Below are 288358 nucleotides of genomic sequence, written 5' to 3'. Positions count from 1 at the left end.
AGTTGCTTCATGCGCTGTTGAGTAGTTGCTAAGTCAATTAAATATTAATCGATATGTTCCCGATAGACGTTTGTGGATGTCAGTATGACATTCCACTTGAGTCAATTGAATGAAGTTCCCCGTACATTTAAGTGCATCCGACAGAATTCTGATGAAATCTTTGCCGCCGAACACTCAAGGGCTTGCAATTACCGTACACTGTCTTCTGTATACCACAATAAACGTAACACCTTGAACAGCAATTGATGGTTTATTTGAAAGAATGGATGTATTGACTGGAGCTATAGAAACCTGCTGTTCTAACAGTAATAATTTCGAAGATACATAAATCTGAAATTCTGCCATCTATACTCAGTATTATTTTGGTGTGAAGCTGATTCCAATTCTTTATTATAATATATCATATTATTATTTACTATACTTATTTATAATATTATTATTATATTAACTCTTTATTGTTGATCTTAACTGTGATTAACTCATACATCACATCTGTCAACCATATAGCATTATAATTTTTCCAAAGCAACTTGTTACATAAATTGTTTCCGCATGTTGTGAGCCTACGGGATCCTACTTTTTGTATCACTGAACTTAAAACTTTCCTGGCCAGAACCATTCTATGCATATATATTATAAAATGTATGTATGTATGTTCCACATCCTCTCCTAAATCGCTACACTGATTTCACACATATCTTGTTCATAAATCATTTAATGTCTGGGAAGAATCGGATTGGAGTAAAATCTAACTACTTATTAAAGGGGTGGGGGTGAAATGGATGAAAAAGGTGTGTAACACTGCACTGCAATACCGTATTTATCCGCCGACACTGGGTAAGCGACTTTCAAGTAAAACATCCCCTCTGCAGGGGAATACACATAATGGATGTACGAGCACAGACTGTAGGCACATGGTTGAAGACATATGGAAGTTCGTGTCTGGCCGTGAGTCGTGCTCGGATAGCCAAATGGTAAGGTGATCTCTCACGATAAGGCGTTCGAGTCCCAGTCCGGCACAAATTTTCGTTATCGTCATTCCATTATAGAGCTGGTGGTTGTCCATATTCGCAACTTTGAATAAATTTAATGCAGACAGCATTCAGATATATTTCTGAATGTACCTGCAAATTTATATCATTGTAAGTAAATTCAGGAGATATTACACTGAGATGCGTGAAAAACTATCACGTCATGCATGGAATTCAAATTTGTTATTTCTTTGCTACTAACTGTGTTCGCAGCCCGTGTCGGAAACATCATCCATATATGCTGATCAGTGTACCTACAAAATTACGTCATTGTGCAACACATACTTTAGGAGGTACCACGTCACAAACATGGGGCTTCGTGAAAAAGAAGCTGCTGGGTTATATACAGGTTTCCTTTGCGTAGAAATATCATTAAAGTATGTTACATACGCGTAAAATAAATGCGAGTACCCCAGAAAAGCCTCTGGTAAGAAGCTCCTCCTAAACCACTGGGTCAGTATCAGGTATACTTGCATACGCATTAATTACTATCCAGAAATAAATACTATGATTGTAAAAACCAGCAACCTTGTATTGGGGTACGAGTAACAGCGTGGATAGAGAAGGGGGTAGGAGGAGATGGACTCAGTTGGGGGGGCGGGGAGGGATGGAAGAGGAGATAGATAAAAGGGAAGCAGGAAATGAACAGAAATATAAGACGAGGAAATGGACAGAGAAAGGAAAGACAAAGAGATGGACAGAGAGAGGGGACGACGGAAAAGACGGACAGAGAGAGGATGAGGAGAAAATGGACGGGGAAAAGAAAGAGGAAGAGATGGACAGAAGTAGGAAAGGAGATGGGTGAAGTACGGCAACAGGAGATGGAGAGAGAGAGATAACGAAGTACAGCGAGAGGGGAGGAAGAGAGGACAGGGAGAGAAGGAGTAGGATATTGACCGAGACAGGGGAAGGAGGAGTTTGTGAGAAAGAGATCGACAGAAAAAGGAGAGAGTAATAGATGAATAGAAAAAGGAGGAGGAAGAGATGGACAGCAAAAGGGGAGAGGTGGAGATGAACAGAGAGTCGGGGAGGAGGAGATCAGTTTCTTCTAACACCGTGTCGTGCATGTGCGTTATTCCTATGCCCTCAGCCCAACGCGGTACGTTGAAATGTAATATAGGAACACGCTCAATTGGACAATGTATTCAAATACAGTAATCCTGGTCGCTTGTATTTTACTCATCCGATACAGATGAGTTGGAATGGGTTTCCTATTCATTAAACACTTCCTCAAAATAAAATTAAAGCAATGTTAATATTCGTGGCATGTAGTTGATCAATATTACCGCTGGCTTCATCGCAATGCAATATATTTGTCTCGTTTATTAATGATCTAAGGGTGTTTCATACCCACATCACTCCTTCGCACAAACTGCTTGTCGCCAGGAACAATAGAAAGATCCACATATTCGTTGTAAACTGAATTTGACGGCACCGGCGCTGACCGCAGTGCTGCAGCAGTAGCTCACGCAAGCTATGCGATGTGAAATTTGAATACGTTTCCACGTATAATAAACGAATTTTTAATACGAAGCTTTTCATCGCAAACGCACTGTGTAATTAAATTCCTACAAATATGAAGGCACTATTTCAACTAAAATTCTGCAATTTAATCGGTAACATGGCAGCGGGGAGGGGGGGAGGGTAGTGGTTTTTTCAAAGTAACTCCTGTTTTATTATTATTTCCACGTTCGTAGAGTGCAGCTGTTCCGCAACGGTATATTCAATTGATGAAAGACCGCTGTAGTTGCTGAAATATTATTTATTTAAGTCCACGTCTCGTTTGGGCCTTCACATACAGGTAATTTTCATCTGAAAACTATACAATTTTACGTCTGATGCATCACTAACCCACGATGAAAATTACTCGACAAGACTGCCGGTATTTACGTTGGTATCCTCTCGTCCAGCCGTGTTTAGGTTGTTCGTGCCCAACTTCCTAACTAATTTAGGACCAACGCGGGAACGTTTCGTTATAAATCCAAATGCTGGCTTTGATCTCTAATGGTCTCGTCACTAAGGGGCTTCAGTCCTAGCCCTCCTCAATTTGGTCCCACATAAATAGTGATTATTTGAAAATTACCACCCAAACAGAAAAAAAAACTTAAGTGGAGTAGCAATGTGCTTCTCCGGCACCTATAAAATATGGAAAACTATCATCAGTCGTTTTAAAATATGCAACACGTGTACTTCACGTTAAGACCGAGTTTAGTGAATATACAAATGATGACGGCTAGTACCAGACCTGTAACTGAAAAAGTTCGTTTAACTTTCCACAACTTCTTTCTTGTTCCAACATCTTCACAGGAAACAGGGACTCACATCTCAATTTTGTTGCATATTTTCATATTCTCTCTCTCTCCCCACACTTTTAGCCTTCTTCAACTACACCGGAAGCAATTCTCTGTCGTCTAACATGTCCTGTAACCCTGCCTCTTTTTCTGGTCATACTCATATAGCTCTCTTAGCCGATTCTGTGAAGAACCTCCTTACGACTTATCTGCACTTAATTTTCGTCTTCCTTCTAAGGCACTACCTCTCCAAGATTGTATTTCTTTTCTTTTCTTGTTTTCCTTTGATCCAATTCCATACAACGCTGTGTTCGAGACCTTCGTTCTTTAAGTCCTTCCTCAAACTAAGGCATATCTTTGACGTTGCTACTTTTCTAGACTACCAGAAAGCGTAATAGAGTGTGCAGTATATTTCAGTTATTAACATCGAATATAGCGTTCAAAATTCACAAGAGGAGAGATTGGATAGATGGACAGTGATGTGTCTGCCACAGACGGTACATAAGTAAACAGCCCTAGCGTAAACAAACTAACAAAGTTTATTTGAACATGGAGAAACGTAATTCAACTGAATAAAACAAATCTTTGGAATCATTAAACAAACTGAACTCGTTTGGTTAAGCACGAACAGTCTCTCAACCGTTGGAAGGAGGAAATAAAATTTTATAGTTCTGAACTATCTTAGTAAAGGAAAACCCTAAATGAAGTCTTCTGAGCAGAATATAAAAATAATACAACTGTCTGGTAATGAAGAAAACAAAATGCTGCACTAAGCCTTGCCTCTAAAAGGTAGGGAAACTACTTTGATCATAAGTTCTTAATACAATTCAGATAAACACTGCGCAGTGAAGTTCTTGAGTCTCCTTTAAAAACAATTAAGTCTCTTCGGCGAGGCCGAACGACAGTCAATGGCAGAGGTATTACCAAATCCAGTCGGGGCGGCTTCTTGTGTGTAGAGGCAACGCTATAGGATCCAGGGTGACAAGGCTGGCTCGGCCGGCTCCTGCCGCGTAGCGACGACCCCGCAGTGAGCTCCTGATTGGGGAAATGCAATAAGCACTCTGCGCCTGGTACAGGAAGTTCGCTCGGCGGGAACCGGCTGCTCAGTGCCCGTGCGCCGCTCTAAACATAGCCCTCGGTGCCAGCATACTTCCAGTCTTGCTTCCTGTGACGTGGCTGGCGTAAGAAAAAGGTCCGAGGCGCCGGCGACCGCTGTTAACCCTATGGTTGCCGCCGTCTAGTGGTCAAGCGTGCTCCAGCAGCCCCAATATACAGGGTGAGTCGCGTAAGACGTAACACCCCCATTATTCCGGGGGCGATTGCACGTATCGACAAGTGGTGTTCGGCGAATCATAGCCGACTATTGGGCACATACTTTGGCACATACACAATAGTCACAACGTTTATATTGTCCGAGATAATGAGGCAAGTACATGTTTTTTAAATGGGACGCTATACATTTTTTACCATCATCCGAACGCCCTGGAAAAGAAGCGTATAATGATGTAACGCATGTTGCTATTGTGATTCAAACTTCGCTTAGAAGACGCTGGGAAATATTGTACGATTGGGGGTCGAGGCGGTCGGAAGCCGCTGCAGACTGTAAATACGCCTCGCGCGACCCGCGGGCCGACTTGCCGTGCTCTATGCAGCATGCACGGCCTACGCTACGTGGCTACATCCTCATCCGCCCTCTTTTAAGCAAAGTTTGAATCACAATAGCAACATGCATTGCATCTCTATACGCGTCTTTTCCAGAGCGTTTGAATGATTGTAAAAACAGTATAGCGTCCCATTTAAAAAACATGTACTTGCCTCATTAACTGAGACAATATAAACGTTGTGATTATTGTGCATGTACCAACGTATGTGCCCCACAGTCCGTTATGATCCGCTGAAAATCGCATGCCGATACGTGCAATCGCCCCCGGAATAAAGGCGGTGTTACGTCTTACGCTTCTCACCCTGTATATCATCTGCATGGTTGCAGGCTGCCTGCATAACTCGGATGTAGTGTGGGTTGCTAGACTTTAACAGCCTAGCCATAGCAGAAAGAGTACATTTACGGCTCCTACGAGGAGGAGGGAGGACTTGTCTCATGTGAGTCAGTATGGAAGGCATAAGGAATCCAGTATTAGAGCTTTGGAAGACTTGTGATCATATAAGGTAGAAGAGAAGGATAGCATTCCTTCGGAATTTCTGAAAGCTTTTGGAGAAGAGGCAACCAAGCAACTATTCAAGTTCGTCTGCACAACATATGTATCTTCAGACATACCATCAGATTTTCTGAAAAATATCATTTACCAATCAGAAGATAGCAAGGGCAGATGACTGGGAAAATGTCGCACAATCAGCTTAACGGTCCATGCATCCAACTGCTGACCAATAATTTGCAGAAAAATCGAATAGAAAACTGAGGATCTCTTAAATGACATTCGCTTTGGCTTTCTAAGAGACTAATTGTACTACGTAGGTAGTTCTGAGGCTGTGTTTAATAATGGAGGGAAGAATAAAGTAAAATGAAAAGACGTTCACAGGATTTGCCAAGCAGCAAAAAGCGCTCGACAATATACAGTGGGGCGAGTTGTTTGCTCAGAAAGAATGATGTAAACTACAAGGAAGGAGTGGTACTGTACAGTATATATAAAAACCAAGAAGGAACAGTACACGTGCAAGACCAACAACGAAGTGCTCAGATTGAATATGGTGTAAAACAGGAATGTATTCAATCTGTACATCAATGGAGCAATGATGAAAACAAAGAGAGCGTCGATAGTAGAATTAAATTTCAGACTGAAAAGCTATCAAAGATAAGATTTGCTGATAACACTGAAATCCTCAGTGGGCGAGTGAAAGAATTACAGGTCATAATGAACGAATCAGTCTATTCAGTATATAACATAGACTGAGAGTAAATCGAAGGAAGACGAAAGTGATGAGAAGTAGAAGAATTAGAAGACACACTGAACGAAATGAACTACATTGTACTAGAGGCAGCTATAGAGGATAAAAACTCTAGAGGAAGACGGAGATAGGAATATATCTCACAAATAATCGAGGATGTTGGGTGCAAGTGGAAATGGCGGACTACATGAAAAAAAAACTTTTTGAGTGAAAAATGCCATAATTTTCTGTGTCTTATTTTGCTTCCCAGGTAGCAGAATTTCTTCACTTCACCTACTTCGTGACCACCAGTTTTAATGTAACATTTATGGTAACTTCGATTCCTCTCATTCGTCACTGCTTTTGTCTTTCCTTGCTTTATATTCAGCTTCATATTCTGCGCTTGTTAGAACCTTCATTTCGTGCAACAAGCCGCTTAATTCATCCACTCTTCACTGATGATAACCGTGTCATCAGCGAAACTTATCATTGCTTCCTTTCACTTTGAATTTCAAACTGACTCCAGAAACCTTCCTTATATTTAGGTCATTACGTCTTCAATTTACCAGTTGGGCAGTACGAAAGGAAGACTGCGTCACTGCTTTAAATCATTTTTAATCGCAGCAGTTTTCTCTTAGTGTCCCATTCTTTATATTCCATCTTGCAAATGAAATGCTATCAGTGTCTTCCGAAAAATCCCAACATCGCAGCATTGTACACTGTCGACTGCTTTACATGGTTGACAAATCTTATGAACGTGTCTTCATTTTTCTTAAGTCTTGCTTCCATTATCATGTGAAACGACACAGCTGACTCTCCAGTGCTATTAAGTTTCCTAAATCCAAACATTGTCATCTTACAGATCATCAGTTGCTTCTCCCAGTCTTCTACATATTATTCTTCTCGTCATCTTGGGTTCATGGTCTGTTGCTCTGCTTCAGCAATACCTTTGCTATCTTCGGGACTGTGTAATGGCATTCTTCCGAAATTCGGATGGTATGTCTTCAGTGTTTCCCAGGTCCCCAAACGATATTATAAATTTTCAATCAATAAAAATATAATCGATGACAGTGCTTCTAAAGCAGAATTACTAAACACAGCCTTCCTAAATCCCTTCATCAAACAATACGAAGTAAATGTTTCAGAAGTGGAATCAAGAACAACTGACAACATGAGAAACTTGAAAGTAGATATCCTCGGAGTAGTGAAGGAAATTAAGTCAATTAATAAAAGCAAATCTTCCGGTCCAGACTGTATACCAAGTAGATTCCTTTCAGAGTATGCTGATGCAGTAGCTCCATACTTAACCATATACAACCGCTCGCTCGACGCAAGATCCGTGCCCAAAAACTGGAAAGTTACTCAGATTATGCCAACACGCAAGAAAGGCAGTAGGAGTAATCCACTAAATTACAGGCCCATATCATTAACGTCGATATTCAGCAGGATTTTGGAACATATACTGTTTTCGAACATTATGAATTACCTCAAAGAGAACGGTCTATTGACACACAGTCAACATGAATTTAGAAAACATCGTTCTTGTTAAACACAACTAGCTCTTTACTTACACGAATGTTGAGTTCTATTGCCAAGAAATTTTAAACTGATTCCGTATTTTCAAATTTCCAAAAGGCTTTCCACACTGTACCGCAGAAGCGGGTTGTAGTGAAATTGCGTGCCTATGGAATATCGTCTCAGTTACGTGACTGAATTCGTGATTTCATATCACAGAGGTCACAGTTCGTAGTAATTGAGGAAAAGTTATCAAGTAAAACAGAAGTGATTTCTGGCGTTTCCCAGCTTAGCGTTATAGGCCCTCTACTGTTCCTTATCTATACAAATGATTTAGGAGATAATCGGAGCGGCCGTCTTATGTTGTTAAAGTCATCAGAAGATCAGCAGATAAATCAGTCAAATCTGAAAGCCGTAAATTCAACTATATACCTAGGAATTACAATTACGAACAACTTATATTGGAAAAAAACACATAGAAAAAGTTGTGGTAAAGGGAAACCAAAGACTGTGTTTATTGGTAGAACGCAACAAGTCTATTATAGAGACTGTCCACGCTACGCTTGTCCCTCCTCTTCTGGAGTACTGCTGCGCGGTCAGGGCTCCTTACCAGATAGGGTTAACGGAGTACATTTAGAAAGTTCAAAGAAGAACAGCAGGTTTTACATTATCGAGAAATAGGGTAGAGAGTGTCACTGACATGACACTGGATTTGGAGTGGACATCAATAAAACAAAGGCATTTTTCGTTGCGGTGGTATCTTCTCACGAAATTTCAGTCACCAACTTTCTCCTCAGAAGGCGAAAATGTTTTGTTGACGCCGACCTACATCGGGAGAAACAATCGTAATAATAAAATAAGGAAAATCAGAGCTTGCACGGAAACATGTAGGTATTCTCTTCCGCGCGTCATTCGAGATTGGAATGAGAGAATTATTGTGGAGGTGGTACGATGAACCCCCTGCCAGGCACTTAAATATTGACTGAAATAAAGTTTTTTGAATCTATTGTTACTTTCCGTAAGTCACTAGTGACAGTAGCTTATGTTGTGACAAAAATTCGCGACAGAGGCCTGCGACCTTCATGTGAATTCTGAGCGCCTCTTATATCGCTGCTTTATAAGTTCTCTAAAACTGCCGTTGATAATAGCGATCTAATGAAGCAGTAATATAAGATGTCATCAGAGTTCAACTGTGGTATTATGTTTCTCTGCGGAGGCATGGCGTTAAAGATTAATTTACCATGAATTTCAGTAGTTTTTTGTGTCAGAAAATCATCTGTACTTACTGTCCACATATCTTAATTTAAAAACATTTCGACTGAGTTAAAATTTTAAACATATATCATCTCAAAAGCGCATTTTATGCTGGTAGATTTATCGAAACAGTTTCCCATAATTTAAATTCTTTTTAGACTAAGCCGTAAGATTTCAGTTGTGCTGAACGTATCACTTAACGTTGGTTGTGATCGATGTGCAGCCTCACAGGTAGACGTTCGATTTATCAGCTACAGATTTACACTGTTCTTCCCCAATTACTGGAAACATTTGTTGTTCCGTGTGCTTCTTCCATACTTGTATACATTTACGTAAGCTGCACTAGATAAGGTACACTTTTTATCGTGTATGGAGTCCTACACGCTAGCCCTGTTGTAAACTAGTTGCCGCCTTGATGGCCGCAGTAATTTAAACCAACAATGAGTTTAATTGCTGTATGCGTTGTCGGTTCGCACTACTGTCACCTCTGTGTTACAGACGCTAAACCAGATGCAGGTTGCCCATCTAACGGCTTCCAGAGGTAAAAGAAATATTAATTTCGATATCTCATATAATCTTTTTTCATTTTCTTAAGTCGTCATCCTTCTGACTGGTTTGATGTGGAGCGTCAAGAAATCTTCTCCTATGCCAACCTCTTCATCTCATAGTAGTACTTGCAACGTACGTTCTCAATTATCTAATTGATGTATTCCAGCTCTGTCTTCCTCTGCAGTTTTTGGCCTCTACAACTCCCTCCACTACCATGGAAGTCTTTCCCTGACGCAACAAACGTCCTATCATCCTATCCTTTCTTGTCAGTGTTTTCCACATATTCCCTTCCTCTCCTCCTGTGTGCAGAACCTCCTCATTTCTTACCCTATTAGTCCACTTAATTTCCGACATTCGTCTGTAGCACTACATCTCACATGCTTCGAATCTCTTCCGTTCCGGTTTTCCCACAGTCCACGTTTCACTACCATACAATGCTGTGCCCCAAACGTACATTCTCAGAAATTTCTTTCTCAAATTAAGGCCTATGTTTGGTACTAGTAGACTTCTAGTGGCCAGGAATGCCCTTTTTGTCAGTACTAGCACTCTTTTTATGACCTCCTTGTTCCGTCCGTTAAGGGCTATTTTGCTTTCTAGGTAGCAGAATTCCCGAACTTCATCAACTTCGTGACTATTAACCCTGATGTTAAGTTTCTCGTCTTTCTCGTCTCTGCTATTCCTCATTACTTCCGTCTTTCTTCGATATACTGTCAATCCATGTTCTGAACCCACTACACTGTCCATTCATTCAACACATCCTGTACTACTTCACTTTCATGAGAGTAGTAATATCATCAGCGAATCGTATCGTTGATATCCTTTCACTCTGGATTTTAATTCCGCTCCTGAACCTTTCGTTTATTTCCCTCATTGCTTCTCCGACATATAGATTGAAAAGTAGGAGCGAAAGACTACACCTCTCCCTTACACTCTTTTGAATCCGAGCACTTGGCACTGGTCTTCCAGTCGTACTATTCCCTCTTTGCTCTTGCCCAGGATTGGATTGGATATTTTGGGGGGGAAGAGAAATAACATTGAGGTCATCGGTCTCATCGGATTAGGGAAGGACGGGGAAGGAAGTTGGCCGTGTCCTTTGAAAGGAACCATTCCGGCATCTGCTTGGAGCTATTTAGGGAAATCACGGAAAACCTAAATTTAGATGGCCGGACGCGGAATTGAACCGTCGTCCTCCCGAATGCGAGTCCAGTGTGGCTCTCGTACATATTGTACAGTCCCCCATGACTATTAGATTTTCACTCCTTTACGTACTGAATTATCAGTGGAGTGTCATCATACACCTTCTCTGTCTCTTCAGCTTGCGTCGTCGGCAAATATACCTGAATTATAGTTAACTCTACTGGTTTTCTGCCGATTCTCATGAGAACAACCCTATCACTAAACTGTTCACAGTGACTGTCCAACTGCCGTACCCTCCTATTCATAAAGAATCATACACCCATTGTATCATTTTCTGCTGCCTTTGATATTACCCTATACTCTTGGGATCCGTAATCCTTTTCTTCTTTCTATTTCACTTCAATGACAGCCACTATATGCAGACTGAGCCTTAGCATTTCCCTTTCCACATTTTATAGCTTTCCTACCATTTTCAAGCTTCTGACATCACACACCTGTACTCGTAGAACTTTGTCCTTTCATTCGTGATGCAATCTTTTTGTCATTGTCACCTCTCCCTTGGCAGTCCCCTCGCGGAAATCCGAATGGGGGACTAGTCCGGAATCTTTTGCCAATGGAGAAATCCCCATGACACTTTTTTAGTTATAGGCCACACGTTCTGTGGATACACATTATGTGTCTTCAATGCAGTGGCTCCCATTTCCTTCTGCATCCTCATTCCGTTGATCATTGCTAATTCTTCCGCCTGTAGGGGCAGTTTTCCACCCCAAGAGCCTCTGTCCGCTCCGACGCCCTCTTTGAGATGGTCGTTGGCAGAATGAGGGTTATTTCTTCTTATTCAGGAAGTCTTCGGCCCGCAATACTAATTTTTATTCAGTAATTAAGCAGTAGCGGGGTTCGAACCCAAGACCGATGACGTTTCGATTTCTGAACAAAGGCGTTACTCCTAGACCACGGGTGACATGATATTACATAACGATTGACCGTATTTAAACATTTAAAATGTTGTCATAATCTACTCTTTCGGAGGTACAATCTTAGATTAAACGTTTAACACAGTAAGACAACTAAGAATATGACAGAAATTTTGCGTAAGAGTTGAAGTTGTGTCCGCATGTGTTGAAGCTTCGCAAATCACCCAAACTATGTTCAATCCGTGTTTGAGAATGAGAGCACTTAGTTATTTCCAATAAATAATACATATAATTTTAAACCTTCATGAAACTTTTCCTGGCCGACAGCCCCACAAAATCAAGAAAGAAAAACGTTTATCGCTTACTAACGTTGCTCTGTTCAAGCTGTGAAACTTCAATATCAGGCATGACGTTTTACTTTATTTCTTCTTTAGCACTTACTCCACTCGCAGTATATTTTACAGACAGTATCCATACGTATCACTGAATCTACCTGCAAAATTGTATCTTCCCAAGATACGTAGCTCACGAGGTATGATGTAAACATTGATATGCGGGAAAAACTAAAAACCTAGCTTAGGCTTAAAGTGGAGCGCAAACTACCAAGAATATAATAAATGAAAAGCATTATATGGTTTATGTTCTATACAATTAACTTATTCAGGTTAACCGGTTTTCGGCTTATAAGACTATTATCACAATTTAAGTCGCTGTCGTCGCCAAAGTAGTTACAATCTAAGTTCTTTGCCGACGATGTTCACTTAAAGTCTGATGAAGGCTTCATAACCCGAAAACCGGTTAACATGAATAAATTAATCCTGCAGAACATCAAGAAGCGACAGAAGAACAGTTAACATGATTACCCAGACTGTGCTCATCCAGTGTTTGATAATGAGAGCATTTACCGACTTCCAACAACTTTATCTAGAAAAAATTTCAAACGTTTTCTAAACTTTTCCTCGCTTATCCGCCTAACGTCAAGCATTTAACTCATTAACTCATATGTAATGTAATCAGATGTTTGAAGCTGTTTTACACATGGGTGTCTGATTCTTCACAGAATCTAGGTTCATTTCGAAATATACTCAACAGTGTTCACACTATTTATACACGGTGGTGCAGATAAAAGGAGGCCGTGTAAGTATGAAGAAAATGTAGGAAAATTACAGAAAATAAGAGCTGAAATAGACTTACCATTATTTGCAATGATAAATACAGTGAAATATATATTTATAGAAGATGTTGAAAGTGAACCCCTGCAGCACCAGTTCATAGTTGTGCACGTCTGGGCTTATCCAGACACACCCGGCGTAAAGTTCGGATATCGATGGAGGCAACTTAACGGCTGATGTCGTCTTTCAGTTCCTGTATCATGTGTGGATTTGCTTCATAGACCTTGCTCTTCAAGTGTTCCCACACGAAAGAATCATATGCTGTAAGAGCCGGCGAACGTAGTGGCAACAATATTTGCTGATAGTTCGTTCCTCAATGAAGACGTCATGGACTCGTTTCAATTACACCTTAGACGCGTGGCATGTTGCCCCATCTTGTTGGGAGAAGCAGTATTGTTTTTCATATTCAGTGAGTTAACACAAAATGTATCAAAAATTTCCATATATGCAACTGTGTTTAGGGTAGTGTCAAAAAATATTGGACCAATGATGAGCGTTCCTGTTTCACCACTCCGGCCGGTGTGGCCGTGCGGTTCTAGGCGCTTCAGTCTGGAACCGCGAGACCACTACGGTCGCAGGTTCGAATCCTGCCTCGGGCATGGATGTGTGTGATGTTCTTAGGTTAGTTAGGTTTAAGTAGTTCTAAGTTCTAGGGGACTGATGACCTCAGATGTTAAGTCCCATAGTGCTCAGAACCATTTGAACCATTTTTCTGTTTCACTGCACCTAACGCCGATTTTTTCATCATAGAGTGGTTGCTGACACACAGTGTAAGGGTTCTCCGTTGCCCAGTACCTTGTCTTCTGGGAATTCACAAGATCGAAAAGATGAAACCATGCTACGTCACTCATGAAGTTATTCAAAAGCCACGTGCAGTAATCTAAACGTTTCTGACTGTCATCATCACAGAATAGCTGCACAACCGTCACACGATATGGCTTCAAATCAAGACTTTTCAATATCCGATGGCAGCTCCTCCTACTTACATGCGCCTTTTGCGCCAATTTATGTGTAGAATTCTTTGGGCTCTGAATAATTATTCGGTGAATGTCTGCAATAACTTCTGCACAGATCTATAAGTGCGCCAAGTTTCATATAGGCTCTGCATTGCTCTCTTTGCTGGTAGTTCTCCATCCGATACTTGACTCCGAAAATCTCGCGAGTCTCATTAATCGAACTTGTTTTCACATATATTTGTACAGTTACAATTCTTTTTCTACCGCAAAATTCATTTTGCAGACCGCAAGGAGAACCGTGTAACTTCATTGATGAAACAGATTTAAATGTTAACAACCGATTATTGCATAAGACTGTACATTACTGTAGGTATTCACTCTATTTCAGAAGTCGAAACATTGCATTCGCATTCAAAGGGGAGAAAAGGTACTGTCTAATTATTATAAATAATAGACATTACTGGTCACACATCATGGCCTGAGTCGTAACTGAAAACTACACCTAAAGAGACGGTGCAAGTAAAGAATCACAAGACATGGCCTGGCTGTGTGTGAATGAGGCAGATAGCTGATTATGTAGCGTGCAGGAGTTATGTTGAAGGGAAAGCGTGGTAAGCGGCAGTACTGGAGTTCCACATCAAACCAAATCAGTTGGGTGATTACAAAACAACACATTATTGTTTAGGCTTCTGTGAACCTCTCTGGAAGAGACAGAGGTCCATCACTACACCAGTCACAGCAGCGGGCCTCTGTGAGAATAATAGCCTTCCACACTGCCATGGTCAGTATACAGGGTGGTCCATTGATAGTGACCGGGCCAAATATCTCACGAAATAAGCATCACACGAAAAAACTACAAAGAACGAAACTCGTCTAGCTTGAAGGAGGAAACTAGATGGCGCTATGTTTGGCCCGCTAGATGGGGCTGCCATTCGTCAACAGGATATCAACTGCGTTTTTTAAATAGGAACCCCAATTTTTATTACATATTCGTGTAGTTCGTAAAGAAATATGAATGTTTTAGTTGGACCACTTTTTTCGCTTTGTTATAGATGGCGCTGTAAAGTCACAAACGTATAAGTACTTGGTATGACGTAACAATCCGGCAGTGCAGACGGTATTTGCTTCGTGATACACTACCTGTGTTAAAATGGACAGTTTACCAATTGCGGAAAAGGTCTATATCGTGTTGATGTATGGCTATTGTGATCAAAATGCCCAACGGGCGTGTGCTATGTATGCTGCTCGGTATCCTGGACGACATCACCCAAGTGTCCGGACCGTTCGCCGGATAGTTACGTTATTTAAGGAAACAGGAAGTGTCAGCCACATGTGAAACGTCAACCACGATCTGTAACAAATGATAACGCCCAAGTAGGTGTTTTAGCTGCTGTTGCGGCTAATCCGCACGTCAGTAGCAAACAAATTGCGCGAGAATCGTGAATCTCAAAAACATCGGTGTTAAGAATGCTAAATCAACATCGATTGCACGCTTACCATATTTCTTTGCAGCAGGAATTGCATGGCGACGACTTTGAACGTCATGTACAGTTCTGCCACTGGGCACATGAGAAATTACGGGACGATGACAGATTTTTTGCAAGCGTTCTATTTAGCGACGAGGCGTCATCCACCAACAGCGGAAACGTAAACCGGCATAATATGCACTATTGGGCAACAGAAAATCTACGGTGGCTGCGACAAGTGGAACATCAGCGACCTTGGCTGTTTAATGTATGGTACGGCATTATGGGAGGAAGGATAATTGCCCCCCATTTTATCGATGGCAATCTAAATGGTGCAATGTATGCTGATTTCCTACGTAATGTTCTACCGATGTTACTACAAGATGTTTCACTGCATGATGGATGTCCGGCACATAACTCGTGTCCGGTTGAAGCGTTATTGAATAGCATATTTCATGACAGGTGGATTGGTCGTCGAAGCACCATACCATGGCCCGCACGTTCACCGGATCTGACGTCCCCGGATTTATTTCTGCGGGGAAAGCTGAAGGATATTTGCTATCGTGATCCACCGACAACGCCTAACAACATGCGTCAGCGCATTGCCAATGCATGTGCGAACATTACAGAAGGCGAACTACTCGCTGTTGAGAGGAATGTCGTTACACGTATTTCCATATGCATTGACGTTGACGGACATAATTTTGAGCATTTATCGCATTAATGTGGTATTTACAGGTAATCATGCTGTAACAGCGTGCGTTCTCAGAAATGGTAAGTTCACAAAGGTACATGTACCACATTGGAACAGCCGAAATAAAATGTCCAAACGTAGCTACGTTCTGTATTTTAATTTAAAAAACCTACCTGTTACCAACAGTTCGTCTAAAATTGTGAGCCATATGTTTGTGACTACTACAGCGCCACCTATCACAAAGCGAAAAAAGTGGTCCAACTAAAACATTCATATTTCTTTACGTACTACACGAATATATAATAAAAGTGGGGCTTTAAAAAAAACGCAGTTGCAGCGCCACCTAGCGGGCTTCAATGGACCACCCTGTATAATACAGGTCCGTGAAATGACGACACCAGATAAGTTAGGAAACAACAAAATTCTACCCTCTATGCAAATATAGTGTAGTAGAAACGATATATCGTACGTATGCATGTATTGTATGAACACTTAATTGTAACCGGAGATGTGAATATAAATTTTATAAACAGCAATCCTGCAGTTTCAAAATTCGAGCGTTTTTTATATTCTGCTCAAACCTTACACTGCTTCCACTTGGACCAACTCATGCTATTGCAGAAAGTCATACCACAGTCGATATCTTGGCAACCAAATTTCCAAACGGAATAATTCGCATGGATATAATTCCTGCACCAGGCTTACCTCCCCATGACGTAATAGTCTTGAATTATTCGTTTCAGTGTCCAAAGAAGAAACTACACGTGCCCACATTTAGGGATTTTAAACTCTGTAGGATTCAGGAGAAAACCGGCATCGTGGGAACACCTTATGGGTGTCAGAGACGCGGCACACAGGGAACATAAACGGTACCCGACCTCTGAGGATCATCTTAATTACAAGCGACTATGCAATCGAGTTAGTCTGAGGGAATTGTAAAACTCAGGTGTGCCCAGTCGTTAACTGAGGACTTAACAGGCCCTCCGTCTTTTGAAAAAAATTGAGAGGACTAGGAACAGGCAAACATCAATCTGTAGTTCAAGCTCTTGTTCCTATTGAAGAACGAGCGTTTCGCCTCGCCTACATTTCTACTTTAGCAATGCACAAGGACGCAAGCCATTGACTCTCTTTAAGTATGTATGGTCGGTACTAAGAAAAATTTTCTTCTGGAGCCGGTAAGCCTTAACACAGTCAGGAAGTCAATTGAGTGAATTCCTTCTGCAGCTGCAAGACACGACACTATTGCAGTAAAAGTAATCAATTTCCTCGTCGATGTATTACCGCCGATAATAACACATATTTTTAACTATTCTCTGACCTGCAGCATCTTCCCACTGGCATGGAAAAAGGGACTCATGAAACCTCTACTTAAAAAGGAATCTACCAAAGAACCTTCTGACTACAGGTCCATTTGCATTCTACCAGTATTATCTAATCCTTTAGAACACGTAGTTCACTTTCAACTTACAAATTACATCTGGATGAATACCAGTCCGGTTTCCAGAAAAATTGCAGCATGACGACTACTCCTACAAAAGTGACTGCCAAACTGAAACAAGCTATGGCCAAACGATAGGGGACTTTAATATGCTTTCGACACTGTCGACTCTGATGTTTTGCATGCTAAATTCAAAGTCAGAATTTTTCTTCAAGTGCTGTACAATGGTTTCATCAAATCTTACATACTGCCAACAGTGTGTAATGATCGGAACAAAGAGGTCACAATGGAAGAATGTATTACCACGAATGTCACAAGGATCAGTATTGGGCCCATTACTCTTGTCATTATATTTTAATGATATGTCGACTATTACCTCCCATTTCAGGTGCCATTTATACACTGATGACGTTCAGTTATGCCTAAGTGCAAGCCCGACAAATCTGCACACAGCCATTCAGAACGGAAATGCTGATTTATTTGCTTTATCAGAATGGACGCAGAATATAGGTTTGGAACATAACCCACTTAAAACGCAAGCAATCTTAATCACTTGCAAAAGACTTATTACTCCTCATTTAAGAAAATTCTTCCATCATTAATCTTGAACGACGCAAAAATCACATTTCCTTCTCCTATAAAGAATTCGGGGATAATTCTGGATAAGCACCTAGACTGGACTTGAAAACACACCTGCAGCCTGTAAGAAAGTGTCAGAATCACTTCATTCATTACAGAAATATAAAAAAGTGTTTCATCTAGAGCTTAAAAAGAAACTCATAGAGTCACTAATGTTCCCTGTCCTTGATTATGGTGATACTGTTCTCCAAGGACTTTGGCATGAGAGCTCGTGTCAACTGGAACTCGCGATGAGTGCTCCTGTGCTATACATTTGTGATGTACAGTATTTCGACTATATCACATCGCTATGTGCCGATAAGCATAGGGATTATCATACTCTGTATTTGCTACATCGTCTTCTCAGCCATTGCACTCTTTCCTATTTGTCTTCAATCCTTGCACTACTATCTGAACAACGCAACAGAAATACTCGTTCTCTAAATCTTTTTCTGTACCAGGAACCCTACTTAGAGGAATTAAAAGCCTTTCAAACTTCAAAAGGCAGACAATGACCTATCTTCTATCGCAGTGGCTGTCTCTTCTTGCAGCTCACTATCATCAACCCTCCCTCCCCCGTCACTTTCATCTCCCTTCGTCTACTGAGTCTTCTAAACAAGACCTCAAAAGTGCTAATCTAATCAACATAATTCTTAATGCATCCATTATTATATTATTATGTTTATAATTAGTAGAGTTATTATTATTATTATTGTCACTGTTTTTATTAATAATTATTACTATGATTGTACATATTGTGGTCGTGCGGTAGCGTTCTCGCTTCCCACGCCCGGGTTCCCGGGTTCGATTCCTGGCGGGGTCAGGGATTTTCTCTGCCTCGTGATGACTGGGTGTTGTATGATGTCCTTAGGTTAGTTAGTTTTAAGTAGTCCTAAGTTCTAGGAGACTGATGACCATAGATGTTAAGTACCATAGAGCTCAGAGACATTTGAACTATTTGTACATATTGTTTCTGGTCAGATATAAGAGAGGATGTGAAGACCCTAATCTGGTCAGCATAAGTAATTAATAAATAAATAAGTAAATATTATTACAGCTAATCTGGTCAGCATAAGTAATTAATAAATAAATAAGTAAATATTATTACGGCTGGCAGTGATTTTGGAGTAGTCGGGGTGAAAAATATAATACACAGAGCTTCCAGCGTACAGCAGCGACAACGGCTGTAAGCAGGACATGGAGGCAGTCTGAATTTGGATGACAGATACAGGTACGGAATTCCATACTACATCTGCTCCGTGCCTCTATATCAGATAGGTTAGGACAAAAATGACGCCGGCCGGTGTGGCCGTGCGGTTAAAGGCGCTTCAGTCTGGAACCGCGTGACCGCTACGGTCGCATGTTCGAATCCTGCCTCGGGCATGGATGTGTGTGATGTCCTTAGGTTAGTTAGGTTTAAGTAGTTCTAAGTTCTAGGGGACTTATGACCACAGATGTTGAGTCCCATAGCGCTCAGAGCCATTTTGAACAAAAAGGGCAACAAACTGTCTTGATTTGAAAGATAATGTCATGGAGAGCTCAACCGTAAGGAACGGCCACCGACCTTACTTAGTCGCAATGTGACGTCTGCTGTCCAAATTAACGGCTATGGGAATGGCATCCAGCAGGCCATATAATGACGACAAATGTAACGTAGCAACGTCCGTTCTCTTTGGTGCTCCACATGGATACGACCATCGTGATGTTGCACGCCAACATGGACTCGTCTGAAAATACAATGGTTGCCCAGAAGGTAATGCACCGCATTTTTTTTCTCAGCCGAAAACAATGCTACGGATGCGAAACGTCACGATGTATTATTTGAAGTCTCCTGAGTGAGAGAGCTAAGTTCCCGTCACTTCCTACAGATAGCATAGCTGCAGGACAGATTCAAATTGGCGTCTGTAGGTGATGTACGTTACAAGCAACATGCCGTCATTGCATTTCTCATTGTAGAGAATGAAAATGTGGGGAATATTCACAAACGCTTGCGCAAAGTCTATGAAGCATCTGCTGTTAACAGAAGTACAGTTAGTCGCTGTGTTCAGAGCGCGAGATCATCAGAAGGCGGTTCAACGTCGCTCCACGATTTGCAGCGGTCCGGAAGACCATCCACGGCTGTCACTCCTGACATGTTGCAGGGACCTGATGTTGCCATTCGCCATTAAAGGATGCCATTCGTGGAAGACATTTTGAGGTAGACGAAGAGGTGAATCACGCTAGTGAAGCACTTGCTCCGCCACCAGGATAAGGATTGGTACCGAAAGGGCATACACGCCCTTGATTCGCGCTGGAGGAAGGTCATAGAAAGGGATGGAGATTACGTGAAAGAATAGGATGTGTAGATAAAACACTATTCTTTCGTGTGTCATTATGTTTAGTTTGTCATTATGTTCAATAAAGAATTGTTGAAGAAAAATATTCTTGCGTAAACACAAGCGCCGGAACGAAGGTGAAGAACGGAAAACCAGAGAAGATGGTGAGGAAACGTCAGCCAATAGCGGCTGACAGGGACCGAACCGCGCCAAGTGGGTGCCCCCTGCAAGAAGCGAACATAAGCGCCGCTTCTGCCAGCCTCAGTCGCTCGGATCGGCACCGTATCGCGGGCGATAGTTATCAGTAACGTGTGTTAACTTGCACGAACTTTGTCTGTCGCGATGACTGCTACTGTTTGCATGTTACTTGCGACACCGATGTAACTCCAAAGTTTAGTATCGTCAGTTGGTTTACAGATGTAAAACTACTACTGTTATTTGTTTGAATTTTTGTATAGCATTCCGAGAACGCAGCATCCTTTAGGCACCCAAAAAGCGACGAGTGGGCAGGTTTGATCTGGCCCACTCGTCGCTTTTTGGCTGCCTAAAGGATGCTGCGTTCTCGGAATGCTATACAAAAATTCAAACAAATATTGTGTTTAAAACAGTTAAATTCCGAAGAATATGAAGAGCACTGTGTATTGCGTACAGTAGAGAAAAAGTTCGGACCCGGACTCCAGCGTCCAACGTCAAGTACCTTTTCTGCTTTCGGCTTTTGAAAAATAATGGACTGCCATTCCTCCAAATACGTTCAGATACCTCACTGAAAGTATCGACAGTAGAGCTGAAGCCGTCCTAAAGCCTAGAGGTGGACACACCCTAAGTAAATGTCCGCTAATAGGTGTCCAGGTACTTTTGTTCGCATAGCGTACAGCCTCGCGCGCTAGTCGCTTGGGGCTTGGCGCTGAGTACGGCCCCTCATAACCCATCGATGCTATCTTCGCATGACAGTCGTGTGACCCCGACCAACGCGAGTACTACCATGGCGGAACGATAAATGCACTTTCGATAGCTCAGGATGCTGCCGTCTTTATACACATAAATGTCTCTTTATTACACAAGGCGTAACATAATCTCGTCACTAAGAATCACCACATTTCTCTTTCATTTCAATAGAGTTAAAATTTTATTTATGTTAGTTCAATCGAGAACTCAATATGGTTTGTGACGGAAGCGTGTAGCGTTTAAGTCAAACGTTATAGACTAGCGTAATAAAAGAATATTACGAAAAAGCGTGCAGTTTACTGAATTTGTTGCAAATCATGAACTTGGTATATTGACACAAGTAGCTGTGATTAACGCTTAAAAAGCAAAGGACGACATTACTTTGCAAAAGAAATTAAATAACAATTGGGAGAGCAGAGTGGAAACTAAATGCGAAAAGCTAAAAACGAAGTTCGTTTTACTGACTTATAGAGAAAAAGCATGTGAACAGATAGTTGTCCCTTACCCCAGGAATAAAACATTAGAAATCTTCCATACTGACAACTTTAAATAAAATACGACATAAAGAAAACAGTAGTTCACAATAACTACTCAATGGTGTCTGTGTATAAGATAAAACGCACCCAAATGGGATGATCTTTTGACAAACGTTCTATAAAATGTAATAACGCAAGTAGTAATAAAACAACTTTCGTTCTTATTTTTAAAAAATACGGACGTAAAGTAGGACGCTTACATCAGGGTTTCCCCATTTGTGTTCCTTGAAACATTATTGTGCCGCAGGAAGCGAATACGTACTCCGGGAAACATTATTAATGAGATGGTGTTATATCTTGACATTTTGAAGGTACCAATTATTTTTTGTATCTTATTATGACTACTGTATTATTAGTTACGATTTAGATTAATCACCGAATAAAACAAGTTTTTCTCGTTTTTTAAATGTGATTCACTTCAAAATAAATAAGGTGTTCAATCAGAGTTTAAGGTTCTCAAATTGGTCTGTCAGAGGAAAAGTAAGGGAAGCCCTGGCGTAGATCAACATCTTTGTCATTATGTACCTAAGATCTAATATCTAGATATACGTGAAGAACTTGCAATTATCAGTAATAAAAAAATACCCGTAGCCGTTTTTACAGGAGGAAATAGATTTCCTGAATTCCATTTGGTTTTTGGGGAGGCGTTCGTGAAATGTTTCTTCTATTCTTTCCGTTGTTTCCGTGGTTGGAAAGCTCCGTTTTCTAATGCTATGCCTCTATATTTGATGCAGTCTCTGGCGTATCCTTCCCCCTTTATATTACTGACTGTGTCCACTGTTCTGGAATGGACACTGTCCTTACCATCAGCATGTGTCCGTGACTCCAGCAGGCTGCATTCGACCTCGCGGTGGGCGGTGGTCGTAATATTTTGACTCATCAGTTTATGTTTACATCGTAGGTGCGTCTCCAGACCTGCTCAGTTGTCGAGTCACTATATAACTTATTCAGCTATTTATTATTGAACGTGGAAACTGGATTGAATTGTGTATACATGCAGACTTATGAGACGAATCAGAATTTGTACCAACGCCGAGATTGGAACCCTGACTTCTTGGTAACTGGACAGATGCACTAACGACAACGCCACCCCGGCACAGTGGATCTGCACAACTGCACAGCTCCCTATCAGTCCAAACTCTCATTCAGGATTCGGCCCACTTCAATCCGGTTTGAATTGTAACTTATTTTCCTCGTATTTTATTTTTTCTTTCTTTTTAAACAGATCATATGATAATTCTTTAGTAAAAAGTCGAAACTGATAATGATACCATTTGTTTGACCTGAGGCTGAAAAAAATAATTCAAAAAATATTTATTAAACGGTCACTGAGTTTCCCTAAGGCAGTCTGTCTAGCCTGTGTAAGTTCAGGCAATTCCTGTGTCACGGAAATTGGTATAGAGTGGCAATGGGCTCTCTTTGCCTTTTCGTTAACTGCGAATATGTAAATATAGTTTTCACATTTTCGACCTGAATGACCTACCCCAAGTATCTACTTTCGATTGACAATTTCCCAGAGTTTGCTGCAGTGCCTCCACTACATTCGCATCTTACAGAACGAGGTGACGCAACCATTAAGATATTGAGCGTTCGTAAGACTTTAATTCCCGTTCAACTGTCGCCTCTTAAGCTTCCTGTGTTTGCCTCAAATCACTTAAGGCGTAAATCCACCCCTGTTATCTTCATCTTTCCTTATCCAATCCAAACTGAACTGTGTCTAACGACCATGTGTTCAGAGAACATTACACTCCAATGGTCCTTCCTCCAACGTCGACGGTGCATTTTACACCGCTGGAAAAAAATACAGCACCCTCAAAGACCAAATCATTTTATTGACAAGTGATGAGAAAGGTATTTCGCCATTGCAGGAGCTTATGATAACAAGTTTAGGGCAATTAAAACACTTCTGTCACAGTAAAGGGTACTGAAAAAGTCACATCAACAGTGTACCCGCTTTTGGAGGCAACGCAGGCGGCTATTCTCTCATGCAAATGATCATAAGCGTGCCGAACGGTATCCTGCAATACATTGTTCCAAGCATTTTGTTGCTAGTCTAGTTGCTTTTGTTGCAGTTCGGCAATAGGCCTTGCGGAATCTGGGCAACGACTAAGTTCCCGCAAAAATATCAGGTCTCATACGTGTTCAATTGGCGAGGCATCTGGTGATATTGCTGTTGTACACCACGAGGAGCACGTTGCATCGCAGTAGCCTTGTGTGGACGTGCACTGTCTTGCTGAAAAAACACGTCACTCTGTCGAAGCAAAGGCAGTATAACAGCTTATGCGTTGTAGCGGACATTGGTTACTTTATACTGCAGGAACATGAAATGTGACTGCGATTTGTAACTGATGATACCAACCTCCCGCCCCAACCACATCATAAGGCTGAAATGGGACCTGTGTGTTGTGGGCGAATTAGCTCTGCAACATGCAGCCCACCAAAAAGTCGCCATACAAGTATTCGCACGTCCATCGCTCGAACGCGGAGAGAATCTACTATGATATATGAAGGCAACAGAACACCATTCCACTACCCAGTTATTTCTTTCACGACACCAAGGTAGCCATGCTTGGCACTACGCTCGTACCAGTGGTAGCCTGGACAGAGGCACGTGACCTTAATCCTGCTGCAGGCAGAGTGTTTCCAGTGGTCCCCGTAGACACAGAAGGTGTAACATGTGCCCGGATATCATCCCTGAATGATGTTCGGTCGACCACCGCAGCTCTAACAATGCGTCGATCTTGACATAAGTCTGTTCTCCAGCGACGTCCAAAATCTCACCTACAGGTGAGCACTACTACGATTCATTATGCTTATATTATACGCTGGTGTCACTGAACACAGTGCCTGAGAGAGCTGTATTTTCTTCCAGCATCTTATATTTTTTCTTTAGCCACTTGCATGTTCTCTAACAGAGTAAATTCACTGCAACTATTAATGACGTTAATTTTGTCTCTCATAACCGTTATCAATTCTTATTACGATGATAACGACCTGCTCATTAGCAGGTTCCTACGATTGAAACACCAACTCGTAACAGTTTATCAGTTTTCTCCTTCAATTTGTGGAAGTGACCGCTATGCAGCAGCTTACTATATGATCACATCGTATGTACTCACACGGTTTCTCGGTTTCTTTCTTTAAACAAGCTCATTTCGTGGAGGTTTGCTATTGCGCCTAATTGACGTGTTGTCTCCGATCTGATGATCAGGCGTGAAAGAAGTTCAGTTATCGCATAAAATTCAGCCACGAATAGCACATCATGCACTCTGTGGGAAACTAGGCGTGTCGACTAAGCAACATAACGAATAAAGCAAATGATGTAAGGACAATAGTTCTATCACTAGCTGACACAGTATCAAGGATACTGTAACCGGTATCTGACAGTTTGTAAAAATAAGAAAACCTTCCCATGTTACATTTCCTTTAAATGTGCACAATAGGATCTTAAATGACTCCTGTTTCCAACCCAGATACTTGACCATCTTTTCCATTTGCCACCTTCAAGGTAAAACTAGCACGTTTTTATGCTAAAGAACACGCAAGAGCCCTGATCCAATGACATTCGCAACGACTGACTTATATAGATCTTGGGTGATTTTCCACAGCGCTCTACAATATTTCCCTGTTTCTTTTCATACACGCATAAAAAAAAGTTTTGCATCACCACGGTTCCAAGAACTCCTGAAGTTAGACGTTGACTGTGGGTATTGTATCGCAGACACAGTCCCTTTGTACAGAGGTGTCACTAAACCCGCCCAGAGATGTAAACAACCGTGCATGAGCAGCGCCTATTAGATGGAAGGGGTCGGACAGTCGATCAGTTCCACTAATTCCACAAAGAAGGAGGTCATGGCTCGTGTTGTCTGTAGTTCAACCATGTCTAGACGGTCAATACCGCGGTTCTATCGCGTCCACATTGTTACTTTGTGCCAGGAAGTGCTCTGAACAAGGGAAGTGTCCAGGCGTCCCAGAGTGAACCAAAGTGATATTGAGGAGATACAGAGACACAGGAACTGTCGATGACATGCCTGGTTCAGGCCGCCCAAGGGCTACTGCTGCAGTGGATGACCGCTACCTACGGATTATGGCTCGTGAGAATCCTGACAGCAACGCCACCATGTTGAATAATGCTTTTCGTGCAGCCACAGAAAGTCGTATTACGACTCAGACTGTGAGCAGTAGGCTGCATTATGCGTAACTTCACTGCCGACGTCCGTGGCGACGTCCATCTTTGCAACCACGACACCATACAGAGCGCTACAGATGGGCCCAACAGCTTGCCCAATGGACCGCTCAGGATTGGCGTCATATTCTCTTCACCGATGAGTGTCGCATATACCTTCAACCGGAGACGTGTTTGGAGGCAACGCGGTCAGGCTGAATACCTCAGACGCACTGCCCCAGCGAGTGCAGCAAGGTGAGAGGTTCCCTGCTGTTTAGGGGTGGCATTATGTGGGTCCGACGTACGCCGATGGTAGTCATGGAAGGCGCCGTAACCACTGTACGATAAGTGAATACCATCTTCAGACCAAAAGCGCAACCAGATCGGCAGCATATTGGCGAGGCATTCATCTTCATGGACGACAATTCGCACCCCAATCGTGCACATCTTGTAAATGGCTTCCTGCAGGATAACGACATCGCTCGACTAGAGTGGCCAGCATGTTCTCCAGACTTGAACCCTATCGCACATGCCTGGATTAGATTGAAAAGGGCTGTTTATAGACGAGGTGACCCACCAACCACTCTGAGGGATCTATGCCGAATCGTCGGTGAGAAGTGGGACAATCTGGACCAAGAGTGCCTTGATGAACTTGTGGTTAGTATGCCACGAGAATACAGGCATGCATCAATGCAAGAGGACGTGATACTGCGTATTAGAGGTACTGGTGCGTACAGCATTCTGGACCACCACCTCTGAAGGTCTCGCTGTATAGTGGTACAACATGCAATGTATGGTTTTCATGAGCAATAAAAAGGGAGGAAATGATGTTTATGTTGATCTCTGTTGCAGTTTTCTGTATAGGTTCCGGAACTTTCGGAACCGGGGTGATGCAAAACTTTTTTTGATCCGTGTAGAAAAGGCAAATACTTTGAAGTACCCGATGGCGTTGATATTTTTCATTTGACTGGATATTATTACAGTGCTACTTTACATATGCATAGGCTTTCATAGCAAATGTCAATTTTTATCTAATCATTGTGGGTGTTACATCGACTAATTACGAAACTATCCAGTTCGTCGCCCTAGATGGCAACGCTGAAAAGACCGCCTAAACGACGATTTTGTTATATGGTGTTTTAGTGTTACATAACGACGATGAATAATACCAGAAAGCACTCTATTCAACACAACGTTTGAATAGAACTTCATCTGATAGTGTTCAAGAGGCGAATACATTTCTAAAGACATACATGACATTCATTATTCATTCATTTATTCTATATTGATTCATTCATTTATTACAAGATAATAATCGTCGCTGGAAATATATAGCTTCTGCTATTTTGTTTCAGTAGGGGGAGTCGACCACCTGAGTATTAGATGGCGCCACTGTTTTTAAACCCCATAATTGGTTCCCACTGCACCACAGAAGTTTGACATTTGGTTCAAAGGTGCCAACAACCATCTTTTATAATCTTGCAAAAGCGTGGCACCCTGCATCTCCATCCTTGCAGTCGGCCATGTTTGAAACAGAAAAGTGTCGACACATGCGAAAGAAAAGTCAAAGCTCAGGTGGGTGAATGATGTCGCTTTGGCACCTAGTTTCACCAGAATTTTGCACAACACCACCGTCGACGTGCCACACGGTGGGAAGGTGGCCACATTTATTTATTTATACAGTAAAACTTGCTCGAAACGGAATCGCCTGGGACTAAAATAATATTCCAAATTTGACATGTTTCCGGATTACACAAAACTCATTGGGCTGCGTAAAATTTGTCATCATCACGCACAAAGGTACAATAAACATTGTTTATTATGCACATACTGCATTTGCCTACTTTCACTCCAGCACAGTAGATGTTCATTTACTGTATATTGGACAATAGGACACTGGACTACTGCACTAACTGATTAATAACACGGCATTTCTATATTTTCACTCGAATTTTAAATTCGTTTATAATTGTTCGTACATACATATTATCCCCATGTTTATTTGCTTTACATTTCACTTTTTTCGCCACATATCAGGGAAGGAAACTTGTTTTAATTTCCTGTTCAAAATTGTTTTTTTCTAGGCAATTTTTTTGTACCGCACAATAGTTCCTATTGCATAACATCGTTTATGCATGCTACGGCTTCTTCTTTAGGCGTATTACTTTTCTAAGGATATCATTTTGCTTTTCTTCTTCTTCCTTTGTTTCTTCTTAATAATCCTCTGTGTAGCAGATTTCTATTAAATCTGTTGCTGAAGTGAAAGTGGAGTGAGTTGACAGAAAGTATCACTTCGAATGTAATCATATCTGCACTACATGAAATGTTTTGCGTTTTCATTAATTCAACAACTTCTGCTATACTTTCTTGAACTTCGATGACCACAGAAGCGTCTTGTTTTTGACCACCAACTCTCGCTTTGTTCAAGCACTTGGTGAACGTTTCGGGCTTTATTTCCTTTACTGCCAAGCCAGTCCAATTTACTGCATCCAGAACAGAAACTGACCGTGCAAGAGTAAACGCACTTTCTGCCTCTTCAACGCTAGGAATAAGAGATTGCATCAATAATCGCCTATAACGACACTTGAATGTGTAAATAACACCCTGGTCCATGGGTTGTGTGAGGCTAGTTGAATCTGCAGGTAACCAAGCCAACTTCACGTTTGATAACGTTACTTTTGGGTGACAGGTAACATTGTCTAGGAAAAGAAGAACTTCGCGATTTTCTTTTTTTATTTTGGCATTGAAAGAACCGAGCCATTCTTCCGTAAAACCACTCATCATCCACGCCTTTTTATTGCTTCACCATGTGACTGGAAGCTTACTGACGTCTATGTTTTTAAAATAACGCGGTTTTGCTGCCTTTGCAATCAGCAGAGGCTTCGCCATTTCACCTAACATGTTTCCACACAGTAGTACAGTGAGTCTTTCCTTGGACATTTTCCCGCCTGTGCACTTTTCACCTCGAATTGCTAGCAATTTTGAAAGCAGCGCGCGATAAAATAGTCCTGTCTCATCAGCAATGAACACGTCGTTCGGATCTTAATTCACAATTAACTTGGGCAGTATTCTCTTCCATTCTGCTGCTACACTTTCCTCCACATCCTTAGCTCCCCATACACTTCATTCTACACGATGTTGTGCCTATCTTTGAAACTGTCCAGCCATCCTGTAGATGCCTTAAATTTCGTAATTCCAAGCTCTTTTTGCGACTTTCAGGGCCTCACTCTGCAACATGGGTCCAGATAAAGGTGAGTTTTTTGCCCATGCACTTACGAACCATTCCCACGCTATCTAGTAAATTTCTGTATTTCCGGCCTTCTTTGCCTTTCTTTTCATCTGCCCGTCCCCTTTCATCCATTCATCCCGAATCTTATGCTTATTCCTTGAAGTGTCATAAATTAGTGTTTTATAGCATTTGAAACGCACCATAATTTCGCGCACAGAGTATTTGTCTTTCTCACTCACCTCGATTACATTAATCTTTCCGTTAAGAATTAACGAAACACACCGCTTGTTCGACATCATGTTAATGTATCCGCGATGGACCTCTTTTCTTGGTTTTTCGCCGCTTAACAGGGGTGTTAAATGTAACGTCCTTGTAAAGTCGTAAATAGTTAATGAACGAACTGTAATACAGTAGTAGTGTATGGGCTCTTTCCCGCGTTGTACAATGAATTATTACGTATATTCTAAGATTTACTTTCCATTCCGCTTTATACAAAAAATCAGCATATAAAAGAGCACTGCGTCGGGACTAAAATACTTATACGGCTTCGGCAGTTATCCACATTATACACGTGATGATTTGAGCAAGTTTTACTGTATTTCTTTATTTATTAACATCACAGAGTGACTACCACGTTGGTAACTATAGTGGATCGTTTGCTACTAAAAACTAGACAATTTTCAAAATTTTAGTACTTTTATTATTTTTTATATAATTAAGTTGTAGTTAAAAAAAGAAAAACAAAACAGAAAACATAAGACACATAAAGTACTATTTGGGAAAGGAAGGAAAACACACCAATTTTACTGTAGTCCTAAGAAGAAAATAATACACGAAAGGAAACATTTAGAAAAAAAAAGAGGTCCCTTTACCTAAATTATTTCAAGTGGGAGAGCTTCAGTAAACGCTTCGAACCTGTCTCACCCGAATTAGTTTATTCTATTCTATTTAGCTACTACTGTATGTATGTTGTGATATTAACTACATGTGATTTGTGTATAAGCTATGACGGTGCTATTTGTTACTGAAATTGCTTCCTCCTCTTAACTGCGGGAGAGGATCCTCGGGTGGCCACATCCCATCTCGCCCCTTCACGCTTCTATGATGAAGGTCAGAACCGTGACGCCCGGTATTGAAATCACGCGGTTTTCTTGGCGAGGAAGGCATTTGAAACACATCAGTACTCAGAATCGATACGGATAGGCCTCAGGGTCTCAATGAAGCCACCCCTTCCCTTGGGGTGTCGAAGCCTGCACATTTCGCGGTTCCTCTCCAAGGACATAATTATTTTGCAACCACATTGTACATAACCGTCTTCCTTTGGAGTGTAGCATGGCTGCGGCTTTGGTATACAGAGAGGAATCACCAGGGACCGTTCAGAACATACGACGAAATTTAAACGTGATCTAAAGCAGCAAATGACATTCAGCGTTTTCAGACCACTTCTTTTGCGTCCTCCTGTGTACTCAACGCAGAGGAGGTGGGGGGGGGGGGGGGGGGTTGTCAAGGAGTGTAGCGCTAGCTCAGCGCGAAGCACCACTCAACCCAGATGTGTCGAAATGGTTGCCTGCCACATTGGAGCTTAGAGTCAGTTAATTGCTGCCTCTGTATGCGTCCACCCCCTGCCTCCCGACCGCCCCCCCCCCCCCCCCCGGAACTGCCCCCCCCCCCCATCCTCCTGTGAAGCACACTTTTCTGCTTACGATCACGTTCACATTTCGTCGAATAGTTTTTAACAGTCCCTAGTGATTTCACTCTGTGTACCAGATCAAAAATTGCGCCTGAGCTACATTCCAGAGTGGTGGGATCATGTTAAAAAAAAAAGCGCGAGGGAGGGGGGGTGTCCGCAGTGTCAAGAAAGTCGTCCTGTTGCTCATCGCAATGCACGCTGTACTTTTCGACTATGAAAGTCTGGGAGTCAACGCCGCAGCAAAAGGGGTGTTTTCGTAGACACACTGTATGCCACAATCTGAGGCCTTCTCCTGTCGATTCTGAGAGACGGTGCGCCTGAAATGTTTTGCTCGAACATCCAGAAGAAAATCGCTTGATTTCTACGCTACGTGTCGCGCTTCTGACCTCCATATCAGAGGCGTTAAAAGAAGAGGTAAAATGTCGATAAGATGGGGTGTGACGAACTGTCCATCGTTTGACACATCCACGGTGGTGTTGAGCAGAACGTGATGAAATCTAGTGCCGATGTGACATCACTAACCCACCTTACACCTCACATGAACTTCTGAGCTTTATTTTTTTGCATGTGTTGCACCTTGCTGTTGGAAGTGTCGTCGAGTGTTAGGATGACGTAGCAGAGCGCCACGCTTTTGCAGCATTATAGAGAAACGTTGTAGACATGTTTGAGCGAAATTTCAACTTCCGCGCCGCAATGGGAGACAATTGCGGGGTTTCTAAATAGTGATCCGTTAACTGCATTGCTCATTGTATATTTCGGTAACGTGATAAACTCACGCCGCTCGTAGAATACCGCTCACACGGCATCCACAACGTAGACGTAGCAAGTAAAAACCAACAAATCACGTTGCAGCGTACTTGAAATTTCATTTTAACCAGCTCACTATATTAGCAATGCGAGCTATCATCTCTTTGATGTTCGGCCTCACGTGCGGTTCCTCTTCGTTGAAATGTCTTGGCACAAACTCGTCTAGGGGTTGAACGGCACGTGTCACATTATACGCCCTAAATTAGACTCTTGTAAAGTTTGGTTAAATTGTCTGGGTGATGGCAAGTTTGCGAAATACAAACTTAACATAACAGATAATAACAGTAATAATAATATCGGGAACTAAATTAACGACACATAAATGATGTAGACCACACAGTTGCGATTTGGTTAGAATAATGTTTATTTAGAAACCATACTAAAAGCGAAAGTGGTCGTGTTTAGAGTTACTGTTACACTCGAAGGCATATCCATTTGGCCCAGTTCGATCATACACAATCCCACCGCGAAATACAAGTTATCTACTCGAAAAGTTAGAGTTCACACCAGGCGCGCGGCTGCTCACCGCTCAGAGACTAAGGCTCGCGATACCACACAACGCGAAATTTTCCAAGTCGTTTCACTTCCTAGCTGCCTAAAGATCGACTGTCCGCTTTCGCGTCTCAGTACGAACTGTCCGCTTTGGTGTCTCGACCAGAACTGTCCGCTTTCGCGTCTGCTCGAGCTCTGTCTCCGCCCGTCCCCGGCCGAGTTTTCCCGCGCGCCGAATATCCTCGCTCAACTGACTAGGGCAGTTCCCTTTCCTGATGCCGTCCATCTGATTGGCTACAGCTTATTCTACGTTATTTTACATTTTAACATATTTAAATAATCAAAGCTTGACCACTTTCACCTTCTGAATAAAGTAACAATAATATCTATTACATAATAAACGTTAAATTCTTTTACATAAAACCAATGCAATTTCCTTATTAACTTTGAATGTGACGGCCAGTAGCCTTGCACCTATGTGCTTTCTGATAAATAAATAAAGAGCAAAAGTAACTATTATGCACTAAACTTACAACAAATATTCTATTACCTAATAATTCAATAATGTGTCAAACTGTCATCGTTCAAAGTGTTCTGTGTGGAGGAAATGATCTGAAGCTTAACTGAAAATACTGATAATTTAAATTTACTATATCTTAAAAACAAATAAAGTTACAGAGTTGATATTTACGACTTTGTCATTTTAATGGTGCTCTTCTATATGAAATATCAACTGTTAAGATCGACCAAAGCGTTCAGATTTTAGCATTCAGGTCTTTGTTACGAAACTTGTGAATTTCTCTTTAACAGTAAATCCTAAACTTTTATTGATATGATAAATATTCAAGTTTTATGGGATCACTGTGAAAATTTATGAAGGATGGTAGATTAAAATTACTGTGGCTTCATTCCCTGCATTACTACAGAATTAAATAATTTCCATAAATGTTTCCCTTTGTGGCTGATCTTAGGTCCGTAATATTTAACACTTCTACGGCTCCTCGGCCACAAGCGACTTCTACAGGTTTTTCCTATGACGTAGGTCCTCGTCTGTCTCACTCGCACACTACAGCGCTTAGGTCTCAATAGACAATAGACGCCGGCCGGAGTGGCCGAGCGGTTCTAGGCACTACAGTCTGGAGCCGCGCGACCGCTACAGTCGCAGGTTTGAATCCTGCCTCGGGCATGAATGTGAGTGATGTCCTTTGGTTAGTTAGGTTTAAATTGTTCTAAGTTCTAGGGGACTGATGACCTCAGAAGTTAAGTCCCACAGTGCTCAGAGCCATTTGAAGACAATAGACGCCTGTGAGTTTCCCCAACTCGTGGTGAATCTGCACTCTTTGTGGAACACGGTCCTGGGCGACAGGGTTCGTTTCACAATTCCTGAATGCTGACTCTTTCGGCCGTATACTTAAATGAGAGCGAAATGCTCGTTAACTCACACCAAAATACTGCACCACAAATCTTGTATATGGCAGAGTCCTCAGTGATACTGTGCAACTTTTGTATCAGTACAAGCTTCAGGCCGACTGATTGAGAAACACATCTTTTCATTCAAAATACTTGCCAGGTTGTCACATCATGGCACTGTAGATTTCTAGATAGGAAAGCAATCGTGAAAATTGTTATCTCGTGGCTGCCTGCAATTCCATAGGCTCTCAATAATTTGAATCACTGAATCCAATAATTAGTCAAAATGTTGTCACGCTTGAGACGTATGCCTTTCAGTTATCATGTGAGGAATTTTTTCCTGTTATTTGCACCATGAGTTTCACACATGATTCTTCCTTTTCAGTAGTTCACTAGTTTCGCGACTGCTCATATATTGAGCGATGAGTGCTGGTTCGTTACTAACAGTTGGAACACTGTACTCGAGTGATTCGGCATATTCGCTTTCCGCAGCCTGCTTGGTATGCTGAATCCTTGTTACGCCATTACCGGCCGCAGGTTGGGCAGGAATGTTGGTCCGCGGCGGCGCCATACGGAACAGCGCGGTATGCGGCGATCACGGCTCCCAGCAGACGGCTGCTGCTCTAATGCAGTTAACGGTTCGATTGTCGAGAGCGCACCGCTACTGATGACGTAATGCTTTCCCTCCCTCCCTCTCTCACGCTCTCTGTCTCTCTCTCTCTCTCTCTCTCTCTCTCTCTATCTGTCTCTGTATCGCTCTCTCCCTCTCTATCTTTGTCCCTGCTCAGTTACCTGTCTTTGAATATTCAATCAACACAAGCTACGTCTCTTGGGCAATATAACGTGTACCGATGGTCATGCGCCAAACTACATTATCTGAGAAAATGTATCCGACCCTTATTAGCATGAATACGGCGTGTGTCCACCTTCGCCTGTATGACTGCTTCAACTCTGGGGACACTCTCAACGAAATGGCTGAATATATGTGCAGGAATGGCAGCCCAGTTGTCCTCGAGAACCGAAAACAGATAATATAGGTCACGAGCGAAATCGACGTTCTAACTCATTCTAAAAGTGTTCCATTAAGTTTAAGGCGCGACTCTGGACAGGCCAGTCCTTTTCAGGATTGTTATAGTGCTCAAACCAATCCATCACATATGGTGCTTCAGAACGGGGTGCATTGTCCTGCCGGTAGAATGAGTCATCGCCTCTTAACTGTTCCTCTACTGTATGCAGTATACAGTGCTGTCACACGTATCCTAGTACTATCAGGGTTTGATAAGTGCAATTAGAGGGTCACACCATAGCAACGAAAAACCCAGGTACCGTAACACATCATCGGTATGGTAGGCAATGGTCTCCAGGCATTCGTCAAACCCTAACTCTTCCATCGGATTTCCACGTGTTATGACGAGACTCGTCACTCTGAATCATTCGTTTCCAATGATGCACTGTCCACTGGCGTCGCTCTTTACACAACCTCAAGCACTAGCTACAGAAATGTGACTTATGAGAAGCTCTCAGAGCGTAACATCTCCTTCGCTTAAACTCTCATCCCATAGTCATTGTTAGAGCTGAAATGATAGTAGCAGTTAGGAACTAACGAGTGATTTCTTCTGCAGATTTCATGCGACATTTTACAACGTCCCCCCCCCCTCCCGTCCCCCCTCCCCCCCCCCCCCCCACACACACAGAATGCTCGACGGTCCATCAGCAAATGAAGTGTGCTTGGTCTTGGTTTAGCTGTGGTTATTCCTACGCATTTCCACAAACACAAAATTTGACCAACTTCGAATGACTGAAATATCCTTGACGGGTTTGTTATTCTGATGACATCTAATGTTCAGTTCAGTAAGCTCTCTCGATCGCCCCATTCTGCTGTTACTGCTTCTCAATTGACAATGCAATACCCCCCCCTCCCGTCCTTGCAAATTGTGACTTGTATTCACAAATTGCTGGAAACAAACGAAAATTTGTGACAGATCGGGACTCAAACGGGGATTTCCCGACATTTGCGAGCGATCGCCTTAACCGCTTCGGCTAATGACAGATCCAAAATTTCATACCCTATGTGATCAAAAGCATCCGGACTCTCTCAAAACTTCAAAACTATACGTTTTTCAGATTAGGTGCATTGTGCTGCCACCTACTACCAGGTGCTCCATATCAGGGACCTCAGTAGTTATTAGAAATCGTGAGAGAGCAAAATGGGGCGCCCCGCGGAACTCACGTACTTCGAACGTGATCAGGTGATTGGGTGTCACTTGGGTCAGATGTCAGTACGCGAAATTTCCACACTCCTAAACATCCCTAGGTCCGCTGTTTCCGATGCGACAGTGACGTGTAAACGTGAAGGGACGCGTACAGCACAAACGAGTACAGACCGACCTCGTCTGTTGACTGACAGACACCGCCGACAATTGAAGAGGGTCGTAATGTGTAATAGGCAGACATCTATCCGGACCATCACACAGGAATTACAGACTGCATCATGATCCATTGCAAGTACTAAGACAGTCAGGCAGGAGGTGAAAAAACTTGGATTTGTTGGTCGAACGGCTGCTCATACGCCACAAATCACGCCAGTAAATGCCAAACGACGCCTCGCTTGGTGTATGGAGCGTAAAGATTGGACGAGTGAACAATGGAAAAACGTTGTGTGTAGTGACGAATCACGGTGCACAGTGTGGCGATCCGATGGCAGGGTGTGGGTGCGGCGAATTCCCGGTGAACGTCATCTGTCAGCATGTTTAGCGCCAACAGTAAAATTCGGAGGCGATGGTGTTATGGTGTGGTCGTGTTTTTCATGGAGGGGGCTTGCACCCCTTGTTGTTTTGTGCGGCACTATCACAGCACAGGTCTACATTGATGTTTTACGCACCTTCTTGCTTCCCACTGTTGAAGAGCAATTCGGGTATGATGATTGCATCTTTCAACACCATCAAGCACCTGTTCTTAATGCACGGCCTGTGGCGGAGTGATTACACGACAGTAACATCGCTGTAATGAACGGCCTGCACAGAATCCTGACTTGAAACCTACAGATTACCTTCGGGATGTTTTGGAACGCCGACTTCGTGCCAGGCCTCACCGACCGACGTCGATACCTTTCCTCAATGAAGCATTCCGTGAAGGATGGGCTGCCATTCCCCAAGCAACCTTCCAGCACCTGACTGAACATATGGTTGCAATAGTGGAAGCTGTCATCAAGGCTAAGGGTGGGCCAACACCATACTGAATTTCAGCGTTACCGATGGATGGCGCCACGAACTTGTAAGTCATTTTAAGCCAGGTATCCGAATACTTATAGTGTATGTCCCAGTGGCCTCTACCCAAAGTGCTCGCACAGTCATGTTATTCCCGCACAGAGACAGACTTATTTAGCTTTCTCATCACATTGTCTTGGCATTGGCATGAAATATATTTCAGTTTAGCGTCTGTATCTGCCAGTGTGTGTAAAGTTAAATGTAATGTTTCGTCGGATTTGCACCAAAAAATGGCTCTGATCACTGTGGGACTTAACATCTGAGGTCATCAGTCCCCTAGATATTAGAACTACTTAAACCTAACTAACCTAAGGACATCACACACACCCATGCCCGAGGCAGGATTCGAACCTGCGACCGCAGCGATCGCCCGGTTCCAGACTGAAGCGCCTAGAACCGCTCGGCCACCCCGGCCGGCTGGATATGCACAGACACTGCCAAATACAGACACTGCACTAGTGTCCTCTTATATTGGTAAGCCCATGTCTCGTGACATCTGCTGGAGAATTGTGCATTATCTGTGGGTGCCTGGATACTTTTCATTAAATAGTGTACAAATTACTTTCTTAAAATAACTCGCTGATCGTTCTAGAATATTGTTCATAGTGTGTAACTAATGGAAGGCGGTCAAATGGCCCTTGACAGCTATTGTCAGTTTTGCCATTGAAATGATGTGCATGTGACAGATACCCGTACGGTAGCAGCTCTGTAAGTTGGATAGCCGTGGAAGAGTAGAGGAAAGGAGCTACCGAGTTTGGACGTGTCCTTTATCACACAGTAGACGAAGTTGTCCGATTTACTAATGTCAACGTAAAGCGACCTACGTGTCGACAGAAATGCTGCGCGATTCGCAGCCATGCAACTCGGCATAAGGATAGTCTTCGTAAAAATACAGGAACTGGAGAATTCCTGACTGGAGGCGTCTTGCGTGGCCCGAGAACTCGTGATTTTACCTCTTTCCAAAGGTCGCGAATTTTCTCGTGCACCTACGGTTCCATGATCCATTTAGCCCGTAGTCTGTGGAAAGCATACCTCAGTCTGACAGGTGTTTAGATGGTGTGTTTCGTACCATGAGTTGCATTCATTCATTCAGGTAACCTTCCTTTTAAAGATTTTAGGTGACGAAATACTGCCATTTCTGCTACGCCTTAATGGTGATTATACCGTGAACACTCCCGTGTTCCAAGACGAAGAAAACTCTGTCTAAAGGGCTCAATGCGTAACCTATTGATTTAACGAACACGCAGACACTCTTCAAATGGTTCAAATGGCTCTAAGCACTATGGGACTTAACATCTGAGGTCATCATTCCCCAAGACTTAGAAATACTTGAACCTAACTAACCTAAGGACATCACACACATCCACGCCCGAGGCAGGATTCGAACCTGCCACCGTAGCACCAGCGCGGTTCCGGACTGAAGCGCCTAGAACCGCTCGGTAACACCGGCCGGCGCAGACACGCTATCGCGTTTCGACTGACCTGTTAAATAACCTAGTATTAATGCAATAGGAAATGTCATGGACTGTTCGGTACAGCGGGTAAAAAGTAAAAATCAGCATCTTCCCCCACACTTGTATACCAGTTTTGTAGTTGTATGTGTCGTAACCATCAATATCTCTTCACCAACGGTAGCTACAAGAGTTTTAGCGTGTGACCTCCTCCCCCTCCCCCCCCCCCCTTTCGTCGGGATTAGCGCGGAAAAACATCTCTTATTATCCGTCGACGATGGCCCACCATTGGCAGCTCAAGATTTTTCCCAATAATCCCTCATCTCCAGCACAAGCGCAGGAATACTCCCATTTTTAAGAGAAGGTCATACTGGTCTCTGACAGTGCCCAGCATACAGTGGACACCATAAGTTCCTGAAGATAATCCAAACAGAAAGGTCGAAACGTCGATTGTCTGAGGAACAATGACGCGACCTAACAACCCAGAAGATTTTATCTTCTTCAATGATTGGTTTCAGCGGCATACACTATGTGATCGAAAGTATCAGGACATCTGGCTTAAAATGACTTACAAGTTCGTGGCGCCCTCCATCGGTAACGCTGAAATTCAGTATGGTGTTGGCCCACCCTTAGCCTTGATGAAAGCTTCCAGGAAGTAGCACAGGTCTCACAAACTCTCAAGAAATGAAATATGAGTAACTCATTGAATTACGGGCCCATATCACTGACGTAGATTAACAGTAGAGTTTTGCAACTTATACTATGCGCCATGAACCATGGACCTTGCCGTTGGTGGACAGGCTTGCGTGCCTCAGCGATACAGATGGCCGTACCGTAGGTGCAACCACAACGGAGGGGTATCTGTTGAGAGGCCAGACAATAGTGTGGTTCCCGAAGAGGGGCAGCAGCCTTCTCAGTAGTTGCAGGGGCAACAGTCTGGATGATTGACTGATCTGGCCTTGTAACACTAACCAAAACGGCCTCGCTGTGCTGGTACTGCGAACGGCTGAAAGCAAGGGGAAACTACAGACGTAATTTTTCCCGATGGGATGCAGCTTTAATGTATGGTGAAATGATGATGGCGTCCTCTTGGTTAAAATATTCCGGAGGTAAATTAGTCCCCCATTCGGATATCCGGGCGGGGACTACTCAAGAGGACGTCGTTATCAGGAGAAAGGAAACTGGGCTTCTACGGATCGGACCATGGAATGTCAGATCCCTTAACCGGGCAGGTAGGTTAGAAAATTTAGAAAGGGAAATGGATAGGTTAAAGTTAGATATAGTGGGAATTAGTGAAGTTCGGTGGCAAGAGGAACAAGACTTTTGGTCACGTGAAATCAGGTTTGTAAATACAAAATCAAATAGGGGTAATGCAGGAGTAGGTTTAATAACGAATAAAAAAAATAGGAGTACGGGTAAGCTACTACAAACAGCATAGTGAACGCATTATTGTGGCCAAGATAGACACGAAGCCCACGCCTACTACAGTAGTACACCTTTATATGCCAACTAGCTCTCTAGATGATGAAGAAATTGATGAAATGTATGATGAGATAAAAGAAATTATTCAGGTAGTGGAGGGAGACGAAAATTTAATAGTCATGGGTGACTGGAATTCGACAGTAGGAAAAGGGAGAGAAGGAAACATAGTAGGTGAATATCGATTGGGGCTAAGAAATGAAAGAGGAAGCCGTCTGGAAGAATTTTGCACAGAGCATAAGTAGGTGAATATGGATTGCGGCTAAGAAATGAAGCCGTCTGGAAGAATTTTGCACAGAGCATAACTTAATCATAGCTAACACTTGGTTCAATAATCATAAAAGCAGGTTGTATGCATGGAAGAATCCTGGAGACACTAGAAGGTATCAGATAGATTATTTAATGGTAAGACAGAGATTTAGGAACCAGGTTTTAAATTGTAAGACATTTCCAGGGGCAGGTGTGGACTCTGACCACAATCTATTGGTTATGAACTGTAGATTAAAACTGAAGAAACTGCAAAAAGGAGGAAATTTAAGGAGATGGGACCTGGATAAACTGACTAAATCAGAGGTTTTACTCAGTTTCAGGGAGAGCATAAGGGAACCATAGACAGGAATGGGGGAAAGAAATACAGTAGAAGAAGAATAGATAGCTCTGAGGGATGAAGTAGTGAAGGCAGCAGAGGATCAAGTAAGTAAAAAGGAGGGGGCTAGTAGAAATCCTTGGGTAAAAGAAGAAATATTGAATTTAATTGATGAAAGGAGAAAATATAAAAATGAAGTAAATCAAGCAAGCAAAAAGGAATACAAACGTCTCAAAAATGAGATCGACAGGAAGTGTAAAGTGGCTAAGCAGGGATGGATAGAGGACAAATGTAAGGATGTAGAGGCTTATCTCACGAGGGGGTAAGATAGATACTGCCTAAAGGAAAATTAAAGAGACCTTTGGAGAAAAGAGAACCTTTTGCATGAATATCAAGAGCTCAGATGGAAACCCAGTTCTAACCAAAGAAGGGAAAGCAGAAAGGTGGAAGGAGAATATAGAGGGTCTATACAGGTGCGATGTATTTGAGGACAATATTATGGAAATAGAAGAGAATGTAGATGAAGATGAACTGGGAGATACGATACTGAGTGAAGAGTTTGACAGAGCACTGAAAGACCTGAGTCGAAACAAGGCCCCGGGAGTAAACAACATTCCATTAGAACTACTGACGGCCTTGGGAGAGCCAGTCCTGACAAACCTCTACCATCTTGTGAGCAAGATGTATGAGACAGGCGAAATACCCTCATACTTCAAGAAGAATATAATAATTCCAATCCCAAAGAAAGCAGGTGTTGACAGATGTGAAAACTGCCGAACTGTCAGTTTAATAAGTCACAGCTACATAATACTAACGCTAATTCTTTACAGACGAATGAAAAAACTGGTAGCAGCCGACCTCGGAGAAGATCAGTTTGGATTCCGTAGAAATATTGGAACACATCAGGCAATACTGACTTTTGGACTTATCTTAGAAAATAGATTAAGAAAAGTCAAACCTACGTTTCTAGCATTTGTAGGCTTAGAGAAAGCTTTTGACAATGTTGACTGGAATACTCTCTTTCAAATTCTGAAGGTGGCAGGGGTAAAATACAGGGAGCGAAAAGCTATTTACAATTTGTACAGAAACCAGATGGCAGTTATAAGAGTCGAGGGACATCAAAGGGAAGCAGTGGTTGGGAAAGGAGTGAGACAGGATTGTAGCCTCTCCCCGATGTTATTCAATCTCTATATTGAGCAAGCAGTGGAGGAAACAAAAGAAAAATTCGCAGTAGGTATTAAAATCCATGGAGAAGAAATAAAAACTTTGAGGTTCGCCGATGACATTGTAATTCCGTCAGAGACAGCAAAGGACTTGGAAGAGCAGTTGAATGGAATGGAGAGTGTCTTAAAAGGAGGATATAAGATGATCATCAACAAAAGCAAAACTAGGATAATGGAATGTAGTCGAATTAAATCGGGTGATGCTGGAGGAATTAGATTAGGAAATGAGACACTTAAAGTAGTAAAGGTGTTTTGCTATTTGGGGAGCAAAATAACTGATGATGGTCGAAGTAGAGAGGATATAAAATGTAGACTGGCAATGGCAAGGAAATCGTTTCTGAAGAAGAGAAATTTGTTAACATCGGGTATAGATTTAAGTGTCAGGAAGTCGTTTCTGAAAGTATTTGTATGGAGTGTAGCCATGTATGGAAGTGAAACGTGGACGATAAATGGTTTGGACAAGAAGAGAATAGAAGCTTTCGAAATGTGGTGCTACACAAGAATTCTGAAGATTAGATGGGTAGATCACATAACTAATGAGGAGGTATTGAATAGAATTGGGGAGAAGAGGAGTTTGTGACACAACTTGACAAGAAGAAGGGACCGGTTGGTAGGACATGTTCTGAGGCATCAAGGGATCACAAATTTAGCATTGGAGGGCAGCGTGGAGGATAAAAATCGTAGAGGGAGACCAAGAGATGAATACACTAAGCAGATTCAGATGGATGTAGGTTGCAGTATGTACTGGGAGATGAAGAAGCTTGCACCGGATAGGGTAGCATTGGCACCAGCATCAAACCAGTCTCAGGACTGAAGACCACAACAACAACAATTATGTTCGAACATTAATAATCACTCGAAGCAAACGGCCCATTGACAAATAGTGAATACGGATTCATAAAATATACTTCTTATGAGACACAGCTAACAGTCTAGTCACACAAAGTAGTGAGTGCTGTCGAAGGGGGGTCTCAAATTGATATCGTATTTCTAGGTTTGTAAAAGGCTTTTTACATCGTTCCTTACAAGTGGCTTCTATTCAAATCACGTGCCTATGATCGCCGCAGCCGTGCAGCTGGTTTCCCTGACAGAAATGTGACAATTCTTAATAACTGATAGCGATTCATCTAGAGAGCCAAAGTGATATCTGGGGGAGCGTTACAGGTCCTCTACTGTTCCTACATAACTATTCAGGAGACGATACGAGCAGCCCTTTATATTGTTTGCAAATGATGCTGTCACTTGCCTTCAAGCAAAGTTATTACAAAATCAAGTCTAATTGCAAACTGATTTAGACATCTGTATGGTGCGAAAAGCGACAATTGGCTCTAATTAAAGAGGAGTGTGAGATCCCCTACATGCGTAGTAAAAAGAATCTGTTAAATTTCGTTTATTCGATAAATCAAACAGATCAGTTCAACTAAATACCTATGGATAACAGTCACGAACAATTTAAGTTGAAACGATCACGTAGGTAATGAGTGAGGAAGGCAAATCAAACGCTGCATTTTATTGGCAGGAACAAATCCATTAAAGACAATGCGTACACTACACTTGCCAATCCTCTGTTAGAATATTGCTGTACGCTAGGGAGCCCTTATCAGATAGAATTGATGGAGGAGATCGAAAACTGCAAGTTATCAAGATTTAAGTGAGTTTGAAAGTGGTGTTATACTCGGCGCACGAGCGACGGGACATAGCATCTCCGACGTAGGGATGAAGTGGAGATTTTCCGGTACGACCATTTCGCCAGTGTACCGTGAATATCAGGAATCCGGTAAAATATCAAATTTCCGACACTACTGTGGCTGGAAAAAGGTCCTGCAAGAAGGTGACCATCGATGGCTGAAGAAAATCGTTCAACCTGACAGAAGTTCAACCCGTCCCTAAATTGCTGCAGATCTCAGTGCTGGACCATTAACAACTGTCAGCGTGCGAACCATTCAACGAAACATTACCGATATGGGCTTTCGGAGCCTAACACCCACTCACATACCCTTGATGACTGCACGATACAAAGCTTTACGCTCCGCCTCGACCCTTTATCATCGACACTGGACTCTTGATGACTGGAAACATGTTGATTGGTCAGACGAGTTTCGTTTCGAATTGTATCGAGCGGATGGTCGTGTACAGGTATGGAGACAGTTTCAAGAATCCGTGGACCCTGCTACACCTACATCTACATTTATACTCCGCAAGCCACCCAACGGTGTGTGGCTGAGGGCACTTTACGTGCCACTGTCATTACCTCCCTTTCCTGTTCCAGTCGCGTATGGTTCGCGGGAAGAACGACTGTCTGAAAGCCTCCGTGCGCGCTCTAATCTCTCTAATTTTACATTCGTGATCTCCTCGGGAGGTATAAGTAGGGGGAAGCAATATATTCGATACCTCATCCAGAAACGCACCCTCTCGAAACCTGGCGAGCAAGCTACACCGCGATCCAGAGTGCCTCTCTTGCAGAGTCTGCCACTTGAGTTTATTAAACATCTCCGTAACGCTATCACGGTTACCAAATAACCCTGTGACGAAACGCGCCGCTCTTCTTTGGATCTTCTCTATCTCCTCCGTCAGACCGATCTGGTACGGATCCCACACTGATGAGCAATACTCAAGCATAGGTCGAACGAGTGTTTTGTAAGCCACCTCCTTTGTTGATGGACTACATTTTCTAAGCACTCTCCCAATGAATCTCAACCTGGTACCCGCCTTACCAACAATTAATTTTATATGATCATTCCACTTCAAATCGTTCCGCACGCATACTCCCAGATATTTTACACAAGCAACTGCTACCAGTGTTTGTTCCGCTATCATATAGTCATACAATAAAGGATTCTTCTTTCTATGTATTCGCAATACATTACATTTGTCTATGTTAAGGGTCAGTTGCCACTCCCTGCACCAAGTGCCTATCCGCTGCAGATCTTCCTGCATTTCGCTACAATTTTCTAATGCTGCAACTTCTCTGTATACTACAGCATCATCCGCGAAAAGCCGCATGGAACTTCCGACACTATCTACTGCATGTGAGTAGGTGACTGTTCAAGCTGACGGATGCTCTGTAATGGTATGGGGCGTGTGCATTTGATGTGATATGGGACCCCTGATACGTCTAGATACGACTCTGACAAATGACACGTACGTAAGCATCCTGTCTGATCACCTGCATCCATTCATGTCCATTGTGCATTCCGACGGACTAGGGCAATTCCAGCAGGACGATGAGACACACCCCACAAGTCCAGAATTGCTACAGAGTGGCTCCAGGAACACTCTTCTGAGTTTAAACACTTCCGCTGCCCACCAAACTCCCCAGACATGAACGTTACTGAGTATATCTGGGATGCCTTGCAACGTGCTGTTTAGAAGAAATCTGCACCCCTCGTACTCACACGGAATTATGGAGAGCCCTGCAGGATTCATGGTGTTAACTCCCTCCAGCACTTCTTCAGACATCAGTCGAGTCCATTCCATGTCGTGTTGCGGGACTTCTGCGTGCTCCCGGGGGCCCTACACGGTATCAGGATATGTACCAGTTTTTTGTACCAGTTGGTACCAGTTTGTACCAGTGTAATGCGAGAAATAAGAGCTCGAACCGAAAGATTTAAGTGTTATTTTTTTTGCCTGCTGTTCGATAGTGAACAGTAGACAAAAGGTATGAAAGTGAGTCGATGAACCCTCTGCCAGTCACTTAACTGTGAATTGCAGAGGTGTCATGTAGATGTAGATATGTCATATCTATTTCTATATCTCCTTTTACATCTACATTATTACCCATCAATTCATAATTAAGTGTCTGGCAGGGGGTTCATCCAACCACCTTCAAGTAATTTCTTCACCGTTCCACTCTCAAAGGCGAGCGGGAGAAACGAGCACTTAAATCTTTCTGATTTCTCTTATTTTATCTTGATGATTTTTTCTCTCTATGTAGGTGAGCGCCATGATTCTGTTTTCGCCATCAGAGGAGAAAGTTGGTGACTGAAATATCATGAGAAGATCCTGCCACATCGAAAAACGCCTTAAGATTGCCACCTCCATTCACGTCTTATGTTCGTGGCACTCTCTCCCCTATTTCGACATAATACAAAACGAGCTGCCCTTCTTTGAACTTTTCCGATGTCTTCCGCAAGTCCCATCTCATGCCGATTCCACACTGCACAACAATACTCCACAAGAAACCGGACAAGCGTAGTGTAAACAGTCTCTTTAGTAGAACTGTTGCACTTTCTAACTGTTCTGCCCATGAATTGCAGTATTTGGTTTCCTTTATCCACAACATTACTTATGTGACCTTTCAAATCAAGTTATTAGTAAATATATTCCTAAGTACTTATTTGAAATTGAAGCCTGTAGATTTCTGTGATTTCTCATTTAGCAGATTTCTTTTAAAATTCATGTGGAAGATTCATACTTTTCATTATTTAGAGCCGTTTTCCAGTTTTCGCAAGGTACAGATACCTTGTCTGAATCATTTTGCAATAGTATCATCTGCAGACAATGTAAGAGGGCTGCTCAGATTGTCTCCTAAATCGTTTGTGTAGATCAGGAACAGGAGATGGCCTGTATCACTTCCTTGGGGAATGTCAGATATTATTTCTGTTTTACTCGATGACTTTCCATCATTTATTACAGCCTGTGACCGTTCTCAAAGGAAATCACGAATTCAATCACACAACTGAGACGATACTCCGTAGGCACAGAGTTTCTCTCTAAGTCACTTACCGCGCGGGATTAGCCGAGCGGTCTAGGGCGCTGCAGTCATGGACTGTGCGGCTGGTCCCAGCGGCATGGGTGTGTGTTTTTCTCGTTAGGATAATTTATGTTAAGTAGTGTGTAAGCTTAGGGACTGATGACCTTAGCAGTTAAGTCCCATAAGATTTCACATACATTTGAACATTTTCATTTGTCACTTGTGAGGAACGGTGTCAGAAGGAACTCAAAAATATGAAATCAATTTGAAGTCCCCTGATGAAAGCACTCATTATTTTGTGAGAATAATATTTTATGAATCACGGCTGTGCGTTAACAGACCGTTTCCTTTAAGTTAATTCACAAACCCATAACACAGTATATGTTCCAGAATCCTGTTGCAAATAGTATGTTATTAAGCGGATTACACCTATTTACGTTCTAGGGTATTGGTGTAACTTGTGCAACTTACCAGTCTTTAGTTTCGGATCATTCTATGAGACAGCGGTAATATATGATTGCTAAATATGGAGCTATCGTATCGGCATACTGAAAGGAACCTGATTGTTATACAATCTGGACCGCAGGCCTTTGCTTTATTAAGTGATTTAAACTGCTTTACTACACCCATGTTGGCAGCTGTTATTGATTCGAATTTTGGAATATTTAATTCTTCTTGATTTGTGAAGGAATTTCGGAAAAGAGTGCTTAGTAATTCTGGTTTACTTTCACTGTCACCATTGTTATCACGCAGTGAAGGTATTGATTGTGTCTTGCCACTGGTGTACTTTACGTACGAGCAGAATCTCTTAGGGTTTCCTGCCAGATTTCGGAGCAGATTTCCATTGTCTAAATTTCAAGTATCTTGCATTGAAGTTCGCATTAAATTGGAGCTTCTGTAAAACTTCGTGAACTTCGGGATTTTGCGTTCTGTTAATTTTGGCATACTTGTTTTATTGCTTCTGCAGCAGCGTTCTGACTCGTTTTGTGTACCACGTGAGGCCTGTAGTCCCTCTTACTCGCCAAATTAAGGCCATTATTGAGGCTGGAGCTCGTTTTACACAGTATTAGCGTTATGTCTCCTGGGGGACTGTTACGTTGTTCGTTCGGTCGTTGTGTAATGGCTCAATATTCCTTCACTAAAGAAATTCGATAGCAGTTGTAAAACGCAATAACGAATTCCAATGTTTCCTATGGCACTATACAGGTTATACTAACAGGGATATTTGCTGGATCAGTGCTGCCAGGGCACATCATTTTAATACGCGCGTCACAAATCGTGTAGATTGGTGAACGTGAAACTGCCCAAGACCAGCAGACGCCGGAGAAACATTTTACATGTCTTCCAGCCATTTTAAGGCAAGCTTCGTAATAAACATTCACATACGCAAATAATTAAAGTTCTCCACTCAAGAAGTACTGAATGATTTCGATATAATGTGTAGCTGCTGCAACGTCATAATACGTGGAAAAAAATTACAGGAAACCAATTCTCTCGCAGCAAAATGGTATCCCTTTACGTATATCAAGTTTTATCGTACATTGTGGGTGCACACGCAATACTTTATACAGCGTATTTAGGTGAGCACGAAAATCACACTTTAGAATCCAAAACGAAGGGCGAATAAAACCAGCGAAAATGCTGGAAACGTAATACGTACTGTTAATCAAATAAATATATATTACTTTATCAAAGACTCCTGGCCAGTTTACAATGTTGATCGTGTTACAGAGTTAAAAAATGTATGGACGCGTCATTGACAAACAGACATGTTGGATGAAATTTCAGGCAAACTCGGTATGTCGGGAACTTCCTGCCATTTTTGTGACGATCTCCTTGTGAGCGTATACGTGAAGAAGGTAAGAAGGCTTTGCACTGGAATATCGTGGCAGGTAGTTATCGCCATCCGACGGGAAAGTCTTAAATACTCGTATAACAACCACGTGCTGTAAACAGGTACAGTCGTACTCAAAAGTAACCGAACGACCTGAATTGCATTTCGCCTGATTCGAATGCAACCCACATAGCGCATCTGTCTAGCAGATCCTCTAATCGCCCCTTGGTACAGTCGTTTGGTTTACAATGTTGATCGTGTTACAGAGTTAAAAAATGTATGGACGCGTCATTGACAAACAGACATGTTGGATGAAATTTCAGGCAAACTCGGTATGTCGGGAACTTCCTGCCATTTTTGTGACGATCTTCTTGTGAGCGTATACGTGAAGAAGGTAAGAAGGCTTTGCACTGGAATATCGTGGCAGGTAGTTATCGCCATCCGACGGGAAAGTCTTAAATACTCGTATAACAACCACGTGCTGTAAACAGGTACAGTCGTACTCAAAAGTAACCGAACGACCTGAATTGCATTTCGCCTGGTTCGAATGCAACCCACATAGCGCATCTGTCTAGCAGATCCTCTAATCGCCCCTTGGTACAGTCGTTTGGTTATTGAAAATGGTTCCAACAAGTCACTGCTAGAAAACACTGCTCTGTATCGCAATAACTCAAGATGTAAAGTAATACCAAGGTACTACAAATATCAGGAAACATCTTATCACAGACAAGACGGTACTTCAGGCTTGTAAGCTCACATTTATTACAATAAATGACATACATGAAATGTTACCACTCTCATTATTACGTCACATAGGTAATAATGAGAGTTATTACCTATCAATAAACTGCATGTGCATTGTAAGACTGTTATAGATAACATCAGAGAATTCGCATATATCCTTCATGATTACTTTCTCTCTCATGTTAACTAATGTTTTAACAACACTAAAAGAAACCGTACGAAAATTGTGCACTGGATTATAAGAAATGAAATAAAACTACCCACGATAACCTTACGACGAAAATCTGTTTTAATAAAACTGAGTGTCTGTACACAAGCATGCCTCTATCAGCACGAATTAGTAAAACACTAATCACTTAGATTTCGATTGGGTCTGTGTTTGATTGGTATGCTGTGTCATTCTCAAGTGGCATGCAAATGTGGCATTTCATAAATAAAGTTATGCATTCCTAGCATCCCAAAAGTTGTTTGTCAACAGCGGAAAGAGGCGTAACCTGTTGTGCAGCATTGCAAGTTTTTCACCATTGCACTATGAGCCGAAAGTATTTTCTTGCGATTTCCTTATCGATGTGTGATCTGACTGCTTGTACCTCTTTCACAGAAGGGATAAAAACGTTACAGTCAGTAAGACTGGAACCGCAAACAATAACAGCGCTTTCTTTCAGGTTAGCACGTTTCCACAGAGCTAGGGAAGAGGCATGCGTCTATGTCTCGTCTTACGAGACTATTAGTGGCTAGAACTCGTAAACCACTATTGAAAGGACGAGATTAGATGCGACTTTCACTTGCAACGACTTTCCTGGGCTGAAAACCGTAAATTTACAATCTTTTGTTACAGCTCAGGCGTTACGTTATGTGTGACAGAATTCTCATCCAGCGTGGAACAACATCGTTATGATAGGAAAATGAGTAATGCACAAGAGAAATTCTTGGTCTCTTGGATTGTTGCTAGGTTCGTATACTTGTGTTCTGGGTTCGATTCCAACTTCTGCTGATGATTTTTGATAGGGAGACACAGATTCTCTTCTGTTCTGGCTACGCCAAGTGAAGAAGGTATAATGGCATTGTGTTCTGACATTCATGTTAAACATGTTAAACACTAACGGTACCTGACGTTTTAGATTGCCAGTGAGACACAGAACTGTTTGCGAAATCATTGTAAATTCAAGGCTGTTATTCCGAGCAGCTGGTGGAGAAAAATTCGGTAGCTGACGTCTCTTTGTGTGAGTTCAAAAAAATGGCTCTGAGCACTATGGGACCCAACTTCTGTGGCCATGAGTCCCCTGGAACTTAGAACTACTTAAAACTAACTAACCTAAAGACATCACACACATCCATGCCCTAGGCGGGATTCGAACCTGCGACCGTAGCGGTCACGCGGTTCCAGACTAAAGCGCCTTTAACCGCACGGCCACACCGGCCGGCTTTGTGTGCAGTCAACAACGGTATGTGTGTGGCTCGATTCCCAGTCAGCACTGAACTCCTCGTCATATTATATCTGGTTCAAACATGCTCACATGTCGCTGCTGGTATAGCAAATCCATTTTTAACGTTCGTTTTCTCTAGAATATAACAGCGATCGGTGCCAGGTTGGAGTCCTGGGAAAGAAAAATTTAATGTTTCGTCTCGTCATTTCAGTTAAAACATCTAGCTACTGCCGAGAAAATTCGATATGCCACAATTGATTGTGCTTCGATGACAATCCAATTAGGCTCTGGGTTCGAATCCCTGTCCAACACAAACCTTTACCTCATGGCATTTCAAGTAAGTTACTTGTGTAACAACTATAACGGCTTCTGACACTAAATGTAACTGGGTTTTCTCTTTTGATGCTGTCAATTGTCAGGATGAGCATTCTAAAGCATTCTGTCAGGGTGAAATATTAAATAAATTAACTTTTCTCTCTTACAACATGTGGGCAGGGTGGGTTCTCCCTTGGCTCGGGTATGAGGTCGAATGAAACATCATTTTTACATAAGATAACTTTTATTGAAAGTTTCGTACAACTGTATCTTACTGGGACGTTCTGATTCGGATGGCGGCAGCCGTGTCGTTTGCGTAGCCTTCTGCTGCGACAGCGGCGGCGGCGGCGGCGGCGGCGGCGGCGTCTGATTACGCGTAGCGGTGTGTATCTCGTGCCGCCGTCTCGCCCAGCTGACCGGAGACGCGCAGCGCGAGGTGGCCCGTTTAATTATTGCGAGCGACGTCGTGCATCGGATGGTGATACCTTGAATGTGGCGTCCCAGTGTTTCTCTTCTCTAAGCGGCCGCGTGTGTTGTGCGTCGACCAGCGGAGCGGCGCGGCAGGGCAAGGCCAGTGTCCCGAACTCGAACCACGGACTCCCGCTTGCCAGTCTTCGGCAGTCAGGTCTTTATCCCAGCTCACAGGTTACTGCTGAGGCGAGGCCGTCTCCTTGCCGTCCTCACGAGTCACCCGGGTATGTAAAAACCAGACTTCAAATACCTTTTTAACTTCTGTCTTCTGGCGCCGCGGCTGCTGCTTGCTATTCCATTACAGCGGCGGACTTGGTGCGACTGTGCATGATGTAGTCTCTTCTTGCATGACGGTCTTCAGCACCGAAACTGACTGAAAACTACTGCTACTCTTCTTTTCTTCCTTTGTCTCTCGTCTTCGTCTCCGTCTGTCTTCATCTGTCTTCATCTGTCTTCCTCTGTCTTCATCTGTCTACCTCTGTCTTCATCTGTCTTCAACTGTCGGGCCCACCGCGTCTCGTGTATTTATTCACTTCAGTTCACTGGAGGTGAACGACTTCACAGCCATTGCCTCTTCTGTCACGTTGAAAAGCTTCTCGAAGAATCTTCTTGACCTCGGTCATTGGCTCTTGGAATGTAGGCGGGGGCCTCTGATCACATGTGACGACTGAGAAACACGTGAGCCGGTCATTGCCTCTTCCGTCACGTTGAAAAGCTTCTCGAAGAATCTTCTTAACGTCAGTCATTGGCTCTTGGAATGTAGGCGAGGGCCTTTGCTCGCATGTGACGACTGAGAAACACGTGAGCCGGTCATTGCCTCTTCCGTCACGTTGAAAAGCTTCTCGAAGAATCTTCTTAACGTCGGTCATTGGCTCTTGGAATGTAGGCGAGGGCCTTTGCTCACATGCGACAACTGAGAAACACGTGAGCCGGTCGGGCGATGCCCTGACGGCTGAATCGACAGCGCCCGCTTATGTGGAACTGCTGACTTCAGGGTCATTGTCTCTTCTGTTCTGCTGTTCTGCACGCTGAATGCCAGTATGTAACTCTCTAAACTAAACCAAGTTTTCCATTTATATTCTAATTTCTAGTTCACTTTGATTTCACTAATTTATTTACTTAAGTACCACTTAACACTTGTGAAGAAGCAATATTTTACGTCTCTCGTATTTCATTAACAAGGACAGTGGATGCTGGGTAGGAATTCGCGTCCGTTAACAATGTTTACGCTATGTAATTTAAAGTTGATATTTGTTAACTGATACTGTCTAAAATGGAGGTATATCACTCTCTGTATGCCTGGTCAGGAATGACTGTTAGTTTCTGTCAGTCACGAAGTCTTTGCTGAGTTTGCATGACCTGTGTTTGAATCCATATGCAGAACGAGATGGTTCGTCGTGTCATTTGAAGTTCATACATATTCTCAACATGCTGCTCGTGAATAACGTAAGTTTTTAAAGTCATTTTGTGTAAAATAATAACTACGGTATGTTATTTTGAAGAGGAAATCATGAATACGACGAACTTACTACGTGAATTACCTATCTGACGTAATAATGAGAGTGGTAACATTTCATGTATGTCAATTATTGTAATAAATGTGAGCTTACAAGCCTGAAGAACCGTCTTATCTGTGATAAGATGTTCCCTGATATTTTTAGTATCTTGGTATTACTTTACATCTTGAGTTATTGCGATTCAGCGCAGTGTTTTCTAGTAATGACTGGTTGTAACCATTTTCAATAGTCAAACGACTGTACCAAGGGGCGATAAGAGGATCTGCTAGACAGCTGCGCTATGTGGGTTGCATTCGAATCAGGCGAAATGCAATTCAGGTCGTTCGGATTCTTTTGAGCACCACTATACATATGGCTTGTTCTGCAGTGCACGCAACCTTGACGTAAGTACCAAATGCCACTCTTACATACACTCCTGGAAATGGAAAAAAGAACACATTGACACCGGTGTGTCAGACCCACCATACTTGCTCCGAACACTGCGAGAGGGCTGTACAAGCAATGATCACACGCACGGCACAGCGGACACACCAGGAACCGCCGTGTTGGCCGTCGAATGGCGCTAGCTGCGCAGCATTTGTGCACCGCCGCCGTCAGTCTCAGCCAGTTTGCCGTGGCATACGGAGCTCCATCGCAGTCTTTAACACTGGTAGCATGCCGCGACAGCGTGGACGTGAACCGTATGTGCAGTTGATGGACTTTGAGCGAGGGCGTATAGTGGGCATGCGGGAGGCCGGGTGGACGTACCGCCGAATTGCTCAACACGTGGGGCGTGAGGTCTCCACAGTATATCGATGTTGTCGCCAGTGGTCGGCGGAAGGTGCACGTGCCCGTCGACCTGGGACCGGACCGCAGCGACTCACGGATGCAAGCCAAGACCGTAGGATCCTACGCAGTGCCGTAGGGGACCGCACCGCCACTTCCCAGCAAATTAGGGACACTGTTGCTCCTGGGGTATCGGCGAGGACCATTCGCAACCGTCTCCATGAAGCTGGGCTACGGTCCCACACACCGTTAGGCCGTCTTCCGCTCACGCCCCAACATCGTGCAGCCCGCCTCCAGTGGTGTCGCGACAGGCGTGAATGGAGGGACGAATGGAGACGTGTCGTCTTCAGCGATGAGAGTCGCTTCTGCCTTGGTGCCAATGATGGTCGTATGCGTGTTTGGCGCCGTGCAGGTGAGCGCCACAATCAGGACTGCATACGACCGAGGCACACAGGGCCAACACCCGGCATCATGGTGTGGGGAGCGATCTCCTACACTGGCCGTACACCACTGGTGATCGTCGAGGGGACACTGAATAGTGCACGGTACATCCAAACCGTCATCGAACCCATCGTTCTACCATTCCTAGACCGGCAAGGGAACTTGCTGTTCCAACAGGACAATGCACGTCCGCATGTATCCCGTGCCACCCAACGTGCTCTAGAAGGTGTAAGTCAACTACCCTGGCCAGCAAGATCTCCGGATCTGTCCCCCATTGAGCATGTTTGGGACTGGATGAAGCGTCGTCTCACGCGGTCTGCACGTCCAGCACGAACGCTGGTCCAACTGAGGCGCCAGGTGGAAATGGCATGGCAAGCCGTTCCACAGGACTACATCCAGCATCTCTACGATCGTCTCCATGGGAGAATAGCAGCCTGCATTGCTGCGAAAGGTGGATATACACTGTACTAGTGCCGACATTGTGCATGCTCTGTTGCCTGTGTCTATGTGCCTGTGGTTCTGTCAGTGTGATCATGTGATGTATCTGACCCCAGGAACGTGTCAATAAAGTTTCCCCTTCCTGGGACAATGAATTCACGGTGTTCTTATTTCAATTTCCAGGAGTGTACGTGTTTGCAGTACAGGTACATTAATACATTGGTGGCTAGACTGCCAAAGATGGTTACAAGTGGTTTGCGGGTGCTTATCCAGAGATTCTGTGCACGTGTCATGCTGTTTCTGTTGTATATCAAGAGGATTATCTGCCCTGCTTCATATGTGTGTGCGCTTTCAAATGAGAACAAGCTCGACATTAGCTAGGTGGCTTAATAAAGTACTCCTTAAGACGTACGTGCTGGTGGGAATGTTATACATATTTACAGACATCCACAGCCTCCAGATGTTATGAAGTACTGGTACAACTAAGGTCATTCTTTGAATTCGTCGAGGCTGTAGCATAAAATATTCTAATAATGGTAAATAAAGCAACAGAGATGCACTTATTGAATCATGTACAGAAACCTATTGTGTCGTCAGAAGAAGGAAGTAATTCAACACCCCATCAACTGAAAAGTCATTAGTGACGACGCACAAGTCGGGTACCTAAGGAAATAGGCTATGTTCTTTCCAAAAAAAGCATACAGGAATTATTCTTAATCAGTTTAGAGAGACCAACAAAAATCTAAATCTGCTTCGTCGGACGAGGATTTAAGCCCCGCTGTTCTCGGATATTGTTGTGGTACCTAAACTACACCATCTGGTCACTTATTTGGTCCATTCGTCATTAAATGAAAAGATCGTACAGCATTATTCTTTCCATCCTGAAATGGTATAAATGCTGCCGTTATTCTCACTCGTTCGAAACCAATTGCATTCGCTGCCAGAGACAGCTATTTTCTCCGGGCTATGGTGTGGCGTTGTGCTTTACAGTTCAGCAATATTCTGTTGTCATACTCCCACGTTGGTAATACTCATCCACTACAAGAATGATTATTCGAATCCAAATGCCATATTCTTGAGACAACACTTTCGTGCAGTAGGAGTAAAAACTTCTTTCACTCTTTTAATACGACAGTTGTGGAATCTTAATCGTATTTGGTAAGCTTCTTGTGCAGAAAAACATAATCAAGGCACGTTACGGTGTAGGAAATATGCCTCTGATAGGTAAAAGCTGAATATATTTCATATGGTTAGAGATAGTGGTGATTAGTGAAATTATATGGAAACATTTAAACGAAACTGGTGATTTGAAGACTGTGGCGTAATAATTTCAACATCAGATGGCAGCGTCGTAAAGGTTCTAATCATGGATTCAAAAGAGAGATCAGATTTAGTTGCCATGCCTATTATCACGAGAACGAAACCTGCGACAATCACCGTCGTAAGTATTTACTTAGAGGATACATGCTGTTGTTCAGTAAACAACAAGAAACATCAAATGCTTGGTAATTATATACAAAGAAACTGCAAAGTCTGTAGTTCCTGGGAATAGTCACTATAAGTACACATATTTTCATACGAAAAAGAAGACAGTTGTGGAGAAATGGATAAGAGGAGGTTTATAAATAGTGGCAGAAACATTAAAACTGGTGAAGATACAATAGACGAAAGATAAACTGGGAAACAAACGAAATGAGCAAACGATACATAGGAGCAGAGAAGGCATTTGTCAACAAAGAAGTACAGACAGTGTGAAATACTTATTTTGAATATCGAATGTTGATTTGCAATTTGTGAAAATGCTCCTTAAAATACAGATCTATGTCATGCCATTGTATGGAAGTGGAATATGTAACTCAGGATAACTGGTAGTATTGAAAGAAGGTAATTTCAAATTAATTGGGTTTATAAATTACGTCGTAAAGAAACAAATATGCGAATGTCCCTTAACGAAAGAGGAAGTTAGGGGTACTTTTGAAAAGATATGCAAAAAAGTTAACTTGGTGCTGGGAGAAACAGTAAATGGCAAAAGTTGTAGGAACAGTGAAAATAAAAGAGCAAATATTGGTCTACGACACATTACATTGCACCCTGAAAAATAGGGAAGAGCATTCGATAGAGAGAGGTGCTAGTTCGAATAAATCTCTTAAGGACTTGAATGCAAGACGTGCCCAGGTCATATTGTAGTAATACCAACTGAAAATTCAAAGCAGGGAACAGAACACTAATAACGACGTGGTGACGTAAAGAAACTGATTCAGTATTTTTATTGGTTGTGATCACTGTAAAATGTATAAACTCTGAAGATATCATAGTAAAAGTTGATTGGCATTGGAAGCTATGGATGGATTTGTCACCAATAGCATGTGAAGGGCGAATGCAAAACCAAACCAAGACTGACTGAAAAAAAATTGTTGAATAAATAGATGAAATAGAGAAGTGAGCATGCTAAAGAGTTTACTCGTTGGTAACTATGACACGCTACGGTCGCAGGTTCGAATCCAGCCTCGGGCATGGATGTGTGTGATGTCCTTAGGTTAGTTAGATATAAGTATTTCTAAGTTCTAGGGGACTGATGACCTCAGAAGTTAAGTCCCATAGTGCCCAGAGCCATTTGAACTATGACAGAGAACAGTAATCTGGAAATACGTGCGCTTCAAAGTACCTACTTTATCGCTAAGGTACGAATAAGTAGAGAAACAGAGAAGAAAAAAAAGAAAACAGAAAAAAAGAAAAAGAAACAACATTGTAATACACAGGACGCACGCAGTAAAATATGTTTAAAATTTGATCCATCATAGAAAGTAACTCACTTCAGTATTACGCTGTTTAAAATACTGACCAGTTTTATACTAAGCAGAAGGTATGACCTAAAGTTTGTGTTGGGGAGGGCACTCCACTTTGGTAGTTCGTTCAGCAATGTTAACCATAATGCGGTGGAGGTCTAATGGTTAGCAATTCTGTCTAGCAAGCAAGAAGACCTGGGTTCGAGTCCTGATCGCAGCACAAATTTCAGTTCGTTTCTTCTGCTTCAATCATTGTTGACCAGTTTTAACAAAGTTGATACTTTAAGGCTTTTGTCTACAAAAATACTGATGCTGTTAACAGTTAGATGTTAGAGAACATGAAAATTCTTTAATTTACTTCATCATATCTAACTGTGCGGTCGTTTCTTCAGTTTGCTCAGTTTACGTATTTCCTACGTGCTGTAGTGGGTTTTGTCTGTCTCCAAGCATCTTAAATTACGTCTCACTGGTCAAAAGACCTCGTTTTTTACCTCAATCAATGATTAGTGTTGCTAAAGATAATCATAATCTTTCTCACTACTTTCTGTTCTCCGACATCCTGAAATGTAATAAATGACTTCCTATCAAGATATTCCACAACACTTGAATATGCCATGAGTCTAGAAATTCTCCTAAGTCACTCCTGAACACTGTGGCAAAGATTAGTTAGAATTTGCTACCGGTGTTTGCTGCCTACATCTCTATTCTGAGATTTTTTGTAATCTGGTGTTGACGAAAGTAACTTATATGAAACAGAAATTTCTGCACCGTGTGCACCTTCGACATAAAGGGAATTAGAAATTTTGTCTGAGACACCGACGCCATTGGGCCCAATGACTAAACTCTAGTGAATCGAAAGATACACTTTTATGATATTTAACAGGTATTGAGTTCACCCCTGCCCCTCTCGTCACTTGTATCTTGCTGGGCGTTATTTCATTCCTTGAGCGTGTCTGTTCCAGAATAATTATTTTCAGTAGAACCACAAAGTTGGATATTTTATTGTATAGTTAGCACGATTTACCACTGAGTCAACTCATAATATGCTGTGAATAATATACCTAAATATCAGTGTAATACACAGCGGTATCATGTGAGATAAACAGTGTGATTTTAGTCTTCAGATTTCAGCGCTATGTACAGCATACCAAAGTGCATTTCGCTGAAAGTGAAGCAATACTTTATAAAGGCTGTTTCTCGATTTGTGAGATTACAACTTAATAAAATATAATCTTCGTAATATTCTAATACAACGTTGCAAAAAAAAAAAAAAAAAAAAAAAAAATCTGAAAAACACCGTAAGAGGTTAAGGGGAGCCGGAGGTGGTCAAATCCAAAAAATTACGATTTTTTTTTTTTGCTACCGAAAATTAATTGGAACATTCCTCTTTAATGTAAACTTTGAATTATTGTTCTACTCGCCCTAGAAGTGGAGTTATTACCGTTTTCCCCCACGCCTGCAGAGGAAATGGGCGGCCGCTGATTGCATCTAACACCCTCTCGTGACTTCCTGGCGAAATGCTTGGGATTTTCTCGGCCTGTTACGCATACAGCGCCTTATGTTACGCATAAAGCGAGTGTGCAAGGGTTGGCTACATTGTTTTCTGTGACAAATGAAGCGCTAAGAGCGCGGAACATCGTCTCTTTGCTGTTTACCGTTTCGAATTAGATCAGTGTTGCGCCTGTTGTTGGTAGTATTATACTTCTTGTGTAAAGCGTTGTTCTGGTTACGATGCCATGTTTTAGTAACCGTGTATATAAGAAGAGGAAGAACGTAGGGAAAAGAAAATTAACACTAATACCAAGTTGCGATACTACAATTACTGAAACAGTGCGTTCTTCTGCTAAGCAACACATGGCTGGCCATAGCCCTGTGACATCTTCTAGCAAATACTACCTTGGGGATGGTGACTCCAAAGGTTTCAAGACTATAGAGGAACTGAAACCATATGGGAATGAATTTGTAGTTGAAAAGTTGGCCTGCATTGGGCATGTGCAAAAGCGTATGGGTGCACGGCTTCGAAGGCTCAAACAAACTTTGGGTTCAAGTAAGCTCAGTGATGGAAAGACAATAGGAGGGAGAGGCACGCTTACTGATGAGGTGATTGAACGTCTGCAGAGATACTATGGGTTTTGCTATAAGGCAAAATACTAGTAATGTTAGTGACATGCGAAAAGCAGTGTGGGCATTGTTCCTTCATACTGCCTCTTCCAACGAATACCCTCAACACAGCCTGTGCCCAAAAGATTCCTGGTGCAAATATAATGCAAAAAAGGACTATGATCACAAACATGGTTTTTCAGCAGCTGTGATAAATGCAATGAAACCAATTTTTCATGACTTAGCACAGCCAGAATTGTTACACAAATGTCTACACGGAAAGACGCAGAATCCTAATGAGAGCGTAAACAATTTGATTTGGAAAGTGATTCCTAAAAGGGTGTTTGTAAGCATAAAAACACTGCACTTTGGCATTTATGATGCAATAGCAACCTACAACCAAGGGAACAGTGTGAAGTGTGAAGTTCTGAAGGCATTAGGATTTACAGCTGGGGTGAACACTGTACGAGCACTAAGAAATATTGACAGAAAGGATAAGAGGAGCAGAAAGAAGAGAAAGGCATATGAAGTATGATGGAACAACAGGCCAGAAAAGACGACAGAAGAGGAAGCTTTTGGAGGATGAAGAAGAAGACCCTGATAATCCATCCTATAGTGCAGGAATGTATTGAGAATCTTTGATAGGCATTTCCCGTGAATTAGAATTTTTCGAATATAAGGAACATTTTCTCAAAATTCACTCAAGCTAGAGAGATGAAATTTTTATACAGCACTCCTAGTGGTCAAACTTACATTGTAACACAGCCATTTGGCAATATGTTCAGTAGTTTCATTTCAGTTTAATTATAAAGCAATTATTTGCAAAAAAATTTGGGTCATTAATAAAAAAAAATTGGAAGGAAACTAGAAAAGATACTCCAAAATCCCTCTGTCATAACTGCAATACTAAACCACTCTATATGGAAAAAAAATTCAAATTTTTCTATTTGGTACTTTATTCATAAATGTTCCTCAAACTTAGTGATTTTAACATGGGCAGCATAGGCACCTCCGGCTCCCCTTAAACCAAAAGTATAAAATTAACTTTAAAACTTACCCTCCAACAGTTAGGTACCCACTTGAACCCTGTGGGTAAACTACGTCCTTTTCTCAATATGCTTTTGCCAAGATTTCTGTCATTACTCACTGCAATACCTCATCTAAGATGTCACTCATTTTGCCTTCTTTGTTTTTATCCGTCCGGTTCCCTTAGCCAAATAACGTAGAACGATTTTTACCGCAGATACACCAGAAAATAACTTACAAGCCGACAAATACGCTCGCTTGGCAACCAGGAAAATCTCCACACCTTGCGATGACGAAGTTACAAATTTACCATATAGCTATCACTGATTATTTTACATTATGCGATGTTGCACCACCATTTTATTGAAACTCAGGAAGCTGTGGAAGATTGTGCTACACTGATGCTTAAAAAGGTGTTTCAAATTAAGCCTGTGTCTTTCATTCAATTCGGCTCCTTATTTCCGTAGAAACTACGTCTAGATAACATAGGCTGGCAAGACTCTTCACCATACCTACACCCTGCAGGAGTGAAATGGAGTTTTCTCGAACAGCACTGTTGTTGCTGGCCGCCGAGCGAAGTGTTCTATCCGTTAAAAGAGCTCTGACACGAGAACAGGTATATTTGGCATATCCATTTTGTCCACAATTTGATTATCTTCCTTTAACACTGTACTCATTTCTTAGCAAATCCTAACTGCGAGAGGTGATGGTGCTCATTCAGGTTTTATCTCTCTGCAGCTAAGAAACATGAAACCTTAAAACAGCGAATTTAGAATTCAGAAGTGCGTTACCCGGGGCAATGTAACTGCAGAAGCTGTCGGAAGCACTGAATGCGCTAGGCAGCGAGGGGTGGGATTGCGTTCAGCCTCGATCAACTTTCGCAGTTTTTAGAGTGTACTCAGCTACGACGCACTACATGAAAAAGCAAGCGCCATAACCCCTGTGAACAGCTTATCAGAGGTTTTTGTACTACATTATAACTGTGAAAGTTCAGTTAGTGCACGCTCCATGGCTCCAGAATTGCTAAATGTCGGGTTTGTCGGTAGTTCACGTTTTTTGTTCCACAAGGCTGTATATGACTGACACAATGCAATTCGAAAGTTAGAGTTTTTGAATAACTCAGTACTATTACTCATGTGAAGCAGCTTAGATGCTTTTGTGCTAATTTAACGCGATAACAAGAGATATTTACCCAGCAAATTTTGTGCCAAGCGCTAAATCTCGAGAGTTCATCATTCCTTGCGAGTATTTTGAATGATTTGTACATCACTACTGCGCACAGAACAGAATTCAGGTTAATTTTATTCTTACATTAATCTCTCATTGTACGCCTTTCAGTAGTTACGCAGGATTCTAAACAAGAATTACTCAAAGCGTTGACTTTTTATGCCTCACACGTTCCGTGCTGCTCTTTTAGAATTTACTGTTCATATTATTTACATTACACGCGGTTTCCGTTTTGCTTCAGAATTATTACAGCTCAGCTTTTGAGTACAGACATAATTTTTTGCCAAAGCTCAAAACGAGAGAATTCCACTCCCAGTAGTAACAGCAAAGGATACAGGCTTGCGCTTAGAACAACTGAAGTTTCAAATCCCCCTTCGGCCAGATTAATTTTGGTTTCCCGTAATTCCGCCTAAAAGACTTCCGGCGAATGCCTAAATGGTGAAGTAAAAACGGTTACTGTCCACCATGGACTAATCCTCCATCTGTGCAGATATGACGTCTCTTGCACCGTAAACACAGGTATTTTGTTCGGAAAAACACAGAGTCCTCTCTTTTAGTTCTAGCCAGACGCGTTTCGGTAATCTTATACATCCACAGCTTATTTTATTAATGTAAAATATATTTAGTGTCAAAACAAGTGTATACATATGCGAAAGTGTCACGAACTACAGGTATGTGTAATAACATAAACGAATACTTTAATTCTACGTCTTCTTAATTATATATCTTCTGCATTATTCAGTGCGGACGCAGGCTAGAGAGAGAGAGAGAGAGAGAGAGAGAGAGAGAGAGTGAGTGAGTGAGAGAGAGAGAGAGAGAGAAATATACAATCAGTTTATTATACTGATCAACGATAGTATATTTATGTTGGTAATTGCTGAATCCTACCGTTTCTGAGGCGCTGAATGCATATTCGCACTCAGTTAAAAAAAAAACACGTACAGTTTTGTGACTACGTAGCATCATTAACTACAAAATGTAACTGCCGTAAAACAAATTTTCAAAATAATCTGTTTTCTTTAAATATAAACATGAAGACAACCATTTATTACGTAGGAAATATGCGTCTATCGGTTTTTATTTACTCTCTCTCTCTCTCTCTCTCTCTCTCTCTCTCTCTCTCTCTCTCTCTCTCTCTCTTCTTCCTCTCTCTTCTTAATCTAATACGGCTTTTTAACTGCTAAACTGACTGGCGTGCATATGGATGATATTACTAACAGTAGCCCCCGTCACGCTGGTAGTTCAGAAGTTCTGATACAGACTTTTAATCGGGGTGACAGCTTTTGACTCGTTCCTCGCCAACATCACCCACATTTTCAGGTAAAGATCAAGGTGAATGTTGAAAAAATGAATCTCGAACCCAGCTTCTTGAACTGTTCAAGGATGTTGGCTACAACAGAAACACAATGTGGCTTTTGTTTGCTGCCTAAGAACTTATTAAAAACCTCCTTCAATGAGAACCAAACCTTCTTCACCCTTCATAGTAGTGTTTCATTCAAAACTCTAACCCAACATTATACCTTCCACGTCAGGTCCAACAAACACTCCTTCTTTCAGCTTCACTTCTGACAGATGAGGAATCACTTTACAGTGATACTCGAAATATACTCATGAGGGCATTAAATTTATGTGCTTGTTTCTCTTTGTTTCATCCTTTTCTCGAGATCTTCAGCACGTACATAGCATACCTTATGCGGCGCCAACTGCTTAGTCTTGTCACTAGGTTTATTTCCAAAGTGTAAGAAGTATTCATTCTTAACGAAATCTGTAATGTTCCTCTGAGGTTCCTTGCTAACAAGTTCAACAAAAATACAATAAAAATTTTAAATATTTATCATTAAAACTGCTACAAAAGCATTTTTAAATAATGGTTGTTAATTGTACAAACGACAGTCTGATTCGATCTTTTTTGCTATCAGTTTCGTATCCAATACAGAATAAACCACAGGAATAAGCCTCTCTCACTAAAAATATTTCTTCATCGTTGGCTTTTGTTATCTATGCAGAAATAAAGTTCCGAGCGTTCAAAATGCACAACGTTACATGCTATGATTTAGACTGTCATACGTCCCTATCAGTTAAGTTATATTAGAATATGATTTCTTCAGTCAGAGTCCACTTCTTCTCCCGTTATCACCTATGCAAATCTTAACTGAAGAAGGCCTAGGGCTTGAAAGAACCTCATCCAAAATAAGAAACGAGAGTAATGAGGAAAAACGAACTACATTTCGTTATATATAATACTTAATCTTTTCCTTGATCTTATGCTTCGTGTGGATACCCTGAGAAGCTAGCCGGAAGAGGAAAGTAGCGACTCCCGTTCCAAATCCAATGTTAACGGTCGGGAAACAAATGCACCAGTCAATAATTAATGGACCACAGCATTATTCAATACCCACTGAAGTTTGCTAGTTTTAAGTTTGAGGAATGTGGAGTTACGTGTGTGTGTGTGCGTGTGTGTGTGTGTGTGTGTGTGAGAGAGAGAGAGAGAGAGAGAGAGAGAGAGAGAGAGAGAAGATTAGGGAGAAAATTTGTGGATTTAGGGCACTCAACGGCGAGGCATTAGCGGCCTCAAATGGTGCCAGTCAGGGTGTCTTTGCTGTGAGAATTTTGTATCAGAAATAGAGTATAATGGAAAATGTCAGTCATCAAACAATTAACCATGACAGTTTAACAGAATCTAACAAGACTCATCAGTATCGATATTTTGATCATTTCAAATAATCCCCGCCATCTGTAACTTTTTGTCCCCCTAAACAGCGGCGATTGCTGGACCACCAATTTTTGTCAGTGCTCTCCTTTCACCATATTTAATCTCTTAACTAGTAGGAAAACATAAAGATGGACTCATATCAGAAAAGGTAGGTTGCTATAAGCTTAGCTTTAAGTGTAAGATGTTGTGTTACTTATTTTACGTGGTGTAACTCATTTCCTATTTCACTGTATCAGTGCACAATGTAAAAACAGTTCTACGTCTAGGGAACTATTTCATAGTTTGTCTTAAACTAGAAGGAAAAACAAGTTTGGGCAGAAGGAAATATGGATAATGTCTGTTTCAGTATTCACGATGAAACAAATAAAAATCTCAAATGTCTTTTCCATTATACTCTATTTTAATTCTGATAAAAAATTCTCACAACAAAGACACCTTAACAGGCACCATTTTAGGCCACTAATAACCTCGCCGTTGAGTGCCCTAAATCGATAAACTTTCTCTCTCTCTCTCTCTCTCTCTCTCACACACACACACACACACACACACCCACACACACACTTAACTGCTCTTTCCCTGAAACTTAAAACTAGCAAACTTCTGTGAGTACTGAATAATCCTGTGGACCACTTCCTTTGGATCCATTTCACTGGAGAATGACGACAGCTTACGCATCTGAAACAACAACTTTATCAAAGCTCTACATCTTGTCGTGATGGAGAAAGTGATTGAGTTTATTCAGTTAAAGAAGTCGCAAATTGCACTGTCACCTGTTTATGTGTCACAGCAACTGTCTTCAGGTCATATTGTTTTCAAGGCAATATTTAGGTGATTTTGTTGGTTGAATACATATTTCCACAAAAAAAAAAAAATGTTTCAGCCTTATTCGAACTTGCTGTGTCAGTGAATTCATAAACAATTTCGTGAAGATCTGAGGATCTGCCGAGACAGGTTAGTAATTGATTAAACACATAATTGTGAAAAATAGCAATAGCGGGAGCACCTATAGTAAGTCTTAGAGACTCTGCACAGACTGCTGAAAATTATCCTATGAAGTGGAGCGGATGAGAAAGGGTAGGAGGCTCAAGCGTATACATCTGCTTAACATCCTCTTTACCGATTCATTAATTTCCGCTGTCTGCTCTTTCTTTTGCTCCCACCAACACTCTCTCCTCTCTCTGCATTTCCCACTGACACTGTCTCCTCTCTCTTCCACCGTTACTTTATAATTAGTTTCTAGGTTAGATGGGAATATATTAACAAGTGTTGTGATACTTCCGCTTATGGTTTGAATCTGTAGCTTCAACATTTTCTAATTACTTTATTAGAAATATGCTCGCTAAATATAATAGAAAAAATGCATAGGCTAGTTTCCAAAGAATATGGGCTATTAGACATTTCCATACTGATACCCTAAAATTAAGAATTTCGGCTTCGCAGAGACGATAAGTGCCTGCTTTCCTTCTAAATTAATATTGTAACTTCATACAGACAGCATTAATGTAAATGTGAAAATGTACTGTTAGTATTATTGATTGTGATATCTCATTTTAAGGCAGCGGTTGGTAGGCATCCCGCTATTACTTGTCTTTTTATAGACGGTTAGGTTTTTCCTTGTTACACAGCATGAAATCTATATTTTGACCAGCAACATTAGTTGAACTAAAACATTGGTGAAGCGAGTTAAGAAGCCCTGTAGTGCTGTAAAAAAATGTCCTTAAAAATATAAACAGCCGGACCGATTACGCTCCTCTTAGTTGTTCTACATGTTGATTTATTGCATAAGAGCTTACATTGGAATCATTGAATTTATTTATGTCCGAATGCCAGGGGTAATTTACGATGTTCTATTTATCTAACTGAGGTAGCTGCTTATAAAATTATCAGAGCTGTGCACTAGTCGCGTAAGACTGTCAAATCGAGATTTGTGATACAGCTGACGTATTGGTATGTCGTTCTGTGTAGCAGTTCCATATCCAGTTATTTCTGTAGCCCTATCGCTCTCAGCACCTGTAATTATTTGAGACTGGAAGGAAGTCCTATCAGGGACGTCATGTGCAGTATCCGTGTTGAGAAGGATGGTCAAGAACACCGCCACCAGTGCGACCGAGACTGATATCAACAGCAGTGGCTTAGGGTTGGTGCCACAGATATCTGACTAACGTATTAAGGACCCAGGTGCCCTGTAGACAGTGTTATGGGGCACTGTTAATAAAATTGAAGTTACCTGCAGCATACTTACTCAAAATACCAGATCTCTCAATATGTGCAAAATGAACCAGGAAGGAGGGAGTAATCTCTTTTGGTGAGAAAGTTAGAAGTTCCCAAAACGTTAAACTGCCATGATACTGGAATTTCTCCTCTATTCGTTCTCTTTTCAATAATTTTTCTTAGACCTCATTACCAAGGAGAAATATGAAACAATTCGAGGTATTCATTAACAAAGAGAAGCAGTTCTATGAAATCAGTTCTGTACATTACACTCATAATTAAATGTCATTAAAGTTCCATGTAACATTCGCAGTCACACGCATTCAATAAACATAATGAAACCAGAGGAGAAATGCTCCTGTCCAACCACAAGATATGCGATTATGTTCCTCTTTAAAATACGCTAACAGAAAAGTGGGGAACCAGCTGAGACAGTCCTCATCCCCTCTTCCTTACCAAAAATGTTGGCATGCTGAAACCTCCCCACAAAAAATAATAAAATAAATATTATGGATAGTGACTCTAATTTTAGTGTAACAGCCCCACAAAAATTTATTAATAAATAATAATAATATGAATATGATTCTAATTTAGTGTAACGTCCCCACAAAAAAAAATTATGGATAATGATTCTGCTTTAGTGTAACCTCAAAAAAGAAAATTCGTTTACATTTAACCTCCCCACAAAATTCATTCACATTTGACCTCCCACACAAAATTCTTTCTGATTTAATCTAAGCTCAAAATTCTTTTCTCATTTAATGTAAGCTCGAAACAGAAATATTCCTAAACCTCGTAATAAAAAATAAATTCAGTAACCTGGTAAATTTTGGACGACAGCAGCGCTGCGTCATGGCCCTGTAAGATCATTCTGAATAAAAAAGCAAAAATTCTTACCTCAATAAAGTCGCCAAATATCTGCTCTTATAATAAATTTTTCCGGCACAGCTCTGTGCAATGCTGGCCGATGGATTTGTCATTTATGAAAGGAAGCAACTGATTTTTCTTTTGCAACAATCGGAATGATCACGGATGGGAGAAATTAGTAAATTCTTTAAATGAATGGTTGTTAAAAGTTACTTTTTATGAGAAAGATTATTATTACGAGATTTTTAAAACATTTACATGGGACTTGAGATAACATTACTACATATGCGCCAGGCTGCTTTTTACCTTATACAATAATACTCGGGCTCCGGCATCGCTGCACCGCGACCGGCCCAGCCAACACGATACACTATACCAGACCAGAGCAGACTGCAGACTAGCGCAGACTAGCAACAACTTACTGCTACAGCTACACAGTTCCTACTCAGTCAACACAGCTCTCTGGTCAGCGATTCTCTTATACTTTGCATATCGCAGGCAGCGCATGAGCAATACATCGAAATTACATCTGCTCGGACCTCTTACATAAAATTACATCTGCTCGGACCTCTTACAATGCTAACGTATTCAGGCTCTGTTAACAAAGCACAGTCTAAATGTTTTGGCCCAGGCTCTCCTTGCAGTTAAGCCTTCATACTCAACATCTCCCTCTCACCGCCAGTATCCATATAGAACTCTCTCCCACTGTCCTTTTCCTCGCATTGATTTACAGTATATCGCACTGGCACTGTCCCCTTTCTCACTTACACTGTCTCCTTTTGTCTTTATTTCCCACTGCCACTGTCTCAACCATACTTCGACAACTCAGAAATTCTTTGAGGTCCAATTATCTTATGCCCTATACCCATGTGTTTAAAATTTCGACCAAATATGCGTCTTCCGCTGTACGTACGAGTTAAGTTTCGCCGGTCTGGGAGGGTCCAAACCCCCAAATCTATGCATGGTCTCTACTCATCTGCAATTTTCATTTCCACTGCCGCTTTTGCTCCCACCATCAGTCTCTCCTCTCTCTCCCCCGCAGGCACTGTTAACTCTCTCTTCAACATCACCTCTCTGCTACTCTCTTTCGGCACAAAAGGCGCGAAGTTGCTAGCAAGCTAAAATTTTCCGTGAGGAAGGCGGAATGGGGATCGAGGCAGCTGGCTCACCACTTTTGTGTCCGACGCATATTCGCCTTTCTGTGCCCCGACAGAAGCTTTTTTCATATTTTTCAGTTGGTTCCTTACTTTTCCCTGCTACAGCTGAGTGTGCTACTTACGGAAAACGAATTCTGTATTCGGTAAAGTTTTAAGAGTTCATTTATATACTTCCACACATTTATATACAGAGTGATTATACTTAAAGTTAAATTTTCAAACCGCTGTAGAAACATCACCACTGCTCAGAATGACGTCAAATTGCAACGGAATGTTATCGGAGAAGTGGGAAAACGTATGGCAGAAGAAAAATAAATATTTACAAAATGTAGCAATAGATGGCGCTGTAAGCACCATAATTTGATAGTGATCGACTATAAACAAAAAATGAATCATACAACAGTTCCTAAGATATACACTTGACGTTAAACAAACTGTACTACTCAGTGTGCTTGGGTGTACAGGTGTGATATTGTTAGCTACGTAACCCCATCCACCACGGCAACGTCACATCACATCGCATGGGAAAAACCGGTTTTTAATTTTCCTGTGGCCAAAAACCGCATAAAAAAGCATCACTCACATCGGTTTTTAACTGTCCTGATGACAAAAACAGCATAAAAACATCAATCACATCGGGTTTTAATTATTCTGCGGCCAAAAACCGCATAAAAAGCATCAGTCATGTCGGTTTTTAATTATCCTGAGGACAAAAACAAATCAGATTATTAATTGCAGTGTGAATGACGTAAAACATTTTCAATATGCTGTCCACCGTTTTCTGCAATAAGTTGAAATCGAGGAACATCATTTTTCACAACTGATCGTAGTGTTTTCGGGGTCTCTTTCAGAATGCGTTGCGCAATGCGTGCCTTCAATACAGCTAAGTTTGCAATCGGAACACTGAACACAAATCTTTCAGATAGCCCCACAGCCAGAAGTCACACGGATATAGATCAGGTGACCGGGACGGCCAGGCTGAATGGAAATAGCGGCTGATAATTCTAGCATTTCCGAAATTGAGCTTCAGCAGCTGCTTAACTGGGTTTGCAATGTGCGGAGGTGCACCATCTTGCATAAAAATGATCCCGTCCACACATACACGCTGTTGGGAGAGCTGTAATGACGTGTTTGCCCAAAAGACACTCATAGCGCTTACCAGTGATATCACAGGTAACAGGAGCGGATGCACCTGTCTCTTCGAAAAAATATGGCCCTATGATAAATGATGCCGTAAACCGTCACCACACAGTGACCTTTTCAGAATGAAGCGGAACTGGTTGATTTGCATGTGCATTTTCCGTTGCCCATATTCGACATTTCTGTGTATTGACATATCCTGTCAGATGGAAGCGGGCTTCGGCTGTGCACAAAATCTTCTACGACCATTCGTTGTCCACTTCCATGCGAGCAAGAAATTCTAAATCAAAGGTCTTTCTCGCTGGCAGATCAACAGGAAGCATCTCGTGCACATGGATGATTTTGAGTGTATAAGATAGACTGATATTTCGTAGGATTTTACGCACTTTGCTTACGGGTATGTTTAATGTTTGGGCAATTCTCCATACACTACACGTTTGCACACCACCACTCGTCTCCTTCGGCATTGCTGTGGCCACCGGTTCCACTGACGTCGAATCAATTCGTTTCCACCTACTACCCGGTTTCTCATCAAAAGAACCCGTCCTTAGGAATTTCCGAATCATTTTCTCCGGATCCATGGCAGTCATCGGACCAAGTCCTTTTTTAAAACCCTTTAGTGTCCGGAGCCTCTGCAGAGCGACGTGTGCTCTGTCATTATTCTTATATAACAGCTTTACAAGCAGAGCGCGATCCAGGATTGAGACAGTCATGGTGAATGTCGCAGACGCGAAAGGAGGAAAAGTATTGTACCCGGCGTTTTTATAGCAACTTCAGTGAGACGTGCGCATCACAGTTGTTTTAATTTACGTATGCTGACACACACAGCGCCATCTATTGATCAATTTTCACACTGTTTTTTTCTTCTGCCATACGTTTTCCCCCTTCTACGATAGTATTCCGTTCCAATTTGACTTCGTTCTGAACAGTGGTATTATTTCTACAGCGTTTTGAAAGTTTAACTTTAATTATAATCACCCTGTACTTTGATACATATAAAAAACAGATAAGTATGCATAATATAATGTAACAGAAAATCATATGCTGTAAACTTTTTTCGGAATACTTTGCTCGTCTATTGCAATTCATCTAAAATGGCCAGCTTATGTTGCAATATTTGTGGTTTACTTATTCTAGGATTGAAGTTGAAATGACATGTATAATGTCGTAATATGAGCACAAAAATACACGCTTTTACACAGTTTTCAATGCGACAACAAAAATAGTTGTCAGGATAACGCATCTCGTCAACATCAAATAGTGAAATAATCGTCAACACAACAATGTTAAATAATAACCTTCAGAAGATTAAATTTATCTAAACACGACAATGTTAAAGTTTAACTAGAAGTTTCTTTACAAAATTGTTCCTTCACCTACTTTATGATGTTGGTCAATACAACGAAAATCGACCGATTCCGGTTCAGAGTTCGGTACTATTTTTAGGATGTCAATCAAGTCTACGGTCGATGGTTAGTTATGTGACAAATTGAGCAAAAGGTTACCAAGGTCGCTCGAGTTTACAGTGGATGCAAGCTGGTGAACCAACAAGTTTACACCTCTGCACACAGTATTTACCTTAAGCTTCAATGAGCTGTCCTCTTCTGGACCGCTCTCTTCCGCTGAAATTCCTATAAAACTTTGCTGAATTTTCCAGCAGAAACTTTCCCTATGTTTCTCGTTATGCGAGAGAACATGTATTCATCCCTAGTCTTAGAATGTGGCGATATATACGCGCGTGGTTGGAGCAGCATGCATATTATAATGCCATCTTAGCTCTCTCAAGAACAATTTACTAATTGGCGGGTTCGTTTCTCCACAGTTGGAACTAAACGATGCTACAGCTAATTTCTAGCTGGATGTCAGCCGTTGTGAACACACAAATTACTCCTCTGCGTCGTACAATGCGTTATGCGCTCCATTCTGCTCTTGACGCCAGTTCAGAGAATAGTCCACGAAAATTTCCGTCTTGTCTTACGGACAGCCGAACTGTCTCCCCACCTGGGTTCTTTCGTTCTTCATGTCACAGCTATTTTCGACCAATAGGAGCGTTCCTCTTATTTTGTGGAAACTCTCTCTACCAATCGCAAGGTCCCTACCATTAAATTCCGTCGAAACTTTGGCTCTTTTCTCATTCCTAGCAAGTTTCAGCAAATCGGACATTTTGTGCCCATTCTGGATGCCTAAATGCGTACATTGGCTCGCTCACATGAGTACCACTCGCTGGATACGTGATCGAAAATGTGTAATTGGTCTTGTTTCGTAATCCTTTGGAATTCCGAAACGCAGTTTTCTAAAAGCTTTCTTTCCTGTCCCCCCCCCCTCATATGGGCTTTTATACTCGCTCCCCCAGTCTGAATCACCTGTATAGGTCGTTGACTTTCCACCTGGGACATCCCTTTAAGTGGTTTCCATGGTACTCTGCCCTTGTCCCTCTGAATTCCAAGTTAAAACGCCTCTCGCTGCTTGTTTCACCTTCCATTCAAACATGCATTATAGGAACGGTGCGTTAATTACTATCGATTGACTGTCATCCCTTTTTGCATTATGTACTAATAGCCAAATTTGCTCATTACCGCCGAATTAAGTTAGGTGTTATATTCACCGTCACGTTGCGATCTATAAAGCTCTCATGTAAGGTGTGAACCAGACCGCCATTTATTCTGCCACCTTACAATGTATCTTAAAAGAGTAAAAACTTTTTTGTATTAGTAGTCTTTCCAGTTTTACGTAACTTTTAGCAGTCTTTTTAAATTCTTTTCAGGCAACTTAAGATCCTTTTTAACCTACTTTTTGTCAGTGCCATACCACTTAGCGCACAGTCGTATAGGCGTGGAGTGCCCATTATACAACACCATAGAACGCTTGCCATATATTCACTACGTCAGTTAAAACTACATTCACGCTTCAGACCGGATATTACATGCATATTTTACGTGAATGAGTACGGTAAATTTGAATCTCTTCACCTCCGTAACGAATAATGATATCGAAAAAGTTTCAAGTTCCTCGAGAACATCTTAAAATCATATGGTACAAATTTCGACGTTTTGCTTTGAATAGAAATTAGAGAAGTGACCAGCCCCACAATTGCTACCTTCGGTACCCAAAAATGGAAAGAACACATAGAAAACGTTGTGTGGAAGGCGAACCAAAGACTGAGATTTATTGGCAGAACACTTACAAGATGCAACAGATTTACCCAAGAGACTGCCTGCATTACGCTTGTCCATCCTCCATTGGACTACCGCTGCACGGTGTGGGATCGTTACTAGATAGGATTAACGGAGTAAATCGAGGAAGTTCAAAGAAGAACAGCACGCTTTGTATTATCGAGAAATATGAGAGAGAGTGTCACTTACATGACACGGGGTTTGGGGTGGACATAATTAAAACATGGGCGTTTTTCGTTGCGGAGGTATCTTCTCACGAAATTTCAGTAACCAAATTTCTCCTCCGAGGGCGAAAATATTTTGTTCACGCCGACCTACATAGGGTGAAACGATCATCATAAAAAAATAAAAGAAATCAGAGCTCGCACGGAAACTATAGGTCTTCGTTTTTTTAGCACGCTGTCCAGGAGTGGAATAATAGAGAATTAGCGTGATTGTGGTTCAATGAACCTCCTGCTAGGCATTTAAGTGTGATTTGCAAAGTAGCCATGTATATGTAGTAGTAGATGGATTTTCTGGGGTTCCTCAGGAACATAAATACAGAACTACAAAAGCATAAATATTTTAAATAGACCGTAAGAATAGAAGCATTTTGTTAATCGTAATGTTATTTTCGATACAAATACTTTTAGGCTGTGGGCAACTGCGGATGAAGTAATTCATATTTGAAAAATAAATCAGTTCCTTCTGGAAGCGGTTCATTTGTCAAATGTGAATTCAATTTTCGAATTGATACAGATTATTATAAGGACTAACTAATAAGATGAGCAGAGCATCAAGATTTTTTATTCTATTCCTGTTACCAGACTGTTAAACTCCTTTGGAATCAGAACCCAAGACTCCACACACAACCTCTATGACGTGGTAACGTCTACATAAAAATTACGTCTGTATCTTGCACTGCTATTGTGGGAATTGCAGTCTATCTTAAACTAAACTATGTTGTTTACAATAGTACAATTAAAGGTGTAAAGTTACAAGGAACTGTGTAAGGCTTCCAGGGTCCTTGAAAAGACCTCAGCAGGTATATCAATATCAATGTCCCCAAACTATTGGTCGTTGTAGATGAAACTAATGAAGACTGAGAAGAGCTGTTTAGTGGAAGGGACAGGCCAAGTAGGACGAAATTTAGCTAAGGGAAAAAAGGAAGCAAAGACTGTAGGATCGGAGAACATTATAAAGTTGAAATGGGAGTTAGTAAACATTAGAACAGAAGAAAACACTGCAGAAGCAGAATTAATAGGTTTGGAGCATTTGATATTACTTGGTTTTCTTCTGTCACGAGTATCAAATCTGACTGACGAAAGTAGAAAACTTAAATTTTAATGAAAGGGATATGTTCGTATCAAATATTTTTGTTATTTTAGTAAACTGTTTGTAGACCTGTATGTTACCTCTACCGCATTGTACGTTAGTCATGACAAAAGATGACAGGAAAAGACTGAGGCAATTTTATTTACGTGTGGCAGCAGTAGCATAGTAAAAATGAAGATGACAGGTAAACTCCGAACAGCAAAGGCGTTACAAAGTATATTCGGGGAAAGAAGTCTATGGAAAACTTTTATCAGTAAGTAGGAGACGTTAATGTTACATATTGTAAGGTATTGTTGAATTGATAAACTGCCACTGGAGACGAAGAAGTGCTGAGACGGGCAAAGATCTTAAAATCTGAAACAGATGCTCGAGGTCCTTGGGTATATGTGGTACACAGAGATGAGAGGCTTAGTGTATGGTTGTGGAACAGGACTGTGTCAGATCAGTGAAAGAACTTAGTTTCGTGTATATCCTTGGATGGATGGTTAAATCGAATGATAGTTCTTATAGCATGCCAAATTGAGAGCGTCGTGTAAATATCGAGGATACTCGCTGCTAACCTAAAATGTAAAGGCAGCCACATGCGAACTGCTCATGCAGGTCAAAAGGCTCGGAGCGAGGCTATTTAGCCAGTTGGAATTTTTATGTATGAAGGCGTGAACAATACGTTCCCTTTGTGTCACAACTGCTAACAAGATGTAAATTCCGTCAATAACGTAACACTCAATACGTCGAGGTTAATATTTTATTTTTATTCTTGTTTTTCAAGTACTGACCCGTTTGACGATCATCACGCGAGCATAGTCATTAATCATTCCTCTTCACACACATAAGTTTTCAAACGGCCACGAGCAAAAGCTTGACGAAATGCTATAAGAAATAGCCGAACGAATGAAACAACCTATATCCATTTCCTTGCTATCTGCAGAAAAACCAAGACTACCACATGATACCATTAGCGAACATGTCGCAAAGAAACTGCCAACGTCTATGATCCCTTACTGCCAGAAAGAACTAAACGACACATTATGTGGGCAAAAACGTAATTTCTCCTCAATAATAGTCACTGTGCAGACTACCGCTGCTTCGTAACAACGAATGGGGCAAGTCATGGCAGTATTCTACACAGCTGTCGGTTCAGTTAGGATGAACAAGAAAAATAACGAAAATGTAGCACATTTCATAAACATTGCTTATGGTTAACTGATAATTTCTTGTGAATTATTGTGTTCATATTCATCATCATTGGTTTCTCAATCCAGTTACTCGAATGTGGGTTACGAGCGCTCTCCACCTGTATTTGTCGATGCACCATTCTCCTCTCAGGACTCTGCCCCAGCTGACTCCTCTTACTCCGATATCCTCTTTCAATTGGTCCAGCAAACTCTTCCTTGGTCTTCCTACCGGTCTTGATCAGTCACATATGTGTGCAGCCATTGTTTTGCTGTCCTTACCTCATCCATTCGTTTCACACGGACAAACCATCTCAGATGGTGGCTTGTCACTTTCTTTCAAGAAAGTGTACATGCCAGCCTATTCCCTTATTTTTTTTCAATTATCACCCTATCCTTCCTAGCTTCCTGGACTGCATTTACTTGCTGATTTTTTTGGTTGTGCATGTTTCTAGGGCCCGCTTCTCGTGGTCGTGCGGTAGCGTTCTCACTTCCCACGCCCGGGTTCCCGGGTTAGATTCCCGGCGGGGTCAGGGATTTTCTCTGCCTCGTGATGGCTGCGTGTTGTGTGCTGCCCTTAGGTTAGTTAGGTTTCACTAGTTCTAAGTTCTAGGGGACTGATGACCATAGATGTTAAGTCCCATAGTGCTCAGAGCCATTTGAACCATGTTTCTAGGCCATACGTTATTATGGGGATACGGTATGGCTACAGGAGAATCTGTCTTGATCACAAGGGTAATTGTTCGTTCCAGACAAGATTTCGGACTTCGTGGTAGAACTAAGTAGCTTTTTGGGTTCCGTTATTGGTCTCATCCTGTGTCCTGTTTCGCTTGAAATGGCACAACTAAGATATTTGCACAGGTCTACTGTTTCCACCTGTGTATCTTCCAACCATAGTTTTTCTTTCTTGCTCTGCCCGTTGATTGACATTGCAACAGTTTTTGATTTATTTGCTGTTAATTCGTCTTCAAAAATAGCTCTAAGCACTATGGGACTTAACATCTGAGATCATCTGTCCCATTGACGTAGAACTACTTAAACTTAACTAACCCAAGGACATCACACACATCCATGCCCGAGGCAGGATTCGAACCTGCGACCGTAGCAGCAGCGCGGTTCCGTACTGAAGCGCCTAGAACCACTCGGCCACAGCGGCTTAATTCGTGTGTTTTTAGATGTATTATTTCTGTAAATTTTGTAGTTTGAAGTACTATAAAATTATCTCGATATATTCTTATGTTCATATAGTCCCGTAGAGAACGAAGAATCGCTTGACAGGTGTCAGCGCTCACCTGGGACAAAGAATCAGGCTAAACGGCTTTAGGAACTTTTCAGTCCCATTTAAGGACACCAACTTGCCATTTACCAATGTGTAGCAGTCTTTCTGTCACAAACGCCGATGGCTTGTCACGTGTTTGTATCCTTTCTGATGACCATTTACACAAATTTGTTATACGCAGTCTCATTCGTAAATAATTCCACCCATCATCATTAGAGGAAGAGTTCTTGAACCAAGTTTCCATGGCTCAATTATCATCTAACTGACAACAATATTTTTTGTCATATTTGTATTAATTCAATAGAGGGCAGGCAATTAACGAATTCGTCGTTCATAGCACGGACGTTGGTTGAAAATAAAAGTTCTCCATGTTTCTCGGTGACAAACGATTGCGAATCGGCAGCGCGAAGGATTAGCCCTATTTTACGGACGGGGGCTCAAGAGGGTCAGTCCAAACGGACTCGAGACTCTTGAGAGGTGGACCGCCCGTTCGCGACAGCTTTAAGACAGGCTACTACTAGGCTCGCACCGAGGATCAGCCATCAGTGGTGCCACTCTCATTGTTTGTTCTGTTGCAGTACGAGCTACAGGTTGCGGCTCTGGACGGCTCCAACCTTGGCCTGGCCCGTGTACTGGTGCGCGTCGTCGACGTCAACGACTGCGCGCCGGTTTTCGAGAGGCCCGCTTACCGCGCCCAGGTCACCGAGGAGGACGACCGAGGGCTGCCCAAACGTGTGCTTCAGGTACGCCTCCTCCTAATTACTAAGTAGTTGTACACGGCTTCATGAAAGTATTCATTTTCAAAATTACGATCGCCTCGTAATAAACGTTGTCAGCTTTTTACCGCCTACAAACACGCCATGAGTCTTCTACATAAAGTGACAGATACAAAGATACTTCCATTTAATAATCCCGTTATTATTCTGGACCTTCAAATGAGCCTGTTGAGTGGCCACGTTCAAAACTGATTCACATTTTTTTTCTTTATCTCGCGCAGTAGTAGACTATCTGCAAATACTTCGTAAAGATGCCTGTGTAACTAGCATCGACCGCAGACAAGCATTATCTTTGGGGTGTCTCTCTGCGACGATTGCCAAATCTCTGCTCACGAGTCTGCGGGGAACTGGCCAACCAGCGTTTCTGCGGTTGGAAGACATCCTGCCAAGTCATTTACGAACATACACACTTGTTCCGGGAGCCTCGTGGAGACAGCTGCATGGTGTTAGAAGCGGTCGCCCCGAGCTTGTAGCTTTCTTGATGAGATTAATCATATGCAAAGGCATACAATTAAATTACTCATGAGATGATCTTATGCTACTGCTAGATTTTCATTCGTTTGGTCCTGTTAGACTAGACAGGGCTCTGGGAACTAAATTGCGTATTCATACCCACGATTTTGCTGATATTTCTTTGCCTGCAGATGCGAACCTGGTTACGGAATCGTACTTCTGTGACTTAATCCTAAACACTGTACAAGCATTTCAATCATTCTTTCTCTCAGTTGACTTTAATTAATGATTTGTTGTGAGTGGTGTATGGAAGTGTTTTCACGAGGTGATATTATACCCTGTTTGTTAGACCATGTATCTTTACCTTGCCAGGGAGTCATGTGGATCAATATTTTTATAATTTTAGGATAATTATTCATTTTAAATTAAACAACAATATGTTATTTCTACTTTCCTGAGTCATTTATTTATTGTGTAAGTGTGAATTCCCACCACCTTATGTGTGCTGCAATTTCGTGATCACATGACACGAAAGGCATCTTTCCCCTCAGATTACTGTTCCAGTTGATGAGTATCACTAAGTATTTCACTTCTCACTTTTACCAATACAGATGCCTTCCTAATGTGTGCTATTCCAGGTTCCAAGGTAGGTCCTGACGACGATTGCTCTTTAGGGTGACGCTGTGGTTGGTGCTACATAAACATATTTATTCACGTCTCTCATTTCAAATATAGCATTACCAAGTGATGTTAGCTAAGGGTAAGCAATTCAACCTCAATTTTTTTCGAAATAAGTAAACATTCAACATGTCTAAAATCCTATTGCCAGTAGTTGTTATTTGTTTCGTCTTTGACGATTGTGACTACCGTAATGGGTCCGTATACATAGTGAAAAACAATAAGTTGCTCACTACTCCACTTCAGTTGTTATTGGTATCTGGTTTTTACTCATTCGTGTTCCGCGTTATTCACGTTCTTATACTGCGTATGACATCTTTTCATTGCGAATTTAATGTAGGTGTGTGCTATTCATTTACAGGGCTGGTTCGAGAACATTTTTCCACAAAACCGACTTCTCGTCTGGCGCCCTTCCTCCCTGTTGCTTTTCAGTCGTACAGTTTCTACTGAATCAGTTTTCGCTATTGACTGTGAGGGGCAGTTTAAAGGGTGGTCAGAAACCGCCTGCAGCGCTTGTAAACGTGTTACAGGGCACTTTGTGCAGAGAAATACCTGTTAAGAAAAAATTCGATTCGTTAATGAGTTAATTAGCTTTGAAGTTAACCAATCAGGCAACTGAGAGCGCAAATTCAAGCGGTCCGCCAGAGACGGTACTTCCAATCGTCTTCGTTTACATCCTACATAGCAACGTCCTTACCGTAGCATCAAATAAAATAAAAGTATTCACAAAGTATGGAGAATATACTTTACACGAAATTATAGAACCTGATTGTGATAGTGAACGAAAGTTGTTCAACTTTGTCAGTATATTTTTCTGTTGACTGTGTATTATACTACGACAGCAGTACAAGTTTTGTTGCTGATGTCCGATCTAGTTACTGGTACATCTGACTTCTCAACTACTCAACACATAAGCTAACTAAGCGTAGATAAGACGTGGCTCAGATTCGAACAAACAGCATTGAGAGCGTTTGAGAATTTCATACCCGGTAAATTAATAAGAGACGGAACAGATCTTCCAACTGTACACAAAACAGATTTTTGTATGTCCATCCGTGTAACTGGAAGTCCGGGGAACTTCGGCCGTTCACTTAAGTAATAAAATGAAACACCTACACCTGTCCTTATGATGTCATTTATTGTTGGGCTGCCAGGTTCGGAGCTTTAGTGTACCATCTTCAGGCCTTAGCTAATGCTGAGTGAGTTAACACCACCCGTATTCACGATGCATCAGTGGCCAACATCTATTACTGGTTTACGCAGACTAGTACAAGTTTTGTTGGTGATGTCCGATCTAGTTATCGTTACAACTAACTTCTGAACTACTGAACACGCAAGCTAACTAAGTATAATATGCAGACTACCTGTAATCGCGATGTTGTCTCACGAACCATCAACTACGATAATTGACGGTTGAAAAGACAACACCAAGGTTACAGAAAAATGGTTCAAATGGCTCTGAGCACTATCGGACCTAACATCAGAGGTCATCAGTCCCCTAGAACTTAGAACTACTTAATCCTAACTAACCTAAAGACATCACACACATCCTGCCAGAAGCAGGATTCGAAACAGACTGAAGCGCCTAGAACCAGTCGGCCACTATGACCGGCATCACCGTTACAGGTTCACAAAAATGTTCAAATGTTTGTCAATTCCTAAGGGACCAAACTGCTGAGGTCATCGGTCCCTAGACTTACACGTTACTTAAACTAACTTATGCTAAGAACAGTACACACACACACACACACACACACACACACACACACACACACACACAACACACACACACACACACACACACACACACACACACATGCCCGAGGGAGGACTCGAACCTCCGGCGGGAGGGGCCGTGCAATCCGTGCATGGCGCCTGTGACCACGCGGTCACTGCGTGCGGCACGGTTACAGGTAGTCTGCTTAAACGAGTTATAGAGGTTTGCCACAGATCCATCGTGTATACGGATAATGTTAACCCGCTCAACATCACATTAAGCCTGATGATGGTGTACTGATGTTTAATTTTAGTACACAAAACAGGTCAGAAAACTGTGTAGAAAGAACCAAAAAAGCATTCCAGATTTAAAAGAAAATAAAATGTCCAAGGTTGGCGATGCTATACTGAAACCCTAGATTTAGCGCATACTTCACTGCAAGATGCTTTTAATAGTTTCCACAATGAAACTGTCTCGAAATCTTGCAGCAGATACAAAAAGCTTCTTGTTTAATGTAATGTACACTAGTGGCAACACTCAATCGACGATACGTTCACTGGGCAATAGCAATGGTGACGTTAGCAACGGCAGTGCTATTAAGTGGCGTTACTAAACATGGTTTTCCAAAATTCCTTAGAACATGCAAGATTTGATAGCTGTACGCAGGCTGTTGCATTTTCACATCTTACGGTGCACATTGAGTACTGAATAATTAAGACGCACTACTCATGTCCCAAGTTCGTTTTTGTTCACTCTTTTGGACTGGCACCGGGAGAAGTAGGAGTACTTATTTACAACATTTAAATTATTCACTGCAGTCTACAATAACACTAGATTCTCAACATGAGTGCAAAGAATATGTTCACTTGACGTTGACCTAAGAACCCAAAAGTCAGTAGATCACCAAATAAAAAGAATATTCTGCAGGCTTTCAGGAATGAATTGTTATCTAATACTGTGTCGTGTTCCGTCAAGAACTGACGGAAAATTCAGTTAATGTTTAACTGTAGATTTTACAGCATACTAATAGTTAACCAATTTTCGCCAAAAGTGTTGACATAGAACTGACGATGAAATCATGTACTCTGAATCAATGAAATTATGTACTCTGAATCACAAGCTGTTGCATTTATAGCAAGCTCCAATGTTTAATGCGGGGCTGCCAAAACCGCTCATATTACACTGACAACAAGTTGCTTACCATACTGGAAGCTTCACGGCGTCGCATGAAGTCACACTTGCGACCGTTACCAGAACACAGATAATCCAGAGGCTGGTTCCCACAGGAGCGGCGCGACGTAGCACGTGGCAACAGCAAGCGTCTTCCGCAGCATCGAGGTAGCACACAGACATGACGTCCTCATCTGAAGCGGCAGCCGCTACCGGCAGTCACTGACAGATCGGAGCTATAGATGGGGAACCAATGAAACACACTTAATAACTGTTGTAAACACACCATTATGCCGCAGATGTGAGAACTAGCCCTCCATGAACCATGGACCGTGCCGTTGGTCGGGAGGCTTGCGTACGATACAGGTACACTATGTGATCAAAAGTATCCGGACACCCCAAAACATACGTTTTAGGTGCATTTTGCTGACACCTACTGCCAGGTAATCCATATCAGCGACCTCAGTAATCATTAGACATCTTGAGAGAGCAGAATAGGGCGCTCCGCGGAACTCACGGACTTCGAACGTGGTCAGGTAATTGGGTGTCACTTGTGTTAAACGTCTGTACGCGAGATTTCCACACTCCTAAACATCCCTAGGTCAACTGTTTCCGATGTCATAGTGAAGTGGAAACGTGAAGGACACCTACAGCACAAAAGCGAACTGTTCGACCTCGTCTGTTGACTGACAGAGACCGCCGACAGTTGAAGAGGGTTTTAATGTGCAACAGACAGACATCTGTCCACAACATCACACAGGAATTACAAACTGCATCAGGATTCACTGCAAGTATTATGACAGTTAGGCGGGAGGTGAGAAAACTTGAATTTCATGGTCAAATGGTCAAGCGGCTGCTAATAAGCCACTCATCACGCCGGTAAATGCAAAACGACGCCTCGCATTGTGTAACGAGCGTAAACATTGGACGATTGAACAGTAGAAAAACGTTGTGTGGAGTGACGAATCACAGTACACAATGTGGCGATCCGACGGCAGGGTGTGCGTATGGCGAATGCCCGGTGAACGTCATCTGCCAGCGTGTGTAGTGCCAACACTAAAATTCGGAGTCGATGGTGTTATGGTGTTTCTCGTGGAGCGGGCTTACACCCCTTGTTGTGTTGCGTGGCACTATCACAGCACAGCCCTGCATTGATGTTTTAAGCACCTTCTTGCTTCCCACTGTTGAAGAGCGATTCGGGGATGGCGATTGCATCTTTCAACACCATCGAGCACCTGTTCTTAATGCACGGCCTGTGGCGGAGTGGTTACATGACAATAACATCCCTGTAATAGAGTGGCCTGCACAGAGTCCTGACCATAATTCTATAGAACATCTCTGGGATGTTTTGGAACGCCGGATTCGTGCCAGACCTCACCGACTGACATCGATACCTTTCCTCAGTGCAGCACTCGGTGAAGGATGGGCTGCCATTCCCAAAGAAATCTTCCAGCACCTGATTGAATGTATGCCTGCGAGAGTGAAAGCTGTCATCAAGGCTAAGGGTAGGTCAACACCATATGGAATTCCAGCATTACCGATGGAGGGCACCACGAACTTGTAAGTCATTTTCAGCAAGGTGTCCGGATACTTTTGATCACATAGTGTAGCTGTGCAACCACAACGGAGGGGTATCTGTTGAGAGGCCAGACAAACGTGTGGTTCCTGCAGCTGCCTTTTCAGTAGTTACAAGGGCGACAGCCTGGATAATTAACTGATATTGCCTTGTAACAGCAACCAAAAGGGTCTTGCTATGCCGGTAGTGCGAACGGCTGAAAGTAAGGGAAAGCTACAGCCATAATATTTCCTGAGGGCATGCAGCTGTACTGTGTGGTTAAATGGTGATGGCATTCTCTTGAGTAAAATATTCTGGAGGTAAAATAGTCCTCCATTCGGATCTCCGGGCGGGGGGGCTACTCAGGAGGACGTCGTCATCAGGAGAACAAAACTGGTGTTCTACATATCGAAGCGTGGAATATCAGATCCCTTAATCGGGCAGCTATGTTAGAAAATTTAAAAAGGTAAATGGGTAGGTTAAAGTTAGATATAGTGGGAATTATCGAAGTTCGGTGTTGGGAGGGATGGGACGTCTGGTCAAGTGAATATAGAATTATAAATACAAAATCAAATAGGTGTAATTCAGGAGTAGGTTTAATAATGAGTAAAAGAATAAGAATACGGACAAGCTACTATTAACAGCATAATGAACGCATTGTTGTAGTCAAGTTTGACAAAAAGCCCCTACCCACCACCGTAGTACCAGCTTATATGCCAACTAGATCCGCAGATGGGGAGGAGACTGAGTAAATGTATAATGAGATGAAAGGAGATATTCAGATAGTTAAGGAAGATGAAAATTTAACATTTTGCAGCGAACACATGGTCAGTCGTGGGGCGATCACTCTGTTTTTAAAATAATTGAAAAGCCACGATCGCTATTATTTTGAAAATTTAATAGTCATGGGGGACTGGAATGCGATAGTAGGAAAAGGAAGAGAAGAGAAGAGAAAATAGTAGGTGAATATCGAGTAGGGGTAAAGGAGTGAAAGAGAAAGCCGCCTGGTAGAATTTTGTGCAGAGCGTAATTGAATTATCGCTAACACTTGGTTTAAGAATCATGCTAGAAGGTTGTACACGTGGAAGAGTCCTAGAGACACCGGAAGGTTTGAGATTGATTATACAGGAACCTGATTTTAAATTGTAAGACATTTCCAGCGGCAGATGTGGACTCTGACGACAAATTATTGGTTATGAACTTCAGATTAAAACTGAAGAAACTGCAAAAGCGCAGGAAGTTAAGGGTATGGGACCTGGATAAACTGAAAGAACCAGAGTTTGTAGGGTGTTTCGGGGGCAGCACTAGGGAACAATTGACAAGAACAGGAGAAAGGCATACAGAAGCAGAATGGGTAGCTCTGAGAGATGAAATAGAGAGGGTGGGAGAGGATCAAGTAGGTAAAAAGACGAGGGCTAGTAGAAATCCTTGGGTAACACATGAGATACTGAAATTAATTGATGAAAGTATAAAATATAAAAATTCAGTAAATGAATCAGATGAAAAGGAATACAAACGTCTAAAAAATGAGACTAACAGGAAGTGTAAAATGGCCAAGAAGGAATGGCTAGAAGACGAATGTAAGGATATAGAACCACATATCACTAGGGGTAAGATAGATACCGCCTACGGTAGAATGAAAGAGACCTTTGGAGACAAGAGAACCACCTGTATGAATATCAAGAGCTCAGATGGAAAACCATTCCTAAGCAAAGAAGGGAAAGCAGAAAGCTGGAAAGAGTATATAGACGGTCTCTACAAGGAAGATGTACTTGAGGGCAATATTATGGAAATGGAAGAGGATGTAGATGAAGATGAAATGGGAGATATGATACTGCGTGAAGAGTTTGACGGAGCACTGAAAGACCTGAGTCGAAACAAGGCCCCGGGAGTAGACGATATTCCGTTAGAGCTACTGATAGCCTTAGGATAGCCGACCATGACAGCGAATTCCATCTGGTGAGCAAGATGTCCGAGACTGGCGAAATAACTTCAGACCTCATAAATGGTTCAAATGCCTCTGAGCACTATTGGACTTAACATCAGAGGTCATCAGTCCCCTAGAACTTAGAACTACTTAAACCTAACTAACCTAAGGACATCACACACATCCATGCCCGAGGCACGATTCGAACCTGCGACCGTTGCGGTCGCGCAGTTCCAGACTGAAGCGCCTAGAACCGCTAGGCCATAACGGCCGGCACCTCAGACTTCAAGAAGAATATAATAATCCCAAGAAAGCAGGTGCTGCAGATGTGAAAATTACCGAATTATCAGTTTAATGAGTCAGATGCTAATTACTAACACAAATCCTGTACAGAAGATTGGAGGAAAGATCAGTTTGGATTCCGGAGAAATATAGGATACCTCACGAGGCAATACTGACCCTGTACCTTCTCATAGAAGATAGATTAAGGTAATGCAAACCTACGTTTACAACATTTGTAGACTTAAAGAAAGCTTTTGACAGTGCTGCCTGGAATATTCTCTTTCAAATTCTAAAGGTGACAGAGCAAAATACATGGAGCGAAAGGCTGTTTACAATTTGTACAGAAACCAGATGGCAGTTACAAGAATCGAGGGGCACGAAAGGCAAGGGAAGGTTCAAAAAACTGTTCATATGGCTCTGAGCACTATGGGACTTAACAACTGAGGTCATCAGTCTCCTAGAACTTAGAACTACTTAAACCTAACTAACGTAAGGACATCACACACATGCATGCTCGAGGCAGGATTCGAACCTGCCACCGTAGCGGTCGCGCCTAGAACCGCTCGGCCACATCGGCCGGCGGAAGGGAAGGGAGTGAGAAGGATTTGTACCTTATACCCGATGTTATTCAAACTGTACGGTGAGCAAGCTTAAGGGAAAGAAAAGAAAAATTTGGCATAGGACTTAAAGTCCAGGGAGAAGAAATAAAAACCTTGAGATTTGCCGATAACATTGTAATTTTGGCAGAGACAGCAAAGGACGTGGAAGAGCAGTTGAACGGAAAGGACAATATTTTGAAAGAAGGGCATAAGATAAACATCAACAAAAACAAAACGTTGATACACTCCTGGAAATTGAAATAAGAACACCGTGAATTCATTGTCCCAGGAAGGGGAAACTTTATTGACACATTCCTGGGGTCAGATACAACACATGATCACACTGACAGAACCACAGGCACATAGACACAGGCAACAGAGCATGCACAATGTCGGCACTAGTACAGTGTATATCCACCTTTCGCAGCAATGCAGGCTGCTATTCTCCCATGGAGACGATCGTAGAAATGCTGGATGTAGTCCTGTGGAACGGCTTGCCATGCCATTTCCACCTGGCGCCTCAGTTGGACCAGCGTTCGTGCTGGACGTGCAGACCGCGTGAGACGACGCTTCATCCAGTCCCAAACATGCTCAATGGGGGACAGATCCGGAGATCTTGCTGGCCAGGGTAGTTGACTTACACCTTCTAGAGCACGTTGGGTGGCACGGGATACATGCGGACGTGCATTGTCCTGTTGGAACAGCAAGTTCCCTTGCCGGTCTAGGAATGGTAGAACGATGGGTTCGATGACGGTTTGGATGTACCGTGCACTATTCAGTGTCCCCTCGACGATCACCAGTGGTGTACGGCCAGTGTAGGAGATCGCTCCCCACACCATGATGCCGGGTGTTGGCCCTGTGTGCCTCGGTCGTATGCAGGCCTGATTGTGGCGCTCACCTGCACGGCGCCAAACACGCATACGACCATCATTGGCACCAAGGCAGAAGCGACTCTCATCGCTGAAGACGACACGTCTCCATTCGTCCCTCCATTCACGCCTGTCGCGACACCACTGGAGGCGGGCTGCACGATGTTGGGGCGTGAGCGGAAGACGGCCTAACGGTGTGCGGGACCGTAGCCCAGCTTCATGGAGACGGTTGCGAATGGTCCTCACCAATACCCCAGGAGCAACAGTGTCCCTAATTTGCTGGGAAGTGGCGGTGCGGTCCCCTACGGCACTGCGTAGGATCCTACGGTCTTGGCGTGCATCCGTGCGTCGCTGCGGTCCGGTCCCAGGTCGACGGGCACGTGCACCTTCCGCCGACCACTGGCGACAACATCGATGTACTGTGGAGACCTCACGCCCCACGTGTTGAGCAATTCGGCGGTACGTCCACCCGGCCTCCCACATGCCCACTATACGCCCTCGCTCAAAGTCCGTCAACTGCACATACGGTTCACGTCCACGCTGTCGCGGCATGCTACCAGTGTTAAAGACTGCGATGGAGCCCCGTATGCCACGGCAAACAGGCTGACACTGACGGCGGCGGTGCACAAATGCTGCGCAGCTAGCGCCATTCGACGGCCAACACTGCGGTTCCTGGTGTGTCCGCTGTGCCGTGCGTGTGATCATTGCTTGTACAGCCCTCTCGCAGTGTCCAGAGCAAGTATGGTGGGTCTGACACACCGGTGTCAATGTGTTCTTTTTTCCATTTCCAGGAGTGTAGTTGAATTTAGTCGAATTGAATCAGGTGATGCTCAGGGAATTAGATTATGAAATGAGACACTTCAAGTAGTCATTGTGTTTTGCTATTTGGGGAGCAAAATAACAGATGATGGTCGAAGTAGAGAGGATATAAAATACGGACTGATTATGGCAAGAAAAGCGTTTCGGAGGAAAAGAAATTTGTTGACATCATATCTAGATTTAAGTGTAAGGAAGCCTTTCTGAAAGTATTTGTATGGAGTGTAGCCATGTATGGAAGCGAATCATGGACGATAAACAGTTTAGACTAGAAGAGAATAGAAGTTTTTGAAATGTTGTGCTACAGAAGAATGCTGAAGATTAGATGGGTACATCATGTAACTAATGAGGAGGTACTGAGTAGAATTGGGTAGAAATTTGTGATACAATTTCACAAAAAGAAGGGATCGGTTGGTAGAACACATTCCGAGGCATCAAGGGATCACCAATTTAGTACTGGAGGGAAGCATATGGGCTAAGAATCGTAGAGGGGAGAAAGAGATGAATGCAGTAAGCAGATTCAGAGGAATGAAGGTTTCAGTAGCTACACACAGATGAAGAGGCTTGCACTGGATAGAGCAGTATGGTGAGCTGCATAAAACTAATTTCCGGACTGAAGACCACAACAACAACAAATTCGTCGATGTTGCCTAGAGATTGTATATTAACGACTGCAGCAAATATGACACAGCGCATGTGTTTACTGCACCATAAAACTTACTTTAGCTTCGTCAGATTCAATGAATTACCATTCATGATTAAGTAGTCTACAAAATTTAGAAAACAGATCAGTCCTCAACAAAAACTTGCTATTTCCTCATAACATCTTTTGATATTTCAATTTGTTCTAGCTAAATGAAGTTTGCTACAATGATAGTATAATACTTTTTATTCAGTACGCATATATTGTAAGAACTTTGCATGAGTGTTACTCAAACAATGAAGTAAGTAGAGTAGGAATAAAAGAGAGAGCTGACTGATGGAATTTTTCTCTAAACACAATTGAAACATTACTAACACTTGATTGGTAAATGAAGTTGACAGAAAGTGCAAAATTGCAAGAAAGAATGGCCAGAGGAAAAATGCGTGTCTACAGACACATGACTGACTATGGTAAAAATAGATACTCCCTATAGGAAAACAAAAAGAAAACATTTATAGAGAAAAGGAGCAGCTGTAAATATCAAGAGATCTAATGGCAAGTCTGAACTAAGCAATGAACTGAAGGCTCGAAGGTGGAAGGAACCTACAGAGAGGAGGAGACTAAACCAACGACTTTGAATACAATGTTAGATTTCGATAAAATGTCTGAAAACGCGAGGCAATACTGGTCCTACAGCGTACCTTAGAAGACAGACTGAAGAAATGCAAACTTGCGTTTACATTATTTGTAGATTTGGGGAAAGCTTTTGACAATCTTAATTGGAATACACTCTTTGAAGTTCTGAAAGTAGCAGGGATAAAACCCAGGGACAAAGCGTTATCTACAACTTGTACAGATACCAGACCGTAGGTATTACAGGAAGGAAATGAAAGGGTAGCAGAAGTTGAGAAGGCAGAAAACAGACATGAGATAAAATTCAGATTGGCAATTGGATAAGCAGCTGCCAGCAGCAAGTCGTATACTCCTAGCTCAATTATTTGTTACATAGTTTAATTCTTAATTTCTTTGCGTGTTTTTCGTACTTGCATTGTTTAATTCATAAATTTCGGGCGTATTATAGTATTTGAGAGTTGCAGCATCGCGTTTTAGTACCTGAATAGTGCAAAATCGCGTAGTCTCCTTCCGCCGCCGAGCAGTGTGTCAGCAGTGCGCAAGTAGCAGCATTACTGCATTTACTAGGCAATCTTGTATTTTAATAACCGTTTAAATTTTGTGTCGATTTGTTTGTGCTCTCTGTAGATTAGTTCAGACGTTCTTTGCACAACAGTTTTTAGCATGGATAGGGACTGCAACTGCTGTGTTCGGATGCAGGCTGAGTTGGCATCCCTTCGCTCCCAGCTTCAGGCAGTGTTGGCTTCGGTCACACAGCTTGAGGCTGTTGCCAATGGGCATCACTGTGGGGGTCCGGATGGGGGTTTGTCGGGGACGGCCAGCTCGTCCCACGCATCCCCCGATCGGACTACGACTGTGGCTGCCCGGGATACTGCCCACATTAAGGCTGATCCCTCACCTTTGGCAGAGTGGGAGGTCGTCTCGAGGTGTGGCAGGGGGCGAAAGACATTCCAGAGGGCTGAATGGAAGGCCTCTCCAGTTTGTCTGACGAACCAATTTGAGGCTCTGTCTCAGGCTGATACTGATCTTCGGCCGGACATGGCTGCTTGTCCTATCCAGAGATTTCCCCTCAGTCTGCAAGATCCAGGCGGTCGCAGAGGGTGGGCTTTCTGGTAGTTGGGAGCTCCAACGTCAGGCGCGTAATGAAACCCTTAGGGATATGGCAGCAAGAGAGGGGAAGAAAACCAATGTGCACTCCGTGTGCATACCGGGGGGAGTCATTACAGATGTGGAAAGGGTCCTTCCGGATGCCATGAAGGGTACAGAGTGCACCCATCTGCAGGTGGTCGCTCATGTCGGCACCAGTGTTGTGTGTCGCTACGGATCGGAGGAAATCCTCTCTGGCTTCCGGCGGCTATCTGATTTGGTGAAGACTGCCAGTCTCGCTAGCGGGATGAAAGCAGAGCTCACCATCTGCAGCATCGTTGGCAGGACTGACTGCGGATCTTTGGTACAGAGCCGAGTGGAGGGTCTGAATCAGAGGCTGAGACGGTTCTGCGACCGTGTGGGCTACCGATTCCTCGACTTGCGCCATGGGATGGTGGGGTTTCGGGTTCCGCTGGATAGGTCAGGAGTCCACTACACGCAGCAAGCGGCTACACAGGTAGCAGGGGTTGTGTGGCGTGGACTGGACGGTTTTTTAGGTTAGATGGTCTCGGACAAGTACAGAAAGGGCAACAGCCTCAAAGGGTGTGGGGCAAAGTCAGGATATGTGGGGACCAAGCAGCAATCGGTATTGTAATTGTAAACTGTCAAAGCTGCATTGGTAAAGTACTGGAACTTCAAGCGCTGATAGAAAGCACCGAAGCTGAAATCGTTATAGGTACAGAAAGCTGGCTGAAGCCAGAGATAAATTCTGCAAAAAATTTTACAAAGACACAGACGGTGTTTAGAAAGGATAGATTGCATGCAACCGGTGGTGGCGTGTTTGTCGCTCTTAGAAGTAGTTTATCCTGTAGTGAAGTAGAAGTGGATAGTTCCTGTGAATTATTATGGGTGGAGGTTACACTCAACAACCGAGCTAGGTTAATAATTGGCTCCTTTTACCGACGTCCCGACTCAGCAGCATTAGTGGCAGAACAACTGAGAGAAAATTTGGAATACATTTCACATAAATTTTCTCAGCATGTTATAGTCTTAGGTGGAGATTTCAATTTACCAGATATAGACTGGGACACTCAGATGTTTAGGACGGGTGGTAGGGACAGAGCATCGAGTGACATTATACTGAGTGCACTATCCGAAAATTACCTCGAGCAATTAAACAGAGAACCGACTCGTGGAGATAACATCTTGGACCTACTGATAACAAACAGACCCGAACTTTTCGACTCCGTAAGTGCAGAACAGGGAATCAGTGACCATAAGACCGTTGCAGCATCCCTGAATATGGAAGTTAATAGGAATATAAAAAAAGGGAGGAAGGTTTATCTGTTTAGCAAGAGTAATAGAAGGCAGATTTCAGACTACGTAACAGATCAAAACGAAAATTTCTGTTCCGACACTGACAATGTTGAGTGTTTACGGAAAACGTTCAAGGCAATCGTAAAATGCGTTTTAGACAGGTACGTGCCGAGTAAAACTGTGAGGGACGTGAAATACTCACCGTGGTACAACAACAAAGTTAGGAAACTACTGCGAAAGCAAAGAGAGCTTCACTTTGAGTTTAAACGCAGCCAAAACCTCTCAGACAAACAGAAGCTAAACGAAGTCAAAGTTAGCGTAAGGAGGGCTGTGCGTGAAGCGTTCAGTGAATTCGAAAGTAATATTCTATGTACCGATTTGACAGAAAATCCTAGGAAGTTCTGGTCTTACGTTAAATCAGTAAGTGGCTCGAAACAGCATATCCAGACACTCCGGGATGATGATGGCATTGAAACAGAGGATGACACGCGTAAAGCTGAAATACTAAACACCTTTTTCCACAGCTGTTTCACGGAGGAAGACCACACTGCAGTTCCTTCTCTAAATCCTCGCACAAACGAAAAAATGGCTGACATCGAAATAAGTGTCCAAGGAATAGAAAAGCAACTGAAATCACTCAACAGAGGAAAGTCCACTGGGCCTGAAGGGATACCAATTCGATTCTACACAGAGTACGCGAAAGAACTTGCCCCCCTTCTAACAGCCGTGTACTGCAAGTCTCTAGAGGAACGGAAGGTTCCAAATGATGGAAAAGAGCACGGGTAGTCCCAGTCATCAAGATGGGTCGTCGAGCAGATGCGCAAAACTATAGACCTATATCTCTGACGTCGATCTGTTGTAGAATTTTAGAACATGTTTTTTGCTCGAGTATCATGTCGTTTCTGGAAACCCAGAATCTACTATGTAGGAATCAACATGGATTCCGGAAACAGCGATCGTGTGAGACCCAACTCGCTTTATTTGTTCATGAGACCCAGAAAATATTAGATACAGGCTCACAGGTAGATGCTATTTTCCTTGACTTCCGGAAGGCGTTCGATACAGTTCCCCACTGTCGCCTGATAAACAGAGTAAGAGCCTATGGAATATCAGACCAACTGTGTGGCTGGATTGAAGAGTTTTTAGCAAACAGAACACAGCATGTTGTTATCAATGGAGAGACGTCTACAGACGTTAAAGTAACCTCTGGCGTGCCACAGGGGAGTGTTATGGGACCATTGCTTTTCACAATATATATAAATGACCTAGTAGATAGTGTAGGAAGTTCCATGCGGCTTTTCGCGGATGATGCTGTAGTATACAAAGAAGTTGCAGCATTAGAAAATTGTAGCGAAATGCAGGAAGATCTGCAGCGGATAGGCACTTGGTGCAGGGAGTGGCAACTGGCCCTTAACATAGACAAATGTGTATTGCGAATACATAGAAAGAAGGATCCTTTATTGTATGATTATATGATAGCGGAACAAACACTGGAAGCAGTTACTTTTGTAAAATATCTGGGAGTGTGCGTGCGGAACGATTTGAAGTGGAATGATCATATAAAATTAACTGTTGGTAAGGCGGGTACCAGGTCGAGATTCATTGGGAGAGTCCTTAGAAAATGTAGTCCATCAACAAAGGAGGTGGCTTACAAAACACTCGTTCGACCTATACTTGAGTATTGCTCATCAGTGTGGGATCCGTACCAGATCGGGTTGACGGAGAAGAAGATCCAAAGAAGAGCGGCGCGTTTCGTCACAGAGTTATTTGGTAATCGTGATAGCGTTACGGAGATGTTTAGCAAACTCAAGTGGCAGACTCTGCAAGAGAGGCGCTCTGCATCGCGGTGTAGGTTGCTCGCCAGGTTTCGAGAGGGTGCGTTTCTGGATGAGGTATCGAATATATTGCTTGCCCCTACTTAAACCTCCCGAAGAGATCACGAATGTAAAATTAGAGAGATTCGAGCGCGCACGGAGGCTTTCCGGCAGTCGTTCTTCCCGCGAACCATACGCGACTGGAAGAGAAAAGGGAGGTAATGACAGTGGCACGTAAAGTGCCCTCCGCCACACACCGTTGGGTGGCTTGCGGAGTATAAATGTAGATGTAGAATAGCAAGAAAAGAGTTTTTGAGACAGGGAAATTTATTAATATCTATTATAAATTTGAATGTTAGAAAGCCTTTCCTAAAACTATTTCTCTGGAGTGTAGTCTTGTACGGAAGATAAACACTTAAGTCAAGAAGAAAATAGATGCTTTGGAAATGTGGTGCTGTAGAAGAATACTGAAGACTAGATCGGTGGATCGTGTAATTAATGACGAGATACTGAGTCAAAATAAGGAGAAAAGGAATTTGTGAAATAACGTGAGTAACTGAAGCAGTTGCAGATAGGACAGACACATCCTGAGGCACCCAGTGGCATTTGGCAGTGGAAAGAAGCCTTGGAGTTAAAAACTGTAGAAGGAGACCAAGGCTGGACTACAGTAAACAGTTTGAAACTCATGTATGTTGAAATAGTTGCAGAGAAGAAGAGGCTCGCACGTGATAGACCAACATGGAGAGATGCATCGGACACCTCTTTGTACTGGAGACCACAACAAATACTGAGACAAACTGTCTTTCTGGTTATCGCAACCTACCACCGATAGTAATGGCTTTGGTTACCTAGATTGTTACGTATTTCGGGGCAAAATATTTACAGCACAATTCCGTAATGATGTTACAAAGGTTCAGGGATGATATAGAAAGGTAAATGTGTAAGTTCTGGCACAAAACAACCGAGTCGAAAGCCACAACCGAAAATCGTTCTCATACCTGTCACAATAGAATACATGAACCAGTATTGTTTATCCTGAGATTCTAGTAGTATAGACCAAAACAGGGAAAAAATGTCTAGTAAACACGAGATCTAAAATACATATCTTAAAGGCTATAGATATCTTCGATACTTTGAATCGTATCTCTTTTACTAAGCAAGTGTCCATGGTTCTTAAGGTATGAATTTAACAGCTCATATTTAGTGGATTTTTTTCTTGTTTTATTCCTTACTACCGCCTCTGAAAATTGCCTAGACAACAACAATGCCGACAGATGTACTTCACTGTCAGAGGCATCAGAACGATTTTCGCTTATAAATTTAAACGGAGTCGTTTCCGGGCCAGGGTCCCTTACTTCAAATTGACACATTTACCCTTCTTCATCATACCGAAAGTTTGAGACATCATCACAGAATCACGCTGTATATTTTCAAAGTGAACTTCAGTACCCATCATTTGTAACCTATATTGTAAGCACCACTTTAACTGCAAGCAGCATTATAATGCAATAAAATTAGAAAATAAAGTAAAGCTTTGTGCCATTGTTGGTTGTGAGACCTCAGGGGGTTGCGTCGTTCAGCCGCCTAGGCAGAAAGGGTTTCTTTTCGCCGCGTGCAGTGGACCCTTTCCATGCAGATATGAGACATATGTGTCTTACGTGCATGTGTGCAGTGTAGACTAGTCTAATGGATGTGTGTAAGGTAGGGTGTAAAGTTTGTATTGTACGACGTTGAAAGAAGGGATTGGGTCAATCCCGGTTCCGACACATAACTTACTCCTCCCGAGTGGTAACAAGAGGCCGCCGAGCTTAAAATTCCCATCCAATGGATGAATCACTATCGACATAGTCACATGTCCTCATTTCGCGAGACACTGCAGAGGGGTTCGGAATTCAATGCAGAATATTGGCGCAAAGTCCGGTGATAATGAACTTTACGCGACCACTTCTCTCTTCCCTGCTGGCCAAATACCGGCAGTGAAAGTTTCATCCATCACCACGATTCGAACCGGTTTACCTCTGAATCGAGCTCTACCACATAAATATGCCTTAGTCACCTCGGCTACCGAGGAGGGTAAACCTTAAAAATGAAAATGGCACATTTGGTACTGTCCCATGCCGAGTTCAGTGCACACCTGCGACATAAATTGATCGTGCTGTTAACGACGATGTCGCAGGTATACTTACACAAGTTCTATTGCTGAAGACATTATATTCAAATTACTTCTGTACTTGATCCAAATCGCTGTTATAATACCTCATTTTGTTGTGTTGTGCTATTTCATGATTAGGAACAGTATATAAAGGTTCCCGCTGTCATCTTTTATTGTATTTTACTTATTGTCAGCAAATGATTGTATTGAATTACTATTTTGGTCACTCTATAATCTGTAGTATTGTCAGTAGGACATGTCAAACTCTGTGGGATGTCTTCAACAATTCCTCCCTGAACTAACAAACGATAACTAATTACGTATTGCCGGTGATTATATACACTGGCAGTTCTTAAGTGGTGTAGTAGTCATGGGTGCAAAATACTGCAGTGAAGTGTTTTGCAAATTCTTTCATTTGTATTTTATGCGGAGGTACTTTCCTGATAACTCCAAAATAGCATACAGCCAAATAAAGGCCAATCACAGGGCGTCCTGTTCATGTGAAATCATTTTTAATTATTATCTCTCTTGGGCAAGCAAGTTAATAAAAAGCGCATTTGATATTTTGGCAATCAAGTGGCGAATCTAGCGTCGTATCGTTAAAGTAAAGGTGGAAATGGTCAAGCTAACCATAGACCTACGTAACTACTAATCAATCTTTGATCAATGGGAACGCTCATCTGGTGCACTGTATTGTTCTCCAGGACTTGAGGATTCTGATGATGATGGCAACAATTTTATCTGGTAATTGGCATCAGAAGATGATGCCATCGGGCCGTATGACCTTTCAATAAAGAAACAGAAGTAAAGTATCAGATGCCTGCCTTAGAAATCAGATCCTGTGCTATAAAAAACATGTTTTGGTTAGATCTCGGTACCCTACATATCAATAATATTATTAAAATTAACGTGAACCATTCCACTGTATTCCTCTTTGACAACATGTACCATTAAAAATGCGTTGCCACATCGGAAAAACTATAGTTACTTCGATATCTCAATAGAGAAAATAATTTCGAGTATTAATCATTTGACAAAATACGTGCCTCTTCATATGAAGAGTCCAGAGAAGAAAGGATGAGGTCCACTTTCCATGAAAAATGAGCTTGCAGAGAATTTGTATAGTTTAACCACAGCAGAATGTGTTGAACTACTCCCAGAAGGCTAAAATGATGAATGTCTATGGATACACAGCCAACAAAAATATAGGGTTTAGGCAAGAAAGATGAGGGTGCCATTCTATGTGTGCTACAAGGATGACGGTCCACTTACTTGGCTGTGCTGACTGCAGAGTGCTTTGCTTTCAGTTCACCCAGCTGTTCGTGGTTTAATGTTGTGTTAACTGTTAAAGCGTGTTATCCTAGTGTTGGTTTATTGCTTGTCATGCCTTGTATAATCTACAACATATTAATGAAAATGAAGAAGATACAAACTTTGAAAATAGTTCAAGGAAAAGAAAATCCTTTGGCCTCATACATGACGTAATAAAAAAGTTGAGGTTAAGTAGCCATGAAATGGGTCCAGGCTGTAAGTGCTTAAAACTAGAGTATTTTAAATACACAAATGCTAGTGAAAGAAGTGATATTATTTGAAAGTTTAATCAGGTTGAATCACATAAAAAACAGTCGATCCATCTTAGTTGATTAATATAGTGCTCTCCTGTCACTCGTCATCGGCGTAGGGACACAGAATCTGAGGCTGACTGTCACACATATTCATATTGTTATAAGGTGAGAGTAATAAGGAATGAACAGGTTTGTGAAATCCCTGTATGCTACAAATCATTTTTATCACTTCATGGCATCACAACTAAAAGGCTGCAAAATCTACAAAAGAGTTTTAAAACAACAGGTTTACCACCATTGGATATGCGAGGAAAACACAGTTCCAGGCCTAACAAGCTTCCTCATGATGTTGTAAATTCTGTAACTGAAAACATCCAGTCCTTTAAAAGTAGGAAGTCTCACTATGGTTTAGCTAAGTCTCAAAAACGCTACTTACCAGAGGAACTTAATGAGAGTATAATTTTTTGTCTCTACAAAAAAGGCTTTCCCACACAATAAAATATCACTGGAAAAGTACAGATAAATATTTAAATCCAAATTTAATTTGACCTTTGGCTATCCAAGGTGTGACACCTGTAGCACCTCTGACAAATTTACTGTGAAAATAGAATCTGTTCATTCGAATTTAAGCTTGCCTACTAATACTCAGAATGAAGCTTTAAAACTTATGTATGAACTAAAGAACCTACTACAAAAAAAGAATTATACTTAAAGCGTGCTGATTCTTTTTACAAACTAAAGAAAAATGCTAGGCTTGCAGCACAAAAAGACAAAACATGGACTTTCAGAAAAACCTACCTATTTCAAAAATCAGCACAAACGATATTTACTATCGACGGTAACTATCAATCTACATGTTTAACATACATAAATTATCAGATTCTGAAGCTATTTTCTACAAGTATCCTCAAACCTCCAACAAAAGGAGGAGATGAGGTTTGTTCCATGCTGTAGTATTTCATTTTTCATCATCTTGACTCTGAAGTAAAGGAACTTTCAATTTTTTGTGACTCGTGTAGTGGTCAAAACAAGAACTACTCTGTGTTGAGAATGCTACACTACATTGTACATAACACCAAACGACTAGATACGATACAAATGGTTTTTCCGATAAGAGGACATTTGTATTTAGAATGCAATAAAAGCATGGGTTTCGTTAACCAGAAGTCTGTGGTTGAACTTCCGTCTGAATGGAACGTAGTTCTCCGAAACTCGAGAAACAAACCAAGACCATTTAAAGTCATTTCTTGTGGCAATCAAGAAATATTCAGATCGTGGACCACCTTTCTTTCCCCACTATATGTAAAACGATATCTCTTTAAAGCAGTCCAGTGAGGAAACTGAAAATCGTCCATCCTAGAATGATCTTACATCGGCAAAACTACAATGACATGGATGATGAAAGTGTTGTGACCAAACCGAAGAGGAAAATCTCATCTCTATCTGACGTCTGCTTTCACCTTGATGGATTAGCATATGATGGACCTATACCTGTTCCAAAAGCAAAGTTTAATGACTTTCAGCACCTGAAAATATTTTGTTCTGTCAAAGCCCAAAAATTTTATGCATCACTCCTTCATTTGTAAAGTGTACTGTGTATTTAAGAAGCCAAGTATTAGTTTCAGATAATGACATAGGCCAATTTATATAAAGTGACATTTTAAGAGTTTCAGAAACTACCACACGAACAATACAGTCACATATTTCACTAGAAATGAATGGATAGTCATCCTTTTTGCCAACATTTTTTCGACATGAATAAATTATAATGTAATTTTAAAAACTAAATTAATGAAAAAAGTCAATCTACATAACAAAAATGTGCCAGATATGTTATTTATCAGTGTAACATAGTAATAATTATTGTTTTTTGTCTAGAACTTAGATATTTAGTTTTAAAATGAATACCGCTGTTTTCTCAAAACTTTGTTTACTGGATCCACATCCTTTTTTCCCTGGACTGTTCATAAGCTATCATTTGCAAAAAAAGTCCGTTCAATGTATTGAATCATTTATGAAAGGTGATGAGTGTTAACAGTTAGATGGTTCACATTCCACTTCGACAAACCTGGGCAAAGTGCGTGCAACCCTTCTGCAGGACATACAAACCAGTATCTCAAGAACAGAGGTAGATATTATTCTGCTCTTAACTTTAAATACAATTTCAGTACCGTACGTTAGCTATATTTCATACACAGCAAAGTAGGGCCTAAAGTGAACCATATACATAGTACACGCAATGTAATTTATAAAATCTTCTCAGGCTTCCATCCACACCAGGTGTTTAAAATCCCGCGACCTTCCGACCAAGCTTTCCTTGGCCGTTGCCAAATCGAAAATTACTTCCGTGTCACCGTGGCCCCACCACTATATAGCTGCAAAGCTGGCTGTGAAGTCAGCTCTTTTCCTCCTTGCCAAATGTGGTGATATTTTCTTCCTACATCAGTCATGCTCGCTTCAGTCTCACAATGGCTGGGTCCCAGAATGTGCTGAGCTACAAACCACCGTCCCTATTGATGGTCTTTTCAGATATTTTTACTTTAGTAACTTCCTTTATGACGCTACCCAAAAATCTCTTCGTCCCATAATGAGACATGTTTCATCGAAAACAATCCGATGTCAATTTTCTAAAGTCTATTTTGCCATGACTGATTTCTCAGTGTAGCATAGACATAAACATCACTCATATTGTGTCCAATATTGCTCCACAGAACAAACATTTTGGCCGACCTAGTAGGAGCCACAATGACGCAGCAAGCCTCATGAACTGCCGTATTTTTGATGGGGCCTTAACATTGATGGAATGTTGTGTCCATTCAAGAGCTGGCGCATCCTCCGTACCACTGTGCAACAGAAAGAGAAAACCGTAATTTTTTTGCTCTCTTCTTAATAGTGTTTTCCCTAAGTGTCTCACCAGAAATAGTCTGTCACACCTGGAAGTAATTGCAGCCACTTTCACAAAAAAACTCTCTGGAGATATTTTAGTTCCAGTTGGCAGCGTGTAAGACGACTTCAGGTCAGTTTACGAGGGTGTTCAAAATTCCACTTTTTATGCTAGATGGTAGTGGCTGAAAGCGTGTAGATACCGATCCATGTGTGTGGATTTCCTGTGCCTGAGGTGGACATTGGTTTTCCTGCAAATGAAGACATCAACAAAGAGCAATGCACAATCTGTCTCTGTTTCCATCACAAACCCAATATGGTCGTGAATAATGTTGAAATGTTCTAAGAACTGGAGACCTCGTTGCAAGAAACGGATAACTCAGATCTTTAGATTTTTCAGGAGGCACAAAAACTAATATGAAAAATTCTAGCCATGTTATCTCGTGAAGTCATATATATACAGGTTAAGGAAGGGTGTAAAGGTTACTTTGTAAGCACAAAAGCTTTTTTTTTCTTGAGTCGTCGGTCTTCTGACAGGTTTGATGTAGCCCGCTAAGAATTCCTCTCCTGTTCGAATCTCTTCATCTCAAAGTAGCACTTGCAACCTACGTCTTCAATTATTTACTCGATGTATTAGAATCTCTCTCTTTCTCTACAGTTTTTGCCCTCAACGACTCCCTCCAGTACCATGTAAACCATTCTCTGAAGTCTTAACAGACGTGCTATCATCTTGTCCCTGCCCCTTGTCAGTGTTTCCCACACATTTCTTTCCTCTTAGATTCTATGCAGAACTTCCTCATTCCTTACGTTATCAGTCCACCTGATTTTCAGCATTCGTCTGTAGCAGACATGTCAAATGCTTCGATTCTCTTCTGTTCCGGTTTTCCCACAGTCCATGTTTCACTACCGTACAGTAGTGCGCTCCAAACATACATTCTCAGAAATTATTTCTTCCTCAAATTAAGGCTTACGTTTGATACTAGTAGACTTCTCTTGGCCAGGAACGCCCTTTTCGTCTGTGCTAGTCTGATTTTGATGTCCTCCTTGCTCCATCTGTCATTGGTTATTTTGCTGCCTAGATAGCAGAATTCGTTAACTACGTCTACTTCGTGAACATCAATCCTAAGGTTAGCTTCTCGCTGTTCGAATTTCTGCTACTTCTCATTACTTTCGTCTTTCTTCGATTTACTCTCAGTCCTTATTCTTTACTCATTAGACTCTTCATTACATTCAGCAGATCATGTAATTCTTCTTCACTTTCACTGAGGACAGAAACGTCGTCAGCAAATCGTATCATTGCTATCATTTCACCTTTAATTTTAATCTCATTCCTGAAACTTTCTTTTATTTCCCTCCTTGGTTCTTCGATGTACAGATTGAACGGTAGGAGCGAAAAATACATCCCTTTCTTACGCCTTCTTTAATCCGATTACTTCGTTCTTGGTCGTCCACTCTTGTTAGTCCCTCTTGGCTCTTATACATATTGTATATTATTTGTCTCTCCCTATAGCTCACTCCTATTTTTCTCAGAATTTCAAACGTCTTGCACCATTTTACATTGTCGAAAGCATTTTCTAGGTCGACAAATCCTATGAACGTGTCTTCATTTTTCTTTAGTCTTGCCTCCATTATCAGCCGCAACTTCGGAATTGCCTCTGTGGATGATATTTTCCCGGAAGTCAGATGGTATAACGCCAGATTCATACATTCTACACACCAACGGTTTTAGAAATTCTCGTGGAATTTGATCCACACCTTCTGCCTTATTAGATTTTAAGTCCTCCAAAACTCTCTTAAATTCTAATATTGGACCCCCTGTGTCTTCTAAATCGACTCCTACTTCTACTTATATCACATCAGACAAAACCTGCCCCTCATAGAGACCTTCATTTTTCATGCAGTCATTTCGTCTTAGCTTCCCTGCACTTCCTGTTTATTTCATTCCTCAGTGAATTTTATCTGTGTATTACTGAATTTCGCTGAACATTTTTGTACTTCTTTCTTTCATCGATCAACTGAAGAATTTCTTCCGTTAGCCACTGTTTCTTCGCAGTTACCTTCTTTCTACCTATTTTTTCCTTTCCAACTTCTGTGACTGCCATTTTTAGCGATGTCCATTCCTCTTCGACTGTACTGTCTACTAAGCTATTTGTAATTGCTGTATCTACAGTCTTAGAGAACTTTAAGCGTATCTCGTCATTCCTTAGTACTTCCATATCCCACATCTTTGCGTATGATTCTTCCTGACTAATGTCTTGAACTTCAGCCTATTCTTCATCACTACTATATTGTGATCTGAGTCTGTGTCTGCCCTCAAATCCAGTATCTGACTTAGGAATCTCTGCCTGACCATGATGTGATCTAATTGAAATTTCCCCGTATTACCTGCCCTTTTAATAGTGTACCTTCTCCTCATGTGATTCTTGAACGCAGTATTCGCTGTTACTAGCTGAAATGAACTACAGAACGCAATTAATCTTTGTCCTCTCTCATTCCTAGTACCAATCTCATATTCTCCTGTAAGCGTTTCTTCAGCTCCTTACCTTACGATTGCATTCCAGTCCCTCATGACGAAGAGTTTCATCTCCATTTACCTACTGTATTACCTTTCAATATCCTCGTATACTTTCTGTATCTCTTCATCTTCAGTATACAACGACAGCATGTATACGTTACTTACCGTTGTCGGTGCTGGATTGCTGTAGATTCTGATAAGAACAACATTATCACTGAACTGTTCACGGTAACACACTCTCCGCTCTACCTCGCTATTCATAACGAATCCGACTCCCGTTATGCCATTTTATTCTACTGTCCATATTACCCTGTACTCATCTAACCTGAAATCTTTGTCTTCTTTCCATTTTACTTCACTGACCTCTACTATATCTAGATCGAACCTTTGCATTTCGCTTTTCAGATTTTTTAGCGTCTCTACCACGATCGAGCTTCTGACATTCCACGCCCCGACTCGTAGAAGCCCAGTTTTTTTCCTTTGCACAGCACAAAAACTTATTTACGGAGAGAATTGGAGTTATTCCCTTTTTTCGTCGAGAGCTTCCATTCTCCCAGTTTTCCAGTTACATAGGGCCAAGTGATGAAAGTGTCGTCGACCGAACGACAAAAACGACTTGTCTTAGCTGGAGCAGTAGCCAAGGTTATATCTTCAAATTTCTGCATTAAAAGTTTTGCTATGGATAAAGTTCATGGACTTCCCATTTCCAAACTGTCCAACTGGTCGAAATTCTGGCCACCATATAGCAAATATGACGATGTCAAACTGTGCTTAACGAATCCCGTAATTGTACTATCAAATAATTGGGAGAGGACATCTATACAGTCTTCGACAGAAACACATGTAACTAGTGAGACCACATGAAAACTGACCACTATATCACCTAGCCCAAGACACAAATGTTTAATTTCCTTTTTTTACGTAACTTGGGAGACCACATGAAAACTGATCATCATATCACCTTAAGACACAAGTGCTTAATTTTTTTTCCTTACTAAATCGCCGATGTTTTTGTTGTGATGCACACAGTGACACACGCGCGGTATGAGGATGCTGGCTAGATGTTTTGTCAGCCTCTATGTTGACGACCCAGTGGTGTTCACAACGGGGCGAAGAGGAGAATCTGTTATTTGAATGTCAGTATCCCTACAGCATAAATCGTCTCGGCAGCCGAAACCTCTTCCAATACTGACTGTTTCAGGACCTCTGATGGTTACTGATTATTCTTGACGCTATGTAACATGGCAGTTTCCAGTAGGTATATTTCTCAAGAATCAACTGAATTTTGACATCGTAGTCAAATTTATTCAGAAGGTCCATGATGATGGGATCGTTTCGGAGTGCATGAAATCTGTTGCGTTTAGCCCAAGTTAGAGGGTCACCACCCTCTAACATTTAACGTTTAGGTGACGAATTTTGTCAGCTCACTCACTAGGCATCTTGCGGATTGCTTGAAAACCTCACTTATAACATAACAGGTATGGATACTCCAAGGCGCATCCATGTCAAAGTGGCATCCTCGTCGATATCTCTCTCTCCATCGCACTTTTATTTATTTATTTAACCGTATGGCTAGGGCCTCGGGCATGTCAGTTCATTCTGTTGATTTTCGTTCTGCACCGTGTTATTGTTGACACAGCCGGATAAATTTCCCTTTTGTTTGTGCTCTGCTTCTGCGATGATACCTGTTGTGCTGTAGTGATCACGCCGATCCACTTCCAACCTACTTCTGAGAGAACCTCTCCAACTGCGGATGAATAACCGGTAGATGTACTGTCTGCCGTTGCTCCGAAGTGCGCACTGTTTAGCCGACGTAATAGCAGCCACGCTGCCATATGTTTTTACTCCTGCATATTCTTAAAATTTTGTTAGCACAGTAACTATGACAAACAACGGAAAGAATTGCAGTCCGTCATCGAGTGAAGATGTTACGCTATAAGATGCGAAAAGAGCAATTTCTTGTACTCAATAGACAATTAGAAAAAAAAGTCAGATGAGAAATATTTCATAGTGTCCAGCACGTCCTCTCCAGCACGTCATAATTAATTCGCATCATACGGGCACAGCTGATACCACATCCAGTGCGTTCTATGATTAGGTACGTGAAATTCCCTTGCGTCAAGCGGCAGCCAGCATGCAAAAAAGTTCGAAATGAGCAGAAGCAGACCGTTACCTTTGAGGCGCCTTGGCGCAAACGATGTCTCCATGGCAACTAACTTTTCAACACGGAAAGGCCTAGTGGGAACTGGCCTTTAGCGATGTGCAACAGGCGAGACAAATTACAGGACTTATTGCTCCGTATACTCGGAAACGTTTATTGGCGAATGTGGATTTATATTCGGAAACGTTTATTGACTAAAAGCAGATTAATTCTCTGTACTGCTACAGATACATGTTCCGTCTAAATAACTCTTGCGAGACTCGCTTTGACCTAGGAGACAGGGTTGTAATTGCCACTTTCCTCCAGCACTAGCCAGTGTGTCCAGCCAGTTTCTAACACAACTCAGGTTTCCACTGCAATAAATGGAATTAACTGCCCTTTGCAAGACTTCAAACAGAACACATAGTTGTCACCGAACACTACCTCTAAGTAAATGATGTTTCCACGTTCTGATATGAGGCATCTACATTTTGGCATCTGCTATCTCAGTAAGTCACATCTTTTCTTATAAAAACTGGAAAACAGGTAGAACTCTACACCTACGCGTGGGAATAGCACTTTCCAACTCTTTTAGTCACGCGTAGCAAAAGAACATTTCTACATCTAAACTAAAAGCTTATCTTGACACAGCTGTAGGCGGCTTCGCCGGCTGGAGTGGCCGAGCGGTTCTAGGCGCTATAGTCTGGAGCCGCGAGACCGCTACGGTCGCAGATTCGAATCCCGCCTCGGGCATGGATATGTGTGATGTGCTTAGGTTAGTTAGGTTTAAGTAGTTCTAAGTTCTGGGGGACTGATGACCTCAGAAGTTAAGTCCCATAGTGCTCAGAGCCATTTGAACCATTTGTAGGCGGTTTCTTCTTGCGGTTATCTGTAGATGTCTCCCTGATGTAGCCAGTTCACTCGCTCGTCCATTACCCAATGTGCGTCGCGTCAAAACAGCGATAGTACAGCACGTGCAGCTCAGTTACAACTGCAGGCCGTGGTTTTCGCCAAGAGCGACGCGCTGCACATCCTACAGCTCAAAATGTTCGGCGATGCAGTGACAAGACGTTTTCGTAATAGGTGAGAAAGATTTGTCAGATCCCTCTGATATCTATCTGCCTTTCTTGACTCTTCATTTGCTTTTGCACTTGACATCTCTTCGCAAGTGTTATAACCCTTTGGGAAAGAAGTATGTCGTTGTGTTCCTTAGATTTCCATGATTAATTACGTGGACCGCAACATTACTCCTTTCCCAAGCCACTACCTTGAGGTCCAGTCATGTGTTTATCATGTTTAGTTGAGACAGATAACTGTTTCATGTGCATTGCATTATTCAATACGAGGAGCGCGCCGGCACGCTCCTCCAGTCCCTAGCCAGTGATGGAGGGCGTACTGGCAGGCACCCTCTGTCACTTTCAAGTGTCAGGGAATGCCCGCGCGCTTGCCTTCCCTGAGTGGGGACTGTGAATTGCGTTACGGGCTTTCATAGTAGTCCAATTGAAATGTACAAACTTCCGAATTAAAAATTACCGTGGAGGCAGTTTTTACCCATATGTCTTTAGAATTTGAAATTAGGATTTTGATTAACAAAAACAGCAGTTCATAATTCAAAAATTACGATTTAATTGAGTCATAATCAAATCAGATAAATATACATCCTACAGTTTCACAAACGCAGACATAAAATATTAGTGTGTCACATTTTTATGATAATACTGAAAACAGGTTGTTTTGCATAACGCTGGCATAACAGTGCAGATAGGGCAATAACAGGAAGTTTCCTGTCTTTTCTGTCTACACAAACTCAGAAGCTCTTTCTAATTTTTCCACTTGTCCCCTCAGCCTTCCCAAATTCTGTGAGGAAATGATGAGAGTCTCCTTTGATCCCACTTTTTTTAAAGGTCGACTCATTGTTGGCGTCTGTGTAAAAGGGGGATTAGGGATTTTATTACTTAATTACTAAGTCGTAAAGGCTTCTTTGGCCTCTTTTTGTTATATTTTGTACACGCGTTATAAAAGTATAAATGTAGAAAATGCGTACCGAGCTTCTTTGTCCATTTAAGATTCTTTCTGTGCTGATAATACGCCATCATTTGAACGAAATGGTCGACACTACCCACTGATTCGTTGTACTTCAGAAATATCTCCGGTTTCTGAATTACAATGCCTCCACGAGTCGTCGTGCGAACCATTTTACCAGGAAACTCTGAGCTAATTGTGAGCACTTCTCTTTAATCTGTCCAATTGAGTACACATATTCCTGTGCGCATCCACTACTTTCCCCTTTCTTTATTTTGAAGTAACCACTTCTAATTTGTTAACTCTATGCTTTTCCCTGGCGGTTCCTGTAAAGTAGGTGCCCCTCTGAAGTAGTTCTTGGACAAGGCTGACACTGTTACAGAATTTTCCATAAATAATGAATGTCCAACTCCAAAATCTCTACACATTAATTTATGGACAACTGAACTACACTCCTGGAAATTGAAATAAGAACACCGTGAATTCATTGTCCTAGGAAGGGGAAACTTTTATGACACATTCCTGGGGTCAGATACAACACATGATCACACTGACAGAACCACAGGCACATAGACACAGGCAACAGAGCATGCACAATGTCGGCACTAGTACAGTGTATATCCACCTTTCGCAGCAATGCAGGCTGCTATTCTCCCATGGAGACGATCGTAGAGATGCTGGATGTAGTCCTGTGGAACGGCTTGCCATGCCATTTCCACCTGGCGCCTCAGTTGGACCAGCGTTCGTGCTGGACGTGCAGACCGCGTGAGACGACGCTTCATCCAGTCCCAAACATGCTCAATGGGGGACAGATCCGGAGATCTTGCTGGCCAGGGTAGTTGACTTACACCTTCTAGAGCACGTTGGGTGGCACGGGATACATGCGGACGTGCATTGTCCTGTTGGAACAGCAAGTTCCCTTGCCGGTCTAGGAATGGTAGAACGATGGGTTCGATGACGGTTTGGATGTACCGTGCACTATTCAGTGTCCCCTCGACGATCACCAGTGGTGTACGGCCAGTGTAGGAGATCGCTCCCCACACCATGATGCCGGGTGTTGGCCCTGTGTGCCTCGGTCGTATGCAGTCCTGATTGTGGCGCTCACCTGCACGGCGCCAAACACGCATACGACCATCATTGGCACCAAGGCAGAAGCGACTCTCATCGCTGAAGACGACACGTCTCCATTCGTCCCTCCATTCACGCCTGTCGCGACACCACTGGAGGCGGGCTGCACGATGTTGGGGCGTGAGCGGAAGACGGCCTAACGGTGTGCGGGACCGTAGCCCAGCTTCATGGAGACGGTTGCGAATGGTCCTCACCAATACCCCAGGAGCAACAGTGTCCCTAATTTGCTGGGAAGTGGTGGTGCGGTCCCCTACGGCACTGCATAGGATCCTACGGTCTTGGCGTGCATCCGTGCGTCGCTGCGGTCCGGTCCCAGGTCGACGGGCACGTGCACCTTCCGCCGACCACTGGCGACAACATCGATGTACTGTGGAGACCTCACGCCCCACGTGTTGAGCAATTCGGCGGTACGTCCACCCGGCCTCCCACATGCCCACTATACGCCCTCGCTCAAAGTCCGTCAACTCCACATACGGTTCACGTCCACGCTGTCGCGGCATGCTACCAGTGTTAAAGACTGCGATGGAGCCCCGTATGCCACGGCAAACAGGCTGACACTGACGGCGGCGGTGCACAAATGCTGCGCAGCTAGCGCCATTCGACGGCCAACACCGCGGTTCCTGGTGTGTCCGCTGTGCCGTGCGTGTGATCATTGCTTGTACAGCCCTCTCGCAGTGTCCGGAGCAAGTATGGTGGGTCTGACACACCGGTGTCAATGTGTTCTTTTTTCCATTTCCAGGAGTGTAGCTTGTCCTCTTCCGCCAAGCTCTTGATCAGAGGTGTCGTACATACAACAACCCTCAGGACTAACCTAGACAGCTCATTCAATTTATATTGTTTAATTCCATAAGGGTGAGCATTGTTCTTTATATATTGTCGGAACATGAGTCTATCTTTCCACAGAACCACAGATTCATCTAGTGTCAAGTCTTTGATCGGTAATATAAAACTGTCGATTGTCAACGATAAATGTCTAAGAAGTACCAAATTTTGTACTGCCACTCAGCAAGTATAGGTTCACTGGGTACTGGATTGTTTGAAAAATGCAAAACTTACAACCTTACAAAAAAAATCTGTCCTTGCCCATACCACGGTAAGCCAAAGAGTGCAGGGTCAGTGTTGCAACAATAGGTCATTCTGCTCAATCGAATGGTTCTCATGTGGTAAAGTTAACGAAGAAACATCCTGAATTCTTTTACTTCAAGAAGCTTCCCTTTTTCCCCGACTGCTTCACGATGTGAGGTCATTATGCCTAAATATTAGGCATAATGGTTTGTTTGTGTCACATTATGGTTAATGAGTTCATCGGCTAGTAAGAGGTTTAGGATGTCTAATGGGTTATTTAGATGAGTCGTGTCAATAGATAGTCCAGTATTTATTTTAGAAGGTATGTCATTGGTGTTAGGGGCTTGTATGGTCCATTGTCTGTGGGGTCGGCTTGGGACGGCAAAGAGACACGTGAGGTGCGACTCAGGTAATTGGAATTTTTCATCTTCATCTGAATCCTCGTCCCCTTCAGGAAGAAAACCAAAATTTTTCCCCTCCAGGAACTCCTCGTCATCATCGTCATTGATATTTTCCTAGATGTCACCTTCACCAGCTTCTGCCAGAATCTGCAGAATTTGCAGTCAGTGAGGATTACCGGAACACAGCGCTTCTTACTTTCCTCTTATTTGCTTGGAACTAAACAAAAATAAATGAACATACATGAAAGACCAGCTAGAAATTCGAACTTGTTTATTTCAAAATAAATTATGTTACTAAAGTCCGCTAAGTAAATTCAGAAGTAAGGGAGTCTAAAAAATATTTGTTTTCCACCCGCATTTACAAAACAAATTAATATTATTCAGATAAAATGCCTACAATAAAAGACACTAATAAGAATAGAGCACAGAGTACAGATGAACACTTAGCCAGTGCTTTTGTGACAGCTGCATTATTATCTGTTCGTCCATCAGAGTATTTGATTAACTGTGAGCACAAACCGACAAAGTTAAAAAAAAAAACAGAAAACGTTCACAAAACTTGTTGCTGCAGGAAACGTCTAAGGCGTAGAGGGGTCAGCGGAAGTACGCGGCGTGGGTGCTGACATCGAGGCGTGCGATCTGAGGAAGCTGGTGGAATGTTTTCAGAATCGCCAGATCATCTATTAATTCCTCTAGTGGGAGCCATTCTGAGTGAAAAATAAGTTTATACAGTAGGATGGAAAAATAGTTATTGGAGATATTACTGCCAAATGTTAAATCAATCAGAATACCATACATGCTCAGACAAGGAGTTACTAAAAACCTATTTGTTCTAATAACCCACTATAATATGTGATTGTACATTGATTAGGTCCAAAAAAGAATGATTTATTTTAGTATTCAAAATAACAATCGAATAGAAATGCGCAAAAAATTCGCCCTACTTATCTTAAGATTGCAGAGTTACTGCTGGCGAACTGCTTTGGATATCGGAAAGGGAAGACGTGCACATGGTTCTCTAAGCTTTTCACAACCACTGACAGATCACATGGATTTTAGCAGGGGACTGGCTTGGAGCGAGGTAAACGTAAAAGTGAAAGGCTGCGACCAGTCCGGCACGCCATCAGTCACTGCGATGGAGGTTATAGGGAAGGGCGCCGATACGCCCTCCACCGCTGGCTATGGATCGAAGTGACGTGCCGGCGGGTTCCTCGTATTCAGTGGGTTAATTTTAAATGAAAACTCTAACTGGGTTTAGTTTTTTCCGCACATACGTAAGTTCTTGTAAAATAAATGTAAAGTAACTCAATTCCTTTTACTATCATTTCGGTAGTTGGTAGTCAGTGTCATCCTTGTTTATGAGGTGAAGGACATGTTTCTTTGAAAATTCTGTTGTGCAAGCCATTACCAGTATCAGCAATCCAACGTCACACATTATTCATGTCGATATAATAATTAACGTACACAGCTTTCAAACTTCTATAGATTTCAATTGCCAGCACATTTTCTGCGGTTAGAAACTCGATTACAGTACGCCGTTTCTCACGCACCGATGTAGTTATGTTAGAGTCCGCATAGGATAGGTGGACGATGCGCAGTGACCAGTTTCTGGCCAAAGCGCAGGGCAGATTCATTCGTTTGTTTGGAAGCCCAGGCCAGCATCGTTTGCCCGCTTTCGGCCGGTGAGCTTGGCGCTGCGATGACATAATCAATGGGCACGACCTGCAGTCTTTCTCAAACGATTTTACGGAAACTGTTCGGTAAAAAAATATTTGCGCGTTACTTATAGCTTTATCTGTCAGCTCCATGATGACATGCCCATCATTTCGTTTATGGTCATAGTTATTGTGATACCTGCATGTAAGTAAGACATTGCTCGAAATTCGAAAGAGATCGCAATGAAAAATAGGGATCTCTATGATTTTGCGTTTGTTGCATATTACATAATATGTTGCCGCATATGAAATTTAGCCAGCATATAGAAGTTTTCTTTCGACTTGGATGGACTCCATCTATCACCAATCTCGAGAAAACTGATATGATGCAGCATATTCGTTTGCGTTCGCGTGCGCTAGCGATAAAAACAATGGCTCTAAACACTATGGGACTTAACTTTGAACAATGTGTAGGTGCAGTACCTGTTATTGTGATGGTGGCCGTGCGGTTCTAGGCGCTGCAGTCCGGAACCGAGAGACCGCTACGGTCGCAGGTTCGAATCCTGCCTCGGGCATGGATGTGTGTGATGTCCTTAGGTTAGTTAGGTTTAGCTAGTTCTAAGTTCTAGGGGACTAATGACCTCAGAAGTTGAGTCCCATAGTACTCACAGCCATTTGAACCATTTTTTTGTTATTGTGATGATATATAAGGGCCCGATTTTTGGTCACCACACAGTCAGTCCATGGCCGACTTTCTGACAAGTAACCTGTGCTGGTTAGAACAACAACAATTCTTCAAATTAACTGTGGAATAAATGTTAAACAATTAGGCCGTGTGTAAAAACAGTGACCGTGTCTGCTCCATACGTACCCGATTATTCTTCAAGATCTGTGAATTTTGTGGTTAGGTTTTACTGCTCGTAGATGTTCAACAGTAAACTATTGTAGCAGTATGTGGAGTTTCGCCTGCTAACTATTAATGAGGCTTATCGAAGGTTACATAATAGTGCACTGGCCATACAAATGTGTATTATTAGTGGGTTGTGAACAGTGAAATTAAAGTACTGTAAAACGTAGCTGTGCATCTGTCGGCTACATCATTTAAAGTAGTCAGTGTCGGAATCCACAAACCCCATTTTTCAGCCAGTGTAGCAAAGCACTAGGGCGACACCGAGGACAATCATCAATCGACGAACCGCCACAAGCCTTGTCGACTGATACGAAGATATAGCTGAACACAGCAATATTCTTATAGCAAAGAATGACCGTGCTGTGGCAACTAACACAGGTATTTATTGTAATGCACATCTGCTGATATACATTTCAGTTTTCAGGGCTATGGAGTAACATGACACAACAGATCATCGATGCAAATTTTAAAACCCTTCATTCTATATTTTTTATCTTCTATATCCTGTTTTCAAACATAAATTTGATCTGTCAATTATTTTTTTGCGAAATACGAACCGACTGAATATATACACCGACGTCAATCTAAAATTACGTTTCTACAATGAAACTGTGGGAGCACTGACTCGATGTGATGACTGATCATGTTTCGGTTCCGCTTTTCCGCTTGTCACACAAAACCACTCATTTTGTAAAAACGAGCTTTTCCTGGTGATAATTCATTTCGTAGTAGCGGTTAAAAAATGGCTACGACAGAGGCTCAACATAACAGTGAAGGATATCAACGTTCTTGTATCATTACACGGCCAATAGAAAATGGCTATTTCTAGCGTCAACAATACGATTAATTAAGGCTTTTGGTTACCATCCTCCAGGTAAGGAGAGTAAATTTGCGCAAGCGGCCACACTTAACTTATAGCACTTGACTTGAGTATACCAGGAACACTGCAAAGTGAACTAGCAGTAGATTAGGAGTTTCTTTACAGTAATAAGTACGGAATCACTTACGTCGGACTTCTTTTTTGTCAGCGATACGTCAAAGCTCTTGAGACCATTGGAGAGATGTCTTCACAGCACCGAATATTTCTTAGCGTCATATTCTCAGCACATCTCTTGAAGACCATTGAGACAGCACCTACACTACCTTCTGGTGCTTTTTCTGTTCTAGAATGTGAAGATAATTTTAGGACGGTTCGAATGAGATACTCACGATGAGACGGCTTATCAGTAAGTCTCATTTTGTCAAGAACATGAGAACGATTAAAATTATGTTGACTGTGCTCTTACAGTAGATACTGGTGTTGGAGCATGCTCCATTTCAGTGACAGAGACCCCTATCGTGTGAAGCATAACTAAAACCTTTCCTAAAGTGAGTAAAATGTGAAGACTTGAACGTTTATAATGTAAACCCTTTTTTAAAGATTGCTAAATACTCTGTTCTGTTATAGAACCAAAATAATGTGAAATTTGTATAAGAAATCCTTGCTGCTGTCTGGTGATGGACTCATACTCGAACCTAGTTCGCCGGCCGCGGTGGTCTAGCGGTTCTAGGCGGTCAGTCCGGAACCGCGCGACTGCTACGGTCGCTGGTTCGAATCCTGCCTCGGGCATGGATGTGTGTGATGTCCTTAGGTTAGTTAGGTTTAAGTCGTTCTAAGTTCTAGGGGACTGATGACCATAGATGTTAAGTCCCATAGTGCTCAGAGCCATTTGAACCATTTTTTTTAACCTAGTTCCAGCGAAGTAAAGCATTCTACAAGCGTGGCTGGTTCCAGTTTTTTTTTTTTTCAATGATATCTGCATATTCAACTTTGTCTAGTCCACCGACACCTCCTTTATTAAAAGTGATAAATCTGTGATCTGAGCAACTTTCTTCGTTGCAGCATTTCCGGTCACTAAGCGATGGCAGAAGGCAGTCGCTAGTTAGATCTATTACTTTTTCATTTCATTTGTGAGAAAGAGGTTATTAGCACAAAATATGCTTCCATTTCTTCCCCTCGCCATTAGTACTTGAAGTTTCATCAGGCCATATTGTTGAGCGAGCGTTACTATCTACAGCAATTAGCACTCGAATTCCTCTCCTAAATCTTAAAATCTCGTCTAGTGTCTTGAAGTACCTCGTTTTATTTCCATCTGATAGAAACTGCACGCACGAAATTCCTCTGGTCAGCTCTATGACTACCGTGTCTTCATTTGACACTTGGTACAGCGTTATGAAATCTATTAATATGTTGTTAACGATCACTGCTGCTCTTTTCCTCATATTTGCTGCACGCAATACTCGGCAGTTTCTTTCTACACCATCTAAGTTATTGTTTAAACACTATGATTCTTGGATAAATGTTATGCTTATGTTGAATCAGATTAAAGGTTCCATAAGACTGTCGTGGTTCAGATTTACCTGCATGCGTTTAATGTGCTGTCGTGTTCACCTTATATCCCCCTCCCAAAGCACTGTCCATTCTGTTCAGCTGCTCTTCCAGGTCTTTTGCTTTCTCTGACAGGATTACAATGTCATCGGCAAAAATGAAGATTTTTACTTCTTCTCCCTGGACTTTAGTTCCCACTCCAACTTTTTTTTTTCTTTTCCTGCTTGCTCGATATACAGATTAAATAACACTGGCCATAGGTTACAACCCTGTCTCACTTCTTTCTCAACCACTGCTTCCTTTCACTCCCATTAACTCCTGTAACTGCTGTCTCGTTACTGCAGAAGCTGCAAGTAGTCTTTCGCTTCCTGTATTTTACTCATCCTACCTACAGAATTTCAGAGAGATTAGTCCAGTCAAAAAATTTAAAAGCTTTCTCTAAGTCTACAAATAGTATAAACATGCGTTACTGTGGTGTCACCGCCAGACACCACACTTGCTAGGTGGTAGCTTTAAATCGGTCACGGCCCATTAGTACATGTCGGACCCGCGTGTCGCCACTGTGTGATCGCAGACCGAGCGCCACCACAAGGCAGGTCTCGAGATACGGACTAGCACTCGCCCCAGTTGTACGGACGACTTTGCTAGCGACTACACGGACGAAGCATTGCTCATTAGCTGAGCCAATAGAATAGCCTTCAGCTAAGTCAATGGCTACGACCTAGCAAGGCGCCATTAGTAACATTGCATGTATCTATGGAGTCTCACTTGTATCGCCACAATCTCCAGATGTACCAAAAGGATGGATTAAAGTTAAGTATTCCAGAAGCTACGTACTTTTCTTTATAGCATTCATTACGTATCCTGTTTCAGACCTCACGCCTTCCTGCTTTAGCGTAGCGCGTGCCTTTCGGCTTCCTCTCATTCTGTCTAGGCTGTCTTGTCTAGACACAACAGTTACTTTCCTTAACCTACATCCTAAGCTAAATTATAGTCAGAACTGACTAGTGTTTTCCTACATTTTCCCGGAATCCAAACTGATCTTCTCCTATGTCGGGTCAGAATTCGTTTTTCCAGTGCTCTATAAAGACTTCGTGTTAGTATTTGGAAACCATGACTAATTAAACTTCTAAGTCGGTAACATTCAAACCTGTCATCACCTGCTTCCCTCGGAATTGGAATTATTACATTCTTCTTGAAGTTAGTTAGTTATTACTCTCGCTGAGAGTATTTAGTCTTCTTACGTATCTTGCGCACCTACAATTTATTCAGAACTGATGACACACGTCAAAGCAAATTTGTTTATAGTGATGTAATTTAATTTAATATTAATAATTTATGTTGAAAGTAAGCTTAATTGCCAAGAAATCTTAAGATGTCTCGAAATTTCATGTAGAACTGCAAGTTATAGCTTTAAACTTTACTTGACTAAATACTTCCGTACGTGTTAGTAGGTGAGTTTTGTTATAAATGATAATGGTCGTTGTAAAGAGTATATAAAATGCACTTGCTAACATCCAGAAAATCATTTTGGAAAAAGAGAAATAGTTTAACGTATAATATACGCGGTCTTTACGTGGCTGAGAACGGTCTACTGAAAAACATCGCATCACTATTTACGTCATTTACAGATTAATAATGGTAGCTGTTATAAGTCATATGTTTTTGGGTTGGTTAGTACTTCCAAGTACTTGCGACAAGAGCAAGCCATTACTGCTTATTTGTTGCTGGGCAGCGGGTCAGGTGTTGAAGTGTGGATGCGTGGATGGAAAACGGTTAGTCTGTATTGCAGTAAGGCCGTTCAAACAGCTAAGATCTTAAACTTCGTGACGTGTTCGTGTGAAGCCAGTTCGACGCAGAGAAAAACAACCAACACACTGGCATGTGTACATATTAACGTGCCACATATAAAAATATACTAACACCTTGCCTAGATGTCGGTACTTATACTGTATACCCGCATGGGAGTCGTGCTAATTTGCATATACGCTGCAGCAACTCCTCAAACGGAAACCTTTGAATGGCCCCCTATAAATTTAAATGACAGTAAGTCTTTTGTAAAGTTGCCTGTCTGCAGCGCAGCCTCGTGCGAAACTGAAACGTGTGCAAAAAAACAATTCAGACAATAAGGGAATAGAAGCTTTTGAAATGTGACGCTACATACTATGCTCAGTATTTCTTGGGTAGATCGAATAACTACTGAGTGAGGAGATATCGAATCTAATTGGGGAAAAGGAAATTATGGCACATCTTGACTAAAGGAAGGGGTAAGTTGATATCACATACCTTAAAATTTCAATGAATCTTCAGTTTAGTAGTAGAGAGAAGAGATGCGAAGGGGGACTGGGGCGGCGGCGGCGCCGACCGGTGTGGCCGAGCGGTTCTAGGCGCTTCAGTCCGGAATCGCACGACCACTACTGTCGCAGGTTCGAATCCTGCCTCGGGCATGGATGTGTGTGATATTCTTAAGTTAGGTTTAAGTAGTTCTAAGTTCTAGGAGACTGATGAACTCAGATGTGTTCAGAGCCATTTGAAACATTTGCGGCGCGCGGCGGCGGCGGCGGTGAGTGGGTACAATGGTGCTCTTGGCAGGTGATGTGTAAGACGAGACCGAGGCTTGAGTCCAGCAAACAGGTTCAAGTGATTGTAGGTAGCAGTAATTATGCAGAAGAGGCTTGCAGTGAAATGACTAGCTTGGGGAGGTGCATTAAACTAGTTTTCCGGCCAGAATCACAACAATAGCACGCGTTAGTATTTCGTTTACTACATACATTTCATATGAATAGTGTCCGCTGTTTTTATGTTTCAAGTTCATGGAAAGATCATCTGAAAATTAATTTGCTCTGAAGGTACACGTTATTGCTCTAAATTCACTGGTGACAGTATTTTTGCAAATTAGAAATTCGTTTTTCTAACTATTCGTATTCTTTAGCTGATAGGAAAAGTATTTTGACGCATCTTCGAACTTTACATCCACCTAAACAACATTGTGTAACATAATCGTTAAAGTAACCTACACTGTGGTGAAAAAGGTCATGGAAGGTCCCTTCAGAAATATTGAGCCATGCTGCTTCTATAGCTGTCCTTAGTTGCGAAAGAGTTGCCGGTGCAGGACTTTGTCCACAAACTGATTTCCAGATAATGGCCTATAAATGCTCGATGGGACTCATGTTGGACAATCTAGGTTGTCAAATCATTCGCTCGAATTGTCCAGAATGTTCTTCAAACCAATGGCGAACAATTCTGGCCCGGTGACATGGTGCATCGTCATCCATAATAATTCCATCGTTGTTTGCGAACACGAAATCCATGAATGACTGAAAATGGCAGGATACAATCTTTTCAAGTCAATAATTGGTTCAGTGGGACCAGAGAACCCAATCATTTTCATGTAAATACAGCCCACACCATTATGGAGCCACCACCATCTTGCACAGTGCTCTGTTGACAATTGGGCTCCATGGCCTTGTGGGGTCTGCGTCATACTCGAACCCTACCATCAGCTCTTACCAATCGGGACTCTTATGACCAGGCCACGGTTCTCCAGGCGTCTAGAGTCTAACCTGTATGATCACGAGCCTGGGAACCGCGCTACAGGTGACGTCATAATATCAGCAAAGGTACTCGCGTCGGTTTCTGCTGCCATAGCACATTAACGGCAAAATTCGCCGCACTGCTCTAATGGATTCGTTCCATATACGTCCCACATTAATATCTGCAGCTATTTCACGGAGCACTGTTTGCACTGACAACTCGACGCAAACGCCGTTGCTCTCTGTCGTTAATTGAAGGCCGTCGGCCACTGTATTGTTCGTGGTGAGAGGTAATGCCTGAAATGTGGAATTCTCGTTGCACTCTTGACACTGTAGACTCCCTAACGGTTTCCGAAATGGAATGTCCGATGCTTTTAGCTCCTACTATTCAGCTTTCAGATTCTGTTAATTCCTGTCGTCTGATCACAATTACGTCGGAAACCATTTCACATGAAGCAGCTGAGTACAAATGACAGCTCTGCCAACATGCTCCCCTTCTATACGTTGCGTACACGATACTACTACCATCTGTATATGAGCGTATCGCTATGCCGTGACTTTTGTCACCTCGGCGTAGAATGGGAAGGAAAGTTCATAATATCTGTACTCTGTACGCACCACCATGTACTTCAGCGTGGCTTACAGAGTATTTCTTTAGTTGTTCATGTAGAAATACGTAGCTCAGCCGGGAGAGCAATTGACCGCGAAAGGCACAGGTTCCCGGTACGAGTCCCAGGTCGACACACAGTTTTAATCTGCTACGAACATTTGTATCAGGTACTAGACAACGGTTCATGGGTAGGGTACTCGGAAAATGCAGTAAGTGTACGAAAGAGACTGCTCGAAAGAGACTGCTTACAAAACAATCGTCGGACCTGTCCTAATACCCACCTGCTGTACGAAACAGGACTTACATGGGATACAAAATATATCAAAGAAGGGCAGCATAACTGGTACCTTTGACCCCTAGGAGTGTGACATGGAGATGCTGAAAAGTGTGACCTGACTGACGTTCGAAGTTAGTCGTCAAAAATACACTACCGCAAAAATCCACTTACAAAGTTGAAGAACCGTTATTAAGAGAGGAATCTAGGAATATTCTACAACCTGTCTATGTACCTTAGGGGCCCTAAAAACAAGATTTGGCTAATTACACTCAGCACAGAATCGTTTAAGTAGTCTCAGGATAAAATTAAAACCATATGGTCAGTCGTAAAGGAAGTGGCTGGTCTGCAGAGACAGGTCGAGGATATAGAATCAGTGCGTAGTGGGAATGTCCGTGTTACTGATAAGTCGCATATATGTACAGTATTTAATAATCACTTTCTGAATATAGCAGGTGAACTAAATAGAAACCTAGTCCCAACAGGGAATCATACAGCGCTCTTAGAAAAAAGTATTCCGAGACTGTTACCTGAAATGCTGCTCCATGATACTGACAAGAGGGAGATTGCGTTAATAATTAAATCACTAAAGACCAAGAACTCTCATGGATATGACGGGGTATCTAGCAGAATACTGAAGTATTGTTCTATGTATGTTAGCGCAGTACTTAGCCATATCTGTAACTTTTCCTTTAGGAGTGGTCGGTTTCCTGACCGATTAAAGTACGCCGGCCGCGGTGGTCGTGAGGTTCTAGGCGCTCCAGTGCGGAGTCGCGCTGCTGCTACGGTCGCAGGTTCGAATCCTGCCTCGGGCATGGATGTGTGTGATGTCCTTAGGTTAGTTAGGTTTAATTAGTTCTAAGTTCTAGGGGACTGATGACCACAGCAGTTGAGTCCCATAGTGCTCAGAGCCATTTGAACCATTTCGATTAAAGTACTCGGTAGTGAAGCCACTTTATAAAAAGGGAGACATTGATAATGTTGACAATTTTAGACCTATTTCTATGCCATCGGTGTTCGCTAAAGTTATCGAGAAAGTTGTATATACAAGGTTACTGGAGCATTTAAATTCACATAATTTGCTGTCAAATGTTCAGTTTGGTTTTAGAAATGGTTTAACAACTGAAAATGCTATATTCTCTTTTCTCTGTGAGGTTTTGGACGGATTAAATAAAAGGTTGCCAACGCTAGGTGTTTTCATTGATTTAACGAAGGCTTTTGACTGTGTTGACCACAAAATATTACTGCAGAAGTTGGACCATTATGGAGTAAGGGGAGTTGCTTACAATTGGTTCGCCTCTTACTTTAAGAACAGAAAGCAGAAGATAATTCTCCGCAATATTGAGAGTGGTAGCGATGTTCAGTCCCAATGGGGCACTGTTAAGTGGGGTGTTCCCCAAGGGTCGGTGCTGGGGCCACTGCTGTTTCTTATTTATATAAATGATATGCCTTTTAGTATTACAGGTGATTCAAAAATATTTGTTTGCTGATGACACCAGCTTGATAGTGAAGGATCTTGGGTGTAATATTGAAACAGTAACAAATAATGTAGTTCATGAAATAAGTTCGTGGCTTGTGGAAAATAATTTGATGCTAAATCACAGTAAGACTCAGTTTTCACAGTTTCTAACTCACAATTCAACAAGAACCGATATTTTGATCAGACACAACGGGCATATTATAAGCGAGACGGATCAGTTCAAGTTCCTAGGAGTTCTTTTCCATCTACAGGAAATAACATGGAAAAGAGCGTGCACACTCTTGCACGTGGTTTCTGATGTGACATTTGGAAATTTTGTGATCGCTCATATTATAAGAGTGATCTAGGCATTCACTGGAATATTTTTTAGTCAGGGTACTCCTGACCAGTCTGATGCGGCCCGTCACGAATTCCTCTCCTGTGTCACCCTTTTCATCTCAAAAGAGAACCTATGTCCCCTCTCATTTGCTGGATGTATTCCAATCTGTCTTCTTCTACAGCTTTTACCCTCTAAATCTCCCTGTAGCGCCATGGAATTTATTCCCTGATGTCTTAACAGGTGTTCTATAATCCCGTCCCTTCTTTCTGTCAGTGTTTTTCCTATATTTTTTTCTTCGAAGATTCTGCGGAGAAACTCCTCATTCCTTACCTTGTTAGTCTACTTAATGTTCAACGTTCTTTTGTAGTACCGTATCTGAAATGCACTGATCCTCTTCTGTTCCGATTTTCCCGCAGCCCATGTTTCACTACCATACAATGATGTGCTCCAAACGTACATTCTCAAAAATTTCTTCTTCAAATCAAGCCCTTCCGTTCGTTGCAACCACGACATTTCTGGGCCCATGCTCGATAGGAATGTCTCTTGGTCCTCCCGTGTGTCTTACCCGGCAGCCCGCTATACGCGGTCCCGCAATCTCCTACGTGCCCTCGATGGTATTTCCTGGGGTGCCGATCGAACAACCCTCCTCCGTTTGTACCGGTGCTATGGGTGCTTTGTTTATGCGTCTGCACGTCCATCCCTCTTACGCCGTCCCATCCACCATCATGGCAGCCGTTCGGCCACCGGCGCCTTTTCACCAGTGCGGTTGAGAGTCTGTATGCTGAAGCTGCTGAACTCCCACTGTCCTACCGCCGTGACTCTCAAAATGGTTCAAATGGCTCTCAGCACTATGGGACACAACTTCTGAGGACATCAGTCCCCTAGAACTTAAAACTACTTAAACCTATCTAACCTAAGGACATCACACACATCTATGCCCTAGGCAGGATTCGAACCTGCGACTGTAGCGGTCGCGCGGTTCCAGACTGTAGCGCCTAGAACCGCTCAGCCACCCCGGCCGGTCGTGATTTTCTCCACAGCAGGTATGCATACCGTATGTCTGTTGTGCGTGGCCACCCCTCCTTCTTTGATGATTCCTTTGATGATTCCTTTGATCGTCAGTATTGAGCTCGTCCCTCTTCTCTGTTGCCTCCTGGAATCCGCTTCCGCCACTTGCGGCTTAACTTCACACTACCTGCAACTTACCCGGTGGGTGTGAACCCTTCAGCACCTTGGCTTCGTGAAGCAGCCCATATTAACCTTGGTCTTCATTCGCTTCCTAAGGACACTACTTCGGCCTCGGTCTATCGCCTCTAGTTCCACAATCTTCACATGGAACTTCACGATAGTACCTTTGTTAACACCGATGGCTCTCGACTGACAATGGGGTCGGGTGTGCCTTTCGTCATTGGCACCCGTGTCTTTCGATATCGGCTACCGGCACACTCCTCAGTATTTACAGCTGGGCTCTTTGCAGGCCACGGAGTACATCTGGCGACACAGCCTTTCCAATTGTTTCCTCTGCTTTGCCTCACTCAGTGCCCTCCAAAGTCTATGTGCGCTGTACACTACTCATCGTTTAGTTCAGCGGGTCCAGGAAAACTGTCACTTGCTCACTCTTCGTGGAGCCAGTGTCATGTTTCTGTGGGTACCTGGTCATGTCGGTCTGCCAGGAAACGAGGCTGCTGACGCTGCTGCCAAGGCTGCCAGTCCTCATACCTCAGCCCGCGAGTACCTATATTCCCCCCGATGATCTCTGCGTTGCCATCTGTCAGGAGGTGCTTTCCCTTTGGCATCGCCAATGGTCATCCCTTCACGGGAATAAGTTTCGCCTCATTAAGCCTCTCCCAGCGCCTTCCCGCCGGGAGGAGATTATTTTAACTCGGCTGCGTATTGGGCACTGCCTTTTCAGCCATCGTCATTTGCTAAGTGGCGCTACCGCACCACTTTGTACACATTGTGCCCAAATTTTAACTGTCCGACACTCCCTGCTGGAATGCCCTTTTCTTAACAATTTACATTTCAGCTGGGGTTTCCGTCTGATTTATCAGCAGTTTTAAAGCATAACGCGCGGGCTGTCGACCGCGCTTTCCTTTTTATCCGCCGAAGCAATTTGGCGAAGGCCATTTAATTTTTAGTTTCGGACCTCCATTTCTGCATGGTGTTTTTTAGCCCTCTTTCCAGGTACCTGTTTTTAGCTGTCTCCCATTCTGTCCAGTGGGACAGACGTATAGTCCTTTTACTCCTCTCTGTGTTCGTGTTCTATAGTTTTGACTTGGGCGCGTATGACCCCAGATTTTTTTACGCCCTAAAGCAAAACAAAACAAAAACAAGTCCTATGTGTGATACTACCAAGCTTCTCTTAGCCAGGAGTGTCCTCATTGTCTGTGCGAGTCCACTTTTGATGTCCCCGTTATTCCGTCCATCATGGTTTATTTTGCAGCCTAAGTTGCAGAATTCCTTACTTTCTACTTCATGATCCTCAAATATGATGAGTTTCTCGCTGTTCCCATTTTTGCTGCTTACCGCTACTTCCTTATTTTTCGATTTACCTTCAGTCCATACACTGTATTCATTAGACTGTTCATTCAATGGAGGACATCCTGTAATTCTTCTTCGCTTTCACTGAGATAGCACTGTCATCAGCGAATCTCATCATTGATATCCCCGCCATTGCTTCAGCAGTGGGAGCAAAACACTACATCCCTGTCTTACATCCTTTTTAATTCGAGCACTCCGTTATTGGTCTTCTACTCTTATTGTTGCCTCTTGGTTCTTGTACGTATTGTATTTTACTCGTCTTACCTTCTAGCTTACTCCTACTCTTCTCCCAATTTCGAACATCTTGCACCATTTGGAATTTTCGAACGCTTTATCGAGATCAGCAAAGTCACAACAGCCTCTCTTGTGCCCTTTCTATCCTGAAGCCAAACTAATTGTCATCTAACATATCCTCAATTTTATTTTCCATCCTTCTGTGTATTACCCCTGTCGGCAACTTTGTTGCTTGAGCTGGTAAACTAACAGTGCGATAATTCTAGCGTTTGTCGGCACTTGCTGTCTTCGAATTTGTGTTGACGATGTTTTCCCGAAATTCTGGTGTTATATCGTCAGTCTCATACATTCTACAAACCAACGTGAATAGCTGTTTCATTACCACTTTCACCGATGACCATAGAAAATGGTCTGAAATAATCACGCTAAATGAGAGTGTGCTACATGTATGGACGAACTGTTAGCACTTCCGTTACTCAGGGGCGTGTTACATGCTGCAAATCGGAGCACTCTAGCGGCAGAGGGCTGGAAATATGTAGACCTGAAAAATACAGATTTAGACCATTAACAACGTTTTACTCAAAAGCTTTAACAGTTTACTCTTGCACGATGCCACGTTAAGGACTTTCTATCGTAAGTGTTATCTCTCCGTTCCACCAGCTAATTATTAGTACTTATTAACGATAATATTGAAATCTGAAGGAAGGAGTTTATTACAGATGAAGCACAAGCTGTGGCAGGGCGACAATGTAAAAGATATTTTGTCATGAACTTTGCGAAGGGCCTACAGGAATTTTGCCTCCGGTCATTTAGGAAGGTCACGGAAGAACTAAATCGGATAGCAGCGTGTCGGCTTCACGTCCACTCCTCACTAATTCGAGTCCATTGCCAACACTGAAGCGACCACATTCGAATTTTTTGGCGATGTGTCGTTCATATTGGTGTGAAATTTAATCTTGTAGTTCTATCATCATTTGTTACGTTGTAGCTACATGCTCATCAAAAATTATATGCGAGTGCGGCAACATTTGCCTGCCAGTGAACATTTGCCTGCCAATGTGTGTTTTTTTTGTTGCCTTGCTCTTTTCGCGTGTAATACTTACCGATACGCACTTAAAACGTTTTTGAAAGATTGCACTATTGTTGCATGTTGTTTATGCTTCCAGTAATACAAATCTTCTGATAATATTTTGCTGTTCACGTCCAGGCCCGCAACTGACACCACTGGTTGGGCAACGAACGCTTTTCTGAAATTTAAAGTACTCTCATCGTCAATTCTTCGACCCAGACGCCAATAACAGAGGATAAACAAATTACCAGACCAAATAGGAACGCTGAAAACTCGTTCGCTAGCCGAATACAAAGCAAGGAATTTAAATTTCATATCAGCGAATGAGCTTCGTGTACGTAGGCAGTAAACATAGCATCGAACACGCAGGACATCATCTGCCTCATAATACACCAGCGTGTGTAAATTTACTTTGACAGACCACACACGGAAAATTACGATCTGCGCTCCAATAGCAATCAACACTGCTGCTCTCTTAACAACATCAAAGTAAATTCATGTTTACGATGGAAAACAGTTCGCAGACAGAAAGAATAATACTTTTTAAAATTTCTATCCACGCAACGGTCTGAAAATCATATGCGTGCCCACAAATGAGATAATTCTCGTAATACTGAGGTTTTCTTAATGCATTATCCAATATCTAAATTATGGTTGCTGGATATATAAAGAAACAGTAAGTTACTACGCACTTGCGGTCAGCACCACTCATTTCTCATTATTTTACGATGTGTTGCTGTAGTCTTTAGTCCAAAGACTGGTTTGATGCGTCTCTCTACCCTGGTCTCTCCTGCGCAAGTCTCTTCATCTATGCATAACTACAACCTACATCCATTTCAATCTGCTTACTGTATTCTCGCTTAGGTCTCCTCCTCCTTATTTCCAAATTCTCTGTTCCTTGACGCCTCAGGCTGCGTCCTATCAACTAAGAAATTCTTCTAGTCAAGTTGTGACGTAAATTTCTTTTTTTCCCAATTTATTTCAGCACCTTCTCATTAGCGGCGCGCGTCTTCCACCCAATGGAAACAAAAACAAATTGATTGTATGACATTCTCCCATCCGGTGGTGTTCGGCCGTCTATCGCAAGGGATTTTTTTAATGTCACATCGCGACTTGCTCGTCGGTGATGATGAAATTATAATGAAGACAACACAGTACCCACGCCCCCAGTGAATAAAAACTTCGAGCCGACCGGGAGTCGAACCCAAGAGCCCATAAGCTAGATGCAGGAACGCTAAGCACGAGCTGTGGGTTATCCACATACATTTCAGCATTCTTCTGCAGTAGTTCAAAAGCTTATATTCTTTTCTGGTCCACGGAGCAAACCTACACTCACGACAATAAACTTCAGTAAAGACTTCCTAATTATTAAATTTATGTTATTCTAGCTGACAAATCTAGTATCGTCCAGGTATTCACTTTGCTAATTTTCTATTAGAAACGAAAACAAAAAACGAACTGATTTTGTAGTGAACTATTGAAAACTTTCATTTCCATATATTTGTGAAAAAACCTTGGAAATTATGGAAAAGTATGCATAGTGTACAAATGTGTAAGTACAGTATCTAAATTAGGAAACCCTGGACAATTTCTTCGGGCGCAGCTGCTTTGCGTGTTCATAGCCCGATTTTGTAAACGGCTCTGTAGGAATGCCTCAGCGTTACTCTGTAGACGGCTATCTATATGGCCTTTTTGCCACTGTGTATGAGAATCAGGCCTTGAGATCGTACTTCGCATGCTGCAGTAATAACATCTACATTATAATATATTCAACATGACAACACAACTTTGTATTGATTACAGACTGCTAAATACAAGGCTCGTGAGACTAGCAATGCAAGAATAGATCAGCTGCACTTAGTGAGCTTTGTGTCTTCTTGCGTTACTAGGTACTTTGGTCACAGGAACCCATACAAGACATAAAGGTAAAATATGTAGAATAAATAACATACAAAAGATAGCAAAACAAGGAGTAAAAGCTCTGCTCGTCGCTAGAACAAAACACAGCGCCCATATCGGAACGCGCGAAACTACTTGGCGCACGAGCTAAAATTGACACTTGCATTCGGGTTGTCACTCGAGCACTAAGAGAATGCATACCAGAAAATGGCTACGGTCGCTACAGCAGCCTCCTCGGCGTGAGCGGAGAGCTATCTAGAAAGCGCGCATAACGGACAAATCTCGTGGTGCGGTATGGTACAGAAGCTGCTAGCTGCTGGCGAAGGAAGTGGGATTGTGCGGGTCGCTTCTGAGGTACAGGTGGGCTCTGGACCAGGCGGTGGAAGACGTGGTGATTATCAGTCCACGGGTGATGGCGGCTCATGGAACACGTAGGTTGGCATCACTCTGTCTACGCTGACTGTGGTGCATTTTCCACTGAAGAGGATGTTAATGGTGAGGTCTCCCCTGCTGACGACCTCGAATGGAGCAGTGTAGGGCGGCTGGAGAGCCGGTCTGAGGCCATCGCTATGTAGTACCACGTATGAGTGCGAGCTGAGATCCTTGTGCGCGAATAGCGGTACTGTGCCTGGATGGCTGTGGAGGCGCATCTTCTTTGAGTCAACGAGCGTAGATGGTTTGATCTGTTGCCGTAGGGCGGCTTCTACGAAATCGCAGGGTAGTCCCAGTGATTCCCCATTTACTAGCTCTGCCGAGGAACCAGCCAGGTCTAGGCTATAGGTGTTGCGAAGCCGAGGACAACTGGCAGAGCCTCGATCCACCTGACCGCATGGTGCATCAGGGTCGCTTTTAGGGTGTGGTACCATCTTTCCACTACTCCGCTGCTGGCCTGATGGAAGGTGGTCGTTCTATGATGGCTCATGCTGCAAAGTGCTGCCAGTTTTGCGAACAACTCCGAATAAAATTGCTGCTTCTATCGCTTGTGGCATAGAGAGGGCAGCCAAACCGCGATATCCATTGCATTACGAAGGCCTGCACCAAGGTTTTGGACAAGACACTGTCTATCGGAATTGTTTCAAGCCAACGAGTGAATCTGTAGAAAATGTCGCTGGTCGTTAGAGGGCGGTAGCGCTCCGACAACGTCAACGTGGACATGTGTGAAGCGCACTATGACATCGAGGAAATTATCAACTACTGCATGAATGTGCCTGCTAACCTTGCTGCGTTGACACTGTAGATAGCACTTCGTCCACTTTCTGCAGTCATTCTTCGCCCTGGCCACACGAAGCGAGCTAGAACTTAACAGACCGTAGACCTCGTGCTCGGAAGGCTCATGTTGTGCAGGGATTCGGCCGCTTGCCAACGGCAGTTAGGAGACAGGTTTGGATATGGCTTGGCAGTGGACATATTGCAATACAGTTGTTTGCCGGTGCCAGGAATGTAGCTGTAGCGATGAGCGAGTATCCTGTAACAGGTCTTGAAGCTCTTGATCCGACGTCTGTGGTTCTGTGATTGTCGTATAGTCTGTTCTAGAGACGCTTCCGATGCGAGAGAGGCAGTCTGTCGCGATTTTGTCCGTAACTGAGACGTGCTGGACGTCCATGGTGAATTGGGCTACGTAAAGCAGCTAAGTTTGTTGTCCCGGCGACCAACGCTGGCTATTTTGCCAAAAGGCGAAGATCAGTAGTTTGTGATCAGTAAATATTGAGAGACTGCGAGCTTCGACATGAGGGCGGAAATACTTGAGGGCTTCGTACATCGCCAGTAATTCCTGCATCGCCAGTAATTCCCTACCGTACGCGCTCAGTTTCGTCTGTGAGGTGGTCAGCTTTTTGGAAAAGAAAGCTAGTGGCTGCCAGGTCACGGCGACACGTTGTTAAAGTGTACCGTCTATTGACGTCTGACTCGCGTCTACTACCTCAGCCAACAGTGCATTTGGCTTAGGATGTGCCAACAATGACGCGTCCCCTACCGCTTGTTTAGACTCCTCAAATGCCACGATTATATCGTCTTTCCAGGTAATTGTTAAGTCGCCCTTAACCTTCGAGCCCATCAGCGCGGCTGTCAGTGGCTTTTGAACTTGGGCTGCATGAGGCAGATACCGTCGATAAAAGTTCAGCATGCCTGAATAGCGACTTAATTCTTTGTATGTGGCCGGTTATGGCAGCTGGCGGATAGCTTCAACCTTGTCTGGCAATGATAGCGAGCCTGAAGGGGGAATGCGGTGGCCTAGATTGTCTATATGCAGCTGTCCGAAGACGCACTGCGCCACGTTCAGGACGATTCCATGTTAACTCAGTCATTGGAAAAACTGTCCATGCGGAAAACATTAAGATGTCGTCCACGTATGCGAAGCAAAACGACAGATTAAGCGGCACTGAGCCGAAAAACTTTTGCCATGTCTACTCCGCATTCCTGAGGCCGAAAGTCATGAACTTGCTCTCAAATAAGACACATGGCGTAATAATCGCTGTCTTCAGGATGTACTCGTCTGCCACCAGAATCTGTATGTAAGCCTTGGCGCGGTCTAGTACGCTGTATACACAAGCACCGCTCAGCGCAATCTCCACCGACGATGTAGCTGGATAATTCGTTGCGTCAGTTGATCGACTTTTACCGCTAATGCCTTGTACTCGGCACGCGGTGCCGTGGTGGTTGTACTCTCTTATTGCGCAACTGGTAGCCGTAATTGGGGCAGGCGATACGGTATCCATTACCTTGTCGGCCAGTTCTGCCAGGCGTCATAATAGTCGCCTTGGTAGAGGAAGGCAAGCGACTGCTTCAGATCGTACGCAGCAGCTGGCTGGGTACGGTACTTACGTCAATTTTGCTTCTGAGATACCGCAGGTACTGTGACGGCGTTCGGTCGTCGATATCCTCTTGCGTCAGTATCTGCCTAATGTCCTCCTCTTCAGATGTGGAAACACGGTGGACCAGTTCGACATCAAGCGGTCGTATGCATTCAGTGTTGGTGGTGTGACAACGATGTCCTAAACTTCTGCCACGGATTGCGGTTCCAATTGGCTCAAAAATTTAAACGTCGTGCACAATGCGGCAGTTTGTCACCCATCTCAGTGTTTATGACGCCATATCTCCTGAATACGGACAGTGGTAAAACCGGAACAGGAGAGAATATAAGCATGTAAGATTTCGTGCTACAGAAGAACGTTGAAAATTATGTGGACTGGTAAGGTAAGGAAGGAGGGTGTTCTCCGCGGAATCGGTGAGGAGAAGAATAAATGGAAAACACTGACGAGAAGAATGGACAGTTAAGACATCAGGGAATAACTTTGATGATAGTAGAGGGAGCTGTAGAGGGTAAAAGTTGGAGAGGAAAACAGTAACTGGAATAAATCCAGCAAACAATTCAGGAGTATTTGGCAAGTGCTACTCTGAGATAATCTTTGCAGACAAGAGGAATTCGTAACGGGCTGCATCGAACCAATCAGAAGAGTGATGACTCAAAAGAAAATCTCTCTAACTATGTCAGATAGATGGTTCTTACCCCCACAGCGATTGTTGCCTGATAGTAGAGAATGTGTGTACCAAGTCTGTTTGGAATCGCTCCAGTTATTTAGGAGGAGACGTGGAAAACACACACACACACACACACACACACACACAAACACAAACACAAACACACACACATATTTTTATTATATGTAAGGATATTAACAAATTCCTATGCTACAGGAACCGATTTTTATCTGTAATGTGTATCCTCTCTATTTCGGCAATCATCAGTTATTTCACTGCCTAAATATCCAAATTCAACTACTACTTTTAGTGTCTCACTTCCCAATCAAGTTACAGCAGCATCGCCTGATTTAATTCCACTGTATTGCGTTACCCACGTTTTACTTTTGTAGATGTTCGGCTTATCTGTTTTCAAGACAGCTTCCATTCCGTTCAGTTGCCGCTCAAAGTCGTTTGCCGTCTCTGACTATTTCATCGTCTTGGACAAACCATAACGCTTCTACTTCTTCTTCCTGAAGTTTGTCTCCGTTTCCAAATTTCTTCTTGATTTCTTTTAATGCTTGCACGATGTATAGCTTAAGTAACATCGGGGATATGCTACAACCCTGTCTCACTCTCTTCTCAACCAGTGCTTTGACTCTTCTACCTCTACGTTTCCCTACACTCTCCTCAAGCCACCGTATGGCACGTGGCGGAGTGTACTCTGTACCACTACCAGTTATTTCCTTTTCTATTCCACTCGCAAATAGAGAGAGGGAAAAGTCTATCTATATACCTCCGTATGAGCCCTATTCTCTCTGATCTTATCCTCATGGTCCTTACGCGAAATGTAAGTTGGCGGCAGTAGAAACGTTTTGCAGTCAGCCTCAAATGCCGGTTCTCTAAATTTTCTCAATAGTGCTCTTCGAAGAAAAACGTCGCCTTCCCTCTAGTGATTCCCATTTGAGTTCCCGAAGCATCTCCGTAATACTTGCGTGTTGCTCGAAACTACCGGTAACATATCTATCAGCCCGCATCTGAAGAGCTTCGATGTCTTTATTCCGACCTGGTACGAATCGCAAATACTCTAACAGTACTCAATAATGAGTCGCACTAGCGTCCTATCTGCAGTCTCTTTTGCAGATGAACCAAACTTTCCTCAAATTCTCCCATTCGCTCTCCCTACTGCAATCCTCACATGCTCATCCATATCACAGGGCTTTGCAACCTTACGTCTAGATATCTGATCGATGTGCCTGTGTCAAGCATACACTACTGTATTCGAATATTATGGATTTGTTTTTCCTATTCATCTGAATTAATTTACATTTTTCTACTTTTAGAAGTAGCTGCCATTCATAACAGCAGCTAGAAATTTTATGTAGGTCATCTCGTATCCTCCTATAGTCACTCAATAACGACGGCTTCCCACGCACCAAAGTATCATCAGCAGACAGCCGCAGACTGCTGCTTACTCTGTCCGCCAGATCGTTTATATACATATAGAAAATAACAGCAGTCTTATCACACTTCCCCCTGTCCGCCAGATCGTTTATATACATATAGAAAATAACAGCAGTCTTATCACACTTCCCTGAGTCACTCTTGCAAAATCCTTGTCTCTGATGAATACTCGCAGTTGTGAACAAGATACCCGGTTGTATTACTCAAGAAGTCTTCGAGCTACACACATACCTGAAAACTTCTGCCATACGCTTTTACCTTCGTTAACAGTCGGCAGTGTACTACCGTGTCAAAACTTTACGGAAATCTAGGGATGTGAAATCCACCTGTTGCCTTTCATTCAAGGTTCGCAGCATCTCGTGTGAAAAAAGTGCAAGCTGAGTATCGAACAAGCGATGCTTTCTAAAACTGTGCTGATTTGTGGACAGAAGCTTTTTCCTCTCATGGACAGTTTGAACTGACAATATGTTCAAGGATTCTGCACAAACCGATGTTAAACATATTCGTCTGTAGTTTTCTGGGTCCATTCTTTTACCCTTCATATACACAGAAGTCACCTTCACTTCCCCCCTGCGGGTCCAGGGCCCTCACGGTCCTCCTCAGTCCCTGAGACTGAATCAGTGAAGCCCTTCCAGTCAGATAAACCTAAGGAGCAGCGAGAGAAACCTAAAAAGGAAAAGACCCCCAAGAACCACGCTCTGTGTCTGAGGATGAGGTGCAGATTCTAGCGTTCAGTGAGGACCTAGATCTCGCTGGGCCTTCAGACACAGTGGATGTCAATCACACAGGTACTCACCTGGTGGCAGCAGGTGACCCTTAGGCAAAGACTGTCTCATTGAGTGTTTCATGTCTTCCCAGTCTCACGAGCACGTAATCCTCCAGTGGAATTACGGTGGTTTTTTCCGCCACCTGGCGGAGCTACGGCTGCTGTTAAGCTTTACACCTGCTTTCTGCATTACCCTCCAGGAAACCTGGTTCATGGCAATGCACAACCCTGCCCTCTGAGGCTATAAGAGATATTACAGGAACCACAGCAACTACAAAAGAGTGTCAGGTGGAGTTTGCCTCTATGTCCCGAACTTAGTATGTAGTGAAACAGTGCCCCTTCAAACCGCTCTTGAAGCTGTGGCCGTCAGGATAAGGACGACGCAGGAAATAACTGTCTGCAATGTGTATCTTCCTCCAGATGGTGCAGTACCCCTGAACATATTGGCTGCACTGATTGATCTACTCCCTAAACCTTTCCTACTTTTGGGAGATTTTAACGCACATATCGCCTTGTAGGGTGGCACCATGCTTACTGGCCGAGGCAGGGAGGTCGAAAATTTACTGTCACAACTCGACCTCTGCCTCTTAAATACACGACCCCCCCCCCCCCCCCATATTTCAGTGTGGCACATGGCACATATTCGGCCATTGATCTCTCGGTTTGCAGTCCTGGCCTTCTCCCATATGTCCACTGGAGAGAACATGATGACCTGTTTGATAGTGATCACTCCCCCTTCTTCCTGTCACTCCCCCGGCGTCATGCCCATGGACGCCTACTCAGGTGGGCTTTGAACAAGGCAGACTGGGAAGCCTTCACCTCTGCTGTCACCGCTGAATCTCCCCCACATGGTGCCATCGATGTTGTCCTTGAGCAGGTCACTACAACGATCGTTTCTGCGGCGGAAAACGCGATCCCTCGTTCTTTAGGGTGCCTCTGACGAAAGACAATCCCGTGGAGGTCGTCGGAAGTCGCTGAGGCAATTAAGAGCGTCGGCGAGCTCTACAGCGACATAAGTGGCACCGTTCCCTAGAGCTCCTAACAGCCTTTAAGCGGCTCCGTGCCCACGTTCGCCGGCTTACAAAACGAACGAAACAAGAGTGCTGGGAGAGGTACGTGTCGACCATTGGGTGCCATACGTCACCTTCCCATGTCTGGGCGAAGATCAGACGTCTTATTGGGTACCAGACCCCAGCAGGTGTCCCTGGCATTAATATAAAAGGATTGTTATCTACCAATGCAAACGCGATTGCTGAGCACAATGCTCAAGCCTTTGCGTCGGAAAACTATCCCCCCCCCCCCCACTTACATACACACAAACCCCCAGCCTTTCGCATCCTCAAACGGCGAATGGGAACGGAAGTCCTCTCGTTCATTACACGCCACAGTGAGCCCTAAAACGCCCCATTTACATAGTGGAAGCTCCTCAGCACCCTTTCACATGCCCTGACACAACTCATGAGCCGAATCGGATCCACAGTCAGATGATTAAACATCTCTTGCTGACTAAAAGCGACATTTCCTCATCATCTTCAACCGGATCTGGTGCGATGGCGTCTTTCCATCGCAATGACGGGAGAGCATCATCATTCCGGTGTTCAAACCTAGTCAAAACCCGCTTGATAAGGATAGCTACCAGTCCATCAGCCTTACCAACTTTCTTTGCAAGTTGCTGGAATGTATGGTGTGTCGTTGGTTGGGTTGGGTCCTGGAGTCACGTGAACTACTGGATCCATGTCAAGGCGGCTTCCGACAGGGTCGCTCTACCACTGATAATCTTGTGTTCCTCGAGTCTGCCATCCGAACAGCCTTTTCCTATCGCCAACATCTGGTTGCTGTCTTTTTTGACTTACGTGAAGCATACGACACGACCTGGCGACATCATATCCTTGCCACATTGTATGAATGCGGTCTCTGGGGGCCACTCCCGATTTTTATCCAAAACTTCCTGTGGTTCCGTGCTTTCCGTTTCCAAGTTCGTGCCTCCCATAGTTCCCCCTGTATTCAGGAGAATGGCGTTCCGCAGGGCTCCGTATTGAGTGTCTCTCTATTTTTAGTGGCTATTAACGCTCTAGCAGCAGCTGTAAAGCCATCGGTCTCACATTCACTGTATGCCTTTGACTTCTGCATTTCTTACTGCTCCTCCAGTACTAGTGTTGCTGAGCGGCGCTCACAGGAAGCCATTCACAAGGTACAGTCATGGGCTCTAGCCCTTCAGCTTCGAGTTTTCAGCCACGAAGTCGTGTGTCATGCATTGCTGTCGGCGTCGCACCATCATCCAGAACCAGAACTTTACCTTAATGACGATCCACTCACTGTAGTGGAGACATATCGATTCTTAGGACTGGTTTTCGACGCCCGATTGACTTGGCTGCCTCACCTTCGTCAGCTTAAGCGGAAGTGCTAGCAGCACCTCAGTGCCCTCCATTGCCTGAGCAACACCGCCTGGGATGCAAATCGCTCTATGCTGCTTCAGCTCTACATAGCCCTTGTTCAATACTGCCTTGACTATTGAAATCTGGTTTACGGTTCGGCGGCGCCCTCAGCGTTGCTTTTACTCCACTCATAGCACCACTATGGCGTTTGCCTAGTAAAGGGAGCTTTTAGAATGAGTCCGGTGACCAGTGTTCTGGTGGAGGCCGGAGTCCTTCCATTGAAAGTTAGACGTTCACAACTACTCGTGCCGGCCGCTGTGGCCGGGCTGTTCTACGCGCTTCAGTCCGGAACCACGCTGCTGCTACGGTCGCAGGTTAGAATCCTGCCTCGGGCGTGGATGTGTGTGATGTCCTTAGGTTATTTAGGTTTAAGTAGTTCTAGGGGACTGGTGGCCTCAGATGCTAAGTCCCATAGTCCTTAGAGCTATCTGAACCATTTGAACCAACTACTCGCCAGTTACGTTGCACACGTTCGCAGTTCTCCTGTGCAACTGAATTACCGTCTCCTTTTCCCTGCCACGGCAGTTCATCTCCTGCATCGGTGGCCCAGGTCAGGGCTCACGACTGTGGTTTGTGTCTAGTCCCTTCTCTCTGAACTGGAGTCCTTCCCATTACCACCTCACCTCGAGGTCCATTCACGTACACCTCCATGGTGTACACCTAGGCAGCAGATTCTTTTGGACCTTTCACAAGGCCATAAGGACTCGGTTAACCCTGCAGCTCTCCGCAGTCACCTACTCTCGATTCTCGACATGTACCGGGCCCATGAAGTGGTCTACACCAATGGCTCGTTGGCTGATGGTCAAGTAGGTTTTTTGAACACCATTCCTTGCCAGATCGCTGCAGTATTTTCACTGCAGAGCTGGCGGCCATATCTCGTGCTTTTGAGCACGTCCGCCCATGCCCTTGCGAGTCATTTCTCCTGTGTACTGACTCCTTGAGCAGCCTACAAGCTGTCGACCAGTGCCACCTCGCCATCCTTTGGTAGCGTCCATTCAGGTGTCCATCTATGTCCTGAAACGGGCCCGTCGTTCAGTTGTGTTTGTGTAGACCACAGGACACGTCAAAATCCGAGACAACGAATTTGCCGACAGTCTGTCCAAACAGGCTACGAGGAAACCGTTTGTGGAGATGGGCATCTCCGAAGCTTATCTGCATTCTGTCTTATTCCGCAGGGGTTTTCGGCTTCGGTAGACGGAATGGCATAACAGTACGCACAACAAACTGTGTGCCATTAAGTAGACTACGAACATGTGGAAGTCTTCCATGTGGTTCTCTCGCGTGGAATCAGTTGTGCTCTGCCGGCTCCGCATTGGCCATACGTGGCTAACGCATGGTTACCTCCTCCGTCGCGAGGACCCACCTCGGTGTCGCAGTGGCTCACAAATGACGGTCGTCCACCTCTTGCTGGACTGCTCGTCCACCTCTTGCTGGACTGCCCACTTTTAGCCGCTCTGCGGCGGACTTTTAACTTTCCCAGCACCCTACCTTCCGTGTTGAGCGACAATGTCTCAACACCAGTTTAAGTTTTACGTTTTATTCGTGAAGGTGGGTTTTCATCATTTGACCTAAGTTTTAGCGCATGTCCTTTGTCCATGTGTGCTTTTAGTGAGGAGGTTTTAACGTGTTGCAGAGTGGCTAGCTTCTTCTTTTTATTCTCATGGTCAGCCAGCCATGGTAATCTGCTCTCTTGTTTTGATCTCTTCTACTTGTTTCTTGTATCTATCTGTGGTTTCCTTGTCCGATTTAGTCCATTTTAGTGTTTGTTTGCCCTTCTGTCATTGTTGTGGTTTTCTCCTTTCTTCCAGCTGTGTTTTGTATGTCTCGATTGTTTCACTACCACCCTTGTGGAATTATTTTAATCGGAAAGAGGGACCGATGACCTAGCAGTTTGGTCTCTCTCCCCCCTCCCCCCCCCCTTTTTACACCAACCAATCACCTGCACTTTTTTCCAGTCACTTGGAGCTTTGCAGTGGACGAGAGATTCGCGATAAATTCAAGCTAAATAAGAGGCCAGTGCTGTAGAGTACTCTTCATAAAATCTAAATGGGATTCCATCAGGGTCTGGCTTTCAGCTCTTTCAGTTGTTTCTCTATACCAGCGATGTTTATTACTATGTCCGCTACACGGGAGTCTGTGGGATAACTCTTGTAATTGCAGTCTTGTTTCTGTGCAACCTGTAAATAACCTTTAGCTCCCTGTATTTTATCCTTGCTACTACATCTGTAGTCGACATCTCAACACAGAGTACGAACTTATCAAACGTATGTCAGTAGAAGGTAGAGTGGAAAATTTTAGTATATTGCTCAAGAGGAGACTGCGATAAGCCATTACGAATATACGTATGTATCAGGCGTAAATCGGAACAATTATGACAAGAAGAACCGTAACATTTTGTCAGAAAAAATAAGAAAGATTATCGTGAAAAGAGCTCTACAGCTGTAATGCACATCATGACGTATACTAAGAAGTAAAAAGTACGTTTTTTGTAGATAAATCGTTGCTACATTCGAAAAATACAATTTACCTATAGACCTCAAAAGAAGATTGTAATACGAAGTTTCGAATTTATATAGTTTGAGCACTAAATCGAAAGTCGTTTGACAAGAAACGCTACAACTGTTTGTCGAGAGAAATTGAATAGAGTATCTTAAAAGCAGCAGTAGTGGAAACCACGATACACAGTACGAATGAAATATTTATCGTAAACAAATCAACGTTACTATCGAAAATACATTTTATCTGTGTAGCTCAAGTGATGACTGGTATACGCTGTATGGATGTATCATTAGCAAACCGAAGCAGTTATCACACAAGAACTTCGCCTTTTCACTGGAATGAAATTGTGTGTTGTAAGAAAACACTTACGCTGTAGTGGAGACTATAATAAAGTGTACGAAGTAGCCGGCCTCGGTGGCCGAGGGTTTTAGGCGCTTCAATCCGGAACCGCGCGACTGCTACGGTCGCCGGTTCGAATCCTGCCTCGGGCATGGATTTGTGTGATGCCCTTAGGTTAGTTAGGTTTAAGTAATTTTAAGTTCTAGGGGAATGATGACCTCAGATGTTAAGTCCCATAGTGCTCAGATCCATTTAATACATTTTGTACGAAGTAAAAAAAAAAAAAAAAAAAAACATTTATTGTAAAGAAAAAAGACTGATAAACCCACTAAATATTGTAAATAAAATTCTTGTTGGTATGTAACTGCATTGTCAATGTGTGAAACTTCCGTTTCGGACGCTATTAAAAGTGGCCTTCCTCAGCGTGTTTTTGCTGACTGTCAGATAAAGCACCCGGATGAAGGACATTTGCAATAGTGATCGAAACGTCTGAGGTTTAACACAACTGACAACGCGGTTATACACTCAGAGTTATTTTATTGGCCGTGACAGTGGCTACTGTCAATCCTAAGGGCCCGGGTTCGATTCCCGACTGGGTCGGAGATTATCTCCGCTCTGGGACTGGGTGTTGTGTTGTCCTAATCATCATCATTTCATCCCTATCGACGTGCAGGTCGCCGAAGTGACGTCAAATCGAAAGACTTGCACCAGGCGGGCGGTCTACCCGACGGAAGGCCCTCGTCACACGACATTTATTTTAACTGATGTTCATGCTTACGACTATGTGCTATTATTTCCACCGAAATACAACAGACGCTTTAATGATTAATAATATAATTTTTCTCGTAGCCAACTAGAATATAACAAATTGCGCTATAAGGAATTCATGGCACAAGCATTAATTTGTGAAACGTATCTGCAAGGAGAGGAAGACCATTGCCCAGTTTCGCATACCAAAGGAGCCACCGTGTTGTGTGCACCTTCACTAGTCACACTGCACAATGCTACGTGCTGCAAAATAACGTAACGTGTTCAGCACTGTTTCGTTGCGTACAGCAATTTTATCAGTCTCGCCTACTGTTCGACCTCCTTTGCCCATGATATTTGGCTGCTTCCTATGTAGACGTGTCATGATGATATCCGGTTTTAGATTTCTCTATTAGTATCGGTATTTTAAGTTGAGTTATGGGTCAAGTGAGGCTTTCGCCACCAATTACAGATGGTTTTCACTATTTTTTGCATTTTTGATACTAATGTGTCGTGCTTATATGATTGTTCCATTTTGTATACTTTACTATTATCGTGATTTGCAATAATTATTTTGGATTTTAATTGGTACCAATCAGAACCCCCAATCTACTGCGGTTGTCCCGCGAACTTCAATATTTGTTATTAAGAATTTCTAAGATTCTGTATTTGATGTTTATATTTTTACCCCATGCCGTGACGTAATGTTATTGGTCGCTATTTTGAAATCATGTTTACAGGGTGTATACGTGGACAAGAAAAAGAAATTCTCGGATTTCCCCGTTAAAAATACACTTTTTCTCTGGTGTAAATACACTTTTTGCCGGATAAAAACACACTTTACCCCTAGGGAAAGTACGTTTTTTTTTCGTGTTAAATGACAGTACACTCCCCCTCGGAGCTGCAAAGCTCGCCAGCCAGTGACAGCAGATATTCAGGGCATAGGACACTTGATATAATCAGGCAATAGTACATATTGTTAAGTAATGCGAACACACATATAGAAGAAGTTGTTTAAATTAATATACACACAGTATAGCTACAAGAAAAGCTAACCTTAGACATAAAATATTCGTCTCCAAAAAAACTTTCTTGTTGTTTTTTCCAAAGTTGTGGTCAGGCAGGATCATAAGCGCACAGCGTAAATTGCAGCAGCTGAACATTTCTGGCAAGCACGATTATAAATTTCACTGCTGTGTAACAAACATTTCATGGGTTACTTACCTGAATACATGTTCGTCGAGCACTTCGACTTTTCCATAGAAAAGCCCATTCGTGTGAAACTGCTCAAGAACCAACTCCGTTCTTTTTTGAAATATAATTATTCTCTTTGCCACCATTATTGCATAATTCGTAGTGCACGAAAGAAGTAAATAAATACGAAAAACGAATCTAGAAATTTGGTCTTTCTAGTTAGTGTTACCCTTTAAGGTTTACCAAACACTTATGTGCCAGTAAAATTTTAAATAATGGCATAAATGGCTGATCTTCTGGGCCTGACATTTTTCTAAAGATTTGAATGAGAGTCTAACGATATTTGATTTAAGGAATTCATCACACATTCTCACACGTAACATAATTCATCTTGTGTAAAAGAAATTTACTTTGATAGTAACGCTTCTCAAATCAGTATTCGCAATGTTTTCCGGCGACGTGTTAGGAATATAAACAATTGTTACGTCACGTTCATCGAAACGAGACTCAAGAGGAAGACGCACTGGAAGCAGTTTGTTGTTTCGAAGTACTGCGTAATCTGACACATTTTTCTGTCGGCGGTCTGCGTTTCGTTATTGTAAAAGGCGCCTTCTCTGCGCAATTACAGCTTTATTCTGGTGTTATTGTCTCGTTGCTGTTTTAATGCCACAGTATTGTTCTACAGTAGCGGGCTAAAGTAAAATTCTTTGTTGGAGTATCAGTTCTTACCAACCAAAATTACAAAAATTTAACTGAAAACTAAAACAATGAAAAAGTCCCAGAATTATAAAAATTTCCGGGTTTTTCCTGGATTTCCCCCAGATGCTAAAATTCCCCGGTTTCTCCCGGAATTCTCTGTTGTCCCGGAACGTATACAGCCTGTTTTAGTTAGCATCATGGTACCTGATATAACGTCACTGGTAAAAACCGACAATTGGTATCTGACATTCTGGTTTATTTGTGACATGTTAGTTTTTCACGTAAGCTGTGGTGCTCGCTACTTTCTGTTGACACCACTCTGGCAAGAGACATTATCTTCTTTTCATTGCGCAGTGGAACACTACTCCGGAGCGATTTCAAAGTACTAGAGCAAGCGTCTCTTATTGTCATGACAGATTTAGAGTGGGAAGAAACAAATGTTGTTGGTAAGGAATTACATTGACCATAGAAAAAAATCTTGTAGCGACTCTAAATAATGAAACTTCATCACAGATTAAGACTGTTACGTGGTTCCACTTACGACTCTTACCCATAACATCAAATCTTCCTCGGTTCACTACTTCACAGAAGCTCTTGCGCTTAACAAGTGGACAAGCACTTCTGGAAGAAAAAATACTGTGGAGGAGTGGCATAGCCACAGCCTAGCGTTTGTTTCCAGTGGCTAACCTATGTCAACGCAGTATCTTTTCTTTCCGGATTGGTAGTCCACCTAGGTATGCGGAGAGCTTTTATGAAGTCTGAAAATTGGGAGAGGTACGAGCAGATTTGAAGCTGCCAGGACAAGAGAGTTGTGGGTGGTGAGTGGATAGCTCAGGTTCGAGAGACAGTCTAACATCCAATTTCAATGTGTCAAGACGTTTCAGCAAAGTAATGGACGCTCCGAAACAGCGTGCAAAATTCATTCTGGACTCTGATGTTTACGAAATTCTACTTCAAATGTATCTGTATCCTAAAACTTGAAATTCGCAGCCATGAATGTAATTTTTTTTTTATACGGGGCGTTCAAAAATTCCCATTACAGACTTCTAGGGCTTGTAGAGGGAAGGGAGTAGAAAATATTTTGAAGTGGTACCCATATCCGAAAACATCGATTCCGTGCTACAATCATCAGAAAACATTTTGGTGGCGCGACCATTTTTACAAGTAATTCATTAGGCGTGACCTAGTACATCACTTGTTTTACAATTCCACTCATGAGTAGCCAAAGAAATTGCTCGTGAACTCGTTGACAGGTTGCCTTCTATATCAGTCAATATTGACTTGGAACTGAGACATCCAATAGCAGAAGAAAACATGTATCCTTTACTTACACTCACTTATATATTTAAAATAAGCAAATATTTGCAATGCAAACTTATTTGTGTAATCATATTCGTATGTTCAAAATTTTCAAACAAAGATGTGAGAAAACCACAGGGCAAGCCTGAACTATCGAGATCTTATGGTATTTGCGTAAATCCCATGGTCTTGCAGAAATCTTTAGCACCATTACAGTGTATCAATAAAAATGTAAATGGAGGGTGATGTGGACCGAGTGTAGCGAATCTTACCTAAGTGTTGACAACACAGTCCTACATGGAAATTCAGCTTCGGTGATAGGAATGTACCTCGCCTCGCGAGTAGTTTCGAAACACCTTGTTCTGGATTCATATCGTGTGATCGAGAATACACTGTACGTTAAATTTTTTTTTTAGTGAAGATATTAACCTATGGAATGATCGCTGGGATATCAAATTCTATCGCCTTGAAGGACGAAATATTTACATGAAGCGACAGCACAAGGATCACCTTTAGGGCCTCCGAGGACATCATGTCTGTAAATCTGCAAAGTCAGCTCCACCTGAAAAACTGAAATCTGTGCATCCACCATAACATGTAAACACGCAAATGGTATTGCTTCTTTTCATCTGGAAATGAATGATATACGGATTCCAGGTAATCTGCTTTGCTACTATCCGAAAAGTAACTGACTGATATGTGTCGGTGAGGAAGACAAAAGTGCAGTGCCAGTAGTTCATTTGTGACAGATATTCTACATCTCTGTTTCACTAACAAAATAACGTTCACATCAACTGCCTTATGCTTTACAAAATAATTGTTGCTTTTATAATTTCTCCTCATTAAGGGAAAGCTGTGCATTAGTTGCAGTTGTCAATCTGTCTTCTTCCAGGCGGGCACCACGTGACTGACAAATTCAAAGAACGGCATCATTTCCGGCAAATTAGTTCTTTATTTAATACTACAGGCCAGTTCCGAGCGTGTGCTCATTTTCTAAGATCATCTACATACATAACAATGCACGAGAATTAGTGTTCGCTTGTAAAGACTCTTGTTCTAATAATTTTCGAGTGTGCAGCCGAATCCCGGCGACATTCTGCCACGATATTTCGGCCCAGAGATGACCGGCCACCTCCCCACCTCCAAGTGAGTGGACAACTACAATGTACTACTACTACATTGGAGTTGTCTACTCACCTGAAGATGGCCGGACGTCTCTGGGCCGAAATATCATGGCAGAATGTCTATGCGATCCGGCTGCAAATTCGGAAGTTGTTACAATGAGAAATAGGCCGGGAAAATTTCAGAAGAACTCTTTTGTTTTTCACATCCATTCAATTCTGGTGTGGTGTTACACACTAATGAGCCGCAACTTTCTGAAGGAACACGACACCAGGTGTCTACGCACAGGTCACGCAGCTCCCGTAAATTACGGGCCGCAGGGCGTGGAGCTGGATTCCGATAGCATCCCACGTGTGTCCCGTCATGTTCAGATCAGATTGATTAAGCGATCAAGACATCGACGTGAGTTCACTATTATCTTCCGCAAACCATTGTAGCACGATTATTGCTTATGACACACCGTTATCTTGCTGCAAGATGCCATTGCCGTCGAGGAAGCATTGAACATGCATGGATGGATATGGTTCTCAGTAACATCTGCGTAGTCCACAGCTTCCATGGCACCTTAGATTACTATAACAGGTTCCATAGAAGACCAAATGAATATCTCCTATACCATAACAACGTCTTGGTGTAGCTCCAAGCGTACACATCTCCACAGCTGGCAGTGATGACCTGACCCCCACTACTGCGCTGTCAGCCACTTCTGACAGAAGGTATAGTGGCCAGACCCAGACCCCTCCGGTTGTCAGGATTGAACCGAGCAGAGTGCAGTGAGGAGGAGCTGTTCACGCTCGAGATGTATTAATCAGAAGTACAGGATTGTCTCCCTCAGAGGCTGGCAGCTCAGAAAAGCCAGCGGCTTGAGGAACCAGTCAGTAGAAGCGAGTGTTCATCGCCGGCAGTTCTGCTACATAGCGGAAGGCTCGTGTGGTGGCCGTTACGTCACGACTCAGTCGGTGACCCCAGATTACAGAAGGAACGGTCCTCGCTGTACAGCTGCAGCCCCTATGGGTCGACTCCGAAGCCCTCTAGTTGAGAGACTGAAATCCTCGTTATCGTGTGGAGTCTCCAGTTAAGAGATAGGGGCCGGCAGCATCATTGTCGGCTGCAAGAACAGGACCAGCAGCAGCAGCAGTGGCTCCCTCTTAGCGAATGACGTAGAGCTTCCTGGCCCTACTGGTCATGCCTCAAGTATGGCGGTCCCTGCATTCCATCAGTGATTAGTCAGAAGTAGACGCTGCGGTGTAGCTTGCAGTGGGAGAGTCTCTCCAGCGAGACTTGCGACTCCACAGATGATTGTAGACGATTAGACACACAGAAAGTCGACTGACACAGCCTCCCCTGTACCACGAAACTTCTGCAATGAGATTGAGGAAGGTGTAGTATTTGTACTGCCGCTTTCTGTACGCTCTGCTACGGTGAAGATAGCAGTGACATCTTGTGTACTAATTTTCTCGTGTGATCAGCTGTTGGTTCATTGGATGGTTGGCTGTTTGATTTGGGGGAGGCGACCAAAATAGTGAAGTCATCGGTCCCATCGGATTAGGTAAGAAAGTCGGCCATGCCCTTTCAAATGAACCATCCCGGAATTTGCCTGAAACGATTTAGGGAAATCACGGAAAACCTAAATCAGGATGGCCGGACGCGGGTTTGAACCGTCGTCCTCCCGAAAGCGAGTCCAGGTTGTTGCTTTATAACTGGACTTTCTAGTCACACTACTGTCATCAGTATGGCGATAGTCGGCGGTTGCCATCATGTCAATGTGCTTCACTTGCGGATTGGGGCGCTCGGCTGGTCGCGAGTGTCAGAATGCTTCCGCGTTCGCCTCGACCTACTCAGCATTTCCTCCGAGCTGGAAGTTCGCCGGTCATCGACTCAGGCGTCCTGACATCTGGAGTCACCAGTGAAGAATATTAATAATTTTTAGCATTAGCCTGCTATACTAAACCCATCAAAAAAAATTTGCATCACCCCGGTTCCCAGAACCCCTGTAGACAGACGTTGACTGTGGACATTATATCACAGAGACAGTCCATTTGACAGTTCAGAGATGTCACTAAACCCGCCCAAAGATGTAAACACCGATGCATGAGCAGCGCCTATTAGACGGAGGGGGTCCGACAGCCGATCAGTTCCAGTCATTCCACCGCGAAGGAGGTACACGGCTCGTGTTGGTCTGTAGTTGAACCGTGCCTATACGACCAATAACGCGGTTCGATCGCGTCCGCCTTGTTGCTTTGTGCCAGGAAGGGCTCTCAACAAGGGAAGTGTCCAGGCGTCTCGGAGTGAACCAAAGCAATGTTGTTCTGATATGTCTATGGCACGCCTAGCTCACGCCGCCCAAGGGCTACTAATGCAGCGGATGACCGCTACCTACGGATTATGGCTCGGAGGAATCCTGACAGCAACGCCACCATGTTGAATAATGCTTTTCGTGCAGCCACAGGACGTCATGTTACGACTCAGACTGTGCGCAATAGGATGCATGACGCGCAACTTCACTCCCAATGTCCATGGCGAGGTCTGTCTTTGTAACCACGACACGATGCAGCGCGGTACAGATGGGCAGAACAACATGCCGAATGGACCGCTCAGGATGGCATCACGTCGTCTTCACCGATGAGAGTTGCATATGCCTTCAACTAGACACTCGTCGGAGATGTGTTTGGAAGTACCTTAGATACACTGTCCAGCGAGTGCAGCAAGGTGGAGGTTCCCTGCTGTTTCCAGATGGCATTATGTGGGGCCGACGTACGCCGCTGGTGGCCATGGAAGGCGCCGTAACGGCTGTATGATACATGAATGCCATCCTCCGACCGATAGTACAACCATATCGGCAACTTATTGGCGAGGCATTCGTCTTCATGGACGACCCTCGTGCACATCTTGTGAATGACTTTCTTCATGATAACGACATCGCTCGACTAGAGTGGCCAGCATGTTCTCCAGACATGCACCCTATCGCACATACCTGGGATAGACTGAAAAGGGCTGTTTATAGACGACGTGACCCGCCAACCACTCTGAGGGATGTACGCAGAATCGCCGTTGAGGAGTGGGACAATATGGACCAACAGTGCCTTGATGAACTTGTTGATAGTATGCCACGACGAATACAGGCATGCATCAATGCAAAAGGACGTGCTACTGGGTATTACAGGTACCCGTGAGTACAGCAATCTGGACCACCACCTCTGAATGTCTCGCTGTGTGGTGGTACAACATACAATGTGTGTTTTCATGAGCAATAAAAAGGGCGGAAATGATGTTTATGTTGATCTCTATCACAATTTTGTGTACTGGTTCCGAAACTCTCGGAACCCAAGTGATGCAAAACTTTTTTTTTATGTGTATATTTCGAGGTGCAACACTGCTGTTCCAACCCGCCAGAATCCGCAGCGTTGTGCATGATTCGAAGAACTGTTCACGTGAATGACGGCGTATTCGGAGGTGCCCATGACCGGTTAACAAGAAACGTGGTTCATACTACCAGGTGATAAGTTTACATTTATCCTCGGCCCTATTTCAAAATCTTGTGGGCACTGGAATGTTAATTAACGATGTCATTAGGGCAAAATAGGAATTTACTCTGCATCAGATCTCCTACAGATCGCCGCATTTCCTGGCTTATAGAGTGGGTAAGTTTCCAACGTCCACTTTCAGTTGATGGTTGTATTGCTGACATTACTCTAGCCTGCGTAATCCAGTTATGTTGGCTACTGATGCAGCGTATATATCGATAGTGATAACCCTTTCAGCACGAACTACGGCTTGAAGTGGCGTACTGAAGTGCCGAAACCGGTAGCTACACAATAGTGAACGGTCCTGGTCCCCAAGATCTTCAGTAAGAAGGATGGATATACGAAAAAGGTGAAATAATTCCAGACATCGTGGGTTTGGGCGGCCACCCCTCATTGCAGATGTCGCACGTCGTAGGCTGGGAAGACAGTTAAAACAGGACAGATGGCGAACTGTGGCGTAACTAACACCAGGCTTTAATGCTGGGCAGAGTACAAGCGTATCGGAGCACACAGTGTCCTGAACACTCCTAAAGATGAGCCTCGGCAGCCGACGACCCATGGATGTGCCAATGATAACAGCTCAACATCGGCAGCTATGACTGAAATGGGCACGTGACCATCGGCACTCAACGTTGCCGCAATGGGAGAGTGTTGCACGGTCTGATGAATTCCAATACTTTCTCCATCATGCCGGTGGGAGGAACGAATCCGTCGTCTTCCAGCGGAACAGATCCTTGGCAGTTGTACTGCGGCACAGAGACAAGCTGGCGGCGGTTCCATTAGCTCTGGGAAACATTAACGTGAACACCCATGGGTCCAGTGGAGCTCATGCAAGGCACCATAACCACCAAGGAGCATCGTACACTGGTTGCAGACCACCTACACCCCGTCAAGACGATCATGTTTCCCGATGGCAGTGGTATTTTTCAACAAGATAATGCGCCATGTCGCAAGGCCAGTAGTGCAATGGAGTGGTCCGGGGAAGGCAGTGGCCAGTTCCAACTGATGTGCTGCCCTCCCTCACTCGCCAGATCTGAACCCGATCGAACACATCTGCCATGTGGTTGCACGTGGCGCCAGAGCTCATCGCCCCTCCCCGGAGTTTACGGGAGTCAGGGGACTCGTGTGAGCAGCTGTGGTGCCAACTCCCTTCAGCGACCTTCCATGGCCTCAGCGCTTCCATGCCACGACGAGTCGCCGTTGTTATTCGTGCAAAACGTGGACGTACCGGCTATTAGGTAGGTGGTCATAATCTTCTGGCTGATGGGCGTACGTAGATGCAGAAGCAGATACCTGTGCTGTCCTGATCGAATACGCTCGGAATTTCTTTGTACTGCTGATTCGTCTTTATCTTCAGAAACCACGTTTTTTTTTATTTTATATCTAGGCGCCGCTCAGACTTTTTTCTCGGAGCGTGACGCTGTTTCCCAACGAGAAACTCAATTTCGGCAAACCATCAGGCACCCTGGGCTCTCCTTGCACCCACACAGTGACGATGCCCTTGACGCCCCGCTAGACAACTTTCAGTAGCAATGCTATTTATAAAATAAACTCCGAAACACCCTTTCAAAACAGGGAAATACAGTCACCAACATCTAACGATTAAAATTTTATCACCTTAAAAAATGTTACGACTTCTTCCAGAACACTGTTTCACATTAAATCTGCTAACTCACGAGATGAACATGATGAAAGGATCTGAAAGCGTGTGGTTCAAGGTTTATCCTCCCGTCTCGCATATCATGGAAAGCGACAAAATTTTCAAATGTATGTACATTTTGAGACGTATTAGTTTCAACAAGAACTCTATTACCTGTTTACAAGTGCATATTTGTTCCCTGACTACTTTCTCTGAAATTTTCCAACTATACGGGGAAACAGATTACTTAAGTAATTAGGGCCGCATTAACGTTCATATAACTCCTGTTCCAGTCGTAAAAGCTCCTGGGCTATTAAAAAGTCACAATTTTATTTTATCCGTAATGTATACTTTGTCATGATTGTTAAAATCAACGTTAAAATGTAAACTGAACAATCTTTCTCAACGCAAAAGCACTGAATTTGACGCGTTTGGAAGGAGCTGGTCTTCATTATCTGAATTACTCTACAAGAATTTTATTAAAGCGATAAAGATAAAAATATAAATATAACTATTAAACATTCGTGACCAAGAAAGATACGATTACAAGGGAAGTAACCTCGAATTTTTAATATTTGTTTATATTTTTACCTTTAACGCTTTTATAAGATTCTTATAGAATATTTGTGGTTATGAAGCCCTTTTCCTGCGAAATGCTTTTGCATTCTGAAACTTGCTTGAGCCTACGTTTTAATGTTGAAAAAAATCGCAGTTGCTGATCTGACGCATAAGCAATTCCATATGATTTGCAACAATTGTTGGCCGAATTATAACAGCTATTGTGCATTACGGGTATACAGATCAGGTTCACATTTCGGTACCTCTGATGTCCTGCAAAGTACGACGTTGATTCTACTCTACTGATAACAACAAATAACCCAGACAGTGCAAGAGCCAAATACATACAACAGATGCAAAAATCAGGAAATGTAGTTCAAAGGGCAATTAAACCAATTGTTCTGCCGATACACACCGAAGCATTTACCGCAACAACAATTCACGAATTATGGCGGACTGCGGAATAACGTCTCGAATGACCCTGATATCCACAGCACGTTAAACGACATTAGGAAAACCTTTGAAACAAAATAGTATTCATGTAGATGAACTAAATACCTCGAATTCGTGCAGACGCCTCACGACTCTCTTTTTATGTCCGTGTTTCGAACACTAATGTTCCAAGGTAAACAAAACAAATTGCGCCCAGTATTTAACGGATATTGTATAGGACTAAATGTACATTTCTAAGATATTCAGACGTCTCCTCTTTGGATTTCCTACTCTTCTTTAAGACCATAATAATTACGCAAGATTATCTATAGCAGACAAGCTATAGCTTACATATAGCTGATTATTTACTTTAACATTTACTTTCCTTCATATCCTCTTTCTTCCTTCCTTTCTTTTCATCCTTTCATTCATGTTCCTTTTTTTGTACTTGCATAAAGATAAGTTCATGGGCCTGTCAAGACCAAAAGGAAATACAAACTTTTGCCAGCATATCAACGCTACCACTGCCCGTCGCGGTAAATAATTTCTGATCAGTTTCTGATTAAAGTGAATTATGAAACTTATTTACCAGTCCCTATGAGATTTTCCTGCTGCAGTTACACTTTCCGTAGAATTTCTCTGCAAAGTAGCCTGATGAGCAGAATACTCGACAAAAATTTGCTGTATCAACTTTGATTAATGACTAAAGATACAAAAGCAGAAAATGATACAGTAACAACACCATAGCGTAAATGTTAGGATTTCTCTTTCCCGCTTTACTTTCGTTTGGTTTACCAGAAGGTTTTTTAGCCATGCAGTCAATGAGTAACAGCTTCAATTTTTTCCCACTCTTAGTGCTAAAATTTAAAGTGTTTACTGTGTGTTACAAATTTGAAAAAGGTAAGCTTCTCCCACAACAGTCATTACTCTGATACCTTAGTCATCCATTGATATCTACCGGTCACTAAAAAGTATTTACGAGAACTTTTGCTCAACGGTTGACGGCTAAAGAAGAAATGAGCTACATTAGTGACGTACTTCCCTTGGTAAGATCAGAACTATATCCGTCAGTGACACCGACTGTGATTCCGACGAAAAGGTTTTCCAGATAGTATCTCGGCGGCAAACTATTCGTCATGCTTGCAGCAAGAGCGGCGGCGCTATATGCAGCAGACACAACCCTCCGATGCGACGACCTGGCGCGAACCCTTGGTCTCTGGGGCTGCATAAGAAGGCCAGACGTACGTCTTTTGGAGGTTTCCTTGGTTGTGCGTCAAATGCTGTAATTCTCTTCCCAATTATTTCCTATTCGGACTCCCTATGCCCCACTGCCAGTCAGTCTGAGGTTTTTGCTGAAATGTTCCTGTGTGACCAAATTCTCGCTAGCTTTTCACTGATGATTACGCCTGGACTCGGTTCTGTGCATTCGATCGGCACTTTTTCGTAAATTGTTCCTGCGTAATATGTTAATAAATGAGACAGATACTACGTCTACAATTGGGTGCGATATTTTGCAAGTTTGTTGACGGATACAGAAGCATTACTTATTCGTGAGGTGATATTGCTACAGGAATCATTTATTTCCAGAAGTAATTTTTTTAAATAATGCAAAGTATCTAGGTCAAGATAGCTGAACAGGTATTTGATTTTTGCGCCGTTATAGGTAAGCTCGGGTGAATCGGGACAAAAATCTGAAAATTTATAATACTTGTCTTATTGTTACTAGAAACAGTAAATTTTCTAGTACATTCTTTACCACAACATTTAAGCAACAAATTATAGGGCACATTGCTTTTATAATCGAATACATACAGAATGTATTAAAGGTAACAATTAGATACCACGTCTCCTTATTTACTGTTTCCAGTGAGGATGAGTCGGGACAGACACTGAGGTGAACCGGGACAGTGTTACAACAGCATTTCTTCTTTTTTAATTGTCATATACTGCACACATATATTAAAGAGGTATACTGAGTGTCTCAGGACGATTCTCCATGGTTTTATCCAATAAAATAAAATATTGCTCAACGACATGCTTATTAAGGCCCTTGCACCGATATGAAAAGAGACCTTCAGCCCACCTGAATGTTATGTCGAGACTGCCATTTGTTATTGTTTCAAAAACTTATGTTCCATTCCATTTTACTCTACGAAGAAGAAAACAGCTTTTCCTAAAACGTCAGACACCAATCTGAAACCGCAAATCGAGAAACTAAGCATCCATTTTTCTAAATGCTTTTCTTGTTCAACGATAAACATAACTGTCCATTCGTCGTCTTCAGAAGATGACGGTGAAGTTGTAAACGAGGGACCCCAAATAGTTCTGCGGGCATGACGTATGCTCCTCCCTTGGTGGAACACAATAATAACTTTGTCCATATCATCTTCCGTTCAACCGCGTTTATCATTACACATCTGCGAGAGAATAGTAAAAACTAAATTAGCAAAATGTTATGTCGTTATTCGGGCTTAATTTAGTGTCCCTATTCAACCAAAAAGTAGTGTTTCTAATTTACAGAGGTCAGTAACACAAACTGTTCTCCATGAACAGAAGAAATACTCTGAACTCCTTCCAGCTCTCCGATTTATTATATACCACAAAAGAATGTATAATCAAAGTAACGATTGACTTATTATACTAAATTTAAAGAAACAAAATATTAGAAATCGCAAGTGTCTGTTCCCCTTACCTTCAATAAGTCTCTAAACTGGAACCCTCTTAGGCGTTTTTTTGATACATCAATTACAGACGATAATCTACAGATGGCAGCAACTTCTTCTACGCTGTTCGTTTCTTCTGATGAATCAATATTCCAAAGTTGTCCCTATTCAGCGACTGTCCCCATTAACATGAGCTTACGCTATTGGCTGCACAGTGATTCGTCACCTCAACAGATACTTCAGTAAGAAATAGGTGGTTGCATGACTACAAGATAAGAAACAAAGGTAAATTTTTCATTCTAGGTGCAATCTTATTAATACGTCACGCGCCTGCACAGCTGGAAAACGTTTCAGCATTTGCTTCCGTTAAGCTAAAAGTCATCTTTATCTTCGATATCGTTATACGAGCTTTAGGCGAACTGTGGCGATGCATGATCATTTCATACAGAGAACTCATTTGCTTAACACTAGACAATATTCGGTTTTCTTGCGGTCTGCAGATTACGTAGATGACTTTCCTGTCTATAATTCTGCTCCCAGTTATTGTTGTTCTTTGCACATACTGTACGTCCAGTAGACGCTGTCCAAGGCACAACTAACGCACTAACGTGCTTCAAAAAGTACGTAAAGACGTACGACAGTGTATATATATATATATATATATATATATATATATATATATATATATACTTTTTTCTGAAGGAAAAGATTTGCGTACTGCTCATGTGGTGGGAGAATGTTCCAGTCACGAGTATGGCAGCAAATTTGAGTATTTCGCAGTTTCCTCAGACCAGCAGATTGGGATGTATCGGCTTCCCCACCAACACGGTGTTACCTGATAGGCTCACCAATCTTTACAGTAATAGAAATTAATTATTTGCAGTGAAAGATACCAAGGTTTTCTGTGTTACCTCTACCACGTAGAAGAAGAAAGAAAGGAAAGATATACAAGAATACTGTCACCGAGCTGACTTCATATCTGGAATGCTTTTAAGGTTCACTTCATGTTTACATTGTAAGATATACCATCTCATACCGCAGCGCCATGTCTTTTTACCACCGAGCACTCGAAACATATTTTTATTCCTACTGAGCAGCACCAACTGTCTATGAACGCCTTGGCAGGGGCACGTCCACTCGTGTGCGGTTTTTTGATCTCTCGCTTACGCAACGCCTAGCATCATATTCCAACTATTACGAGGCTACTCTTGCACACGCAGGCCGTAACGCGTTGGTTGTAATTAGAGTTAATGCACGCAGCGTTAAGCAACCCAGATGAGGATATGTGTACCGTTCTCTGTGTTACTGCAGGGATAACATTTACGTTACACCCCATTAACCACAGCCAATTATGGAGAACTCTATATGGCTTCATCAAAATAGTGTTTAAATACCCTCCTGGGTAGCAGTTACTCCATTAAAGGAAATGTATTACATTTTACGATGGAGCAGAGGAATTGTTTCTTTATTTTAATCCAGACCCTTTTCGCACAACCATCCTCTGTGCTCACATTTACATTAAACATACACTTAGAATATAAGTTTCATTAAAGTACTGAACATCTCGTGTGATGATAATGAGGGATTAAAATCAAATTTTACAACAGAAAGGGAATAACTGTAGCTAATAAAATACTATCATAAACAATGGAATTAAAAGTAATCCCACCCATTTTTTCCAATAACTGCCATGTAGGCCTTATGGTACTTGCGATGAATATGCACTAAATCTATAGATTATTTTTCTAAAAAATTTATCTCTAGGTCGCAGTCGGTAATTACTCCTGATCCCAACAGAGTACTGTCGAACGAAGGGAGAGGTACGTTTTCCTTCACTAGTTTCTTAATTACCCCTATTTGTTTAGCAGGACATCTCATGAAGTCCAAGGTGATACCAATCACTTGAAAAATTATTATGGTTTAGGGTGAGTCCTTATTAAACAGGAGATGCTTTGCAGTTGGTTTTGAGGAACCTAGCTTCCGATGCGACCTTATCTTGAGCTGTTGAGTAGTAATTGCCTCTTTGTTTGTTCCAGTCCTCTTGGCAAAGCAGCATAATGTAGATTACAGTGAATCTATGAAATTCTGACTAGTAAAATTTTACATTTACTTCTGTGTAAGTTCGAGGGTTGTCTGGAAACTAATGCTCGGCATTCTTTTTCTTCAACAAGTCTTTATTGAACACAATGAGAAGTCCACACACGTCCACGTTATCTCCACCATGTTCTATGACCTTGTTCCAGCGTTAAACAAGGGCGTTTATATCCCGTCGGTACCAATCCATGTCCTGGTGGCGGAGCCAGTGCTTCACTGTGTGAATCACCTCGTCATCGTCCTCAAAATGTCTTCCTCGAATGGCATCCTTTAACGCATTGGGGCCGACGGACGTACTGGATACGTTCACTACGTTTTAACCATAAAATCCGACGGACGTAAGTCATACGTTCTTCCTTCCGACTTATTTATTCATGATTTAAACGCGTGTTTTACGTTTCTAAGTGGTGAGTCTAATTGTTCGGCTTGTCGTAAGAGCATTGTTGATGGCTAGTGCGTGCCAGTCTCTCGTGAATGGTGCCGGTGTTGCGTGAACTGACGCGCGCGCTCGTAATATTTTTGAAGCCTGTTTTTTTTTCTATATCGGCTGCAGTGTTGTGCTATTGTGTGCATCCTTCCTGTGTGTAAAAACATATAAATAGTGTATATGGCTAACAGACATTGCTTGTCAAACTTAGAGATTGAAGAGCTCTTGAACAATGGCTCAGAACTTGACGATCTTTCAGACGACATTGGCGATTTTTCAGAAGACGACGATGTATCAAGTGAGCTGGAGAGCGAAACCTGTGCTGCTGACAGAAACATGGTAGTGAGTATGAAGAAGCTAATGCACAAGTTTCTATTAGTCAGGTTTCTGCCCTTCATAATGAATGGTGTCATTTTGATGCACTCCCCGAATTACCTATGTTTGCAGAAACGAGAGGAATTCAGGTTCCTGTTGATACATTATCAATATAACTAGACAGTTTGTTGCAGTTTCTTCATCACTGCATGTTTCTAAAAGTAAAGTCAGAGGCAAATATAAATGCTAGTGATGCTATTTCTGAACCTCGCCGTCAGAGTAGAATCAAACCAAAATCTTTATGGAACAAATAGATAGCAGTGGGGATACGTGAAGTACATCATTTGTTTTCAATCCTTTTGTAGTACAGTAGTAAATGACACTGAAATCGAGTGTCACCATTTACTAACACATTTCAACGTTTTTTAAACAAGTACTATAGTACAGCCAAATTAATCTTTAGAGCTGTCAGCCAACTTTAATGCCATCAGCCAACTTTAAACTGTGTATTCTAATGATGCTCTAGTTCATTTGAAGGGCGAGACCGGTCATAATAAAAAAAAAACAAAATGCGACTTGCGGTTGTTTACTTAGCTTTAACAGTCGCTTCCCCTGTAGACAATGCCTGTTCTTGGTAAAATTTTGTTTATTGCTATCTCCATATGTACTTCAACGCTTGCAGAATACCGACTCATTGCACATTAAAATTCTAGGTCTCAACTGGTGGTGCATTTTCTATATTCTCTTGCTTTTGGACGCATACAATGTACACAATAGTATTTATTTTGGATTACAATTACGCTGATTTTTATAATTACGTGTTGTTTGCCGTTGACTGTCTTATTTATTACAACTTCCACGACTGCATTTCCGATCTTAAGTCATTATTAGGTGATAGGGTACTGAAAAAGAATAGTTGTCAACATTAATAAAATGAGTAAAACGGATGTAAGCATTCATATTGTCATGAGTCATAGAGGTTCAAACGTCTTGAGAAATTCAGCGACTGTACTGATATTTACAGCAATTCTCATTTATTTGTAGTTACGACTTCCAAGTAAGACACAATAATTGTTTATGTGACAAGCCATGTTAATCGAGAATGAAATCAGGCAAAGAACTTATATTTTCGATTTTAGCGTAAAAATTTAAGAAATTAGAATTATGGTCGCTACTCTGTAACGACTTGCCTTGTGAATATTGCTGCTGTTAACCTCGAAGGTGACGTTTCTAATCCATTGCTATAAGATCACCTATTCCTGTATCTACCATCCGTATTGCAAGTCCTCTTCCACTTAAAGCATGTGAAAGTTTGTTATTTTTCTAAATTCAAGTTTATAAGTCTCAAGTTGGTAACTGAAAAAAGATATCGGAATGTGTACATATCGGTGCAGAGCAACAGCACTACGTGAAAACTTGGTTTTGAACAGAAATATCTGACGCTCACGCAACACAGTGTTAAATCCAGACTAATTGGTACATCAAACAATTCTTCTGCGATAGAGCAGTCCTTTTTCAACGAGATTTACATACCTCATCTGACTGCACAACAAAATGACTCAGATTAAAATGTTGGCCCTGAATATTGTTGAACTTTACTTTAGTCTTGCAAACAATCACTGTATCAGAGGTGTTATTGTAACTACACAACAAATGAAACGTAAGAATTAACACATCTGAGTTTCTGTTCAAACTGCTTACAAATTCACAAGATAGCATTTTACTGAAATCTTCTATTGGTATTAAGTCTCTGAACTGATATTATTTTCACAAATAACTTTAACAATCTGTGCCTTACAGTGGACACGAAGTTTGATGAAAAATTAGATTTACCGTCATACTTGTGCGCACGAAACGCTCGTCTGCTCTGCAACTTGTCACTATTAGTAATACTGATGTCACTATCCAAAACCAAATTTCATTTGGCGTACTTCCGATGGCAATTCAAGACGGTATGTTATCAATTTTCATAACATGCTTCTCAGGACACAGCTCGTGATGTGCAATGCGAGCGTGCATACAGCCATGAAAGTAAATGAAAATGCAGAACTGATCTTAACGACTAATAAATGATAACAAAGACTAAGTTTAACCATGCTTTATTAAGTCATGACAACAATACGCATTTTCGTAACCTTTTCACACGTAGACGAATTAGCAACACATTTCTTAACTCTCTTGTGTACAATTTCCTTCCTTGACACTTGTTTCAACTGCAAGACAGAATCATGTGTTGCATTACAAAATTTTTACGGCAAACTTCAACCATACGCAATGTTCTAACAGTAATAAACTAGACAGTTACAAATATACAAAAAAAAGTTAATTAACTTAAGTTTTGGGTTTTTGAGATTCTTCCATTAACATAATCTCATTTTCTTTCGTGAAAATAGATTATTACAAAATTCCATTTTAAATAATGCTGCCACCAGTACACAACAGGTCTGCCTGCATCAGTTTTCAAACTAAGTACATTGTCAGACTGTCCAACACATACTACTACTCTCCTCAAAAGAAGTAACCTCTCCAGCTACAGAATATAATATTACAGTGGTTGAGTACATTTATCAAATTGGCACTTTCGTCCACATTTATGACCAAAACTACCTGCAAATCGTCATGGCATATAAGACAGTCCCCCTTTCACATGTTCTTTCCAATATAAACGAATGTCACATGCTTACTGCTTTGTTTTCGTGAATGGGGAAATAATAGCTTCTATATCCAGCGTATAAGTTCTCTAAAGTAATGAGCTGAATATTCCGTTCTGAGGTAGTCTAAATTTAACTTCCTTAATAAAATTTGAGAACGTTCCTTCACTGAAGTCATCATTCTAGTGTCTGCTTTGTCAACTTCCCATTTTTTATTTTATTTTATCTTTTTTTTCTTTTGAAAGAATACATCACCATTTAACTGTACATTGCTGTGTTCTTCTTCTATACATATTTTTTTCTCTACATTCTTAGAGTTAGGCTTTTATGCCGTTATCAAGTGCAATGCTCTTAGACCATTAGTACATCATATCTGGTTGGGTCACCCCAAAGATGATTTTCTGTGCACGATAGTGATACCATTGGACTATAACATCCGACAATTGAAGAATCTTCATAGGTCACGAGTATGGGAATGACAATTTCTGTTTTCCAACGTTTAATCAATATCACCTAGCGCCATAATTAATTATATCTCCGTAATAAGACGGAACAACTTCTCGTGGCAGATGAGTGCTCGGCTAGTGTATATTGTCACCATCAGGAAATTTCTAGGAATTCAATTTCATAGCCCTCTACATCTCGTGTTTCCAAACAGAAATTAGTTGCTCTGTTGGTATTGCATATTCTCAAATTAACCTCCAGTAGAAAAATGCAGCTTTACTGTATGATTAAATGATGATGGCGTCCTCTTGGGCAAAATATTCCGGAGGTAAAATAGTCCCCCTTTCGGATCTCCGGGCGGGGACTACTCAGGAGGACGTCGTTATCAGGAGAAAGAAAACTGGTGCTCTACGGATCGGAGCGTGGAATGTCAGATCCCTTAATCTGGCAGGTAGGTTAGAAAATTTAAAAAGGGAAATGGATAGGTTAAAGTTAGATATAGTGGGAATTAGTGAAGTTCGGTGGCGGGAGGAACAAGACTTTTGGTCTGGTGATTACAGGGTTATAAATACAAAATCAAATAGGGGTAATGCAGGAGTAGGTTTAATAATGAATAAAAAAAATAGCAGTGCGGGTTAGCTACTACAAACAGCATAGTGAACGCATTATTGTGGCCAAGATAGACACAAAGCCCATGCCTACTACAGTAGTACAAGTTTATATGCCAACTAGCTCTGCAGATGATGAAGAAATAGATGAAATGTATGACGAGATAAAAGAAATTATGCAGGTAGTGAAGGGAGACGAAAATTTAATAGTCATGGGTGACTGGAATTCGTCAGTAGGAAAAGGGAGAGAAGGAAACATAGTAGGTGAATACGGATTGGGGGGGAAGAAATGAAAGAGGAAGCCACCTAGCAGAATTTTGCACAGAGCATAACTTAATCATAAATAACACTTGGTTCAAGAATCATAAAAGAAGGTTGTATACCTGGAAGAATCCTGGAGATACTAAAAGGTATCAGATAGATTATATAATGGTAAGACACAGATTTAGGAACCAGGTTTCAAATTGTAAGACATTTCCAGGGGCAGATGTGGATTCTGACCACAATCTCTTGGTTATGAACTGCAGATTGAAACTGAAGAAACTGCAAAAAGGTGGGAATTTAAGGAGATGGTACCTGGATAAACTGAAGGAACCAGAGGTCGTAGAGAGTTTCAGGGAGAGCATAAGGGAACAATTGACAGGAATGGGGGAAAGAAATACAGTAGAAGAAGAATGGGTAGCTTTGAGGGATGAAGTAGTGAAGGCAGCAGACGATCAAGTAGGTATAAAGACGAGGGCTAATAGAAATCCTTGGGTAACAGAAGAAATATTGAATTTAATTGATGAAAGGAGAAAATATAAAAATGCTGTAAATGAAGCAGGCAAAAAGGAATACAAACGTCTCAAAAATGAGATCGACAGGAAGTGCAAAATGGCTAAGCAGGGATGGCTAGAGGACAAATGTAAGGATGTAGAGGCTTATCTCACTAGGGGTAAGATAGATACTGCCTACAGGAAAATTAAAGAGACCTTTGGAGAGAAGAGAACCACTTGTATGAATATCAAGAGCTCAGATGGCAACCCAGTTCTAAGCAAAGAAGGGAAGGTAGAAAGGTGGAAGGAGTATATAGTGGGTTTACACAAGGGCAATGTACTTGAGGACAATATTATGGAAATGGAAGAGGATGTAGATGAAGACGAAATGGGAGATAAGATACTGCGTGAAGAGTTTGACAGAGCACTGAAAGACCTGAGTCGAAACAAGGCCCCGGGAGTAGACAACATTCCATTAGAACTACTGATGGCCTTGGGAGAGCCAGTCATGACAAAACTCTACCATCTGGTGAGCAAGATGTATGAGACAGGCGAAATATCCTCAGACTTCAAGAAGAATATAATAATTCCAATCCCAAAGAAAGCAGGTGTTGACAGATGTGAAAATTACCGAACTATCAGTTTAATAAGTCACAGCTGCAAAATACTAACGCGAATTCCTTACAGACGAATGGAAAAACTGGTAGAAGCGGACCTCGGGGAAGATCAGTTTGGATTCCGTAGAAATATGGGAACACGTGAGGCAATACTAACCTTACGACTTATCTTAGAAGAAAGATTAAGAAAAGGCAAACCTACGTTTATAGCATTTGTAGACTTAGAGAAAGCTTTTGACAATGTTAACTGGAATACTCTCTTTCAAATTCTGAAGGTGACAGGGGTAAAATACAGGGAGCGAAAGGCTATTTACAATTTGTACAGCAACCAGATGGCAGTTATAAGAGTCGAGGGACATGAAAGGGAAGCAGTGGTTGGGAAAGGAGTGAGACAGGGTTGTAGCCTCTCCCCGATGTTATTCAATCTGTATATTGAGCACGCAGTAAAGGAAACAAAAGAAAAATTCGGAGTAGGTATTAAAATTCATGGAGAAGAAGTAAAAACTTGGAGGTTTGCCGATGACATTGTAATTCTGTCAGAGACAGCAAAGGACTTGGAAGAGCTGTTGAACGGAATGGACAGTGTCTTGAAAGGATGATATAAGATGAACATCAACAAAAGCAAAACGAGGATAATGGAATGTAGTCAAATTAAATCGGGTGATGCTGAGGGAATTAGATTGGGAAATGAGACACTTAAAGTAGTAAAGGAGTTTTGCTATTTAGGGAGTAAAATAACTGATGATGGTCGAAGTAGAGAGGATATAAAATGTAGACTTGCAATGGCAAGGAAATCGTTTCTGAAGTAGAGAAATTTGTTAACATTAAGTATAGATTTAAGTGTCAGGAAGTCGTTTCTGAAAGTATTTGTATGGAGTGTAGCCATATATGGAAGTGAAACATGGACGATAACTAGTTTGGACAAGAAGAGAATAGAAGCTTTCGAAATGTGGTGCTACAGAAGAATGCTGAAGATAAGGTGGGTAGATCATGCAACTAATGACGAGGTATTGAATAGGATTGGGGAGAAGAGAAGTTTGTGGCACAACTTGACTAGAAGAAGGGATCGGTTGGTAGGACATGTTTTGAGGCATCAAGGAATCACAAATTTAGCATTGGAGGGCAGCGCGGAGGGTAAATATCGTAGAGGGAGACCAAGAGATGAATACACTAAGCAGATTCAGAAGGATGTAGGTTGCAGCAAGTACTGGGAGATGAAGAAGCTTGCACAGGATAGAGTAGCATGGAGAGCTACATCAAACCAGTCTCAGGACTGAAGACCACAACAACAACATAAAAAAATCCGATACTGAGAAAATTATTAGAGTAAATTTAGGCTGAAATACAGCCTCAATGAACAAGTAAAACTTTTGCTGCTGGAACGAAAGCCAGAGATTATAAACGAACATCATTTCCAAGAACATTACACATCATTTGACAAAATAATGACTTATCTGAGCTCAAATAAGTTATCAGGACAACTATAATCTGTGACAAGTGTAATAATAGGAGCTTTTGTGATCTTGGGTTAATAAGTTGTGACAGCTAGAAATTAGTACCATATTTCTAGGAACATCTGCGCGCTACCAAAGAAGGAGCGAGAGATTGAATGTTTGAATGTGAGAATCACAACATGATCAATGTATCTCAAGAGTGGAAATCTGGTGTAACATTATACGGAAAAATAAAGGGGAAATGTAGTCAAATTAGTTTGTTGGAAGTAAGCATAGTTACCAGAGAAACAATTCTGTGATTTCATTTCGTATTGGAAGGAAGACTAAAGAACATCCAACACAGATCGGCAGTATTCATGACTCTGGAGAACGGTTTTGACTACACAAGTGAAATTTAAATCCTTCGAAGAAGACACACACGAGTCATTTACAATACTCATGAAAACCAATCGAGGGCAAAGAGCGACGCATTCATGTTTGCCTTCATACATCTTCAAGTTTTTTGTAACCTTCTTTGTAGCTTAAGTTGTGATCCATAGAAGAAATGAAGAGTGTGAGAGAAAAAACTGCGGGAGAAAAAACAATAACACTCAAGTTGCTTACTTATTTAGTTTATTCGTCCACAGATAAACTACACTGTCGTATTTGACAATTCATTATAATGCAAAGAGATGAAAAAGCTAAAGAAGTATTTCGTTCATAAATACAGTTTTTTTTTGTAAGATATAGGTTTATCTGGCAAAGGATTTGTGAATGTGTACAATGTTTTTTGTGTAGATATATAATTAGACCTGTTGAGTGGAATGGTAAGAATAATGAATATGAAATGTGGGATAACTCTGGACCAATCTTAAAACAAAAGTGACCAGCGGAAAGGAGATGCAGTAGCTGTTTGGGACGCAATATTATACAAGACTGCACAAGAAAGATGTTAGTAATAAACCGAGAAGAAAAGAAGAACAAAACTGATATTTAGGCGTCAAATAGCGACATTAACGTCAGGAAGATATCGCTTTACACACCTAGGCCCCAATATTCAGTGGAAATGATGCGTGAAACGTGGCAAATTTGGAAGAAAAGACAGAAAGATAAGAATATTAAAGAAAGTGACTGCATGAAGTATAAAATGAAAACGTAGTGGAAAGAACTGTTAATGAAGGAGATCCTTGGAAAACCATTACTAGATAAAGGGCAGGCTCGTAGATTATGTGCTCTATAGGAATACTTTCCCTCGCACTGAAAGGAACTGTTACGGAGAACGGATGTAGGCGTAGAAAAAGATTCAATTGGGTAAAAAAGTTGAGGGAGATTACAAAATTAGCACAAAGCAGAGAAAGATTGAGCTCAGCAACAATTTAGTTCAGAGATAAATACTGTTTTTCTTAATTTTTTGTGAATGTTCGAGTTAGAGTACTGAAGGTCGTCAACTGTTCCTTGTGAACGGGCTTAGTGTGCGGTAATAATTGAGGGTTCATAGCCACCCAACGTTCGTAGAATTGCAAAGCACGGACAGAGAGAGAAAATTCGTGGTTTTATTCCGATGCCCAGTTTCTATAAAATTCCTTGAAGTCCTTTTTTCTCCAGGCATGACTTGAGCACTTGCACAGACAGAGACACTTGCACAGACAGAGAGATTTTTTCGTGTTGTAGCGACAAGTGCAATTTGACAAGCACACAATTTGTGAAGGAGTTTCTGCTTTCCTAAGAGATTAAATAACGGATTCCAGGTAAGACATTTTGTCCCACTTTCCAGTCTACTGTTTTATCGGTACTGTACTCTTTCTCGCTCACAGGATTTGAAAATATTCTGGAAGTAAATCACTCCCTATGTCAATTGGCCATTGGTCTGTTTAAAACTCAATTCTGAAAAATTCTCTTATTCTGTTGGACTGTATAATTACGTCGTAGAAAAAAGAGATCTCAAATATCTGTAAACAGCATTGTTGATTTGTATACTCTTTTAAATTTTTTCCCCAAAATTTAGGTTCAGAATCGCTTGGTCATTTATCAGTTAGTTGTGGCCAAAGCGGTTGGTTTATGCTGTTAATTTAATCTTGTCTGAAACAATAATTTTACACGTTGCTTCACATGCCCCACACAGCTGGGTGTAGAACTTTTCGTTTTCCTCTGCTTCGTATTGTCTCTTCAGAGTTCCGCACAAACTTTTATAGCGGACAGACGTGCTCAGTTTTTTCGAGTAGTTTATAGACTTGCTCTTAGCGATGCTATACGTGTACTTCACAAACAATCGTCTAGATGGTCTACGAGGATGGCCAGAACCAAGACGTTACAAATAAAACTTCTAAGCCAGCAGCACGAAGTTAAGCTCAGTAGTAAATGATCGCAATATTGACTAACAATTTCGAATTAAAAATAAATATATAAAAGACTCTATATCTCAATAAGAGCCAGATTACAGTTGCAACATAGCGATCTTTACGTCCTGTACTATGAAATGACGATACACAAAATTTTTGTACGACATTTTACTTACTCTCTTTGCGAAAACCAAGGTTACGAGTATCACCACCTCTTTCTTCTCATGACAATCTTACACAGTATATAAATGTTTCACGTTCCAGTATCATGTGCTAGTGGTGAGAATCGTCACAGTTTACTTCTCATGTGACTGTGGTATTGTTCACATCGTTTTTCCTCTTTTATTATCATGAAGAGTATTATATCTTCATCAGATGCGGCTTTTTTAATTTACGTTTCCATCTATTTTTATGGGCCTGTACAAAATTTATGGTCGGTAAGTTGAGGTTACATTATTTTTATGTTGATTTTGGTCTCTATTGAGGCTGATTCATGATGAAAATAAGGCTTAATACTTTTCACTTCACTGGCCACCACTATAAATGGTTTCTATTTTAATGACAGTAATATGATACTCTCATATAACTCGACAACTAAATGGTTACTACGCTATAAAAATATAAAATATCCTGGCAGGTTCGAACATGTAAATGTTTCCTGCTCCTATCCTCTCTAGAATTTTCACTACAGTGGCGACATGAAACGCTTTTTCCTTGCACCCTCGCAAAAAAAAATCGTTACTTTAATATACTTTCTTTCGTCAGTATGTTATTTAATTTAAGGCCCACATACCTGCAGCTAATAATGTCACCCTATAAAAATGCAGCGAGTAACTTTATTTCATTTAAATTAATCAACAAAGTGTCAAAGCATCATAACTAACTTTACTCATGAAAAATGTATATTATTTTGTATATGCATTTAGGATTCTTAGGAGATTATCAAACATTAGCTCTTGAATTTCTTTTAAACATTCCTTAGGAATGATTTATTTATAATCATTTTCGACTTGATTCAAATACACACAAAGAAACTACATTTATCAGCATAATGCACAAGCGTCGTCCCCACTTTACATAAAATTAAATTTGCCAACATATCTGTCCGCCCTCTTAGCTGAGTGGATTTTCTCCTTTCTTAGTTTAGGTAGAACTGTTGGGATAAGCTAGGTTAAGGGCCTTCGCCTGAAGTGGTGCAGAATTATTTTTTTTAGGGTCGAAATGGCGGTGGCAAATAGTCCCTTTTGTTTAGGTTCCTTTGTAATCATGAAACGAAAGCGGTCAGCGCCTCTGACTGCCATGCTGCGGGCCCAGGTTCGATTCCCGGACCGGTCGGAGTTTTTCTCCTCTCGGGAAATAGGTGTTGTATTGTCCTCATCATTATTTCATCATCGACACATAGTTCGCCCAGTGTGGCTTCAACTGAAAAGTCTTGCAGTTCGGCGGTCGAACTTCTTCAGGTGGGGACACCTGGTCATCAGTGCCATACGACCATTTCATCAGTGTATCTATACTGAATAGTGATAGTAGACAGGTGGGTATGTTCACACAAAAAACACATTGTTTAGGATGGTAATCTCGTAATCACAAGGTTGTTTATTCATCGAAGAAACAGAGATGAATAAATTCATTACTGATAACCACTGCACAGTCCACAGCATACCCGACAGGTAGTCTTAGCTCAAAGCACTGAATGTGCCGAACTGAAAAGACTCTACTAAACTGCACAAGTCCAAAATGAAGAAAAATAATTCATCTCTATAGGTATCAAGTCTGCTCCACGATTTCAGCTCTATCCCACGAAAAACCCTGTTTCCTTTCTTAAAAAATCAAATTTGGTAATCTATACAAATATTGCATAAGCACTGAAGGAGAAACCATTTACCGAGAAGTAATGGAAGAAGAAAGCTGATTTCCATCAAGGTCAGCTGGACAAAGCCACAAAATTTCAAACCCACGAAATGAAATAACAATATAAAATTCAGTTCCACATTTCACACAGTTGTGCTCTGCAAATTTATTTTATACATTTTACTTTTATAAGTTTACTTCATACATTTTACTAACTGTATTGGAGATAAATTCTCTTTATACTGAACACCATATGGTAACCCAAAATTTCTAATAATGAAAATTCTCAAATAAATATTACTGAACATAAATTTCATACACTAAGTAAATTCAAATACGTCCATCCGCAGATTATCCGAAAGCACGTCCGTTCATATCCAGTCTCAGCAGCAATGTGTGCTTTTACCGGATGAGCTGTGACCATCCCTCGGTTTTCAGCGAAGAGGATGTACGCAAAGATGATGATCCCTGTATCAATTTAAATGTATTTACCTGGTCAAACTAAACCTCTCTACCTTTCTAAAACTGCATTAGCAGACAAACATAATGCCATCCTCATAAAACTCAAATTTGCTCATCTCAGTTGCGCGTACTGGATTAAATAACAGGAAAGGTATACAAGAACAAAAAATATCAACAATCGATGTAACTACGGAGGATAAACTGACTGATTCCTTCTGAGAGGCATGCTTCTCTCACAAATTAATGACGAGTGATAATGCAAACTAGGACTAACCTGCAATAGCTGTAATATATTTGATGGATCCGACGCAACTCTATCTAGAATGAGCCTTTGCATTTGCCTTCACAGATTTTCTAGTTTTCCTACCACACTCAAATTTCTGGAATTCAACGCCCGGCTTGTAGTATGTTATTCTTTCGTTGGTTACTCAACGCTTTTCTAGTGGTTACCCCTCCCTCGGAATCCCCTCCCCCTCCCCCTCCCCCCCCCCCCCCCCCCCCCAGAGAGACCCAAACTTGAGACTAATCTGAGAATGTTTTGGAAGCGGAGAGATCATCATGACACGTTTTTCAATTACAGGCCACATGACCTAATGAGATATCTTCTGTGAATCTAACTCACTGCCTTCTACATCCTCATGCAGTTCATTACGGCTGAGTCTTCCACCTTTAGTGGCTCATTCTCACTCCAAGGACAAGAGGTTCTCTGAAACTCTGTCCGCTCTTCCACCGTCTTTGACAAAGTCGTTGGAAGAACGATGGAAACTCCCTTCACAACAAGTCTTCAGCGGTCATTGCTGATGATTTTTATTCAGAATTTATATGGGAAAATCTTCGAACCCCAGGACCCTGCAAGTCCTTCATCGCTGCCCCTGAACCACGGGTCCGTATACAATTTGTTAAACCCCTCGCGACTCGTCGCAAAACACTATGAGCCTACTGTCAGCCATCGCTCAGTTGCTGCGTTGTTGGGACCACTGAGATGGAGGTTTTACGCACCGCTGCAAGTAGTGACCTTTTGCGAAGTACCAGAACCTAAACGTCCGTTTTGAGAACGTTCCTTCGCAATGTTCGATCGGAAATCGGTTGCATTCACTCACACCAGCAATTCCTGTCGAATTGGAAACTGATTACCGTTGACAAAATGTGACTCTCTTGTATCGTTCCTGTAGTTCACATTCTTTTCACACTGACTGTTTTTCAGGTATTTGTCAAATTTGAACCACGAATCACAAGAATGGACATACGTTATAACTCACATCGTCTTCATCATGAAATGTTAAATCATTTCTACGAAAATGCTAGCATTTTATAAAGGGTGACTTACGCCACCTGCGCGGAATATTTTGTGGTTGATTGCAGGTATCCAAAGTGGTTAAATCTAATTCTAATCTATAAAGATCGTCATCCTCATTTGAAGTTCCAAAATATTTCACTAGTGATATTTACCGTGGCTCTGCCCTTTTAGGGATAACATTTTCGTCTATCGATGAGGAAGAACAGAGAAACAGCTTTGGGTTCTCATGAGCGCATAGCTCATTTCAGCTCTGTAATTATGTTTTCATGTGATTTTCCTGCAGCGAATGCTGTATTGAAAAACAATATTCCAGTAATTGCTTCGCGCTTTGTTTCGTTTATTGCCTGTCAGCGACCTCTATTTCAGTACTCATGTTAATAAAATCTGGAGCAATATATTCATTACTAAACAAATACGTCAGGCAGAAAATGTTTCGAAACCCTCACTGCATCTGCCACAGCACGTCTGTTAGTTGCGAGTCGCAAATTTCTCGCCATAATAGCAGCCGAAAAATATGGCGCAGGATCGACTTTCGGAAGGACTGTGGTTCAGGTCCGCGTCTCCCCAAATTTCTTTATCTACTTCATACCCTGTAAGCTACCTAATAGTATGTGGCGTAGGGTACTTCTGGTACCACTCACTGATCCACTCCACACTGTTTCACTCTAGCATGCACGTGGGAACAATAACCGTCGGGAAGCCCTATGGGCTCTAATGCCTTGAATTTTCTCGTCGTGGTCATTATACATGCGGGAGGAGGTCATATGTTGTCCGCCTCTAACCGGAAAGCGCTCCCTCGAAATTTCAACAGTAAACCTCTCTGTGAAGCATAACGCCTCTTTTGTAACGTCTGCCAGTGCAGTTTGTTCGGCATCTCGGTAACGATCTCGTGCCGACCAAACGATCCATGGAAGAAGCACACTGCTTGTTGTTGGATCTTCTCTGTCTCTTCGATTAGCCCTACATGATAAGGTAGGACTAATAGAAGATCGATAAACAGTACTCAAGAATCGAACAACTGCCTTGTAAGCCACTTCTTTCGTGGATGAGTTACATTTTCTTACCATTCTTCCTACGAATCTCAGTCTGGTATCTGCTTTTCTTACTATTTGTTTTATGTGGTCATTCCAGTTAAGGTCACTCTGGATAGTTACTCCTACATATTTTACGGTAGATTCTGATTTCAGGAGTTTCTCATCAATAATGTAGTTGTAACTTCAGGCTTTCCCGGCGAGATCTTGACATGTGGAATAAACGGATCTACTGCCGGATGTTTGTGTCGCTCTGGCACAATATTTCGGCCACGTAACTCAGGTGCTACCTGAGACTGCCGTATTGAAGGATCTTGTCCAGGCAGCACCTGAAGAAAACAACGAGTTACGTGGCCGAAATATTGTGGCAGAGTGACACAAACATCCACATGACAAAATAGTGTAGTTGTTCGTAGTGGTTTTCTTTTCCTATCTATTGGCGATATGTTACATTTATTTACATTCAGGGACAACTGCCAGAGACTGCATCATTCCATCCTCTGCAGGTCATTCTGTAAATCGATACTGCCATATGCCGTTGCTACTTTGTTATCTGTAATCACATCGTCTACGAACAGTTGTAATTAACGCCCCAGTCACACTTCCTTGATGTGCTCTTGAAATTATCTTGACATCTGTCGATTTTATTCCATTAAGAGCAACGTGATGAGTTCTTTCTGCAAGGAAGTCTTGAATCCAGTCACAAATCTGGTCTGATGCTCATAAGCTCGTATGTTTTTCGCTAAACGGTGGTGCAGGACAGTGTTAAATGCTTCCTGAAGTCAAGAAAAACCGCACCAACCTGAGCACCGTTGTCTACAGCGTTATGGATCTAATGGAGGACAGAGAGAGCCGAGCTCCACAAGTTCTCTGTTTGCGGAATCCGTGTTGATTTTTATTGAGCACCGTCATAATTCTTGAACATGAATCATGTACCTTAATTCTACAACCGATTGACGCTAACGATATAGGCCTACAAGTGTGTCCATCTGTCCTACTGCCCTTTTCAAAAACGAATGACCTGCGCTTTTTTTTCAGTCTCTAGGTACCATTCGTTGCTCAAGCGATCTACATTAAAATGCTGCTAGAAGGGTAGCAAGTTCTTTTGCTGAGTCTTTTTAGAATCGTATAGGTAGCTCATCGTGTCCTGATGCCTTTCCACTTCTAAGTGATTTCAGGTGCTTTTCTGTTCCGCGACCAGTTATCTCAGTATTTGTCATTTCGACGTTCGTACAATGATTGAAAGGAGCGATTGTGCTACGACCTTTCGCGGTTATACACTTTCGGAAGAGCGAATGCAGTATTTCGTAATTTTCTTTGTTCTCTTCTGTTTCGGTGTCAGTATGGTCTCTGAGTAATTGAATGGATGATTTCGACCAGCTTACTGATTTTACGTAAGGCCAAAGCCTCTTAGGGTTTTTTCTCGGATTCTTTGACAAAATCTTACTTTCATAGTCCTTGAACGCTTGTCTCATTGTTCTCTGTACACTCGTTTTCGCTTCGTTCAGATTCTGTTTGTCAGGTAGGTTTTGCATTCTCTTGAGTCTGAGATGAATCTGCCTTTATTTACGGAGCAGTTTTCTAAGAGGCTTATGATCTCTGACACGTTTCTCTACGTTAATTGGCAAGGCAAAAACTGTGACTGATTACTAATTAAACTAGATCACGCCGGGTTCATCCCATCATCCCTTCTCCATTGACTAGCACTCCGTTTCCCTAGCCTTTATTTTCACCGTAAAAGAACGCTAACTGAAACGTTCTGCGCAAATGTTGGAACTTTCGTAAGAAGATATAAGTATATAATATCTGTAACAGCTTTAGGGAAAAATTATTACATCTGGCTCGCGATTCATTTATTTATTTACAAAGTCTTTGATGCGATTTATAAAAATACTACAAACTTCGAACGGCGAGTAGTCAAGCCGCAGCCATACGACTAGCTACCACATCCTTAAAAAAAAAAAGTCACAATGTCAACGGTTCTAAAAAATATCTGACAGCCGTCATTTACATCTGTGTTGAAAATTCCCGGTAATTTAAATTGTCTACTATAGCACTGGAAAAATATATTTTGTGGCGGCTCCACCTTGGAGCTCTTAACTAAGAACGACCTTGATTCCAGCTGTATACTAACTACCGATGTGATCCGTCATGTTGATGTGAATACAAGTCACGAAACTGTCCGATCTCATTGTCAAGTGGTAATATATCATTACAAATGGCATGAATTCGTTCCAAAGTGAACTTAAAGCATTATTGTTTGAAACTGAATGGGTATCAGAACTGGCCGACATAGATTTCTTTTTATTTTCCATACATCACGTCGAATATCTCTGTCATCGTCTGTCAGACACATAGGGGAATTACAATTACAGTTACAGTAATTGGACAAGTTGCTTTGGTGTCATCTACTTCCGAGAGTAGTTAACATGCGAGTGCTGGGATTATACTTGGCCGATTCACGCCTTTGAGCTTCATGGTGAGTATATTTGCAAGCATGTGAAACGTGTATTGCGAAATAAAACATTAACTTATCGTTAAGCGCCAGTGAAACATTGACTATCAAGGAGAGTTCTTCAAAAATTTGGCTGCAAACTGACTGCACCAGACAATATACAAAAGGTGTAATAGTGCACATCCATTTTAAAAAGTAGCTCACAACATCAAGTATGGCAATTCCATCACTGCACCTAGACCTTGACAAGCACACAGAACAAAAAAGTTAGTCAGGAGCACTCAAGGAGACATTGCGGTAATACCATGGAGTATGACCACAAGCTTGATAATGAGCTAATTTCGAAGAGGAAAAGTGTGCACAGTTTTCTTGAGGTATTTCCGTACCCATCTATTAACGGTAAGTGATGATTTGGTTGTGAAGGACTATGAAAATGGGGATATGTTGGTTGTTATGTTTCACCCACTGTTACAAGTAATCTGACGTTTTCTGTGGGATTAAGATCATGATTTAGCACATTTCGATATGTGTCACATTGCCTGGTGGTTCTTCAAATCAGAAACGTGTAGTGGATGTCAGAAACGGGGCAAGTGCCAGTCTAAAGTTGAGGTACGCATACATCAGATATCAAGGCATCACTGTTACCCAAGTGCTATACTCACTGTAGCTCTGTGGGTATGAACAGTGAGAGAACGGTGGCAATGTAGTCCTTCCTGCTCTTCTATTCGCTCTCTCTTACTGAAGAGTACTGAACTGAGTGTAGCCATGAATTAGTACGGATATCGAGTGAACCATCATGCAGTAGCACTGACCGTGTGAAATGACCAACCTTCAGGATCAACGGCTTCTAGCAAAACTGTTTTTTATGAGAATGTGGAGGGTGCAGGACGAAAATTAAGTGACGCAGGGTCCACAATTACAAACATTCCCCGTTAGAGTGCTAGTAAACCCTGGAAAAAAGTTATATTCTAAGGCCCACACTTCGACTGAAAACATACAGAGTTCGTCCAATGCATACAAAATACTTGTACACTTGGCATGAAAAACACATGCCCGCCGTCAAACGAAAAATTGAGCATATACAGAGTGTTCAAGAAACGTAGCGACTAATTCCGAGGGGCTGCAGAAGGTGTCCTGAGGAACAAATCGAGCGACCACATCGGCAACGAAACGGAAGATAACAGAGAGAAGGGAGAAATACTGAATTCGGTCTTCCGAAGTTGTTTCACAACGGAAGATCGTAACACTGTCCTTCCTTTCAATCGTCGTACGAACATCGAAATGGCAGATATTGAAATAACCGTTCGGGTTGTAACGCAGCTACAATCGCTTAGTAGTGGAAAGGCTTCCGGACCAGATGATGGAAAGGCTTCCGGACCAGATGAGGTACCTATAAGATTCTATAAAGATTATGCGAAAGAACTTGGTCCCCTTCTAGCAGTAATTTATCGCAGATCGCTTGAGCAACGAAAGGTACCTAACGACTGGAAAAAAACGCAGGTCATTCCCGTTTTTAAGAAAGGCCGTAAGACAGATCCACACAATTATGGATCCATATCGTTGACGTCAGTCTGTTGCATAATTATGGAATATGTCTTATGCTCAAGAATTATCACGTTTTTGGAAAATGAATATCTCCTCTATAAAAATCAATATGGATTCCTCAAACAAAGATCCTGCGAAACTCAGATCGCTCTGTTCCTCCATGAGATCCACAGCGCACTGGACAACGACGCCCAGCTTGATGCCGTGTTCCTTGTTTTCAGTAAGGCATTCGACACCGTCCCTCTTTGCTGTTTAATGAAAACAATACGAGCTTACGGAGTATCGGAACAGACCTGTGATTGGACTCAAGACTTTCTTGCAGATAGGAACTCAACACGTCGCTGTTAAAGCAATTAAATCGACAAATGGTAATATCTGGAGTACCACAGGGAAGTGTGATAGGACCGTTGATGTTTACAGTATATATAAATGAGCTAGTAGAAGCGTCGGATGCTCTTTAAGGCTATTCGCATATGATGCAGTTGTCTATACCAAAGTAGCAACGCCAGAAGATAGTAAGAATTTGCAGAACGACCTACAGAGAATTAATGAATGGTTCAGACTCTGGCAGTTCACCCCGAAATGTATCATATTGCGCACTACTGTACAGAAATCCACTACTGTACAGCTGCACTATTGATGAAAAACAGCTGGAGATAGCTTATGCCGTAAAATATCTAGGCGTAACTATCCAGAGCGACTTTAAGTGGAATGACCATAAAAACAGATGTGGAAAAGCAGACACCAGACTCAGATTCGTCGGATGAATCTTAAGGAAATGTAACTCATCCACGAAAGAAGTTGCTTATAAAGCCCCCTTCGCCCGATTCTTGAGTATTGTTCATCTATCTGGGATCCCTGTCAGGCAGGACTGATAGAGGAGATAGAGAAGATCCAATGAAGAGCAGCGCGTTTCGTCATGGGATTGTTTAGCTGGCAAGAGAGCGTTACGGAGACGCTAAACAAACTCCACTGGCAGACGTTACAAGAGAGGCGTTGTGCGTCATGTAGAGATTTACTGTTGAAATTTCGGGACAGCACTTTTCAGGAGGAGTCTGACAACATATTACTACCCCCCATCTGATTCATAGGAGACGAGGCCTTTCCAGGCAGCAGCTGCTCTATCTCCACTGGCGATCGTGGCTATCAGTGACGATCACTGGAAAACCAAATTCTGAAACATTCCGTTCTCTCAGCGTACGAAGTTCGCGTTTGTGCCGAAGGGGTGGCCTATAGCAGGCGTCGACGCCTATAACTTTGACGCTCAGTAGCATGGCTGAACGACATTTCGGATACATTTCCTACCCTCGATTTGTTTCTCAAGACACCCTCTCCAAATCCACGAGGGTTGTCACAACAGTTTTGGAACACAATGTGTGTGTGTGTGTGTGTGTGTGTGTGTGTAAACATACATCTACGAAAATGTACGTATAAACTGTATTCACTGGTGACTGATCAGTCATTCTATTGGTGCATAATAATCGCAATGACAAACGGTGCCGAATGAAGTGGCAGTGCTGCAAGTCCTCGGTTATACTTGTGAACTAGTGTACTCGCTGTCCTTTCTGCTCTGGTATAATCCACTTGTATCCGACAACAGACTCAAGTGGCGAGTTTTCGATTGAACGTGTAGCGACGGAGACTGGCAAGTCTCCATACGTACGGGGACGGCGAGTTCGGAGATGACTTCACAGGACACGATGACGAATTTGAAGAGAAAGCACAGAGCTCATTTCTGATCTCTAGCGTGCTGCCAGCTTTTGTCGTCTCGGAAGACAGGAATATTGACGACACCATACTCATCTCGAAGATGTGAAAAAAATGCTAACAGACTGATAATGTTGAAATAAATGTCTTGGCAGTTGTTCACAATAACCCGATAAGTAAACCAAGTTAGAGTACTAAACACCCCCCCCCCCCTTAAACATCACAGACCCACTCCATGCCTGAACTACACCCTCCAGAAACACTGAGATCGTCTCGTTCGGTCGCCCGTGCACTCCACAGTATACGCCTCCAGTCAATTACTGTCCAATCTATTTGTTGTTTGCCCCGCTGAAGACGTGCAGCTATATATGTTGCTATGAGCAGTACAATAATGCATGCACTTCTCTTCACAGTGTTCACCTGGAAACTGGTTTATACAGACTTGCTGCAGCTCGAGTCGGGTTTGAAATCGAATGGCATTGAGAATGCGTGAGGCTCGCCCCCGTCCCTGTCGGTTGCGACATTTTTATGAACTCTGTTCTTGCGCAATGTTACAGGCTGCGAAGGGTACACTGTTCCTTGTAGACACGTTGTACGGTCCGCGGTGTCATGCCAACAAATCGTGCAACTTCATTCACTGAGTGGTCATGGGCATGTGCGTCCTGGGTAACTTTTCTCTGCCAATCTGTCGCGTCTCCACTGTGCTGACCCCATATAACTCGCAGAGACATATCACTTTCACTGTTATGACTTACATTAGCGATGGGGAATCACATGACCGTCTGATAACAAGTTCTACGGCATCTGCAACACTCTAAAGCTACCAGAGCGTTCTTTCAAGGATGTGTCTAATGTTTCGTTTGGTGAGCTTATTTATTTGAGTGTTAAGTAGTGGGTGCGTTTTCCTGACTGTATTCCTTGTGAAAACAGCTTTGTTGTCTCTTGGAGAGCGTCGCTGTGTATTTACGCTGCGCTGCGCCTGTGTTTTTGCAGGTGACTGCGAAGGACTGCGACACGGACAGACTTCTGGGCATCGCATACTCCATGACAGGCGAGGGCGTTGATCCCAACAACCCCGCCAGCAGCAGCTTCCACATCGACAGGGACACTGGCGAGATATTTGTTCTCAAGGTACGTCTGCTCCTTCAAAATCCATTCTCTTATCCCAGTTCTCAGAAGAAACTGTGTCCCAAAATGCCATTTAAATGTGTGAGGGAGCGTAACTTGCATGAAGATTCTGCACTACACCCAGACTCGACAAACAACTGTGGAGTTCGTGGCGGAGGGTACTCCCCGTTGCACCGCGCGTTAAGATTAATGTCCATTCCATTCGCGCCTGAAACTGACTGCTTAAAAGCCTCTGAGAGTTCTGCAATTAGCCTGTCTTGCCTTCGTTAGTTGTAAGGGAGGACATGGAAGGGATTGTTGTACTATTCTAGATTATTCGCTTAATATTGCTTCCTAAAACCTTTTAAGTAGGTTTTTACGGATAGGTCACACCTATTTTCAAATGCCTGCCGATTCATACTTCTGTTATCCTCTCCCGTGAGTCAAACATATTACCATTTTTTGCTGCCCTTTTTTTGTATACGCTCAGTATTCCCCATTATTCTTTTATGGTGCGGCTCCAACACATTTCAACTGTATCTTAGCACGAGTCTCTTGAGTGTTTTGTAAACAATCTCCTTTATGGACTGACTGCATTTTCCCAGTATCCTACTTGTTAACAGAAGTCTGCCACTTGCTTTTCAACGACTGAGTATTTCATCGTTCCATTTCATACATCCACGAATCACTTCTACGAGTCGACTACTTCCAATGACGCTCTTTCATAATTACGAAGTTGCTGATTCGACATTTCTACACATTAAAAGCAAATTTCCTCTCTTTGCACTGCGATGAAACCTTATGAAGGCCTGAGTGGGCATTTGTGCAACATTTTTTCAGATGGTATCTCACGATATATAACTGCATCACCAGCAAAAATGTATGGTTACAATTAACATTGCCTATCAAGTCACTAACAAACATCTTGAGTAGCAATATCCCCTGCACATTTCCCTGGGGTACAAATGAAATTTCTTCAGCATCTCTCGATGACTGTCCATCGAAGATAACATGCCGCGTCATGCATTCTCAGATCATCCTCAAATTTTGTGTTTATTTTCCACGTAGCTGTACTCCCCTTAATAAGCCCTGCTGTGCTACATAGTACAGCGGTCGGGCGATGTAGCGCAGTGGTGAAGCACTGGGCTCGTATTCAGGAAGACGGTGGTTCGAATTCCCGTCTGCCCATCCAGACTCAGATTTCCCGCGTTTTCCTTAAATTTCTTTCGACGAATGCTGGGCTGTTTCTTTTGAAATGGCAAGACCAATTTTCTTCACAATCTGCGTTCCAACTCCGCTGACCTCGTCCTTTGCTGGAGGCAAATGCTTTTCACAAGAAATACTGCTTGTATTTCTTATCATAACACAGGCAATTACTCCAGTTGTTGCGTCAACGACAGCGTGATTATTAGTTTCCTCTGTGGTGTAAAACGGTTAACAAGGCATGTAAAAGCCACTGATTAAAAAAAAACCGCACAACTGCGAGTAGAGCTCGCGTTCTGAGGGTTCTATAAAAACTTAATTATCTATGTAGACAGTTCGTCTGTAGGTTTTCATGAATGATCTTGCGAATATCAAAATATGTGTCATACATGGCCGTATCTTTTGATTGCACTGAGTTATAAGTTTAAATTTTTTACGTCGCCAAGGGACCGTACATCTTAATATTTGACGTAAATTTCAATTTGATACCTCTCCACAATATATGGACAGCTAGACGAACAACAAAGTTACCCTTAAGGGTTAAGATTATATCGACTGAGGTACGAAACCCTAAAAATGCTATATTCAGTTCCATATACGTTATTATCACTGCAGACGCAGTGTATGCGGCGAGTTTGCTAAATGCGGACAAATTGAACGAAATGATCACTGAGTGAATAAGGACCAAAAAGTTGATATGGCTGGGCATACATTCCAAGATTAGTACACACACTTGAAGATGTAAATAAAACATCTTTGACGGTATACCTTTTAATATTGAAATCACACATAAGGACACATCAGGCATGTGGGAATGTTATGTCTGAACTAATATTTTTGTTCCAGAATCAAGAGTTTAGTTAGCCGGCCGGAGTGGCCGAGCGGTTCTAAGCCCTTCAGTCGGGAACCGCGCGACCGCTACGGTCGCAGGTACGAATCCTGCCTCGGGCATGGATGTGTGTGATGTCCTTAGGTTAGTTAGGTTTAAGTGGTTCTAAGTTCTAGGGGATTGATGACCTCAGATGTTAAGTCCCATAGTGCTCACAGCCATTTGAACCAAGAGTGTAGTTAGTTGGAGCACCATCATGTATTAACCATGTGATACATACAAGCGGCTTGGATGGATGGCTTAGCGCAGTATCGAGACGAGCAGCAGAAAGCTGGCAGAGAATATGTGGACATCATTGAAATCGAAAGCTGAGGTGCAATGCAGCGAAGGCAGCCGAGGACAACAATTGTGGCAGTAAGAACAACCAGCATTGCATCCACGGCCATCATAGTAACACCAGAGAGAAACACGGGCCATCTCTCGCCACTCAGGCAATAGAACCGGCGTGATGTGGGCTTTCACGTGGTTGCTCTCCTTAGTAGTCTCAGCGATGCTCTTTCGGAGCAAGGGAACCGTCACCTGCAACCAAGGAACCAAACAGTGGAAAAGACACAATCGACCACAACACCCTCCACACCTTTCAAGGAACCAACAGGGCGTGCTTATAGACCGGGGAACAATGAAGTGCATTGTGGACCGTGTCAGACAAGAACTGAGTGTTACAGTAGTAATACACCTAGTTAGATTTGGCATTAACAACATTTTTATTTATAGTAGAAATTATGATTTTTGTCCTTCTAATAATAATTATTATTGTTATTATTATTCTTATAATTATTATCATTCTTATAAGTATTATTATTAATAACAGTATAAATAATTTTGGTGATGGGAGGTAGTGTTGTAATGAGGTAATAATGTACACTGCCCAGTGTGTGTAAGAATGATGCAGCCTGCGTCTCAATTGTAGGTAACGGGCTACAATGAGATAAATAAACAAAAATCATTGAAATAGATGGAAGCTGAAGAACTCAACAAAATTGTCACCATATTTGGACGTCTTTTCTAGAAGTTATTATAGTTAAATGTTTATTTATAACACAGTTATAACCATTTTCAGAAATTTTACTAATACAAACGACATACCAATGGGTAGGTTATGACTTCAGCTATACGATGAGCCTGGCTGGTATGTGATATGCACTAAAGTGGACAAATTATTTGTAATAATTAACTCAGCTGGCCAAAGAATTAACCACAAAAACACTATCGATTAGCTTCAGCGTGCTGACATTGGAGTAGGGACTACGATATAATAATTCATACAAACAGAATTCGTTAAGTCTTGACTTAAAATATCTGCTTTCAGCAATGCAGTGCCGCAACGGCGAGCAGAATACCGTCACGTATTTGTCTAAGTTCTGTGACTTCCTCCCAGAACGAATGAATATTAATAAATTAAAAGGATAAAACATAGACATCTAGCTTTGGGACAAGATGTAAATATATGTAGATTTATGAATACATTTATCAAATATGTATAATGTATACAAATCGGCATAAAAGTGTATTATTTCGATAAGGTGACGCAGGGAAAGTAGCAGGCTTGACTGCAGTGATTGGTCGTGTGACCGAGTTCTAGAATAAGCGAGCAGAGAGAGCGTCATGGTCCTTTACCGAGTTGTCTGGGACAGTAAGCTTGGTAAGACTGGATGATTCTCGCGCGCGCGCCTGTGTGTGTGTGTGTGTGTGTGTGTGTGTGTGTGTGTAAGTTGCTCGGTATAACCGGATTTTGTTTATGTATGCAATTGGTTATATTCAAGGAAGTTATGAGCTTTTCCCACGCGCGGTAGTTCATATCCCGCATCGGCGGCCCAGGTCAGGGCTCACGATTGCGTATCGCGTGCGATCCCTTCTCTCGGAACTGGAGTCCTTCCCTTTACTACCTCCACTTGAGGTCCACTCACGTACACCTCCATGGTGTACACCTTTTGCCTGGTCCTAAGCACTCCGTTAAACCCGACGCTCTCCGCTGTCACTTCCTTTCGATTCTTGACGTGTTCCGGGGCTCTGAAGTTGTTTACATTGACGGCTCGATAGCTGATGGTAATGTTGGCTTCGCATGTGTCCACAGATGCCACATTGAACAGCATTCCTTGCCTGCTGGCTGCAGAGTATTCACTGCAGAGCTTGTGGCCATATCTCGTACACTTCAGTACATCCGTTCCTGTTCTGGTAAGTCGTTTCTTCTCTGTTCTGACTCCCTGAGCAGCTTACAAGCTATCTAAATGTGCTACCCTCGCCATCCTTTGGTAGCGAACATACAGGAGTCCATCTGTGCCCTGGAACGGTCCAGTCGTTCAGTAATTGTCCTCCCTCCTAGGTATATCTCGCGAAGAGACCATGAGGATAAAATCAGAGGGATTAGAGCCCACAAAAAGGCATGCCGACAATCCTTCTTTCCACGAACAATACGAGACTGGAATAAAAGGGAGAACCGATAGAGGTACTCAAGGTATCCTCCCCACACACCGTCAGGTGGCTTGCGGAGTATGGATGTAGATGTAGATGTAGATGAATGTTTGTGTGGACCATATAACACGTCGCGTCATGAAGCGTAGTGTGTCATCTCTTGCTCGTGGTCCGCTGTCAGCAGTCTCTAAACGGACAAAGCCTAACTTCAATGCTAAGAAATATGACCCCATATTGTTTCCCACATTGGCCACACCATTGAAGGAACTCCAGTCTAAGTATGGCAGTGAAGCTTATTCCCCCCAGTACCTCGTAAGTTCGAGAGTTGATGAGGAATCTTTCATGTCCATGAAGCCTCAGTTTTTGGTGGAGCATTTGGAGGACAAGTTTGGGGAGAGGGAGGGCTTGTTCAAAATGCGTTATGGGTCAGTCTTGATAAAAACAGCATCCTTTGCCCAGTCACGGGCATTACTCGCTTGTGACAAGTTGGCGAATGTTTCTGTTACCATCATGCCTCATAAGAGCTTAAAAATAGTCCAGGGTATTAAATTCCACAGGGACCATCTTTTGCAGTCTGACGACGAGCTGCGCGCCAATTTAGAGCGGCGAGGTGTTCATTTCGTCCGGCACTTCTATTGAGGTCCGAGGGTTAATCAGGTTGCCACCGGTGCCTTCATCTTGGCGCCTTCGAGGCTGACATATTGCCCGAGAAGGTCAAGGTGATGGTCTACCACTGTGACGTCAAGCCATGTATCCCTCTTCCGACGAGGTGCTTTAAGTGCTGGAAGTTCGGCCATATGTCTTCCCACTGTACTTCCAGCGTCACATGACGAGATTGTGGACGTCCATCAGATCAAAATACTCCATGTGCCCCACCTCCCATCTGAGTCAACTGCGGAGAGCGTCATTCAACTTGCTCGCCAGACTGCATGATTCTACAGAAAGAGAGGAAAATCATGGAATTTAAGACGCTGGACCGACTGACCTACACTGAGCTAAGAGGAAATTTGAGCGCCTACATCATGTGGCTATGACCTCCTCTTACGCCGCCGCTACGAGAACTGTTGTCACCCCATCAGTTCCTCGCATTCATGTCGCCTCTCAGAACCAGAAGACTACACCCACCCCTTGATAGTGGGGGGCACTTCCCTCCATGTTGCTCCAGCACCACCTACTTTGGGAGCAACACCCCCCCCCTTCCCCCCAACCATCGGGGACGTCAGTCCCCACTTCTGAGATGGAGAAGTGTAATTCTTCTTCGGCTCCTCTCACTAGGAAGGGGCCCCTTGGGTCACTCCCTTCTTAGGTTTCTGCTAGTGGAAACGACGACACCCATCAGTGGCTGAAGAGCCAAAAAGCAGCTGGTCATAGGGATTCACGTTCATCCTCATTCCCGGACACTGAATCAGTGAGGTCGTCCCAGACAGGGAAACCCAAGGGGCAGTGAGAGAAATCCAAAGAGAAGGTCCCCAAAACCAAGGGAATTGCAGTGGCACATACACCACCGCTACCTACAAGTTCTGCGTCTGCGGATGAGATGGAGATTCTGGCATCCACTGAGGACATAGATCTCGCCAGACCCTCAGACACATTGAATATAGACTGGTCAGGCAAAATGTCTGTGGTGGCAGGTGACCCTGAGTCGTAAACTGCCTAATTGAATGTTCCATGCCTTCCCAGTCTCACGATGACGTCAGCCTCCAGTGGATTTGCGGCGGTTTTTTTCCACCATCTGGTTGAGCTACGACCACTGTTAAGTTTACACCTGCTTTCTGCATTTCCCTCCAGGAAACCTGGTTCCCAAAAATGCGGACCCATACCCTCCGTCGCTATAAGAAATACTACAGGAACCAGAGCGACTATAATCGAGTGTCAGGTGGAGTTTGCGGTTATTTCCTACACTCAGTCAGTAGTGAAACTGTGCCCCTTCAAACCACTCTTGAAGTTGTGGGTGTCAGAATAAGGACGCAGGAGCTAACTGTCTGCAACGTATATCTTCCTCCACATGGTGCAGTATCCCTGAATGTATTAACTGCACAGACTGATCAACTCCCTAAACCTTTCCTACTTTTCGGAGATTTTAACGTCAATAACCCCTTGTGGGGTGGCACCGTGCTTAATGGTCGAGGCAGAGATGTCGAAACTTTACTGTCTCAGTTCGACCTCAGCCTCTTAAATACTGGGGCCGCCATAAATTTCAGAGTGACTAGTGGTAGCTACTCGGCCACTGACTTATCAATTTGCAGCCCAGAACTTCTCCCATCTATCCACTGGAGAGCCCACGACGACCTATGTTGTAGTGACCACTTCCCCATTTTCCTGTCACTGCCCTGGCGTCAGGCCCATGGACGCCTGCCCAGATGACGGGCTGGGAAACTTTCACCTCTGCTATCACCGTTGAATCTCCCCCACACGGTAACATCGATGTGATGGTTGAGCAGGTGACTACAAAAATCGTTTCTGTTGCAGAAAACACGACCCCTCGTTCTTTCGGGTGCCCCCGGCGAAAGGCAGTTCCTTGGTGGTCGCCGGAAGTCACTGAAGCAACTAAGGAGCGTCGGCGAGTTCTACTACGGCATAAGTGGCACCCTTCCCTGGAGCACCTCACAGCCTTTAAATGGATCCATGTCCGCAGTCGCCAACTTATCAAACGACAGAGGCAGGAGTGTTGGGAGAGATATGTCACCCTCCCAAATCTGGACCAAGATCAAACGTGTTTTCGAGTACCAGAAACTCCGGTGTTAACATAAATGGCGTGTTATCTACCGTCGCAAACGCGATTGCCGAGCACTTTGCTGAACACTATGCTCGAGTCTCTGCGTTGGAGAATTACTCCCCAGCCTTTCGCACTCTCCAACAGCGGCTGGAAGGGAAAGTCCTCTCGTTTACTAACGCCACAGTGAATCCTTTAAAGCCCCATTTACAGAGTGGGAGCTCCTCAGTGCCTTTGCACATTGTCCCGGCACAGCTCAGATGATTAAACATCTCTCATCTCCCTGTCATCTTCAACCGGATCTGGTGCGATGGCATCTTTACTACACAATGGCGAGAGAGCACCATCACTGCGGTGCTCAAACCTGGTTAAAAAAAACCCTCCTTATGTGGATAGCTATCGGCCCATCAGCCTCACCAGCGTTCTTTGTAAGTTGCTGGAATGTTGGGTACTGTAGTAGTGGCCTAATGGTTCCATGTCAAGGCGGCTTCCGTCAGGGTCGCTCTACTACTGATAATCTTGTGTCCCTCGAGTCTGCTATCCGAACAGCCTTTTCCAACGCCAATACCTAACTGCCTTCTTTTTTGATTTACGAAAAGCGTTTTGACACCACCTAGTGACATCATATCCTTGCCACATTATACGAGTGGAGTCTCCGAGGACTGTCCCCAGTTTCTTATTCAAAATTTCCTGTCACTTCGTACTTTCCGTGTCCACGTTGGTGCCTCACATAATACCCCCCCCCCCTCATATCCAGATATCTAGGAGAATGGAGTCCTGCAGGGCTCTGTATTGAGTGTGTCTCTATTTTTAGTGGCCATTAATGGACTAGCAGCAGCTGTAGGGCCATCTGTCTCACCTTCTCTTTATGCAGACAACTTCTGCATTTCGTACCGCTCCAGTGCTGGTGTTGCTGAGGGACGCCTACAGGGAGCCATCCACAAGGCGCAATCATGGGCTCTAGCCCACGGTTTCCAGTTTTCAGCCGCAAAGTCGTGTGTTATGCAACGGAAATGCTGGCAGCACCTCAGTGCCCTCCACTGCCTGCACAACACTAACTGGGGTGCAGATCGCTCTACGCTGCTGCAGCTGTACAGAGCCATTGTTCAATCCCGCCTTGAAAATGGGAGTCTGGTTTATGGTTCAGCGGCACCCTCAGATCTGCGTTTACTCGACCCAGTGCACCACCGTGGCGTTCGCCTAGCGACAGGAGCTATTGGGACGAGTCCGGTCACTGGTGTCCTTGTGGAGGCTGGAGTCTCTCGCATGCACAACTGCTGGGCAGTTACGTTTCACACGTTCTTAGATCTCCTGCTCTCCTGAATCACCGTCTCCTTTTCCCACCCAGGGCGATTTATCTCCCACATCGGCGATCCAAGTCAGGGCTTCCAATTGCACTTCATGTCTGATCCCTTCCTTCTGAACTGGAGTCCTTGCCTTTACCACCTATACTTGAGGTCCATTCACGCACATCTCCATGGTGTACACCTAGGCTGCGGCTCCGCCTGTATCTTCCACGTGGCCGCAGCTCTCCACTGCCACTTCCTCTCGATTCTTTACATGTACCGAGGCCGCAAAGTGGTTTACACCGACGGCTCAACGGCCGATGCTCTTGAGCACATCCTTTCATGCCCTGGGGAGTCGTTTCTCCTGTATATTGAGTCCTTGAGCAGCCTAAAAGCTATCGACCAGAACTACCCTCGTCATCCTTTGGTAGTGACCATCCAGGAGTCCATCTATGCCCTGGAACGGTCCAGTCCTTCAGTGGTGTTTGCTTGGACCCTAGGTCACGTCGGAATCCCAGGCAACGAACTTGCTGACAGGCTGGCCAAACAGGCTATGCGGAGATCGGCTTCTCGGCAACTGACTTGCGTTTGTTACTATGCCGCAAGGTTTTGCGGCTTTGGGAGACGACATGGCATAGCCTCAGCACGCAGAACGAAGTGCGTGCCATTAAGGAGACTACGAATATGTGGCAGTCGTCCATGCGGGCCTCTTGCAGGGACTCTGTGGGTCTCAGCTGTCTCCGCGTTGGCCACGCTTGGGTGACACACGGCTACCTCCTGCGCCGTGATGACCCACCTCAGTGTCGATGTGGCGCCCGGTTGACAGTGGCCCATATTGTGGTGACCTGTCCTTCTTTGGCTGCCCTGCGACAGACTATTCAGTTATCAGACTCGTTGCCATTAAATTTAGCTGACAACGACTCGTCGGCTAATTTAGTTTTATGTTTTATACATGATGGTAAGTTTTATCATTCTATATAAGTTTTAGCGCATGTCCTTTGTCCCTTTGTTTTCTGCACTCTAATGCTTTTAGGCTGGATGTTTTAATGTGTCGCATAGTGGCTGGCTTTTCCTTTTTATTGTCGTGGTCTGCCAGCCACGGTCATCTACTCTCTGGTTTTTACCACTTCTACCTGTTTCTTGCTTCTCTCTGTGGTTTCCTTTTCCTGTTTTGTGCATAGTAAAGTTGGTTGCTCTTCTGTCGATCTTCTGGTTCTTCCTTTCTCCTGTTCTTGTGCTGCACACCTCCTTTCTTTTCTTCTGCCACTTGTCTAATTATTTTACCGGGAACAAGAGACCAATGACCTTGCAGTTGGTCCCATCCCACCCCCCAACCTCCTCTTAAACCAACCAACCCAGGACACGTCGGAATCCCAGGCAATGAACTTGCCGACAGGCTGTCCAAAGAGGCCAGGAGGAAATCGCTTCTGTAGATGGGCATCTCTGAAACTGACGTGCATTCTGTTTTTCGCCGCAAAGTTTTTCGGCTTTGGGAGACGGAGTGGCATAACAGTATGCACAACAAATTGCGTGTCATTAAGGAGACTTCGAATGTATGAAAGTCTTCCCTGAGGGCTTCTCGCAGGGAATCAGTTGTCCTTTAACGACTCCACATTGCCATACGTGGCTCAGACATGGTTACCTCCTCCGTCGCGAGGACCCACCTCAGTGTCGCTGTGGCTCCCAAATGACAGTCGTCCACCTCTTGCTGGACTGCCCGCTTTTAGCCACTCTGTGGCGGACTTTTAACTTTCCCAGCACCCTACCTTCGGTGTCGGGTGACAATGCCTCAACAGCAGCTTTAGTTTTACATTTTATTCGTTAGGGTGGGTTTTATCTTTTGATCTGAGTTTTAGCGCATGTCTTTTGTCCCTCTGTGTCCTCCACCCTAGGGCTTTTAGGGTGGCGGTTTTAATGTGTTGCAGAGCGACTGGCTTCTCCTTTTTTATTCTCATGGTCAAGCAGCAATGGTAATCTGATTTCTTGTTCTTAATCTCCCCCGTTTCTTACGTCTCTCTGTGCTTTTCTTGTTCTGTTTTGAACATTGTATTGTTTGTTGTCCTTCTGTCGTTCTTCTGGTTCTTCCTCTCTTCTGTTATTGTGCCGTACATCTTATTTTTTTTCTTCTTTCCCGTGTATAATTGTTCTTCTGGGAACAAGAAACTGATGACCTCGCAGTTTGGTCCCTTTCCCTCCCCTTTTAAACACACCAACCAACTAGCCCAGACTGTTAGGCTGTTTTGCTAATAAGTTCTGAAAATGGTCATTCGCGCCACAGTCGGTTACCGTTTAAGTTTCAGTGTGAACACAATCGATAACATATGGTGGAATGTGGCTTGGCTGTGTGTTCATAATTCTTGACTATTCATAATAATCATGATCATGGTCAACCAGCAATGGTAATCCGATTTCTTGTTCTTAATCTCTCCCGTTCTGAAACGATTCTGTCATCGTCCATGTCTCTAAATGATCAGCACTTTCATTCATTTAATTATTAAATTCATGTAGAAATGTGAACAAGAGACCGTTGTAATAATAGAGCCAAGATATGATCATTGCTCTATCGATTAGTTTACCTCAATGGTTGTAGTAAATCCATTTAGAGTTATACGGCCATAGTTTCGTACGTGTTTCCTATTTTTATAGCTGTAATAAATTTGCAAGTAGAATTTTGGTCATGTACATTAGTCTACGTAGTAAGCCTTCGGGATCTGGAACCGCGTTAAGCTTTTATTTGCCAATCCGATTTCAGATGCGTTTTTTAAAGCCTAAGCTTAATCATATTAATGTTTCAATAATTATTATGCCAAGCCAGATCAGTGTTAAACGTTATTTGGGCCAAAAGGCAGTAGTACACAATCAACCGTCACACATAGTCGAACCAGAATCATTGTAGACATTGTGCACATCGTTACTGATGGGATCTCACTGAACACACAAGCGAATTATTTGTCCGAAATGATAGTCCAATGTGTTTGTAGCCACATTAGCCTTCGTACCACCAAAGGTACGACTTCCAGTAGGTAACGCAAAGTCACCGACAGTTAGTTCAGATCCGTCTCGCCTGTGAAGCGTTGTGGAAGTTCACTTGTCCCACAAGGCAGTCATCAATAATCACCGTCTACACACTGAGACTGAACCAGATCTGACAGCTAGTTACATCCATACTACGGGAATTGTCGGTAGCCCACAGGTGGGTGCTGTGGACATTAGTGATACTACCCTCCATAAAGGTAGCATCATCTGGGAATAGGATGGCTGACAAAAAATCCAGCACCACGGTGACCTAAGCGACAAACCAGTGTTGAAACCGTCGCTGCAGAGGCAAATCCACAATCAATAAAGTGCGCACGTGTTGTAAGTACTAAGGATAGTGACAGTTGTCATGGAGAATGTTCCATGGGGTCGTCTGGCTTTCCACATGCTGGCAGACCACCTGCTTTCCACTGATATAGAAGGGTCATATTCTACACTGTTAAACAATTTTTTTCTTGACTTTCAGGTGGGTTTACCTTCCTTGGGACGCATTTCCAACTATTGTGTCCAGCTGAACTTTTTTGATCCTTATCCTTGCATGTATTTTTTTCCTGAAATTTCTCCTCCTTCAGCAAAATCACGCTCTTTCATATTACGTAACATCTGCACACGCTATGGACCGGCGCAAAGCTTCAGTCTGTCACAGGCTTCGGCTATTTCATTCGAATCTGAAACCTTTTAGTCACACCAAGAGGTATACTTCGATAATGCACTGTCTGCCACATGCAGATGCATGGAACACAGTTTTAGCCTGTTACATAAAAATATAGCGACATAAACTCCAACACAGTCCAGAGCCGTATTCGGGCCTCAGTCACCGTCAGCAGCAGTGGACAAAGATCTGTTGATGCTGCATCCCTTCACTGCAGCGCCACTTTCATATAGATCACCTTCCGACTGACTTCACCCACATCTAGAACATTGACCCCACTCGAGGCATTTCAAGACGTTTCAGTGTGACTCAGTAACACGGCTTCTTCTGCAACAGGCAGCGGCGAACAGCCGTATTTAAACCGCCCCAGGACGTCCTCTATCACTGAACAGCGGGGCACTAATATGACGTCAAGTCTTTGGCGGCCAGTGCCGTACATATTATGCAGCCGCCACTGCCGTCTCCAGGACCTGCACTATTAAGCATTGACTGACAGCCTTCGGTCCTGGCAGCCAGCCATAGTACTGCCGACACTCGATCCGAGAGGTGAGGTCCACCTAGCTTCGTACCGCCACTCTCTAGCTACAGATGTCTGTACTCGATACCTGGAGCAGTTTTGCTGGCTCTGCTGGCCGAAGTGGCCGAGTGGTTCTAGGCGCTACAGTCTGGAACCGCGCGACCGCTACGGTCGCAGGTTCGAATCCTGCCTCGGGCATGGAAGTGTGTGATGTCCTTAGGTTAGTTAGGTTTAAGTAGTTCTAAATTCTAGGGGACTGATGACCTCAGAAGTTAAGTCCCATAGCGCTCAGGGCCATTTGAACCATTTGAAACTGCCGCCCCACTCTATTGTAGAGCTAGCGTCGTCCACTGCAATGCAGGCAGAGCAGAAACCTGTATGCCGCCTTCGTTGGGGTACACCTGTTTCGGGTCATCTGTGCCAGCACATTCAGATCTGATGGTTATCGCGCATCAACTGTAGTCTGCCAGCTACAGTTACACCACTCTGTGTATGTTTATGATTGTTAATAAAGAGCTTCACCAACAAGTTGGCTATCTACATTTTCAACACCTTCACCCACCTCCGGCAGATACACAGTTGTCTACACTCATTACATTTGGAGACAGGATAGCAATTGGAGTCTGCACGGTGGACCAACAGAAGATAATTTCACTTTCTTTTCCGTTTATGTGTGTTACACGCTTTTGGAGGTGGTAGTAAGCAAAAAGTCTGTCAGCACGAGATTGGAAACCCAGAGGACAATTCAGTGTTTGCTGGAGGAAGTAGCTAAATGATGCTTTGCGTAGGGAAATATGGGGAGGCGGACATAGAATTGAAGTTCCATAATCACAGACCATTACTATGCCTAATAAGGTGTAGGAATGGGTAAATAGGGGTCCAATACGATTTTCAAGAGAATTTTGTACCACTCCACCTGCAAAATAATGACAAGTTCAGGTAATGATGATGGAGGGGACTGTGATCAAGCACCCTTCTCACCAACACAGACCACAAAGACTCAATAATACTGGTGGCTATTATGGCCAGGGGAGATGCAACGATTCATCCTCGTGCTCGCAAAATCAGTCCCAGATGCTGTGAGCCGTGTAAAAAGGTGGCCTTACAGCTTGGAATTTAGCTTTCACCATTGTGCCATGGGATGGATTTGATCTGCCACAAGGATCACATAATCCTTAGCAGTAACGGAACCTTGCAGAGTAACAATGGGGCCCATATATGGCTGCCCGAATCATCACCGAACTCCAGCCATGTTTCACTCTTGAAATATAAACTCGACCCGAAGTTAGCGTGGAAAAAGATTCATCCGACCAAATGACATTCTTCCATTGTCCCATAGCCTAGGTTCTATGGCTCTGGCACCACGTTTTCCTGTGCAAGCTTTTGCAAGGCTTTGGCACTACGATTCATTATTCAGGCATTTGCATCACTGATGAGTGGTTTTGGAGAGCCAGCTTTCCATGTAATTCCCTTCGTGTTGTGTTGGTGCTGACAGAGTTTGGGAGTGCAACGTTCTGCTATGCAGTGACATTTTCAGCAGTCATATTCTTATTTTTCATCACAATTCTCTTCAATGACCATTCATCACGATCACTGAACACACTTTTTCGTCCACATTGTGACTTATCAGATGTTTCCCCACTTTCCCTCTATGCGGTGTAAATCTTAGATACGGGAACACCAAATTTAGCTACTTGGGTCATGGTAACATCCACCATACAAGCACCAGTTATTTGTCCACTGTCTAATGCACACCATCACAATACATTCAAAACTACTCAGCATTTCCTTGCCCATGCAGCTCCCTTCCCATCCTTGCTTCTTCCCCATTGCCCCTCCCCCTCTGTTTTCGTGTTCTTGTTCCCTTCCCGCCAGGTTTTCCCGCTGAGCTTTACATCAAGCTGATTGGCCTCTGTATACCTCCCATGTCATTTCTTCACCTTCTTTGTCAGATTGTATTGACGAAGTCGTCCGTGAACTGTCCGACAATCCGCGATGCCGACATTGCCGGTCAACAGGCCCCATTCAACATCGTCCAGTTCCATGGTGGAGCATGGCTATTGCCAACGGTATCTGTGATCGTCGTCATGCCTTCCAACATCTTAAGTGGTACCTGTCCTCCACTTGTCTTATTATCTTTAAACGTCTTTGTACCAAAGCCCATTACTTAATCAAACAGAGCAGATGGGTGTGGGCTACATTCTGCATCCTCCAAGGTTGCCTGTGGCATTCTTTCATTCTGGTCCTTGCCCTTCCAAGTGGCCTTTGTACAATCAGTCAGTTCTCGGAGAACACTTCACAACCCTTTTACGATGGCGTTAGCGACAGCCTCCTATGCAGCATCCGTCCTCCACTGGGAACAACGGGCTGAAGCTTCACCCTTATGTTTCATCCCTTGTCCCATGTCAGAAATCCTATAATGAACCTTTTACCGAATGGGACCTTCTTTTGGCCCTTTCCCGCATTGTAGTTCCTGGTCCTGACTCCATCCATAACCAATTGCTTCAACACCTCAGTCCCCCACAACATAAACCTCTCCTCCAGTCAACAAAATTCTTCTGGGGTTGAGGCCGCATTGTCAACTATAAAATTCCGATGTTTTGGCGTCTATTACAAGACGCCGAAACGTCGTAATTTTATTGCTGACAATGCATCCTCAAACAGAGAAGAAGTGTATTGACTGTGACAGTAACCGCGGAACCCTATGTTTACATCTCCTCCAGTGTTTAACCATATTTGGCTCCAAGAAATTTTCCCCTCTCAGTGGAGAGACAGTATTGTGGTTCGTGTCCTGCAGCATGTCTCTTGATAGTTTTTGGCACTTTGCCTGACAAATGTCCTCTGCAAGTTACGAGAATGGATGGTGGCTGAACGGCTCAATTGGGTCCTTCAGTCTCAGGATCTTTCATCCCCTTATTGGTGTGGCTTTCAGGAGGGACGGTCTCCAATTGATCGTCTGCTTCGATTGGAAACAGCAATTAGACAGGCTTTTTGTCAGTGCCACCATCTTGTCGAAGTTTGGTGCTGACACATTCTTATTACATTCCATGACTAGGGTCTCTGGGCCACCTCCCGATTTCTATTCACCAATTCCTGTCCCACCAGTCGTTCAGTCTGCGTTGTCACTATTCTCAGCTCTCCACCAACCTAGGAGAATGGCGTTCCACAGGGCTCTGTATTAAGTATCCTTCTTTTTCCAATCACAATTAATGGACTTACGGCTTCAGCCATACCGTTTCTCACCACTGCTCTGTATGTGGATGAATTCTAGCAGTCATTTGGTGCCATCTGGTACACATCCACTTGGATACTTTCACATGATATTCAATTCTCTCTCCTTACGTCGAGAGTGGTACATTTCTGTTGCCGTACTATGGTCCATCCTCATCCGGAGCTCTACCTTGATGCCCAACCCTTGACTTTGGCCCCATAGTTCCATTTCTTAAGTCTTCCTTTTGGCAACAAGCTTACTTGATTTCGCCACATCCGTCATTGGAAGGTTGGCTGTTTCTGTTAACTCAATTTCCTTTGATTCCTTGCCCACACCTCCTGGGGCACAGATGATTCGACACTTCTGCACCTTTACTGGGTATTAACTCTGTCCTGTCTGGACTGTGGTTCTCAAGTTTATGGATGAGCTGCTCTCCCACGCTACTCCTCTTGGGCACAGTTGACAACAGCGATACATGCGTAGCCACTGGTGTCTTTTGCGCTAACCTTGTCGATAGTCTTTCGATTCACCAGTCCCAGCTCCTGGTTTCCAATGCCATCGTTATCCGCCCTAAAAAATGTTTCAAATGGCTCTGAGCACTATGGGACTTAACTTCTGAGGTCATCAGTCCCCTAGAACTTAGAACTACTTAAACCTAACTAACCTAAGGACATCACACACACCCATGCCCGAGGCAGGATTCGAACCTGCGACCATAGCGGTCGCGCGGTTCCAGACTGTAGTGCCTAGGACCGCTCAGCCACCCCAGCCGGCGTTCCGCTCTACTGCTCCCCACCCTTCCTAGTCTTTTTGCAGCTTCTGGCTGTCACCCACCTGTTGCCCACCCTCAGATGGATTTACCAGTTGGGCTCCACCTCACTTCTCTCCACTTTGGCTTCGATCTCCCCTCCTTGTCATGGTCCCCATGTCTCTTCTAACCACCACCCATGGTTAGTTCCTCAGCCATGGATTCAGATGGATTTCTTCTGGGGACGAGAAGCCTACATCACTCAAATGGTGTTTCATTGTTTGTTCTGAATGCTCTTATGAGAGATTCAGGATGTCATTGTCTTTTTATCCTAATAGCTCTAAATCTGCTGATCAATTGGGATATGCTTTCATGTCTTGTGTTGGCGTGGAACACCATCTCTTGATTGCCATGTGTGGGATGTTTACTGTGGAACTGATGGTCATCTATTGGGCTCTCTGTTTTATTAAATGGTCCTCCCTCACCCGAGTTGTGTTATGTGTGGACTCAATGAGTGACCTTCAGGCTATCTGTCGGTGTTTCTCCCGTCACCTCTTGGTTTCTGCCATCCACGATCTTCTTGCTGATCTTGGTGATACTATTTGTTTGGTTGATTTCTTTTGGGTCCCTGGCCACATGGGTATCCTGCATAATGAACTTGTATCATCTGGCTCAGGGAGGCGACTACCTACCCAACTCCCATTCTACATGACTCCTCGGCGGAGAATTTGCAGCTTTACATCAAAATCGTTTTTGCTCAATCATGGGCTGACTCTTGGGAGGCTACCCTCCTGTCTAGTAAACTTTGCGTCATCAAGGAGACTCCCACCACGTGGCGCTCTTCCCTCTTCCCTCTGCCTCTCCTGGCGGGAATCTACCATCCTCTGCTGTCTTCGTATTGGCTATACCAGGTTGACTCATGGGTTTTTACTCCACAACGAATTACCCCCATTTGTAGTTGCAGAGCTCCACTCCAGGCTATCCATATTTTCCTGGACTGCCCCGCCTTTTTGTCCTTAGCATTATATATGCCCTTCCACCTTCCTTGTCTCGGGTGTTAGTAGTCGATCCTCGCGTGGTTATGTCTGTCCTTGGTCTTCTTCACGAAAGTGGTTGGTACTCTCTGATATAAATTCCAGAATTTTCTTCTCCTATTTGAGTCCTTCAGTTAGCTTAGTTGCTGGTTACGGAGGCCTTGACCTTGCCTTCACACTGGCGCGGTTCTCACGCCTTCTCCATACATTTTCTCTGATCTTCTGTGCTGTTTTGTTTCCCCTTTTCCTGTGCGTTCTTCCTTTGATGTGGGTGTCAGGATGGGTCAGAGGCGGTGCTGGTGGTCCACCGCATGTAGCTTGGGAGCCTCTGCTCTTCCTGTTCCTACCCAACCCCCTCTTACTCCATCCTCTTCCTGCTGCCCTGGTGTCCCATTTCCCTCTTTGTTTGCACGTTATCCCTTTCCTTTGACTGGATTGTGGTGTTCGTGTTGTTTCTCCCTTGATTTCTGCCACGATAGATCATGGGACGGATGACGTCGCTGTTTGGTGCCCTTCCCCAAATCAATCAACCACCTAACCACAAAGTCTCAGGACACTGCTCTGACCACCGCTGACACTACATCGTATTTAGGATATTGCGCAAAGGGTGAATGGAAGAAATGATCAAATGACTCATTGGTAGCCCTATTTTTTTTGTGAAAATGTAAGTATGATGTTATTTTCTTTTATGATGCTTTGCATCCACCCACGAAGTTAGGAAAGTGGAGCAGTAAGTAATTGTTCACTGTGGCTCTTTTAAAATTAACAGAGAATGCTACATATGTAATTTGCAGTGAGCAGTTGCAGGATTCTCAGTTCTTTGCGAACCTTCGGGTAAGGCTAGTGAATAGTTAAAGAATAAAGAAGAGTTCTAGGCATTAGTGAGAACGACTTACTGGCATAGTTCAAGAATAAGGGAAATTAATAGGAAGTTCTGTAGACCAAAAACCAATTTAGATACACATTAATTGACGGAACATGATTATGCCAATACGGCCATTTTGCAGAAAGCAGTTCAATGGGTGTTTGATGCGTTTTCAGAGTCGACCCAGATGAAACGTCACGAAAATTGCGGGTGAAATTCCTGAAAACTATGGGCGAAGTGCATCTCTAAGTAACCTTAGAGATCCTGCACAAGGAAAATCTAACTTATTTAAAAAAACGCACTAGATCTGACCATTCTTGCTTCCCTGTCTGAGAGGATAGCAACCTAAAACTGTCGCAAGGTTATGAAACATCTGCAAGACAATGTGAAAATATATTGGACTGAATATTGCCAATGACTCATCACCATAGGAACTTGCATATCAGCTGCCGCCGTAATTCTGATAATAATAAACATTGTGTAATGTCATCTTAGAAGTAGATTTGCCCAAATCCGCCCACTTACCTTACTTTAAACTAAGGGTCCACAATAGTCGTTTCACCACCAGCGAAGAAGCGACTCATCTTCAGTGAGATAAGGGTAGTAATGAGAAAGAAGGAGAAAAACAAGGGGTATTTACAAACTCCGTGTTTGAGCGTCATAATAGTACATAACGCAATTCAAAAAGGAAAGAAGGAGAGCAGTTACGCAAGAAGTACGACAGTTGAATGAAAACTAATGCCTGCAACTTCGTTAATTGGGTTTGAATGGGAATATTTTAATAAATCAAAAGCAGAAATAATCCTTAGAATATGATCTTTAGTTACCAATATTCACTTTTCCACCTAATCACCAACCGTCGTTTCAGAGTTCGCTGCGTTGTGACGTAACGCTCTGAATGTATTGTTCTTCCACGATCAAGGAAATCAACGTGGATAACACCATCTGTGTCCCAGAACACTATGGCCATGACTTTTCCAGCCGAGGGCTGCGTCTTGAATTTCTTTTTCTGGGTCGAGTCTTTGTGTCGACATTCCTTGTGCTTGCAGTTTCTCTCTGAGTGTTACGACGCTCGTCCTGAATCAATCTGTCAACATTTTGCTTGTAAAACGCTGCGGTTGCTGTTACAGGACGTCCAATTTTTTGTTTGTCACGCAGGTCAGATGTTCCCGCCTCAAAATTTTTAAACTTACTCGCCTAACAACGCACAGTATTCACATCAACATATTCACCATAAACTGCTTTCATTCTCTGATGAATCTCCTTTGGGGCGACACTTTCTACTGCCAAGAATTCAATGACTGTACGTTGCTTAAATCGCATTGTTACACTGTAACAACACAACCGTTCAATGCTAAGGCTTCCCGCCTACTGGAGCTGTAGAGAAGAGGCTACGGAACAAGCCAGTACCTGCCGCATACCAATGCTGCCTATTGCCGAAGAGTAACGAAGGTGGATGCATTACTTTTCAGTCAACCGTCGTGTTTATTCCTAATTTGCACACTAAAATGTAAAGTGTAGAGACAATGATAGACATACCAGTTAACAATCCAGTGGGCTGGATTAACCTGGAGAAGGAGAAAATGCAACGGAACAAAACTCCTCCACAGTCCAGAGCAGTAACAAAGCAGCTGTCACTGCCAGTAGTCACAGACGGAAGCTTGTCGACGCAGCAACCCTTCATTGTTGGTCCCACTTCCGCGTAGACCCCTTCAGGAGCAACACACCCACCCCTGGAACATCGGGCCTAATAGAGAAATTTCGATGTGACTCAGAAACGTGTCTTCTTCTGCAACAGTCGGCGCCTTACAGCGGTATTTAAACGTCCTCTCCCACCGCAGAGGACCAGAATGTCATCATCGGACAGCTGAGCAGTAGTGTGACGTCAAGATTGTGGCAGCTAGCATTATACTTATAACTCAGCCGCTACGTCTGTGCCCGGGATTCGAACAACCAACAGCTGACTAACTGCGTCAGCTCCTAGCAGCCAGCCGCACCGCCACTGGTACAAGACACACAGTGAGGTCCATCCATCTTGGTGCCGCCACTCCCAACCATTTGGTCATTTTGAGATTTACAAAAAGGTTTGTCAGTCGAATGTACACTGTCGGTCATTATTTCTGAATTAAATTGATCCGTCGTACTTTCAGAACACTGTCCACTTTCATTAGACAAATTTGTCTGTTCATCACGTGAATTTAGTAAACCGGTTGTGTTAAGCTGGGCAGCGCTCATTACAATAGAGCGTCCCGCGTCATCGATTGTCGTCAAATCAACAGAGGACATAACCGAGTTCGTTTGTTCCTCATTAAGACAAAAGTCATCATTAGTAGTTGGAATGCACTGATTGTTAGTGAACGCAGGATTGACATCATTACACTGCGTGTCACATGTCCTATCGGTAAAGTTGTTTGAGTCGGTAATTTCATTCATAATACCTCGCGATACACTATTCACAGTCTTTCGCGGCATTTTTACAATAGTCAAAATTATTCACAAAATAAATAAGCACAATGCAAAAGCAACACACAAATACAACAGAGCAACGAATTGCCGTTGACCTGTAGAAAGAAAGTCACAAGATTAGTAAAAGCGTTGCGCCAAATCCTAATTATATCTAAGCAAATAAGAGCATATCTGACTGTTTTTCAAAAGGTTCTCAACGAAATACGATCCTGGACTGGGTGTCGCCAAGTGTAACCTCCCCGCAAAAATTTAAAAGGATATTATTTAAGAATGCTAATGCACATTGTGCTAAGTGTAAGCTCCCCAGAGAAATTTTGAAACACAATAGTTGAATGTTAACAAGAATACAACCTAACGTAACCTCCCCGCAAATAAATTCAATGACAATGACAATTAAATAAAAATTAGCAATCCGACCCAAGTATAAGTTCCTCACAAAAAATGAAAGTCAATTCAGTGATAATAAAATCTCAGTGACAATGAAAACACAAACAGATCGAAATGTCGATCTTAGGCCCTGTTCATTAATTAGACTGAAATTCTTACCTTAGTAAAGCTGCATCTGCTCTTATTTATTTTTGCCATAGCTTGGAGGAAATTGATTGCAAAAATTTTGAATTTAAGGGAAGCTTTTCTTTAAGGAATATCAAGGGAATATTTGTTTCATTAAAGAATTCTTTGTAAAAAAAGTTGCTTTGAAAACCAAAATTATTATTAGGGCGATTGTTGCACAAATTAGTTACCGTTAATTTACATTATTAGCTGAGCGCATTTAAAAATAATATACCTCATCCTGAATCTTGACCAGAGTGCCATGTCGACGCCCACCAACTCCTCACACACAACTGTACTCGACTGCTACTACCGACATACTGCTCTGCCCTACTGCTACTGCACGACTACTACTGACAGAGTCCCGCTCGCAACTCTCGCGCGGTCAAGCGCAGACTAGCCACGATAAATGGCTCTCTGGTCAGAGACTCTGCAATGCCTCGCCATCGCCGCCACACAACATACGTGTTTCAGCTTTTAAAATGCAATCTCAGACAAAAAAAACGACGCACCACGAAGTAGTTACCCGAAACGAATGGAAATCGTAGATGTAATGTACATGTACAAACAAATGGCAACAGTTTGAGAAATATTGGATGATTCATTGAAGAGAAAGCGTATCACAAACTAAGCATGCTAGTAACGCGTTCTTCCACCCCTGTCCCTTATGCATGCAATTATTCTGCTAGGCATTGACTGACAGAGTTGTGGGATGTCCTCCTGAGGGATATCGTGCCAAATTCTGACAAACTGGTGCGTTGGATCTTCAATATCCCCAGCCAGTTGGACGTCCTTGCCCATACTGCTCCAAACTTTCTCAGTTGGGGAGACATCTAGCAACCTTGCTGGCCAAGATAGTGTTTGGCAAGCACGCAGAAAAGCAGTAGAAACTCTCACCATGTGCTGTCGAGCATTCCCTTGCTGAAATGTAAGCCCAGGTTGGTTTGCCACGAAGGGCAACAAAACAGGACATAGAATAGCGTCGACCCACAGCTATGTTGTAAGGATGACGCGAATGAAAACCAATTGGGTTACTATGAAAAGAGATGCCACCCCATACCATAACTCCTGGTTGTCGGACTGTTGGGCGAGTCATGTTGGTATTCCACTGCGGTCTGGGGCGTCTCCAGACACGTCTCCTTCGTTCATCGGGGCTCAGTTCTAAATGCAACTCGTCACTAACGACAATTCCACTCAATGAGATTCTAGACGGAAGACGTGTCTAAGATGCCCCTGACAACGGTGGGATGTCAACCTTACTGTTGCCCTCTGTATGGCCCAACAACCAGGGTTGAAGGTCTAGAGAATCATTTTTTTGATGTCATCTGTGGCACCATTCCAGCACAGCGCTACGTCGACGATATTCTACATGCTATTTTGTTGCCCTTCCTGGGAAGCCAACTTGAGCATATATTTCAGCAAGATAATGCCTCCCCACACAGGGCGAGATTTTCTGCTGGTAGTCTTCGTGCTTGCCATACCTTATCTTGGTCAGTGAGGTCGCCAGATGTCTGCCCAGTTGAGAACGTCTGGAGCTTTGGGGAGAATCCTCCAACCAGCTCAGGATTCTGACGATCTTTGGAAAGAATTTGGCACGATATCCCTCAGGGGGATGTCCAACAGCCCTGTCAATCAATGCCAAGTCGAATAATGGCTTGCGTAAGGGCAGAGGTGAAGCAATGATTTATTGACTTGATCAATAAGTCATCCAATTTTTCTGAAATTATAATCATTCGTTTTTCTGCCTGTGTACTACACTCAACTGATTACCGTCCAATTCAGATAATTCCATCGTGGTGAGTCGTTTTTTTTTGTCTTGGAATGTATAATGCTCTTATTATTACGACACTTATTTGATTAAAAGATTCATGGTCCGTTTGATGTCTTGTAATGATCTAAACTGTGTCGAAATCGTAAATGTAAAAATGGCTGTTTGGATTTGCTAACTTTGCTATGTTGTAAACTCCCCACTATATTTTGTTTCTGCATTGAATTCAGCCAAACTTTACCTCATCTATAAAAGTCTAAGTACTACCAAAACTATGTCCCCACAAAATGTTATCCAACTTAAACTCGTATGCTACAGTTTGACTAAACGGAATCTAATTTCAACTAAACTGTAACTGATATGAAAGCAACTTGTCTTACATTAAATACGCAATTGAAATAAACCAATTATCTGGCCCTCGCGTCGTGACATTATTGCAGATTTCTCGAAAGCAAAACATGAGACAGTAAGCAGGCGGTGGCTAAGCCAGATTTCTATTTTAAATAAAATTTCCATCTGCTGCATACCACATGTGTAGGGCGTAACGATAGGCAGTGAGGTGGGGAGAGTAAACTTTTCCTATTAAATGATATTCCAAGACAACGATTTTAGAATGAAGCATATATTCGAAAAGACAGGGTAAAGCTTCGTGTGATCTTAAAACACATAAAATAGGTCTGAACAATACTATGCTTAACAAAGTGAACAATGATTTAAAAAGATTACCATATTAACAGAGAATTTCTATAAAAATCAAACAGCATAATCAATTAATATAATAATACATGACTCAGGTAAGTGGGATGGTATTTCTCTCAGTTCTGAACAAGTGAAGCAAGTCAACTAACTCCCAATAACCATTTCTACAAATGAGGTGCGCAATGCTGCAGTCTTACCATAAATTTCTTCTCTTTAAAAAAAAAAGAGCTAACATTGTTCAAAATTTATATTCCTTTCTCTTTCCTACACAAGTATATACATAATATCCATCCTTGCTGTCCTTTACAGCCGGTCTGAGTGGCCGAGCGGTTCTAGGCGCTGCAATCTGGAACCGCGCGACCGCTACGGTCGCAGGTTCGAATCCTGCCTCGGGCATGGATGTGTGTGATGTCCTTAGGTTAGTTAGGTTTAAGTAGTTCTAAGTTATAGGGGACTGATGACCTGAGAAGTTAAGTCCCATAGTGCTCAGAGCAATTTTTTTTGTCCTTTACAATAAATCTTTCTTTATCTAACAGATACAATCACAAGCCAACACAGCACTGCTAAATACGTCCAGCACCTACCACACTTCAAGTAAGCACGTATCAGACTGCACAGAGGCAAAGGCTGTGCCACAACAAGACCAAAGAGTGTTTAACAGTGACGTAACTTGCTCTCTCTCTGACGTGCACGTCGATAACATAAAAGAACCAAATTACATAACCAACTTGACAGAACCAAATTACATAACCAACTTAACAATGTTTTCTTACAGTGAAGACTGTTTGATTCTCTGTTTTACTATGTCATTTCCTAATTTCCTTTTTTTATGCTGTTTTTATTTTTGAGGCATCTTTAACATTGTGGGTCTCCTTTAAGAAACAAAAATGACGAAATTCTGTACATAGTGTGAACCTACACGTTTTAAGACTGCACTTTACACCGTACGTTTGTTGTAATAGAGGAAAAATATTATCCAGCTTTTTCTTGCATTATTATTCTCTGTAGTGGGATCATATGATTGCATGAGGGTCATATACTGTGCACCAAAACCGATAATTAGTAGCTAAAATTTAAAAAATGCGACTCTATAATAAAACATGTACAACTTCTCTATAGTTTAAAATTATGACTCTAAATTTAAAAAATACAATTTTTCTGTGGCTTAAAAATATTGATTCACTAAAGACAGTGCATAGTACATACACGACAGAACAGAATACTCTGACTATGGTTTCAACAAAATAATGTGGACGAGCAGAAGTGGACCACTACCAGTTTTGTTGCGTTCGTTGTTCTGGATGAGTTCAACTACTTCACAAGCTGAGCAAAAACCCATGACCCAGTGGTCTTAAGGTTATTCAAGAAAAAGAAAAAATTAATAGATCAGACCACCTAGTTCAAAAGTTGTTAAAATCATATGTAGAGATGAGGAAGATGATAACAAAGACAAAAGATGGTTTTAAATACGAAGATTGTGGTATCGTGTATGGGATAACCCTACCGGCGCCTTTAAGATGGCAATGGAACTGCAAGTTTCCATCGAACGCCAAGAGCGGTGGCGCCGGATCTGGCGGGCCCAATGGTGTGCGCCCACTGAGTAACACGTCCACCGGCTCTGGACTGCTGTAGTTCAATTCTTTTATCTTGGCGACTCGCGCATGCCCGCCCAGACGCGGGTGATTGCTGCGTTGCCAGTTGCACACGACGCACGGGCCAATAGAAGCAGCGCCATAGTATAGTTCACAAACTTATGTTTAGGGGGGAGCGCGCAGTTCGTAAAGTAAACCCACCACGGCCGCATTAACCCTTTCGCTGCTACTAAGACGTGCTCCCCGCATTCCGCGCTGTGCGCGATTTTGTCACTGCACTGCTCGCCTGTGCAGACACATGGTGTTCCGATTGCTTTGACACACTTATCATTCGATTTCACAAAAACTATTTGGCCCAAAAATTTGATTTTTACACATCTTCTTGACTGATACCGTCCCCCCATAAATGACTTAATTTTGTTTAGATGTTCAACGCCGTTATTATGCAGCATTAAATGTAGTAAACCGTTGCACGAAACATTGAAGAGTTTGCAGAGGTAAAAGTCCATAGGGTATACTTTCCGTATGGTCGATTTTAGTTGCCACAATGTTGAGAATGAAATGCGGACAAGATACCTAAATTTCATATAAAATTTACTGTATAACAATATCTCATTTAATTTAAGTACCACATAGTTGTCGTATGTAATATTGAGAAATATTCCATCTTTCGTGACTGTAACAAAAGTTTTATTTACGCCGGGCGCGTTCGGCTTTATTTTAAAACACTTCAGTCAGTCAAAAGGAAGTAGACAAATCACATTAAACAAAACTGTGGACTTACAAAAACATTAGGACTTGAATATACTGTCTATCAGTGAAGTGCTCTGAGCTATGTCAATTATAATTTTTGTGTGTGGCACACACAAACAGCATTTATTTACTAAAACATTGATCAGCCGACACAAACGTTGAATGTTGTGTTACTGCAGCAAAAAATTACGGAAGGTGACTTGGAAATGGAGGAGACAAAATGCTGTCCACTGAAGATGCTTCAAAAGAGAAAAACGCTTCTAGTCTAAATAAGACGCTTATTACAGTTGCAGAAGAGGAATATATTTCAATACCATAGGTAAAACTGCGACTGTGGAACAAAAACAAGAAAGAGAACATGAGTACCATTGTGTATGTACCATACCTTTCATTGATTGAAGTGCTTTAAAATAACGCCAAACGCGCCCGGTGTAAATAAAACTTTAATTACAGTCGCGAAAGACGGAATATTTCTCAATATTACATATGGCACCTATGTGGTACTTAAATTAAATGAGATATTGTTATACAGTAAATTTTATATGAAATTTAGGTATCTTGTCCACATTTCATTCTCAACATTGTGGCAACTAAAATCGACCATACGGAATGTATATGATATGGCAGGGGTCTCCACGGCTCGCGGGCTGAAACCGGCCCGCGATAGCAGACCGGACACCCCCGGTATCCCGCCCGCCAAATATTTGAGGTGGTACCTATACTGCCAACAATTGAGTTTCGGGCCTATCGCGACCAATACACCGCGACGTTGGCTCTGCTACTCGCTACAAGACTACATAACTAAACTTATTGTTCCGCCGCTTGAAATAACAATGCGTTGACATGCTCTACCTCTGTTACGTCTTGCAGTAATAGTGTTGCTAACAATGATTTTGAGATTTCGTTAACTTTGCAGGACGCTTTCGTGAAGAATGTGCAGTGACATACTTTTTTGTCGGTGAAATTCGCCACAATAAAATACGCCAGAATTTCGGTCAGGTACGTTCACCAATCAAAATTACATAATTAAATAAAAATCGTAGTGAAGTTGAAGGAAGACAAGGATTTCTGGTCAGATGAGTATCGGGTAATATCAACAGCAGCAGAAAATGGCATAACAGATGTAGGATTCGTTATCAATAGGAAGGTAGGGCAGAGGGTGTGTTACTGTGAACAGTTCAATGACCAGGTTGTTCTAATCAGAATCGATAGCAGACCAACACCGACAGCCGACGTCGCAAGCTGAAGGTGAACAGATAGAGAAAGTGTATGAGGATATTGAAAGGGTAATGCAGTATGTAAAGGGGGACGAAAATCTAATAGTCATGGGCGACTGGAATGAAGTTGTAGGGGAAGGAGTAGAAGAAAAGGTTAAAGGAGAATTTGGGCTTGGGACAAGGAATGAAAGAGGAGAAAGACTAATTGAGTCCTGTAACAAGTTTCAGCCAGTAATAGCGAATACCCTGTTCAAGAATCACAAGAGGGGGAGGTATACTTGGAAAAGGCCGGGAGATACGGGAAGATTTCAATTAGATTACATCATGGTCAGACAGAGATTCCGAAATCACATACTGGATTGTAAGGCGTACCCAGGAGCAGATATAGACTCAGATCACAATATAGTAGTGATGAAGAGTAGGCTGAAGTTCAAGACATTAGTCAGGAAGAATCAATACGCAAAGAAGTGGGATACGGAAGTACTAAGGAATGACGAGATACGTTTGAAGTTCTCTAACGCTATAGATACAGCAATAAGGAATAGGGCAGTAGGCAGTACAGTTAAAGAGGAATGGACATCTCTAAAAAGGGCCATCACAGAAGTTGGGAAGGAAAAAATAGGTGCAAAGAAGGTAGCTGCGAAGAAACCATGGGTAACAGAAGAAATACTTCAGTTGAATGATGAAAGGAGGAAGTACAAACATTTTCCTGGAAAATCAGAAATACAGAAATGCAAGTCGCTGAGGAATGAAATAAATAGGAAGTGCAGGGAAGCTAAGACAAAATGGCTGCAGGAAAAATGTGAAGACATCGAAAAAGATGTGATTGTCGGAAGGACAGACTCAGCATACAGGAAAGTCAAAACAACCTTTGGTGACATTAAAAGCAAAGGTGGTAACATTAAGAGTGCAACGGGAATTCCACTGTTAAATGCAGAGGAGAGAGCAGATAGGTGGAAAGGTTACATTGAAAGCCTCTATGAGGGTGAAGATTTGTCTGATGTGATAGAAGACGAAACAGGAGTCGATTTAGAAGAGATAGGGGATCCAATATTAGGATCGGAATTTAAAAGAGCTTTGGAGGACTTAATAAGGCAGAAGGGATAGATAACATTCCATCAGAATTTCTAAAATCATTGGGGGAAGTGGCAACAAAACGACTATTCACGTTGGTGTGTAGAATATATGAGTCTGGCGACATACCATCTGACTTTCGGAAAAGCATCATCCATACAATTCCGAAGACGGCAAGAGCTGACATGTGCGAGAATTATCGCACAATCAGCTTAACAGCTCATGCATCGAAGCTGCTTACATGAATAATATACAGAAGAATGGAAAAGAAAATTGAGAATGCTCTAGGTGACGATCAGTTTGGCTTTAGGAAAAGTAAAGGGACGAGAGAGGCAATTCTACGTTACGGCTAATAATGGAAGCAAGGCTAAAGAAAAATCAAAACACTTTCATAGGATTTGTCGACCTGGAAAAATCGTTCGACAATATAAAATGGTGCAAGCTGTTCGAGATTCTGAAAAAAGTAGGGGTAAGCTATAGGGAGAGACGGATCATATACAATATGTACAACAACAAAGAGGCAATAATAAGAGTGGACGATCAAGAACGAAGTGCTCGTATTAAGAAGGGTGTAAGACAAGGTTGTAGCCTTTCGCCCCTACTCTTCAATCTGCACATCGAGTCTATTGAGTACACAGTATGGTTTGAGAGTAAATCGGAGAAAGACGAAGGTAATGAGAAGTAGTAGAAATGAGAACAGCGAGAAACTTAACGTCAGGATTGATGGTCACGAAGTCAGTGCAGTTAAGGAATTCTGCTACCTAGGCAGTAAAACAACCAATGACGGACGGAGCAAGGAGGACATCAAAAGCAGACTCGCTATGGCAAAAAAGGCATTTCAGGCCAAGAGAAGTCTACTAATATCAAATACCGGCCTTAATTTGAGGAAGAAATTTCTGAGGATGTACGTCTGGAGTACAGCATTGTATGGTAGTGAAACATGGACTGCGGGAAAACCGGAACACAAGAGAATCGAAGCATTTGAGATGTGGTGCTATAGACGAATGTTGAAAATTTGGTGGACTGATAAGGTAAGGAATGAGGAGGTTCTACGCATAATCGGAGAGGAAAGGAATATGTGGATAACACTGATAGGGAGAAGGGACAGGATGATAGGACATCTGCTAAGACATGAGGGAATGACTTCCATGGTACTAGAGGGAGCTGTAGAGGGCAAAAACTGTAGAGGAAGACAGAGATTGGAATACGTCAAGCAAATAATTGAGGTCGTAGGTTACAAGTGCTACTCTGAGATGAAGAGGTTAGCACAGGAAAGGAATTCGTGGCGGGCCGCATCAAACCAGTCAGTAGACTGATGACCAAACAAAAAAAAAGTTCGTTTCAGTGCTAGCTATTCCCACAACCTTAAATTTTTGCGATTTCATCTTTCCTTTAGCCTTACATTACGGTGATCAATGAGTGCTAGGGTGCTTTAATCCCACTAGGTAGATCTTGGCCCTTATGACTTTGTGGAGGAGTCAATGTGGCTCGCGGACTAAAAAGTTTGGAGACCTCTGTGCTATGGACTTTTACCTCTTCAAAATTTCGTGCAATCGTTTACTACATTTAATGCTTCACAATAACTGCGTTGAACATCGAAACAAAATTAAGTCATTTATGGGGGGAAGGTATCAGTCAAGAAGATGTGTAAAAATCAAATTTTTGGGCCAAATAGTTTTTGTTAAATCGAATGATAAGTGTGTCAAAGCAGTCGGAACACCATGTGTCTGCACAGGCGAGCAGTGCAGTGATGACAAAATCGCGCACAGCGCGGAATGCGGGGAGCACGTCTCTGTAGCAGCGAAAGGGTTAATGAAGAGACAAAGCACAAGAAATTTCAAAAAGTTACATTCAAACGAATAAAATTCATGAAGTAAGACACTTCTATATTGTTTTTAAATAAAAAAAATATCAAGCATCGCACAAGGTTTGAACTCACAACCTTGCACTTTTTTCACTTTTTTGTTTTTTTATTTTTAATATTTTTTCTCTTCCAACCTTTTTTGTTTCCTACCCCTACACCCCCTTTCTTTTATTTTATTTTTTCTAACAAAAGAAATAAAACAAAATCATAGCCATCCCTACGGGCCACCGCCACTTGTGTCCCTGCCAAACAAAAATGAACTCTTACCTCTTCAGACGTTGCTTCCTAACTATATGTAACCACCCCCCATCGAAAATGTGAAGAAACTACACTATACGGGACTAACGTGTGTGCATCAACCCACAAAAACACGATGAAAGGAATGAGGGAAGGGTATTTCTAGTAGGGTGCGGCAGGTACTTTTTATTGTTTTTTTATTTTTATTTTTTTTTCATTTTTTTTTATTTATATAGATATCAATGTGCGAACAGTCATAGTTAATCAAGCCTGGAAAACTAAAACAGAATGAAGACACCATCGAAGATAGTAAACATAAATAACACGAAAATAAAGCCACCGCTTGGTAGTTAGGCTTCCCAGTGACTTCGCCCACTGATAAAGATTGTTCATGATACGATCGTTTGTAGTTCGTTCTGATCTCATCTACCACCGCCTGGAACATTCCAGCTACACGGCGGGCTGTGAAAGGCACTCCAGAGGTAGTTTGCGAAGCATTGTCGATATCTGGTATGCCCGGAAATAGCATGATGTCTTTCTTGCAAATAGAGACAGAAGTCAAGTAAATTCTTGTGTCCGTAACGACAGAGGTAATGGACCACATGTCCACGTATCCAGGTGACAGAGCTGGCTCGAGTCGTGGGGTAAAATGTCTCATCCGGAAACAATAACGTGCGTCCAGATATATGCTCCGGCCTAACTCGCAAGAGATAAGCCAGCATCTGCCGCACAAGGTGCCAAACAGGTTCCGCCTCTCCACAGCTGAGGCGGTGCTCCTCAGAATTTACTGTATTACAACCCACACAATTGGGAGATTCTGCCATGTGGATATTGTAGAGACGTTCTTGCGTCACCAGCTTCCCATTAACGACTACGTACCATTGGGAAACGACATCGGAATCAAGCATGGCATCGTGTACAGTCTTCCACACCACGCGCCACCGTACGTCAGGATATTTTAGTTCGACCACATTTAGGGGGCGGCGTTGCAGCATGTCGTGATATACGCGTCGAGTTGTGGCCATTCGCGGTGTCGCGAGCGCTACACTGCAATAACTTTGTTCTAAATAGAAACATCCTATATAAAAGAGGGGCGCTGGGATGTCCTGTAATGGCACGGGCGCTCTTAGTAAAACAGGTCGTAGCGCCGTCAGTAGCAGACTCGTGAGGCTCGTAGGATAACGGCGATGCAGACATAAGTGTGAGCTAACATAGAGGGCAATGGCCCTATCATGGACGTTAACTAGGCCGAGACCACCTTTTTCCTTGTGGAGGGTAAGAGATACGTATCTGATCTTCAGTAACATACCAGCGTTGACGAAGTATCCCAGCGCTGCCATAATGCTATGAGCCAAGGGTTTCGGAATGGGTAGCGTTTGAGCGACATGCGGTATGCGGGACGCAAGGTATACATTGGCATAATACGCCCGCTGAACGATGTTGAGGGATCGCAAGCGCTGATTTGCAATTCCGGCCCTAATTCGGTTAAGAAGGGGTCGATAATTGAGCGTCGTCGCGCGTCGCATGTCGTTCATGATATCTAAGCCCAAGCAGCGTACAGTATCACTGAAGCGTAAGGGGGCAATGTGTTCCTGCGGTAGCCCGATCCCGATGCTCAGGGTGACGGACTTGTCAACGTTGATTTGGCTACCAGAAGCTGTACCGTAGGTTGCAATCCAGTCCAAAGCCGCGGCCATGTCGTCAGCTCCACGTATTACGATCATCAAATCATCCGCATATGTGGTGCAGCGATAGATGGAGCCGCCGAACTGTATCTCAGTAAGCCTGTCTCGGAGACCACACAACAAAGGTTCTAAGGCCAATGCAAATAACAATGTTGATAATGGACATCCCTGTCGTACTGATCGGTGGATCGGCATGGGTGCCGTCAGTCTTCCATTAACAAGAACTCCAGAAGTAGCACCATGCAGAAGGCGTGTCAACACTGTGATAAAGGGGTCGGGGTATTCCATGCGCCGCAGAACGGCCGTGAGGAAAGTGTGGCCCACACGGTCAAAAGCCTGGCTGAAGTCGATAGACGCCAGGGCTGCCGGCAAACGTCTCACCCGTGCAAGGGAGATGAGATCTCTGTAACGACATAACGCATTTCTGATGTTGTTGGGTCCTCCCAAGGACGTCTGATCGCTGGACAGGACGTGCAATAGTGTGCCGCGAATACGTTCTGATAGCAGCCTCGAAAAGATCTTGAAGTCGCTGTTCAATAACGTTAAGGGGCGATAATCGCGGACATGATTCCGTACCTTCGGCTTATGGATGGGGACAATCGACCTTCCAAGAACGGCGCAGGCAATGTTATACCCGGGGACATCAATTCCTGACAAATTTCAATCAAACACGGTACCAACAGTTGTTTAAAGGCTCGATAGAACTTTAATGGTAATCCATCGATTCCTGGTGATTTATGGGGAGCACCTTTACCAATGGCGTCGAGCACTTCCTCTTCTGTCACGTCTCCCAGTAAAGTCGATACCATGTCTGGTGGAACTGTACCGTGGACATGTGCTGAAACGGTGTCTACCGTCGCCATATCAGGGAGCACTGCTGAATAAAGTTGAGCGTAATGCCCATAGAAGGCTTCTGCTATATCTGCTTCGACCGTCGTCCGTTATCATGTCGATTACCAGTGCCCTACGGCGCCTCCTGCGTTCTAGGAGCACGTGGTGCATAGATGGCCTTTCTGATTGTATCATGTCTGGAGCACGCGACCGTGTAACAGCGCCCTGTAAATGACGGCGTGCTAAGGAGACGAGCTGCGCTTTCGCGCGATTGACTACGATCTGCCTGTCAGGTGAGGGATCAATAGCAAGACATTCCCGTAGGACGGTGTAATAAAAGTTTTCCGTGCTCCTCCTCCATGCCGCTGCTTCCCGGCCGCAAGCCATGAAGGTGCGCCTAAGAGCAGGCTTCGCACATTCAATCCACCAACTGAGGGTCGATCGGTAACGACCACGACGCTGTAAGGACGCGTACCACGACTCTTCGATAGGTCGTTTACATGCCGGCTCGTCCAGATGGGCGACATTCAGTTTCCAGGAGGGCCTACTGCGCCACACACGTGCAGGTTGGAGGGCAATGGTGCAAATATAGGCTGTGTGGTCGGTGAATGCAGTGGGCCAGAGCTCTGCTCCTCTCGTCGCCGTCGAAAGGGTGCTTGTGACATAAATCCTGTCTAACCGACTTGATGAATGACTTGTATAATGGGTATCACCAGGATCTGGGCCGTGGATGTGGCGCCACGTGTCGATCAGGTGGAGATCACGCACTAGCATTTCCAATTCCGCACACGGGACGTGATGTGGCTGCTGATCAGACGGAGATAATGTACAGTTAAAATCTCCTCCGATCACCATATCGTCTATGCGGCCCATAAACAGAGGCGTAATATCTTCCGAAAAAAAGCGGGCCCGATCTCTCCGTCTTCCTGATCCTGAAGGGGCATATACATCGATGAGTCGGACACCGTTGACAGTTACTGCCATGGCTCTTGTACTCGGTAAGTACAGTACGTCCGTAGCCGCCAAGCCGTCCCGTAGCAGGACAGCCACACCACAATCGGTAGAAGAGGCGTGGGAGATGTGGGCGGTATATCCGTAGAAGTCAGGGAAACTAGCGACACATACTTCCTGCAAGAGGGCCACATCGATGTCTGCCGCATCGAGCATGCGTTGTAGCATTGTCAGTTTGTGTGATGCCCTTATCGCGTTGATATTGATTGTGGCAAGGCGAAAGGTGTGCTGCCTAGCCTCTTCACCTAGGGTAGACGTCATGGAAATCGAAGATAAACGCAAGAGATGCTAGACCCACCGAACCAGTTACAAATTATGAGTCTTTCACGCTAGGAGTGACATCCCCAATGCCACGTCCTCCCCTGTCACCCGTGCCCTCTCCAGGAAGTTCCTCAACATCGTCCGACCACAGTGGGTGCAACACGATGCTGTGTAGCTGATCGGCACCTAAACCTCTCTCACGCACGTCGTCTTTGGTAGAGGTAGACGGAGCGCCATCCATCGACACGACCTGCTGCATCTGTGGCGCAAGAAGTAACTGGGCACTCGTAGTATGGGCAAGTGAACTGTCTACACCACTTAGATCCTCAGCAGGCGCAACATCCATGCCGTCTGACGAGATATCACCTTCTTGACCGGCCGTGTGTAGGAGGCAATCGTCAGAAGGGGTCCGCCGACGTCGCTTGCGTCGTCGAGGCGAACGTTGCTTTCGAATGTGGACATCCGTATCCGAATGTGGGAGGCAATCCAGCGTCGTATCACCTTCCGCTAGGAAAGCCGCGGTCGGGACAATGTTCACGTCCACGCCCATCCTGTTCTGATTGCTATGTTGCGTCTGGATTCCGTGGGACTGTTGCTGCTGTTGTTGCTGCGGAGGAGCGGCATATGGGTTGGCATCTGGGGTCCTTCCTCTTCCTCTCTTGGTCCTTCTGACGTCGATGGATGTGCCCGATCGCCCGTGTCGTCCTCATCTATGGTGCGCATCGTCGTCTGAGCGTACGTGAGGGGCAGGATTGTCGTCACCGTCGGGGAAACGAAGTCTCCCACTGGTGTCTGCGTAATTCTACGTTGTAAGCAGCTCGATCGAACATGGCCTTCCTGCCCACATCCGGAACAGGTACGCGGTTAACCGTCGTACATTATGATTGCACGACAGCCACCGATGTTCAAATAGGATGGCACATGTTTCTTGAGCTCAAGTTTAATTTGGCGCACACCATTTTAGACCTTGTACGTCGAGAAAGTGAGCCACTTTTCTGCAACGTGGCTGATGACATTGCCATACGGTCGGAAGGCGTCCTTGACAACTTCCTCTGGGACCTCGAAGGGGAGCTCAAAAACGCTTACAGTCCTTAGGCCCATGCCTGCATGATCCATCGTTACTGCACCGTATGCCTGTCAGAATATTTGAATCTGAGTGACTTCGAGTATTTAGACACCACTGTCGTGCAGACCTCTGCACTGGTCATTTTAACATAAACCACGCTCGCCGTTATAGAAAAATGTATTCCGACGGCAGTCGCCGGATCTGAACGTAGATCATCGTGTATGAACTGTTCTATTTCATAGGCTCGAGGACGCGCGTTATCTGGTTGGAACGTAATTTTGATCGTATTATGCCGCCATGTGTGTGCCATAGTCGCACTGAATTTGGAACAAATACAACTCGCGCCGCGAGAAGGTAAACACAAGCAAGAGTTCACGATCGCGCACGGCGGGGCGCAGCGGACGTCCTCGCCCCACCGCAGCCGAAAGCAGACTGTCGCACTTCGTAGCCCAACACCTTACCCGTTACGCTAACGCAGCTCGTGTGGCGTTAAAAGTCTTTGAGGAATCTAACACGGCATGCAAAATGCTGACAAACACTGTTGGTATTATTATGAATTAATCACGCTTCGTCGAAGTACAATAGGAAATAAACAATTACCACTGTTCTTTATTGCGAAAAAGCGGTTCGTGAGTTTGATACAAACACCTTTCCTTGCTATCCCCTGAATTAGGAGGCTTATTGCTTGTTTGGTTTAATTAATTAATAGAATATGAAGCAATTGGTGTAAAGAACGCTTTTTCCAAACTTTCTATGAAGAAAGTCCGCTATCAAGACATTGCTTTTGTTCTATTACTTTATTTATGACTGAACGTTTCTAAAACTGAAGACACTCGTCCGTGCTCTGCACTGCAGTCGAGATCTGGCAACGTCGTTCTCTGTTCATTGGCTGACTGTGTTTTGTGACGTCAGATGCGCAGAACGAACCTAAACTTGGCCGCCATCATAAATGACGCGCACTATAACGCCCTCTGCCACGACGATATAGGATGGCCAGTGCCAGACACACAGGCCACTCGCACTAGGAGCCCCTTCGCTACAACTCGCTACGACACGCTACGCGGACGCCGCCTCATTGAGACTGCGACTCCATCGTTTGTGCTTTAGTACAGCGAACCTCACCGTTGTTGATATTGTGGTAGCTGGTCTTTCTTGATGCAATATTTGTAATGCGTCTTACTGCACTCGGAGAAATACAAGCTAAGTATAATGACAGTTGTACAAAGTCATACACAACAAAGATGAAACATGAACATACTTGAATGTATGTTTTCTCAGCTAAAACCTTGCAAGAAAAATGGATTTCATCAAAGGTAGTTCAACAGAAACCAGTAAAAACGTTACCATACACATATGATAAGTGTTAAAAATTACTGGCTTTGTATTTTAAACTTACCAAAAAATTTACTAATTTTGTTGTTGAGTTACTGATATAATCAATAATTTAAAAAAATGTTTTTTTCAAAAAGTGTAATCTTAAACGTTACTGACCTAAAAGTCCGAATAGCGGAAAGGTTACCTCTCACACTGATGTAAGTTTCAAAGTTTAAAATCGGGGCACTGAAACTGATCAATGTAACATTGCGAAGGTAAGCCGAGAAGCCACGTTCTACACGTGGCAGATAAGATGCCAGCCCCCATAGAGAATAATGAGTAAAATTTTCACGACCCCTGTATTTTTAAGATTCTGTAGCAGAATGTGATACTCTACACAACTTCTCAATTCACCATGAATACTTTTGAAGATGACCTTCGTTTCGAATTGCGTTTTATTCTTTAAAAATGAGTAATTAGTTTCAGCCCAGCTTACCAAATGGATTCTCATCGTCCTTGAATTTTGACGTCAAGAGCATTTATGTTTGCCTCCCTTTCAGTGCCTTGCATACCACGTTCGTTGCTTATTTACTGCTGTAGCTTCTCATCTCGCCTCACGACTCTGAGTTGAACTGACTGCTATTTATAGCATCTAATAGGCCGTGGACCTCTGAACGATAACCGTCGTAACGATGTGTGCTTTCCTCCACAAAAAATGTGCCTTAAGACCCTATATTTATTACATCTGAAGCATGTTATCAATGATAGCTACTCTATCTCACGTATCCCCGCTGGGGCGTTGATACAGCTTAGAATAAACAACCAGAACTCAACTCCTGCAATACTAGTCAGACAAAAAATAAAATTTCTATTTGTTTAGCTTTTGATCTAAATTTTTCTCACTGAAATTTTGCAGCTTCTCTGGAGATCTTACGAGTTGTTCCAAACATTTAAGGTCAAAATTTTACAAATATCAGATGATCCTATGCAGGATGTTCTGAGATAACGAACTTATCTTTGGAAATTGTTTTCATTTTCATTGACATACACTGCTTACGTCATACAGCAACAACTTAAGCCCATAGTAACAGTTCAAGATGACAAACACCAGGAATTATTAGAAAGGCGCATATTTTTTTCCGTTGTCTCTCAGATATTACTTTGTATAATGACAGGGACAGATAGGTCCCTACCAATTAATTCCTTTTCAGTTTCTATTGGGGTTTCATATATTTGTGACTTTATATAACCCCGCAAGAAGAAATCCATAGGAGTGAAATGTGACAACCGCGCTGCGCATGGAGCAGACTCTCCAAATGACGTATCTGTTGTTTTGGAAAATCGATGAGACGTAGAAAATGATTTAACATCGTCGAAGGACTACTGTATTAAAAAGAAAGAACCTGCTTACGCTGTGTTTTCGTAATATTTTTTTCAAACAGTCGCTAAGCGAAATAGAAGAAGATTAAATTTGTTAGCAAAATGTGCTGTGAGCTGTGGGATTAACCAGTAATTTCGTCTTTAGCGTGTTACACCATTCAGCTACGCAAGGCACTACGTTAAGGAAACAAAGAGCCACACAATCGATAGCATTTCGCGACTCGCCAAGCAGTGCTGCCATTTAGGGAACCACAAAGCCGAGCCTATAGTTATAGCGACGTTGGTGCTGTATCGCGTGTTGATGGATCTATAGCACTGCCGGCTTTACTTTGTACGTTATTGTTGGGCAAATTCCCTCGCTATTTAATTAGCATTCTGCGTATACTGAACTTAAAGGGGAAAGGTTACCTCAAAGAACGGAGATGCTGTGCCATTAATAACATTCTCGTTTAGATCCGTTAGCAACTTAGAAGTGTTTCGAGAGTGAAAGAGAACGCTTCTGGCCGCAGGAATTAGCTACACCCCAGCTCTCTCCTCTTTGTGTGTGGCTAGTGAAAGCTGCAGCTATTTGACGTCACTAAACATGTGTCACTGTAGACGTTGTACGCCGTTACATTAAGGAATTTCGAAGTGTTAAGTATCAGGTATTTCATATGGATTAATATTAGTGTATCGAAAGTGGAAAAACTAACTGATCAAAGTGCTACAAAAAATTTTCTAGGAGAGCGAAAAGACTGTGTAGCGATGAGATATAAGAAAATTTTTCTTTCTTTTTTTATTAACACTTGAGAATGATGAACATTTTCAAGTACAAAGTAATTTTAGGAGAACCAGATCAAAAGGAATTTTTCACAATTTTTCAAAGTCGGAAATGATTTATGTCGATATTGAGTTGTGCAAAATGATGGAACTTCAATCCTTAAACAAGTTCTTACGCAGTTAAACCACTAGTGTACAATTGCTTTTTTTTCTTCTCTCGAAAATTCAAGCACAATACGAATGTCTGATTTTCTTTTTCTTCCCTCAACCTTACTGCTGAAGGCAAGCACTACAATTTTCCTGACCATACGTGACAGTGATTCATCGTTTCAGAAGAAAATGCGTTTCTCTCTGACGGAGATCACAGAAGCTTATCTTGTGATAAACGACGTCTAGATTTTCTCTTGTTTTCCACAATCATGAAGCCTGACTAACAGCAGCCTTTGAGGCGTCTAACAGGAAACTCCCTAAGTACGAGGTCGCAAAAGGCCAATGATGCGTTTGACGCCCCACATGTGTCTACCATGCATCCACAATATTGGCTGCTAATGGCAACAGGGAGCGGGACTAGAGGTGTCCGATGGTGAGCACAGACTACGAAGCGTAGTTGCTGCTTAGTCGACGACTAACTCACAACAGTGTCACAGTGCTACTGGTGTTGAGACAAAGCAGATCAATAGCAACGATAAACAAAGCAGACATTGCCTCACATCTATAGCGACGGTTTCCGAAGTTGACATTTCGTCTGCAACGAACCCATGGAATATCGCAGAGTGAGAAAGAAGTGGCAGATGAAATATTTGCGTTTCTGCAAGATGAGTGAGCGTAAAGTGTGGTGCCGTATACGCTCGACTGTGCAGCCCATGCGCATGAGTAGTACAATGATGACGTTATGTGCCTAACAAATGAATGTAATATTGAAACAGGTGTCGAGCCATGTACTTCACCACCCTTATATGGAAAGGGGAGCCACAAATCTCGTCTCCAGTGAAACATGGTAAAGGACAATCGTCCATGGAGCGGGTACTAAACAAAATTACGTACATGGAAGATCATCCGCAGCGTAGTAAAATAACAATTAGGAACATATTTAAAGTATGTCCGCAGCAATATGACCGTGTAGTGCATAAGAAAAACTACGGATATTCAAGGGAGGACAAGGAGTACTTGTTACAGAAACCAGTGTTTCGGCGTTTCAAAGATGCTTGATTCAATTTACAGGATCCGCATGATAGTGGCCTATTACGTTATGCACATCAAATTACGCGAGACATAAATTAGAATGATTTTAAGGGAAGCAGTGGATGGTTGCATAGCTTCAGACAGTGGTACAGAATTGGAGGACGTAAGATAACAATTTCAAACAAAGCGTCAACTTGACAATGCCCAGCAAACTGAGGAATCGCCCCAAAAATTTGTAGATTAGATAAACAAACTTATCCCATCGTTTAGCAAGGAATTTATTTTCAATTCTGAAGAATCGGGATTGGAAGAGGAAATGCATATGAAAGGATCCCTGGAAATTTGAGGTACCAAGGGAGCTGTATCAAAATGAATTAACATTAGTGCCTTAACGCATTCGTTAACAATTACTACGAATGTTAATCTGGATGGTAAATTGGCTGGAAAGTTATTTATTGTGCTGCAAGGATACCAAGGTTCAAGTCCCGGCTGGGAGCACACGTTTTTAATTCATTTTTTCAGCTTCCATATTATCATAAATAAATATAAAGACTTAAATGTCTCGATTAAATTTAATTGTAAGATGTGTAACATCCCGGTATTTGCCCAGAGCGATTTACGTAAATCACGAAAAACCTAAATTCGGGTGACCGGACGGATGTTTGAACGGTCGTCCTCCCGACTGCGAGTCCAGTTTGGTAAAGACTGCGCCACCTCGCTCTGTAACCTTTCTTTCATTTCAGTCATTGCTTCTTCGATGTATAGATTGAAAAGTAAGGGCGAAGGACTGCATTCCTGTCTTACATACTTTTTTCGTCCTCGGACTTTGTTCCCTGTCTTTCAATTTTATTGTTCCCGCTTGGTTCTAGTTTCAGTCTTCTGACTGTTTTGATGCGGCCCGCCACGAATTCCTGTCCTGTTGTGCTAACCTATACATCCCAGAGTAGCACCTGCAAACTACGTCCTCAATTATTTCCTGGATGTATTCCAATCTCTACCTTCCTCTAAAGTTTTTGGCCTCTACAACTCCCTCCAGTACCATGGAATTCATTCCCTCATGTCTTAACAGATGTCCTCTCATCCTGTCTATTCTCCTTATATGTGTTTTCCACATGTTCCTCTCCTCTCCGTCTGCGCAGAACCTTCTCATTCCTTACACCATCAGTCCACCCAATTTTCAACATTCTTCTGCAGCACCACATCTCAAATGCCTTGATTCTCTTCTGTACCGGTTTTCCCACGGTCCATGTTTCACTACCATACGATGCTGTACTCCAGTTGTACATTCTCAGAAATTTCTACCTCAAATTAAGGCCGATAAGCCAGTGCTAGTCTGCTTTTGATATCCTCCTTGCTTTGTCCGTCATTGGTTATTTTACTACTTAGGTAGCTGAATTCCTGAACTTCATCTACTTCTTGACCATCTATCCTGATGTTAGGTTTCTCGCTGTTCTCATTTCTACTACTTCTCATTACCTTCGTTTTTCTTCGATTCACTCTCAATCAATACTCAGATCGTTCATTCCGGTTCAGCAGATGATGTACTTCTTCACTTTCACTCAAGATAGCAATATCATCAGCGAATCGTATCATTGATGTCCTTCGATCTTGAATTTTAATTCCACCACTGAACCTTTCTTTTATTTCCATCATTGCTTCCCCAATGCACAGAGTGAACAGTAGCGGCGAAAGGCTACATCCTTGTCTTACACCCTTTTATAATACGAGCACTTCGTTCTCGGTCGTCCACTCTTATTATTCCCTCTTGGCTGGTGAACATATTGTATATGACCCGTCTCTCCCCATAGCAGGCTCATCCAAGAACTGAGCCCGGCAGGGGCGGCCGTGCTCCGCGGGCGCAAGACAGTGTAGTTCAGCGCGCTGTACGCGACCGTGTCTACATCTGCATCTACATCCATGCTCCGCAGCCACCTGACCGTGTGTGGCGGAGGGTACTTTGAGTACGTCTATCGATTCTCCCCTTTATTCCAGTCTCGTATTGTTCGTGGAAAGAAAGTTTGTCGGTATGCCTCTGTGTGGGCTCTAATCTCTCTGATTTTATCCTCATGGTCACTTCGCGACATATACGTAGGAGGAAGCAATATACTGCTTGACTCCTCGGTGAACGTATGTTCTCGAAACTTCAACAAAAGACTGTACCGAGCTACTGAGCGTCTCTCTTGCAGAGTCTTCCACTGGAGTTAATCTATCATCTCCGTAACGCTTTCACGATTACTAAATGATCCTGTAACGAAGCGCGCTGCTCTCCGTTGGATCTTCTCTATCTCTTCCGTCAATCCTATCTGGTACGGATCCTACACTGGTGAGCAATGTTCAAGCAGTGGGCGAACAAGTGTACTGTAATCTACTTCCTTTGTTTTCGGATTGCATTTCCTTAGAAGTCTTCCAATGAATCTGTCTGGCATCTGCTTTACGGACGATCAACTTTATATAATCATTCCATTTTAAATCACTCCTAATGCGTACTCCCAGATAATTTATGGAATTATTCTTCCAGCTGCTGATCTGCTATATTGTAGCTAAATGATAAAGGATCTATCTTTCTACGTATTCGCAGCACATTACACTTGTCTACATTGAGATTCAATTGCCATTCCCTGCACCATGCGTCAATTCGTTGCAGATCCTCCTGCATTTCAGTACAATTTTCCATCGTTAAAACCTCTCGATGTACTACAGCATCATCCGCAAAAAGCCTCAGTGAACTTCCGATGTTATCCACAAGGTCTTTTATGTATATTGTGAATAGCAACGGTCCTACAACACTCCCCTGCGGCACACCTGAAATCACTCTTACTTCGGAAGACTTCTCTCCATTGAGAATGACATGCTGCGTTCTGTTATCTAGTGTCGCTAGTGTCGCATAGGGGCGAGAGAGGTAACTGCGGAGTAAGGAAATTTCTGGTAAGGACTTATGGGACCAAACTGCTTAGGTCATCGGTCCCTAAGCTTACACAGTATTTAACCTAACTTAAACTAACTTACACTAAGGACGACACACTCACCCATGCCCAAGGGAGGACTCGAACCTCTGACGGGGGAAGCCGCGCGGACCGTGTTGCGAGTCCTGCGGTCAGATCCAACGTCAACAAAATAACAGAGAAAGCGCACTCCTGTAAAAGTTGTCGATGAGCGGTAAAACAAGCAAACTATTTACTGCTTAGGTACAATTAGTGTTCCTGTGGCAGAATTACTATGCAAAGCTTTAGAAAACAAAATCCAAAACAAGACTCGAAGAACAACTTAGCAGTGTCCGACCCACAGGAAAATTCTATTAGTATTTCACACTCACACTCTTAATATGTACAGTAGGCGTCTACTGAAAGATATACCAATTTCTTAAATGAACTAATGACACAAATATTCTATTTTATAAATAATTTTACGTAAGGGATATAGAGTCTCATTTTTAGAGTTCGTTGTTACAGGTAAATATTTTTTGTTGTACTTCATGCTACAGCTTTTTGTGTCCCTTTTCAGAGTTTAGACATCGGATCCTTAGTTTGCTGTTTTGTACGCAATAATTTTAATTGACCAAGTTTGTAAACTTATTAAGAAATAGAATTAAGGCTATAAAGACCTTTCATCCTTACATTCAACATTGTTAAGGAAGACAGTTAACATTTTTCACGTTTTTCTTTTTCGAGGAAATGATTATGTCTAGGTTTGGTACAATATTCCGGGAGACTGATAACCTCAAAAAATTAGTCAAATTTTTATCGCTAAGCAGTGAATGGTTTTTAGTTTTAGCAAGCTTTAAAAAGGACAAAAAACGCTCGCAAATATACGTGGGCCCAAACACTGAGAGAACTTTGGCCGCGTTCTTGGGCAAAAGAAGGTACATCTCTCGTGTAAAACAGATGTAAAAGTCATGCAAAGTTTTACATATAAGAAAGTGTGAAACATCCCGTTAGAACAGTTATACATGACTGTGCTTAAACTGACAAACAATATTTTTAGCGCAACGCAATCTGACTTCCAATAATCCCTACAAAAGAATGGCCCTGACTAACATTAACCTATGTGTTTCACAAATCACTTACCTCACAAAAATCTTCGTTACTCGAACTACTGCAATACAGCGAGCGCCACTAGTGCCAGCTAAATAAAAGATTCAAACTATGGAAGGCACTAACTACTGATAGGCATAATTAGCAAATGAAAGATTTTAATAGAGAACTAACAATGTATTTACCTTAATAGTCATAATATATATAGCAGTTCATGACATCCAATCTTACAAATTTCAAAACTCTGCCATTTCTCTCCCCACATCCACCACTGCTGGCGGCTCACCTCCAACTGCGCAATGCTACGCGCTGTTCACATCCAGCTGCCCAACACTACAATGGCAGACAACAATGCAAACTAGCCACAGACTGCACACAGCACAGCCAGTGATTTTCATACAGAGCGCTACATGGCGTTACCAATAAGAAAACCCAAACATCCTACTTACATAGCCCCCATGCTCCCCACAAAAAATTTTACAAATTGTTTTGGGCACTGGCCAATAATGATTTGATAAAATTTTTCATAATTACAATAACAAAGATATCAAATGCACAAACTTATTGATACAATGTTGGTCAACAGCTAAAATTTTCTCACAGTCCATAAAGACAGTCCTGATCATTCATCACAGTAAAATTGAAGTGTTTTTCTCAAAGGCTGAGCAGTAAAAAACAATGCGCATGTAAATAGTGGATTTCCATGCAGTCTTGAAGAAGTAGTGTTGTCCTTCCAACGGAAAGACAGTGCTGACTCTCGACATGCAGATAAGTAATGGGTCACAACAGAGCAAACCCACAGCAGAGTCATTCGAAGTTTTGAAGAATATTGGTAGGCAGGTCATCACAGAGTAGACCCACTGTAGTCCTGGTAGAGATTACGGTATTGGTGGGCCACCAGAGGTGCAGACCCACCGTAGTCCTGGTAGAGATTGTGGTATTGGTGGGCCACCAGAGGTGCAGACCCACTGCAGTCCTTGTAGAAATAATGGTATTGGTGGGTCATCAAAGATGCAGACCCACTGTAGTCCTTGTAGAGATGGCCAGCAGCCATCTGTTGTGACTGTGCAGGTGCACAATCACCATTGAAGAGTCTTGAGGATAATAGGATAATATAGCAAGTCCATAACCACCACTTGTGCACTCACAAAGTTTTTGGAATTGTCCTTAGAACCAGCAATGCTGTTATCCAGTCCCTTGCTGAATTATTAACACACGTGCAAACACTAACAGTCCCTACTTCTCACATATTATCCATATACTATGACCAACAGAAACGTGTGCAGTGAAATGGAACTTACAAGTTAATAATATGATGAACTGGTGTCAATTACAATTTTATAACATAAAAATACAATTACAAAGGTACAAAATACATCATTAAAGAACATAACAATACAGATAACATTTGTAGTACAGGCTTTACAAAAGAATCGAAATAACATATACATCAGTGTTACAGGAATTATGACATGAGTTCATACATAAAAGATCAGAATAACTTTCGAAACATCAACTTCACACATGAGCATTAAAACAAAACAGAACAAATAATGTTTAAACATCTTTACAAAGTAAATAACATAGTATTAGAAAAATTCTACAACATAACAACATCAGCTAAACACATAAAGACGGGAAAAACACAAATTCACATAGTGTAATAACACAAAAATACAGGGCAGGGTTTGTTTTCAGTGTGACATTTGGTACTGCATCCCACCCCAAAACTTCATTCCATATATCTTTCCTCTTATTTCAACATTTGTTTCCACCAAAAAAATTCTATCCAAGCATGCTTTTTGTATTTATATGTTCACATATTTCTTACCTCATTATTTATTTTCCATTATCTTATCTCATCATTTGTTTCCAAGAAAATCCTACCTAAACCTGTTGTCCCTAAACCCTACTTTTTTGGTTCATATCCTCTTCCAAAATACTTTTTTGCCCAAACCCTTCTCTTATAGCTTCTCAATGCATTTCTTCCAATTCATCACAACTTGTTGTCTTATATGGCCTACCCCATCTTAAGCTAATTTAAATCTGCTGAGCTCAGATGCTAGACTAAGGGATGAGGCAATGCAGCAGCACAAAACAATTAACACAAACAGCAATGACAAAAAAATGGAAATTGTCAAAGTAAGCTACAGTAAATCTAAATTACCAAGCAATGCAACATTACAACTAATGAGCCAATGTGCACCAACAAGAAAAATAAATCAGTAGTAAAACTAGCTTAACAGAGTAATACAAAGTGAAATTTAGTAGCACTATGCCTGGCAAACAGCAGCAGCAAATGCAATAACTTATATCTAAACATGACATAGCTCAAGCAGACAAAATAGTACACTAAAGACAACAACGCAGATAAGGGAAATGTCTGTTCACATCTTAATATCTATGTCATTAAAGTGGTGCACCACAAAAACTAATTCTACAAAAAATTACCAAGTACTTGAAGAGAAAATTATATATGCAGTTACTGTTATTAGTCCCTTCTTATTTTTCTTTCGATTCCAAGAGCTTTTTCGAAGAATGTGGATCATAAAGTAATTATTTAATAGATCTGTTGACAGAAAGTGTTCACATTAGCAAATGCATTTAATTTTATTTTATAAAATCAATGCTGCAACACAGCTGGAAAACAGATATCAAATGAAATAAGCAATTACGCAAACCAAAGCATAAAAACATCATTCAACAGCTATGTGGCATTTCATAAGTCAGTAGAAATTCTCTCAATTCTCGTAGAAAGACACTTGTCATAATCAGGTGTGCAGATGTACGAATATTTCCCATCAATTCATAAGCATTTCAGTAAGTAGCACAAAGTACGAGTAATCATGCTTCCAAGTAATGAGCGTGTCGTATTTGCGATGCTTTCTACAAAGAAATGTCAATAGCGAGGATAACGGCCTCTTTTTTTTTCTCCCACCTAATGGCTTTTTTTTGTCAGATGACTACTTCTCAGCTGGGCGCCCAAAACGCATTACGTCAAGGTCACTTACCTTTCTTACTGAAATATTTACGACAGCAGTTTCTGCTACAGTGGCAGTCTCATAAAAAAATTCCACAGGTTGAGAATTTGCGTTACAAATGTGTAGAAACAAAATCCTATTGATACAACAGTATCCAAAAAATTTTCGTCGGCATTGTAATACATTCACACATTTACATACATTTCGTAACTCTTAAAGTACAATTCTTGGTTTCCAACAACCTTTTTCACAAACCAGAGTCCCTAACCACTACTCATTATTCTTTACCTTTTTACACATATACATATTCGTCGACACTTCTTCAATATTTCTTCATAACAGATACATAGCATAAACAAATAACTCATATAGCATCAGCTTATTGATCATAAACATACTGCAACAGCATAATACACGTAGTCATCATAATAATAACATCATAACACCTCAGTCAACTCTCAAAATCGTCGTAGCTTCCTCCAATAATTTCAAAACCTAAAAAAATTCTCTGCTCATGTCAAAAGTGTCATCTGCCTCAAACATACTTTAAAAATCGTGATCCCATACCAAATATATCATTCAAAGCTCTCATAATATCACAATGGCTCCGAAAAAATATGAACAGTTCACAAACTACAGACAAAATACAATTTCGTAAGTGTGAAGTTACCCAACTGTGTAATTGCGTAAACATGTGTCACTTATGTAGTAAAAGAATGTTTGTTTCTCTGTTAAATAATCAGGTAGCTGTGTAATTCTGTGTTGGAGAAATATGGTACCGATGTGTAAAGTTGTGTAAGCAAATACCATATTAGCTAGGGCTCCTTGTGCTTGCCACACACATGGTACACAAAGTAAGCGTGTACCCCCCTGAGGATTAATGTAATTATACCCTCATGTGTTACAGATTACAGCAATGGAATGAAATGTATCATGGAAAACTTTCTTTGTAATTCAACAATCTTTAAAAATAAATGTTTTAAGTACAAATTTAATCACTCAAATACGTGTACTGTAGCGCTGGTAAAAAATGTGCCTAGTGTCGTAATTATCGTCGTCCATAAGCAAAGTTCTGTGGAAGTCAATGTACTTACCTTGTAATAAACAAAAGCGAAATGCTATGCGTATAGATATCGTAGTTATCAAGTACATTACCGTGATCAAGAAAGTACTATACTGTAATGTATTGATGTGCTACGAAAAAGGCTGTCTCATTGTAGCTATACCACAAAAGGTACTACTAAAACATGTTTTACTTTCCAGAAGAATTCAGAAAAACTGTGCAGATATAAAACAGATACACCGCAAAAACAACATTGTAAATTGTCACTCATTAGTAGCGTCGTGATAAAATCGTGTAGCTGTCACATAAACTAACCACTGCGTCATCTGGTATCTCACAGAAAGTACTTTAAATCCAGAATGTATTTTAAAGTAAACCAAAATGTTGCATTAAAATCTCATTAGCAGTACTGATAAATGTTCTAAGTATGTGAGCCTTATAGTCGTTACGTAATTGTGCAACTAACAAGCAAGAATGCACACACACAATAACACTGTGTCGTCTGTTCACAATAACAATGCATTCGTAATTTCTGTTTAAATAAGTTCTCTTGGTTCTTGACTGGATATTTAACTTCAAACATAGTTGCATGTTAACAGATTCTAAGTCTGACAAAGCATGCTATTAATGTAAAGTGAAAAATTTTATAGGAAAGACTAAATTAAAAAATAGATTATCTCTCAGTAAGCGGTTTTACATGTGAAGTGCAGTGCAATCCTTTACTCTTCATAGTACTCAGAGTTTGAACTTGAATACAATTATCATGCGGTATACGTCGGTAAAGAATACTGGAATTTTTCTCAAGGTTAGCGTCTATTTTATTTTTCGCTGAGCCAGGCGGCGCACGTGGCTGCCTGCGGTGCGAGTCATTGCCTATTGTCTCTTTGTTGGTGCGCGTCGTTATTGGGATTAGGAGACCTAACTTCTACAAATTCACCTTGTCGAGAGTGCCCTGCTCTGTTTGAATCCCGCCAGTTCTGATGGAATTCAGGTCTGTCGTTTTGTCGGTAGATTTCATAATTTCTTTCTTGTCGGTCATGTGGTGGAGAATTTCTTCCTGAATCGTAACTGCACGCTGAACTGTTGCGTCTGAAATTATTCTGTCTCCCTTGATAATAATTGTTTTGGTTCCCATATTGTCTGTTTCTATGGTAATCTGTCATATTCATTACTACGGAAATGCGATCTTTCTCTGTAACTATTATAACTCTGCCAGTGGTTGTCATATGGGTGGTGTCTGTTTTGGTCACGATTTGCGTTGTAAGAATAGACTTGTCGTGTTCAGTTATTGTTTCTGTCGTCACGGAATTGTGACGGATGTGACCTGTAGTGATTGTTTTCCTGTTTTCGCATCCCGCGACTGTCTATGTCAATTTCTAATTCTTGTAAGAGTCGCTGAGAAGCTTCAATGTCGTCTTTGCAACGTCCTGCTAAAATAATATTTCTTAAATGTTCAGGCAATTTCATTAAGCAAATGCGGATGACTTCGGAAGGGCTGTATGGGTTTGAAAGATATTGCTTCTTATGCAACATGTCTTCAAAATATTTGGCAAGAGTGGAAAATTCTGATTGTTCAAAGTGTTTCATCATCATGATTCTATGTTTTACTCGCTCCTGTGTAGCTTGAGACCAATATGCTGAGAGGAAGGCATGGTAAAATTCTCATTCACTGTGACAATCGTGAATGACCGATCGCATTCTTACAGCTGGTTCATTCTCTAAGTAGCCACACATAAATTCTAATCTGTGCTCTAATGACCAGTTGGGAGGAAAACAATGAGAGAATTGATGGAGCCATGCTTGTGGATGAATGTCGTTGCCAGAATTCTTAAATGTTTTGAATTTACGTGTAGTAATGAACAGCTAATAGTCAAAATCATCATGTCGGCGAGTCACATGTCGGTCATTGTTACGTCGTTTCGGCGGTTCCATCTCAAAATTCGGTGTGCCTTGCCAATTTCTTTCATAATTTCCGAAGTGTCCTGTGTTATTAGTTTGTGGTTGTTCCGTATTTCTAAGTCCCTCCTCCCGTGTTGGAGCGCGAGTGTCCTCTGAAATAGGTAATTTTTGTATTACTTGTGTCAGCTGATCTTGTACTTTCCGGATTTCTCTTTGGTGTTGCGTATTAATTTGATTCTGATTTTGTTTGAATTTCCTAATTTGTTCGCACTCTTCTGTGTCATTAAAGACTACCAGTTTTGTGTCATTCAGATTATCATCTACCTTCGTAGATAAATTATTTAGCTGATCCGAAAGTTCAACTACTTTCTCTGATAATGAACTAATTTCCTCCATGTGTCTTTCTACTGTGTCCTTTAAGTTTTCCTGAGTTTTTGCTAGTTGCGTAACCGAATCGGTAGATGCAACTGAGTCAATTTTAGCTTGCAAGGTCTCATGATTTTCATGAACAATAATTTGCAGTTCTTTTATGGCTGCTTCGTGATTCTGTAATGCATTTTCATGTCGCGAAAAAATGGGTTGAAAATGCTCACAAATTTGTGTTTTTACGTCATTACAGGCTTTTTGACATTTCGATTCGATTTTATGTAACTCAGTAGTTAAATCTTCACGTGTTTGTTCAAGCGTGGTGTGAAGATTTTGTTCCATTGCGTCTAACTGTTGCTGTGTTCGTCTCTGGTGTTGTTCCATTGTGTCTAACTTTTGAAGATTTTGTTCCATTGTGTCTAACTTTTGAAGCTTTTGCTGTGTTTGTCTCTGATTTTGTTCCATTGTGTCTAACTTTTGAAGCTTTTGTCCCATTTGTTGCATTAATTGTAACAACAATGCACTGGTGTCTGAAACATGTTCCTCGGTGCTTCTCGGCAGTGAATTTGCACCGGCAACATTCATTTTTTGACAAGCGGAAAATGTGTCTTGACTCATTTGAGAAAACGGTGAGAACCCAAAACCTGAGTCTACAGTGTTTGCAATATTGCGTTCTGTCATTCCCGATTCCTGAGGCGAGCTGTTGCCGACCGATCGATCGATAATGCTTCCCTGTTCACTACCTGTTTCACTGTCTACACCATTATTTGACGCCCGCTCCATTTCCCTATGCACAGTTACCAAATTACTACTTTGAATGTCTGTTAGTTCATTACACAGCGGTGTTGGTAAGCTACGCTCGTCGTCACTATTATTTCTCTGTTGACTTTGGAGCTTAGTGTTACGTTTTTCACACGCCATTATTGTCACAATATTTCACACGATGACACAGAAAATAAGAGAACACATTAACATAGCGCTGAAAATAATATCTAGTTAATTGCAGCTGCGAAATACTTGGTGCAAATCTACATGCATGCCACAACTGCTTTACTGTACAACAATGAAAGACTGCAACTACAAAGGAGATTTTCTCTACAATTACGCGCTAGCAATAAACAAAAGCTACACTAATTACACAAACTACAAGAAAAAATCAGAAGATTCCAGTGAGGTATCCTCGGATAAGGGTCGACATATGAAACATCCCCTTAGAACAATTATACATGACTGTGCTTAAACTGACACACAATATTTTTAGCGCAACGCAATCTGACTTTCAATAATCCCTACAAAAGAATGGCCTTGACTAACATTAACCTATGCGTTTCACAAATCACTTACCTCACAAAAATCTTCGTTACTCGAACTACTGCAATACAACGAGCGCCACTACTGCCAGCTAAATAAAAGATTCAAACTACGGAAGGCACTAACTACTGATAGGCATAGTTAGCAAATGAAAGATTTTAATAGAGAACTAACAATGTATTTACCTTAATAGTCATAATATTTATAGCAGTTCATGACATCCAATCTTACAAATTTCAAAACTCTGCCATTTCTCTCCCCACATCCACCACTGATGGCGGCTCAGCTCCAACTGCGCAATGCTACGCACTGTTCACATCCAGCTGCCCAACACTACAATGGCAGACAACAATGCAAACTAGCCACAGACTGCACACAGCACAGCCAGTGATTTTCATACAGAGCGCTACATGGCGTTACCAATAAGAAAACCTAAACATCCTACTTACAAGTGGTCCTTCGGGCGGATACCGCACTGCAGGTCAATCAGGTCTAGCTGAAACACTCGTGAGAAGTCTGCACGAAGGGAAAACGGGCGAACAAATGTATGTAAGGCCGACTGCAGCTCACTTATCTCCAAAAATCTGTTTTCAAACTCTTCTTGTAATTCGCAAATGATTTGAACGTACTCTGAACAATCCACATCTTCTTTAACGCTGTCTAATGTAGGAAAGTGCCCACAATTCTCCTCGCGCAACTGTTTTTCCCACAAAATAAGATTTTTTTTTAAATGCTTGAATAGTCTGCACTAGAGAACAGAGTGATTTTCGCTTCGGTACGAAATGTTCAAAGTATTTAAATCACCAGTTAGTTCACTCAAAAAAGCCAAATTAGCCACCCTCTTAGAATCACGAACACGAAGTAAATCTTCTGAACGTCCTTTCATTTCCAAAAAGGTACTGACTTCGTCCCTCAAGGAGAAAAACCCGATGAAGCATCTTCCCTCTGTTCAGCCATCTTACTTGGCGTGGTAGTGGATGTCCGGGTACTCCGCTTCGATATCAGCCAGAAATTCTTTTAATTGGCGATGTGTGAGTCCATGCGAGCGAAGATACGTGTAATTAACCGTTCAAACAACTGTGTTAATGACATTTTTTATGTTGACAACCTTCGTACAAAGTGCCTCCTGGTGTATCAGACAATGGACTGCCGCAAATAAGGAACAGCCGACTTCATCCATTTTTGACCTGACGCAAACCAGGAATCCAGTGCCTATCCCTCGTAGCGCAGGGGCTCCATCCGTTGTTACACTGGTCAGGCGTTCCCATTTTAAACCCAATAGCTTGAACACGTTTTCCACGACTAGAAAAATATGCAAACCGAAGGTTGTGTCTTTTAATGGTATAAGGTTGAGAAATTCTTCGGTGACAAGCAAATTGTAATCGACACCCCGAATGAATGACGAGTTGAGATATGTCCGCAACGTCCGTGGACACGTCAAGAGCGATAGAAAGTGAAGCGAAGCTTGCCGCTCTCTCCATTAATTACTGCTCCATATCTAAGGCCATATCTTCGTCTCGGTGAGCAATAGTTTGAGGCGAAAGAGCTATTTTTTTCAAAATTTTCCGTGAGATCGGCTGGACAAATAAAAGCCTCCAAGTCGACAGGGCAATCATTGACGAGACTCCCAGCCGCAAAGGGCTTCCCTGCTTTCGCAATTCTCAGCGAGCATTTGTAACTTGCACGCAAACCTTGCCCACCTGTTTGCTGCTCCTACCACGGCAAAAAAAAAAACCTTACAATCAATTATGTACAATCCTGTTTTTAAAAATACTCTTTCATTTTAACAATTAAGTGTTTCATTCATTGAAACCCAAATAAAAACATAACAAAGAAGATTTTTTTTAGGTGCGTTTTCACCCGAGTGCTCTGAAAAGTGGCCATAGGTGCTAGCAAGGCCAGTGAAATGTGGTCGCAAAATAAATTTTTATCTATTGGAAAGTTGCGTTTTAATTAATTGAAAACATAGATCAAGCTACAAAATACGTTTTTCCATCCATCAAAACACAAATACACAAAAACAGAGAATGACTCTTAATGACACTTTGCTGTCAGAGAGATCGTTTGTGACGACTTTTGAGAAATTGGCAAAAAAAAAGGCACGTGAAACTTTTTCTTATGCCTGTGCGACGCGATTTAATGCAGCCCAAATATAAATATTAACCGAAAAGGAACGTCCCTTGTTGCAGACAATCTGATATTCGATAACTGGCACATTGCTAACTGACATATCAGATTGTAAAATTTAGGTTTATGTATCATCTTTATTGGTAATACAGAGTCATACGACAGTTAACACTTACTTCACTGTAATACTGCTTGAAATTCTCTTTCAGTTCTTCAAACTTTGACTGGTGTTTCTCTTGAGACAAATTTTCGAACTGATCTTTGTGACAGGTATTAAAGTGCCGTTCAATCGAGTACTTTTTTAAATGCATACGGTTCCCATGACATACTAAACATCTGGCATGCTTTTCGTCAGCAGTACAAATGAAATTAATTACTCACTCTGGTTTAAATAGTGCGAACGTGCCGCTCCTGCTTTTGACCGCTGCTGGCGCGGCGGTCTGTTTTCCTTACGAAGCGTGGATACAGCGGCATGGCGAGGCGCGGCGGGCGGACTGCACGGTCAGCTAAGCAACACGGCTCGGCCGCTGCGACAACATACGAATTCGCCAGTGGCGCTGGCCTCGGACGATCGCTGGCGCTAACGCCCCCGCGGGCACAGTTTGGACGAGCCTGCACTACAGCTTACCCCTATTTTTTTCACAATTTTGAACATCTTCCACCATTTTACATTATCTAACGCTTTTTCCAGGTCGATAAATCCTATGAACGTGTCTCTGCTTTTTTTTCTTTTTAGTCACGCTTCCATTATTAACCGCAACATCACAATTGCCTCTCTCGTGCCTTTACCTTTCCTAGAGCCAAACTGATCGTTATCTAGCGCATCCTCAATTTTCTTTTCCATTCTTCTGTATATTATTCTTATAAGCAACCTGGATTCATGAGCGATTGTGCGATAATCTTCACATATCTTCGATATCTTCACATTTTTCCTGCAGCCATTGCTTCTCAGCTTCCCTGCACTTCCTATTTATTTCATTCCTCAGCAGCTTGTATTTCTGTATTCCCGAGTTTCCCGGAACGGTTATGTACTTCCTACTTTCATCGATCAATTGAAGTATTTCTTTTGTTACCCATGGTTCCTTCGCAGTTACCTTCTTTGTACCTACGGTTTGCTTTCCAACTTATGTGTTGGCCCTTTTTAGAGATGTTCATTCTTCTTCAACTGTACTGCCTAGTGATCTATTCCTTATTGCTGCATCTACAGCCTTACAAAAATTCAAGCGTATCTCTTCTTTAGTACTTCCATATCCTACTTCTTTGCATATTGATTCTTTCTGACTAATGTCTGAAACTTCAGCCTACTGTTCATCACTACTATATTGTGATCTGAGTCTATATCTGCTCGTGGATACACCTTACAACCCAGAATCTGATTTCGGAATCTCTGTCTGACCAAGATGTAATCTTCCTGAAATTTTCCCATATCACCCAGTCTTTTCCAAGTATACCTCCTCCTCCTGTGATTCTTAAACAGAGTATTAGCTATTACTAGCTGAAGTTTATTACAAAACTCAATTAGTCTTTCTCCTCTCTCATTCCTTGTCACAAGCCCGTATTCTCCTGTAACCTCTCCCTCCACTCCTTCCCATACAACCGTATTCCAGTCCCCCATGACTATTAGATTTTTATTCACCTTTACATACTGTACTACCTTTTCAATATCCTCATACACTTTCTCTATCTCTTCATCTTCAGCTTTCGACGTCGGCATGTATACCTGAACTATCGTTGTCGGTGTTGGTTTGCTGTCCATTCTGATAAGAACAACCCTGCCCTGTTCACAATAACACACTCTCTGCCCTGACTTCCTGTTCATAACGAATCCTTCTCCCGTTATGCCATTTTCTGCTGCTGTTGATATTACCCTATATTGATCTGACCAGAAATCTTTCTCTTCTTTGCACTTCACTTCACTGACCCCTATTGTATATAGACTGAGGATTCGCATTTCCCTTTTCAGACTTTCTAGTTTCCCTACCACGTTTAAGCTTCTGAGATTCCACGCCTCGACTCGTAGAACGTCATCCTTTCGTTGATTATTCAATCTTTTTCTCGTGATAACCTCCCCCTAGGCAGTCCCATCACGGAAATCCGAAAGGGGGGACTAGTCCGGAATCTTTTGCCAATGGAGAGATTATCATGACACTTTTTCAGTTACAGGCCACATGTCCTGTGGATACGCTTCAGGTGTCTTTAATACAGTGTTTTCTATTGCCTTCTGCATCCTCATGCCGTTGATCATTGCTGATTCTTCCGCCTTTAGGGCCAGTTTCCCACCCCTAGGACAAGAGAGTGCCCTGAACCTCTGTCCACTCCACTGCCCTCTTTGACAAGGCCGTTTGAAGAATGAGGGTGATTTCTTATGCCGCCAATGCTGATTATTAATCAATATTTAGAAGCGGCGTGATTCGAACCCGGGACCGAAAACGCTATGATTATGAATCAAAGACGCTACCCCCTTTTTCCTTTTTTTCTTTTTTATTTATTTATTTTCAATAAAGATCACTCTGTTAAAAGGAACATGTAGATCATTTCATGGTATAGTATGTGCTTTACATATTGAGTGGTGAGAGAAGCGTGAGGTTCATTATCAACTGTCAAATGTGCACACCGACTGCACCCGGCACATCCCAACTGCGTGGGGGGTCGAGGAAGACTGCCTGAAGATAGTTGGCAAAGGTTTTCCGATGGTGTGGCCATCTATGAACCTCATTGTGGGCTTGCCGCAAGAAATACCAAAAGTCATGTCGCGACTTGGCAGCATCCCCATAGAGGTACGCGATCGTCCAACCTTTGACCCAGATGATCGACTGTGATTTAGTCGCCGGAAAGTAGTCACTCTCCGGATGTAAGAAAGAAGCGGGTGTAATATGTTGCGGGGTCACAAGGAGGTAGCAAGCCACCATCTGTCTTCTTAGGAGCCATACGTCCTCCACCGCGATACAAGTTAAGCGGTGATGGTCGTCATCCACTTGGCGACATTTCGGGCATAGTGGAGTGTCCACTAGGTCCAATTGCATGGAGCCGTTGGTTGGTGTTGAACTTGCCATAGGCGACAGAGAACCACAGTGCCCGAACGAAGGTAGGAAGGAATTTTTGGTGCACATGTCTCCAAATCTTCGGCCACCTGGGGTGTTTGAGTTTAATGACATTACGACTTATCCGTCGTAGCAGCCAAACATAAAAATCCTTCGCGCATGGCGGTCTCGTGCGCGGAAGCTCGTCTCTGATATAACTAAGTTCCACGATAAATGTTGATACATGCGCAAAATGTGACGTAATGTTGCCCACCGCCACCGGTGGTGTGAGGGACGCTGGAACCAGGAGATCCAGTAGACGGGATGTAAGGGAATCACGCCCGCTACGCCATTGCTTGTACATCTTGGCTAGAAGGAGCGCCGTCGCTCGGCAGTGAACATTCGTAAGTCCGAGTCCCCCCTTGTCCGTAGGGAGCGTGAGCGTTGCGTATCGCACCTTGAGGGGCGATCCAATCATCACTAAATAGCCTAGTGCTGATTGAAGTCGACGTCCGAGAGTGATTGGTAGGGGCAGGATCTGCGAAATATGCACCATTCGAGAAACCACATAAGTGTTCAGATACTCGACTCGCTGCATAGGATCAAGGCGCCGTAGGAGATGTTGTCGGGCCATGGTACGTGTTGTCTGTAAAATACATCGGTAGTTAACTGCCGCAGTATGTTTTACAGATGAGGTAAGGTGGTGCACATAAGGAAACGGACTGATTTCTTCCGGCGTAAGACCCCTTCCAACCGGCATTGCCGCCGATTTGTTCATGTTCACTGCGCTACCCGCCGTCACACTGTGGTCCAACAACAGTTCAAGGACAGTCTTCACCTCTTTCTCAGAACGAACGAGCGGCAGGAGGTCGTCCGCATAGGCACGACATTTGAAGGTGTAGCCCCGTAGTTCCATCCCAGAAAGAGAATTTGTTAGCCTCCCAATTAATGATTCCAACGCTATCGCGAACAGCAGCATCAAAAGAGTGCAACCCTAGCGAATGGATCGTCGAATTTGAATGGGTCCTGCTATACGCCCATTAACCTGTACCAAGGATTGTGCGCCCCCATAAATCCTAATGAGACCAGTAAAACGGTCTGGAAATCCCATTTGTTCCAGTACAGCGTACAGACAGTTGTGGTGCACATAATCAAAAGCACTGTCAAAATCAACCGCCACCATCGCCGCTTTAAGCCGGCATTCCTCCGCCAGCGCTATCACATCACGGCATTCGCAGTAGCTGTTTGCACATTCACCGATCCACCCGGTGTCGTCTGTTCTGGAGAGAAAACGCTACGAATTAACATACGACATCGGGACGCTAGCAACCGTGCAAAAGATCTTATAGTCGGCATTAAGGAGGGTTATGGTGTGATAATGTGTGACCGTAATTCCTGGCTTCGGTTTATGCACTGGCACCAAGAGGCCTTCCATAAAAGGCGGTGGAATGGCGCATCGGAATTTAACATCTCGTTGTACATTTCCCTCCATCGCGGTGCCATTTCGTTGCGAAATTCTCGATAAAATTCAGCAGGAAGCCCATCAATGCCTGGGGACCGATTCAACGCACCTTGTGCGATCGCACCATGTACTTCCTCACAGCTAATGGCTTCCAGTAAGGTTCCCACGACTTCCACCGTCAGTGTACGGGAGACGTACGTGGCTATACGGTCGAGGTCATCGACAAGGGCTGCTTCTTCCCGATATATGTGTTGGTAATGGTCGACGAATGCAGAGATAATGTCCTCTTGACGCGTCACTCTTCGGTCTTCGCGGGTAATTAATTCCCGTACCAAAACGCCGTAGATTGTATGCTCGATGGAGCAACATCCTCTGTCATCCCGACGTCTGCTACAAGGTTTCGGAGAGTGCCGTCTTGATCTAGCACCGGGGCTGTGTCCTTTCGGTCATCAGCGGACGCAGTTAGGGCTTTGGCACAGGTGATCGGTAGTACTGTCATCGACGGCGACGGCTCCCGCACATCTGAAGGCAGTTGCGTAATCCGCCGTTGCATACAGTTCGACCTGAGGTGTCCCTTCTGGCTACAGCCAGAACATGTACGTGGTTGACCATCTTAAATCACCACCGCCCGACAACCACCAATTCTCAGATAGGACAGTACATGCTTCTGAAGATCAATAATGATCTGTCACACTCCGTTAAGAACGGGGTACGTGGCGAATTGTGTCCAGCGTTCTGCTGTGTGACCATGTACCGTGCCGTATGGCTTAAAAGCCTCGATAACTTCGTCAGCCGGAAGCTCAAAAACACGTATTGTCCGTACACCCAGACCAGCATGTTCTGCAGTTACCGTGCCGACATTCCCGTCACTATGGCAAAATAGGAGACCTGCTTTTGTCGCCTGTAGAATTTTCTCACACGCTGCGTCATTTACCATCTTAACATACACCGTGGGACTTATGATGAACGGGTGAATTCCGACAACATCGTTTGGCGGTATCTTGACTTCCTCTCGAATGAATCGTTCCACTGCTAAAGCCTTTGGTCCTTCGTAGTCTTTGCAGAAATTGAATCGTAATGTAGTTTTCCTGTACTTGTTCGCCATGATCGTTGTTACTAGCCCGCGAGCTGACGTAGTCCACAAGTAAACAAACACTCGCACACGCCGCACAGGCGGAAGTATCGGACCACCGCTTCGCACGGCCACTAGCGCCGAACTACGGTACACCTTGTATTTCACCCATCTGTACCTAAACTTACTCTTATTTCGGATACCTTCCACCATTTTACATTTTGAGGTGCTTTTTCTAGGTCTACACGTTCTTTGAAGGTTTCTAGATTTTTCTAATGCTTTGCTCTTTTAACTTCCCTAAAGTCAAACTGATAGTCATCTGTCTTCTCCATTTTTGCGTATATTATTCTTGTCAGCAGCTTGGATGCAAGAGCTTTTAAGCCGATTGTGCGATGGTTTTATAATTTATTTGCTCTCGCTATCTTCTGAATTGTGTGGATGATATTTTTGCGAAGGTCTGATGGTAATTCATCAGTCTCATAGATTCTACAAAGTTGAAACGTCATTTAGTTGCTATTTTCCTCCGATGATTTTAGAAAGTCCGATGTAGTGTTATCCATTCTTTCAGTTTTATTCGATCTCAAGTCTTACATAGCTGTTTAAATTATCACTCTAATACTGGATCCCCTACGTCTTCCTGAACGACTCCAGTTTCTTCCTCTATCTGTCCTCCCGCTCAAAGATGCTCTCAGTGTACTCTTGCCACCTATCTGCTCTTTTCGTTACAGTCAACTATGGAATTACATTTCACGATTAATGTCGACCCTTCCTTTTCATTTCATCGGAGGTTGCTTTGACATTGCTGTATGTTGAGTTAGTCCTTCTGACAACCATTTTTTTTCGATTTCATCACTTTTTTCCAGCAAACATTTCGGCTTGACAGCCCCATCCTATATATTTCATTCCTGGCGGATTTACATCGCTGTATTTCTGTCTTTCCCCGAACATTTTTGTACTTCCGTTGATCAATTGAAGTATCTCTTCTGTTACCCAAGATTTCTGTGCAGTTACCTTTCTTGTACACGTGTTTGTCTGTCAAGCACCTGTGATTGCCCTTTTTAGAGATGTCCACTCCTCTTCACCTGCACTGCCGACACTGGTATTCCTTATCGCAGTATCCACATCCTTAGTGAACTTGAAACGCGTCTGATCATTCATCAGTACTTCAATATCCCACTTCCTTCCATACTAATTCTCAAGAACGATACTCTTAAACTTCAGTCTGCTCTTCACCATTACTAAATTTTTATCTGGGTCTGTATCTGTTCCTGGATACGTCTTACAATCAAATATAAAATTTCGCATACTTTGACTGACCATGATGTAGTCCAGCTGGAGTCTTCCCTTTTTCCCTGTGTCTTTTTCATGTATACCTCCTCCTCTTGTGATTCCGGAACAGAATATTGGCTGTTACAATATGAAATTTATTGCCGAATTCATTTAGTTTTTCTCCTCTCTTTTCCCTAGTACAGAGCTCATATTATCTCATAACCTTTTCTTCTACTCTTTCTCCTACAACCACATTCCAGTCCACCCTTAGACTGTCATCTCCCTTTGCGTACTGGATCATCCGTTCAATACCCTCACATACTTTGTCTTCGTCTTCTGCTTTCGTCGTAAGCATGTATACCGAAACCATCGTTGACATTAGTTTGCTTTAGAATCTGGTGAGGGCAACCCTATCTCTGAACTGTTTACAGTAGCTTACTCTCTGCCCCGCCTTCCTATTCATTACGAATCCTATCCTAGTTACACCATTTTCTGCTGCTGGTGATATTACCCTATTTTTGTCTGACCAGAAACCCTTACGTTCTTTCCATTTCACTTCACTGACTGCCATTACGTATGAACTGAGCCTTTACATTTTCCTTTTAAGATTTTGTAGCTTGCCTACGCCGGTCAAACTTCAGATATTCCGCGCCGCGGTTTGTAGAACTTTATTATTTCATTGGTTATTCACTAATTTTCTCATGGTCACGTGCTCCTTGTAATTCCCCTCCCGGAGGTCCGAATGGGGGACTAGTCTGCAGTGGAGTGATCATCATGGCACTTTTTCAGCTACAGGCCACAGGTACTGTGGTTACGCATTGTGTGTCTCTAAGCAGTATTTTCCACCGCCTCTTGTATTCTCATGCAGTTGATCGATCATTGCTTAGTCTTTAACATTTTAGGGCAGCTTGCCACACAATGGGCAAGAGTGTGCTCTGATCCTCTGTCTGCTCCTTCACCCTCTTTGACAACAGGGCGAGGGCATTTACGCCGGACGTCTTTGGCCGTCATTGACGATGACTTTTGTTCAAAATTTAGGCAGTGAATGGGTTCCAAATCGGGACCCAGGACGTTTTATTAGTGAAAGACGCTATCCGTGGACCACGAGTTACAATAATGAACTCTATTACAAGGTGACTTTTCATTTGCACATCAATCTTTCCTACCGTACCTGAGTTCATATGAGTTTCCTTCCTCTTTACAGAAAGACAGATTTCAAATAGAAACATTATGAAAATGTTCATACACTTTCGAAACCTGTACGCTTCGACAGGAAGCGACGCCACTTGTAATAAGTCTGCTGCTAAGATTGGAATGGCTTCGAAAATATATTCAACGAATCAAAGCAACGATTTCGGCATTGGCCTTAGGTCCTCAGTGCTTTCGGGAGACCACAAGAAAACTAAATCCAAATGGCTAGACGGGGAACTGAACCACTGCCCTCCGATGTTAACTATCCTGTGGAAGGTAGCAATGACAAAGAGAGTATTAAGAGGCGCATCAATACTTTCCTAGCTTATCAACTCGTACAGTGTTTCGTAAATGTTGCCTGTTTACGTTTACATCACTTGTAGATTTAGTTCTTAGTTATTTTCTAGTATCTATCTGGTTCTTAAATAAAGACAGCGAAATCCTTTGATTTTGCTGAAGGTGAGTCTGAATTAGTTTCAGGTTTTAATATTGAATATGGTGCAGGTGGTTTTACTTTCATTTTTTTGGCGGATTATACTGGAAATGTTTTTATAAGTATGTTATTGGCTTTAATTTTTATAGGGTGATTTCTACTCTTTGATATTTTTTATTAAGCTTGCTATTATATCTTTTGGATTTATTTGAGTTCGGTGTACTTTACCTCGATTTCCTTATGATAAATTAATGTACGTCGTCTCGGAATACATTTCACAGCTTCGGCCATTCCGATAGTTCCAAGGTTTTACCTTAGATCCAGAATGAAATGTTCACTCTGCGGCGGAGTATGTGCTGGCAGATTGAAATTATGTCCCGGAACGAGATTCGAACTCGGGACCTTTGCCTTTCACGGCAAGTCCTACACTGACAGCTACCCAAGCACTACTTAAAGACCCCTCCTCACAGCTTTATTTCCGCCAGTACCACGTATCCTACCTTCCTAACTTACCTGAGATGTTCTGGACTTAGGCTGTGGATTCGCCTTTGAAAGGAGTAGGGCTCAAATCCTCATCTGGTCAGTCAAATTTAGGCTTCTGCTCATTGTCGAATATCTTTCACGTTATATTCATGTTAGTTCCTTTGAAAGCTTCTGGTCGGATTTCCTCTCCCTTCTTTGGCCTATCCAGTCTTCACCGCCAGCCGCTGTGGCCGAGCGTTTCTAGGCGCTTCCGTCCGGAATCGCGCTGCTGCTACGGTCGCAGGTTCGAACCCTGCCTCGGACGTGGATGTGTGTGATGTCCTTAGGTTAGTTAGGTGTAAGTAGTTCTAAGTCTAAGGGACTGATGACGTCAGATGTTAAGTCCTATAGTGATTAGAGCCATTTGAACCTGTCTTCACCTTCATCTTTGAATTATCTGGTCGTTGATGGGACCTTAACTCCGAATTTTTCTTTAGATTTTTTTCCTAAAAGAACCATACCTAGTAAGGCATGATGGCATTCAAACAAATCTTCGTGTTGATGAGCCGTTTAGTTACTTACCTAAGTCATGGGACAGCGATATGCCTATATACAGACGTCGGTAGTATCGCCTACCCAAGCTGTAAAAGGGCAGTATATTTTTGGGGCTGTCATTTTGTACTCAGGTGATTCATGTGAGAAGGTCTCCGACGTGATTACGGCCGCACGACGGGAACTAACAGACTTTGAAAGCGGAATGGTAGTTTGAACTAGACACTTGGGACAGTCCATTTCGGACATCGTTAGGGAATGCAAAATTCCGAGTTCCACAGTGTCAAGAGCATGCCAAGAAAACCACATTTCGGGCATTACAGCTTACGAAGGACATCGCAGTGACCGACGGCCTTCCCTTAATAACAGAGAGCAGTGGCGTTTGCTAGAGTTGTCAGTGCTAACAGACAAGCAATACTGCGTGACATAACCGCAGAAATCAATGTGGGACGTACGAAGAACGTATTCTTTGGGACAGTGCGACGAAATTTGGCGTTAATGGGCTACGGCAACAGACGACTGATGCGAGTGCCTTTGTTAATAGTAAGACATCGCCTGCAGCGCCTCTCCTGGGCTCGTCACCATATCGGTAGATCTAGACGATTGGAGAATCATGGTCTTTTCAGATGACTCCCAAATTCAGTGGTAAAAGCTGATGGTAGGGTCCGAGTAAGGTAAGACCTCACGAAACCATGCATCCAAGGTATCAAGAGGAAACTGTGCAAGGTAGTGTTGGCACCATAATGGTGTGAGTTGTGTATATACATGGTATGGACAGAATCCTCTGGTCAACTGAACCTATCATTAACTGGAATTGGTTATTTTTGGCTAGTTGGAGGCTACTTGCAGCCATTCATGAACTTCATGTGCCCAAACGAAGATACAATTTTTGTAGATGACAATGCGCCATGCCAGTAGGAAACAATTGTTCCCAATAGGTTTGAAGAACATTCTAGACGGTTGGAACAAAATGATTTGGCCATCCAGATTGAACGATATGATTCCCGTCGAACATTTATGAGACATAGTAGAGAGGTTAGTTTGTGCACAAAATCCTACACCAACAACACTTTCGCAAGCATGTATGACTACAGAGGCAACATGGCTCAATATTTCTGCATGGACCTTCCGGCGACTTATTGAGTCCACACTACGTCGATTTGTTGCACTATACCGGACAAAAGAAGGTCCAACATGATAATAGGAGGCGAATTTTGTCACCTCAGTTTTCACTGATGATTTGTCACTACTAAGTAGGAGGCGTGTTTTTTAAGTAAGTACCATTTTGAAATTAGAAAAAGACTTGCTAAGATATCTCAATAATTTTATTTTTACACAAAAGCCTGTACCTTAATCTAATTTTCTACATAATTTCCGTCAATATTGAGGCACTTGTCATAACGTTGTACCAGTTTTTGAATACCCTGCTCATAGAAGCCTGCCACCTGACTTGTTAACCACTGCATCACCACTGTTTTGACTTCGTCATCGTCTTTAAGACACTGACCGCCCAGGTGTTTCTTCAAGTGCAGGAACAGATGGTGGTCACTGGGCGCAAGATCGGGGATGTACGGAGAGTGATCTAGAGTTTCCCATCGAAAAGATGTGATGAGATCTTTAGTCACATGCAGACAGGCATTGGCATGCCCTTGCTCAACTTGCCACGTCTTTTGTTCTGAACTGAGCAACACAGCTTGTGCAATGTCTTACAGTAATCCGATGCATTGATTGTCTCATTACGAGGCAGAAATTCCACATGCAATACTCCTTTTCTGTCCCAAAAACTGTGCACATGATTTTCCAGGCAAATTGTTTGCTTAAACTTCACTTTTCTGGGTGAACCTGAATGCCACCATTCCATGGACTACTGCTTTGATTCTGGTGTGATGTAGGCCACCCATGTTTCATTGCCCGTAACAATTTGGCTTAAGAAATCATCACCATCGTTGTGGTACTGCTCAAGAAAAGTCAATGCACTGTCTAAATGTTTGGTTTTGTGCACATCTGTCAACATTTTCGGTACCCAATGGGCGCACAATTTTCGGTAATTCAAGTGCTCGGTCACAATGCCATACAAAACACTACGAGAAACATTAACGGAAGTCATCCTTCAAGGAGGAAATCGTAAAGTGTCTATTTTCTCTCACCTTATTGTCCACTTCCTGCACCAAACTTTCATTAACGACCGAAGAAAGCCCACTCCGTTGTTCATCATGCACATTTGTGTGGCCATCTTTAAATGCTCTCACCCACTTTCTTACCATTCCATCACTCATAATGTTTTCTCCGTAAACTGCACAGATCTCACGATGAATATCGATCGCTTTTAGGCCTTTAGCACTAAGAAATCTTATACAGCCCGTACTTCACAGTCGGCGGGACTCACGATTATCAGAGGCATCTTCAACTCTCAGTACACAACCTAAACAACGAAGAATCAGACTGTAATGGCGTCAGTGCGTAGACAACAGATGTAGGTACCCAGTGCGCATGCGCAGAACGCCGACCGTAGCGCTGCGGCCGCGGTGTGGCAAAACGGTTGTTGTTGTTGTAGTCTTCAGTCCTGAGACTGGTTTGATGCAGCTCTCCATGCTAATCTATCCTGTGCAAGCTCCTTCATCCCCCAGTACCTACTGCAATCTACATCCTTCTGAATCTGCTTAGTGTATTCATCTCTTGGTCTCCCTCTACGATTTTTACCCTCCACGCTGCCCTCCAATGCTAAATTTGTGATCCCTTGATGCCTCAGGACTTGTCCTACCAACCGATCCCTTCTTCTAGTCAAGTTGTGCCACAAACTTCTCTTCACCCCATTCCTATTCAATACCTCCTCATTAGTTATGTGACCTACCCACCTAATCTTCAACATTCTTCTGTAGCACCACATTTCGAAAGCTTCTATTCTCTTCTTGTCCAAACTATTTATCGTCCATGTTTCACTTCCATACATGGCTACACTCCTTACAATTACTTTCAGAAACGACTTCCTGACACTTAAATCTATATTCGATGTTAACAAATTTCTCTTCTTCAGAAACGCTTTCCTTGCCGTTGCCTGTCTACGTTTTATATCCTCTCTACTTCGACCATCATCGGTTATTTTGCTCCCCAAATAGCGAAACTCCTTTACTACTTTAAGTGTGGCATTTCCTAATCTAATTCCCTCAGCATCACCCGACTTAATTCGACTACATTACATTATCCTCGTTTTGCTTTTGTTGATGTTCATCTTATATCCTCCTTTCAAGACACTATCCATTCAGTTCAACTGCTCTTCCAAGTCCTTTGCTGTCTCTGACAGAATTACAATGTCATCGGCGAACCTCAAAGTTTTTATTTCTTCTCCATGGATTTTAATACCTACTCCAAATTTTTCTTTTGTTTCCTTTACTGCTTGCTCAATATAGAGATTGAATAACATCGGGGAGAGGCTACAACCCTGTCTTACTCCCTTCCCAACCACTGCTTCCCTTTCATGTCCCTCAACTCTTATAACTGCCATCTGGTTTCTGTACAAGTGGTAAATAGCCTTTCGCTCCCTGTATTTTACCCCTGCCACCTTTAGAATTTGAAAGAGAGTATTCCAGTCAACATTGTCAAAAGCTTTCTCTAAGTCTACAAATGCTAGAAACGTAGGTTTGCCTTTCTGTAATCTTTCTTCTAAGGTAAGTCGTAAGGTCAGTATTGCCTCACGTGTTCCAGTATTTCTACGGAATCCAAACTGATCTTCCCCGAGGTCGGCTTCTACTAGTTTTTTCCATTCGTCTGTAAAGCATCCGTGTTAGTACATTGCAGCTGTGGCTTATTAAACTGATGGTTCGGTAATTTTCACATCTGTCAACACCTGCTTTCTTTGGGATTGGAATTATTATATTCTTCTTGAAGTCTGAGGGTATTTCGCCTGTTTCGTACATCTTGCTCACCAGATGGTAGAGTTTTGTCAGGACTGGCTCTCCCAAGGCCGTCAGTAGTTCCAATGGAATATTGTCTACTCCGGGGGCCTTGTTTCGACTCAGGTCCTTCAGTGCTCTGTCAAACTCTTCACGCAGTATCGTATCTCCCATTTCATCTTCATCTACATCCTCTTCCATTTCCATAATATTGTCCTCAAGTGCATCGCCCTTGTATAGACCCTCTATATACTCCTTCCACCATTCTGCTTTCCCTTCTTTGCTTAGAACTGGGTTTCCATCTGAGCTCTTGATGTTCATACATGTGGTTCTCTTATCTCCAAAGGTCTCTTTAATTTTCCTGTAGGCAGTATCTATCTTACCCCTAGGGAGGTAAGCCTCTACATCCTTACATTTGTCCTCTAGCCATCCCTGCTTAGCCATTTTGCACTTCCTGTCGATCTCATTTTTGAGACGTTTGTATTCCTTTTTGCCTGCTTCATTTACTGCATTTTTATATTTTCTCCTTTCATCAATTAAATTCAATATTTCTTCTGTTACCCAAGGATTTCTACTAACCCTCTTCTTTTTACCTACTTGATCGTCTGCTGCCTTCACTACTTCATCCCTCAGAGCTACCCATTCTTCTTCTACTGTATTTCTTTTCTCCATTCCTTTCAATTGTTCCCTTATGCTCTCCCTGAAACTCTGTACAACCTCTGGTTCTTGCAGTTTATCCAGGTCCCATCTCCTTAAATTCCCACCTTTTTGCAGTTTCTTCAGTTTTAATCTACAGGTAATAACCAACAGATTGTGGTCAGAGTCCACATCTGCCCCTGGAAATGTCTTACAATTTAAAACCTGGTTCCTAAATCTCTGTCTTACCATTATATAATCTATCTGATACCTTTTAGTATCTCCAGGGTTCTTCCATGTATACAACCTTCTATCATGATTCTTAAACCAAGAGTTAGCTATGATTAAGTTGTGCTCTGTGCAAAATTCTATCAGGCGGCTTCCTCTTTCATTTCTTAGCCCCAATCCATATTCACCTACTACGTTTCCTTCTCTCCCTTTTCCTACACTCGAATTCTAGTCATCCATGACTATTAAATTTTCGTCTCCCTTCACTATCTGAATAATTTCTTTTATTTCATCTTACATTTCTTCAATTTCTTCGTCATCTGCAGAGCTAGTTGGCATATAAACTTGTACTACTGTAGTAGGTGTGGGCTTCGTATCTATCTTGGCCACAATAATGCGTTCACTATGCTGTTTGTAGTAGCTTACCCGCATTCCTATTTTCCTATTCATTATTAAACCTACTCCTGCATTACCCCTATTTGACTTTGTGTTTATAACCCTGTAGTCACCTGACCAGAAGTCTTGTTCCTCCTGCCACCGAACTTCACTAATTCCCACTATATCTAACTTTAACCTATCCATTTCCCTTTTTAAATTTTCTAACCTACCTGCCCGATTAAGGGATCTGACATTCCACGCTCCGATCCGTAGAACGCCAGTTTTCTTTCTCCTGATAACGACTTCCTCTTGAGTAGTCCCCGCCCGGAGATCCGAATGGGGGACTATTTTACCTCCGGAATATTTTGCCCAAGAGGACGCCATCATCATTTAATCATACAGTAAAGCTGCATGCCCTCGGGAAAAATTACGGCTGTAGTTTCCCCTTGCTTTCAGCCGTTCGCAGTACCAGCACAGCAAGGCCGTTTTGGTTATTGTTACAAGGCCAGATCAGTCAATCATCCAGACTGTTGCCCTTGCAACTACTGAAAAGGCTGCTGCCCCTCTTCAGGAACCACACGTTTGTCTGGCCTCTCAACAGATACCCCTCCACTGTGGTTGTAAAATTCGGAGGCGTTGGTGTTATGGTGTGGTTGTGTTCCTCATGGAGGGGTCTTGCATCCCTTGTTGTTTTGCGTGGCACTATCACAGCATAGGTCTACAGTGATGTTTTACGCACCTTCTTGCTTTCCATTGTTGAAGAGCAATTCAGGGATAGCGGTTGCATCTTTCAACACGATCGAGCACCTGTTCATAATGCACGGCCTGTGGCGGAGTGGTTACACGGCAATAACATCCCTGTAATAGACTGGCCCACACAGAGTGCTGACCTGATTCCTACAGAAAACCTTTGGGATGTTTTGGAACTCCGACTTCGTGCCAGGCCTCACCGACCGACATCGATACCTTTCCTCAGTGAAGCACTCCGTGAGGATTGGACTGCCATTACCCAAGAAACCTTCCAGCACCTGATTGAACGTATGCATCCGAGAGTGGAAGCTGTCATCAAGGCTAAGGATGGGCCAACACCATATTTAATTCCAGCATTACCGATGGAGGACGCCACGAACTTTTAAGTTATTTTCAGTCAGGTGCCCGGATACTTTTGATCACATACTGTAGTTTGAACTGGATAAAGTTTGTTTTGGCAATAATGCCTTTAGTTTCGTTATTATTATTGGCTGTCTTCTTGAATAAAATATGAGACTTTAAGTTACAAACTTTATGTTTCTTTTCACTCTTGAAGCCTTCTACTTTAAGCTTCTTCATAGGATTCTAGTAGGTGACTTAAAAAAAGTAAACTAAAAGAATTTAAAAAATAAAGGTATTTAAAAAATATAAAAAAATAGAGTACTGGTTAATTTTAAAAAATATGTAACCGAAAATCTTAATAAAAAATCGTAAGCCAGACTTTCGAGCTCGAGGGTTCAAATCTCCCAGTCTGCTTTTTTTTCTTTTCGTGCAGTTTGGAATATCTACATCTTTTAAATATAAAATTCATAAAGCATATGCTAATTAACACATACCTGATTTTCATGCACATCTTCTTGTTTCTAATTACATGTTGTTCTCAATATTCCAGTTTTCATTGCAAATATAAATTCTGAATTATCGATATTTTATAAAAGACTGTTAATAGAGGTTTTTTAAATGTTTAAATTAAGAAAACATAAGAAATTAAAGTTTTAGAATAAAAATGAAAAATCAAGTTCTCTTAATTGGACCGTGCCCATTCTTCTACACCAGTGATATGGTCATAAACGAGCCAGAGCGTCGTAGAAACATGGAAAATAGTTTTCACAATTTCGAGCACATCATACAAATGCTGCATTTGCCACCTTGCCACTCCAATATGAACCCAACAAACTAACCTGGAACGAAGTTTCGGGATTTGTCGCGAGAAATAACAAGACAGTTAAGCCGCCAGATTTACTGGAACTAGGGTACGAAGCTTGTCACACGTCACTGGGCAATGCTGGCGGGATATAGAAGGGCCCGTCATAAATGAGGAAAGACTGTAGCGCTTGAATGGCTTCTTGGATTCTGTAGTTGTTCAACTCGATATCAACGTTAGTAGATGATAGTTCCAATACTGAATGATATTTCTCGGTTACGGATATACAAGGAGTTAAGAAATTACCAGACGAATGACTACAAGTAACAAATTCAGTGGCTTCAATATTTAACTACACTGATGAGCCAAAACATTATGACCTCCTGCTTAATAGCTTATTTCTTCGTCTTTGGAACGAAATACACTCCTGGAAATGGAAAAAAGAACACATTGACACCGGTGTGTCAGACCCACCATACTTGCTCCGGACACTGCGAGAGGGCTGTACAAGCAATGATCACACGCACGGCACAGCGGACACACCAGGAATCGCGGTGTTGGCCGTCGAATGGCGCTAGCTGCGCAGCATTTGTGCACCGCAGCCGTCAGTGTCAGCCAGTTTGCCGTGGCATACGGAGCTCCATCGCAGTCTTTAACACTGGTAGCATGCCGCGACAGCGTGGACGTGAACCGTATGTGCAGTTGACGGACTTTGAGCGAGGGCGTATAGTGGGCATGCGGGAGGCCGGGTGGACGTACCGCCGAATTGCTCAACACGTGGGGCGTGAGGTCTCCACAGTACATCGATGTTGTTGCCAGTGGTCGGCGGAAGGTGCACGTGCCCGTCGACCTGGGACCGGACCGCAGCGACGCACGGATGCACGCCAAGACCGTAGGATCCTACGCAGTGCCGTAGGGGACCGCACCGCCACTTCCTAGCAAATTAGGGACACTGTTGCTCCTGGGGTATCGGCGAGGACCATTCGCAACCGTCTCCATGAAGCTGGGCTACGGTCCCGCACACCGTTAGGCCGTCTTCCGCTCACGCCCCAACATCGTGCAGCCCGCCTCCAGTGGTGTCGCGACAGGCGTGAATGGAGGGACGAATGGAGACGTGTCGTCTTCAGCGATGAGAGTCGCTTCTGCCTTGGTGCCAATGATGGTCGTATGCGTGTTTGGCGCCGTGCAGGTGAGCGCCACAATCAGGACTGCATACGACCGAGGCACACAGGGCCAACACCCGGCATCATGGTGTGGGGAGCGATCTCCTACACTGGCCGTACACCACTGGTGATCGTCGAGGGGACACTGAATAGTGCACGGTACATCCAAACCGTCATCGAACCCATCGTTCTACCATTCCTAGACCGGCAAGGGAACTTGCTGTTCCAACAGGACAATGCACGTCCGCATGTATCCCGTGCCACCCAACGTGCTCTAGAAGGTGTAAGTCAACTACCCTGGCCAGCAAGATCTCCGGATCTGTCCCCCATTGAGCATGTTTGGGACTGGATGAAGCGTCGTCTCACGCGGTCTGCACGTCCAGCACGAACGCTGGTCCAACTGAGGCGCCAGGTGGAAATGGCATGGCAAGCCGTTCCACAGGACTACATCCAGCATCTCTACGATCGTCTCCATGGGAGAATAGCAGCCTGCATTGCTGCGAAAGGTGGATATACACTGTACTAGTGCCGACATTGTGCATGCTCTGTTGCCTGTGTCTATGTGCCTGTGGTTCTGTCAGTGTGATCATGTGATGTATCTGACCCCAGGAATGTGTCAATAAAGTTTCCCCTTCCTGGGACAATGAATTCACGGTGTTCTTATTTCAATTTCCAGAAGTGTACATCACTGATTCTGAGTATCAGAAATCATATTAACAAACATTGACAGATGTAGCAGAGGTGACCTGTACAAGAAAAATCTTGGTATTCACCTGATATCTAACGTCAGCTGTACGTGGTGCAACAACAAGTACCCAAAGCCTGGAAAACTCGAATTCCAGCTCTATACCTAAACCAGAGAAAGATACATCTAATACCATAGGTTTTCATCCCATCGCACTTTCGTTAGTTTATTGGTAGATTTGTGGAGGTATGTGGCATTAGATGCCTACGCAGAGGTCATGAAATTCGCGTAAATAATGGGGCGCTGGATTTGTGTACGCGATGAGGGTGCCATATAGCGACCCATATCAAGCGTAAAGGGATGCAGGTGGTTCTTAGCTGTTCGCGTGTCTTCGATCACTTCCACAGGTCCCATGTAAGCGCGGGAAAATTACTCCCATAGCATAATAGTGCTCCAAAGAGCTTGTTTGAGTTGCGCGCTGCACGTTTCACCTCGATGACGGCGTTTGTGGACCCGGCCAACGACCTAGCGCAGCAAAAATATGGACCCGACACGTTTTCATTGATGGACGGTCGTATCACTATGATTCCGTGCCCGCTGAAATTGTGATTGACGCTGTCGTTGGATGCATATGTGAACATGTTTGGGCTGTCTGCTGCGGAGCTCCATGTTCAACAACGTACGACGACCGGTATGCTCTGAAACACTTGTGCGTGCAGCAGCAGTGTGCTCTTTCGGCAGAGATGCCACAGATCATCACCTATCCAACTTTACTGAGCAGATAAGTCTCGGAACCACACGTTCTGTGAAGAGCCGGTGGACGCCCAACCATTTAGCGCCTAGTCCTAGTTTCACTATCCTAGCTCTTTCCATAGATACTCAAGACAGTAACATGTCAACATTCGACCAGCTTCACCGTTTTCGTGATACTTATTCACAGACCCTGCGAAATAAAAATTTGCCCTTTGTCAAAGTCGCTTATTTCAATGGATGATGATGATGTTTGGTTTTTGGGGCGCTCAACTGCGCGGTCGTCAGCGCCCGTACAAAGTCCCAATTTTTACACAGTCCAGTGTAGACGAAGTCCAATCTAGCCACTGTTACGAATGATAATGATGATGATGAAATGATGAGGACAACACAAACACTCATTCCCTAGGCAGAGAAAATCCCCAACCCGGCCGGGAATCGAACCCGGGACCCCGTGATCCAGAGGCAAGATATTTCAATGAATTTCTCCATTTGCAGCACATATCTTCGACAGGGTGATACCCTGTCCGTGTCTGCTCCTCTTACATACTTTTGTAACCGCGTCACGTACCCGCAACGCCATCAGGCAGCATCCAACGTCTCGGTGCAAGGTGGTCATAATGTTTTGGCTCGTCAGTGTATGCGAAGAAATTGGTGAAATACAGTTTTGAGTCAGACATAGTTCGGCTTAAGTTTGAATTTTCGTCGCTCTTGTTCTTACTTATAATACTATGTTAGCTAAGAACGAGAGTATGTTATGCTTTATCTCTGGCCGCCCAAGAACCGGGCGGTATTGCTGGTGTTTTGCTGAATATTATTTCATTCTGTTTAAAAATTCAATGACATTCGAAGCTATATTGTTTCTCTACGCGTGTCGTTTTACGTCTAACTGCTCGTGTCGTTTTACGTCTAACTGCAGCAGCTCACATCACTGTAGGTTATTTGGACCGGATAGCTGGCACGTCCTGTCCAAGTTATACGCGCCACTAACGCTGTTGCCCCCTATTGTCGAACAAAATGAGATTAAAAAAAACAGTACCAAAAAGTTAAATCCTTAACGAATTAACAATATACACGTAATAAACATCACAAAAAATATAGGTCGGGAATCGACAGTTGAAACTGACCTATATAGCTCAAGTACATAGAGCGATATAACATATCCTTACTATCGTACTTGACTGTATCCGAGACACCTTGGCTTCGGCTTCACGTGAAATGAAATCCATAAGATCTCAGAAGACGCGGAAGAATACATGGTGTAATGTTTTCATCAGGTTTATTCTTATGATGCGGTATAGTATTGAATATTCCTCTAGCTTCCGATTCCACTTGTCGATTTTGGGCCATGATCCCATGCGTAGCATCATGAGTTTACGATGCGAAAGAGTTTACGATGCGAAGGCTGCAAGCGACGTGGATGTTGTTAGCTGTAGTGACAGACGTATCTGTAACTTATCCCGAGGTCAGCTTAGATTGGAAGTGACAACTTAGATGTCAGTCATGAAGCCAATAAATGTGAAAGTAAAGAAATTGGTTGTGGTGACACAGTGATTGTAACTTAGCCCATTTTCAAAAATTGCGTTATAGATGCCAAGTTGTTTGCGACGTTTGTCGCATGTTTCCTATGTCACTGGTCAAAGTCGACGGCTAGTATGAAATATTTCTCTAGTGTGTGATTCTACCTGCCGGCTTTAAGCCATGACGCAGAGTGTGACGTCATGAGTTTAAGATGCGAAGAATGTAAGGGACATGTAGGTATAGTTACAATTACCTCTTGTTGTCTTAGTAACCGGTGTGATGCGAAGGATGTAATGGACATGGAGGTATAGTTATAATTGTCTGTCTTAGTAACTGGTGTATATCCTGTTTATTCCGGATATGGCACAATATCCGAGAGTTAGGCTACAAAGGAACCTAAGTGGACTTGCAGTGCAATGATTTTTCATGATGTGTGTGTTATTTTCTTTAGGATTTATTTTTTGGTATCACTCTCTGTACTCCACCTATATAGCACAATTACAGTTGCTGATTCCAAGCTATTTTGTTTGGCGCCCTTTTGCAGCCGTACTGAAACCGCCGGCACGGTAGCTCAGCGTGTTCGGTCAGAGGGTTACGTGCCCTCTGGATGTCTTACTACGTCGGCCCCGAGCAGATGCAACGAACAAAAGCGAACAAAATGAGATTTAAAAAAAACAGTACCAAAAAGTTAAATCCTTAACGAATTAACAATATACACGTAATAAACATCACAAAAAATATCGGTCGGGAACCGACAGTTGAAACTGACCTATATAGCTCAAGTACATAGAGCGATATAACATATCCTTACTATCGTACTTGACTGTATCCGAGACAGCTTGGCTTCGGCTTCACGTGAAATGAAATCCGTAAGATCTCAGAAGACGCGGAAGGATACATGGTGTAATGTTTTCATCAGGTTTATTCTTATGATGCGGTATAGTATTAAATATTCCTCTAGCTTCCGATTCCACTTGTCGATTTTGGGCCATGATCCCATGTGTAGCATCATGAGTTTACGATGCGAAAGAGTTTACGATGCGAAGGCTGCAAGCGACGTGGATGTTGTTAGCTGTAGTGACAGACGTATCTGTAACTTATCCCGAGGTCAGCTTAGATTGGAAGTGACAACTTAGATGTCAGTCATGAAGCCAATTAATGTGAAAGTAAAGAAATTGGTTGTGGTGACACAGTGATTGTAACTTAGCCCATTTTCAAAAATTGCGTTATAGACGCCAAGTTGTTTGCGACGTTTGTCGCATGTTTCCTATGTCACTGGTCAAAGTCGACGGCTAGTATGAAATATTTCTCTAGTGTGTGATTCTACCTGCCGGCTTTAAGCCATGACGCAGTGTGTGACGTAATGAGTTAAAGATGCGAAGAATGTAAGGGACATGTAGGTATAGTTACAATTACCTCTTGTTGTCTTAGTAACCGGTGTGATGCGAAGGATGTAATGGACATGGAGGTATAGTTATAATTGTCTGTCTTAGTAACTGGTGTATATCCTGTTTATTCCGGATATGGCACAATATCCGAGTTAGGCTACAAAGGAACCTAAGTGGACTTGCAGTGCAATGATTTTTCATGATGTGTGTGTTATTTTCTTTAGGATTTATTTTTTGGTATCACTCTCTGTACTCCACCTATATAGCACATTTACAGTTGCTGATTCCAAGCTATTTTGTTTGGCGCCCTTTTGCAGCCGTACTGAAACCGCCGGCACGGTAGCTCAGCGTGTTCGGTCAGAGGGTTACGTGCCCTCTGGATGTCTTACTACGTCGGCCCCGAGCAGATGCAACGAACAAAAGCGAACAAAATGAGATTTAAAAAAAAACAGTACCAAAAAGTTAAATCCTTAACGAATTAACAATATACACGTAATAAACATCACAAAAAATATCGGTCGGGAATCGACAGTTGAAACTGACCTATATAGCTCAAGTACATAGAGCGATACCAAAAATGAAAATCCTAAAGAGATCACAGTACACACCTATTGCAAAAACTGCGAAAAATAATAAACCTTGCAATTTATAACTACAATTGCCCCATAAATGTGAATTCTAGTTCTCGATTCCACGTTTCGTTATTTTTCGTGAATTTTGGTTACGTGTGTAATGCGATTTATTTTAGGATATTCGCCGGCCGGAGTGGCCGCGCGATTCTAGGCGCTACAGTCTGGAATCGCGAGACCGATACGGTCGCAGGTTCGAATCCTGCCTTGGGCATGGATGCGTGTGATGTCCTTAGGTTAGTTAGGTTTAAGTAGTTCTAAGTTCTAGGGGACTGATGACCTCAGAAGTTAAGTCCCATAGTTCTCAGAGCCATTTGAACCATTTGGGATATTCGTATAGATTTTCCGCTGTTTCCCGTTAATTTTTGAATGTTTAAAGGTTTCTATTTCTTTAATTTTGTCGTTGTTGTGTTACATTTTAGTTTGTCACCGCCCAAAACCCAACTTTAACGTGGTAGTCCTTTTAGATTCATTATTTATTATTAACAATTACCGCGATCTTATAACGGCATGAGTTTTCTGATGCGGAGTATAGAATTGGACGTTAAGGGTTGTCCGTGGTTGTTTTAGTTACTCGTGTAAACTATGGTTCGAATTTATTAGCAACGTATATTTTCTTTTCTTCGTATCGCAATGTAATTTGTGCTTACACAATTACTCGCGTGAATTGTACTTGTAATTCATGGTATGTATGTGTAATGTGTAATATCTTTCGTTTCTGTGATATCTTTGCATGGACGTACTGCGTTGTTTTGAAGCTAGAGTAGGTGGTGTCGGCCACCGTCTTAAACCGCCCAGAACATTAGTGACTTCTCTTTACGAGTGCTTCTTGTTCATTATTTCTGTCGTGTGCACCCGACATCTATTTTACATAGTAAAAATTATAGTTCTTACACGAATAACAGTCTCAAGAAGGTAATTTTCAAAGTTTTTCTGTTTTTGAATGCGTGTTTGATCTAGTAACTCGACACATTTCGCCTTGTTAATGTATCTCCTTTTTTGTTGATATATTTCGAATAACCAAGAAGAGAAGAAAGTGCTGTGAAACGCATGCTTTCGTAATCCATTTAATTCCGCGTTTACTGTATTTGTATCGATAGCAAACTCCGAAACCAATGCTTGTTTTCTTACTGGTACTGCTTCTCGTTCGTTACATTTTCAGCTTTCAACTCGTATCCACTACATTTTTAATCTTCACGTGTGCAAAAAACTTACCTACATGTGCAATGAGAAAAGAAGCAAGACTCTGCATCTCAACAAAGTGAACGGTTATTGAAATATCAAAGATACTGCATATAGGTATACTTCCATGCAGAACAGAGCCCTTGTTTTACTAGATTCTCATTGCATTAGTGTCATTGAAACTTTGAAACCTTTCGTATGATGCGCCATTCAGTGTGTCACCAATAACAACAATTCATAGGGTATAAACACTATTTAAGTTTTTAAACATATTCCAAAATTGTGGAATACTAGAAATGTGATAAAGGTAATGGTCTCAAAACGGTTAGACCGCATAGAATGGATATTTTTATTTAATTTGTACGTAAGTCACTTTTCAATAACGTTAGCCTAACCTACATTTCCAACAGTAGTCTATTTGTTTATTTTCCTGGAATATTTCTCGCCAGTAGCTCTGTCAGTTAGGCAGGAATCATTTGCACGATAAATCGGAATGATTTCAAACGAATCATATTAATAGCAATGTTTTTTTAAATATGCCTCCTTGCTGACATTTTATCAGTTTATTGTTTCTTACTTAAAGACAGACAGATGTTAGGAATTCCTACCTTTCACCATTTACACATACCGTAATAATCTTCTGCGGACAGGAGGATTTCTCAAACAGAAGCGTTTTCAGTTTAGTATCAAATTTTATTTGCTGTCTGTCAGGCATTTTAAATCAAGGGGCAAATGATAAAATCTTTTGGTTGCAACCTTTTTGATTCTGTTCGTGATATTACAGACAACTATTAATGTGGTGTAATGAAAGTGACTTTTTCAGGTATTGTAAATATGTATATCATTGTTCCTGCTATCCTCTCCCGGAAGCTGAGTGGTCAGCGCGACGGACTGTCAATCCCAAGGGTCCGGGTTCGATTCCCGGCTAGGCCGGAGATTTTCTCCGCTCAGGGACTGGGTGTTGTGTTGTCCTAATCATCATTATTTCATACCCATCGACGCGCAAGTCGCCGAAGTGGCGTCAAATCGAAAGACTTGCACCAGGAGAGCGGTCCACCAGACGGGAGTCCCTCGTCACACGCCATTATTATTATTATTGTTCCTGTTGAAGCCAGAATCCATTTTGAAGAGGGAGGAAATGTGAACAGTGAATAATTATCTGTGGGAGGAGTTTAGGGCATGAGATGCTGTACCAACAAACAGTGCGGTCACGTAGTCGTGTGTTGTGGGAGGAAGAACTCGGTGATGGGTGTGGCTCAGACGTCGGAGCGTTTGCGATTTTGAAGGCAGTGAAAAACACAAGAAAGAATAAAAGTAAACAGCGCAACAATATTCAAGTACACAAAAGAAAATATTGCTTGAAAGGCTCCACTAACGAATGAAATTAAATGTGAGATCTTTAAAACTTAGATTACGATCGGATCAATTAGTACACCCGTACACGACAAAAGCTGGCATTTTTGAGGAAACAACTACGTTTCCACACAATCAAAGCACCACATGCTATTTGGGATACGACCACAAAAGTCAATAAATATCCCCAACGGTTGAAACTGGACGAGCGCACGTGAGAGTGACATCATGGGGTTTGAACCGTTAATGTATAAATGGGGTGAACCTTTAAGTAGGCTGTTTTATGTTTTCTTATTGGCAACGTTACGTAGCGCTCTGTATGAAAATCACTGGCTGTGCTGTGTGCAGTCTGTGGCTAGTTTGCATTGTTGTCTGCCATTGTAATGTTGGGCAGCTGGATGTGAACAGCGCGTAGCGTTGCGCAGTTGGAGGTGAGCCGCCAGCAGTGGTGGATGCGGCGAGAGAAATGGCGGAATTTTGAAATTTCTAAGACTGGATGTCATGAACTGCTATATATATTATGACTTTTGATGACTATTAAGGTAAATACATTGTTTGTTCTCTATTAAAATCTTTCATTTGCTAACTATGCCTATCAGTAGTTAGTGCCTTCCGTAGTTTGAATCTTTTATTTAGCTGGCAGTAGTGGCGCTCGCTGTATTGCAGTAGCTCGAGTAACAAAGATTTTTGTGAGGTAAGTGATTTGTGAAAGGTATAGGTTAATGTCAGTCAGAGCCATTCCTTTGTAGGGATTATTCAAAGTCAGATTCCGTTGCGCTAACAAATATTGTGTGTCAGTTTAAGCACAGTCTTGTATAATTGTTCAAAAAGGGGACGTTTCAAACCTAATCTTTTGCGCTATGTAAGACGGTGGACGTCGGTATCAGTTTTGTTACGTAATGACTACTCTTTTTTTATCTCCATAGTAGAATTTTTGCTAGAATTGATCCCCCTTCGCTGTCGAATAGATGTTCTTTTTTCATCACAACAATACGGATAGAGGTAGTTTCGAAGTATCACTGGAGCTGCATTCGGCAACGACCTATACTTTCACATTCCACTGGCAGTGGTTAGATGTTTAATACTAGGTTGCCTGAGTACTGTGCATACTTCAGTTATTTTCTAATCGGCCTGTGCACGACAGTGCGCGCTACCAGTATGTTCCGAAAAGCGGTGAGCGAAAATGCAATTTTTCTGGAGGTCATATGGTTGGTTCAAATGGCTCTGAGCACTATGGGACTTAACTTCAGAGGTCATCAGTCCACTAGAACTCAGAACTACTTAAACCTAACTAACCTAAGGACATCACACACATTCATGCCCGAGGCAGGATTCGAGGCTGCGACCGTAGCGGTCGCGCGGTTCCAGACTAGCGCCTAGAACCGCTCGGCCACACCGGCCGGCGGAAGTCATATGTCTGATTCTGTTGATCTCAGAGGTAAAGGGTCAAATGTCTTGGATAACCTTGGCGTAGTGATCATTTCTATACTTACTGCAAGAATGGGCATAATGTAGATATCCCACAGTACAGGGTCTAAACTGAAACATTATGTACTTCTTCCAGCCCTGGTAAACAGCTAACTGATTAGTTGCATTAGGGTGCTCCAGGATGGGCCTTAGGTGGCTCATGAAAGCTCCAATTTTTCATGGATGATTCCTGATAAAACCGTGATTTTTAGTACGAAAAATACACATGGCCACTTCTATAATTTCTATACATGGTAAATCGTCAAAATTTGTACCTTATGTTCTGAAGATGATGTTATCAGGGAACCACCAAGCTTTTTTCGATATCGTTATCCATTTCCAAGATTTAGAGGCTCTGAGTTACCGTACTGGTGCAGAAAACGGCAAAACTGGTTTTTAGCCGATTTTAAACCGTGTTCCGCAATTATCTAAACGGCTCAAATTTTAAGTGTACTTTCTTTACACAGTTATTTGAGAACGACATTTCCCGTTTTCGAAAATCTTTATTCGTTATCAAAATGCACCCGAAAACGACGATTTTTGGTTACGAAAAGAAACAACTGTAGGGATGGCCACTTCTATAATTTCTCATCATGGCAAATCGTCGAAATTTTTACCATACGTTCTTAAGAATATGTTCTAGAGGAACCTTGAATATTTTTGATATTACTTTTTATCGATATGTCAAGAGGTTCAAATTTACCCTACTCATGCACTGAATATATGCACGTAATATCTGGTCTGAGGCGTAAATGTAGTTTTACCTGACCTAGTGAACACATGGCAAGGGTCATCGCAAGTTTTTTTAAGGTCTCTAAACTAACTTCCAGTTGTCATTTTTCACCAATAAAACTTTATGACGCTCAGTCTCTGTATAATAGGCACTTCACACCTACACAGGCTGCCTTGATCTGGGGAAATTTTCGATAGTGCCACCTGGCGGCGTAAACAATTTACAAAAAAAATTTATCATGCGAAATTCTTTGTATTTGCAAATCACACTGGCATATTTTTTGTACACTGTAGATTTTTGTGCTTTTTAATGTAGAATAGTGTAAAAGCGAAATTCCGTTGAATGGGAGACGATTTTGTGTCAGCCTTATATTTTGCATGCTGATTCGTTGTTTATGTGACTCAAAGTATGTATTTTTTTAAGTACTGTGTATAAATAAACTGTCAAAACTTTATTGACCTACTGAATTCGTATTATATAAGCAGCACACCCTGCTATGACAGGGAAATAAGGGAACTAGGTGAAAAATTCTCCAGTCGAGCACAGAAAAGGGGAATGTGCTCCTCTTTAAAAGACTGACAGAAAAGTGGGGAACTACCCGCTTCAAGCCTTATTTCTCCCTCTACACCACAAATTTTGGTATACGAATGTATTCGCGTTTTTTGTGCTGAAAGAGAGAAGCAGAGAGACAGTGATTGTGGAAGAGAGAGGAGACTGCCAGTGATAGAGAAAAAGAGCAGACACAGTGATGGCGGGAGAGATAAAGTGGCAGTGAAAGAGAAAGAGAGATGTTTAATTCAATAGCATTGAATGCCAAAGACAGAGGGGATAGTGATGGTCGCTAAGTGACAGTGGCAGTAAAAAAGAAAGAGAGATGACTGGAGATAATGGCAGTCGGAGCAAAAGAGAAAGTAGACGGTTGAAATGAAAAAGAGAAATGAGTGCAGACCATACGTAGGCTTCTGGGTTCTGGACACTCCAAAACCGGCGAACTTTGACATAGGTTTCGCTAGAACTACCAGGAATCTGCAACATTAATTCCTGTTTTTATGAGTTGTTGTATGTCGTTAAAAGTACGTTGTCGGTAGATAACAAACTTTCGAGTAATAACTGTGTTGCAAATTCTATCCTTAACCAAAAGCCTTATTTTGGTTTCACGATTATATTATATTTTTTAGGTAATTCACACAACATAATCAAGACTCTTGTCTCACACTTTTGTAGTAAATGTGGACAAGAAACAGAATTCGTGAAAATCGTCTTTCAACAAAAATTACGATTGCAGAACGATTTGTATATAGCCAAAAAGTCTGTACATTCTTATCAGGACTCATCTGCTATAAAATTTTCGGGACAGGAGAGACAGGAGCCGAGATGTAGGAACGAACTGCACATGGATAAAAAACGTTTGAAGAGTTTTTTAAGCCATTATTAGATTTAATCAGATTGAAGCAGACTTGGAAAATGCATCACTGGTATGTGGAAGTCGCTGAATATTTGCGAGTCGTCTCTTCTCTGCACCTTCTCCGTAACCCGATCGCAATCGAAGAATGAAAATCAATTAATTAAAGCAGTTTATTAGCTTACAGTGAACCCCAGTGATGATTAACGTGTCCGTTAAGAAACGGAACCAGTTACGGACAATAAAAGCTGTAAGTGACAAGTGATTTCTGATCGCAAAATGTATCGTTACTTATTGCTGTTGTCCTTTCTCCAAACATTTCAACTATAATGAGTCAGAAAAATTCCAGATGCCACAAGATACATTTAACTGCTTCAAAATGAAAGTTCAGTTACACTGTAAACGCAACTCGAATGGTTAAACCAAACATAGTCTTGTGAGAGGTACAATTTTGTTCTCGTTTTCCCCAGACACACTACACACAGCAACTGGTCTGCTGCACACGAGTGCTGACAACCAACTGTTTCCAATTCAAATACGAACAGCGCCTGCACAATGCGCATAACAAAGGTAATGCATAAATCATTGTCGGCAGGAGACGTTTATTTTTCTGCTGGATACCGTTTAAACAGCTGTACCTACATGACTACAGGTACTTCACCCCTCGATATGCAGCTATACCAGAGAAAAAGCGCAAGAAAAATAGTAAATAACTCTGACATTTGAGGATATAGGATGTTCACCATCCACATTAAGACACTGATGACTTTAAAATTTAATGCATGATACTGCTGTGAAGTCTGGTAATCAGAAACAGTACACCTCCACGTTAACCCTGCTGTTCTGTTCACTTTTCCTTTACGAATGTACTGTTTGGGTTAATATGGCTCGACATTAACTTCTACTAACACAAATTTTAGTATATTTTTACATTGTTATATACTACATTTTGTTGAAAATATTATTATTATTATTATTATTTCTTTCCTTTCTCAAACATTATTATTATTATTAATCAGAATTTTGTTACTAAAAATTATGATAATAACAATAATCATTATTATCAAGATTATAATACACAGAAATTTCTTTCAGAAAATTTCTCATCTTATGTTCACATACGATAACCTTGGAACAACAGATAGTTTTCAATAAGGCGTTCTTATTAGAAAGCATTACTCTGTTTTTCTTTCTTTACCTTTTTCTTATTTCACTGCTTGCGATTTGGAGAAGTAGTCACATACAAATCGAAAAAGTCATAAATACGAAACAACAGTTTTCAATATGTTCAATTATCTTTGAAAGTGTTAACAAGAAGGTGATAAGGAATTTACAAACAAGTTTATTACAATTTTCACACAATATATTTGTTGTGTTGTCATTGCTTTCTGGACACAGCTTACAAGTGCACGTTTAGAGGGTTTTCTTGTTGTCACTGCTTCAGACACATTCGCCACACCTTCACGGTTTTGGACGCATCTGACCGTTCCCACACAATGTCCTATTCTTGGGAAATGCTTCCTTGATACAATGTGTTCTGCTCAGTGACTTACCGTATTTCTTCAGCAATATTCTGCTGTTCGAAATCTGACGTCTTTATTATTTCATTTTGAAACATTGTACAAAGTACTAATTCAAATGAACTTTTTATGTCTCTTTTTCTGCTGGTTGTATACCTTGTAACACCCTGGGTACACCTGATAATATTCGAAAGTGATAGACTGCCATATTGTGATGGTGAGTGTAATTGCTGTTGTATAGCCACATTTTTAAAAAAGAGAAGATTGCCGCCACTGTCATCAGAACACGTATATTCAGATGCATTACTGCCATGATCTTCAAAATTTAAAAGGATTCCCTCATCTGTTGAGGAATTCAATGATTCTTCCAGCTCAACATCGGTCAATGATCTAATAGCCACACTTCAAACTGAACAGAAACAATGAAGATTCAAATAACTGTGAAGCGCCAAAAAACTTCTTGACGAAAGCAAGAAAAAAGCACTTTGTTGTAAATGCAGAGGCTTTGTTGATTGTTAAGGGTAAGTTGAAACTATAAAAAATCATTATTACCTTATATTTGACATTAGAGTAGTAATATTTGTGTCAGGTCACTATTCCCCCATGTTACATACAAAACTATTAAGGTTTATGACCAAACTACTCACAATACAGGGTGATTCAAAACTGTACATTTAATAATGGAGAAGATTTACTTACTTGAAATTATTTATATCAGTTCGTAAATTGATAGAACATCATGTTTATTTCTAAAAAAAGTTCCATATGGTTTCCTCATGTCACATGACAGATTTCTCACATGCCCATGAACGAGCCTGACCTTTCTCTCGATGTGCCACAAGCCTGTTTCCAAACCGGTCATGCTGTGCTTTCATAGTTTATGCCTGAGGGGAGCTTAGTGGTATTCAACAATGAAGCGTCTTCTTAGAACAGTTGGTGACTGCATTTCATGATACCACAAGCAAACACTTAAATGTCTCCATTGTTACTGTGGTCACGCATAGTTTCTGCATAAAGTGCAAATGGAGAGACATCTGGAGGCGAAGGATTGAAACTTGAGAACATTGTGCAAGGTTTGGATCTGCCGTATAATAATTATTCAGTGGGTCCGAAATTACTAACTGTTGCTTTTGGGCAAGCTAACTAATTTAGAATAAAACTGTATTTTAAAAGATTTTATACTTGTGTTGGTTATGTATTTTCAGAATAGTCTCCAAATTTAATAAAGTTGCTAAATCTTGGTGTTTCATACTGAGAAACGAAGTTTATAACCATTTTGGTTCATATAAACCCGAAGCGAACAGCATGGTTAATTGTGAAGGGCAGTGGACACGCAAATGAAAACGGAACACCCACCACAATCCATTCGAAAGTAGTCTCCACACGCATTAAAAAATTTAGCCCACTGGGAGACGAAATTCCTGTTATATAGAACGTGATCGGCCGCTGACGGAACCAAACCGCACCCACTCGTCTCTTCCTCGTCCGACTGAAACTCACGCCCACCCTTGTCTTTCTTCACGTCCCCAAAGATGTGAAAATGATACGGCGAAATATCCGTGCTCTGCGGAGGGTGTTGCAGTTTCCCAACCAAATCGCTGAACCGTAGCTTTCGGCGGATTGACATCGGGGATAGGGAGGGGGGGGGGGGGGGGGGGCGGCATTATCGTGCAACAGGATGATTCCGTGCGCCAGCATTCCTGGGTTCAAAAATGGCTCTGAGCACTATGGGACTTAACATCTGAGGTCATCAGTCCCCTAGAACTTAGAGCTACTTAAACCTAACTAACCTAAGGACATCACACATATCCATGCCCGAAGCAGGATCGAACCTGCGGCCGTAGCGGTCGCGCGGTTCCAGACTGAAGTGCCTAGAACCGCTCGGCCACACCGGGCGGCAGCATTCCTGGGGGTTTTGACTTTACGGCGCGTTGCAGTTTCTGCATAGTGTCTTCATAGTGCTGCATATTGAGTTTGATTCAATGCTCGAGAAAATCGACGAGCAGAGAATCCCTGCACTGAAGGAAGAGGTCATCAAAACCTTACGTAGTGTCAGCATTTCGAGCCCAAGGGCAAACGGGAAAGCCAAGAGCTGAAACATCCCACATCTCCCTCTCCAAAGAAATCCAAAGCTGTTCACCCAATTTCCGGTAAGTTGCGCGATAACGCCCGCGCCCAAACTGCCAATCGGATTTGCGATTTGGTTGGGGAAAACTGCAACATCCTCTGTATAGCCTGGATATTTCACTGTGTGATTTTCACATCTTTGTCAACCAGAAGAAAGACATGCATGGGCATCTATTTCTGTCGGACGAGGAGGTACAAGAGTGAGGTCGTCGTGGATCCGTAAATGTCCTACCGCGTTCTACGGAACAGGAATTAATCATACCGTCCACCAGTGGGACAAATGTCTTAACACACTTGGTCACTAATTTTGAATGTTACAACTCCAAGGGCCCATTGAGGCGTGTGTTCGGTTTTCATTTGACTGCTCCTTATAGTTTTCCATCCAAATATTGCCGATAAAAACTTTTTGCTACGCCACTACCTCAGAGACGAGCTTCAGCGTTCAGGCGTCCTTCAGCGACAGCAGCTGTATGTAATACGAAAAGCACCGCGAACCAGAACTGTTCCGATGTGTTCAGGTGTTCCTCAAACGTTTAGGATACAGTAGAAGGCAACTGGTGGAAGGTATTCTTTCACCTAGAGATAACACATCTGTCTATTGACCCGCCAAAGACAGTAACGCTGTTTTCATTAAGTGGAAGTTTAGTTACACCTGCTGTAGATTCTAAAGCCAGTTTTCCGCATACATGAGTTAATTACATGTGCATCACCCAGCCACTACCCCTACATGCCAGTTAACTTTTCCACACGTCCAAGTTGGAAATGCAACTTGCACCACTTTCATGTGAGCATCAAGTGAAGTTGTTCGTGAGAGAGTGACGGTTGCCCAGCCTTAACCCGAAGAGCTTATAGTGATGTTGATCAAGAAAAAGCGGACACACAAATGTTGGATACGGAAACAAATATCCTACAGGAATCGTTAGGAGTATCCAATATGGTTTAAATGGGCTGTTTTCGGAGTTTAGCTCGAAAGTCCTTTTGGAATGAGTAAAACCAACTATGAATATCTTTTGAGCCTCATTTTTGGCTCTATGCAAAATTTTAGTACACGTATGGGAAATGCCCTGCCCCAAAACATATAAGTGTAAAATCGAACAGAAGCAAAAACAATGGATTGATATCTCCTGCGATTAATGCATCTTGTGCTAGAAAGAGAGAGCATTACGTAATTCCAAAGACAAGCTGCAGTCAGTCTTGATGGTGGGTTTGGTTTTGTTGGGTGCTCAACTGTGTGTCATCAGCGCCCATACAAAGTCCCAATTTTTCACACAGTCCAATTTCTTTACTCCCCAATTTAGCCACTGTTACGAATCATGAAGATGATGATAATGATGAAATGATGAGGACAACACAAATACCCGGTCCCCGGTCGGAGAAAATCCCCAACTCGGCCGAGACTCGAACCCGGGACCCCGTGATCCAGAGGCAGCAACGCCAGGCACTAGACCACGAGCGGCGGACGCAGTCAGTCTTGAAAATGTCTTACAGTCAGTACTGCAAAATCATCCCTCCCGTTTTTGTAAAAGCGAAATACAAGTACTTTGCTCAAAGAATAAAATATTTTATGAAAGAATGAAGAAAAATTTGGATATTATTAAACAAAAAAAGTACAGTAATGCACCTGAAGTTGAGTCCACAGCAATTAAAAGTAACAGAAGTGGTGAACCTTGAAATCAATGGTCACCAAATTCTACTTAACAGTAGCAATAAACATTGCACCCACTTACTAACAACCACCTACAGATGCATTGAATTTACTTCACCAGACACTGCATGTACCACCAACAGACATTAGTTGCAAAAACGAAACCCCTTAAGAAATTACAGAATTAATCAGGTCACTAAACTGCAGTAATTCTGCTATCATAGTGTTTCGTGTAGAGTACGGTGTTAAAACTTTGCGATGACTTGGTAGAACTACGCTGGTATTTGTGATCGGTCAGTCACGTAGGGAATCTTTATGAAAGCCTTGAGTATGAAACCTCCTCTGATTTCTAGCCCATTTCGAAAGTTTTTTAGACAGTTGCCTGTAGTAGGATACAGACTAATTCTTCTGAAGAGCACTTCTTACCTGCATCTCAGTTTAGCTCTTGTTCAGTATTCTCCGTAGAGAGAGCCATACAAGATGTCAGAAATGAAGTGCTGCCAAAGGTAAGCAAGAAAATCTCCTGCTGGTATTTTCTGCCACAAGTTAACGGTCAGACAGATTATGTTGATCGTTGTTCCACCTAGTGGGAGTTGAAGAAGCTCTTGGAAGATTTTGCAGGAAGCGACTTCATGCAAGAAAGTTAAACGCATTATAACTTCTGTAACTTATGAGTAATCTGGCATCATGATATGCAGTTAGGACTTAGGCCAGTGGTGGTGGAGGCATGCACGTTTTAAGTAATTCATGCCTGTGGAAACTCGTACAACGATTACGCTCCTTCACCACGACAATCATAGTCAGCCTGATTATTTTACATGAAACGCATACTATTATAATAATAATCCACGGATATGCGTTTCAGCCTCAACAAATTGTATGAAATGCATACTAGTGGATTATTATTACAGTATCCATTTCATACAATTCGTTGAAGTTGCAGAACAACAGACACAAAGAACTGTAGGTTATTTCACGTACGATTCAATTGCTGTGACCGGGGAAGCTATACAAGGCAGGCAGGCTGCGATCGTCCCACACACTCTGGTTCATTCTCAGACTAAGGCTAGCGCCGCATTTTTTGTCAGTGACATCTACTTACAGGGCCATGTAGTTACTCAAACTGAAATTGTTGCTCAATGCCAGTACTAATAGGCCCTACTTGCTATTGCAATCTGTACAAGATGGAGAGACTGATTTTGAAACACTTTTCTCATGATGAAACAGGGCTACATTGATTGTGGCAAGTCATCTCGCAGAATAACCGATAATGTAGTTCTGAAATTCCTCATCAGTTGGCATCAAGTCCTTCTACATAATGTAAAAACAGGAGTCTGGAATGCAGTTGGGACAGTACGAATTACTGGACCGACCTATTCCCTCCGTAAACCATTACTTCTGGAAAGTATGTTAGTAATGAGGGTTGTTCCTGTCACCAAAGACGCCTGGCAAAGATATGTAGAAAGTATTGGACAAAATAGTAACACAGGGTCAGTCAGAGGCAACGAATAAGATATGTAGAAAGTATTGGACAAAATAGTAACATAAGTTACTATATTATTCGTGCACACGTAAATTTACAATCGAAATGACCGCAGATTCCCTTATAACATTGATATACATTGTCTCAATCATCACTTATGAATACGCGCATTGCATTAGTAGCAAAACTTTCTTTACCTTAGTTAATTACTTCCAGTTCCTGTTGAGATTCATTTTACTGTTATCAAACACCATAATATCGTGCAAATAAAAAAAAAATCATTACTGCCCTTAGTAAGTACCTATATATCTCCAGCACACATCAAATACAACACGTCTCCTCACTTCAGAATCCTCCATACATCTCTCAATCTAAAGTCACTGTAACACATTACCCATAACACCTTGAATCAACGATCACTGTTGAGCAGCGACGCTACTGCACAATCGATACTCCATTTGACCATCTCTGGTTCAGTGTAATATTTTCTTACAAAACTTGAAATGATTTACCCTGTGTATATACCTTTCACCGTGCAAGCTGGGTTTAATCGCACGACTAGGACCGAGGAAAATGCAGGTACGCAAAATACAGAGGTATTGACTGAAAACAGCGCCTGTTTTACTTCCTTGAAGCTTGCTACCGTTGCACAGGGTCAGTCAGAGGCAACGAATAACTCGACAATGGGACTTCATTATATGAACAATATCTGACGGACCCTTTTCACTGTTTACCAAGAAACCTATGGAACCATTCTCCTCTACATAACCATGTTCTCGCACAGGGATCACGAGATTAAGGTATGAGAGATCAGAGAACATACAGAGTGCTTCCGTAGGAGCGTCCAAAAATATAACAGGACATAGAGCATGTTATACTGAACAATTTAAGGTAGGGAAGCTCTGGTCGGAGAAGCCAGCTTAAGGAGATTTGGATGTAAACTTGTCTACTGCCTTGTCTAGCATTACTGTATTTCAGTTTATATACAACTAACATGCGTACAAGTTTAATTGTACACCTACTGTGCTATTTATTTACATGTACATTCTTTATTTCCTGCTAGGAAGCAAGGAGGATGAGCCTAATTACCAGGAAATCATGATGCAGGTTTTATTTACTTTACTTGTCCATAAGGTGGCTCTTTTGTACCTTATTTACATTGTCCCATGACGGAACGTGCTATAAATTAACGACAGACCCATTCATTACTCAGTGCTATTCAGAGACATACTATGCGATGGAGCAGTACCCGTACAGTATTTCCTGATCGCTGGACTGGAAAGGGAGGTCCTATTCCATGGCCTGCGAGATCACCTCATCTGAATCCCCTTGATAATTGCCTATGGGGACTTCTCAAGTCACTTGTGCGTGAGACCCCAGTGGATACGGAGATGGAATTAGTTGCCAGAATTGTAACTGCTTGTGATGTGGTTCGAAACACATCAGGGATATTTCTCAGAGTGCATCAGAATCTTGTTCGCTGTTGACATGCTTGCAGTGACGTTGATTGCAGTCAGTGTGAGCACATTTTGTAAGATACAGTACAAATAGTACGATATAGTGTCAGTAATGACATTTGCAACTAACTAATGTAAATAAAAAATTAACAGTAATGTGATTTTATTCCTATTATCTCCTTAAGCTGGCTTCTCCGACCCCAGGTTCCCTACCTCAAACTGTCAGCAGAGCATCCTCTATGTTCTGTTAAAAGATATCTTAAGGAGATAATACAAATAAAAATCACATTACTATAACTTTTTATTTACATTCGTTAACCGCAAATACCATCATTGACACCATTAACGTACAATTTGTGCTATAGCTTTCAAAATGGGTTCAAACTGACGGCTATTAACCTCAAGTGCAAGCTTGACATATAGATGTATAAACATTTCTCTTATTTAAAATAATTTATTTAACAAGCCAATACAAAAGCACCGATTTTTTTCTGGGGTCCAAATATGGGCTACCTTCAACATGAAGGAAAACATATTTAAAAACAAGTTTGAAGTGCAAGTTTACTTACAATAATCGCTAATATAAACTCCACTGTCCATCCCTACACATTCAGTATGTGCAGAATATGCACGATATATCTGTGGCAGAAGGCGTGCCGTCTACCGGGAGCTCGAAATCGCTTTCCTCACCGTCTAGGATAGGCTCTTCCTCATTACATATTTCGTCAGACGAAGATGGGTCTACTTTCTTTTTCTTCTTTAGATTTTTTTGTTTCGCTTGCCTTTTTTATTTGATTTTTGAATCTGCTTCAATTTTTGATCATGAAAAGTTAGCTGTCTCTTCCTCTTCAATGAGCTGTCCAAGGAACTTGCGAGCTGTTCCTTATACGGTGATCCTGTAATCAAGCAAGCTTTTGCAGATTTCCATTTTTTATTGCTTGTTTTGTTTGCAATTGTGGTTTGTGGGGAGGTGTCAAAAGGGCTAACAGGAATCGAAGTTTCTGGATGTGCGTGTAATAAGGAAGGAATGAGGTGAGGAAATTCAGAAAACGCTCCTGGCTGAGGAGAGTATAACGTGAATTTGTTGTTATGGTTACCATTTTAGGCGAGATGAATAGCGACGGAAGAAAAAGCGATTCAACACCTACCAGCTGCGTTAGTGGTGAAAGGTGCATTAATGTCATTCATCTCTGCTAAAACAAACGCCATTCGTTTCAAATCGGGTAAAGTATAACCAAAAAACATTTGTTCCATAGTGAACATGTAAGAAACAAGCTCTTCCTCCAGACGTAGTTCTAAAACAGAAGGCCTACCTAACGTAACACAGACAGCAGCAGTTGGCGTAAGATCTCTTTTCTTAAGTAAAGTCTTCAGGGAATTCTTTTGCAGCCTTTAGCGTTCCCATTTTCTTCGCCCTCACAGCAGTGATGGCTTCAGCCGTCTTCAAAGGATCCCACGTCTTCCTTCTGTCCTTGGTTTGGTATTTAGGCTTGTTGCGTGGCATCCGGAAAAACAAATCTTGGGCAGAGTTCAACTAAAATTTTAGAATTATAAATAGATTCAAATACAGGCTATCCCATATTTGGTGCACACTTGTCGTTCCCGCAAAATGGCTCTATTGGCCGTTACGAAATGTAGACAGAACAATGAAAACTGGGAAACAGATACATATCACTAATACAGTTCTTCGAACGAACTGCGTGCTGAGCTAAGTCAAATTATAAAGAAAATTATGAAGCACTTATCTGTCGATATAGTGCTGACCATAGGGTCGAGGTTTTCTCTCGCAAAATCTCACTGCAGCCAAACAATACAGGTTCGCACAACCAGTTGTTTGCAGTCGTCTTCGGAGGTGGTGCAGGACAGGTTTACGCGTGCCACGGCCAGCTGGCAGCACTTTCTGCGCCTCAAGGCCTCCTAGCCCATACTTAAACCACTGCCCTTATTTAAATCTCCTCCTCTCATATATAGTCATTCTTTCTTCGATAAGTACACGAGTGGAATGGTAAATAAACCGATGTTTTACAAAGTACCCCAAGCCATGCACTCTACAGTGGCTTGCGGAGTATGTGCAGTATATAAATGCACAGTATTCAGCCACAAATAGACTGGCAAGATGGGGTACAATCAACACCACCTCGTCTAATCCGCAAGAAAAACATAGGTAATTTGATAATGGTTACAAAAGCCTGAAAGAGGATTACTGTTAATGACGTAAAAGATCCACGCAGTGGACGCCGAATGAAAAAGCTACTCTTTATGTTTCTGATCTAGACTGCCATAAAAATGTGAACGAACTGTTAATCAGAACTCAGGGAGAAGTTGTAGTCTAATTCACAATCGATTTATTGATCTTAAACAAGAGAAGACAACAAAATTATTAAAGAAACATCATACAAAAAATATTTATTTAACAAAAGCCTTACTAAAATGGGATCTATGGTGGACGAAGTGATCTGCTGGGGATCGACACACAATACTAACCAGAACACTACTCGCTCTATCTCACTTCATACTGGTGAATCCAGGTTATGGCATCAAACTACGCCACCACCAAGCTTCTTTATTCTATCATACCAAAAAAAAAAGGAAAAATATGGTGCGAAAGAACAGGGTGCTGAGAAATAGATATTATAGCCATATGTCGCAGCATCGAATACTTTACCATCCTACTGGTCAAGGCGGCACACTACGATGCATTCGGCGACTGAAGTCATGGACGGATCCAATTTGTTATTAAATGAGCGTTCCCGAAAAATGCAAGTACGCGGTCTCGTGTTCGGTTAATTCAGAACGCAGGTACTACCCTAAGAGCCTCTGGAACCCCAATGGATTCCAGTGTGCAGGTAGACCTGTTGTAACCTCCCCACAAAATAAAATAAATAATATGAGTAACATTCTAATTTAGTGTAACGTCCCAACAAAAAAATAAATTCAGTAACCTGGTAATAATACAATGTAACTAACCTCTCAATTAAATTGTCGCTCACTTATAACTTTTCAATATTTCACTGTGAATGTAACCTGGTAAATTCTGGACGTCAGCAGTGCTGCGTCATGGCCCTGAAAGATCATTCTGAATAAAAAAGAGAAAAATTCTTACCTCAATGAAGTCGCCGGATAACGCATATACAGGGTGTTACAAAAAGGTACTACCAAACTTTCAGAAAACATTCCTCACACACAAAGAAAGAAAATATGTTATGTGGACATGTGTTTCGAAACGCTTACTTTCCATGTTAGAGCCCATTTTATTACTTCTCTTCAAATCACATTAATCATAGAATGGAAACACACAGCAACAGAACGTACCAGCGTGACTTCAAAGACTTTGTTACAGGAAATGTTCAAAATGTCCTCCGTTAGCGTGGATACATGCATCCACCCTCCGTCGCATGAAATCCCTGATGCGCTGATGCACCCCTGGAGAATGGCGTATTGCATCAGAGCCGTCCACAATACGAGCACGAAGAGTCTCTACATTTGGTACCGGGATTGCATAGACAAGAGCTTTCAAATGCCCCCATAAATGAAAGTCAAGAGGGTTGAGGTTAGGAGAGCGTGGAGGCCATGGAATTGGTCCGCCTCTACCAATCCATCGGTCACCGAATCTGTTGTTGAGAAGCGTACGAACACTTCGACTGAAATGTGCAGGAGCTCCATCGAGCATGAACCACATGTTGTGTCGTGCTTGTAAAGGCACATGTTCTAGCAGCACAGGTAGAGTATCCCGTATGAAATCAAGATAACGTGCTCCATTGAGCGTAGGTGGACGAAACTAAAATGAGCTCTAACATGGAAATTAAGCGTTTCCGGACACATGTCCACATAACATCTTTTCTTTATTTGTGTGTGAGGAACGTTTCCTGAAAGTTTGGCCGTACCTTCTTGTTACACCCTGTATATCTGCTCTTAAAATAATGTTTTCTGGCACAGCCCTGTGCAATGCTGGCCGATAGATTTGTCATTTATGAAAGGAAGCAACTGATTTTTTCTTTTGCAACAATCGGGATGATCTTGGATGGGAGAAATTAGTAAATTCTTTAAATTGAAATGAATGGTTGATAAAAGTTACTTTTTATGAGAAAGATTATTATTACGAGATTTTTAAAACATTTACATGGGACTTGAGATAACATTACTACATATGCGCGAGGGTGCTTTTTACCTTATACAATAATACTCAGGCTCCGGCATCGCTGCACTGCGACCGGCCCAGCCAACACGATACACCAGACCAGACCAGAGCAGACTGCAGACTAGTAACAACTTACTGCTACAGCTACACAGTTCCTACTGCAGTCAACACTGCTCTCTGGTCAGAGATTCTCTTATACCTTGCATATCGCAGGCCGCGTATGAGCAATACATCGAAATTACATCAGCTCGGACCTCTTACATAACCCTCCACTGGGGAGGGGGGGCGGGGCAAAAATTTGGCAGCGATGGTAAGTCAATTGGACTTGCCATGAGCAACAAATTTTTCTATAATCTACTTAATTAACTAAGTTTACAGTCACAGAGTATATACATATATATAAGTGCAGAACATGAAATGAAATAGAGTGCACATGCACTGAGTACAGAACATATCAAGAAATGACAAAATGTATACGCAATGAGTACAAAACATATTAACAAATGACATAAAGTGCACACGCACTGTATATATTTTTTACCATTTTACAAGAACTAGGATAGGAAATGGAAGGGTTGCATCATGGTTGTAGCACAGTAGGTTGCACGTAGCTGCACTGAAAGTCCATATCTTTCTACAGAAGCACAACACCAAGTGAGACAATCTGAAGTTCTCTTGCATGAAGTATTAATCAGTGTAGCCAAGACACTGAAATGTCGTATTAATATTCAATGTTATCGTTTTGGTAGTACATTAGGTACACCAAACAGTAGGACCATAATAACATCTCCATCGTTCAAGGTCGTGGACAGCATGATGTGTCAACACCACACTCTTGCAGAATCCATACTCTTTCACCAACGAAGAATTAGTGCAAAATCCAAATATAGTGCTCCATGATCATGAGGATGGACAGGACAACGGATATTGCAGTAATTTCTGGTAATTAGGTCGGAAGGTGAAGGAAGTCTTATGCTAGTCATCATTGAGAATTACACTAGTCTATCAACCGATTTGAGTAATTGTTGGCATTGCCTAGTTACTAAACATTTCTGTACTATTTATGGAGTATTACAGAACATTATTCATTACTCATCTAATTACAGTCAATATTGGCACTCATTGGCCAGTTACATACCATTTTTATGCATTATTCAGAAGTGATCACTCAAAGCAAGAGTTAATTAATGGCGTAGCATTTACATAATTCATCTAATTATAGTAATCATTGGCACTCATTGGCCAGTTACAAACAATTTTTATGCATTGTTCAAAAGTCATCATTCAAAACAAGAGTTAATTAATGGCATAGTATTTACATAATTCATCTAATTATAGTAATCATTGGCACTCATTGGCCAGTTACAAACCATTTTTATGCATTGTTCAGAAGTTATCATTCAAAACAAGAGTTAATGAATGTAGTATCAAGCTACTGGTATTCATATGTAATATCATGTAAGTGACATAAGACAAATTTAAAATATAAGAAACAGTGGCATTCATTGGTCAGTTACAAAGTATTCATATAGTTTTATAAAACATTTTTCAGTATTATTCAGAAGTCATCATTCAAAATAAGAGTTAATTGTTGGCATAGCATTTATGCATTATTACAAAACATCATTCAGTATTACTCAGAAGTCATCATTGAAGTGACATAGGACATATTTAGAATGGAACACACTGTAACTATTACTCAAGGTCTGTGGTCCAATAATACATAGATACAGTGGATTCAATACATCTGAGACATTGCATTATATATAGAACTAGAAATATCTCTCTAACTGGCAGAATTATTTGGCACTGGTAATACATTTTTTTGTGCTAGCAATGCATTGCGGTGAGATCGATAATTAATTGCTGGGGCATGAAAATATTTTCTTTTGACTTATTGCTAGAAATAGGGATTAGTAACGTAATTTGTCATGAGTCAGCTGTAGCAAGGCTGTGAAACAAGTAGAGTATATGTGATCACATTCATGAATGACACACACAAATGGGTAAAAAAGGCAAGTACTAGAACAGGTTTAATGACAAACTGCTTATAGCACATTAATTTCATGAATAGCTTCTCCTGGCAAAAATACAAAATGGATTATTGAGCTGAAAGAAGAAACGCATATTATGCTGAAAAGTAGTGAACTTCGAATTAACAGGTAATGAAACGTGTACTCAATATGTATGTATGATAGCTGTCCTTTCCAAAACATTCAGTCATTATACCATGCGACATAAGACATACTGTCAAAACGAACTGCAACAAATACTTAAATAACTACATAGCATTTCTTAACTAACAGTAAATATATAAACTTCATCATTATTCTCATCTGCAAAGAAAAACTTAATTATTCATATTACCATAACTTCATTACTATCATCACCTGCAAAGAAAAACTTCATTATTCATATTAGCATATTCTTCATATAACTATTCATCATCATTCATTATCATCTGCAAAAAAGACACTTCATTATTCATTATTCATATTACCGTTTATTTCATACAATTATTCATAGTATAGAGTTTCTTATTTCTAGCATATTTCATCACTAAAACTAAGATGTGTTGTTCTGTCTGACAGCTTGCTCAATCGCCTCGTATTCTGAAAGAAAAATAATTAGTTAAGACTGCTATCATACGATGTGTATAGTATATTCTTGTTAATGCTTGTTAATTCTGATCGATTTACTCTTCATGACATGGTATTGCATTTTCTTTCGTTCATTCCGAAGGTGAAATTCCCATTTCATAGTAATCCACTGTGGTTTGTTTAAGTTATTTCTTTTACACGTTATTGCTTTCTGAAAATGATGAATAGGGATTAATATCATGCATTTAAAAAATGTACACACAGTATCATAATGTAGTGGCAAAAAAATGTAAAATAGTCACGATGTTGAGATATCATAACGAAAAATGTCAAAGTCAACTGGTGTTTGTTATATCTTAAAGATTTCGTAGTGCATACAAACAAAACAGGAAAACAATCATACATACACGAAAAATGGAAAATGTGCATGGTCTGATATATAACGACAAGAAAAGCGACTTGCTAACCTTACCTTGCCGGGCACTTGCCAGGAAAAAATATTATAATCATCAGTAAGTGTTCACATAAATATAATTGCATAAGTGGTCATATAAAAATCAGGAAATGGCATTACAGTGTGATAAATCATAGAGTATGTTCATTCAATAAAGGGTTTAATATTGGAGACATGGTTATTGCCCTTGCTTTTTCTGGTTCTCAAAGTTTCGACGTGTACTACATTGGGGTGAGGAATGCTGCGAATTCGATATGGACCTGCGTATAAAAGCTCAAATTTACTACATCTACTCTTTCCTCTGTTGGATAAATAATGTGTACGTACTCATATCTTCTGTCCAACGTGAAAGTCATGGTGTGTACAAACCTGTTTCTGCTGTCTTCTCCGGCGCTCTGCGGCACGTTTGATGTTGTTGAGTGCAATGTCAATTATTTCATGGTGTCGTAGTCGACGTGATTTAGGAAAGGATACTAATTCTTTAATTTTGTTAGGTGATTCAACATTTTTCAGTATAACAGTCGGAGCGGAGATAGCGTAGTAGATTCATTTGATATCGAGTTAATTACATCCTGGAATGACAGTATGTGTGTGTCCCAATCAATATGTATTTTATGGCAGTATATTCTACATAGTTTACCAATTTCTTTCATTAGTCGTTCACAAGGGTTCGAAGAAGTGTGGTACCTTGATATATAGATCGGAGAAATGTTTCTTGTTCGTAACATACGTGTCCATAACGCAGATGGAAACTGTGGTCCATTGTCGGAAATTACTTTCAATACATGCCCTACATGAGATAAAAAATGTTTTACAAATGCATTCGAAATCGATTTAGCAGTAGCTTTGCGTAACGGAGTGAAGGTTACATATTTCGAAGTGAGTTCAACAGCGACAAAGATGTAGCAAAAACCTCTATTAGATCTGGGAATCGGACCAAAAATGTCTACAGCGGCCATATGTCTCAATTTAACGGGTACAATGGGATGTAACGGAGGAATATGTGAAGTCGTGTCTGACTTAGCTTTCTGGCAGATTTTACATGACGCTAAAACTCGTCGTATACTTTTCTCCATGTTGGCAAAATAACAGTTCTGTCTCAGTGTAAGAAAACATTTTCTGGCTCCGTAATGTGCGTAACTTAAATGAGTATACCAAATTAGTTTGTTAACAAGCTCGTCAGGAATACATAGTAACCAGTTGTTGCTGTCAGGGTGAGAGCGGCGAAACAGAATATTATTGCGTACAGTGTAATGGTTTCTGACGGTAACATTATTCTTATCTTGCCAAAGGTGTTTAATTTCTTTCCACATGTTGTCTTTGCTCTGCTCTTGTGCTATGTCTCGTAATGATGCCGAAATGAAATTTTCAAACGCAACTTGTTGAATGTACATGACACTAAAATTTGCTTGGCAGAAGTTGGTTGCGATGTCTTGCTGATTGTTGCTGAGAGAACGGCATAGTGCGTCTGCTACAACATTTTGTGTACCGGGAATGTGAACAATTGTAAAATTAAATTCCTGTAAATAAAGTTTCCATCTGCTTAACCTGTCGTGTGTAAATTTTGCTGAAAGTAAAAACTGGATAGCTCCATGATCTGTGTAAACGGTAGTGTGTCTTCCATAAAGAAAATGCCTAAATCTCGTAAATACCCATACAACACATAAGGTTTCAAGTTCTGTGACAGAATAATTGCGTTCAGCAGGTGACAGAATGCGACTCGCAAAGGCGATGTTTTTAATTACTGTAGTACCATCTTCATCAATTTCCTGAAAAATGTGTACGCCTAAAGCGGTGTTAGAACTGTCGGTGACAATGGAAAAATTTCTAGTAAGATCTGGCTGTGATAAAAGTGGTGCATTTAACAAAGCTTGTTTCAGATTGACAAATTCAGACTGTGCTTGGCTATCCCAGGACCAAATAGTGTTTTACCTGTCAATTGACATAATCTAGGGGTGTCTAAAGTAGAGTAATGAATAAATTTACGGAAAAAGTTAATTAAACCCAAAAAGCTGCGTAGTTGTTTCTTCGTCGTAGGAACAGTAATGTAACGTAAAGCTTGAAGTTTTTCCGGGTCAGGCGCAATGCCTTCTGCTGAAATGACATGTCCAAGAAATTTTATAGAAGTTTTACCAAAGTGCGATCTGCTAAGATTAACTGTAAGTCCTTGTGCACGAAAAGTTTGCAACAGTTGTTCAAGAATCAAATTGTGTTCAGACCAGTTAGCTTCTGCAATAAGAATGTCGTCTACATACGTTGTGATTCTGTCTTTAAGTTCTGTCGGAAGTATACTATTCAAACCGCAAATAAATGCTGCTGAAGAAATAGTTAAATCGAATGGTAATTTGCAAAATTGATAACAGTCACCAAAACAGAGAAAAGCTGTGTACTTTCTGCAGTTCGGATGGAGCTGAATTTGCCAAAATCCCGATTTCAAATCTAACGTGGAATAAATAGCAGTACCATGAAATTTCTGTAGAAGTTCTTCTAGTGTCTGTGGGCGATCTGTTTCATTAATAATAATGTCATTGGTGTGGCGCGAATCAATTACGAGGCGAAGTGAACCATCCTTTTTCTTAACAATATGGAGCGGGTTTATGTACGGTCTAAAAAAATGGCTCTGTGCACAATGGGACTTAACAGCTGTAGTCATCAGTCCCCTAGAACTTAGAACTACTTAAACCTAACTAACCTAAGGACATCACACACATCCATGCCCGAGGCAGGATTCGAACCTGCGACCGTAGCAGTCGCGCTATGTACGGACTAACTGCCGGTTCAATAATTCCTTGGTCAATTCTTTCTTAACTTGATCTCTGTGAATGTATGGAATGGGATAATGTTTGGCTTTAAATGTATCGTGCTGTTTAACTTGAAATTCATACATAAAACCGCATATAGTACCAGGGATGTTGTCAAAAACTGGAGCTTGCTGTAAAAGAATTTTGCGTAGTTTCGTGCGTTCGTCGTCTGTATTTGCACTGCTCTGTTTAACTTTATCAGAAATCATCTGCATAACGTCATAGTCGGCTTCGTCTGGAGTATTATAGTTGTGTACGTACGTATCTGTGAACAATGTGGAATGACAGTCTATGTTACGTGATGCAGAATTGACCTCTGTACGATTAATTGTTTGTTCTTCTACAGATAAAGAGTGCTGAAATTCTAAAGCCAGTTGTACATTTTCATCCTTTAACATTAAATAGGAATTTTGAAAGTCAATAATTGCGTCATATTGTACCAAAAAATTCGTACCTAGAATAACGTCTGTTGTCAATAAGGGAACAATCCAAAAATTTGAGTGGAACGTATGACTCGCAATACAAAATGATAAGTGTGTCTGTAACTTTACATCTACTCCTTTACCAGATACTGCTCCTTTTACTTTAGTTTTGCCTAATGGTAACGTAGGATATGTATTCTCTTTGTTACATTCGTTGAAAGTTTCTTCATTTATAAGTGACATATGTGATCCAGAATCGATTACTGCTGAAAATTTGGATGATCCATCTTTACTTCAACGACAGGGTGGGAAATGGTTTTTTGAATAACTGGTTTTTCATGCAAAAGTGTGTCTCGGATATCGTCAAAAATAATAACATTTTCGTGAACAAGATTCTCTGTGTCAAAAGTATTGCTTGCGCTGCTGCAAAATGCAACCTGTACTGTGTCTAGTCAAATTCTATCTGACGTGGTACTATTTGCGGGAGGATGCTGTGGCATTTCTACTATTTGAACTGTTCTGTTATTTCGTCCTGACGTATTACGTTCGGGATAATACCTACTGTCTGGTTCATTCATGATAATCTGTTGTTGCGGATGATTTTGCTGCTGGTAAGACCGACTGTTATTAAACGTACGCTGAAAATTGTGCTCATTACTTTTACGTCTGTCATAATAGTCATTACTATAAGGCGCGTTGCGATATGAGTTGAAATGGTGTGTTTTCTGTACGTACTGATTTCCTTGTTGCTGTGTGTTACTATTTGGCGGAGCCGACGCTATACGTGTAGGCGGCGAAACATTAAAGCTTGGTTGACCTTGCAGACTACATTGTTGGTTAGGTATGCTAACCGACTGGTTTTGTTGATGTTGCGGGGAAAACCTCTGTTGTTACCAAAATTTGTTTCCTGTTGCTGATAATTTTACACATACTGATGATTACACTTCTGTCTTTCATTAAAATTACGCTGGTAGTTCTGGAGTGTCTAATGAAAATTGTCACTTTCGGGTAAAACTTGTCGTATCAGGTTTTCTTTATTCATACGTAATCCTAGATAGATCGATAGTTGAAGAGCTGTTTTGGTAGATATAAAGGATAGTAGAAGAGAAGGCAGCAGTGCAGAAAACTATAGATGAAATAGCACTACTACGGCTCGGGACCCTGTGCACGCTACGGCACATATTCATCGAAGTGTAATGAATCCCCTGAGGTCTCTTACCCGCTGCAAATAAATTTTAGTTTCTGCGTTACAGGCAATGCCGGTGAAAATTCAAAAACAAATTGTATCCAGGCCAATTCTAGTTTCTGCATTACAGGCCAAGCTGATGAAAATACACAAGCAAATTGTCGTATCCAGTCCAAAGCGTGAATCTGTGTTCTCTCTTTATTAAGCACTTTAAATTTCCTAACAGATAGAAAGTGTTTGTAATAAAAATTGTCTTCTCTGTATGTCTGAACAGGTTCAGGATTGTATGCTAGTATGTTTGTCTGTGACTGTTCGGAATCTAAGTCACGTACTCTCCGTAAATTACCTAAATTATGCTGGCTGTGTGAGTCTGACAAATGTTTGGAAAGTGGCGTATGCTGTGCCGTGTTAGAGGCTGAAACATTTTTCATCTGTGTCACTTCTTGCTGTAAAGTTGACAATTTTCTACGTAATGTATTATTGGACGAACCTATCTCACTGATCGTCTGCGGTAAATTTTGGAATTCGGGTGTTTGATTAAGCGAAACAGGTGACGTATCGTCTGATTTGGTGTCATTATTATTTTCGATAACATCAACACAACTGGCCAATTCATCATATTTTTCAGTCAGTGCTTTTTCGTGATCGTCGTTTTTGTATTTTACGTGTGGTTTTGTTCAATTTCTTAACGTCTGCTTTGATGGCATCGGGATCGGGACTTTTCAAGTCTGTTGGTCATTGTCTGAAAGTCTAATGTGTGTGTGTCTGTTTTTGTTTTAAGATCGGAGATTTCATCATGCAATTCGGTGTTCAACTGTTTGATTTCGTCTGATACTGTAGCAATATTGTTGTCTACGTATGTTTTTGCTTTCGTAAACAATTTACGCTTATTTTCCTGTCTCTGTACAGTAATTGTTTCCATGACTTGTTGCTTTACTTTATTCTGTTCCTGTATAAATTTACGGTAACGCGTTTCACTGTTTTGTTAGTGGTGATTAAAACGTTCGTCAATTTGGCTGTTCTGTTGGTCAAATTTCGCGTCTACTTTTGCATCCAGTGTGCGTGAATGTTCTGCTGACATTAATTTAAACTCGTCGCGTAACTGTGTTGCTTTTTCAGAACATTGTTCAGTGACTGTACTATTTTCATCCCTAAGTAATTTCGTTGTGGCTACACGTGTACTACTTAATTCTTGTACAACAGATCTAATTTCTTCAGTCTTAGTATCCTCACGTAATTGTTCTTTAGTATCATGACATTGCACGGTAACGGCTGTAATCTGTTCACTAAATTGTTTGTTCTGTTCATTAAGGTTGTCGTGTTTTTCATTCGACTGTTTGAAACATTCATTGAATTGTTCGCACAATTCATTAAGTTGTTTATAATTGTTGTCTAGTTTTCCACTCAGTTGTTTGAAATACTTGTCTTCTATTTCATTGAGTTGAAGTAATAATGCGATAACTTGATCCCAGCCAAAATTAGCGACTCTATTTTCTGTGCTGTGTGATGATGTATCTGCATGTGCCACGTTTTGTGTAAACATTTGACCATTATTTGATTCACGAAAAGGTTTGCTACTCGGATGAGCACTGTTGGTCACTACATCGGAATCAAATAAATCTGACGTACTTTGAGAACATTGTTCACCTTCGTTAGAAACAATTATCTGTTCGGTATGTAAAATTTGCAAATTAGGCGTGTCAAACTGGACAGCGTTCATTGTAACGGAACGTGCCGTGTCATCAATTGTTACATTTACTCTGGACATAATTGAATTCGTTTGCTCATCATTAGGATTTGACTCAATGCTAGTGATTGGCAGGCATTGATTATCTGTAATTAGAGGATTATCACTATTACACTGAGTGTCGCAAGTATTATTGGTCAAATTATTCGAGTCGGCTATTTCACTCAGTGCACATTGCAATGTACTGTTAACAGTTTTTTGCGGCATTTTTCACAAATCAAAATTAAGCACAAAAATTAAACAAAAACGAAATAAAAAATGGAACAAATACAATTACAACAAAGAGCAATAAATTGCCGATGATCTGTGAAAGAAAGAGTGATAAATAAGTAAATGCGTTGCGCCAGATGCAAACTACATTTAAGTAGATAAGAGCAGATATATGACTACTTCTCAGAAATTCACAAAGAAATACGATACTGGCAGGGTTGCCAAGTGTAACCTCCCCACAAAATAAAATAAATAATATGAATAAGATTCTAATTTAGTGTAACAACCCAACAAATGAAATAAATTCAGTAACCTGGTAATAATACAATGTAACTAACCTCTCAATTAAATTGTCGCTCACTTATAACTTTTCAATAATTGACTGTGAATTTAACCTGGTAAATTTTGGACATCAGCAGTGCTGCGTCATGGCCCTGTAAGATCATTCTGAATAAAAAAGAGAAAAATTCTTACCTCAATGAAGTCGCTGGATAACGCATATATATCTGCTCTTAAAATAATGTTTTCTGGCACAGCCCTGTGCAATGCTGGCCGATAGATTTGTCATTTATGAAAGGAAGCAACTGATTTTTCTTTTGCAACAATTGGGATGATCATGGATGGGAGAAATTAGTAAATTCTTTAAATTTAAATGAATGGTTGTTAAAAGTTACTTTTTATGAGGAAGATTATTATTACGAGATTTTTAAAACATTTACATGGGATTTGAGATAACATTACTACATATGCGTGAGGCTGCTTTTTACCTTATACAATTATACTCAGGATCCGGCATCGCTGCACCGTGGCCGGCCCAGCCAACACGATACACCAGACCAGACCAGAGCAAACTGCAGACTAGCAACAACTTACTGCTACAGCTACACAGTTCCTACTGCAGTCAACACTGCTCTCTGGTCAGAGATTCTCTTATACCTTGCATATCGCAGGCCGCATATGAGCAATACATCGAAATTACATCAGCTCGGACCTCTTACACTGTTTGCTGGTCTGCCAAACCAATTTGACTCCATGCCACGACTGCGCATGCCGGAATATGTCAAATGTTTAGACGGCCGACTCAAGACAAATAAGTACACCCATGCATCACTCGTTGTGACCATGATGATATAAGCAGTACCTCTGACGGTTCAGAAGGTGGCTGGCACAGTCTCTAAGTCACACCCAAACAAAGGACACAAGTCTCACCGTTTAGGTAGAGACCTGCAGTTCTTTACTAGTGAAGGGCCGGTATAAGAGACTTGTACAAGAGTGCCAATCTCCCTTTCTCCCCGTTTCCTTGTCAGCTCGGTTCAGAAAGCACGTTTCTCCCTTTTGACTTCCCCCAGTTTCACACAAGCCAATCACGAGCTGGAGCCCAGCATTCTAAGCTCGGTGAATGGTCTTTGCACTGCAAACCAATTTGACCAATCCGAGACTTAAATTTAATTGGCAGAAAATGGAAAAAAATTAGCTTTGTGGCTTCTTTCCCACACGCTTGCCGAGTCTTTTGCTAACACAATACAGGGTGGAAGCACAGCCCTCCATAAACAGCTTGTTATCTCCCCTGTTGCATCCATTGCAAAGTTTGCAAAGAACTCGCATTGACAAAACTTGTTTTGAAACAGAGTCTGGACGTCTGGGCCCCAGTTTCCCTGCCTCACGAACATTTGCAGAACGTTTACATTTCTTTTGGTGGCTTGCTTGCTAACAAGGCCTACAATGCGCTGTCGGCGACTTTTTGGCGCTAAGCCGTATGCCTGAACGTCTGGCGCCAAAGCATTGTGTTTTGCACAATCCAATCGCTGCACATGGCCATCTGGAAATGTCTCTTCATCGTTCCCCAGAAAAAACGCGCTTTGTCGCCCCACCAACTACGTGCTTTTACTGCAGTCGTTTAAGTCGGAACCCTGTTCCTTTGAACGCAAGTAAAGTTTACCGTATTTCTTTCCCTAGAGCACGCAAACAAGACCATACACTGCTGCCCATCATTTCATCACAATGTATGAAGTCAAATCGCCGTAGATCGTATTCCCTACACCGAATCAGAAGAGAGAGTGACCTGCAATCCCTCGAGCCTACGTATCGAGAACAGTATAACCATTGTTGCATATGCCCTAAGAGACAAAATGCTCACAGCCATGGATGTCATACTGAATGCTCAACTTCACTCTAATCCTTAAATACGATCAGAACGGTCGTATTCAGTATCCAGCTCACAAGTTCTTTCTTAGTCACATCCTCAAATGACCTACATATATTTCCCGATATTTCTGTGAAACCCGTAAATTTTCTTCCTTCTTTAATGAATCGAACTCCCATATGTAAAACAGATTCAGACTTCTGAAAACTTTACAAATGAGTTAATGTGTTAAATACATGACGTTAAGCATTAACGAAGGAAATATTTTGAAAAGGTTTGAAATTATGTTTTGAGTTTGCTGGAAGTCATTATCAAACACTGGCTGAGTATAATGTGGGTAACTGGCACTCAGTTTTGGCAGCAGCTACAGGGGTTGCCCAGGAAGTATGCACCACTTTTTTTTCTCTCTCGGTCAACAACACTGGTACGAGTGCGAAACTTTAGGTTGGCATTATTTGAAGTTTCCGAAGCGTGTGCGCAACTTTTTCGTTTCCTCCAACAGATGTTTCAAGATGGCATGTGGAGGTGACATACGTTACAAGCAGCGGGACGTCATTGAATTTCTCATTGCGGACAAAGAATCTGTTGGGAACATTCACAAACGTTTTTCTGCAATTTATTGAGCATCTTCAGTCGACAGAAATGCGGTTAGTTGCTGGGCAAAGAGGGTGAGGCCATTACGCGAAGGCGGTTCGGCAGAGCTCCAAGATTTGCAGTGTTCTGAGAGACGATCCACGGCTGTCACACCACAGAAGATGCAGCTTGCTAATGTGCTCATTCGCGAGAACCGACGGATAACGACTCGGAAGTTGGTGCTGAAACTGTCAATCATCAAAGGAAGTGTGAATGTTTCGTGACCAGACAAAGCAGTGGTACCGTCAGGGCACATGCGCCCATCTCTCGCTCGAGGAAGGTCATAGAACTGGAAGGAGATTACGCGTCAACATCGAGAATGTAGGAGAAACATTATTTTTTTCTTGTGGTACGTTTCGGTGTGTCCAGTAAATAACTGTTGAAGGAAAATAACGTGGTGCATTATTTTCTGTTCGACTCTCGTAGTATTTCACGCAGCTCAATTTTTATGACGTCATATACCATGAACTATGTGTCGTACAGTGATGTAACTTTGCTGATGAATTCAGTGGTATATGTGGATACTGTTCGCAAAGCGGATAGCAAATAGAATTACTAGTAAAGAACTAATGAATTAAAATGTCCTGTTTGATGCGGTAGTTTTACTGCATTGACAAGCAAAATATTGCCTGCAACAAACTTTTTTCCTTTCATCATTTTGTGGAGCGTGTCAGCGAGAAAAATTTTCGTAAAGGTTCGAAATTATACGTACCGTGTAGCTTATTGCAAGTCATTCTCAAAAACTGGGTGAAAACTGTCTGCGTATTTTTGCACGTTGAGTTACGTTGTGGCAGTAAAATAACGGGACTGATTCTGTTACAGAGTAAGTACGCATGCGCCAGCGGTGAACGAGCAGTGGCTGTAAAGCCTTCTCAGCCGAATGCGGCATGCTGGTGGTATCTGTAGACATATCGGTGTGGCCGTGGCATTCGTTTTTGTTAGAGCTGTTATTTTGTTATCCCAGAAAAACGACAAGTGTAATAATGGAGCATCGAATTGTTATGAAGTTCAGCATGACGTTTGGAAAAACTGCTATTGAAATCTATCAGTTGTGTGGCGAAGGCTTTTTATCCCACATACATGGTTTTGAGTGATTCAAGCGTTTCTAAGGTGATCGAGAAGACGCTGAAACTGACTCCTTCCCGGAACGTCCTTCAGCATCAACGGACAAAAATATCGGAAAAGGATGTAATCTGACTCGATCTGTTCGTCGGTTGAGTATATTTGATTGATTGCTAAAACTGTAGGAACTGACAAAGGACGTGTTACGCCAATTTTACATAACCAGTTTAACATTAGAAAAGAGTGTGTTCGAACAACAAGAAACTTCCGGGAATGTTTGCGCTGACTCTTTGAATACCACTGAAAGTAATCCTAATCTCTTGAAAAGAGTGATAACATGTGACGAACCTTTATTTTTCACTTATGATCCAGAAACAAAGCGCCAGTCGATGCACTGGAAGGGCCCAACTTCACTGAGGGCGAGAAAAGCTCGACTGAGTAAATCAGGACTCAAAGTGATTATGATCGTTTCTTGTCGATATTCATGGAATTGTGCATCTTGACTGAGTTCCTGAAGGTCAGATTATTAATCAACATTACTACCTTGAGGTTATTGCTCAACTCCAGTAGAAAATAAGAAAAAAACGACCCGAATTGTGGAAGAACAAATCATGGCTTCTGCTCATGACAGCACACTGGCCCATTCCGCATTGTCTATTAAGAGGTTTCTAGCGAAGTACGGTATCCCAGTGTTAGATCATCCACCTCATTCTCCTGACCTAGCACCATGTGACATATCTATTCCCAAAGGTCGAATCTGCGTTAAAAGGAGCAGGATTGAATCTCATTGAAACAGCGAAAGAAAAAGCGGCGCACGTAATCAAGGAGCTCACAGAGGAAGACTTGTAGCACTGTTTCCATAAATGGAAACTTAAGGACAAAAGTAACTCTCGGATGATCTGTCACTGCCAGTTAACACAGATCGATGAAACAGAGACCCTACATAGCAAGAACTGCGACAGTATAGTACAGAGGGTAACTGAAAGAAATAAGCAATGAGACGAAAAGAAACGACACTTTTACCAAAGACATTTACTACACTGAAATCACTGCGATTCACGATGGTTCCCCTGGACATTACTAAAGGCGGACGCGGTTATTAATAGGGTATCGTGTCCTAACACAGGATATAGGGAAGACAGGGGGTTTAAGGCCAGTCTGCAATTTCCAAGCGGTGAGGAGCAAATGCAGAAAGACAAATTCCTAATGAAAGCAGCTTGATGTATTGAACCAGAGCCGAACGCTGTCACAGGGCATCTACGAGAGATGCGGATTTTGGGACTCGACAGGATTTTTGCAGCAGGAGACATACGGAAGTCAGGGATCGATTAGCACTATTTACTTGCGATCAGACTAACCATTACACTGAGGGCTAATTCTAAACATTAGAAAAGGCAAAGGAAGAAATTAGTTGCACAACAGAAGTCAGTGTCTGAAGCCAAGAGGACAGGTGCTAACAGAAGTAGCGAACACTAGCAGCACGTTAAGTACAAACTTTAGTGCAGCACTCCAAGTGAAGAAAACAGACATGTCGGAGCATACCAAGGCTGGCCACGAGCGACACGGAGTCGGTGCCTCAGCGATCTGACTGAGAACTAAAAAATGGTTCAAAAGGCTCTGAGCACTATGGGACTTAACTTCTAAGGTCATCAGTCCTCTAGACTTAGAACTACTTAAACCTAACTAACCTAAGGACATCACACACATCCATGCCCGAGGCAGGATTCGAAGCTGCGACCGTAGCGTCGCGCGGTTCCAGACTGTAGCGCCTAAAACCGCTCGGCCACTCCGGCCGGCTGACTGAGAACTACTTCTGACTACAAAAACGGGGGATTTTAAGGAATCGTGGTGGAGCACCATTTCTCCCTTCCTATAGTCGAACCAACGGCACTTACCAATCTTCGGCCAATCTGGCGAGTCGTTCTGTACCTCCAGAGCGGCTCTGGCCAACCACATTCCTCGCTATGTAGGGATGATTCTGGATTTTACATTAACAAACTCCAAGTTCGGTATCAATAGCGTTCAGCTGAAAGCTAAACGTCGCTGCCACTGCTATTATGGCCAGCAGCAACAGTGTTTTACGTCACCTATCCCCGCCCTCCGCCCTTCTGTGGATGACGACTGCTGTAGTAGCACTCTAACCTGTGTAAACCCACTGACGTTGCAGTTTTCAGGAGCAAGTATCAAACTTGTTGTCTCTGCTAAGACGTGCATTCAAATGGCCATCTTCTACAGTGACGCCTCACGACAGCATTTAGATGGTGGATGGAGTTGCCATTTAATTCTCTGAAGTGAAACTTCTCCCCTGGGAGAAGTATCTAGTGTTACCATTCATCTTTGTTAACGTGAACACTACCACTATTGCTTGCTCTCTGATTTCCTATCTTGGAGGGCCCTTGATGGCTCCAAATACCCGTAAGCTTAACAACGTACAAGTCATTATGTCGTCAGTATATGACAAGGTATTTAATAACCACAGACCGCAATGCATACATGTTCTACAATGTGCACCCACGCTGGCCACAAGCTTAGTACGGAGTTCTCTGGTAGATGCTGAATGGTCGCTTGTGCATGTGGACGTGGTGCAGTACGGCTCCTCAACGCATTCCGTACGCTCTCGGTGAGATTTATGTTTTGTCCTTGACAGATTGTTGTGAAATCACAGGTTGCAATAACAACTGTGTGATTCTTAACCAAGAACAAAACATAGTACAACTTCTGAGGACTGAAATGACAATCGTTGACGATACCTAGGAGGTGTTCCCTATGACAAAGTCAAAGTAGCGACACGGTCCCACGAGGTGGTGGCTTGTCGGCCGTCCAGACGCAGGTACAGCGGGATACTTGGAAGAGGCTCACGACGAGGGTAAGACGGCACTGTCTAACGGGTAGCAGCTGAGGCAGGCACTGAGAGACTCGAGTCGGCTGGCGGTCTGGAAACCAGACCAGAACGGGCCGTCGAGGAGATGAGCGGCGAAGTATGTACACGTCAGCGACACGAACAGGTGCCTGCGATTGCGGTGCTGTTTACCGCGACCTGCACGCCACGTAGCGGCGCCACTCGCGCCCGCAAACGCTGTGGCAGCTGCACGAGACCTGCTGACTGGCTCTTTAGGGTTATGTTTGTGTTCATAACCTACAGTTTTTTTAAATAATTGTTCTTTGTGTTAGCTTTATTTTTCTTTTCAAAACAAATGACATTTTCAAATGCACAGAGTAAGAGGTCTAGAGTTCAGCAGTTTTATTGTTGGTGTGTGATACTGGTTCTGCAACAAAAAAGGAGTTCCCAAATAATAATTTTGACTCTAAACTACTGTGTTGTTGTGAGTAATTGTACAAGAAGACCAACAAGTGGTGACACCAACATGAGATAAACAAAAAACAAATATGACGCCAGATAGAGGGGACTGTAATATCCCAGACAGTGATACGAAAAATGAAATGGACAAATTTAGTGTGAAGCTTCCTCCGTTCTGGACTGAAACGCCTGATACACGATTCAGTCAGGTTGAAGTACAATTTACTGTTGCGTGAATACAGAGTGAAACAACCAAATTCAATTATTTGTTAGCACAGTTTTTGCCCCGATTTCACGAAAATATATAGGATCTCGTGAACAGTGACGAAAGCAACAAATATTATTTAGCTAAAAAAAAGACTGTTAGTGACTTAAGGAAAGTGAAGAACGTCAGATTAAGAAATTAGTTAGCGAATTAGAAACGGGTGATATGAAACCCAGTCACTTGCTTCAGAAAATGAAAAGCTATTGAGGAACGAACATTTCAGATGAAACTTTAAAGACTCTCTGGCTAAACAAACTTCATGGTAGGGTCCGAAATATTTTAATAATTTCCGAAGAAAATGTGGAGAAACTAGTGGAAATGGCTGATCGGATGATGGAAATGCGAAGCACTCATGAACTTCAATCTTCCTCAACGGAAGTGTCCCCAGTGACGTGTGATCCTTCTGTATTACTGGAAGATCTGGTAAGGATCGAAGAGCTGGAAACTGAAGACCGAAGATGCAGATCGTGGGACCGACAGTATCAGTCGCGAAGGCGTTATCGTAGCAGAGCCCGCAGCAAGCCGAGATACTATACTTCAGGAAAACACTGCTATTTTCATTTTCTTTACGGGTCAAAATGCAGACCCGAGAAGTGTGTCGAACCTAGCTAATGGAACAGTGAAGGAAACTGCAGTCGGCAGACACAGTAGCGGAAGAGTGTTCTGCCGCAACGGTTATACCAGGCCGCCAGTGCCGATTGTTTGCACTGTTTGTGTGAGATAAAACTTCAGGGCTGCGTTTTCTGGTTGACTCCGGTACGGATGTTACCGTTATACTAGCGTGTCCCGAGGATAATGTGAAAGTGGCGGACTATAAACTTTATGCTGCGAATGGATCTCAGATTAAAACTTACGGATCAGTGTTGTTGGAACTCGATTTTAGTTTAAAAAGCAGTTTGTAGGGGCTTGTCATTGTAGCCGACACAACAAAAGGTATAATAGATGCATACTTTCTTCATCAGTTTGGCTTGTTAATAAACATGAATAGAAAACCATTAGCTGACAGTAATAGTCAGTTACATACTGCTGCACTACAATGCTCCGTTGATTTATTTGATTCCGTTAGTCCCTTCCATGCTAACTGATAATACTCTGAAGTACTTAAAAAATTTCATCAGCTGACGAAACCCGCCCATACGCGGGTGGAAATCAAGCATGATGTTAAACATTGTACTGCGAACAGCACTGGTCTACCATTGAACTCAAAAGACCGCAGGTTAGATCCATGTAAACCAAATTTGGCTGAACAAGAACTTCAGTTTCTAATAAATCATAATGTAATTCGCCCCTCTAAATCCCAGTGCGCTAGTGCTCTACGCATGCTAGAGAAGCCGGATGGTCAGTGGCGCGTTTGTGGAGACTACCGACGCCTTAATGACCTGACACTTCCTGACCGCTATCCAGTTCCTCAGATAAATGATGTAAATTCCATCCTTGTGGGCAATAAAATATTTTCTAAAGTCGATCTCCTAAAGGCATATGGCCAAATCCCACTAGCTGAAAGTGATAAGGAAAAGAGTGCTTCACAGCACACCTTTTGGACTTTATGAATTCAATTTCACGCCGTCTGGCATACCACCCACAATCAAACGGAAAAATAGACAGAATCTATCGATCACGGAAGGCAGCCATCAGAGCACATTGTAATAGTAAATGGGGTGACTTAATCCCAACATTCTCCTAGGACTGCGTTGCTGTGTGAGAGAAGAAGTATTGCAAAAGCTGCGGAGATGCTGTATGGCACAACTCTAACATTGTCTGGTGATTTCATTATAAGGTCAGTAAACAAACTAGAAGTAGATCTACCAGCATTCACTTCGCAGTTACGCCAACAAATGGATAAACTACGCCCTTCAGAATGTTCCCACAAGCTAAAGGAAACACCATTTGTCAGTAAAGATCTGCATAATACAACTCACGTATTTATGAGAAATGACGAAGTGAAAGCCAATCTAATGCTACCGTATGAAGGGTCTTTTAAAGTCCTAGAGCGAAAAGCAAAACATTTCACTCTAAAAATTAAGGAGTGGCAACGAACATCTCACTTGACAAACCAAAACCCGCCTACATCCTTGTGGACTCAAACACCAGTGATACACAGGATATCCACAAAGTATTTGACCAGAAATGAGTTACCCCGACCTCCAACAGTCTCACCAAAGAAAGTTACCCGATTTGGTCCAGTTGCGAAATTCCCCGAAAAGTTCAAGCAATTGACTTGGTAACTGAAGAGGGAGTGAGGGGGGAATGATGTAGCGTTATGTTTATGTTCGTAACCTACAGTTTTGTAAATAATTGTGTTTATGATAACTTTATTTTTCTTCTCAAAACAAGTGGCATTTTGAAAAGCACAGAATAAGAGATCTTCGAGATCATTTGTTTTGTTGTTGGAGTGTGATGCTGCTCCTGTAACAAAAAGGAAGCTTCCAAATAATAATTTTTGAATCCAAAAAGACTGTGCTTTTGTGATTAATTGTACAAGAAGACCAACCTCTCGTGGTAAGGCAGAACCTTAGATGGGCCACGAATAACGTCGGTTGATTCGGTGGCTGAACATGCAGGAGTCCATCTCTGCATATACTGAAATTTAAGTCGAGGAAACAGGCAGACAAGTACATTCACCGAATGTCCTCTCGCTCTAAGAGCTCCTCCTAGCGCGAAGTTCGACGCCGTCGCGCACTGTCAGTGCTAAATGTACGCCTGAATAGATGCACATGGGGAAGACGTACAGTGTTACAATAACATTGATCAGTGAGCGTACCGTGTCCAAAGAGTTGGTGGTCATTGCGCACATGCAACATTATGTCTTTCACGTACCTTCTGTACTGTATTGTACTGTACTATACTGTAGCAGACCTTTCCAAGTATGGTCCGTGTTTTATCGAGCTGTGTTACTTAGCAGTGACACGTCCTGCGAAAGATAATTTTGTCCTTCAGTTTAGCACACCATTACAGATT

At 42.3% G+C, this 288358-nt stretch overlaps 1 protein-coding gene across 1 annotated transcript; it reads left to right on the top strand.

The window, feature by feature from the left end:
* Positions 1-148729: 148729 nt before the first annotated feature.
* LOC126484899 (uncharacterized) lies at positions 148730-286950 on the top strand. The gene is made up of 3 exons (XM_050108499.1): positions 148730-148834; positions 173281-173418; positions 286702-286950. The coding sequence occupies exons 1-3, from the start codon at positions 148730-148732 to the stop codon at positions 286948-286950; spliced, it is 492 nt and encodes a 163-aa protein (XP_049964456.1).
* Positions 286951-288358: the final 1408 nt, after the last annotated feature.

Source organism: Schistocerca serialis, chromosome 6 (assembly GCF_023864345.2).
Source record: "Schistocerca serialis cubense isolate TAMUIC-IGC-003099 chromosome 6, iqSchSeri2.2, whole genome shotgun sequence".
NCBI classification, from domain to species: domain Eukaryota; kingdom Metazoa; phylum Arthropoda; class Insecta; order Orthoptera; family Acrididae; genus Schistocerca; species Schistocerca serialis.
The sequence above is the reverse complement of the archived record's forward strand: the minus strand, read 5'-3'. Positions and strand labels throughout refer to the sequence as shown.

Bases quoted from the DNA above. Each gene is read 5' to 3' on its own strand.
- LOC126484899 (XM_050108499.1), top strand. From the start codon at position 148,730: ATGCTTGCAGCAAGAGCGGCGGCGCTATATGCAGCAGACACAACCCTC. The intron at 148,835-173,280 runs GTACGTCTTTTG...GTGTTTTTGCAG, and splicing joins GCTGCATAAGAAGGCCAGAC to GTGACTGCGAAGGACTGCGA. The intron at 173,419-286,701 runs GTACGTCTGCTC...TCTAAATCCCAG, and splicing joins GCGAGATATTTGTTCTCAAG to TGCGCTAGTGCTCTACGCAT.